General features: G+C 42.9%; 2 protein-coding genes across 3 annotated transcripts; one reads left to right on the plus strand and one right to left on the minus strand.

The window, feature by feature from the left end:
* The first annotated feature begins 3,206 nt into the window (after window positions 1-3,206).
* On the plus strand, window positions 3,207-216,624 carry TG (thyroglobulin). 2 transcript variants are annotated; one of them, XM_050940484.1, is made up of 48 exons: window positions 3,207-3,335; window positions 7,061-7,169; window positions 8,388-8,485; window positions 9,776-9,979; window positions 12,378-12,537; window positions 18,359-18,465; window positions 19,804-19,947; window positions 21,048-21,233; window positions 24,026-25,090; window positions 27,153-27,740; window positions 30,174-30,416; window positions 30,802-30,939; window positions 32,281-32,358; window positions 37,093-37,205; window positions 41,367-41,478; window positions 44,072-44,272; window positions 47,606-47,815; window positions 48,968-49,122; window positions 50,812-50,968; window positions 55,063-55,287; window positions 65,045-65,194; window positions 66,530-66,700; window positions 73,052-73,174; window positions 75,588-75,703; window positions 76,501-76,609; window positions 78,684-78,881; window positions 83,409-83,576; window positions 85,777-85,842; window positions 87,595-87,675; window positions 89,954-90,091; window positions 92,284-92,460; window positions 93,385-93,496; window positions 94,984-95,063; window positions 96,665-96,802; window positions 102,700-102,765; window positions 113,418-113,552; window positions 115,078-115,242; window positions 115,841-116,063; window positions 119,604-119,697; window positions 128,247-128,406; window positions 137,285-137,484; window positions 174,323-174,487; window positions 175,665-175,832; window positions 189,545-189,726; window positions 194,633-194,740; window positions 212,639-212,779; window positions 213,614-213,804; window positions 216,234-216,624. In XM_050940484.1, the coding sequence occupies exons 1-48, from the start codon at window positions 3,272-3,274 to the stop codon at window positions 216,353-216,355; spliced, it is 8,304 nt and encodes a 2,767-aa protein (XP_050796441.1). In that variant the 5' UTR covers window positions 3,207-3,271; the 3' UTR covers window positions 216,356-216,624. The 2 variants fall into 2 exon arrangements, with proteins under 2 accessions (XP_050796441.1, XP_050796442.1); XM_050940485.1 differs by having other exon boundaries at window positions 102,703-102,765.
* SLA (Src like adaptor) lies at window positions 140,134-164,719 on the minus strand. The gene is made up of 8 exons (XM_050941268.1): window positions 164,575-164,719; window positions 159,492-159,585; window positions 153,071-153,170; window positions 149,431-149,517; window positions 147,982-148,085; window positions 146,090-146,221; window positions 143,192-143,324; window positions 140,134-141,922 (listed from the first exon to the last, which is right to left on the minus strand). Exons 2-8 carry the CDS (start codon window positions 159,568-159,570, stop codon window positions 141,703-141,705), a joined length of 855 nt encoding a protein of 284 aa, XP_050797225.1. The 5' UTR covers window positions 159,571-159,585; window positions 164,575-164,719; the 3' UTR covers window positions 140,134-141,702.
* Window positions 216,625-258,901: the final 42,277 nt, after the last annotated feature.

The raw sequence follows: 258,901 nt of genomic DNA on the forward strand, positions 1-258,901 counted from the left end.
TCTTAATTTAAAAAAACCACAGATGGAAACAAAAATCAACATGAACTGAAACCTGGCAAGAAGAGACTGGGAAAAGTGATTTCATGCTCAGAAACAAATCTCCCCATCGCCTGTTACAGTATGGCCAATGCTATAATATGCATCTTTCCACTCTTCTTTTTGTGAGCTTTAAAGGTGGTACTCAGTAACATCAGTCTATAATTTTACTTTCTCTGGACTCATTGGAATGGAGCGAGGACTATTCCCTCAGTTATAAATATCTTTGGTTGCATAAACTTGGAAAAGCAATGGCATTTTTAAAAAACAGCCATTGTGTCTGCATCACTTGACAACGTTGGCTGTTTGGCACTGCAAACCCAAAAGTTCTCCCTGAGCTACATAGGAGTCTCCCATTTTGTTCGGCTCATGTAATCGGATTGAGGCCTCATTTTGTACACTGCTGGTGTACAGCCAGGCACCTGTGGGCACTAGTGGTAACATTTTTCATACACAAAACTCTTTTATCTAATGGAGTTTTGTACAGGCAAACCCCAACACAACTGCACAGACATGTTTGTGCTGGGAAAATGTGTGGAAAATTGTGCGTGCATAAGTGGAGACTTGAGGCTGCAGTGAAAATCAGGTTGTTTATCCCTAAAGTTTTCATGTTTTTAGGAAGTCATCTTAACAATGCACCTTCCATTCCCTTTCTTCCCCAACCCCAATAGAGATTGCCCAACAAAGCTCATAGTCTAGAGCAGAAGTTCTCAAACTGTGGTCTGCAGACCACCAACGGTCCACGAGCTCCGTTCAGGTGGTCCTCAGATAGTTCCCTCTAAGCATGCCTGGGCAGCTGCACACGAGAGAATGAACGACCACCAACATAATTAGTGGAGTTGCGCAGACATGGCTCCACTAATTAGGTGCCTGGACACTGGAGAAGATGCACATGTAAGGTGAGGTGGTGCATTGGGGGGAATAGGAGGTAGGTGGGAGGGGGCAGTGGGGTGAGAAGAAGGGGTGGGAATTTGGGATGTTCAGGGCTGCAGTGGCCAGAGGAAGAGATGATTTTTCCCAGCTCCAGGGCTGTGGCTGCTGGGGAGAGACCACCCTCCTTCCCAACCTCAGCTGTGGCTGCTGTGGCAGGGGAAAGACCCCTTCTCCTTCCCAGCCCCAGCTTGGGGGCTCCCACGGCGAGGGAGAGAGGGCACATCCATCGCATTAGAAAGGTAAGACTGCTGATATTAAAATATCAGTTGTGTGCTTCTATTTGTAGAACAAAAAAAAGTTAATTATTATTAAGGTTTTTGTATATAGCGCTTTTATCCAAAGTGCTTTACAGTAGTTAGCTAAGGGTGCAAACAACATTTGGAAAGATCATTGAGTGGTCTACCGAGATCCTCAGCAATTTTCAAGTGCTCTGTGGTCGGGGGGGGGGGGGAGTTTGAGAACTGCTGGTCTAGAGTTTAAGAGCGGCTCTATTTATTTAGTCATTGCAAATCATTATTGGAAAAGAAACTCTTTCCAGAAGTAGTTTAATGACATCTAAATCATTACTGCGTGGAATGAAGTCTGCCAATATGGTCTAATAAGCAGTGTTTAGAGACTCCTTCCCAGTCCCTGTCCCCAATCATTTCTACACGAAATTAAGGGGTACTTCCATCTTCAGTAGAAAGAGTGCTGAGGTGATGACAGTGTTGTGGACCAGTCGATCCCCTCTCCATTTTATCATCATGTCGTTGGCTGGGGTTCATTTGTATTGAATTTCAGGCTGACCATAGACTTCAAGTGCTTTTAACCATGTTTGAAGAATGTGGATTGCGCAAATTGCTCTGTAAACTACTTTCGCCCACCCCAATGAGCTGTTGCATCCCACTGAATGTGCCTGTCCCAAAACACATGTCTGGGCTTTGACGCAGATCTAGCTCTCCTCAAGTGGTGCTTAGTGCCAGAGCTCAACAAGTCAGTTATCCCTGAAAGCATTTTTGTTTCAGTCTTGGCTGAACTGGGATGGTCCAGGGGATGTTTTGAGGAACTAAAAGTAATAGTGGTATCAGTGATCCTGTGATATTTACCCAAATGACTCCATTTGTAAATCAAATACATCTCAAAAAGTGAGCAGTGAGCAAATGACCTGGCGGGTTCAGCAAGGTATGTGCCGTAGTCGGCTTTTACACGGCTTTCTGCTCCCAAGAATCAGGACCTGCTGCAGTTTCTACTGTACAGACAATAGAAGTTTTATTCTGAATGGCAGAAGCCACAGCCAGTCTTGGCTCTCATGTCCTGGGTCTTGGGCACAGAAGGTAAAAACAAAACCACTTTCTTTGCATAAAATTCATTGAAGCCACCAGAATTCCCAAGCTGTACGAAGTCACCTCCTGAGGTAGTTCACCTTCAGTACAGGAAATGCCTTCACCAGCCTGCTCCCCATTCTCATAGGTACAACCCCTCCCACCCTTCCTTAATGATGATTTACACGTTAGGGGGATTTCAATGCCAGGATCTCATAATGTTTCACAGATATTAATAAGAGAGGCCTCACATCACCACTGTGAAATAGCTAAGTGTTGTTATTCCTATTTTATAGATAACTTCTCTGTTGCCTCAGTTTTGCTAAGTGACTTGCCCAAGGTCATACAGCAACCAGGTGGCAGTGGAAGGAACAGAAGCTAGGTAATCTGATTCTGTGGTGTTTGTATTGCAATAGTGCCTGCAGGCCTCGACTCCCACAGGACCCCATGGGGCTCGACACCGTGCAGTCACACAGTAAGAACAGTCCCTGCTGCAGAGAGCTCACGTTCTGACTAGACAGCGCGGACAAAGGGTGGTTTAGCTTTAGTTATGTAAATATAGTAACACAGCTGACAGCGTGTGTTGGTTATGTGTCTGTCTGGTTGTCTTTCAGATGCAGATCTGTACTGTACTGACACTGAACCATTTTGTGAAGACACACACAGGTATGGTCCTGAAAAGAAACTAAACTGCATCTGGTCTGGCTGTTTGTTCTGCTCATTCTCCTTTCGGGTGACTAAGTGTACAAGTGCTCCCTGGAGAGGAGATTAGAGCTGACTGATGAAGAAATCCACTGGGAACGTTCCAGGTGAATGAGGCCCTCATGATTTTCTTAGAAATATAACCTGCGTCAGTCACCCTACTTAGTGCCCAGTCTACCGGCTCATAAGTGACTCTGTTCAAACAATGGCTGCTATAAAAGTCTGGCAGAAACTAGTGCAGAGCATGCAGGGTCTTGATCCCTCAGCATAAGAAGGGGTCATAGCTCCTGCATCGAAAGATGGGCCCCATACTTCTTAGCATCCTTTTCTGCTTTATTAGCACAGCATCAGCCAATATATTTGGTAAGTTTACCTTTACTCATTCTTGTCCCTTATGCGTATCAGGCTGGAGCCACACTGTGTTTGCCTCTGCCTGAGAACTTGGCACTGATACATCATTATTAATGATTGTTTATATTATGGCAGCACCTACAGGCTCAGAATTTGATCAGCGCCCCATTACGCTGGGCAATACACCATGAAACAAGACTGTTCTTATATACCAAAGAGATGTGCCAATGACTCAGTGGTCATTGCACTGCCAGGGATTTGAGCTTGGATTCCAAGCTATGGCCCACGCTCCTGGGGCTAGCTAAAGCTCCGATTCTGTGATGTCAGCGTGCACCCGGGAGATGTGACATGGGCTGACTCCAAAAGAAGCTACTGGAAGAACTGACTGGCCCACACAGATGCTTGGGTGAAAAGAATGGGGCAGCGGGGAAATACAAAGGATCCTGGAGGATGCTCTCAAATTTAGGCACCCTGGTTATTCATATTGATTAACCATTATTCCATTTTATGATGAGATTCGTGATATGTGGTACATTAATGTGAATACACCAGAATCTCAACTTGCATTACTAAAAAAAAAAAAAAAAAAAAAGTTTCTAGCCCTCATGGTTACAGAGAGAAGCTCCAAAACATGACCCCGGAAGGCAAATAAATATAACCCACTGGTGAGTGTCTAGTACCCGTCCCACTCTGTGCTAATGCACAGAAAATATGAGTTGATACTACAGCAAGTCCTAGAGTCTTGGTTCTTTAGGTTAAACTGTAGCAGCTCATGATTTTTAGCTCTGGTGGCCTCTGGTTCAATCCCTGCTGTGTTGGCCAAGAGGGCAGTCATCAGGCAAACACAACTCCTAATGGATTATTTCTTAAAATTCATTGTTTTAATCTAATCTCATGATATTTGAGGGAGGTGAGGGGGAGGAGACTAGCTCATGATTTTTGATCATTAGGAGTTGGGAATACCCAATACCTGGTACAATCTCCCAAGGCTGCCCGGGGGGCAAGTGGGGCAATTCGCCCCAGCCCCTGCACGGGCCCTGTGAGCCGCTCTGGGTTTTCGGCGGAACTTCAGCGGTGGGCCCTTCACTCGCTCCAGGTCTTCAGCAGCGGATCCTTCAGTGCAGCGGAAGACTCGGAGCGAGTGAAGGACCCGCCGCTAAAGTGCTGCCAAAGCCTCGGAGCAACGCCCAGTGAGTACAAGTGCCGCAAGTGGCGGGGGGGGGAGAGGAGTGCGATTGGCGACACTTAGGCTTGGTCTACACTACGCATTTAAACCGATTTTAGCAGGTTAAACCGATTTAACGCTGTACCCGTCCACACTACGAGGCCCTTTATATCGATATAAAGGGCTCTTTAAACTGGTTTCTGTACTCCTCCCTGACGAGAGGAGTAGCGCTAAAATCGGTATTACCATATTGGATTAGGGTTAGTGTGGCCGCAAATCGACGGTATTGGCCTCTGGGCGGTATCCCACAGTGCACCACTGTGACCGCTCTGGACAGCAATCTCAGCTCAGATGCAGTGGCCAGGTAAACAGGAAAAGCCCCACGAAATTTTGATTTTCCTTTCCTGTTTGTCCAGTGTGGAGCTCTGATCAGCACTGGTGGCAAGGCAGTCCCAAATCCAAAAAGAGCTCCAGCATGGACCGTACGGGAGATACTGGATCTGATCGCTGTATGAGGAAACAAATCTGTTCTATCAGAGCTCTGTTACAGAAGACGAAATGCCAAAGGGTTTGAAAAAAAATCTACAGGCTACACAGTGCTGTGTGACAAGTGTAACGGGAAGCCAGAGACCCACAGTCCCCAGCGGTCTCCGAAAAGTATTTGCATTCTTGGCTGAGCTCCCAATGCCTGTAGGTTCAAACACATTGTCCGGCGTGGTTCAGGGAATAGCTCGTCAATGTACCCTCTCCCCCCCACGACATGAAAGAAAAGGGAAAAAAATTGTTTCTTGACTTTTTTTAATGTCATCCTATGTCTACTGAATGCTGCTGGTAGACGCGATGCTGCAGCAGTGAAGAGCAGTATCCACTCCTTTTCCCTCCCCGGTGGCAGACAGTACAACATGCTTGATAGCTGCTGAATACCCCTGGCTGGCCTCAGGGACGCCTGGGTAAAAATAGGAATGATTCCTGGTCATTCCCAGTACATGGGACAGAACGGCTGGTAACGGTCTTCATCATAGCCACTGGGGGCTGAGCTCCATCAGCCCCCCCTCCCTTTCCTGTGTAAAGAAAAGATTCTGTCCTGCCTGGACTATCATAGCAGTGGCATGCTGGGCTTCTCTCCCCTGCACCGCTTAATGTCCTCCCTGGACTGTCATAGCACGGGGAGGCTGCCTCTCCCTCATTTTATCTCACTAACAAGTCACTGTTTCTTATTCCTGCATTCTTTATAACTTCATGACACAAATGGGGGGGACACTGCCACAGTAGCCCAGGAAGGCTGGGGGAAGAGGGAAGCAACGGGTGGGGTTGTTGCAGGGGCACCCCCCATGAATGGCATGTAGCTTATCATTTCTGCGGGATCTGACACGGAGCAGCTGTGCTCTCTGATACACTGGTTCTCTAGTACATTTGCCCCATATTCTAGACATGACTGACTCTATTTTTAGAAACCATAAAGGAGGGATTGATTTGGGGAATCATTCCCAGTTTTGCTTTTGTGCTCCCAGCCAATCTCAGCCAGGGGCACCCATGATAGCAGCAGACAGTACAGAAGGACAGATAACCGTCATCTCATTGCCAAATTACACTGACAGCAGATGGTACAGAAGGACTGAAAACCATCTCTGCTATCATGCAAAAGCTAATGAATGCTGCTGTGTAGCGCTGGAGTATCGCCTCTGTCAGCGGCATCCAGTACACATACAGTGACTGTAAAAAAAAATAAATAAATAAAAAAGCTGAACGGGCTCCATGGTTGCCGTGCTATGGCATCTGCCAGGGCAATGCAGGGAAAAAGGGCGCAAAATGATTGTCGGCTGTTGCTTTCCCGGAGGAAGGAATGACTGATGACATTTACCCAGAACCACCCGCGACAATGATTTTTGCCCCAATAACCACTGGGCTCTCAACCCAGAATTCTAAGGGGCAGGGGAGACTGCGGGAACTATGGGATAGCTATGAAATAGCTACCCACAGTGCAACCCTCCAGAAATTGACACTAGCCTCGGACCATGGACGCACACTGCCGAATTAATGTGCTTAGTGTGGCCGCGTGCACTCGACTTTATACAATCTGTTTTATAAAACCGGTTTATGTAAAATCGGAATTATCCCGTAGTGTAGACATACCCTTAGGCTGCTCTAACGCCACCACTTCATTCTTCGGTGGCAATTTAGCAGCGGGTCCTTCCCTCTGAGAGGGACTTGCTGCTGAAGACCTGGTCCTGCCATGGGGCCCCTGAATCCTCTGGCAAAGCAATTTCAGGGGCCCCTTCCATTAAAAATGTTGCAATACTATAGAATACCATATTCTTTTAGGGGTCTGGGGCAAATTGCCCCACTTGCCCCCCACCTCTTCCCTGGGCAGCCCTGCAATCTCCTGACTGTGAGGTCTGTTTGACTGTGGAATAATGTCACCAAAGAAGGGAAAACCCCATTGTGATGTTTAAAACTAGACCCAAAATGGCAGCACAGACTATACTGCTGGAGACAATGCTGAGCCAGGCTCGGGATCTAACAGGATGGTAGAGAAATCTCGGTGACGATCTTCCCTGTTTATTGCCTGCAGAGTACCAGGCTGAGTCCCAGCCTCTCCGCCCCTGTGAGCTCCAGAGGGAAAAGGCCTTTTTGGAACGAGAAGTCTACGTCCCTCAGTGCTTGGAAGATGGCCAGTTCCGGTAAGATAGGACAGCCACCTGTGGTCCCAATCCTGTACCACTGAGGGCAAAGGGAGCGCTGTGGCTGAGCAGGATTGGACCCCAACGTAGTGGATATGGAGGGCTGTGCTCCAGCTTCAGACTCTGTTGAATGCGTTCTGTCTCTCTCTAGTTTGGAATTACCTATGGGGTGCCTACTATTAATGGGACTGTTTTAAATTTGATGGGACAGATTGTCCTTTGCACAACACACCTGGTGGGTTCTAACCCACAGGGGAAAGCATCCGCCATTGGGTTGCTACTCTCTGTCCCACAAATGCGGCAGGGAGGGGTTGGAGCCAAAGCTTTGCCACCCCCAACGTGCTAGCCTGCATAGCTGAGCCGGAGCGAGGAGAGGGGAAATAATCTGCACCAGGTATAGAGCTGGCACAGTTTACATCCTCCTTGGGACAAAGGGCCAGCAACTGGATTGGGACTCTCAAATTACCAGACTAGCCTAGATTTGAGTTAGAGAAGAGACTGACCTGCCCAGAGTGGATCTGGATCTGGATCCAGTTCCAGAAAGGAAGGATAGTCTTGTGGTTAAGGTGCAGGACTAGCAGTCAGAGTTCAGCGATCAACTTCCTGTACAACTGTGGGCAAATCACATAGGCCCAGATCCTCAGATGTATTTAGGCACTTAACTCCTTTTAAAATCAATGGGAGTTGGCGCCTAAATACCTTTGGAGATCTGGGCCTTAATCTCACTATCTGTCAGTTCCTTATCCCCTCAAATAGGATAACGACACTCTCCGACCTCACAGGGCACTGATAGGATAAGGTTATTAATGTGTGTGTGATGCTTAGACACTAGAGTGATAGACAAGCCTATAATTAAAAATTAATGCATTATATTAAAAAGTGAATCTGAGCTTTCCCACTATTTGGGGCTGTTCAGACCTGTCTCTGAACATATTGTAGATCTGATAAGAGGTTGCACAGCTAGGCACCCATCATACTATGGACTGGGCACTGAACTGAATGAAGACTGGAGGGGCCCTATGAGAATTCCAAAGAGATCCCATCAGTTAGCTCTGAATAGCCTAAACGCCATCTCTAGAATACAGTTCTTCCTGATGCCACTGCTGTGTTGTCACATTCTTCTTTGTCCTGTGACCGTCCCATTGCTGACAGGTATATTTCAAATTGATGGACAATTCTGTTGCCAATGGAAAATGATGATGTATGTCTTCTCTCCAGGACTGTGCAGTGCGATACGAATGGCCTCTCCTGCTGGTGTGTAGATGCCAATGGTATTGAGGTACCAGGCACTAAACAGACTGGAGTTCCAATAGCCTGTAAGTCAGAGGTCTTCACTTTTTTTTTTTCATGGGTGGTGGTAACAAAGCTATTTACATCCCAGTGTGACAACTGTTGAAATCAAGTGAACTTTGGCCACTTAGTCAATGAGAGCAACAGCAGGCTCCTGGTGATTTATCGATCTTCCTCAGTGGAAGCTCTTTAAGTTACTCAGGACCTCATCACGCAAACTTTACTTGCCTGAGCAATCCCTTCTAGTGTGAGTTATCCCCGTGTAATCAATAGTGGCCTGTCCCTGTGCAAGGGCACAAGGAGAGAGGTGGAGGTGTGGGGGGTGGGGGTGAAACAGGGAGGTGGGGATGAAACAGGGGCCTTGGGCCCCCGTCCCTCAGAGTTTGGTCCTAAATGGGGCATAAATTTTCAAAAGTGCCAAAATTTCACATACAAAAAATTACAAATGGCATGCGGCAATAGCGTATGCAAATGCAAGCTCCATGTGGGATTTCTCACTGTTTCCTTTGCACTTCCATGATCAATTACTTGTTTTAATAGGAACAATTACTCATTTACTTTCTAAGAGCTAAATCTGCCTTCTGGTGCCACACCCAAGTAGTCAGGTTGGGTGCAATGACCTGGGAGGAATTTACTACAAAACACTAATTGTCTTTAATAGGAACTGAGTGGCTATGGCTTTAATGGCAGCTGGGAGGAAAATATGCCGCTCTCCAGGATCTTATGGGAAAGAACAAGAAATTGACATGATACAGCCTTGTTATGGCTTTAATCACTCCCAACCTTCTGGTACGATTTCACTTCATGTGACTTCATACCCCCTAAGTTTGGATTTTGAGGCTCAGACCATTAGCTGGTGTAACATGAAGTAAGGTCACTGATATGATGAACAGGTCGATTCTCATTTAGGTTGGCTGGTGAGTGATAGAGTCAAAGGCCAGAAAAGATCATTGTGATTATCTAGTCTGACCTCAACTCAGTCTGATAATCTAGCCTTGAAAACATGAAGTAGAACTCACCTGAAGCCAGTAGGTTTTGCCTGATTTCAGCTGATGTCAGGTAGAATTGCTGTGTTTCTCTTGGGTAACTAAAACCATAAATCCTTCCCTGGTCCCCCAAAATGGTGAATTTAATCTGAAACTTATACCAGGCTCTCTTGCAATATTTTATCACTCTCCTTGGCAAACCTGACTGAGCAACAGAACAAATTCATGGTCTCTATGTCGCCCAGAGAAAACTCAGATGTCCTCTAGAAAAATAAATGGTTTTGTGCCCAGCAATCACCTTCCACTAATGACGCTTCTTTGGTATTGTAGGTTTATCCTTTTGCCAGCTCCAAAAACAGCAGATCTTGATAAGTCATTACGTCAACAGCAGTGCCATCTCCTACGTTCCACAGTGCTTGAATTCGGGGGAGTTTGACCCAGTGCAGTGTGATGTGGGGCCAGGCCAGTGCTGGTGTGTGGACTCTGAAGGGATGGAGATTTATGGCACAAGGCAGATGGGGAAGCCAACACGATGTAAGTAAAGTTCAACAAAATGTAGATTTGATTTCACGTTTGGAGGAAGGGAAATAAAAAAGCTTGTGTGTGCTGAATGGCAAGTCATAAGCTTGGCTGCCAGGACATTTCAGAGCCATCTTTTCCAAATCATGGGATGATGGTAGCACGTCCAGGTAACTTGCATCCAAGAGTTTTAAAAGAGCTGGATAAGGAGCTTGCTGGATTTTAATGTTGATTTTCAATAAGCCTGGGAACACTGGAGAAGTTCCTGATAACTGAAAGAAAGCTAACATTATGCCAATATTTCCAATGGGTAAATGGAATGAAGTGGGTAATTATAGGCCTGACATTGGTCCCAGGCAAGATAATGGAGCAGCTGATACAGGACTTGATTAATAAAGAATTAAAGGAGGGTAATATAATTAATGCAAATTTACAGGATTTATGGAAAATAGATCATGTAAAATTAACTTGGTATCTTTTTTATGAGATTACAAGTTTGGTTGATAAAGGTACAAGTGTTAATGTAGTATACTTAGACTTCTGTAAGACATTTGACTTCATACCACATTACATTTTGATTAAAAAACTAGAACAAATAAAATGAACATGTCACACATTAAATGGATTAAAATCTGGCTGACTGATAAGTCTGAAAATGTAATTGTAAATGGGGAATCAACATTGCTCAGGTGTGTTTCTAGTGGGATCCCACAGAAATCTGTTTTTTACCCTCCACTATTTAATATTTTCATCAGTGACCTGCAAGAAAACAAAAAATCATCACTGATGAAGTTTGCAGACATAAAATTTGGAAGAGTGGTAAGCAATGGATCAGGTCACTGATACAGAGTGATGTGGTTCGCTCTGCAAACTGAGATGTGTTGTCGGGTGTTTGGCTGCATGTATGTGCGTTCTCTCTGTGTGCTGACCCCAGCCCTGCGCAGACAGCTGGCATGGCAGACCTCGAGTGAACCACTCAATGACCACAAAATCTGTTAAGGTACGAAGGCACCTAGCCAGGTTTATTGTCGACAAAGCATGGTCCTAGCTCCCCGGATCAACGTCTACAATTACGCTAGCACATGTATGCCCATGACAATGGACACAGCTCAGTGAATGGTGGGACTTTCATTCCCCCACTAGACTAGCCAAAGACACTCCCTCTGAGATACCCCTTTATACACTGATACGAACAAGTTACATATTGCCCCTCTGACATATCTGGGTGCCACCCTCTGATGCATCTGGGTGCCACCTATTGCCTTATACTTATTGGCTCAATCAAAACATCTCTATCCATCATGCTGTCATCTTGACTTTATCTTTAGGATGTGTCAGCATGTTCCTGTTATTGTTGGTGAATGTGTTTGGTATTGAGGTACCACCCTTCTGGAATGTGTTTACGTGAGTGCCTAGCACTACTTAGGAATGTATATTTCTGCAATAGCAGCCCTGTTCTTGCCAGATTCTGTGAGCAGGGCCTGCCTCTTGCTCACAACTTAACTTTGCTTTATATCAGCAAAGCTTGGCCACTACTTTAGCCCAGGCCTTACACCAGGACTCTGATACGAGGGCTTATATCTCAGGATCTATTCCTACTACAGGCTGAAGCAAACAGTATGCCTTTTAATATTTCTCAATGTGAATGTATGCATCTGGGAACAAAGAATGTAGGCCATACTTGCAGATGGGGGAATCTATCTTGAGAAGCAATGACTCTGAAAAAGAGGATGGGATGGGGGAGCTGATTAGCTGTACATGAGTTCCCAGGTGCTACACCGTGACCAAAAGTGCTTATGTGATACTTGGATACATAAGCAGGGGAATCTCAAGTCAGAGGTTATTTTACCTCTGTTTTGGGCACTGGTGCAACCACTGCTGGAATGCTGTGTCCAGTTCAGGTGTCCACAATTCATGACTAGAAAGGATTAGAAAACCTGCCTTATAATGGCAGACTGAAGGAGCCCAATCTTTTTTGCTTAACAAAGAGAAGGTGAAGGGGGGGGACTTGATTACAGTCTGTAAGTACCTGCCTGGGAAACAAATATTTAATAATGGGCTCTTTAACCTAGCAGAGAAAGGTATAACATAATCCAGTGTCTGGAAGTTGAAACTAGACAAGTTCAGGTTGGAAATAAGGCTTAAATTTTTAATAGTGAGAGTAATTAACCATTGGAGCAATTTACCAGAGTCATGGTGCAATCTCTATCACTAACCACTTTTATATCAAGATTGGATGTTTTTCTGAAAGATCTGTTTTAGGAATTATTTTGGGGACTTCTATGGCCTGTGTTGTAGAGGAGGACAGACTGCCTGCTCATGGCTCTGGCCTTGGAATCTATGAAGCTTGTGGCTTGCTGTCATGCAGTCGTGGGAAGATGAATTCATGACAGTGAATGCTTGTTTTCCTCAGGTCCGGGGAGCTGTGAGATCCGAGACCGTCGCATTCTGCATGGAGTTGGGGAAAGGAGTCCACCACAGTGCTCAGCAGATGGAGAATTTTCACCTGTCCAGTGCAAATTTGTCAACATGACGGACATGATGGTCTTTGATCTTGTTCACAGTTATAACAGGTAGGAGGAGACATTTCTGCAACTGAGTGGAAATTCTGCAGACCTTCGTGAGTCATTACATCTTTGCATATTCCAGCTATAGCCCACACTAACCTCAGTGAGTCTTTGTCTCCCTCTGCCGGTTGGACCAGATAAAGAGCTTGACAGGTCGTCTGTTTCCCCAAAGTGAACAGACTTATGTTAGTTTACTCATTAGTGGTTTGTGCTTTAAAAACCAGAGCCAGCTCATCAACCCCACAGGCAATGGAACCAGAGTATCCTTACACACCCTCAGCTATCTCAATATGATCGTCTTTTGTACGGTGTCTGTCATCCAAGGCAGCCCTCACCATGCAGAATGAAATAAAGCATTGAACGAGCTAGATAAGAGCAGCAGGAGAGAGAAATTAAGAGGGACAAGTAAGAGATGAAAGATGTTCCCACTGGAGACCTGGACACAGATGCAGTCAGTCAGGTGGCTGTTTCATCTCTTGGCTGGCAGAGCAGAGGCTCTTGCACCCACAGTGGTGAGGGTGCGTGAAAGGACATTGCAGCAAGTCAGCCACTGGGAGAGGAACAGAGGGTGAAAAGAGGAGTACAGGGAGAGACTGGGGCTCTTTCATGGCTGGAGCAGGCCATTGGGGGACTTTAAAACATTAAAACACACAGATGGGGCAGGAAACACTAGTCCTGTTGAGGCGCAGGAAGAGGGAGGGAAGTAGTAAGGTTTGCCATGGAGGGACAGGGATTGGAAAAGGGGACCTGACTGGGGACAGCTCTCCTTGTGCACAGCTGCTGTTGAGGCTGAGTTCAATTGTTCTGTGAAACAGTTTTGCCTGCCTCTCTCTAATGCTGCTAACTGGTCATGACTTCAGACTCATTGCTTGTCTCTTTCCACTAGAGGGCAGTAAAGTAAACGTAATGCCTGTCTTCTGGGTGAAGCCAATTCCAGTGGCAAGAGAGTCTAATTTAAATATGAATCTTGTTGTTCGGAGTTTTGGTCTTTAATTTAACCAAAAATAAAAGTACCGCAAGGCAGGCCAAGTGCCTGGTGCAAATTTGTCAATGTGTCAGAAGAGGCTATTTTGGCACGTGAAAGAGAATGTCTGTTTCACTAGTTGGTTGGTGGGTATGGACAACCAAAAGAGCAACTAGAGTGAAGAAAGTGATGCTTTAAAATGACATTTTGCTGTTCCCATTGGGAGTTTTGCCTAGAAAGTGGCTTCAGGACTAGGTTTGAGTAGCTTCCATATCACCGTATAAATCCAAGCAAGATTGTTTTTACTTCCAGCTTTCTACCTTTCTCTCTAGGAACTTACATAGACCCATTACTGCAACATCTGAGCACCTCACAGTCTTTAATGTATTTATCCTCACAACACCTTAGTGAGGTAAGGCAGGGCTATTATCTCCATTGTGCACATGAGGAACTAAGGCAGAGAGGCTAAATGACTTGCCCAAGGTCACACAAAAAGCCTGTGGCAGAACAGGGACTTGAACCCAGGTCTTCCAAGATGCAATGCCCTAACCACCTAACCTTGGGTTCCTTTGCACCCAAGAATGACACTCAAAACATGAACATTCTCTTCTACCTAAAAAAGCCCCAGCCACAATAATCAAAATTACCCTGAAACAAATCAACCTTACAAGAATGGAAATAAATAAAATCAGCCCAGAAGCCCTACTCCAAGCATAATAAGGAGGGGAGCCAGGGACTCAAGAAGTCCATGAGGGACTTCGCTATTGCTATTGATTTTCCATGGAAGGTGCTCAGATGCTGTGGTGTTGAGCAGCAGATCAAAATCCTGAGATAGAAAGGTAGGAGTTTGGGAGCTGAGAAGCCACACTATTTTCTTTCTTTTTCCTGCATCATTTCCTCCGCAGTAAAGTTGCTGGGGCAGATCTGTCAGCTGCTGTAAATTGTCATAGTTCCATGAAGGTTCTACCTCTCTGTATTGTTTGGTTGTTGATGTACAGAACATAACTCAGCTGCTTTTCTTTACACTGGATATGGTCAGTAAACGATGTATACAATTGGAGCTGCACAGTCTGATGATTCCTTAGAATCACTTAAAAATGAACAATAATGTAAGCCAAGATCCCACTTTCCTTGATGATACCAACAAATCCATGTATCTCTCCTTTCCTTTTCCATTTTCTTTATGCCTGCTCCCATCTCAGAACACATAGGACAGAAACACGAACATGGCCACAGTTCACACATCTGCTTCAGCCATTTTTGTGACTGGGTATGAGAGTTAAGATGTTGGCCATGTTGTCATTATCCACTGCTGGACAAGGACAAGCAAATAGTGGGGACAATGGTTAAAAAGGAATAGAGAATGTAAGGGGTGGATTTTCAAAGCTAGGCACATGCAGTCCTAGATGCTTTCTTATGTGGACCTGATTTGTTCTTTTTGCATTTTATTTAGTCATATTCTGACCTCAGAACAGAAATGACCAATACCAGGATATGACCATGTGTCTATCCACACATTACACATGGCATAATTTGGTCTGTAGTATATTTTTAATTGAATTATTTAAAAAATCATGTCCAGAAATGTATTTACCCAGCAGCCTGTCTGAAAGCTGTTCAGATGCCATGGTGATAGGCATGGTATAAGAACCTGAATTGACTAGAAGACTCCCATGGCCAGTATCATCTATCTATTAGACTGGTATCTACACTACCCTTCCTCTTTATGTCCATTCTTCTACTCATTACAGTATCCTTTCTTACTTCATTTTCTTTCCTCTCAATGTTAAAATCCTTCATGGAGGTAACCTGGACATCTCCCAACCATCTCCCCCCAATTCCTACTTTAAAACTCTCTTAATCAGTTGCGCTAGCCTCCATCCTAGAAGTCTGTTTCCCTCCCTACTCAGGTGAATTCCATCCTGAGAGAGCAGTCCTCTGTCCATGAATGCCTCCCAGTGGCCATACATCCCAAAGCGCTCCTTATAGCACCACTGCCTGAGCCATCTGTTGATTGTCATAATCTTGTCACACCTTTGTTGCCCTTCTCTAGGAACAGGCAGAATCCCACTGAAGATCACCTGAGCCTCGATTTCCTTAAACGTCTTCCCCAGTCTGGCATAGTCTCTCTTGATCCGTTCCAGCGAGAATCTAGTCGTATCTTTTGTTCCCACGTGAAGGACAATCAGTGGATTCTTTCCCACTCCTGTTAGGATCCTCTTCAGCCTCAGGTCCACATCCCATATATTAGCACCTGGCAGACAGCGCACCCTTTTGTTCCCTGGATCAGCTCTGGTTACAGGTCTGTCTATCCTTCTCAGAAAGGAGTTCCCAATCACGTAGATCTGCCTTTTCCTGGTGATGGTGCGATTCTCTGGTCAATCCCCTGTTCCCTCTGGCTGCAAGTCCTCTCAATTCCTATTCATCCTTGCAATCCTCCACAACCCATCCCGTATCCTCCTGGGGCTTATATTTGGTGGTGTTATCTCCATTGACGCTTGCCCTCTTCCTGTAGGACTAGCTGCTCTTCTCTTCTTCCTTACCCTCTCGCCTTCAGCGACCACCTACTGTGCCCCGTCTTCATTTTCCAACTCTGCAAACCTCTTCCTGAGCTCTATTTCTCCTTCACTAGCCCATCTTTTCCTCTGCCCAGTTCTCTTAGTCACATGCTTCCACTGTTCACTTTCCTCACCCAGCAGTCTCCCCCTTGGTCCTGCTTCCATCTGCAAGTCTGAGCTTTTCACTTCAGACTCCTCATATCTTTGCCCCATCATCCACTCGAACCCCCTTCGAAACTCAACCAGAGTTTCCACCTGCATCTCCAATCCTCAGATCTTTTCCTCCATCAGCTCTATCAGGCGGCACTTCATGCAGACAAAACTTTTTTCAGGTACCCCTCCAGGATCATGTACATGCCGCAGCTTCCACATGCAGTCATCTTCATTGTGTCTTCTACTGCTTGGGTCACTACTACTGTTGCCTCTGTATCTGTCATAGGCTTCCCACCCTCTCCTCCAACAGAAGTCCCACTCAGACTCCCCTGTTTACAGCTGTGTTTGCTGGCTCCCGTGCCGCTGTAGCTGTCTGTGATTAGCACACAGGTCCCTTCTGGCTTTAATAATTTGTTACTGAATTTCTTCCTTACCCCAATAACAATCCATCTATGTCCTGGAGCATATTTGATTGCTCTTCTTTATCATGCCAACTTTATTGTTAATGGGCAGATTCTCTCTTGGGGTGTGGCAGCAGTGTAAAGGGGCCCCAAAGATGATTTAACCAGCCCATGGAGGAGGATTGTTCCAGAGTATGAGTGATCATCTGTGGTGTGAAGCTGATGTAGGGGCTCTTACATCCCTCCTCTCATTTCACTTCTGGAAGTGTGGCCAAGACAGCCCTATGCCAGACTGATACTTGGCTGCAGTTTTGGTCTCTTGGGAATGTTGCAGCCTGGCGTTAGTCAGAGCAGCCCCAAGACTACTGTAGTATCCACAAGCTACTGCATGAGGGACCAGTCCTGTATACAGCTGCAGTAGAACCAGGGGAAAGCAAAGAGGAGCTTCAAACTCCTTTGTGCAACATCCCTGACCAGTATCCCAGGGTCCAGTCCAGAATGTATCTACTCCTCCACTCACCCAGTCTCAGGTTTTTATACAGCACAAATCACCATGGTATCTAAGGGTGTAATACGTTATTTCTGCTTATTAAAGCATCTATAGTTGTTGAAAAGCCTGACTAGATTATTTGATTCTGTTTACTTCTTTGGTAGTGAATTTCACAGCCCTTTGCTGGATTTCACCACACAACTGCACACAGCTGGGAGGTGTGTGCCTAAATCACATTTAGAAATATGAGCATGGATGTATAATGCTAATCCGATGGTATTAAAACCCGGGGAAATGGTTTCATTTGTCATACTGCCTGAACCTAGAGTACTGTATCTTCTAATTGCTTGAAGAAGCCCTGGTATATCTGTCAGCTAAAATCACACAGATTATGGGTTTTTTTTTTCAACTCTGACCATATTAAGTTTCCTTCTTAAATCATTCCTTTGCTGGAATCTGGCTATCGTCACTACTAGAATATGTTAAAAGAATCCAGAGCTCCTTTGATCTCCAGAAATAAGAGTCAGTCTCACTTGTAATACGTTTAAAAAAACTTTCCTTTTAAACCATTGACCCATGTTTTCATAATGTAATAGATTAGTGTTAGTTTGTATCTGCTGTTCCATGCTTAATTCAGCGTGGAAAGCAGATGTGGGGGTAAAAAAACAACCTCTTTGTTTAGGCTTTCTGTCATCTTGTGTGACTTTGTGGAAAGCTGCTAACGAGAGGGTATTTGTAATTGCATTAGCCTCACTGACACATTTTACAATTTTTGCTGCGCTTTCAAAGGTGGGACCAGGATCCAAAATTATTTCTCAACGTTTCTGCCGCCTTCATCATTTTAGTACATTAGGTGCTAATAACAGGACTAATAATGACCTGAAATCAGACCAAGAAATGACCTAATTGCCCTTTGCTCATTGGGTTCTGTTATCCAGGACGAAGGTGCTTAGGCTCGTTTGTTGAGGAAACACACGTATAAACTCTTGTTGTATATAGTGAACAAGGCAAATCTTGGACTAATCCTGATCTGTGGGGAGCCAGGACACATTGCTCCATAGTCTAAGGCCTTGTTAATAAAAGGAAACACTAAAATTTGAATCACAGTGAGTAAGGTTGACATAACTAGCCCAAGAAGTGCCATAATGCCTTTTTTCTGTGATCCCTGCAGTGGGAGTTTGAGAAAGAATATGATTTCTTTGTTATTGTCAAAGGGTCACCACAAACTTTCCACTTCATAACCTGTTGCTTTTCCTTTTAGGTTTCCAGATGCATTCCAGACATTTAGCTCCTTCAGAAGCATGTTTCCAGAGGTCTCTGGGTACTGTTACTGCGCTGACAGTCTGGGGCGGGAATTAGCAGAGACTGGTAAGTGCCTTCCAAAATCTGGTCTGTCTTAGCAACAAGACTCAGAATTCCTCAGAGAAGGGTAGATAATGAACAAACACCAGGACCACAGCTTCATTGCAGTGAGAAAGCTAAGAGCTAAGATGGAGTCTTCTGTGAGCAGGCACAGCAGCTGATTGTACCAGATACATATCTATGGCAAGATCACTTAAGGATGGTGATTACTAGCTACATTTTCTCATTAAGAGTGTCTGACCAAAGCATCATCAGTTGCACTGGCCAGCCCAGTTTAGCCGTGATCAGAAGTTATTTTCCCATTGTTGTTGAGTCCTTGCTGTCAATAGTCCAGTTCCTACTGGGCTGGTTGCATATCAGAAAGCCACCAACACAACCGGCTGCCTCATTAGCAGTCTCAGCAGAGAGGTGCAGAACTGAATGGACCTGAAGACTGAACAACTCCCTTCTCTATAGAGCAGGAGTTCTCAACCTTTTTCTTTCTGAGCCCTCCACCCCTCCCACCCCCTAAACATGTTATAAAAACTCCACAGCCCACTTGTGCCACAACAACTGTTTTTCTGCTAGCACTAGGAGGTAGCAAGAAGGGTAACTGCTCGAGCCCCGTGACACAGGGGGCCCCGCAAAGCTAAGTTGCTCAGGCTTCGGCTTCAGCCCCAAGTGGTGGGGCTTTGGCTTTCTGCCTTGGGCCCAGCAAGTCTGTTATAAAGAGGATGGTGCCCAACTGGTCTCTATTTCCAGTGAAAGTAGGACAAGAAGTAATCAGCTTAGTCTTCAGCAAGGGAGATTTAGATAAAAATATTAGACATTAGGAAAATCTTTCATACTATAAGTGTACTTAATCACTGGAACAGGCTTCCAAAGGAAGTTGTGGAATCCCCATCACTGATGAATAGGTTAGACAAACACCTGTCAGGGATGGTCTAGGTTCACTTGGTCCTGTCTCAGGCTGGGATAGGGGCTAGGTGACCCCTTGAGGTCCCTTCCAGCCCTACATTTCTGTGATTCTGACACGGTTTGTCCAATCACCCATGCACAGTTACAGCTTGCTTAGCTACCACAAAGCAGCTCAAGCCAGCTCTGAAACAGATAGTTTTTTAGGGGGTACATCATGCAGTCCTCACTCATTTAGATAGGCACTCACTCACACAAATAGTTCAGTGGGGCTACGTATGTGACCATGTGCCTATCATCTAGCTTCATAATTTGAATGATGGAGGAGTCGATGTTTGTCTGGTAGGAGGCATCCATTTCTGTCACCTCTCAGCTGTATATGAATGGCAGATGAAGCCTCTCTTTTTAAAATGCCTCCCACCTGTGCTGAAAAGCTATCTTCTCTCACAGGCTTGGAACTGCTGCTTGAGGAAGTTTATGATACAGTTTTCACCGCATTGCAACCTGCCCACACATTTGCTGAGACCAGCATCTATCGGATTCTGCAGAGACGGTTTCTGGGGGTGCAGCTAGTGACCTCTGGCAGGTTCAGATGTAAGTACAGTAGCACCAGACTGGAGTCCCAGGGGTGACACGAGACTTCTGGAATGCAAGTGTGATCGCCATGCTCTTAGCTGGCACACAGGGGACTGAACCAGGAACCTCCAGAGCTAAAAGCATGAGCTGCTACTACTTGAAATGAAGAGCTAACCTTCATTAGCTGGGGCTCTGCAGACCAGGCACAGTGAGGGACTTTAAACATGCACTCACCATGAGAATGCAATGCCTCATTACCGAAGCAGGTATTCTTTCAGCTAGGCGGAAATCATTTGCCTTTCATATTTTTGGTGTTAGCTGATCACTCTTGGGGTCAGGAAGGAATTTTTCCTTCTCACATGGATAGCATTGTGAAATAGACCCTGGCTGCATATATTCAGACATGACAGTTGTCAACGGAGAACAAAGCACAGACTCTCAGCCCCTCTAGCACTGTAACAGCCGTTTGAGAGAGGCTTGATCACCTGTGCTAAGACACTGTATTACAAATGGGTAGTTGCATGATGAGAGTTTTACATCATCCTCTAAAGCTGCTACAGGTATAGACCATTATATACACTCTGGCAGATGTAAAATGAGTTGGTGGCCTCGGATCCATTCCTAGTGTACAGACAGCACAGCACAGCCAGCATTTGTCTTAATATTTGCAGCAGAGAGGCCAGGGATTGTCGTGTCCGGGAAATGCAAATACCATCTTACCAGGCCCAGGGTAAGGAAATGTGGGGCTGGCTCATATTGCCATTGCCTGTGCTGGACCCATTGCATGGAAAAAGAGAGATTTTACACTGTCTGTCCACTTGATACCATTAAATCCACTTTAAAAGCAAATGCGTATGTAGCCCTGCTCCATCGAATGAGAAATTACTGCATTTACAGTTATGCAATAGCTACTAAAATGGCTGAAAAGTGTGTTGACTTTTCAGTCTCTACTGTTTACTTTGAGGAAGGAATTCTAACAATTAAAAAAATCTGAGCATCGGGGCCTTCCCTGAACAAATGTCAAGGAGTTATTCAGACATGACAGAACCAGGACCGAATGCAGATTTGCTCCAACACTTAACACTTTTCCTCCATAACCAGCAGCATTTCTTTTCCAGGCCCCTCTAAATGTGAGGTCGAGAGGTTTGCAGCCATTCGCTTCAGACATACTTATAGTCCGTCTTGTGAAGATAATGGGGACTATGCCCCAGTGCAGTGCGAGCAAGAAGAAGCATGTTGGTGTGTGGACCCTGAGGGGCGAGAGGTCCAGGGAACGAGGAGGCAAGGGCAGCTCCTGACTTGTGGTATGTATTGGAGTGATATAGTAGTAAATTCCTGGCATTAATTTTCACATAAGATGTATCCTCCCCAATCCTCCTGAAAGGTTTGTTAGATTTTGGAACAAAATACCACAGTTATTGTCAGAGTTTCCTGCAAGCTTCTATTTTCTCTCCACCTCTTTTTCTTCTCTGGCCCCACAGCTGCACAATACACAGTCCTGTGAGAGAACAGCAGTACCACCAACTAGACTTCATCTCCTTCCCATCCAACCCAGTGATGGCCCCCTATCCAGGACCTCTCATCAGTCCCCCTCTCTCCTAGCCTTTATCCTGAAATGGGAGTGTCCCCTGAGTGAAAAGTGCAGCACTAGTTCTCTTGTCAATATTGCCAAGCCCAAGCATTCAGAAATTATGAATCCGGCACTGAAAATTTATTAGATTTTAAAAACAAATGGTGGGTTCCTTTTATTTACCTTCCTGATTTTGGCTCCTTTTGGGTTCATATTTTCAAGCATTTCCCCCTAATTATGACAGCAAGGAAGTTACATTTGTTTTGAAATAGAAGCTGAGATTCACTTGACTCCAAGAGCTGGGACTTTAAGAAAAACACTCAATATCACAAGGCTTTGTGACAAAATTGAGAGTGTTGGTGACACTGCACTTGTATGATGCCTCTGGTGTGGGGGTGCATTGCTTCTGAGGTCTCTTTCCAGCCACCTTGTTCCCCATCTCTGTCCCTGTGTTACTTGACCATGAAGGTTGCCAAATCCCATAGAGGCAAATGAAGAAAAGATGTGTGAGCTGCCATTTCATGATACAAGGGAGATTTCATTAAGGAAAAAAATGCATCAAGCTGGAGCCCAAAATGAAAGATGACAGCAGAAAATGTCAAAGGGGTCAGATGGGGGCAGGGAAGGATTTGTTTAAAATCCTTCATTCTGGAGAGTAATGCCTAAATATTCAGGTTTGTGCAGGAAGGTTGGGGCTACAAAGGCTTAATGCAGGCAGCCTTCAGCAAAATTAGTTTCTCTGTCTACTAGACAAAGTTATGCCATGTAGACAAAGAAACAATCAATTCTGGGTGTCATTCATGATCCAGAGTCACTATAAGCTTTAGGTAAAGGTGGGTTTACTGTAAAATGAAACTGTTTGCTCGCCTTCAAGGCTGATGAGCAAGGATATTGCAAAAGAGCCTCTGGGAGGCCTTTGCATCTGGCAGGGCTGGCTGTTTTCTCTCTGACTGCTCCTCTGAGATCTTCTGATGGGTTTTTGTGACATAACTTGAGGCTGTTTGAAACTCAGGTATGCAGTTTTTTTATTTTTTATTTTTTTGCAAACTCAGGAAATCTAAGCAGAGAAATTGGAGGTTCTGCCGACGAACCACTGAAAAGGAATTTTCACAAGGATATATTCTTCGGGAGACTGGTCTAGCAGCCACATGCAATACAGTCGTCACATTTTTTTAAATCTACTCTTTCTGATATTACAGGAGTGCTTTGTCAAGCAAACTGTCTTCTCTTTACATGCTGGTGTGATTTGCTTCAGGGAGGGGAGGGGAGAATGTTTTAGAAGCATGTATTTGTTTCTTATTGACATTTTGGGGGATGTGAATTTGTGTGGGTCAAAAATGCTGGCCTATGTGATCCCTCGAAGGACCTCATCCAAAAGAAAGACAAATAGCCACCCCTCCACTAAAAATAAGGAAGGGGAGAGCTACAAAAGGACTAGGATCAACTAATTAAGGGAGCGAATACAAAAGCAGGAAAGGGAGTGCAGGCTATGGGGTGCAAATGAAGGAACCAGAAGGGGACACCAAGTATAGATCCTCCGTCAAGGCTTACTGGAATCCTAGGAGGTGGTGGGCGGATCCCACCAGAGCTAAAGGCCCACCCCCTTAGGTGAGGTGAGGTTCACATGACCTGGGGGACAACAAATGAAAAAACAAGAACAGGAGTAGGGTTAAAAGTTCAAAATGAGGGTCTTGCATGGGGACATAGACCAGAGAATCTCAGACAAGTTGCTGGATTGATAGCCTAAAAGACTGAAATTTTTATCCACAAAGCAGGTACAATAGCATCCATGCAAGCTACCGCACCCGTGTGTGTCAAACCTGCGCTGAGCACTAGAGAGGAAAGGGTAGTTTAGTCTCTGTGTGGCCTCAGCAGAGGCTGCCATGAACACTAACAATGATGACTGTGGGTTCTAGGATTTTTGTGAGATGGTCGGTTCTCGCCAGCCCCAGAGCAAACAACAACTACTGTGCCTTGGCCCTCCAGCTGACCCCCAAATCCTACAGCTCTGAATGTCACCAAGCCATTTCCTGGTGACCTGACAAGCACAGAAAGGGGTTGGGATTGGGGGCAGAAGGATTACTTATAAAAGAGGTGTGTCAGTATTTAGTTTATAATCATCTACACCCAAAGTTTTTAGTCCCATTTCCCCATTACTTCACTTAGCCTTTCAGGCAAATCCACAGTTTCCTAGGGAGGCTGATCCCAGTCGGTGCCCAATTCTCCCCAAACTCATTCCCTTAGGAAAAGGCCTCTCTTCATGCCCCTTTCTGGGGCTGTTTTTCCTTTAGCCCTCTTTCACCTCTCTGTGTTCTTGGATGCTGCCTCTCCTCCTCTTCCCCCTCCACCCAGGATGAGCTGGGTCTGGTTTATATACACCCACCCCACACCCCTCCCATTCCCACCAGCCTCTGAGAAGATTGGTTAATGGAATCATCTGCTTGGGGATTATTCCCCCTCCGATGTGACAGCTCATACTATGTCACTAATACCAAAATATTTGTCTCCTTGTTTTCCTGTGTCCAGGTGAAGAACGAGCATGTGCCTCAGAGAGACAGCAGGCTCTATCAAGGCTTTTTTATGGACCTGTTGGGCACTTCAGTCAGCACAGTTTGTTTGACATCCCGGATGTGAAGTCAGAGACTACAGTCAGGTTTTCAAGCTCTTGCCCTCCTTCCTTCAAGGAGTTGTTTGTGGACTCTGGATTGCTATCTCCTATCACAGCAAAGCAGAATGCCAGCCAGCTGTTCGCACTAGAATCCATTCTCAGTGACGCTGTCAGAGGGATGTTTCCATCAAGACAATTAGCTCGAGTCGCCCTTCGGTTCACCACCAACCCAAAGCGCTTCCAAGAAAACCTGTTTGGAGGAAAGTTCCTGAAGAACCTGATCCAGTTTAACTTTACAGGAGCACTCGGCACTAGAGGGAAATTCAGCATTGGCCAGTTTTTCCAGCAGGGAGGCGTGACAGGAATGGACAATGGAGGAGGCTTTGCAGAACGTCCGGAGGGGTTGTCACTGGAAACATCAAAGGAGAGCTTCAATTTGAGTCAACCTTTTGTGGATAGCTTTGGCCGCACAGTTCGTTTACAGGACAATCAGAATGGGGTGGAATTTCTTGCTTCTCTTCTGGAACTTCCAGAGTTTTTTGTCTTTTTACAACATGTTATTTCTGTCCCTGAAAACATCGCTGAAGATTTAGGTGAGGTGGTAAAAATAGCCTTAAAGTCCAAAGATTGCACTGAGCAGCCCATGGATTTGTTTGTTCCAACGTGCACTAAGGAGGGGAGGTATGAGGAAGTTCAGTGCTATGAAGCCATGTGCTGGTGTGTGGACTCGCGAGGTAAGGAAGTCCCAGGCTCAAGAGTGCTAGGCAAACGTCCAAGGTGTCCCACTGCATGTGAGAAGCAAAGGGAAAGTCTGCAAAGCTTGAAACAGAGCCAACCTGCAGGATCTGATCTGTTTGTTCCCTCTTGTACAACGGAAGGAGGTTTCCTACCGGTCCAGTGCCATGGAACTAATTGCATCTGCGTTGATTTGGAAGGCAGAGCTATTCCAGGAACAACAAGAAAAGCTGGGGAGCCCATGCAGTGTAAGTCTAGGGATTATTGCTTTAGGAGTGTGTTGTTTTGTTTTTTTTGTAGGGATTGTGCATGCTACTTCTCCTCTTATTCAATATTGGAAATATATGGGCTAGTGTGTGAGAGCACAACTGCCCTCTGCTGGAAAGGGATAGCTTGTGGGGGAGGGTTAGCTCAGTGGTTTGAGCATTGGCTTGCTAAACCCAGGGTTATGAGTTCAATCCTTGAGGGGGCCACTTAGGAATCAGGGCAAAAAATTGGTCCTGCTAGTGAAGGCAGGGGACTGGCCTTGATGACCTTTCAAGATCCCTTTCAGTTCTAGGAGATTGGTATATCAGCTGTTGTTGTTGTTATTATTATAAAGAATCAGAGGTGGTCCAGCATTTGTTCATGTAGCCCTCTAATGGTTGGGGGATCACAGAGAATATACTCTCAAATATTCCTAGTGATAAGGAAGAGTCCCCCTTAGCACAAGTGGGTGTAGAGCCTGCACGTTCAGAGCAGAAGGATGTGAGCTCTATCCTTGTTAATGAGCATATCTCTGAGTTCTGTCCCTGCTGATGGCCTTGTGGCTACTGTGAATGGTGTAGCTAGTGACCATGCAACCCAGTGAGTCCATGCAATTGATACATCATACTGTGCCTCAGGAATAGCCTGTCTTTCGATAGAGTGGAAAGCTGCTTTTCTTATGGGACAAAATAATCCATGCAAATGCCATTGACCCTCCTTGGGTTGGACCCAGGACATTCCGAGCTAAATCTATGAGCTTCTGTTACTTGAGCTACAGGACTGCGTCCCTCAGCTGCTAGCTGTAGGAAACACATTAACTTCATGTGTGCACCACCCACTAGAAGGGACAAAGGCCAGAACACTCAATGTGGGTCCCACAGTCAGTTCAGAAAATTGAGCATCAAATGTTACCTGTCTCTTATATAGCGATTTTCATTGTAAATGAAGCTGATGATTAGATGTTCTAGTGTGTAAGTATGACACTGGGCATAAGCCTGTAACAGGTAATCACAGCCCCCCTCCACTCTTCTATTAATATGATATAATGGCAGAGTGAAGTGCCTTGGCTAAAAAAAGGGGTCTTATATTAACACCTAAAGCTCAGTGGGCTTGAACAATGGCAGATGGGCAGAGGAAGCTGGTCCCAGAGGCCCAGGCCCCCATTGAGAATAACCTGCTGCACATTTTGGAGAGTTCAGCATCAGAAAACAATAGCAAAGCAGCCAGCAAATTGTCACGGCCCTGATGGTCCAAATGGAGAGAGAGAGATCTCAATAGCTATGTCCTGCAGCATTTAGGGATTCATTGATTGCAATCTATAACCTGTTTGGCCCACAGTCAGAAGCAAACAGGTACCATAGCCAGGGGAGAGCACAAAACACTGGTGTTTTAGGTTCATAATGGTCTGCTGGACTCAGAGACGTGCTACTACATTTTGCTGTTTTTATCGAGCCACTAGCCAGTGTTTACAAAATGAGATTTGGCCCTGACGTTGGCAGTTGTGGCCTCCAAAGGAGACAAACTGACATCTGTGTTTTTGTTTGAGGGATGAAGGTATATCCTATAAATGGCTGTAAAATGTATTTAGGTGAGAGAAGTGAGGATAGCAGTTCAAATTTCCTTTTAGATTGGGGTGAACATGCTCAGAAGTATTTTGCTACACAAGTATTCCCAGTGGCATCTATGGGGCTTGGTTTTTACTCCAGTGGGAATTTATCTGAATAAGGATGGAGGGCAGATTTTCAAAGGTATTTAGGTACCTAGACACACAGGTAGGGACCTCACCTGCTTAAGTGATTTTGAAAATCCCATTTGGTGCCTACCTGTATCTTTCGGTGCCTAAATGCCTTTGAAAATCTGCCCCTGGGTAAAAACCTCAGGATTTGGTCCTCTTTTAATAATGGGACACATAATAATAATTGCCCCAAAATAGGCATACAATCAATAGTAACAATAAGCAATTTCTCTAAATGTGTTTGCAAAGTAACCAAGTTCAGGTCAGCTTGCATCACATACCTACAGTGCATTCCTGAGATTAATGAATGCATATTTTCCTTTCCCTAGGTCCAAGTGTTTGCCAAGTAACTGCTGCTCAGGTTTTTCTAAAGACGGTGCAGCTACTGTTATCAGACCCAGGTGCACTGTCTCAGCTGTCCAGTGTTTACATCCCACAGTGCAGCACCGACGGTAACTGGAGACAGGTGCAATGCAATGGCCCACCTGAGCAAGCTTTTGAATGGTACCAAAGGTGGATCACCCAGAATAATGAAGGCAAAACTCTGCCTGTTGTTGGCCTGTTGAACATACTACTTGAATATAAAGAATTATCTTCTCAAGGCTTTGCAGCCTTTATTAAAGGCTTGTATGTGTCTGGCCACCAGAATATCTTCCCAGCATTGGCCAAATATTCTTCTTTTGATGCTCTTCCCCCTGGAGTGCTGGAGGGCAACGTGACAGTTGTTTCAGAGAACATTTTATTGGATCCATATACATTCTGGCAGCTTCTGCATGGTCAGCTCACCCATTACCCGGGGTCCTACACTGATTTCAGTGCCCTTTTAGGCCACTTTGAACTGCGCAATTGTTGGTGTGTTGACAGCAAGGGAGAAGAACTGCAAGGAACTAAGGCCAAGGCCAACAAGATCCCAGCATGTAAGTAACATAACAGAGTTTCTGGTTCTTTATTTACTCTAGTAAGAAAAATTCATCTAGAGAACCACGAAGTAGAAGGATATTGACTCAGGGAAGGACCCATTGATTCCACAGTCACTGCTAGCAAACAGCTGTCTCTTGGAAAAGAATAGATTGACCCAACTTTAGTAGCAAGGCGTGTGGTGTATTGAAAACTGATCAAATGACAACCTATCACTTTAAATTTCAAGGGGTTTCCTGCTTCTGCTTGTAGGCTAGGGAACTCTGTAGGCAAGGATGAGATCTGGGTTTTCTACAGTCAGTCTGCGAAAGATGCAGTTGGGTCCAAGATGGATTGAGTTGTGCCTTTCTGCCTTAGGTAGTAGCCTCTCTCTCTCTGTCTCTCTCCATTGATTGTTGTGTGTTAGATTTCTGGATTCTAAGAAATGAAGTAGTATTAAATTGCAGCCTTTCCGGAAGAGTATTTGTTTTGTTTCTAACTCAGAGGTTCTCAAACTAGGGGTCGGGACTCCTCAGAAGGTCGCGTGGTTATTAAATGGGGGGTCATGAGCTGTCAGTCTCCACCCCAAACCCAGCTTTGCCTCCAGCATTTATAATGGTTTTAAATATATACAAAAGTGTTTTTAATTTATAACAGGGGTCGCACTCAGAGGCTTGCTATGTGACAGGGATGTCCAGTACAAAACTTTGAGAACCACTGTTCTAACTCTATGTGTTTATGCTGTGAGCATAACATGGAGAAATAAAATAGAGAAAATCCTTTCTGTGGAAAAAATGACAGCCAGTCTTATACCAGGGTCAAGTAGATTTTATAATGTATGGTTACCATTTTTAGAATTTGAACACACTCAAAACACAGATAATGAGAAGGGGTTGAGCAAGTACAGATGAGTGTGGGACTTATGGAGGTAATAAATAACAAGTTATGAAAGTGATTTGTTACATGCACTTGTCATACAAGCGTTATGTTAAGGATAAAATAAAAGCACTCTAAAGTAAGGTAAGAGGAATTTTCTTTGCTATTCTTATTACTCAGTGTTTTCTTGCCATCAACCTGATTCAGAAAAGCAAACCTTTTTAGGAAAGCACTTAAGTATGTGTTTAAGTCCTTTTGAGGTCAATGGGACTTAAGCACGTGATTAAAGTTAAACACATGCTTAAATGCATTCCTGATTTAGGGCTGTAATTAGCATAGTATAGTCAGATGCTGCAGCGGCGAGAACCGTATAAGTACCTAGATAGATAGGCTGGATTTTCAAAAGCACACAGCAGTGGCCTAACCCTGCTCCCATCAACTCAGTGGCAGCGCCGAATGCTTTTGAAAATCCCACCTGCACAGGTGTTGACTTCGTCATTTCCCAGGGGGGTGCTTGATCCCTGCTCTGCACCAGGCCCTGCCCCCACAATACCCCTTCCCCCAAGGCCCCACCCCTGCCCTGCCTTTTCCTGCCCGTACCCTACCCCACCTCTTCCTGTCCCTGCCCTGCTTTTTCCCTCCCCATTCTGCCCCCTCCTCTGAGCGCACCCTGCCCTCGCTCCGCCCCCTCCCTCCTGTACACCGCTGAATGGCTTATCTTGGCGGGTGTGAGGTGCTGGGAGGGAGGGGGAACAACTGATCAGTGGGGCCCACCAGTGGGTTAGAAGCACTGTGGGTGAGGGGAAGGAGCTTACTGATGAGGCTGCTGGTAGGTGCTGAGCACCCACTATTTTTTTTCCTGTGGGTGCTCCAGCCCTGGAGCACCCACAGAGTCAGGGACTATGCTCACCTGTATATCATGTTGCTACCAAAGCAGTGGGGATCTGCATTGCACCACTTGGGTAGATGAACTGTGAGATGGCCCTGGGAACTAGAATCACCATCTTAGTTCCTCAAATGGGTGGCGGAAAGGACAAAGGGTGGGAAACTTCCAGTGGGAGAAAGAGCACACGAAAACTCAACCATCGGTTCAGGGGGCAGGACTGGAAGAAGAGCAATATTAGATTAACACAGATATATATTTGCAGAGAAGCTTGCATGGAGCCTGTTCACAAAGTGCCTGGCTACAAGAAATTAGTAAAAGACAAAGCATAGAAAATGCAAATGACAGGTCGTATGCCAATCATCACCCTGGACACTTTGCTTATATGTTGCATCCTTTCTCCCAGCCTTTGCCTTAACTGACTCAAGGCAGGAACTGAGCCTTTCTGCCTGTTTACATGGAGCCTAGCGCATTCTGGGACATGCCGTAATACAAATAAAGAATAACAACAACTCTTACTGATCACTTACCCCCCCCCCCCGTGTACAGAGGGTTTTTCTTTTAACTGATGTAAACCAAAGTAAATATAGAAAGAACCAAGAAATGTTAAATAAGAGACTCTTGAATATAAATGTGTGAATCTTTACTGGAATAAGATAAAAGTCATTAAAACAACCCTTTGCTGTACATACAGGCCCTGGTGCATGCGAAAGTGTAAAGAAGGAAGCTATGCAGTTCATTGATGAAGCAGAACAACTCATCCTAGCTTCGAATGGCTCCCATATTCCTTTGGGACAGAGCTTTTTAATGGCAAAAGGACTTCGACTAACAGACAACGATCTTCTTCATTTTGCTGAGACCTTTCAATCAGGAATCGCATTCTCTGAAAAGCTATTGGCAGGAAGTGACTATGCAGTCCGACTGGCAGCACAATCAAGTAGGTTGGGAGAAGTAGAAGTTGGTAAAACTGATTGAAATTATATCTTTGGAGAACAGGGCCATTGCTTAAAGGGGAATAATGGATAAACTCACCCAAAACATTATCTGTATGTACCAGAGCTCTATAGGCCACAGTGAGCCTTGCTGAACGTGAGCGTAAATCCATCAGAGTTCATGAAGTTTCAGTTGCTTACATCAGGGATGAATTTGAACCTTTTTTTTTATGTAGCACAATGGTCGACATTAGAATCTGGACATTTCCCATTCATTAAATTTCCCAGTGTATTTGTAGTGTTTCCACTTCTAAATGAAGGGAATAGAGTAGGACGTTGTACATGTGCATTTTTAAAGAATATCCTGGTTGCTGTTTTTTTTTTTAATAGCCTTGCATTTCTACTGGCGGAGTCACTTTACTTCAAAAGGTTCTGCTGGACAAACTACGCTCCTGGGATTTCATCCTTACATTCCCCAGTGTGATGGCCTGGGAAACTGGGAACCAGTCCAATGCTACCAGAGTACCGGTGAGGCATCACCTGCAAAATACTCACTGCTTCTTGTTGAGTTGAGATGACTATAGACAGATCAGACTGACATATAATGTAACAAAATTAGAAGAAATAAGTTATTTCTTAACCAAAAATATATTTGCCACATGTTATTTTAAATATATATCTGTATTGGTAGGAGAGAGACAATGGATGCTTCATGAAGATACTTGGCCAAATTCTGTCCCTCTGGCTTTCCGTTGTGAGGAATCCCTGGGTAATATAAAGCTGGCATACTGGGCTTTGTCACCCACACTCTTCCAGGTGTAGGGAGCATTCCTGGGGGCCAGATGTGGGAGGACAATGAAGTAGCCCCTTGAGGTCTGTGTTCTAATTTACTTCAGATAAAAATCTTTAGGCTAATCTAAATTATGGCAGGGAATGGCTCAGCTGCCACTCAGCTCTAGCTGGGTTTAGAGTTCCCTTTCCCTCTGACATTGGGCCTCTTGTAGACTGCAGCTTGGCCAGACCTAGTGTTACATGTTCATACAGCAACAACAGAGAGAATATTCAGAACTTGTTATTTTTTAAATTAATGTATTGTAAACTTTACAGACCATCAGTCAAATTTTCATCTGACTTATTACCCTATAATATTTCAAATGATTCCAGTAAAGTCTTGTGGGTTATCAATCTAGGTAAACTGAGCCCAATGTGTTCATACACTGATCATGTGAGTTTACTCTTCACAAAATGTGCCAGATCGTATAAAATAAGAAATGCCCTGAATCTTCAGCTAAAGTACAAACCAGAGCCCTGATGCAGATATTGAAAACTTTTTGGTTTTTCTTGCCAAAATGAAAAACTGGAAAAAAAAATGCGGTGCAAAGAACATTTTATTCAACCCCTAACTATTTTTTTTTTAGGTTTGCTTCTGTTTAATTCTGTTTCTTTTTTATCCTTTTAAAAATAATCTAGCAACAAAATGTTTCTAAGCAAAAAATCAAAACATTTCATGTAAAAAAGCCAAATGTTTCAACTTTTTTATAACAAATATTTCTATTTTTTTGAATGAAACTATTAACTGATTTTGTCCCAAATTCACAAATAATTTCGGTGGACCCAAAATTGTATTTTTTTTTTTTTGGTGAATAAACTATTCATCCAAAAAATTCACCCAGCTTCCTCTTCACTGATCTGGATTGTGGAACTAGCAATTATATTGTTTTCATGGTGATGCTGCCATATGGACTGTGTTCAGTATTCCAGCCACCAACAACAAAATTCTCCTGCAGTTCAGATCAGCCTGTGATAATAACAACAAAGGAAAGGGACATACATTTTTCTAATGTAGGGCTGCTATTATTTCTTGCCTAGGTCACTGCTGGTGTGTGAATGAAAGGGGACGCTACGTTACAGATTCTCTGATCATACGCTCAGCACAGTTTCCAAAATGTAAGTTAATCTTTTCGTCCTACAATTTTCCCTATTCTTAGCTGATACGTGTCTATATTTTAGTTTTGACTGAGATTTTTAGTAAATCGCATATAGTATAACTCAAGGTTGTTGTTTTTTTTAAACCTTCACAAAAGAAAGCACAGGGAAGAAAGAAGTTTTGTTTTGTAGCTAGATGAACTCTGTGTGTCTGACTCAACTATTTGGCAGGCTATTTAGAAAATAAGAACAGCCATATTGGGTTTCTAGTTCATGGCAATGAGTTCCACGGGGTAGTTATGCGTTGTGTGAAAAAGTACTTCCTCTTGTTTGTATTAAACCTGCTGCCTGTTAATGTCATTGGGCGATCCCTGGTTTTTGTATTGTGTGAAAGGATCAATAACACTTCTCTCTCCACTTGTTTTCCATATGGTTCATGATTTTATAGACCTCCATCATATCCCCTCTTTCTAAGCTGAACAGCCCTACTCTTTTTAGTCTCTCTTCATATGGAAGCTGTTCCATACCCTTGATCATCCTTGTTGCTCTTCTCTGAACCTTTCCCAGTTCCACTATTTCCCGTTTGAGATGGGTGACCAGAACTGGACACAGTATTCCAAGTATTGTGCACCCCATGGATCTACATAGTAGCATTATGATATTTTCTGTTTTATTTTCTATCCCTTTCCTAATGGTTCCTAAAGTACTGTTAGCCTTTTTGACCACTGCTGTGCTGAGTAGATGTTTTCAGAGAACTATCCTCAGTGACTCCAAGGTCGCTTGCTTGGGTGGTAACAGCTGATTTACAACCCATCTATGTGTATATATATATATATATATATAGTTGGGATTACTTTTTCCAATGTGCATTACTTTGAAGTATCAGAGGGGTAGCCGTGTTAGTCTGGATCTCTAAAAGCAGCAAAGAATCCTGTGGCACCTTATAGACTAATAGACGTTTTGGAGCATGAGCTTTCGTGGGTGAATACCCACTTCATCAGATGCATGTACTGGTAATTTCCAGGGGCAGGTATATATAAGCAAGTAAGCTAGAGATAACGAGGTTAGTTCAATCAGGGAGGATGAGGCCCTGTTCTAGCAGTTGAGGTGTGAGATTTACTTTGAACTTATCACTGTTGAATTTTATCTGCCATTTTGTTGCCCAGTCAGCCAGTTTTGTGAGTTCCTTCTGTAACTCCTTGCAGCCTCATTTGGACTTAACTGTCCAGAATAATTTTTTTATCATCTGCAAACTTTGCTGCTTCTCTGTTCACCCCTGTTTCCAGATAATTAATTAGTATGCTGAACAGCACAGGTCCTAGAACAGATTCTTGGGGAATCTCACTATTCACCTCTCTCCATTGTGACACTGGCTATTTATTCCTACCTTTTGTTTCCTATCTTTCAAACATGAGTGATTCTTGAGATGAACTTCCTTTTTACCCCTTGGCTACATCGTTTCCTTAAGAGCCTTTGGTGAGGGATCTTGTCAAAGACTTTCTGAAAATCCAAGTCCACGTATTGACTTGATCACCCTTCATCCATATGCTTGTTGACTTCCCCAAAGAATTCTAATAGATTGATGAGGCATGATTTCCCTTACCAAAAGTCAAATTGACTCTTCCCCAACAAATCATGGTTATCTGTGTCTGCTATAGTTTCTACAGATTTGCCCAGTACTGAAGTTAGGTTCACAAGCCTGTAATTGCCAGGATCTCTTCTGAAGCCCTTTTAAAAAATCTGCAATGTTTGACTTCTACATTTACCCTTTTGCTTGATAGAATTTAGGAATAGACATGTTTTTTCAAGGAAATCTTCTGCCTCATTCCCCAGAAATTGGATCTACAGTGTGATTAACTGGGCTAAGGTAGGAGAGGAACTCCTGCCCTCTACTGCATCGAGTTGGAATGCTCCAGTGAGCTTCAGAGGCCCTCTACTGCTAACATCAAATAGCAATTCATGGTCCGGATGTAGCAAAGCATTTAAGCATGTGTTTAACTTTAAGCATGTGAGTAGGTCTCTGACTTCAGTGGGACTTGTCACATATTTGAAGGTAATCATATGCTTAAGTGCTTTGCTGAATGGGGGTTGTAACTCAAGTGGAAGAGGCATAAGCTTTTGGAGTATATGGATATGAGTTCTCTTCTTGCTCCTGTTGTGCAGTTGCAGGTGGCATAGTCTGCAGCACAGTGACAATAATGAAAACTTGGGTGGCTGTAGGTTTGTTTCAACAGAGTATAATTTCTTTTGCATGTGAGATGCATTCCTTTTCTGTAGGACCTCTCAAATTCTTTCAATATCTAGGAACCACGTTACTTTTTCCACTTTTAAACTTTAAATGCATTTGGTCTTTCCATATTGTATGGCTGATAATACTGAGTTTTCTGCCAGGAGACATAAAACTTTGAAAAACCTGGAATATTTTTTTTTTATGATCACATTTATTGTCATTTCGTTTCTTGGTCAGCTCCAAGGCATGTGTTTGTAAGTTCTGATTTTCTTTGAATAGGAGCCAGCAGAGATTATTGGGCCAACTCACCAGAAGTCAGTGAAGTTACACTGGGGATGAATTTGTCCCAGGAGCACTTCAGCCTTGTTTGTTTGCCATGTTTGCTGATATAGGAGACAGAATTAACACTTAACGAAGAATTCACATGGCAGCTGCCGATCTGAGGCCATGTATTAGTACAAAGATGATGTCTATGAGATCTGAGATGTTCAGGGTGACCATATTTCCCAAAGGGAAAACAGAACACTATGTGGGGCTTGCTTGGGCCCCCTCCCCGTCTTGCCAGGGCTGGCCCGAGCTGCTTGCCTGAGCCCTGCCTGCCCCCCTAGTATAAGAACATAAGAATGGCCATCCTGGGTCAGACCAAAGGTCCATCCAGCCCACTAACCAATGCCAGGTGCCCTAGAAGGAGTGAACCTAAAAGGTAATGATTACTTGATCTCTCTCCTGCCATCCATCTCCACCCTCTGACAAGCAGAGGCTAAGGACACCATTCCTTACCCATCCTGGCTAATAGCCATTAATGGACTTAACCTCCATGAATTTATCTAGTTCTCTTTTAAACACTGTTATAGTTCTAGTCTTCACAACCTGCTCAGGGAAGGAGTTCCATAAGTTGACTGTGTGCTGTGTGAAGAAGAACTTCCTTTTATTTGCAGGGAGAGAGAGCTCAGTGGTTTGAGCATTGGCCTGCTAAACCCAGGGCTGAGAGTTCAATCCTTGAGGGGGCTGTTTAGGGATCTGGGGCAAAAAAAATAGCTTGGGACGAGTCCTGCTTTGAGCAAGGGGTTGGACTAGATGACCTCCTGAGGTCCCTTCCAACTCTATGATAAACCTGCTGCCGACTTATTTCATTTGGTGGCCCCTAGTTCTTATATTATGGGAACAAGTAAAGAACTTTTCCTTTTTCACTTTTTCCACACCACTCATGATTTTATATACCTCTGTCATATCCTCCCCTTATTCTCCTCTTTTCCAAGCTGAAAAGTCCTAGCTTCTTTAATCTCTCCTCATGTGGGACCCGTTCCAAACCCCTAATCATTTTAGTTGCCCTTCTCTGAACCTTTTCTAATGCCAGTATATCTTTTTTGAGATAAGGAGACCACATCTGTACACAGTATTCAAGATGTGGATGTATCATGGATTTATATAAGGGCAATTATATATTCTCCGTCTTATTCTCTATCCCTTTTTTAATGATTCCTAAAATCCAGTTTGTTTTTTTGACTGCCACTGCACACTGTGTGGATGTCTTCAGAGAATTATCCCCGATGACTCCAAGATCTCTTTCCTGATAGGTTGTAGCTAAATTAGCCCCTATCATATTGTTAGGGTTATTTTTTCCAATGTGCATTACTTTACATTTATCCACATTACATTTCAGTTGCCATTTTGTTGCCTATTCCCTTAGTTTTGTGAGATCTTTTTGAAGTTCTTCACAGTCTGCTCTGGTCTTAACTATCTTGAGCAGTTTAGTATCATCTGCGAACTTTCCTACCTCACTTTTTACCCCCTTCTCCAAATCATTTATGAATAAGTTGAGTAGGATTGGTCCTAGGACTGACCCTTGGGGAACCCCACTAGTTACCCCTCTCCATTCTGAGAATTTACCATTTATTCCTACGCTTCGTTCCCTATCTTTTAACCAGTTCTCAATCCATGAAAGAATCTTACCTCTTATCCCACAACAACTTAATTTACGTTAAGAGCCTTTGGTGAGGGACCTTGTCAAAGGCTTTCTGGAAATCTAAGTACACTATGTCCACGGGACCCCCTCTTGTCCACATGTTTGTTGACCCCTTCAAAGAAGCCTAATAAACTAGTAAAACATGATTTCCCTTTACAGATACCGTGTTGACTTTTGCCTGACAATTTATGTACTTCTGTGTTTCTGCGGGAGGCTGGAGTTGCTGCTCACCTGAGCCCTGCCTGCCTCCTACCTGAGCCCTGCCTCCCCATTGCATGGGGCTAGCATTGGGCTCACCCACCACACGTTCCTCTACACCTCACTTTTTGACAAAAGCGGCATTTGTCCTGTTTACTCCTGCCAACTGAGCAGTTGGCAAGAACAAATGGGACAAATGCCCACTTTTGACAAAACAGTTGGGACGGGCAGAACTTAAAAAAGGGACTGTCCCGGCCAAAACAGGACATATGGTCACCCTAGTCAGATGTTGTCTTATTCAGGAAGGCATGATGAGATCAGATTTATTCCTTCATTCAGCCATGTGTTTTCTCTCTCAAAGGCCAGACATCATGTCAGCGATCTCGAGCCAATGCGTTAATTTCCAGCTGGAAACAGAGTGGATCAAAGCTCAACGCTACTGCTGCAGACCTGTTCACCCCCTCCTGTCTTGAGGTAAATAAGTGTAACTGGGGGATGGGGAGGAAAGGAGCAAACTGAGCCTTCTCCACCATGGTTAACGCCCTGGCAAGGTCACAGTTCCTGTGCTGAGGAGCTTCCACCATGCACCCCTGGGGGTTCATGTCACCCTTCAGAGGTAGGATGCTGAGCAGGGTCTGTACCCAAAGGAGAGTAGACATCATCTTGCTTAAAGGATGGTTTAGTGTGCTCACCCTCCACACAGGGAGCTGAGGAGGAGACTGTCTCTCCTGAGGTGCCATTCCTGATGAAACTTTTCCTGGACAATGTGGCTCTGCTCTAGCCCCAATGAAGAAATGTGCCTAAATGACACTATTCATTTAACTGAATTTTAAGAGGAACTTTCCAATGATTTCTTCCAATGGAGGGGAAGATTTGGGCCTCAGAGACAGAAATCAATTCTGCCTGGCCCCAGGAAAGGCTCCACGGTGCTTTCTAGTTATATAACAATGATCTAAATGGGGCTTTGAAGATGAGGACAAAGGATAAAATGCAATTTTAAACCCAGGTTTTTATAGGATTTCCATACGAATTCTTTGTAAAGGTAAGTGTTGCTTCTTGCAGGGCCCAGTTCTCTTTGCTGGATCAAGCTTGTGGGCTTACGAGCAGCTTTTATTTGTTTTTTGTGGTTCATCTTGTCACTGCTTTCTTACATGAAACTGGAAGATGTTTTTAATTTTAAGCTCCCATTGGAAGAATATATAAGGGATAAAGGATTTCAGAAAAGTGGGCAGTTGCTCAGGCAGACAATATTAAAACCACAACTGCAAACTATCCTGATGCAAAGGAAAAACAGGAAGAATAATAGGAGGCCAAGACAGCTGCATCAGCAGCTTTTAAAGTGGAAACATGGATGAATTGCTAAGGAGGATTACAAAAGGATAGCCCAAGCATGTAAGAACAAAATCGGAAAGGCACATAATGAGTTACCCCTAGCAAGTGTAAGACTTCAATACAGAACTGGCTCGAGCCCTCACCCCGTAACCTGGGAAATTTACACACCACCCTTGGTTATCTCTGAGAGGCAATATTTCCTCACTCACAAGCACAGAGTCTGAGCGTAGCAAAGGAATTTGTAATAAAAGGAAGGAAGTAACTTGGCATTAATTTGGGAAAACACTGCAAACAGAGTTCATAAACATAAACTGTGAGTAAAAGACCCACCCTCAAGTAGGTTGGGCAGTGTCCTTTTTCCCCTCAGGTTCTTAAGTCCAGTAACCCAAAAGTCCCTTTCACATGCCCAACCCTTCTCTGCACCCCACACCCAGTTGTTGTGCTTTGTCAGGGCAGACCCAGAGTTCAGAAGTGCATCTGCAGAGTTCACTTTCACCCCCCCCCCCCCGCCCTTAGGTGGGGTAAAGAGGTACCTTACTCACTCTGCTGCTCGGGCACTCGCTCACCGCACCTCTCTGCCAGCCACCCTGCTGGCTGCTCCTGCTGGCTGCCCGCTCACTGCTCTCACCTTTCCACAAACTGCCCTGCTGGCTGCTCGTCACGGTTCTCTGCCACTGCTCTGCTGGCCACTCACTCACAGCTCTTACCACACCTCTCCACTAGTCGCCCTGCTGGCTGCTCATCATGTCTCTCTGTGGCACAAGCCACTTGTTCACCAGATGACTGTCAGTCACCTTCTGCTGCCACCTGCCTCTCTACTGTGACCTCTGTACACCAGTCTCTTAGTAATGTTCAGCTCTGTTCAGGCTGGTCAAGACTGTCCCACCTCAAGTGATTTCAGCTCTGATTGGGCATTTAACATAACAAAGAGGCTCCTAATGAAGCCTATTTAGCTCCATTCTTTGAACAGTGGGGAGGAACAGGTTAAACCTTTGAGTGAAGCCTCCTGGCTGGGGATACCTGTCCCCACCCCTCTTACTTTCAGGGCTCTGACATTTGAGTCCCTGGCTTAAAGCTCTTTTTGCTGTGTTTTCCTGTGTTCCTACGATAATTACAACATTGGCAACCATATTTCACTACCCCTGCATTCAGTGCTAAGGAGATTTGTACCCAACACCAGCCAAATCTGATCACTTTGACACCATTGTATCCGCTGAATTTGTAAGCAGAGCAGGAGCAAAAAGTATTTAAATAAACACACCCAGATCACTCCCCATCCCAGCTAACTGTCAGGAAAACATTCATTCAGACTTTACTTATACAAGGAACATAAAACAACGGTTCTCAGCCAGGGGGTCCATGACCCCTTAGTGGGCTGTGAGCTGGTTTCAGGGGGCTGTGAAACCTAGGGTGACCAAACAGCAAGTGTGAAAAATCAGGACGGGGGTGAGGGGTAATAAGAGCCTATATAAGAAAAAGACCCCAAATCAGGACTGTCCCTATAAAATCAGGACATTTGGTCACCCTAGTGAGACCCTGCATCTGAAGCCCATTCCCCAAGCACTGGCACCCCTGCAGGGTTGAAACCAGGAGTGGAAGTGTGAGGCTGAAGCCTGGAGCTCCGAGCCCCATTGCTCCCCACAAGACTAAGACATAAGATTCAAGAGATAATTGTAGCTTTCTACTTGATGCTGGTGAGGCTTCACCTGAAGTGTTGTGTCCAATTATGGGTGCCACACTTTAAGAAAGATGTGACAGCTTGAAGAGAGTCCAGAGGAAAGCATCAAAAATGATGCAAGGTTTAGAAAACCTGACTTATGAGGAAAGCTGGCCATGGTTTGTGTTGAGTAAAGACCTGATACGTCTTCAAATATGTTAAGGAATTTTATAAAGAAGTTGATGATCGATTGTTTTCCATGTCCACTGATGGTAGGTCAAGAAATAATTAGTTTAATCTGCAGCAATGAAGATAGGTTAGATTTTAAGAAAAATTTTCTAATTCTAAGGGTATAGAACAGGCTTCCAAGGGAGGTTGTGGAATCCCCATCACTGGAGGTTTTTAAGAACAGGTTGAACAAACGCCTGTCAGGGATGATCTAGGTCAGGGATCGACAACCTTTCACAAGTGGTGTCCCGAATCTTCATTTATTCACTCTAATATAAGGTTTTGCATGCCAGTAATACATTTTAACATTTTTAGAAGGTCTCTGTAAATGGGTGGACTCACCCCCGCGGCACCTCCTGCTGGTCACTTTAGGAATTAGTTCAGGTTCCAGCCTGGAGCGCCCTCTGCAGGCCAGTGATCCACCTTGTTTCCTGCTACAGGCCCTGTGTCCCTCCCAGGACCCCGGTGCCCCTTTTACGTGGGGTTCTGTCCCCTGGCAGCAACCCCTTTTCCTTAGGGATTTCCCCTCCCTGGGGACCCCCACTTTGCCTCAGTGTAGGCTACTGCCAGTCATTGTCTAGCCCCATGCCCTGGGGCAGACTGCAGTATCAGCCACTCATCATCACCAAAGGGGTTTGGACCTGCTGCCTTGGCCTACCCCGGGTTGCGCCCTACAACCCCAGTACCTCCTGGCCTAATCCTAGGCCGCAGCCTGGGGATTTCCAGGCAGGAGCTCCCCAGCTCCACTGCCTTTCCCCAGCCCTGCTTTACTCTAGGTACCTTGTCAGTTCTATGCAGCCAGGCCCTTCTCCCTCTACAGGCAGAGGAAGACTGTCTGCCCTTGGCTTCCCTGGCCTTCTTATTAGGCCCTGCCGCTCAGTTTGGGGCGTGGTCCCCAGCTGCAGTCACTTCCCCAATCAGCCCAGCCTAAAAGGCTGCTTTCTCCAGCCCCAGCCCTTCTCCAGGGCTGTTTTAACCCTTTCAGGGCCGGAGCAGGGGTCCACTCTGCTACAGTCTCTTTCTGTAAGTCTATAATATATAACTAAACTATTGTTGTATGTAAAGTAAAAAAGGCTTTAAAAATGTTTAAGAAGCTTCATTTAAAATTAAATTAAAATGCAGAGCCCCCCACACTGGTGGCCAGGACCCGAGCAGTGTAAGTGCCACTGAAAGTCAGCTTGCGTGCTGCCCTCGGCACCCGTGCCATAGATTGCCTATCCCTGGTCTAGGTTTACTTGGTCCTGCCTCGGTGCAGAGGGCTGGACTTGATGACCTCTTGAGGTCCCTTCCAGCCCTACAGTTCTATGATTCTATGATGAAGGCTTTTGAAATGTGGGTTCTGGTGCACATTTCGCATTAGCAACAGCCCTGTGTAAAGTACATCACCCTACAGTGACATTGTAATTGGTCCATCTTAGACTGGAGAATATACTGTGCTACAGAAGTCAGACACGGGTGCTTGGTGTGTGGATCCCACGTCAGGAACTGTAGTTCAACACAGCAGCAAGGATTCAGATGGCAGCCCCATATGTAAGTACTGGTATTCACCAACTTGCTAGCTAAACCATTTTGAAAATCAACCATTTATTGTCTCAGTCTCACAGGTTCTCTGTTACACAACTGGGAGTCAAGAGGCCTGGTTCTATTCCTGGGCCTGCCACCTATTTGCAGTGTCCCCTTGATCAAGTCAACCGCATTAATCTTATGTACTCAATGGTCGTAAATTGGCTTCAGTTGAGCTTCACTGATTTACATCAGCTGGAGGTCTGGTTCCTGGATTTTACAGTCCCATGGTTCATTCTGATGTATAAATTATGAGGAAGTCTCTGAGTACCATTGAACTTTAAAATATCCTCCTCCAAAGGCTATAAAATAACATATATACAAAATCACAGCAGGTATAAAATATCATCTATTTACATGGCAATCTGTGGCCTGGCTCCAGTGAGATTCCACACTTGCTATAACACCCCATAATTGTGCCTAGCAGCTCAGTGGAATAGGAACAGACCTATCTGGACATCTGGGAACCTTTTAACTTTTTAAAAGATAGATGTGAATCAGTTCCTTTTGCCTGTGCCATTTAGAGCTTTCAGCACATTAAAATACATTTAATTTGTTTATTTAAAAAATTGCAAGATGCCTTCAATACGTCTTATCACTGGCTGAATAAATCATTACAAATAATTTATTTAACAAAATTTGCTTTTTTTATGTTTGCAAATTGTCCACAAAAAAAATTGCAAAACCCTCGAATTTATTCTTTTCACTGAAATTGTTGGCAAACAATTTCTGCTTTCAGACTGTTCATTATCAGTGGGTTGTGAATATACAGAATTTACATATGCAAGAGTACAAACTTAGTTCCCAGTTCTGCAAGATCTTTCATCTATGTAATTTTACATACAGGTTCAGTCCCATTGGGTAAGAACCAGGCTGAACACTTTGCCCCAAGCTGGGATTGAGTTAACTGGAGCTATTCATGAGCGTATAGTTACATGTTCATAAGTGTTGGCAGGGCTGGGCACTTAAAATTAGATTTTTTGTGTATGTTAGTGTTAATAAATAGAGCTAGTTGGGAATCTTCTAATGAAATATTTTTGTCAGAAAATGCTAATTTGTCAAAATGAAAACAGTTCACAGAAAAGAGTCAGTTTTGATAGATCGCCAGGTTCAAAATAAATAAACAAACACATCTGGGGAACAAAAATCTGAAATTGATTAAACATTCTGTTTCAACATTTTCAAAATGAGAATTTGTTTTTGGTTCAAAATGACTTTTTATTTGAAAATTTTAATTAATTTACATTTAGGCTTGACAGAATTCGATTTTTATTTTTTGTATAATTTTGATAGATAATATCAATGTCTATCTTTGACCAAATTTTTAATCAATCAAAATTTTCATAGTTGCTCAAAATTATGGTGTGTGTGTGTGTGTGTGAGAGAGAGAGAGAAAGGGAGAGTGAGTGAGGCAATGAGAGGGCAGACAATAACTAATAACAGCAGATTTTGAGATTCAAAAAGTTAAAGCTCTATACAAACATAAATTGTCAGCATCCTATCTCAAAATGTACAAAGTGTATATCCTTAAATCAAACTCTAATAAGTTCTCAAGCAGCATTTTTTTTACTTTGCTGATCTGTAAATTTTGATGATTATTGATGGAAATATTTTTTCATAGGTTTGTGTGTGTGTGTAAGGTGAAATTGATGTTTACTGATATTTACTGATAAACAGACTAATCTTTCCAAGCCTCTTCATACTAAAATAAGGATAGAAAACCCCAAAGGAATAAGTTAAATATATAAAAAGGTCAAAATCAAATGTAACACTTTGAGATTATATAAATTAAACATTTTTACTGACATGACCCAAAAAAGTTTGATGATTGTTTTGCAAAAAAATTTAAGATTTCAATTTTTGTTATCAGTTCAGGATGGGAATTTTTTTTTTTAATCTTGAAAATTTTCATGGCATGGGAAAACTGTCAGTCCCCTCCTCCAACTCTACTAGCTTATTCACTGGGATACTCATGGAAAGTGAACATAGAAAGTGCTCAAACACAGTTGAAGCAAAATTGTTTTAAATATGAAAAAATATCAGTATCATCAGTATTGTATTTCTACAAGATCAACTTTATGAAGATTCAAATAGGTATATCTCCATATATTATATTAAGCTATCTCATAGAACTGAAAGGGATCCTGAAAGGGCATTGAGTCTAGCCCCTGCCAGGACCAAGTACTGATTTTGCCCCAGATTCCTAAGTGGCCTCCTCAAGGATTAAACTCGCAATTGACCTGAGTTTAGCAGGCCAATGCACAAACCACTGAGCTATCTCTCCTCCCTCCATACAAATGGTTCAAAATGGCAGCATTTTGTGGAGATAGTGAAGTCTCATGTATATCTATACTGATACAAACTTAACTATGGTCTCATGACAATTTATCCATTATAATCTCTCTGTTTCCTTCAGTAATAGCCCCAAATTTAAAGTATCATTATGGTAAGATATAGTGTTTTGGACAATTATTGTACAATACTGAAGTTCATTTCTGTAGGTGCTCAGAGTTTCTCCTTTTCTGCTCTTTCCCTTGTAATCAATCTCTTGTCTTTAAAGGTCCTGGTTTCTGTAGTATGCTAACGTCCAAAGTTAGCTTACGAGAAATTGGCAAAGGGTACATTCCTCAGTGTGAAGGGGACAACGGAAACTTCTCACCAGTCCAGTGTGACCAGGATCAGGAAAGGTGTTGGTGTGTCTTTGAGAATGGAGAGGAGGTGCCTGGAACACGAGTAAGAGGAGAAAGGCCAGCATGTGAAAGTGAGTTGTGGCAACAATCAAAATAAAATTTACACAAGGTTCAGATCCAGAAACAGGACCCTGATCTAAACTTTCCCAACATTTAGCTGTGTTGAGATTTAGGTTCCTGTTCCTGTTAAAGAGATTTATTTTTATCTATCTATGTATTTAGAGGCTCCAGCCAGGCTGGGCGCATTTTCCAAACTTCCTTAAAGTTCAGAGGGTTGTGTTTGGTTGGGCAGGGGAGAGGGCTTTTGGATTCAGTGGCCAATCTTAGTGGTAATGAAGAGTCAAGACAGATGAGCCAGTTATGCTAGTCTAAGAACCACCCTGAACAGTTTGCCCAAGACTTCAACTGATCCCAGTCTCAGCCTGCCCTTGGATTGAAAAAAATTAACTGGCTGAAAAAAAATGTGTATTTCTGTAATTCCTACTTTTGGCCTTTGACCAGGATGATAAAGTAGATGAGCCAAAACACTACCTGTTCACAGAGTATTTCCTGCCTCGCCAAAGCCACAAAGATCTGGAATTCTGTCAAGATTTGCAGCATGATTTCAGAGAGATTTGGATAAACTTAATTTCCAATAACTGTTATCGATTCCCCATCACTGAACTGAAGCAGAACAAATTAAACATTTTTCAATAATATGGTCCAAATTACAATGATAAATTCACAGAAATTAGATCTAGAAAAACTTCTTCAAGGCCAGAATCATCCCCTGCTGGATATTCTTGTGCACTTTTGTTCTATTTTTTAAATGAATGTTGTTGGTAGATTTGAAAAAAGACCAAACTACAAGAAAGTATGTAGGATTCCCTATGTGATTCTGGGATTTGCAGAGTTCTACATATATATCTAACTATTTCAACACAGGGCTGCAGCAATGTATGCTAGTCACATGGATGAATCCTTTAGGAATTTGGAAGCTAATGTCTAACATTACATTGCAGAAATAGAGCATTCTGTAGGAGAGATCTTGTGAGAAATCCTGACTTTTAGGGAGCCTAGGAAACCAGAATGCTCTCAGGGTGTCAGAAGAGCAGCAGAGAAAGGTGAAAGAGCTTTTGACAGGCTCCAGGAAGAGCACGATTTGGCAGAAAGGACGAGTGGAGAAGATGCAAACTAGGTCCTACATTCTGAAGTCCTTTCTCTGTCCTTACTCCCACTGAAGGTCAATAGCAGTTTTCCCTGAGTATGGGCTGAAAATGGAAGCTACACTTCAAGATGTTGGCAGGTTTTGCATAAGTGCCAGGCATTGTTTTGGAGCATCCAATGCCCAGTAGGTTTTTTTTTCCCATCTCTAATGGATGCAGGCACAAGAGTGATCAGTAACAATTCATGATTTAGATACTTCTCCAGCCCAAAATTGTTAGAAAGAGGTATTGGAAAATCTCACAAGAACAGGTTTTCTTGCAAGATTCCTTTTACCTTCTGTGTACAGTCAGGCTGTGAAGATACTCCAAGAACAACCTTTCTCCTGGAATTTTGTCACATCTACTTCTGGAAACTTCTGGAAACAGAAAAAAATGAAAATAATGGATAAAAAATGATTAATGGAATGTTTTAGAACTTAAACAGTTTGGTTAGAGTTTAAGATGAAGGTTCAGGGCGTTCTTATTTTCCTCCAAGTGGCTTGTCAATCCAGCCTGTAACTTCTGATTATTACTAATCACTATTGTTAAGAGCTCTGGAATAGGCCTGAGAAGTAGCCCAAGTCTTTATCACTATCCTGTACATATTTCCAAGATGGGAAAGTTGCCTGTGAGCAGATGAATCTGACATAGTTGGAGAATACTATAAATCCATTTGTCTGTATCAGAAAAGACAGCAGTAACTGTAAGTTGTAACTTTCAAGTGCACATTTAATACAAATGGTTTTTATTAGAGCAATCAGTTCCATAATAGCTGGGTTCCCCATAGCTCATTTTCTGCTTCCATGTAGTAGAGTTTGATAGAATCCAACATTTTCTTGTTGATGTGTACATCTTGTTAATTCCAAGTATCTTCCTATTCCTCACCACTCACATTCCATCTTTCCACTATTCATAAATGGAGTGCGCGGAGAAAGAGCGACAGGATATTCTGAGTAAATTCAGATGCAAGTCCCGGATATGATGACTTTCCTAGGTAGATTGTTAAAAGTGTTGGGGAGAGAGAGGAGTCAACATTCTACTTAGTGACTGTTAAGCCACAGGAATGAATTGCCAGTGACTGGGTGGATGGCGAAAGGCACTCTTCATTCCTACAACAAGAGCAAATGGGCTTCAGAAGTGTAAAAATGACAACACAGCCTTTCTCTTGTGAGCTGCTTGTCAGCCTAACAAGAATGAGGAAGGAACTGGAGGCTGGGCCAAACAAGGAAGTTACTGTTTGGATTCAGTAATGAGGGACCCAAGCTGAAACCTATGTATGATACAGGAAAAACAAAGGAGTACAGGCGGCAACTCTAAATTTTACATTCTTTGAGGAAAAGTCTGCTCTTGATACATCAGCACACCCCATTAGAATTAACCATACTGGGCCAGTATAGATGAGAGCACAATGTGGCCTGTTGGTTGTGAAAAATATTAGAGCAATACAGAAGACAACAGGTTGGTTTTACATTGCCCCATGTGAAGAGCTATTAACATAAGTTGCCCTAAACACCTACGATGACAACAGATAAACTGGTGATAATAGAAATTTCCTGTGTTATATGTTAGAACTGATCGTATTGTGCTGATAATTGTATTTATCTCCAGAAGTCTTAGGAATTGCTTTGGGAGTTTGTAAAGCAAGCGACCGCCTCCCTTCCTGGCCTCTGGCTTTGAATTTATGAGCTGATCGGGAATCACTAAGAGGACAGGAAATCTTGCAATGACCTTTTTACTGAGATATAATACACTTCATTTTTTAAAAAGATGCCGTAAGGGAAACTTGTTAAGTAGCATAAGAGTTGGAAATTAAGACAATGAGCAACTGATATTCTTCTCTTAGCTCCACGCCATAATGTTCTACACTGAAGAGTGACATGAAGAGGAGGTGCTGTGACATAGTCAGTGTTTGGGAAGATGAGCTATATTTGACAAGCAAGTGAGCTTTCTGATGAGATGGATGAAATTGATATGAAGGCCTTTCCACTCTAATGGCCAAATAATACTTTCAAACCATGCATGCAGCAGTCTCTGAGCCCAGTCCAATGCCCACTGAAGTCAATGTAAGTCCTTTCGTTGGCTTCAAAGAGCATTGGATCAAGACCACTGACATCAGTGGGAACTCCCTGCCTAGGGGTTGATGAGGGTTACTTGGAGAGTTTATCCTGAATGTTTCAGAGTTTTATCTTTCACATGTTCCTTTTCTTCATATCTTCCCAGGTCCCCAGTGCTCCCTGCCTTTCAATGTGTCTTACGTGGTCAATGGAGCACTTTTCTGTGCAAATGTCTCTGAACAAAATCAGAGTTTTCAGAAGTGCCAGTTGATTTGTCGTCAAGGCTTCCATAGCGCCTTTTCCAATGCGACATTCCTGTGTGATAGAGAGAGTCGCCGTTGGCTCTCAGAACCCCCCCTCTCTCAAAGCTGTCAGAGTAAGTACAGCTGCTACAGAGGAGTGTTCTCATATTTAACCTCAGATCAATGTTTAGAAGCCACCCATGTTTAGTACCTGCACCTTCACCAGGGAGGATGCAGGGGAAACTAAATAGATTTAACAGAAGCTGCCCTCATTTTGAAGGTACCTTTAAATTACAATAAGAGGAGGAAGTAATTAGATCCGTGACTTCTAAATAAGGATGTGCAGTAAGTCAATCTTGCGCTCTGTCTTCATCCTCATCTTTGCCTTTCAGCAACTCCCACACCTGTAACTGTTCCCTTATTCTGTAATTATAGAGATATAAATAGATGGATATTTCTTCTAAATATAGATTTTTCTCTGTAAGTGAAAAGACGCTGGTGTCATGAAATGGCTGTGATGAAATCACTTACTTCTGAAAGAACAGATTAGTGCCAGATGTCTGAATTTAGCAGAACTCAAATGTTTATTTGCATAATCAAGTAACTTTGTTACTTCTGTGTCTTTCTGTAACAATCTGTTCCCTAAGGTTATTGCCATTTTCATTGGCTGCCACTTGGTGGTTTTGTTTTGTTAAAGAAGAAAACTCACCTCAAATCTTGGAAGCTGCATGTGTCTGTTCTGAACTCATGTGGCCAGTTCTTTCTTACCACTAGCCATGTCAATGATTTGGACAGGAATGGGCTCTGGTCAAAATGTCAGAGCTGAACACTACTGAAGTCTGAGGCAGTATGGATCAGCTCTGGAACTCAACTTTGCAGCTGACCCTTGTCTCTACAGTAGGCCAAATTGAAATGCTGGTTTCAAACATTCCTACCCACAACAAAGCACCCACCATCCCCCCAGCACACACACACAGCCTACCACCCAAAAAATAAAATAAAAAGATAAACACATTTGGATCTGGATTATGGTCTCAATCTAAAATTTAATCCATCTTTCACCCTAAGCCTAAGCAGTTCTCTCTTTAGGAAAAAAAAAAAGAGAGAGAGAAAAATTCTAAATCACTTTAGTATTTGCGGAACAGGTGTTGATGCAAGATCAAAACTTGTCTTGCCGTGTCAATGGCTTTTCTATACCTCTCCCCTAGGTAACTATGAAAGGCAGCTTTGGTAAATGTTGCACCATAAATATTAAGGGCACTAAACACCTTTTTTTTCTTTTTCAGAGCTCCAGTTATTTCAGAATGTCCAAGCTCAAACACACTTTGAGCTATTGCTGCCTTCTGAGAAGACCTGCAGCTCTGACTATGCTGGTTTACTGCAGGCATTCCAGATCTTTATATTCGATGAATTGAAGGCCCTTGGTTTCTGTCACATTCAGGTATTCTACGTTTCTTTTTCTGGATGCGTGAAAAAAGTGTACAGCATCTTATGTTCTGGAGATGAAAAGGCAGAGACAAAAAAATATAGGGTCTTATAGATAACCCATTCACAGATGATCACAGACCAAAAATTTAATTTGGATCATTTGGAGTGAATTTTTCCACAGACTTCCAGGACTTTATACAGACTTTCAGCTATGGAGAGGAGTGATCTGGATTATATTCTGACTCATACAGCATCAGCTAACAACACATTATAATACATCTCAGTGTTAGGACGTTTGTTTTGATAATCAGGGTCAAATTGACCATTCTTGAATTTCATTTCATTACTAGTATGTTTTCTCATATGTGGTCTTGTCTAAATGTGCAGTGCAGTGGCTTCCACCAAACTAGTATGCTTCTCTTCTTACGTTAACCCTTTCTACTGTGTGAACTTCAACCCTGTGTGGAAGACCAGCACAAGGCCTATGCGTTGTTTAAGTGGTACATAGACACTGTGACAGCCCTTTGCAGAGGGGTGAATTTCACTCCACCATGCATAACAATTATTCCATTTCGTACGCAAAATTCCAGTTTTAATACTGTCTCTTACATGCTAAGGTTTCCTACAATATACAATTCAATCAGTGTTAAATGCTGAATATGAACTATTTTGATACTCACACTATTCCATTAATGCTGCTTAAAGTAGTTGCTGAACTCTGGTGGGCAGGTTCAGGTCAAGCTGCAGATCCTTCCTGCATAATAGACCTTTTCTACTGTAACCAGCATGGTATTTACAACAATTACCCTGCCCCCTCCAGTCCACTCTTGCAACACCAGTCAATTCTGTTACAGCTAGGGTGTGAGTGGTCTTCCCTAGTGGGTGGAGACAGAGTTAGGTCTAGTGGCCACAGCCAAGCATCAGAGCTGGAGCTGGAAGCCAGAAATCAGAGCCAAAGGCAGCACTGCCAGGCAGGTTCTCTGTGGGTGGCATATCCTGTGGTGCTTGACCCCATGAGGCTCATAGCCCGTCAATCACTATTCTGCCAGAGCTTTTGGATGATGGCACTGATGTGGTAGTTTCTCAGCAACCAGTGGACCCAGATTTTAGCCCCCTAAGGCAGAGATGTTTATCATCAGAAAAGATAACAATTCCATGGAGCCTACCAGGAACCTTGCCATGCCAGTCAGATAAACTGGAAATTACTCAGACATGAGGGTGATGGGAGTCAGTTCAAAAACCTTAGATAGGGAGTGAAATCTCCTGTGTGTTGCATTGTCTATGCCACAGGTATTGTGACAAAGGAAAATCATTTAAGCAGTCTTATTCTGGTACAAGTAACAGTAAATGCAATACGTATAGTAAATGCAATACATCTTAGAGTCAATATCTGGTTTGTGTATAAAAAAGACCTTGGATAAAAAATTCAAAAGCATCTAAGTGCTTTAGAAGCCCAAGGGCCGTTTTCAAAAGGGACTTAGGCACTTAGGCTCCTAACTCTCACTGAAAGTCAGTAGTACTTAGCCTTCTCAGTGCATGGGTCATTTTAAAAAATGGGACTTAGATGCTTTTGAAAACATCCCCTCTTGTCAAATGCTTGTTTTGAGCATAGGCCCATGTAAATATTCTGATACAGAGGCAGCAGTGAGGGCGAAAAGGCCACAAACCTTAAAATCTGTCTCTTTTGAAAATCATTATTAAGGTAAATACATTTGGAAACACGGGTTCCGTTTCTGTTTGCGATGATTCTGCCGTGCTGGTGGAATGTTTGAGTGTGGACCGACTGGGGGTGAACATCACATGGAAAGCTCAGCTTGAAGGCATCCCAGCAGCTTCTCTCCCTGATTTACATGATATTGGTATGTATTTTTACCCTTTCTGTTGACGTTTCTATTTATGTAGCCTATTTGGCTGTTAATTATACTCCTCTGCCTACTCCTGGGAGAGGATAATGAACTTAAAAACTGTCAGGAATGTCAAGTGGCATTGGGGGACTATCCTGGAATGTTTTTTCCCCACTCTGAATTTTAAGGCCTTCAAAATTTGACTTTGAGAAGGATCAATACTTGCCTGTTTCAGGCTGTGACTACACTATGAAACAGAATCGCGTTTGAATATAGTTGTCAAACAGGGCTCTCCATCTGAGTCTCTCTCAGCTGGTGTTGAGAATCATTGTGTTTCTGACATGGGCAAGCTTATCTCAGCTGTTGCACCGCACTGGTCATGTCCCCAACAATGGGAACAGTTGTGTAACATACGACTTGAGTTGGGCTTGGTGGAAGCCATAGTTTGCACCTGTTGTCAAAGTTCCTCTCCTACACTATTGTATTCTATATAGGTTCTTCTAGGATCCAGGTGCCTAACTCTACATCCGAAATCTTGTGCCCAGTATACACACAATCCATCAGTGTGGTTGCAAAGTCAGCTACAGAATCAGGGCAAGGCACTCCTTTCTTGACTAGAAGCAGTGAACACTGCTGGCCTCTGCCAACATAGAAACAAGAGACGTCGCATTTATCCCCAGCTCCGGTACCCCTCATGCTGGCACGTCTACAGTACTGTGGCTTTGGAATGCCATTCTCAGCATTTTAAAAAAACAACCACCCTACCTCCGCAAGTTCCCTTTTCTAATTTGGGGATTTCAAGACTCCATGTGCCCTCCAGTGCTGTTGCTTGATCGGAACTGAGTTCAAAAGTCTTTAGAATTTGGCTCTGAGTGGAGTGGTTGTGTGGTTAGCATACAATTACACGGTCTGTTTGTGTTTACATCCATTTGGGGGAACATGAATATTAAATTGTTTGTGTATGGTGGATCCATGTACAATTATATTCAGTTTTATATTAAAGTTTAGTTTGAACAGTCTTCTAGAGTATTGGGAATACATTTTGTCCCTGTTCATGCTACAGTTTTCCCCCAGTCCTGAAATGCTTTTCAGGGAATGATTGAACACTACAATGTACGGATGAAAGTATGAATTCAGTCTGAACTGATGTTAAATGTCCCATTTTTCTCATGCTGGAGCTATTCTTTACACCTGAATGATTGTAAGGGGAGCAGAAAAGTCAATTAAAGTTGTACAGCTTCAGTTTCTTACTATTGTAACTGTTCCCTGCACACACTCAGAGATATATCTCGGTTCTCCGGTCTGCACCTTGTATGTACAGTTTGTGAAGACAGAAAGAATTTTCACCTGCATCCCTGGAGCACAAAATAGCTTCACAAGGAGGTGTTCCTATCATGACATATTTAGTAGCATTACAAAACATTTACAATGATTTTTCTTCTTCCTCCCTTTTTGTCTTGAGGATGGCTTACTATCCCACTGGAATCTGAGGACCCAGAAGTTCTTAGATGGTTTACTGATCAGAGAATCTAGGGATTCCACAGTGGCATAGCAACTTCCTAACACTGTTCTACCCACTGTATCAAAGGCTTTTTGGAAATCTATACAATTCATATAAAGCGGTGACTGCCATTTGACTGACAGTTCTACAATGATGTGCAGGATTCCTATTTGATCTGTACATGATGTACCCTGTCAGAACTTTGCCTGTTCTTGTCTTAACTTTGAATCTACTACTTTCTTTATTCTGTTTAGAATAATACGTGTAAATACCTTACTTGGGATAAACAGCAACTGAATTCCCCTCCAGATTTTACACTGACTGAGGTTTCTTTTCTTTGGTAGCTTCATTATATGACCATTTTCCCATTTGTTTGGTATTTTTTCTTCTTCCCATATCTTTTGTAAGAGGCCTTTCAAAATATTTACTGTGTTCAAGAGCATCCAATGGAAAGTTGTCTGGAATTGGTGCCTTTTCACTTTCTAACCGATTGACTGTCCTCTCTATTTCTGCTCTGGGACTAGGTCTTAATTTGACATCCAGATCTTCTCCTTCTTTTGTATCTGGGGGATTGGTCACTGACTTGCCATTCAGTAGTTGACTGAAGTACTGTCTCCGTGTATTCAATTGTTCTGATGACTTTGTTTTTAAGTTGCCCTTATTGCCTTGAATTGGTTGGTTGGTATTGTTTTTCTTCTTGACAACTGTCTAGTGATGTTGCAGAGTGTCTTCATGTCATTTTGTGTTACAGGGATCTGTGCAGCCTTTGCCATTTTGTATATAAAGTCTTGTTTGTCTTTCCTAACACTCTTCTTTCTTTATGGCATATTCCTCCTGGAGTCGCTGTATCTGTGTTCTTGTTCTTGCTTGATTTAGTTTGTGTGCTCCAGGTTAAGAGTGTTCTTGCAGAATAAGCATAATAATACTATAGTCTCTTCAGTGCAGCCAGCTGTACAGAGTTGCGTCATTAGCTGCCTGCACCTAGTTGTGAAATTTTCCCACTTAGTGCAGCTGGAAAGATACTCCTAAGTTACAGCACATAATCAGGAAACTAGACACAGAACAGTGCAGAAGTACGATTGATTTGAGTCAGCTGCTCTGCTGAAAATAATTTTACCATAGGATGCACATTTTCACATACCTCTCTTAAAAACCCCAGCATTCACAGTCTGGAAGCTGACGTTCCATTTGGGAGAACCCAAAGACAGTACAAAATGTACACCTGGGATGCTTCCTGTTTGATGTATTACCATGCTGGGCATCAGTTATGGCTATTCGGAAGCCATTTGGAAGCTCTCACCTTGCAAATTCATAGCAACAAAATCTGTGAATATTTCAAATGAAGCCATAAGCTTCTCAGCAAGGGTTAGCAAACAAAATCTCCTCCAAGAGCCCTGCTGTGTCTGTCTCCCTCCTGGCCCAGCCAAACCAAGGAATCCACACATACTGAGCATAGGACACTGTCCTTACAGAAGCAATAGGAGAGCCAGGTTCTTTGGTCACAGAATAAAGGGAAGGGAAGGATACTCACATTCCCCTGGAAGGCAAGTCTCCAATTAATCTTTATCCTGAGCTACAGGGAAGAGGGGCGTGGTCATCTCTGCACAGGTGGGTATCCAGTGCTGGCGCTGCAGGGCAGTAAAGGCTGGTTGCTACACTGTTAAAGATTAGGAAGCAGTTTGCCACTCCCCACCCCCACTGAGTGTAATCTGGGCTTCTTTTTAATCTCCTTCCTCTGAAGCGTCAGGGATGGCCGTGGCCGGAGATGGGTCATTGGCTGGGGTGGGCCAGCACTCTGAAGTCTCATCAAGCGTTCTCTGTCTCAGGTTCTTGGCTGGCTGGTTCTTGTTCATGTGCTCAGGTTCTAATTGGTCACCATATGTGGGATTGGGAAGGAATGTTCCCCCAGGTCAGACTGGCAGGGATCTTGGGGGTTTTCATCTTCCTCTGCAGCATGTGGGTGTGGATCACTTGCCAGGATTATCTGGGTATATCTCACTTAATCAGTTCCCTGACACTGCAGGAGCCTTGAGCACTGATACATCTTGGTCCGTCCTATTCTCTGTCTTTGGCACATAATAGCTTAATCTCCTGTGGGCGGTAATACTTTGATCTAATTTTGGTTGTTGGGTTTAGTTGCAAGTGGTGGGTGGTGGAGGTGGCCTGTGATATACAGGAGGTCAGTTTAGACGATCTGGTGGTCCCTTCTGGCATCAAACCCTATGAATCTAAGAGAAAGAAAGCAGTGTCCACTGAAACAATCAGGTTAAATCTGATCATCAAAACTTCAATTCTCTGAAATTCATGTTATCCTGAACTGGGTTCTGCGTCTCAAGTCTGATACAAGATTAAAAATTGAGTTTTGTTTATGCCAATTACCCAGGGGTGTTATTAATGACTGGTTATTGTTTGCATTAAATAGCAGCAAATGCTCCCAAACCGGCCGGGGTCCCATTGTGGAAGATGTCTACACGTCTGCTGTCCCCTGAGGCATCCGGGGAATCCGAATCTATCTGTACCTTTTGTTTAAAGCTTATCAGCCTGATATTATTTTTTTCCAGCTAGATCCAGTATCATAACTGTGCTGCTGTATTTCTTTTTCCTTTAGAAAAAGCAATTGTTGGGGAGAATCTCATTGGACGCTTTGTAGCACTGATTGAAAGTGGTGGCTTTGTGTTACACTTGGACTCCAAACAGTTCCCAGCAGATACATCCATTCGTTTTCCCCGAGATGAAGATTTTGACCTATCTCCCAGTGTTCAGCTCGGATGCAGGAGTGGATTTCGAAGAAGTCCATCTCTTGGGAGAGCAATCCCAAATTCCCAAGGATGTGGTATGTTTCCTTTTGACTTTCCCTCCTTTGTTGCTGTGGTTATTGTGAGTCCGTGCAAAGTTACAGTCGGAACATTAACAGGAAACTTTCATTGGCACACTTCTCAGGTGTCAGTCTCTACCTATGGGTGGGATGTGTGAAGCACCAATGTGAATGCAAGGCCCTCACTGAGGCAGGAGCCACTCTTGTGCTATTCTTGCTATCCTTAAAGTTCAGTTACACTCTGAAAAGTGATTCTCTGCAAAGGGCAGCATTAGATTCTGTGTCTGACCCTCAGATTTCATCTGAAATGTGCCCAGTTGTAAATAAGAAGATCATGTTTTTGGAAGTTCAGCCTGGTATCGGAAAGTCAGGGGAGGCTCTTCCTGGCTTGTGCACCACCACTAGAAATAAAGACTCTGCTAAAACATCTGGTGGTGATGCATGAATCAGAATAGAATCCAGCTCACTGAGCAGCTGCAGAGGTGCCAGCAGTCCTGGGATCTTGTATTCCTGGGCAAAGTCCCAGGAGTTGGATGAGCCAGTACAAGATGCAGATGGAAGTTCTCTCAGCCCCGGCCAACACACAACCTGATTGCTGCTCTGCTCCCTTATTCCTCTGCTGTTAGGTTTCTGTATCTCCTTCTTCACTGGACACTGACTCAACGTTCCCCCTAGATTCCCTTCCCTTAGTGACTTTGCTCCTTCTGTCAATTTTCCCCAATATTCCTGCGTGCTCCAGCCCTCCAGAAACTCGGACCCCTCTCCACTCTCAATGGCCCATTGAGCCCCAACTTCCCTAGGCCCCACATCTCCCAGCTGGACAGGAATTCCTCAGAACTACAGAGTAAGAGCAGGAATGGCTTTCCTCTGGTGCAGGAGCAGGAGAGGGGATTGGCCAATCTCCTGACGCAACAATGCTTTCGGTGTGGCAAACTTCAGCATTATCTTGCTATTTTTTGAAAGCCGTATCCATTTAAAGCCCCTGACAATGAATAAATTCATATGAAGACAACTTGCCAGAATAAGGACACAGGGCCCTGTTTTCATTGGGAGAATTCCCCTGTGGTCAGCACATTACAGGGACAACAAAAACACTGAAAGCTGCTTGATGTCACTACGGTCAAACAATCTGACTGGTATAAACAGGGTGAAATTCACCCCAGTACAGAGAACCAGCCCAGGCCTGTGCACTGCTTATCTCCCACCCAAACTCTGTTTTGAGGGCTGTGGGTGGTGCAAAGAGTTGAATTTCACCCAGAAGGAGCACATCTGCCATTCTGCCACAATCCTTTGTCAAACCCCAGACACCCTTTGTCTGCTTTCCCTGCAGCCTGATGGGAGTTCACTGTTATGTCCAAGAGCAGAGAATAAAAACAGTTATGCCCTGGCTTTCCCACACCAGATAATACTGATGACATCTTTAGTTAGTTTCAGTCCCGTATTGTTCTGTTTAATGTTCTTTATTAAAAAACAAAATCGAATGCCTTACAATGCCAACTAAGTAGCTGACCTGGAAACACAAGCTGGAGTTTTTATGTTTAGAGTTCTGAAGATGCTGCAGCCCTTTGATGCTTTTTATATCTTAAAGAGGAGAAAAACCCAAACAATAAAAATAAGTAACAGGGTGTTGCCAGATGATAAGGAGTGAAGCTCCTGTCTTGCTGTCAGTGGGAATACTGGCAAAACATTTCTTTTGTTGTTGTTGTTGTTTTAAAAGTTATATGCATTTTAGTGATGGCAAAAGGTTCTGGGTTGAAAGCACTGGTGTCTAGTCTACTCTATAAAGTTGTAATGCTTTCGTTACCCCAGGATAGTTAAAGCAATACATCCCCTCTTACGGTGGCTATAGTTATACTGGTATAAAGGTGCTGTTATATCTATTCGTGTATGGGAAGAGGAATAAGCTATCCTGATATAACTGCATCTACCTTAGGGGTTAGACTAGTATGACTATTTTGATTAAAAAAAAATCACACCCCTAACCAAAGTAGTTAAACCCAGTTTTTGTACCAGTGTGTCTTCACTAGGAGAAAACATGTGTTCTTAACTCATGTCAGGTAACATATGGTCACTAAAGTCTATGGGAAGCCTAGGGTTCACCTCAACCTGTTAACGTATGTTAAAACTGCAAACGGCCTTGTCTTCACTAGAATTGTACCTTATGATACTTACCACATATGAAGAAACATACCTTTTTTCCTTAGTGAAGACAAGGCCTTCAGGCTAGCATGGACACTTCTCAATCATTTGTTCTAGGCTACAACTGTCTCTAGTTTACGCTAGGCTCACCATGTTAACTTCCTCAAATTAATTGCCAATCAATTAACTTGAGGTAAAAAATGCACTGAAGGCAGCCAATGCTACATCAGTTTCTGGAGGGAAATCTCATGCCATTCATACACACTCAGATATGCAGATGTAGCATGTAAAATGGTATTGTCCAAAAGCTCACTGTCATTTTCAATTTAAGAAAAAGACTCTAATGAGGGACAGTGTTTAGACCTAGTGCCTTCTTAATCTGTCTGTTTGTTAGGGATTCTCCCCACACGCCCTCCCATTTCCCCTTTTACAAATGTTCCTGATGAGAGCCAATGAAACTCACCTGGTCTGCTTAGCAGGGAGAATCAGCAGAACTTTTCTACACCTATGTACAGGCTAATAAAGCCTGTAGTGTAGTCACAGGCAGCAATACTGCAAACATGGATGGGAAATTGACTTGAAAGCCCAGTTTAGTTCCCCCTGAGCATTCATCATATGTTAACAACTTTCAATAACTGTTGACCTAAACTGGATTCCTCCAGCAATCTGGCTATTAAGATGTGTTACTGTAGTAATACAGGAACTGGTTGTTTTTATAATGGCGTGGCAATGCCATTAAAGTTGAGGTTCAGTCATTACTTCTGTTTAAAGTTCAAGCTTTCTGACCTGCATCTGACGAAGTGGGTATTCACCCACTAAAGCTCATGCTCCAAAACGTCTGTTAGTCTATAAGGTGCCACAGGATTCTTTGGAAAGGAAGATGATATCTGTCTGTATTTGTGCAAGTTTAACACGCCTACCCCTCTGATACCTTCGACCTTTCTAATGCCTCTAAAATTGACGTTATTAGTTGGATTCCTTTGAAATTTATTGTACTGCAGGAAGGGTCAGGGTAGGGTTATTGATAAATTTGGAGTCATTTGAGCTACAGATTGCAGAGATATAAGCCCTGGAAAATAACCATTTTTCAAAAAAATTTCTAGGTGGGTTTTTTTGGTTGTTTTGTCTTGTTTTTTGGTTTTTCACACAGAGCTAGATCAAACTATTGACGTGATGTGAGTCAAAATAGTCTCAGTCTGTTGAGTTTTACCCAAGGTAGTGCCATGGCACCCTGTAAAACATTGGAGGATTGGAATTTCAGAACTATATTGAAGGAAAATGTAATTTTTTTACAGTTCACAACTGCAGATAGAGAAAAATGGGAAGAGTATCCATTCTTGCCTTAATGTATGACTTTTGTAAGTGCTCTAGAAGCTGAATGGTAGCTCAGGTTCCTTTTGAAATTTGGTATGCCTCATTGAGGCATGGGCTAGCATTAGTGATCCATATTTGGGCTCATTTTACTTGAGTCAAATGAGGTTCTTGAGTTATAGGCCCCTACAAAATGGCTTCCTTCTTCTGCAATGCACTGTTAAGCTGAGAGGTACTCATGACTGGATGAATCACAGACTTCATTAAAGTTGATGGCTGTAAACTCACCCTTCAGTTAACATAACTAAAGAAAAGTTAATCATAAGCCCAACCTGGACTGGAAGTTGCTACAATATTTTAGTCATGGGGTCAATTTTATTCTGGGGGAACGTAATCAAAATATTTGGACAGCCTGGACTGTACATTTCCAGGGTTTCAGAAGTCTGAGGTTTGCTCAGCTCAACATTCTTCAAGGGATCGACAGAACACCAAGCAACCTTAACTTGGCTTGAGGTAATTTTTGCCATTGAATTTAATGGAATGCAGTGCACAGAGCAGGAGGACTTTTAAATGGAGTGGACCTTTTTATACCTATCATGTATAGATACTACAGAAAGTGAAGATCAGGAATATGAGTTAGCTGCAACATTAAGAGTACAATTAATTTTGATGGCTCCTGTTTTGTACTGAGCTGATTCTACCAACTGCCTTTGTAAAAGAATGTTTTAATGGGCTTTTGAAAGAGCTGTTGAGTGTGGCAAAATTCTTCACGGTCCAGCTTTTATAGAGATTTCATTTTCTAGTTCTTAGTCTAGAAATGCAGCTGTGCATTACTTGGTGAAGCCAGTAGGTCATGGCCTAGAAGTCTCCAAACACAGGATTTACCAGGTAGGAACTCCTGAGTTCTTAATCTGGTTCTCCTATTATATGTTGTTTGTGGTTACTAACTATTAAGCATCACATACGTGCCCTATGGCAAGTCATTTATCCTCTCTGGCTTAGTTTCCTCATACGTAAAGGGGGATGATGATAATATTAGTAACTTATTACTTAGGAGTTTCTGTAAGGTGCTGTGAAGATGGAAAAAACTCGATCTGAGATGATTCTTCAATCAGAACCTCAATAGATTTACCCTTACATACTAAATATAATTAGCAGTGAAAGCCATTTTCCTTACTCTTTTCTCTCTTTCCTGGTCCAGTTGGTTGTTGGGCTACAAAATATTTTCTCAGATCCTGAGCTTATTTAGTTAGTTAGTTGTTTTATTTCTTGTTCCATGACATTTTTCCCTTGCTACAGGGCAGTTTGGATAACTCTTGATGGCAGTAAGCCATTCTGGTGGTCTCAGGAATTTGTTATGCTCAGTGTATTCCTTCTGAGACATGCACTGGGCATTAATCTTCCTTTTCATCTCCATTACATTTTCCTTCCTGTCATCTGGACAAAGAATGTAGGCCATACTTACAGGATAGGGGACTGTATCCTGGGAAGCAGACTCTGAAGAAGATTTGGGGGTGACGGTGAACAGCTGAACATGAAGTCCAAGTGTGACACTGTAGCCAAAAGAGCTATTGCGTTCCAGGAGTGCATAAACACAGAAATCTCAAGTGGGAGTAGGGAGATTATTCTGGCTCTATATTTGGCACTAGTGTGACCGCTGCTGGAATACTGTGTCCTTCTGGTGCCCACAATTCAAGAAGGATGTTGATAAATTGAAGAGAGTTCAGAAAATGAGCCATGAGAATGATTGATTAGAGAATTAGAAAACATGCCTTATAATGGTAGACTCAAAGAGTTCAATCTATTTAGCTTAACAAAGAAAAGGTTAAGAGGTGACCTGATTACAGTCTATAAGTATCTAGATGGGGAACAAATATTTGATCATGGGATCTTCAGTCGAGCAGAGAAAGGTCTAACATGATACAATGGCTAGAGGTTGAAGGTGGACAAATTCAGACTGGAATAAGTACATTTTTCATTGTGTGAGTAAATAACCATTGGAACAAGTGTCATGGTGCATTCTCCATCGTGACCATTTTAAAATTAAGATTGGATATTTTTCTAAAAGGCATGTCTAGGGATTAATTTGGGGAAATTCTATGGTGAGTAATTCAGAAGGTCAGACCGGGTAATCACAATGGTCTCTTCTGACCTTGGATTCCATGAATTTGTTGCTTCAGGTTTGCTTGTATTGGAGGCATATAGGAGCACGTTTTCCTGGCTGGAAGCTGGAAGATGTGATACTGTTGCAAAAAAAGCAAACGTGATTCTGGGATGCATTAACAGGTGTGTTGTAAACAAGACACGAGAAGTCATTCTTCTGCTTTACTCTGCGCTGGTTAGGCCTCAACTGGAGTATTGTGTCCAGTTCTGGGCACCGCATTTCAAGAAAGATGTGGAGAAATTGGAGAGGGTCCAGAGAAGAGCAACAAGAATGATTAAAGGTCTTGAGAACATGACCTATGAAGGAAGGCTGAAGGAATTGGGTTTGTTTAGTTTGGAAAAGAGAAGACTGAGAGGGGACATGATAGCAGTTTTCAGGTATCTAAAAGGGTGTCATCAGGAGGAGGGAGAAAACTTGTTCACCTTAGCCTCCAATAATAGAACAAGAAGCAATGGGCTTAAACTGCAGCAAGGGAGATTTAGGTTGGACATTAGGAAAAAGTTCCTAACTGTCAGGGTAGTTAAACACTGGAATAGATTGCCTAGGGAAGTTGTGGAATCTCCATCTCTGGAGATATTTAAGAGTAGGTTAGATAAATGTCTATCAGGGATGGTCTAGACAGTATTTGGTCCTGCCATGAGGGCAGGGGACTGGACTCAATGACCTCTCGAGGTCCCTTCCAGTCCTAGAGTCTATGAGTCTATGAGTTTCTTTGTTCGTGTTTGCCATGTCTTAGTTTACACTTATCTGCATTATCATTACATTGACTAATCCTAATCTATAGAGTATTTTATGGATATACTTCTTTGTTCATAACTTAACCTTGATGAATGTGGCAACAGAAATCTCATGATTGCCTAAGGTGTTAGTGAAGAAATAATGTTAAATACAGCCAGCTAGTGGCTTTGTGAGCTTGGAAAAGCTTTTCACTTCAGGAGGACAATCTGAGGCCTTTCATGACACCTGTTTATTAGTCACTCTTATATTTGGTGGTGACATGAATTCATGCTAATTCCCTTTTCCATTTAGAATTTTATATATGGAGATATACATATCCTATCTCATAGAACTGGAAGGGACCCTGAAAGATCATTGAGTCCAGCCCCCTCCCTTCATTAGCAGGACCAAGTACTGATTTTGCCCCAGATCCCTAAATTGCCCCCTCAAGGATTGAGCTCACAACGCTGGGTTTAGCAGGCCAATGCTCAAACCACTGAACTATCCCGCCCCCTTTGTAACTTGTATTAAGATTGTTTCAAACAGCGATCAGTTTGAATAAAAAAGCTGCTAGGTTCACAACTGAATTAGCAGCTCAAATCTTTCTCTGTGAGAGGCTCTACCCAAACACTGGTATCCCCAGACTTTGGGGTATCTCTGAGGTGCCTATCGCCATGAGGTCTAAGCACCAAACAACAATTAGGGGAAGCATTTAGCATATCCTAAAGGAACTAAGTTCCCTCTTCTACTCCTTCTATTCCCCTTTTTTCCCCTCTGCCCTTCTCTTGTGGTGCTTCTGTGTACTCCCCTGCAATCATTCCACTGTGGGCTGGTCCTGGGGCAGAATAAAAGCTATTCCTGGGGGAAGATCTCATAAATGAGGTGATTCTTGCATGTAGACCTGAATCCAGCCAGGCTGTGAGGTGATTTATAGTCTGGGTCCTGCTGTTGAGAATGCAGCGCCCCCTGCTCATGAAAGCCTGACTCTAGATAGAACAGCACCAAGTTTCAAACTCATATATGGAAGTGTTGGATCCAAGGTTTTGGTTTCTCCCATTTTAGGGGTATAAAGATTAAATCCAGAGCTGTAGTTTAGATCTTGGGTGTCGTTCAGGCTCTCCTCTCATTTCCAGCCTGGTTAACATGTATAGATTTTAAGCTAGAAAGAGACTATTATGATTATCTAGTTTGACCTGAATAACACAGGCCATAGAACTCCACCCATAACTGCTTCATTGAGCACAATTTGTGCTTGAACTCGGGCATATCTTTTAGAAAGACATCCAGGCTTGACAGCTCCATTTTTGCTTTAACCTTTCATCTTTTTTCCTTGCTGTTCATTTTTTGCTTCTATTAAGTAAGGGTATAAACCAGACACAAATCTGTTCTTCCTGTTTACATATGTATGATATCAGTCACATGCCACTTCCACTCTGTGGCTCTACAACAAGAAACAGAGGAGAGAGTTCTGAAAAGTTTGTTTTCTCCTTTTAAAACTTTAAACGCTTTAACTCATCTCTCCATCATCCTCTACATTCTGCCTCCCCAGTGGCTTGTAGATTCTTTATTTCATCTGTAAGTGAAGGAAAAAAAAGAAAAGAAAAGAAGTTTCTTCCCTTGAGGTTCTTTTTTATTTGTATGATCCTTTCTGCATACATTGGAAAACCGCTTTGACAGATGGAACAAATAGGCTGGTGTTCTAAACATATGTGAGAGATGAGTGTCCTGTCTCTTCCAGGATTTTGTACTTCCTTAATTGATTTTTGATATGTGTTGTGCCTGTTTTGCCTGCTTTGGTGCCTATTGAAATGAATCCTCCAGTCCTATGACTTTCCCAGACTCTCCTACTGGAACATGACAAATCTGAAGAAGAATGAAGGAATATGGTTGTTATTAGGCTGTCATTCTGATTTATCACTGAGGTATTTCAGTAGGTGAGTTAATTCACAAGGCAACATGTTGGCTGATTAAATGCAAATAGAGCACATCCACCCTGTGGACTATAGTGGTAATGGCCAATGTTCTACTAGAGTTACTCCTTGGTACAGGATTAAATTGCTGTCAACACACTAGGCAAGAACAGAAGTGAAATTTTGCACAATATCGTTCCCCAAAAATATATATTTGATGGTTTTTGAGGGAAATCTATATCTGGAAAGCAGCTGTGAAATAGCAAGTAAACATACTGTCTGGTAAATGTGTCTGAGGCTCATCTGTGATGGTGATACTGGTCCGAGTGATCTGAAAGGAAAGATGGTATTACATGATTGCCCAGAAGACAATTAGTCATCTGCTTAACATGCAGACTGTCAGCTGGAAAACTTGCTCTTGGTTTGTTCTGAAATGCTGAACTCAGAAAGGTATCGTTAACCTATGGGGAGGAAATCTTTGTGTTGGGGTTGTCATGTATACAATAAGTTAGTTGTCTTTAATCCAACAATTACTTTCCTGCTTGGAACTACCTACCAACAATTTCATTACCAGAATTTTTTCATGAAATCATTACCATATGGTGGCTTTCCCTGAGTTTTTCAGAGTTTCCATTAATGTGAATTTTCCTATTTTTGTCTAAAACCTTTGTTGCATTTTGCAATCTGCCCTCACAGTTGTATCTTATTACAGATGGATCTGATCCTCAACATTCCCACTTGGAGTCAGGTCCATCAGAGTTTGATGTGCTCTGGTTTGAGGGTCTTCTTTTAGACCCATCGGTGGCAAGGCACCTTCTCAGTCTCATCAGCCTCAGTTGTTTTTGCCTTGATGAGATGAGTTTGGGTAAAACAGTTTTTCTTGGCTGCACAGGGGCAGTCCATTCCTTCTCTCTGCCAGTCTTTTGGGCTTGGTTTTTCTCGGTTATGGGAAGGGAATGCAGCCTCCCCTCCTGGTGAGTCTCATTATCTTGCTGCTTCTCACCTACTGGCAGCTTGACTCCTTCTCTCCCTCCCTCTCTCTCAACAGGGGAGGGTTTAAAAAGGTCTCAGGCAGCCCTTAGTTGGAATCAGCTGACCCTAACTGACCTCAGGTAATTCCCTCCCAGCTGATTCTAATTGATCTCTGGTAACCCTCTTCTCAGCTGAACCTGACTGACCTGTAGTCACCCCTCCTCAGTTGATAGGGAGGAGGGCCTTTAACCTTCTGGGACTGTTTTCTACCCCTTCCCTGCAGCTGTCTGTCCTGAGTTTATCACACATCTGAATTAGGATCCTGGTCTAGATTCTCTGGATTCCAGTCACTGGAGGCTTTAGGTGAACATTTTAAGTGGGACAATGTTGATAAACCCTCCTAAGGTGCACATGTGCTCATCAAGGTCTTGCTCCAAAACCCATTGAAGTCAATGGTAAGTCTACTGCAGCTGTGTTCTGCTTATGATCATGTGTATGGATGTCTGAAATGGTAAAGTTTCCATTGAATTCCATAGAACTAATAATATTTTTTTTTCTGTAGTTGTTTGTCCTTCAGGCAGCTACTTTCAGAATGATGAATGCATTCCGTGTCCTTCTGGGTTCTATCAATTTCAGACAGGAAGCTCCTCCTGCATCAGGTGTCCTGCGGGAAAAACTACCATCTCCGTTGGAGCTTTCATTGCTGATCATTGTAAGTGCCCTGATCATCATCAGTATCTACTTGGTGAGAGCTTTTGAGCTTTCACAGAGCAATTTTTCAGGTCTGGGCTTACTCTCTCTCTCACCAACAGAAATTACTCTAACAAAAGATATTACCCCACCTGCCTCAGCTCACCTAACTAAAGGAGGGACCTAACTAAAACTTTGCCTTGATAACTATGTCCTTCTGTAGCACAACTTGTGCTCATAAGGCAGGGATCAATATACTTAGTAATTTGTATACTAGTAAAATCAACCTGAATTGTGTCTGTTGGCCCATAGACCTATGAAAATAAAGGCAATGATGCCTGAAAGAATGCACAGTTTAAATCCCTCGGTTTGTTTTCAGATTTCTTTGATACTCTTAGCTAATTGGACTATACCAATTTTTGAATAATAATAATAATAATAATAATGTAAAAAAAACCCAACCATACTCTTAAATATATGGGTCTGCCCTCTGTAGGTTAATTTCTTCCTAGCGCAGTGGACCAGAGCAAAGCATATGCACTGCTTAAATCCCACTTAAGCCATTTTCTGAAGTAGAAGGTTAGATTCAGCAGCACATTGGCCCAGTGCTGGCCCTTTGTATAGGGATAAATTTTATGCCTTTGGATTTATTCCCCTTTCTCCTCTAGCTTGCTGTTGGTAGAGTGTTGTCTCTTTAAAAAAGTGCTGAGGATTTGCTGGGCTGGGTATGGGGAGAAGAGTGAATCCTGACTACCATTATGGATTTGTTCATTTTGCAGAGTGGAGGAGACCTTTGATCACTTCTGAATCCTTAAAAGCTCCAGTTAGCACTGGGAAAAGCATCTTCAAATATAAAGCAAAGCTCTTTATAATTTAGGAATATCTGGGAGAACTTGGTTATCCAAGAACAGGGAAATAAAAAAAAATAGCTGAAGCAAATTGGTTTGGTGAGATCTTGTGGCTCCTTATTATTGTTCTTGATATTTCAGCTTCCCTTTGTAGTTAGCACTGCACAAACACACGAAAACGTGCTTCCTTCTCTGAAGAACTTCCCTGTGCTGTAGGATCTTAAGGGACCCATAGGCCCACCATAAGCTCTCTATGGCAGGAACTGTGTTTTTGTTCTGTATATGTATATGGCCCATGACTAGAGCTCTTAGGCTCTACCACAATGCAAACAACAATAAAAATAATTTAAAGTGGTGGAAAGGCAGCTGGGAAATGCTCACTGTAAATGACATGAGAGAGCCCTCGCCTTCAGGCAGTAAAGCATCCATTTCTTCTAGAATACCTTTGTTCTACTCATACACTGAATGCAAGATACATGGTGATCCAACTTTTCCTTTTCATGTGACAGGTATCACAGATTGTCAGAGAAATAGGCAGGGTTTACAGTGCAGTGAAGATGGACAGTATAGACCTTCCCAGTCTGATCCCATCACTAAGAAATCCTTCTGTGCTGATAGTCTTGGAATGACACTGGACTGGACTGAAACAGACCACCCTTTGACAGATTCCCAGTGCCTAGGTAGGTATCAGAAAAATAATTGCACTCACTTTGATCCTATGCAAGTAACTTCTCCTTAACAAAATTCTGGTTTCTAAGGACAGCTGAGTCTGAAAGGTTATGAGAATTCACTTAACTAAAAATCTGGTCTTTTCCTCATCCCACATGCCTGCCATTCTCCTTGCTGGTGAGTTTATTTACTAGACTGGAGAAAACATTATTTTTGAAAGGGAAGTGGGTAAAGTATGTTCATAGGTACCCTTGGATAATTGACAAATTGTTTGTATGATCATTTCTTGCTCTCTGTCTGGTGGAGTCATTACAGTATAATGTAGCAGGACCAGGGCAGAGCGAAGGATTTCCTAATGTAAACAGCACTCATGGTTGTTCTCATAAGACCTGCTCTGTAGTGTTAGACAAATGAACACATTGTCACTGTTTAGTATTAGATTTTGGTACCCTTGCTCATGTTGTGTAGTGCCTTATTCCATGAGTGATCCCAGGTAAATCAGGGAACTGGACTCCAGCATGAGTCAGGTTATTTTAATCTCAGAGGGGTAGCCGTGTTAGTCTGGATCTGTAAAAGCAGCAAAGAATCCTGTGGCACCTTATAGACTAACAGATGTTTTGGAGCATGAGCTTTCGTGGGTGAATACCCACTTCCTCAGATGCAAGATGATGCATCTGAGGAAGTGGGTATTCACCCACGAAAGCTCATGCTCCAAAACGTCTGTTAGTCTATAAGGTGCCACAGGATTCTTTGTTATTTTAATCTGTCCCTTAATGATTAATAATTAGATTTTTAAGTGATATTTTAAAAGTTATTTCTAAATGTTGCTTTATTGCCAAGATACTAAACTATGGCTGCAGACTAGTTTTTATACAACATCCAGAGCAGTGGAACAGGAATCTCAGACCTAAAATGAAATAAAACAGAGTGTCACTAAGTAAAGCTAGGAGACAGTCCATTCAAAGTTCAGAGACAGGATAGGGAAAAGCAGCATTTCAACATGCTAATCATACTATATATAAAGAGATGCTAATAACTACAGGAAATAATCCATTACACAACCCAAAACTTGTTTGGGGTCATTTGCAGTCATGTTCCTCAGCCAGAAAACTTGTACTTTTCCCTCAATCAAAGAGATCAGTCCAGCCTATAATTCTGTAACTCTAGGCTTTTTCATGCCATCAATGATGCAATTAATGAGGACCACTAGTTAAAAAGTGATGGCATGGTATTGTCTTCTACCAGTAATTTGGTAACACATTTTTAGTGTGTGTTGAATGAAAGATGTATGAAGTGAAGATTTTCGGTAGTAAAGGAATTGACAGAGAATTTCATAGAAACATAGGGCTGGAAGGGACCTCGAGAGGTCATCTAGTCCAGTCCCCTGCACTCCTTGCAGGACTAAGTATTATCTAGACCGGGGTGGCCAACCTGAGCCTGAGAAGAAGCCAGAATTTACCAATGTGCGTTGCCAAAGAGCCACAGGAATACGTCAGCAGCTCCCCCACCCTGCTCCCAGCGCCTCCCACTGGCAACCCTGCTGATCAGCGCCTCACTCTTCCTCTCTGCACCTCCTGATCAGCTGTTTCATGATGTGCAGGAGGCTCTGTGGGGGAGTGGAAGGAGCGACGGCATGGCATGGCATGGCAGGTTCAGGGGAGGGGGCAGGAAGGGGTGGAGTGGGGGCAGAGCCTGTGGCAGAGCCAGGGGTTGAGCAGTGAGCACCCCCCAGCACTTTGGAAAGTTAGTGCCTGTAGCTCCAGCCCTGGAGTTTGTGCCTATGCAAGGAGCCGCATATTAACTTCTGAAAAGCTGCAGGGTTGGCCACCTCTGATCTAGACCATCCTTGACGAGTGTTTGTCCAATCTGCTCTTAAAAATTTCCAATGATGGAGAGTCCGCAACCTCCCTAGGCAATTTTATTCCAGGGCTTAACCACCCTAACAGCTAGGAAGCTTTTCCTAATGTCCAACCTAAACCTCCCTTGCTGCAATTTCAGCCCATTGCTTCTTGTTCTATCCTCAGAGGTTAAAAAGAACAATTTTTCTCCCTCCTCCTTGTAACAACCTTTTGTGTACTTGAAATCTGTTATCATGTCCCCTCTCAGTCTTCTCTTCTCCAGACTAAACAAACCCAGTTTTTTTCAATCTTTCCTCATAGTTCATGTTTTCTAGACCTTTAATTCTTTTTGTTCCTCTTTTCTGGACTTCCTCCAGTTTGTCCACATCTTTCCTGAAATGTGGTGCTATTTTCAGCCCTGCAGCCCAAGCCTTGCAACCGTGAGTCAACTGACCTGGGCTCAGACTTGGTGCTGCAGGTTTTTCTTTGTGGTGTAGAAATACCCTCACACACCTAGACAGTGATAAAATCACCGCTGCTTAAGCAGTTCTGATTCCATCCAGTAGAGGCCAGTAGCTGATATGCATCTAGCCTTACACATTATCAGCTAGGAGAGCTGCCTAATTTTTTTCAAATTTCAAAATGCTGATACTTCAAAACTTTAAAATTTAGGGGAAATGTCATGGAATTTTCACAAAATCTTCCTGATTTTTGATTCACTCTTGAACTTGTTGATTTTTTTTTACAAAATTCAACCATATTTTGCATTTCAAAAAATTCAGATTTTTTTTTTAATCGAAAATATGGGTGCTTTTACTTTTTCCATCCTGACCAGCTCCATTAACTATATTGTAGAATGGGATATAACAGTGTAATCTGGGGTGGCTGATCTTGCTTTGAGAGGAGATGTATAATGGAAGGGGATGGGATAAGATTGACCCAATAGCTCTTCTCTCTTTCTAAGCTATCTTTCTTCTGAGGAAAAAAAATCTCTGTCTTAAAATAGAAAGTGATAAATTATAACAAAATCTGGGCCCACCGGGGGTGTCCTCACTGTCACTATGTTGCAAACCAGGGGCATTCAGAATTGTATAGCAACAGCATGGATAGATTCTACATCTTCCTCTGCCAAGAGTAAAGATCCCTATCTTTTGAGCTAAAGAAGCAGCTTCATGAACAGTTATCAGAACAGGGCCTATGATACACAGCTGTGCAGTTCTATTTCCATCCCTCCAGTGATGAACAACCAATAGCAAATTCATTAACGTTAGGGCTGGTTAAACATTTTTTATTGTGCATTTTTTTGACAGAAAATATATTTTTGAAAAAAAAAACAACAAAGTTTTCAGTTTTCAACATTTTTTGTTTATTTCAAAATTTTTCATGGGACAAAATATTTAATTTTTAAAAACATTTTTGTGTCTAGGTTTTTTTGTCCCACTACCTCCTAAATTTTTTTTTACCCTCTTCCTTTTCCTGTGAAATTTTTTATTTATTTATTTATTTTTAAGAAAATGGGAAGCTCCTTCCCCAAGGAAAAAGTCATTAAAAAAACCTCAAACATTTTCATCCAAACATGAAAAGCCTTAATGAACATTTTCAAACAAAATTTTAAAAAGTAGTGGATTTTGACTTTTTCCTGAAAATTGAAATCTGTTTGACTTTTTTTGTTTTTGTTTATTTTTTAAACAGACGTAATGACAACACTCATTCAGCCTGTGTATTTGAACAGAAGGAATTAACTGTTCTGCAGGGAATGTTTTTGGCATTGTGCTTTAAGAAGGAAAACTTTTCTTCCTCCATCTTAGCCCCCCAATCCCCTGCCTTTCAAACCTCTTCTCAACCAAGTTAAAGAGCCGGATTTTTTGGTGTGTGTGTTACATTTCTGGCTTACTCCTTTGTTCTTTCCAAGCAGAAAATGACGGTTTTATCAAAAGCACCTGTTGACTCAGCTTTGACAACAATAAACATTTGTTGTCAATTAGCGCTGGCTGTTTTGCTTTAAGAGGACAAATGATTGTTTTAAAAATTGATCCTTAGCTTTTATTCTGTGGCTTATCCAGAAGTTTCTGGGCAAAAGCTCTGCTTTTGGATCCTGGTATAATATCTCCTCTTCACTATTCCACTCTGGTGTGCAAGGGAATGAGAGCTGAGCTTGCAGCTACTCCATGCACAGAGCAACGGGCTGAATCAAGCCCAGGACGCCTGGTCACTCTGGTTGTGTCAGACTCAGGGGAGGCTCTATTGACAATCAGTCTGAAACCTCCCCTCAGGTTGTGATCGGCCGAGGAGAGGGGTTGGTCAGGCCACCTGGGTGATGCTGCTGGCTCAGTTCGTTCTCTGAACTTCCGGAGAGACCTTAGGGGATACTGTGGGCCAGAAGTCAATGCCGCTGTACTGATTTACACCCTCTGAGGATATCTCCTCACTCCCACCCCAGTGGAAACCCAAAGGGAGGATACATTTCACCAGGTCACAGGGGATTAGCTGGCATGAGAACCAGACTATAATTTAAACCTTTTGGAGCTGTGGTCTGCCCCCTGCCCCCTTGTCCAGTGACTGCAGGATTTGCCAGGATCCAAGAAGTGAAGTTTCTGCTCTCTCCAAATCTTTGCATGTTGGTCTAATTTCTACTCTTAGTGACACTAAGGTAAATCTGTAGTAACTCTATAATCCTTAGTGGAGTGGATTTAGTTCAGATTTATACTGGTGTGTCTGAGAGCAGAATTTGCTCCATTGCCTTTGTGTTTCATGTCATTGCATCACAAGAAATGAGTAAAAACATCAGTAACAGCACTTTTCAATCTACCCCATCCAAGGGTTTTGCCAACCTGCTGATGACTTTTCTTCTAACATCACTCTCTCCATTTAGCTAGTATTCCTGTATTGTAATAGAATCTCTGTTAATGACCAAAGAAAGTCAGGATATTCCACACAGATTTCCACATTCAGTTTTCTGTTGCTTCAGAACTTGCTGTTGTACTGGAGACCATTTCTGGGATATTTGCTTTAGCAAAATGGCTCTGTCCAGCAAAATGTTTTGGACTCTTGTTTCCATGACAAGATTGTATTGTTTGGAGTTGTTATATGTCCAGCATCACTAATTAAATTGTCTTGTTTTCCTTTCCTCCTCTCAAGGACAAATATAACAATCAGATTTTATTTTAGGGTTGTGTTCAGTTGGAGGAAAAGAAAGGAAGCATTTATTTCTCACTTTTCCATCTACATGGGAATAAATCTGGCTTTGATGAACTAAAAGCTACCAGCTTTGGAGGGATGCTATCCAGGGCTTTCTTTTTCCCCCTTTTAAAAAAATTCAGAAGTGAATTTATGACTATGAAAAGTGATTAACTGGCACTGCTCTAGACTTCAATCACTGATTTACAGCACAAGCACATCTCTCACCTCGAGGGGCCTGGATAGGTCCATCAAAGGCTACTTGCCAAGATGGGCAGGGACGGCATCCCTAGCCTTTGCTTGCCAGAAGCTGGGAATGAACGACAGGGGATGGAGCACTTGATGGTTTCCTGTTCTGTTCATTCCCTCTGAAGCACTAGGCATTGGCCACTGGGCTGGATGAACCTTTGGTCTGACCCAGTATGGCTGTTCTTATGTTCTTATGACCTTCACTCAGAGAGAAGGTAGCTCCCTTTCGATGTATCCTTAAACATCAGAGAATAAAAACAGGGAAGGTGCCTGGTTCTCTGGTGGGTCCCATTGCATGCTAAGGACAACATTCAGATATGACACATAAAGTATTGTAAATTAATCTCACACTAAATTAACTTGGGCTCAGTTAAACTTTGACTTTACTGACTGATCTGTAAAGGAAACTAAGCTTATGCGCCAAGGAGACAGAGACTTGTAACAAGATCTAAATTAATTAATTATATTCCAGTAACTCCTAGAGGCTCCAAATGAGATTGAGGCCCCATGGTGCTAGACACTGTGTGTGGTGAGACACACTCCTTACCCCAAATAGCTTACACTCAAAGGGGGCTACATTCTTCTCTGTACATTTGAGGTTTGTCTCAACCAGTGAAAGTGGTCATGTTTACGTTGGGTGGCTGCAGATCCTCCCTACACACAATGTGTCAATTTAATAACCTTCTCCTTTAACTCCTTCACTCCCTTTTCTCTACTCAGCCCAACAGTAAAATGAATGTTCCTTCCCAAATAGTGCTCACAGTTTGCTTAAACATGAAGATTGAAAAGCAAGAAGTCACCTTTCTTGTCCATTTATGGCCTCGTACTACCACATTCTGCTCCAAATGAAGACCTGGTCCTGAGCATCTAATACTTCACAGGAGGGTTCTGAAATAATTAGTTTGTTTCGGACATTTTTTTTATTGCTGACTGTTTCACAGAAAACTGATATGGTTTGTTCATTTAACTAATGAATCCTTCCCCCTACATACCTTGAGTTTTCTTTTTTTAAAGTAAAGTTTGTGTTGAGTTTCTCTGGAAACTGAGGTGCAATGGAAATAACATGCAGGAGACTTGACCATGCTGTCTGCCTTTTAGTGCTCAGAAAATTTGAAAGAGTTCCTGAATCCAAACTGATCTACAGTGCAGAAGATGCTAGGATCCTTCGCTCGGAAACTATCCAAGAAGACCCTCAGAGTGCGCTCTTGCAGTGCCTGTCAGGTAAGGGATGGCTCTCAGCAAATCCATGTGACATACGGTAGAGGTCACCAAAGAAGACAGCCTTCAAGCACTGAATTTACTGTTCTGCCTTAGCCTAGCATTGTCTGCCTCGCAGTTCAGATTCACTGTGAGAGGGTTACAGAGAGGATATCTCTGTCTGTGAATGTACTTTCAATACCATGTGGCCTTGGACAAGCCATCAATGGTCTGACTTTCAGAAATGCTAAACACCTATCATTCCTGTTGACTATGGTTGGACATTGGGTTTTCAGTACCCCTGAAAGTCAGGCCACTCACGTCTCTGTACATTGGCTCTGTAACGTACCTATAAAATAGGGAAAAACAATCCTTGTTTACCTCACAGGGACATTGTGAGTTTCAATATTCATGCACGATCACCTGTGTTTGCACTGTGAGTAGTTCTTTGGTCACCTCATGTGTACTGACTTTGGGGCTAATTCAAAAGCCATTGAAACCAGCTGGGAATCCTTACACTGATTTTAATGGCCTTTAGATCAAGCCCTTTTATGTTCAGAAGTGAGGGAGTTAGAAGGCAGAAAGAGATAGGAGAGAGTTTTAAAATCACGCAGGAAAGTGAATACAACATCAGCAGTGAGGAGGAGGGGCAAAGAAAGGGAGGTGGGGGGTGGTTGAGCAGCAAAAAGGACACTGGTCTGGAGACATTTGGCATGTGTTTCAGCCCCAGAAAGTGTGATGAGACTAGTCACACGGCTATGATAGGGAATTCTAACTACTGAAAAAATGTGCCAAACTATTCATGGCTGCTGCACACTATGCATAAAATGTTCATCCAGCAACTTCCAGTAACAGTCTTGCACAAGTCTCTTGTCAGGAAATAAGTGGAGAAAGAAAAAGAGACTAAATTCAGTAGAGAAATAGTTGGCCAGGAATCCTTTGAGCAGCTTTGGTTTCTTGAGCAAAGGCCGCAGCACTCTTACAAGCCATACTCATTACATTACATACCTAGTCTCAATCAAGAGAGTTTGTCCTCCAGCTCAGTCATGAGTAACTAAAGGCCTGGTCTGTATCCCTGGGAGCAGGTTATCCCATATCTGCCTACTGCTGGGTTTCATAGATTCATAGACTTAAGGTCAGAAGGGACCATTCTGGTCATCTAGTCTGACCTCCTGCACAATGCAGGCCACAGAATCTTACCCACCCACTCCTGTAACAAACCCCTAAACTATGCCTGAGTTATTGAAGTCCTTAAATCATGATTTAAAGACCTCAGAGTGCAGAGAATCCTCCAGCAGGTGACCCCATGCCTCATGCTGCGGAGGAAGGCAAAAAACCTCCAGGGCCTCTGCCAATCTGCCCCAGAGGAAAATTCCTTCCCGACCGCAAATATGGCAATCAGCTAAACCCTGAGCATGTGGACAAGACTCACCAGCCAGCACCCAGGAAAGAATTCTCTGTAGTAACTCAGATCCCACCCCCATCTAACGTCCCATCACAGACAGCGGCTGCTCTAGTTATTTTGACACCCCAAGCACGGCAGGCAGGCTGCCTTCGGCGGCTTGCCTGCGGGAGGTCCGACGAAACCATGGGACCAGCGGACCCTCCGCAGGCAAGCCGCTGAAGGCAGTCTGCATGCCGCCTTTGCAGCAACCGGCAGAGTGCCTCCCGTGGTTTGCCGCCCCAGGCATGCACTTGGCATGCTGGTGCCTGGAGCTGCCCCTGATCACAGATCATTGGGTCTATTCACCTGCTAATAATCAAAGATCAATTAGTTGCCAAAATTAGGCTATCCCATCATACCAACCCCTCCATAAACTTATCAAGCTTAGTCTTGAAGCCAGATATGTCTTTTGCTCCCACTACTCCCCTTGGAGGCCTGTTCCAAAACTTCACTCCTCTAATGGTTAGAAACCTTCGTCTAATTTCAAGTCTAAACTTCCTAGTGTCCAGTTTCTTGCATCTTCCTCTGCAGCAGCTGGAATTGGCCACTGTCGGAGACGGATTACTAGAGACATGGGGGTCTGATCCAGTCTGGAAATTCCTGTTTCTTTTACAGATTGCACTAGTTTAACTAAAGGTGTGATTTTTAAACTGATTTGGCTAAACTACTGCAAAACCTGTGTGGAGACTTAAATAGTTTGTACCTGGCTTATGTCAATTTAGTTCAAGATGCTTCCTGACCCAATGAAGCTAACTTGGTATAAGCTAAGTTTAAAGTGATTTAAGAGTATCCAAACAGGATTTTGCAGTAGTTTAGTTAAATTGGTATAAACTGATTTCAAAACCTGTTTTAGTTAAACTGGTGCAGTTTGTAGTATGGCTGAGGGCTATCATTCAAATCCAGTTGGAGGAGTCCATGTGCATACAGAAGCTGGAAACATGCGGTGTTGTGTAAATGAAATGGTGAACCTTTACATTTCTTTCATGCTTTCAGACTGTGAGATGGATGAGTCATGTGGATTTGTCACAATATCTGCTCTGGATTCTGAGGTGCTGTGTGAACTGCACAGTGCTGCTGAAACCAACCTCAACTGTACCACTTCTGGACCGGTAAATAATGACAGTTCTTTAAAATGCATAGCCCAGAAATCAGGCCCCTTTAAGGAGTCTTGGTTTGAGTACCCTGAAATGGAGGTACCCAAAAACATTAGTCACTTTTGAACATTTTGGAAACAGTATAGTGCTCTCTAATTCCTGCATCTCTGCCGTGAATAGCATCCGCCCCCCCAATATTGCATCTGAGTAACAGTAAGACAGATAGTGAGATGAATTAACATGTCCAGAGTGTCACTGTGTGTCAGTGGTAGAGTCAGGAATAAAACACAGCAATCCAGGTTTCAAACCCCCAGCACTGCCTGCCCTTATTGCATGTGAAATAAGAAAGCTAATCTTAAATTTGCTGGGACTGCCGCCTATTTTGGTCTTTCCTAGAAGATGTTTGCCTCCCCTGTGCTGATCTGCTACAACGCCAACCAAATCACCATTCACAAACTCCCATTCTTCAAAGATCTAGACTATGCTTACACTGAAACAGATAATTGTGTCAGTTGTCGGATCTTTGTCCATTCCTCCAGTCCAGGGTCTGGAGCTAGATGGCATTCTGCCACTTTCTTTTGGCAACTCATTGTTTACGAAGCTATGCCACCGTTGTTAATACAGTAGAGTAGCATCAAAGAATCATGCTCTGATCTGATGGAGTTGTGATCAAACAGCAGAACTAGATGGCCCCAGGGAGTTGTGGCAACTGTGAACATTATTTATTAATTCATCATCCTCATTAGCGTGAATAGACTGTATTTTGCCTGCTATGAATTAAAGCACTTTTATATTGTCTCTGTCTGTCTCAGATGAAAGGTGTTATGGGAAATTCTGCTGCCACTAGCATTGCTAATCTTAGCTGCCTGCTTAAAGTGAGGAACCAAGAGAAGGATGAAGTGACTGTGTATCTAAAAAAAGGTAGGTACTGAACCTCCACTGATAGTTCAGTTGTCTAGAAAAGTGAAAAATGGATCCTGCCCACAGTTAAGCCTGGACTCCATGAGGACATGAGTCTTTACAGGGTCAGGCACTGAATAGCAGCATGACAGCTTCAGTCAGTCTTCCAGAACTAACGGATAAAGGTTTTTTGATTCTATTAAGATTTATTTTCTTGTAGTGTGATTTGTAGGTAGGGAGCTTGAGTGGTTTTTTAACCATCCTCTGGGGTGCTGAGCAGGAGTTTAGGATCAGTTGGGTATGCTCCACACCATTAGTTCCTTGTAACGGTAATGTGCGGCTGAGGGTGGAGGGTGAGAGGGCAGGGACAGATGAGAAGAGTAGAAAGGCATTGATCATTCTTGGCCTATTCGCTTTGTTCTGCGTTTCTGTATGATGAGGAGTCTTTATTTAACCTAGGTTTTCTGCCTTTTTATTAATTACAGAAATCTGACACGTTATAAAGAATCCTATACAAAATTAAAATCTTGTCCTAATTTTTACCCCTTGATAAAACCTTAGATCATTAAAATAGAATTTGCTTTTCACCATTTATTCTCTGTAAATTTGTCATTTCTCTTGGCTTGGGTAGTAACATTAGACTGGTCAGTTTTTAAACTATTATTACTATGATTAATGAGTATTACTGTAGCACCTCATCCTAGATCGGAACTCCATTGTGCTAGATGTTGTAGAAACACAGACTATTCAGGGGAATGTTCTGATTTTTAAAACGTTATCAACATTTCAAAAATATCCCCAAAATATTTCTATTGAGATTTGGCAAAACAATTTTTATAATATCACAATATCAGGGCCTAAAACTCAACATTGTTCACCTTTTCAAGTAACTACAAAGTGTTATAAGAATTATCAGTTCCAGTGGCTGAAATTCATAGCAACATGTGGGCAGGCAGAATGTCTATGTTATGTAGTGCCTCATTTCGTATCTCAAGATCAGCTAACGCTCTGTTGAAAGTGTGACTGAAGGTGATTATATCTGAAAGTTTCTAGGATGATTATTTTAATTATATTATTTCCTTAAATTCTCAGGTCAAGACAGCACAAAGTTAATTATTTTAACAAAATAAACCCAAACAAACAAACCCAAAACCCAACAAAAACATATTTTATAGGGCACCTTTGATGCCTTTTCCTTTACAATTTGAGTCAATCTTTAATGTCAAACATGAAATCTAAATTAATCCCACAAAATTTGCACCCACATCTCTTGCTTAAAAATATCCATTTCTGTATACAGAGAGTGCACATACAATCTCGTGGATGCAATTTAAGCACCCCCATTCAAACTGGTCTACCTTAATGTCTCATCAGAAGGAACTCTAGAATCTGCTTGGAGTGGAAATACAGATTTTTCACAAAAATGGAATTCCTTGGCAAAAACATGTTGTATTTGATGTGTCACTTCATTGTGTCTGTTGTAGAACTGCATTGTTTGGCTGACTTGGCTCATTTTGACACAAATTGTGATGCTCTTACACTGAGAAATACCTTGATCCCCAGGTAATCTCATTTACTTCAAGAGGACTTACTCATAGTGAAAGGTACCATTCAACCACACATTATCATCTGTCCTCTGCATTTTTTGTTCATGTGGGTTCACACTCCTTGCACAAACTCCAAAGCTCAAAACAAACCATCCTAAATGGCAAAGTTCTACTTGGCATGGGTCCAAAACTTCTCCTTTTGCTGGCTTCATTTGATTTCTATCAGAAACCATAAACTGAGCTCAGATTTGCTCAAAATTAAGTCAAGTCCCACTTGAACCTGGGCAGAGACTTCTGCGTTGTATCTTGGTGTTTTAGACTATCTGAGAGTTGAGAGAGATCGTAATAGCCTGGATATATAAACCTGTTGTTGAACTTAGCCTGAGTTTCAGATTTGTAATGAAACTTAAAGGCCAGAAAGATTTCGCTATGTTGGGCTTTTATTATAAAACATTCAGCCAGCTCAGGTCTGGAGATATTCCGTGGCTATTGCTTTGCCTCCTATGCTTGTTGGAACATGCATTTCTTTTTCTTCTTCTTCTATTCAGGACAAGAATTCACCATGTCTGGTCTCAAGACCTTTGAGCTGACGGATTTTCAGAATGTGCTTTCTGGCGTGTATAGCTCAGTGGTTCTCTCGGCAACTGGCACGTCTTTGACAGATGTTCATCTCTTCTGCCGTCAGGCTTGCAGCCAGGATCCTTGCTGCGATGGTTTTATCCTCAGCCAGGTTGTACTTGATGGAGGTAATCATGTTAAAACTGCAAAGGCAAAAAGCTATCCCATACAATGGGAAACTTAACAAAAGCAAACCACTGGGTGCAATTTATGCCTGTGCAGAGGGTCACTGCTCTGCCTATGTGCCACTTAAGTCTCAATTAAGCCAATAGGATTTAAGTGGCACATAGCCTTTGTCCAGGGGTGAATCTCACTCCATTATGTGGGCAGGCAGAATGTCTAAACACTGGATGCTTATGGTAGTGTCATAGTATAATTCCCAAATCTGAACCTTAGCATCCAAAATATGGGTACTAGCATGAATTCCCCTAAGCTTAATTACCAGCTTAGATCTGATAGGCTGCCACCAATCAGGAATTTCTAGGGCCTGATACCCTCTGGTCTCCCAAAACCCTTCCCTGGGGACCCCCAAGACCCAGATTCCTTGAGTCTCACAACAAAGGGAAATAAACCATTCCCTCCTCCCTCTTTACCTTCTCCCAGATCTTTCCCGCTCTGGGTACACTAGGAGATCACCGTGATTCAACTCCATGAATCTAACACAAAGAGGAAATTTACCTTTCCCTCCCTCAGGCAATACAGATTCAAGCTCCTTGAATGTGACACAAAGAGGAAACTTATCCTTCCCTCCCCTCTGCTCTCTTTCCCTTCTCCCCACCAATTCCCTGGTGTACACAGACTCAGTTCCTTTGAGCCTTAACTATGAGAAAAAAATCAAACAGGTCTTAAAGTAAAGCTTTTAATAAAAAAGAAAGAAAAAAGTAAAAGGTTTATCTCTGCAATTTAGATGGTAAACAGTTACAGGGTCTTTTAGCTTACAGAAAATGGATAAACAGCCTTATCCAGAAAAAATACAATTTAAACTATTTCCAGCAGACTACACATTTACAAATACAGAAAAACAATGTAAAAGCCTATATTGTCTTTCTACTGCTGTACTTACAATTGGAAACAGAAGATTAAAGAGCCTGGAGATTCGTGTGGTCACTCTCAGAGCCCAGAAAGAGAACAGACCAAGAACAAAGGACCCACACCCAAACTTCCCTCCACCCAGATTTGAAAGTATCTTGTCTCCTGATTGGTCCTCTGGTCAGATGTTGCAGGTCACTGTTTGTTAACCCTTTACAGGTGAAAGAGACATTAACTCTTAGCTATCTGTTTATGACAGGTAGTAATCCCCTTTCTGTATTTGTATACATCTTTTAAATGGCATATACTGCAGTAATGAGGCTTGTCAGCAAGGTTGCCAGAAATGGGTACTTGTTTGTTGATGGGGGAATTAAAATATATATGAAATGTTTAAAATATAAACTGATTACCTTATTCTATGATCAGGAAAAGGAGCTTTTCAACCAGACTTTTTACATCAGGTTATAGTTTCCCAGATACTCCATAATCACTGGAGTCAAACTAGAATGCAGTGAGGTGGATGGAGTGCAAAGCCCAACCCATGTGCAAAGGCTATTACCTTGATCAGGGCAGTCTTGTCCATTCTCTCCTCTCACGCATTCTCTCACTTGCCTCATCCATCTCCCCTACAATCCTTCCTAAAGTTAGAATAACAGAGTTTAAGGCCAAAAGGCATCATCAGATCACCTAGTCTGACCTCCTGTATATCACAGGCCACTAATTCAATCCAGCACCCCCACACTAAACTAAGTGTGGGCACAATCCTGCAAACATGTATCATCCTGTACAGTGCATCTCACTGACTTCAAGGTTATCCCAAGTATCTTGGCAAGATCATTGGTTCTCGGTCAATCAGTCAGTTTTATGGTCTTATCTGCTGTATCATCTCTAAGGACTATGCTTACCTGTCATGATGATATTCATTACTCAATGTACATTTCTGTAGCTGTTGCTTGCAAATATAGTGCATCTTGGCTTGGACACTGGGATATGGTCCAAGAGATCATACCTTTTGATGTAAATGGTGGTATTCGATCTGGCCCATTTAGTACCAGCACTTAAGCATGTGCTTAACTATAAACCCACATTTAAATCCCATTGACTTAATTAAGTTAAGCATGTGCTGAAGAGCTGTGCCGAATCAGGGCCTCTCTGAGGCATTTGATTTTACATTATTGGTTCTGCAAGAATTGTTCAACTCTTCCTTGTATTTCCAAGCAGTTAATTGTACTTGACAATGGGACTGCTCATGGTTGAAAGCGCTATGAATGGGGTTTGCTCACTGGGACAGGGACAACATGTCTTGAACATTGCTAAAGAACCATGCACTTCTGTAGTTCAACAGATACAAAAAACTGCATTAACAAAACATTATTAAGGTATCAATTCTGCAAAGGATAATATGCATACTTAACTTTAAGCACATGGATGATACCATTAAGTTCAATGGGAACGTTCATAGGTATAAAATTAAATACACCTGTAAGCGCCTGATTTTCCAAGATCAGAGCCTGAGACTGCAGCACTTAAAAATTAGAAAATGACAGAACTAGGGTTGTCCATGTGATTGTGACTTTGCCCCTTGTGCATTATAATACAGTCTTTGATTAGATGGGCTAATACTGTTTTTTCCCACAGAACATCTACATTATTTAGAGCCCAGGATTTATTTATGCCATGTGAAAATTCAGTGCTTTGCAAATCAATGGCTTTGGTTATAAACTTTCCTTCGTGTCATGAATATGGAAAAAATGTTAGTGTCCCATGAAACAATAAATATGTGAAAGAAAGTCAGTTTTTAAAGGAATCTTGGCTAGCATTTTAGCTACCATTTTTCTGGAACTTTAATTATGTGTATTGTACACAAAGTCCAAGTTATTAATGAAAGTCCAATAGAGCATGTTTACCAAGGTTGATTTGTTAGCAGTTTTTGGGTGTATTTTTTGTGCAAAATGCCAAGATGAACAACCTTTGATGTTTCTAAATCATTTGTAATATACTGGCAAGTTTATTTATGATGTGGTACCGTAAGTATATGTCTGCTCTTTCGGGATTGATACCCTGATATTTGTTTTTCATTTTTACTTCCTATGTTAAACTTCCTGATATATTTCATTGCTTAGTTTTTTTGGCTCATGCCATTTTAAAATGAGAGCTAGTGGTACAGACCACAGAATGATGTTACTGTATCAGTTATGAGTCATTCAACAAAGTGGCAGCACAGCAGACCTGATTAACTAAGCTGTAATCCAATATAACTCCAGTGAAGCCATTGGATTTACATCAGCACAAAACTGGAGTAATGCAGGAGTGAATCGGGCCCATCATATTTCTGGTAAGAACAATACAAAACAAAAAGCAACCCATTATAGGTTTGTACACTTCACATGCATTCATTGTCAGAATGAGTTGGCCTCCCTTTTATGTGTTTAAGGTCTTGCTATCTGAATGTGTGGAAGAGGTTATGAAATGACTGCACATTATGAAGACAGGTTTCCGAGTAGCAGCTGTATTAATCTGTATCAGTAAAAACAATGAGGAGTCCTTGTGGCATCTTAGAGACTAATAGATTTCTTTGGGCATAAGCTTATGTCCAAATAAATGTTAGTCTCTAAGGTGCCACAAGGCACATTATGTTTTTGCACATTATGAAGCTGTCTGGTTACTTGTGATAGCATGCTTGGGTCAATAATGCCTAAAAATCCATGGATCTGACTGGTATTTTTGGTTAAAGATTTAGAGCATTCACTGCTAGTAGGAAATACTTACCTTTACTTAGAAAATGAATTACACCTCTACCCTGATATAACGCTGTCCTTGGGAACCAAAAAATCTTACCGCATTATAGGTGAAACCACATTATATTGAACTTGCTTTGATCCACGGGAGCACGCAGCCCTCCCTGCTCCCCTCCCCCCCCGAGCACTGCTTTACCGCATTATGGCTGAATTTGTGTTGTATCGGGTTGCGTTATATCGGGGTAGAGGTATATTAAAGGACATTTTAAGTATATGTAGAATACCTTTATGTCTGAGCCATGACAGCAACCACAAACCATGAATGCAATGAGTCTAGATATTATAGAAGTAGATTGGGAGCCAGAATGCCTGGATTCTACACCTGGCCATGCCATTGACTCATGGTATAACTTTTCGGAAGATTTACACCTAAGTTGACTAAATTCAGGCTCCTGTCCAATAAAGCTTTCAAGCACATGCCTAAGTGCTGTATTGGTTCAGGGCCCAAGATTGTAAGACTGCTGAGGCCATGAGTGTATGTCTCTATGTTTGCTATGAAATGCCTCGCACGCAGTTGGGTGTTGTTAATTATTATTCAATGTTATTTGTAAAGTAGGAGGTATTTGTGGGTGCTTAGCATCTCAGAAAACCAGGCTACAAGCTTATATGTCTTAGGCATGAATTTAGGTGTTCAGCTTTAGGCACTCAAATTTGTAAAAATTGGCCCAATTTTCTGAGCACCCCAGTTTAAAAAAGGGATGACACTTACCAGTCTCACCGTGGTGTTGAGGTTTATTTAATGATTACAAAGAGTACTGACACCCTTGCTTGAAAGGTGCAGTGTAAGTATTATTACAAACATGCAATTCTCTCTTCAATTGAATCTAGCTACTATCCTGTGTGGGTTGATGAGCTACCCAGATGTGTTGATCTGCCATAGAAATGACTGGAGTCGAAACTCAAAGCCTGGAGGAGATAGAATTTGTAAAGGGGTGAACTACAATGAAAAAAAGCAGCAGTTTTTATTCAGTCTAGGAGGACAAGAATTTGCTGGAAGTAAGTAAATAAATTCTTCCATCATAAATTACGGTTGCTAAATTATCCTCTACTCACTGTCCACAAAGACCCTCCAGCCCTTTTCTCTGTTCCACTCAGTGAAAGCTCTCCCTGACTTCAGTGATAGTTTTGCTGGAATAAGGACTACAGGATCTGGCTATGCATGAGCCAAGTGGAATGAATTTAATTGCAATGGACATTAGATTGGACATTAGGAAAAACTTCCTAACTATCAGGGTGGTTAAGCACTGGAATAATTTGACTAGGGAGATTGTGGAATCTCCATTGTTCGAGATTTTTAAGAGCAGATTAAACATCTGTCAGCGATGGTCTAGATAATACTTAGTCCTTGCATGAGTGCAGGGGACTGGACTAGATGATCTCTCGAGGTCCCTTCCAGTCCTACGATTTTATGATTCTATGAATTATCCATTAGTCTGGTGCATTTTTATAACTTAACCCACCAGATGGGCCCTTTTACTTTATTGTGGCTACCTGTGTTAATGAAAATGAACAGAGATTAAAACACATTGTTTTACATTGTTCTGCAAGGGCTTTGTTGAACACTTAATTCAAGTCTGTTCAAGTAAACCGTCTATCTGAAAACAAAGGTATCCATGGTCTCATTTCTACTGTAGTCAATGGGTGCTTCCAGATTTCATATGATCTAAACTCTTGGCATAAATTAATTTTATGGCAATTTAATTTTCAAGGTTTGTAAACTCAAAACCATGGTTCAAAGCCAAGAGATCCTTTGACTATGCAGTTATGTGTTTTTATTCCTTATTTAGATAGAAAGGTCAAAAGAACCTTAGCAATATGTAAGACAGATACCTTGTGTGGTGTGTTGTCTTGAGGAACTAAAAATTATTATTCAGCTTTTAGAGTTAGATTAAAAAAAATAGAGGCACTGCAACTGCTTGTGTAAATTAATTATGCATTTAAAATTATGGGCATGCAGATGCAGCTAGTCAATTGTGTGCACAAAGGTCTTGACTCACTATTCCACGGAAGTGACACCTGAGTAAAAGTGAGGAAATATAGCAGTGAATCAGTCTCAAAATATGAAATCTCACATTTAAACAGGATAACTGCATGCGCAAACAGATGAGTGTATGCTACTGCTTATGTGTCCTAAACTGTATATTGATGGTGTTCAGTTGCCAGTTTTTACCCATCACCATGTATTGTGAATATGTAGTTCAGGCACCAGGTTCTGAAAACTTAAACCCAACATTATCACAAGTGTGCACAATTTTAGCTGCCTTCCAGGGGCCTAATTTTTCAGAGGCGTGGATACCAACAATTACCACTTAAATTGAGTGGTGTTATGAATGCTCAGAACCTCTAAAAGTCATCCCGAAATATCTCTGCTTGAGTGGCCAAAAATTGGTGAAAACTTCTGAAAGTAAGGACCCCAATACTGCAGCTGGATCTGTCTGGGCAGAGACCCAGGTCCTGTGGAGCTTCACTGAATTCAGTGAGAGACCATATGGGCATGGGGTCTGCTTGCATAGATCCCATTGTAGGATCAGGACCTTGGGACTTAACTTGTCTGCCAAAGATTCACCATGTGTAAAAAGGGAATAATCATGCTTACCTGCCCCTCCCCCCTCTTTCCACGGGGGTGCTGTGTAGGTCAGTTGATGTTTCTACAGCATTTTTAAGATAAAAAATGCTAAATATTATAATACAGTCGGTTACCAATGCTTTGACTGGTTAGACAGCATTTAAGATTCTTATTGCAGTACTTAGGTGCTGTATTGATGGGTGCAGTATCAGAATCTATATGGACAGACAGAGAAATGCTGCTTACAGAACTTATGACTTCTCAACCCACGTCGGGTGGAGGTTCTTATATATCTTCCTTTACTGTAGTATCTGATCACCTCATACCTTTTAATGTATTTGGTCTCACGAAATCCCTGTGAGGTAGGAATGTTCCCCTTTGACAGGCACAGAGAGACATGCGACTTCTCTTGGTTTACACGGGACATCTGTGGCAGCTCAGGGCTCGCCAGACATAGGCTAGCACCCGAGCTACTAGACCATCTTTCCTTCAGTGTCGTTGTTCTGTAAAGGTTGTTGCATAGTTGTATTCAGCTTTGGAATGTGGTCTGATATAATTTCCCGGCCTCTCACCATAAACTATTTAATTAATTTGAGCAATTGGACTAATGAACATTTCTTTCTTTGTCAGCTGCTGAACTATCCGAAGAAATGGAAGGAGCCTTCAGCAGCTTTCAGCGTGTTTATCTGTGGAGAGGTGAGTTTTATCCTGCTGTCACTTATAAGAGGTCGGAAAGATAAAATATCAAAAAAAAATGGGGGCCACAGTCTCTGCGAGTGTAAACGGAAAAGTCGTTTGACTTTAATGGAGCTGCACCAGCAGAAAATTTGTCCCTAGACCAGAGTCTTTTCTCACCTACAATGGCATGATGTTGGTGTAGAATCAGTGTAAGTAAGAGGTGAATCTGGCCCATTGTTTCTGAAATCTATGCGAGAAGCTATGGAGACACAAGCCATTTATTTCATTGTCAGCCCCTAGATACCACGGTAATTTGGCACTTTGCAAATATCTAGATAGATTTGTTTAATTATCATGACTCATTACAAGCTTCCATTGTTCCCAGTAGATTTATTGCATGAATATCCTAAAACATTTTTTGGTTACCACTCTAGGAATACATAGGCCTGCATGCTTCTAGAGCCTTGGTATTGAATATTTACTGAATATGGATATTTACTGAGTTTAGTGGATTCATTTTGGTTCAGCATGGTGGGATTTTCAAAAGCACCTTAAGGCAGTTCCAGAGCTTTTGAAAATCCAACACTCAGAATATAAGAACTGCCCTATCAGAACAGACAAGTGATCATTCCAATCTGGTGACCGTCTCAATCAGTGGCCAGTGTTTGGCTCTTTAGAGGTAGCTGTAAAGCCTCCTGTAGTGTAATTCACATGTGCAGTATATATCACAGAGAGGAATTTCTTCCTAACTCCAGCTTTTGAGCTGCTTGTGCTCTGAAGCATGGGGACTGATACACAAAACAGGGGCTAAGTGCAGACACAACTGTTTCATCCTTTAGTGAAACTTACTAAGCTGTTTGCCTAGATAGTAACATTGCACTGTAAAATATTCTTTGTTAACTTGTGTAAAACTCAGTATCAGCAAACTGGGTCATTACAAAAACTAAACCTAATTTCCCTAATACTGATTTCTCCCTACTCTTATTCACACCTTCTTGTCAACTGTCTGTAATGGTCCACTCTTATTACCCTTCAAAAGTTATTTTTCCTCCCTTGGTATCCTGCTGTTAATTGATTTATCTCATTAGACTGACCTCACACTTGGTAAGGCAATGCCCATCCTTTCGTGTATTTATACCTGCTCCTGTATTTTCCACTCCATGCAGCTGATAAAGTGGGTTCTAGCCCATGAAAGCTTATGCCCAAATAAATTTGTTAGTCTCTAAGGTGCCACAAAGGCCTTGGCTACACTGGCGCTTTACAGCGCTGCAACTTTCTCGCTCAGGGGTGTGAAAAAACACCCCCCTGAGCGCAGCAAGTTACAGCGCTGTAAAGTGCCAGTGTAAACAGTGCCCGAGCGCTGGGAGCGCGGCTACCAGCACTGTAAGCTAATCCCCACAGGGAAGTGGAGTACCTGCAGTGCTGGGAGAGCTCTCTCCCAATGCTGGCGCTGCGACCACACTCACACTTCAAAGCGCTGCCACGGCAATGCTTTGAAGTTTCGAGTGTAGCCATACCCACAGACTCCTTGTTGTTTTTGCTGATACAGACTAACACGACTACCCCTCTGAAACCTGTTTAAGAACTAAAAGTGAATGTGTTTCACAGGCGAACTGCAACTGGAATCAATATGAGATTAAGGGACTATCTTTTTGTTCTGTGTCTGTACAGTACCTAGCACAATTGGGGTCATAGTCCATAACCAGGACTTCTAGGCACTATATTAATACCAATAATACAGAATAATAAATAGCTCTGATTGTGTTCTAGGTTCTGATATGATTACCCGGACGAAATCCTCTGCCTGTGATGCTGCTGTTTTACAAACACAGGCCGAGCTAATGTTACCAGGTACTGGGTAGTACTGCAGTAGATGCTGGGTGGTGATGGTGGTGGTTTGTGATGTAAAGGCGGTCAGGCTAGATGATCAGATGGTCCCATCTGGCCTTAAACACTGTGACTGTGAAATAACAAGGGGAAACTTCAGATTTGATATATTTCATGTGACGAACAAGGAGGTGTTTAAGACAGTGTAGGTGAATGCGGAATTTAGCTGCGAGGGCCCGGAACACACAGTGTCAAGCCTACTGTTTTTCTCTTTATTGAAGTACATGCATGGGGAATGAATAGGTTTGGGCAGATTGGTTCAGACAAAACAAGAACCCCCATGAACTTTCTCCCTGGCTTCTCTTCCTTTTTCGTTTTCACGTGTCCCTGCACTTCCATGACTAGGACAGAAGCGGAAATGCTGAAATATCAGAGGAGAGCCTGTTCTAATGACAATTGTACAGACTTGGAAGATTTGGCTTCTTCTGATAAGCTTCTGAATGAACGTACTGGTCCATAGTTATGTTGATTTATGCCAGCTGAGGATCTGGCCCACAGACTTTTGGGAGCTTAATGGAACTAAACCTGAAGTCTGAAACTAGAATCATACGCCTTTTGTCTATAGACACCTACTGTTCCAGATTATGCTTATGGTTAGGCCAGTGTAAATCCAAAGTAATTCAACTGAAGTCACTATAGTTTCTACACAAGTGTAACTGAGAAAAGAATGTGGCCCCTTGATGGCAGGGTTTTGGTTCATCTATACCAATTTGTAATCCTTCTGTGAAGCTTTGATGAATGTCTATGGGAGATCCAGGTGTGATTTAAGGAAGCTAAAATGGTAAAATATGGCAAACTGTTACTGATTTACCTCATATAATTTGCATAAAAGATGAACTAAAATTCCCATGTAACTGGCTAAGCTCCCATATGATTAGTGGAACACAAGTCTAGACTTTAAAAGGAGGAATAAAAACATTTAAAACATTAACTGAAATTCTTTTCCTTTACCTGCCAAGACATGAGTTCAGGGCCTTGAGGTTCTACATTTTCCCTGCAAGGACTGACAATATCATTAAAACCTAAAGCAATGTAAGGAATGCAGCTTTCTGCACTGTGTTTTAGGGATGAGTCATATCAGCTACTCTTTCAAGAGGGGCTGTCCAAAAATTATTCAATACGTTTTTGGTGATTTTTTTCCCCCCGAGACCCACCCACCTCTTGTAACTTTTTGTAACACTGAAACAAACACACACACTTAAGGACCCACTCATCCCCTAAAGTGTTACATAATTTATGGACAGCTTCAGAGAAACCTAGGAGGCTGAAGGGTTGAGTCTTGACAGGTAACGTGCTAAAAATACAGAGTTATTGAGAAATCTGGGGAAATATCTGCAAGAGTGAGACTTTTTATTACATCACGATCATGTTTAGAACATATGGCAACATTTATGAATATTTTATGATGAGAGAAAGTGAATAGACACAGTAAAGTATTAGTGTTTCTTTGGTTTTGTGTTTTAATTTTTTGCTGACTATTTTAGTGCTTCATGGATTAAATAACTGGGAGTCATACAGGGCCAAAATAATGTGCGGTGTGGTCTGCTCCTCCCTTTTGACAAATAAGAGAGTGGTTATTGACAAACTGGAAGGAGATCAGTGGAAAAACAACAAAAATGTCCCAAGAGTTGCATGGGCTAATTTAAGGGCAATAATTGAAAAGAGACAAAAATAGCTCAGGGAAGACACCACAGTCTACACACATTTGAAGGGAGCACATGCCAGGGATAGAGAAGAATTACTTAAGATGGTATGTGGGGGTATTACTGGGAGATATAGGATTAAATTAATAAAAGGAGCATTTTGGCTAAGTATTGGGGGCGGGGGAAACTTGCTAATAGTGGGTTGTTGGATAACTTCCCAAGGGAACTGGTGGAAATTGCATCACTTCAGGTCATTAAAACTAACTTGGTTAACGTACTAGAAAAGATACTGTGAGGAATGATCCTGCAATGGATAAAGTTAACAGAGAGATGCTGTGATATGAGCATTTTGTGCTTTATTTCAGTCCCTTAATAGACTCTTGGGGGAAAAAAAAAGATTAAATCCCAACCCAAACACAATTCAAATACACAGGTATTATCCCTGAGGCAGTCCTATTTAAAACCAACCTGGATATACATTAACCCTGGGAAAAGGTTACAGCTGACACACTGTGAAATTCAGAGTTTTATGTATAAATAATCTTAACGTATCCCAGATTGTAAATAAATCTTGCTTTTTTTTTTCTCATGTGGATCAGATTCTGTAATGGAACTTTTTTCCCTAATGAACAACAGTCTGATACAACTAGACCAAAGCCGTTCCCTTCCATCCCAGCAGTACTGGCTCTTCAAACATAAGTATTCAGCAGACCAGGCGATGCTCTGGTGTCTCACACGTAAGAAATCATAGAACTTTATTCTACATGCTAGTAGAGAAACAATAATTAATCAGCAGTTTCGATAGCTACCATAGTCATGGGTGTTAGAAACCGCAGCGTTTATGGATTTTTTTTACAGGGAAAGCACAAAAATTCAAATGGGAGTCATGGGTTGTAATCCCCAGTCTCAATGAGAAGCCACCCAGCCCATGATGAAGCGGGCAGGCTGGCACCACTCCTTTGCCGCTCAGCGGCTTTGTTGACTGTGGCAAAAAACTAGCTCATTGCTGGTGCATCTTCACTAGCGGTAGCAGCAGTGGAAGATGTAGTCTGGGGTAGACAGTACCCAACTGTTCTTACTACCAAGTTACATGACATCGTGTTAAAATAATCTGAGTCCTGCCTACACTAGAGCTGTGGAGCTACACCAGTGGTGAAATCCAGAACATGAATTTTTGTCAGGACAGGCAGAGTTATTGGTAAAAACTTGAGTAAATCCCTTATCCCCTAAGTAAAGAGAAGGACAAAAGTCATGGACTAATGCTCAAAAGTGTTTATTATAAAAGGTGATGATATCTCCAGTTTTCCATGATATTGGGGCTCAGATATGGGCCTGATGCTCCTCCCGTACTACCGAGTAACTTCACTGACATCGCTGAAGTTACACTGTGTGGTAACAATGGAGTAGAGAGAGGAGAATCAGGCCCTGTGTTTGTTTATTGCCCGTTCATCCATTGTGATGTCTCAAGTGCCGGATTTTAAGACATTAAAACACCAAAGAAAGGTGACCTGCAAATGAGGAAAAAATGCTTTGCGGCCATGTTTGCTGTTTTAATGATGCATAAACAAATCCTGAAAGGTTTATTTTAGCCACAGTTTGACCTGGAAATGGACTAAAAGGTCATAAAGAATAAAGAAGGCAATCACTTCATAGTGTTCTCAAGTCATCTTCCTGGCACCCGTTATCCCTCTGTTATTTAGCTCTGCAAGACATCATTCAAATCAAGTTTATTGTCTATAGTACATATTTTATGAAACACCGCTGGCATTGGGGGATAACCTATTTCCATATTTTGGAAGGATAGGTTGCTAAGTCTCTGGCTATGTTTACACTGCTCCATAGGTCAGACTATGGAGGTATAAACAGCAGTGCACACCAAAGTGCTGTCCTGTAACTCTCCCACGTGGATGCTGCAGGTGTGAACTAAAAGATTCCTGGATCACATTAACATAGTCCTGTTTAAAGAGGATTGTAATACCTTGAACTAGGAAGCTTTTAGTTTGCACCCGCAGCAGCCACACGGGGGAGTTACAGAGCAGCACTGTGATGTAGACTTCTATACAAGCCCATGTAGTCTGAATTGCAGGGTCATGTAGACAAGCCCTCTGACTAACAGGAAAACAGCTACTAAGAGAGATGCCCAACACTATAGATGTATTTAACTTTAAGAAGTCAATGGGACTACTCACATGCTTAAAACACTTGCATAATTTTTGCAGCATCAGGGCATCAACCCAGTAGCACAATAATTAGCAAACTGGCTTGATCAGTTTGTTGTTTTATTTTTTTAAAGTGCATTAGAGCCTTGGAGTTTTGCAAAATTCCTCTACTATAGCAAGGAAGGAAGGCAGCCAGCCAGGGTGTGAATTTCAAGGTAAACCACAAAAAATAACCAACTTATATGGTCAATGTGCATAGAAGCATTTTTAGTGTATGAGAGAAACTCTCCAGAAATAATTTTACAGATTTTTCATAGGACATTCTAGAAAATGTTTGCTGATACTGCCTCTTTTATTTTATAAACCAGAAGAAATATGCAATTGTTATTGTAGGTTTAATATATTGAATTAGTTTGAAAATCCTCATATCTGTTTCTTGGGTGTTCTGGTCCCTGTTTTATTAAAAGATTGCCTAAAACAAAAAAAGACTGTGAACCAGGTCCTACTCTCAGCTTTTCCTGTGTAAACCTGGAGTAACCCCACTCATGCCAGGAAATTATTCCGAGTTTACACCAATTAAAAGCAGAATTTTTCCCTATTTATTTTTCTTATACAGTAATAGCATAATAATAACAATAATACACACTTCAATAAAGAGTATTTTTGCTAAAGGTTTAATATTAAGAATTATAAACAAGTGAGAGATGGGAATGGAGAGAAGAGGAACACAAATAGCTAAGTTTATAAAACTGAGCTGCTCTGCCTCTTAGGTTGTGCACAAGAAGATGCATTTTGTCAGCTGGCTGCCCTTCAGAATACCACAAGCACATATTTTGCCTGCACACTCTATCCAGAGGCTCAGATCTGTGATAATTACATCAACCACATCCCCAAAAACTGTCAGACAGTATTACCCCAGCAACTGCAGACCGTGCATCACAAAGTAGGTGAGCTTTAATTTCTGTGTTAAATTGGATATTTCAGACGGATGTGCGTTGTATTCCTGGCGGCATCGATCAGCATCTCAGCTTTTACTTTGAAGGATGTCAAATGGGAATGTAGGAATGTTATGAACCGCAACAAGGAAGACTAGGTGGCTCTGGATATAACATGAAGTAGCAATGAAAGACTAACATTAGTAACTGAAAGGCATCATGGCTATGTGATGGCCAGTTGCTGGTGATCTCCCTTCAGTTCCTAGTGGAAGGATATTCCCAACACATCCCAGTTAGCATCTATATCAGAGGAGCCAAAGGAAAGTGCACCAGGAGTCCTCAGACTTTTCCCTAGTCTGAACAGTATTTGAATATGGAGATTGTCTTTGGGATGTCTCCCTTCCCATTCACAATCATTGATGGCAACTGCAGTAATTGTGTTAACAGAAAAGTGTTTAAAGTATTTTTAGCTTTCTTATTGCTTCCAGCCCCATAATATTGCTCTGTTCTAGATGAAAGAACCCAACACCCGAAGTACTGAACATTGACTCTATTAAGAGCCAAAGGGAAGGGGAAGCTGCAGACACTACCCACTCTGCATTCTCCCAGTCTACCCAGAGATGCTGCATTCAGTGTGAAGTGGACTATCTAATTCAGTGGGCTGGAATCACTTCAATACAAGTCCCTGCTGGCCTGGGAATTCAGAACCTGAACTTGACTCCCCTACTTATCAGCCCATCTTTCTACCATTAGAATGCCTGTTGGGCATTCATCCTGCATAGAAAGAAATCTAGCTGTCAAACATGTTGCTCTAAATTTATTTTCCAATACACTGAGAAATCACCGCGGTGTCATAGAAATGTAGCTTTCTCCCTCCTCTTTATGTTCGCTTAAATCATTTGAAGGAAGAAGTAACTTGCCCTTTGATGTTTTCAGTCACTCTAGAAGGGGCTGTGAAGAGCTTCTACACACGTTTACCGTTCCGTAAAGTAACTGGAGCCTCAGTGAGAAACAAGATTGACATGAGCGGAAAAGCCATTTCCGATGGGTATGAGCCAACTCAATTCCGTTTTGTTAGCATGGGGCTTTGGCTACATCCAGAATATCAAAACCATATCATGTAAATGGAGAGGATCAGGCACATTCATTAAAAATATTAAAGAGCAGTATATCTTTTTGGGAGAATAACCAATATATTACAAATATTAATCACACAATTTTAAGTGAATTTATAATATATTCATTGTATTATCTAGTCTGTATAATACGATATCACAAAATCAGTGATTGGCTGGATAGGACTGTTGTCAATAATGCACACAATGCATCTATGCTAATGTTTTCAGTACAGTCACTGTTCTAAATAACAACAGCTGAGCTTCTGTACATACAATATAAAGAACTAGAGGGTGCAGTGTGAGTTTGCAGATTCTGCAAACTCCTCACTGCAGTGTATTGGCTAAACCCTTGGGGCCTGCAGACCTAGGGTTGCCAACAGTCTCATCTTACAAGGGAAGTCCCTTATTTAAAAAGAAAATTTCCCATCCCCTACTAAATCAGTGCAGGATACCTTTTATCCCGTACCTCAACATATTAAAATATTATCATTATGCAAAACCAGTTTTATTATGAAATTACCTTCCAATGAGATAAAGTTTGTTAAATTAGAGAATGTAGTAATGCAGAATCGGTCCCAAGATTTACAGAACCAATGTATGTATAGCACAGCAGTTCCCAAACCATGGAGTGCGGACCCCTGGGGGAGCACGATAAGGTTATCGGGGGGCATGAAGACCTGATGGGGCCATGCTGAAAGGGTCGTCAGGAGGGGGCCTGTTGGCAGGGGAAGCTGAAGGGCTCTGTGCAGGTGGTCTTGGCTTCCAGGACCAGGCTCCCTGCCCACCTTGTTCGCCCATTGCTGCAGCTGGAGTAGCTACAGACCAGCAGTTATGGTTGTCTATGAGAGACATTGGCAGAGACTCTGTGAGCAGGGAAGAGAAGGCTACACCCTGGGAGGACTGACCCTCCTGCCAGACAGAGCCCCTTCCTGAACCTAACCATTCAGCGCAGCTCCAGGGCACACAGCCCCATCCACTTGCCCTGCTAGACAGAGCCTATGCAGGGAAAGCGGATGGGCCTGTGCTCAAGGATTGGAGTCAGAAAGGGCCATTAATCACTGGTGCATCTTTCCACTCTTGTCCCAGCCCTGGCCCTTCAGTGCTGCCCTGTTCACTTTCAGAGGTGGGTCCCAGCAGCCAAGAGTGCTTGCCTGTTGCAGGGAGAGGAAGATTTCCTCAGTTGCCACATGGTTAGTACGCCCCACTCTTTGTAGTACTGAGCTGTGAGCGCCCCACCCCTGGCCCAATATCACAGGCTATTCCTCCCCCCGAGGGGTGCTAGGAAAACAGTTCTGTATTTTTGAAATACAATATTGGCAACCCTAGGCAGACCCCTGCAGGAATTGTGAACAAGGCTATAGTTTCAACTAGCTGCCAATTGTATTAAAGTCTGGAATATTTTCTTCTTTCCGGTTAGGTTTTTTGAGTGTGAGCGCCGATGTGATGCTGACCCCTGTTGCACAGGATTTGGACTTTTAAATGACTCACAGTCAACAGGTATTCTTTACTGAAGCTGGATTTATAGAGTTCATTTTTCAATCTGTGTCCGTTACATTGAATGTTGCTATTCTTTCAGCTTGAGGTGGCCAGGCTAAAGCCCTCGCCGAGCTTATCAGCACCCCTTCAGAACATTTCTGGTGACAAGCTACTCTCTCATACTCTGCGGCCTGGTGGCTTGGGCAGTACCCATGGATGTGGGAAACCGGCGTGCAAGGCCCTGCTGAGCCTGATTCAGAATGGTCAGGGTTGGAAAATTCTCCTCTGAATTAGGCACAGCAAGGACTTGACCCTGAGTCTCCCACATCTGGGCTGACCAGATCGCAAGTGTGAAAAATAGGGACGGGGTGGAGTGGAGTGGGTGCCTATAGAAAACAAAACCCCAAATATCAGGACTATCCCTATAAAACTGGGACATCTGGTCACCCTACCCACATCCCAGGCTACTGCTCTAAACATTAGACTTTCAGGCATCTCATACATGCGCACACACACACTTCCAAATTTCAATCAGAAAAAAGACATTTCCACACAATTCTGTTTTCACAAAAACATTCAAAGGGTCTTGTCTTTCTTCCAGTGCAGAGCAAAAACAAATTTTGAAATGGAATTGTCATTCTATAGACAGCTCTGCTTCCTATGTTTCAGCCATCTACCAGAGCAGTAAAGTATTTACCAGCCTTAGCTCCCATAAGTAACATCTCATAGGAATAGTTTCTTAGCAGGGCTATAGCTTTAACAGTATTTCACACAAATGGATAAAGTGGTATATCACCCATATCCCCACATCCAGTACTAGCCCCACTCTAAAGACTTTGGCTGATTTCCAAAGCATCTCAGAGAGCTAGACACCCACACCCTAGTGAAATTCAATGGGAGTTGGGCATCTCATTTATTTCTGTGCTTTGAAGAATTATTTAACTTTGTCTTCCTGTGTTCTCCCAAGCATGATCTTGCACACATTTTCAAATTGTCCACTAATTTTAGGTGGTCCTCATTTTTGAGAGTATCTAGCTTGAGACGCCCAAGTCAATATTTGAAGACTTGGGTGCCTAATGGTTTACAAAAACATCCATGTGACTTATAGCTGGTTTAAAGTCAGAAGGACGTAGGCTCCTAAGTTACTTAGATGTTTGTGAAAATTTTACTTCTCAATTCATATTTAGGCGCCTAAGTGAGTGGCCTGATTTTCAAAAGTACTGACAACTCCTCAGTTCCTGCTGAGGTCAGTTGGAAGTGCTAGGTGTACAACACTTCTGAAAATCCTGCCAATTTACAATCAGGCCTGGTTTTGAAAATCTTGGGGCTGGGCCCTCCGTTACTCAGAGGCACTGAAAAGTTAGTTGAGAGACTCCCATTGACATCAATCGGCTTTGGAACCAGCCCTAATTGCCTGATAGTGTCCCCACTGAAATCAAAGACAGCTTCTTCATTAACTTCAATGGGAGCAGGACCTAATGGGTCTTTTCCTTCTCTGATTTCTGAGCCAAAGGGACTTTCATATAATACTTAGTGGAACCAGAAAATATTAATTTTCTTAAAAATAGTATTTAAAACAAAATTACCATGGTGATTTCTGTAACTGGATATTTTCCTGGTAGGTGGTGAGGTGCTCTGCTTGACTCTGAATAGTTTAGGAATCCAGACCTGCACTGAGGAAACAGGAGGCATTTGGCAGATTTCCGATTGCAGCTCTGCAGATGTCAGAATATATCCATTTGGCTGGTATCAGAAGCCTGGTGAGTAGTGCAGGTGGTCTGCCATTTAGAGTGTCTTCTGTGTGATGTTATTTATTTGCTTTATAATAATGCTTAGAGGCCCCAGCCAAGACTGGGAAACCATTGTACTAGGAACTGGACAAACACATAAGAGACAGGCCCTGCCTCAAAGAGGCTACAGCTAGAGGAGGCAGACAAAGGATGTATTTTTATCCCCATTTTGCAGATGGGAAACGGAGGCACAGAGAGGTTAAATGAGTTTCCCAAGGTCAAACAGAAAGTGTGTGACAGAGCCAGGAACTGAACAAAGGTCTCTTATATCCCAGTCTAGGCCCTCAGTTTAGTTACAAGACCATACTTCATTCCCATCATCCAGATTATGCTAAGGTGCAGCAGTTAGTAAACCGCACGAATCTTAGAGGACATACTGGGATATGTGGAGGCCAATATTCTCTTATCTAGGTCTTGACTTTTAAACCACGAAGTCAATTGGATTTTTGTTCCTCTGTTTAGTGAAGGCAGGATTATGTCCGGAGTTTAAATACCAATAGTACTGTATTTCTAGTGTGCATTGAAATAATTCAGCCATTGATAAAAGCTAGCCTATTTAGCTGAAGAAAATGTTTCCAGAAGACAAGAACAGCACAAAGAGGTAAGATGATTAGAACTGGTCAAAATATATTTTATTTTCCATAAAAAATTTCAACAAAACTAAATATTATTTCTGATGAAAATTTTCACTGAATTAGTTTAGGGTCAGGGGTTATTTGTTGTTTGTTTTTAAAGAAAACTCACAACCCCATAATTTTCAGTTTTGGAAAACTAAACCCAGGATAATTTAGATTTTTAACAACTCCAAACCAAACACTTTTGTTTTTTTAACAAAAACATCAAAAATGTAAATGAAATGGAAATTTTCTTGGGAAAATGTACATTTAATCAACAAGCCATTTTTTTTGTCCAAAAATAAAAAAGGTGGAAACCTTTCAGTCAGCAATAGTAGTAATCAGTTTCAAGCTACCCAGTAGCTCAAAAATATAATTTATGGTGTATTTCTCTACTTACAGAGCAATTCGGTGACAGTCACATTTCTTTTAGATAGAGAGAACAAAACACAAGAAAGAACAAAAGTAACATGGCTGCCAGTCATTAGCACTTAGATATTTAAGTGCCCTGCACAGAAAATATGGACCTAACATTTCCACTGCTAAATGGCCCACATAATGCAAAATCTTTCTCGGTGACTTGCAGTTACTCTGCTTACAGTAACTATATTGGTGCACTAGACACCAAGTTTGTAAAAAAAATGTAGAAGAATTTGGAACAGCGAATTCCTCTTGTTCATTTATCTGGTGGAAAAATATAGTCATGCGGCTTTTTTACTTATATATTCCAGAGGGTAGGTCCCAGGGAGGATAATTTCTACTTCGGTTAGGGTGGGGCAATGGCAGGACAGGGAGGAGTAGAGTAACAGGATGGTGCATAGGTGCTGGAACTAGGGGTGCTGCCCGGCGGTGGCTCCAGGCACCAGTGCTCCAAATACGTGCCTGGGCCATCAAACTTCAGGGGGTGCCCTGCTGGTCCCTGCAAGGGCGGCAGTCAGGCTGCCCTTGGCGGCTTGCCTGCGGGAGGTCCCCGGTCCTGCGGATTTGGCGCCAATTCAGCAGCGGATATGCCTAAGCCGCAGGACCGTCGGACCTCCCGCAGGCATGCTGCGAAGGCTGCCTGACTGCTGTGCTTGGGGCAGCAAAAAAGCTAGAGCTGCTCCTGGTGCTGCCGCACCCTCTTGCTTGAAGTTGTTTCCATTATATACATGATTTACCAATTAGTTCAATAACTCTCAGCACCCCTGCTATATGAATTGTTCCAGAGCCCCTGGAGTGAATGGTCTCTTGATGTTCACCTGTTTTCTAGGAAGTGGACCATCTGACCTTGTCATAGTATCTTTCCCAATTCTGAACCTTAGCGTCCAAAATATGGGTACTAGCATGAATTCCCCTAAGCTTAATTACCTGCTTAGATCTGATAAGGAATTCGAGTGCCTGATACACTCTGATCCCCCCAAAACTTTCCCTGGGGACCCCCAAGACCCAGACCCCCTGGATCTTAACATAAGGAAAGTAAACCCCTTTCCTCACCGTTGCCTTTCCCAGCCTTCCCCTCCCTGGGTTACCCTGGAAGATTACTGTGATCCAAACCCCTTGAATCACAACACAGAGAAATTAGGTCTCCTGGAGAGAGAGACTGATTCACGCTCCGTGAATCTAAAACAAAGGGATTCCACCCTTCCCCTCCCTTCTCCTTCCTTGTTAAGTACAGACTCAATTCCCATGAGCCTCAACAAGGAAAAAAAAATCAGACAGGTCTTAAAAGCAAAACTTTTAATAAAAAGAAAGAAAAAAGTAAAAGGTCTATCTCTGCAATTTAGATGGTAAAAAGTTACAGGGTCTGTCAGCTTAAGAAATTGGAGAAATAGCCCCCTCCAATACACATTTGCACATAAAGGAAAACAAATAAAAAGACTATACCACCTTTCTACCTTTATACTTACAACATTGGAATAGAAGATTAGAGAGCCTGTAGGTACGTGTGGTCACTCTCAGAGCCCAGAAAGAACAAAGTAAAGCCCAAAAAACACAAACAAAGGCTTCCCTCCGCCGAGATTTGAAAGTATCTTGTTTCCTGATTGGTCCTCTGGTCAGGTGTTGCAGGTCACTGTTTGTTAACCCTTTACAGGTAAAAGAGACATTAACCCTTAACTATCTGTTTATGACAGACCTAATCTGCAAACAGGCCGGCTCCAGGCACCAGCATTCCAAGCAGGTGCTTGGGACGACAATCTGCAAGGGATGGCAGTCCCTGTGTTTTTGCCCCCAAGCTACATGCCGAATTGCCACTGCAGACCGCTGGGGCAGCCGATGTACTGTTAGGGCAACATGTGCGTTTCTGCAGCAGTGACAATTTGGCGGCAACTTCTACGTTCAGCTGTCCACGGCGGCGCAGCTTCTGTCTTCTGTCTGAAGACAGAAGCTGCTGCCGAATTGCTGCCGCTGTGGAAACGTACGTGCCATCCTAATCACACAAGGATTGCCCCCGCTGTCCATGGCGGCAGTTCGGTGCTCTGCTTGGGGTGGCGAAAACAGTAGAGCTGGCCCTGTCTGCAAAGTTCAGCTCCAGAGCTGGATTCAAACTTCCCTGGATTCAGGGAATGTTTATAGATTCATTCACAGATTCCAAGGCCAGAAGGGATCATTGTGATCGTCTAGTCTGACCTCTTGTATAACACAGCCAGAGAGAGGCCATAGAACTTCCCCCAAATAATTGCTAAAGCATATCTTTTAGGAAAACATCTGGGATCTTGGTTCAGGCTCATTTCTGCATACAAATATTGTTTGTACATTTGGTTTTTTTGTGGTGGTGGGAAACAGGGAAGGAGGGATAGTGATGGTTTTTAGGAAGCCCTGCTTTACACTAAAAGTCTCCGCCACCCTGAATTCTCTGTGTGTGGCCTAAAAAAATATGTGCCTCAGACCTTAGAGAACACGAGGGGAGATTTCTGCCTGCTGGAGGGGTGACTGAACTCTGTTAGACTTGCAGTCTCTTTTTTAGCTTTCTGAACTAATTAGAATCCTGCCTGCAGGTGGCTGTTCTGCATGTACCACATTGGAGCCTAAATTGTTTGTTTTTTCTTTGTCTTCTTGGAAAGTATTAAATTATTTTGAGCAACAAGCTCTGTGCTGTCTGACTAGCTGACCACAGCGTGTGGGTGGGGTTCCACTTTCTCAGGCTTTCCTTCAATGCAGCAGAAACACTAAGAGAAAATGGAGGTATGTCTGAACCCGATCCTGCTATCATTACTCAAACAGACTACAGTGGGATTAGTTCCATAGAGTTTAAGGCAGAAGAGACCATTCAATCGTCTAGTCTGACCACAGCCCATTTAATATCACCACTGTATTCAGCCCAATAGAGGTTTGGTCATGTGGCAGAGGGGCTACTGTATCAGGGTCTACTGGATATGCAATCCAATCTGTGTGTGGGCCTTTGCTTCTGTGCAGAATTCCACTGAAGACAGGGCTCCACAGGGGTGCAAGGGCCTGCTGGAGTGGATCAAGGCCTGCATTTGTACCAAATGACAGGAGTAAGGACCTAATCCTACTCCACCCTTGTTGAAGTCAATAGAGATTTTTGCCACTGAATTTCATTGAGAGCAGGATCATACTGCCTATTGCTTCATTACTGCTATTTTTAAGTCTAGTTCCTTTCTCCTCTGTAATACATAGAAAGCTTTCGCTTCTTGTCTCCTCTTTCTAGTGGAGGATGTTGAGCTAATTATCTGAAACAGCATTTGAAAATCCTTCTCTGGCTGACTATTGACAGCTTTGGTTATTAGAACTGAAATAACTGAGCGATGAATTTACATTATGCTCTGTATTTCACTCATCTTGGGCATTGAAATTAGGCCGGTTAGTTATGGTTGATGGTAGATTTTCATTGTTTGGTTCTCATGCATTGGCACAACATTTAAACTATAAAATGTGCTGCAGAGACCAACTCTGCTCTGGCGGGGAGTTAGTCTAGATGGCCCACTTGGGTTCCTTTTATCTCTAAATTCTAGAGTTTTGCCATAGCATAAAGCCTAGTGGAGGCTGAAGGCAAACCTGCTTCCATGTTCCAACTGCACGGAGCAGACACAAAATGTCCTCCTTAGTCTTTTGCAGCTTGACTGGCAAAAAAAGGCAAAGGATTAGTCCCCATTTTGTAGGTGCCTTGCTGTCTCTGTAATAATCTGTAATTCAACTGAAGTTAAAATGACTCACTCTTCCTAAAGGATCAGAGGAGTAGCTGTGTTAGTCTGGATCTGTGGGAATTCACCTACGAAAGCTCATGCTCCAATATGTCTGTTAGTCTATAAGGTACCACAGGACTCTTTGCTGCTCTTCCTAAAGGGTACGTTATTCTAAGAGGGCAGTTAATTTAAAACTATTAGCTATTTGTCTCAGATAAATACATGAAAAGGTGCATCTGTATCCTCACACCACCACTGTGAGGGAAGGAAGTACTATTACTCTCATTTTACAGAGGGGAAATCAATGCACAGAAAGGCTATGTCACTGAACAGAGGCTTGAACTCGCATTTCTCAAGGCCTAGGCTAGTGCCTTAACCACTTAGCCATCCTTCTTCTCACTAACAAGTACCACCGTTAAAGTCCAAAGGATTTTTCATTTCATTCACTTCGAGTTTAGGCATTATATGGCAGTTCCATCAACGGAAACTGTCACTTCTTATTGGACAAAGGCACTGCGGAGAGGAGCCTATGGCGCAGGCCAAATGGGTAGCCGAAGAGAGAATGGAAAGAGCTGCATTTCTTTTTGATGGGGAGGAAGTTTTAATGCGTTCCCACTGTACCATGCATCAAGACAAAAGTCGGCACAGATGTTAATGCAAATCAAGATATTTGCAGACAAAAATTTGTATCACTTGTGCAGGTGTGTTCCGGCTCCAGCCACCAGAAGTGGAACAATTATGATGAAAGTTTTGAGGCTGAAAAAGAAAGTGTAATGTCAGTGGCTGAAATCTGGAGGGTCTTACACATGCCAATGGACATTTGCTCAAATAAAGTCTTCTGGCTTTAGCCCACTATAAAATATTTATTTTGCTGCAGAAATTTTGCTGAAATCTTTATATATTTCATGGTATCTTGGCATGCAAATAAAAAAGAGCTAAAATAACAGCAAATATGAACAAGCTCTGCAGCCTAAAGCCACTGTTTGGGAAGCAAAGATATTAAAGTCTTTTGCGTTGTGGATGTGCAAATCCCAGAAATGAAGTTGCAGGTTCAGAGATGATATAGTTAGATTTTAAAAAAATTGTCTGCCGTACATCGTTATAACAAACTGTCTTTTTTTTTCCCAAGCAGCCATGACGAATACTATACCCAATGTGTGCCCTCCTGTTTTGTTTCCTTGTAGCCCAGAGAACGGTGAGTGTCATAGTGTATTAGGGCAAAGAAAAGAATTGAGGAAATGTGTAACCTCTATTTTTCATGCTCTGCATAACAACCACTTGTATAATGATCCATTTATGTTTCCCTATTTTACACTGTACAGCTATAGCAAGTAATTTCTTTCTTATGTATCATTTAACCAAAATAGATGAGCTATTGGCTGGCATGATTAGCCTGTGCAACTCATTGCCACAAAGGTATTACTGAGGCCAAGAATTTAGTGGGATTCAAGAAGGAATTAATCATTTGTAAGTGGAATGGTATCTGTGATGGGTTGGATCACAGAAAACCCCTTGGGGCTGCCAACTGATGTGCTGAGAGACTATCCCTGAGCCTGTTTCCTCTGGCAGGTTGGGACTTCAGTGCCCTGCCTGGTTTGAGCTAGACACGCTAGCCTGCTGCAAACCCAGACCCAGGTCTGAACCATGTCCCCTAACTGGTACGTTCCTAGAGATTTAAAGCGAAAAAGCAGTAATTAGTACTTAACAATTGTTTATAAATTTACCCTTGCATTTCTGTGGTTAGGACTGGCATACATTTGTGAGGGGAGGGTAACATAACTCATGTCAATTATATTGGGCCTCTTCCTGAACTCTGTCTGAGGGGTATTGTACCACTATCTCCTCCCTGCATTAGGGAGTAACCATGAGGCCTTTCTCAGCGCTTCATGTGTCTATAACTCGCCATAAGGACGCCCAATTACACTGAGTTATGCTGACTCCGCTCACTGACTTGAAATACACAAGGTTATTTGTTTACCCCAGATTTTTCTTAGCTAGGTATTGTTCTCTGTTAGCTAGCCCCCATGGCCCAGGCCAAGCTGTGGACTCCAGGCCTATATAAAAAGTTCTTAGCAGAATCTGCAGTTAAAATTTTACATCCACATTAAATGGATTATGGCCCTTCATAATGCCTGACTCAAATGGAGAGAGAGATATGGTTCCAGTAAGATGAAAAGAGAAGTCTGTAAAACAGTGGTCTGACCAGTTTTAATGTGTGGTGTTGGGTGTTTGACAGCAAAGAAGAAACATGAGCAAATGATCTGTTCCACTGAAACGCAAGTGTTGAGATGAATGAGTGGCGTAAGGAAGAAGGACCATGTCAGGTGTGTGTATGTGACAGATGCGTTCAGAGTAACACCCAAAAATGAGGGAGCGCAGACTCAGAGGGTTTATTCATGTAAAGTACAGTCCTGACAACAATGTGGGTAAGAAAGTCCAACAGATCAATACTGAAGGAGGAAGACAGAGAGGCCGACCCAAAAAGAAGTGGCAGGATGTCATAAAGAAAGACATGTTAGCATGTGGTGTGACGGAGGACATGTCACTAAAGGGGGAGGGCTCGTAGTGCAGAGCCCATTTGATGGGATTAATGGAAGGGAGAGGAATATAGTAGACTGTAATGACTGTACACAATCGCAACTCCAAATTGAAATCTGTTTTATTCCACTTAAAGTGTTGCCTTTTTTAAAGATTTGCTTTGAATCAGGGAAGAAAGGCGGTGGTGAGTCAGGCCCTTCGCCGCTTTCTTCTTTTGTTATTTCCTGTGATGGTGGAAATAATGTGACAAAAATTGCCTGATCAGTTGGTTGCATATTTAATTACATTGATCAATTAGAAATCCCAGTGAACACCCTGTGGTTTGACACAATCTCTCTTGACTATGGAGAGATCTCTTTAATGGATGAAACTTAATTGCTGTTTGTTGGGACTTCGCAGTTGCTGTCTTCCAGAAATGCACATAGACTGTCAGCAGGTATGGGCTTTGCAGAAATGACTTTCCATAAATAAATGGCATTTCTGGTCAGTGCTGTATATAAATGGAAAGAACCTGATCAACTATATCATAATAAAAATACATTTGGCACCAACTACATTTAAACTTCTCTGCCACTGACTCGCTGTGTGGGCTTGGGAAAGTCATTTAAGCTCTTTGCTTCCATTGTTCTGTCTGGAAAATGAGGATAATTATACTGACTTAGCACACAAGAATTAGCTAATGTGTAAAGCACTTTGTAGATATTTAAAGCAGTGTGTAAGGTTAAAGGTTTTTTAACCATATTATTTAAACTTGGTTGTAAGGTCTGTGTAGACGTGGTTGTATAACGGGAGGAAAAACAGGTGTTCGGATGGCATGTACAGAGATGACTCCTTTGGTGAAATACTGAAGTGAGCTAATAAGGGTTTCTAGTGGATCAGTGTCAAGCTGGAAAATTCCATTCCTTTACAAACTATCTTTTCACCTGGAAATCCAGAAAAGGCAGTTATCTTTTAAGCCCTCTCTTCCTCCCCTTGTTAAAAGTGGTACTAACCTCATCAGCTTCCTTTTTCATTCTCTTGTCTTAGGCCTGGTCCACACTACAGGGTTAAATCGATTTAAACAGCGTTAAATCGATTTAACGCTGTACCATCCACACTACAAGGCACTTTAAATCAATTTTAAGGGCTCTTAAAATAGATTTCTGTACTCCACCCCAACGAGAGGAGTAACCCTAAAATCGATATTACTATATCGATTTAGGGTTAGTGTGGACGGAAATCGAAGTTATTGGTTTCATTCTTTTACTGAGCTACCGAGAGTGCACTGCTCCGGAAATCGATGGTAGCCTAGGACCATGGACGCACACCACTGAATTAATGTGCCCTAGTGTGGACGCGTAAAATCGATTTTATAAAACCAGTTTTATAAAACCGGTTTTAATAATTTCGATTTTATGCTGTAGTGTAGACGTGGCCTTAGTGCAGGGAGCTGGAATTGATGACTTCTTGAGGTCCCTTCCAGCCCTACATTTCTATGATCCTACAACCCATGATATTTAAACATTTTCATGATCAAGCTGGGAGGGGTTGCTAACACTTGGACGACAACATTAGAATTCAAAACAACCTTGACAAATTGGAGAATTTGGGCAGAAAACATTTCCTCACTGTGGTATCTGAGATACTGCATTTTATTTCTCTATTTAGAATAGGACATAACTAGTTAATTATATATTTCAGACACCATGATGTAGTGACCATTAGTAGATGTTCATTTTTTTAAATGGTGACCTCTACATCTATATACTGTGTCAGTCTTTCTTATACAGAAATATGATAGTCATGGCCAAATCAAACAGGTCTTACTCAGTCCAAACTCAAGTAAATCTCCCACTTACCTCAATGTACAGTAAGGAACAGTCCTACACTGGCTGGCAGATGGTCTAGAAGATTTCTTAGGACTTTTGCCATCATCTCCATCTTCTATGGCTCTATGATAATGGGAGATTTTCCCCAAGGAAGAACTGAACAATGGCTGAACAATTGGACCAATGAGAATACATTTATCAGCATGTATTTTCAACGTGTTACGCCTCCCACCTCAGTACACATTTTTAAAAAATGTGGATGCACCACAGCATCCAACCAGAAGAGGGAGCAGTATGTTATGCTGGAGACAGCCTGAGTGAGGTCATAGGAGAGCAGAAAGCCGAGGTGAAATTTGCTCCTCTGCGGAGGGCTGGCATGAGCAAGCACCCTTATGTCTTGCTGAATCTCACAGAGATGTAAGTGGTGCATAGGCTTTGTGCTGACCCTCTGCTGTGGGATGAATCGTCTACTTTGTGAACTAGCCTGAAATTAAAGGGCCTGATCCTGGGAAAACCGATAGTCCTTATCCTTGTAAGCCGTCCCATGGATTTAACTGGGGCTGCACTGCCGAGAAAGGGCTTCTCACTTGACTGCCAGGTCCAGAGAAAGCAAAGGGATTGTTGAGACAGCCTGTCAATATGTGGCATTCTGCCACAAGTCAGCAATGGGAAGTAGTGCAAACCTGGGCGCACTGTACAAAGATTGTTCACCTCCATTAGGGCCAAAGCCTGTCTTATACTTGCAGGTGTTAAATTGGGTGACACTGAGACACTTTGCCATGTTAATATAAGCCCAATCCTTCAATCTTACTCATATGAGTAATCCTTGTTCACATGTGTTATCCCTCTGACTAGTTGTGTGGTTAAGGATTATTTACACAAGCAACAGTTTCAGGAACGTGCCTGGAAATTATTGAATTGAATTGGTCTGATGTCTTCCTCCAAATGCTGTGGGTATATCAGAGGTCTAGATACGATAAGAACCTTCCCTTTCTTGACCTTCTCCTTCAATGTTAATGTCACTTTCCTTGTTGTAGTTTGAAGAGTTGGCGTTTACTCTTTTTAAAAAACGTCTGGTGCACTTATGTTGTCCCACGCACCACTTACTATAACTGACACCACTGAAAGGACACTTGCTTCCATTTCACATCTGAGCAACATCGTTACTGTGCTTCTCAATGCCATAAATAACATCTTTGTGTGTAGGTTAAAGTGATTATAGTTATTATGTGGTAGGTTTAAGAAAATGGTTCATTCAGATTCATTCATAGCCAAGTATGTTCACAAAAATGTGACCTGAACCTGTTTTTAAAAGGGAAGTGAATCCATGCTGCATTGATGTTCGCCAGTGAGCTGGTTTTGGAGAGCAGTAGAATAAAAGCATTTGCTGAGAGGCATCACTATTAGGCCTGAAGGCATATACTGTATGCTATATACCAACTGTGTTGAGTTATCACCAAGTGTTTCCTACCATTGAGGTAGATAAAGTTCTGGGCACCTTTAAATCTGTATTTTCGAGTCAATTGGTTCTGAAAGGTGGTAGTGGTGAATAAGCCTTAGCCACCTTCTAAGCAGGGCCGGCTCCAGGCACTAGCTCAGGAAGCAGGTGCTTGGGGCGGCCAATGGAAAGGGAAGGCACGTCCAGGTCTTCGGCAGCAATGCGGCATCAGGTCCCTCGGTCCCTCTCGAAGGGAAGGACTCGCCACTGAATTGCCACCAAAGAATGAAGCGGCGTGGTAGAGCAGCCGCTGAAGTGCTGCCGATTGCAGCTTTTTTTTTCCTCTTCACTGCTTGGGGCAGCAAAAAAGCTGGAGCCGGCCCTGCTTCTAAAAGACAAACCAAACTGACTCTGACGTTCAAAAAGGTTGGATTTCTTTTTTTATTATCATGCATCCTTGCTCTTCTTCCTGGTTCTGCCTCTGGGAGCAGAGACCTTATAATGCTATGGGAAAAGCTGTTCCCATTATCTTCCCGGCCAGAAATCTCTCAAGACAATTTATTTTCAACTCCGTGTTGCAGAGTTAGGAGGAAGATGCTTTGGAAAAGCATTTGAAGTGTTATGGCATCAAATCTCTGAATTTTTTGAGATTTGTCCATCACTAGTAAAGAGAGCTGAAACTTTCGTTCATTATAGTCATCTTAAAGAACCCTAGCTAATGCTGCTCTGTATCAATAGTGATAGTAGCAAATGTTCCATTAATTTGGCTAGTCTGAGTAACTCAGATATTGATGGTTGTGTAATTGTTATGTTAGTGCTTAAATAGAATGTGACATAATTTAACATCATAGGATTTGAAGCGCAGATACCATAAAATCATGTTGTAGAGAAAATATCCAGTCTATCTGATCTGGAACTATGCTAAGAGGGTGACTTGCAGTAATCTTGTGTACCCTACGTGAGGTTTACATTAAAGTTGTTGAGCTTTGAAATCTCCCTTCACTATGTTTTAAAATGAACCAGCCAACTTTTAGTAAGAAAGAGCAACTGTAAGAAACAGGGTCTTGTTGCAAAATTCAGACAGAGATTCAGAACACCCCAAAGTTCAGGGAGGGTTGGATTTAGGATTTAGGCTTGATCCATTGCTGTATAATGATAGAGGTCACTTGCAAAATTCAGTTCTAGATGTGAATTTAAAACACCCCAAAGTTTTGAGATTGCTTGCATCCAGGTGTTCAGTTTAGCCCAGTTCAAATATAAGGGCTATTTGTGAAATTCAGAGTCAGGTCAGAGTTTGTCTTTCTAACATAAATTAGGCATGTTAGCTCTGGGGATTTGGTTGATGGCCATCTCTAAGCACATCAAGCATTTTTCTCTGAATTGGACTCTATTCGTTACAGTGTGTGTGCCTCTACTTCCACACATCAAGGGCGGGATTGTCCAAAGCTTTAGTCTATCATTGACTTAACTGGGAGCAGAGAGAGACCAGAACTGAGTGCTTTTGAAAAATTTATATGGAGATACACCTAGCTCATAGAGCTGGATGGGACCTTGAAAGGTCATCAAGTCCAGTCACCTGCCTTCACAGCAGGACCAAGTACTGTCCCTGACAGATTTTTGTCCCAGATCCCTAAATGACCCCCTCAAGGATTGAATTCACAACCCTGGATTTAATAGGCCAATGCTCAAACCACTGAGCTATCCCTCCCCTCTAAACCATGCACACCCTAACCATAAAACATCTGGAAGACAGAAGCCTTCTCTGAGACAGCTATAATTTTTCAATAAAAGTTACAGAGCTGGATGGATTCAGACTCCTATAATTATGCAATGAAAGCAATTGCTAGAATGTGGTTAGAAAGAGTAGCATCTCATCTATGTATAAAATAGTAACTTCCCATCAGGTGCACTGTGTACATTCAACAAAGCAGCACTTTTATGGACTTGTGTGCCTTGTAAGATATTGAAAAAGCAATTTCTGCATGAGATAAGCTTAGATCAGACTTGGGAAGGCCTTCCTTGGGGTGATATTGGAGAGTGAGTGGGAATGAACCATGGACATAGGTTCATTCCCACCCATGGACACCTGCCAGGTGGAGGAAAGAAGAAGACTATTAATCGGCTAAGTCTATAGCAATGTAATCAACAGCACAGCAATGAAATGGGTTCGTCCCAGAGTTCACACCATGTTTGTCACCCAAACGGTCATAATTTTGCAGGTTATCTGTACTTGGCAGGGAGACAGTGAGATGACAAAGCTGAAAGTAATTTTGACAGATATTATTTGAGAAATGGAAAACATTCCCATAGTGGTAAAATGGAAAGGATCAGACATGAATGATGCAAGGGTCAATTCTTTGAGGATTAAAGCAAGGAACGAGCAAAGATTGTGCCTAGAAAAGGACACTCTTCATATACCGTGTGCGCCTCTTGTATCTTTGCATTGTGCTTGTGTGACCTTTGCGCTGTTCCTAATATGGGTTGCAAAGCAGCTGCTGAATTTTCTGTATTTTAAAATGAAATGAAATGTCTGGATCACTCTCTTTCACACACGATCACGCATGCACATACAGGTGGATAAAATCAATTACCCATTAACTTCTAATCAAGATAAATACACCATTTGTATTCCTTGTTTCACTTGGGATACGTCTCCACAACAACTAGACCTCCAAGGCAGGCCAATGCCGGCTGACAGGGCTCGGGCTGCAGGGTGTTTCATTATTGTGTAGATGTCTGGGCTCGGGCTGCAGCCCTGGTTCTAGGAGGCTGCGAGGTGAGAGGGTCCTACAGCCTGGGCTCCAGCCCAAGTCTCGAAGTCTACACAACAATGAAGCAGCCCTGCAGCCCCAGCCCACGAACCTGAGTCAGCTGGCGTTGGCCTGCCATGGGTTTTTTGTTGCTGTGTAGACAAACCCTAGGAATAAACCTCACACCATTGCTGGGAGATAACTGTACTGGGCAAAACTCGACACTGGTAGAAATCCTGAGTAACTCCATTCACTTTAATAGAATTACTCTGGAACTATTATGCATATTTTATAAATGGATAAACTGAGGCACTCAAAGAACATAAGACTTGCCTGAGGTCACACAGTGGACATTATGGAAATATAATTATCCTAGCGAAAATAGCTTCCAACCTCAGCAATACACTCCAGACATGTTGACTTACAATGGAATCCAGACAAAGCTCTCTTTTTCAGAACATAAGTAGTAATTTGAAGCTTTGTGTCTGAAGCTAGACAGATCACCAGTTCCATGCTGTCAGAACTGGATTATTGGTACTCTGTGCTCTGCAAAGTTGAAGCATAATGATTGTGTAACAATCTGCAGCTTAAGCCACATTGCTAAAGAGCCTCTTTTGTTCAAACAACATCAATAATAATAATAAAAAGAGCATTTTTGAAAAATTATGTAAGTGGGAATTGGAAAAAGAAGTCACTAAAATTTCACCTAGAAAAAAATAAGACATGGATTTCTAACAGTGCAGGCAAATAACTATTGGAACAGATTATCAAGTGAAATGGTAAATTCTGCATCACTTGCAGATTTTAAATGAAGACTCAATATTTTTCAAAAAGATATGCTCTAATTCAGCCACAGAGTATTGGCCTAGATGTAGGAACCACTGGGAGAAATTCTTTGGTCTGTGTCATAAAGGGATCAGACTAGATGATCATAATGGTCCCTTCTGGCTTTAAAACGATGAAGTCTTCTGAATCATAAAAAGTAAGATTTGCCTTTTGAGTCCTGTCATTGGGCCTCTGAGCATTTTGCCTCTTGTTCTGTCCAATACTTGGTGCTTCGAGCGAAGCTGAAAACCAAAGTATAGTGCACCTGGTATGAAATGCAGGGACAAGTTCACAATCCCACTGATTGTATTTCTAATGATGGCTACACTAATTTGTAGCGTTAAATAACTCTGTGTTCTTTCTTAAATATCGCTACAGTACCAAATTAACTGGCTGCTATTTTTAGTTAATTAGGGACAATCAGCCTTCATCGTCATGGGCACTGGTGCCCTGAAGTGCAAGAAAAGCAGCATGGTTCCAAAGTGTGTGGAAGGAAGATTAGTGGAGGTTGTGTATGTGGCACACAGTTCTTCCTGCACTCCCTGTTCACAGTTGGCGACGAATGTGCAGCACAGACACAAACAGGCTGAGGGAGGGTTATGGGTAGGGTATGAATCCACATTACTCCCTGGAGAGTGGAAGCAGAGGACCTGCCAAAGCGTCTGCAGTCTCAAGGCTGAAATGACAGCCACGGCACAGCTTTGCAGCAGCTCTTTAACATGGGAGGTGCAATTCATTCTGTCTGATCTTTCCATGGAACCCCCGTAGGACAGCCTGACCATGTGGGCTTCAAACTTAGCACAGGATTTGTCCTTAATAACAAGGGACTTTTAACAAAGTATATTTTGGTTTCATAATCCAGTTTAATAAATTGCATATTATTCTGAATTCACAAACTGCACCTTCCCCTCTTGGTTTACTTACATAGTTCAAAGGGCAGTGTCAAGGTGAAACTCTGAGCTGCGATATTTCTTCTGTGTTATTCATACCATCTTAGATAAATTCCTCTATTACACTGTGAACAGTGGAACAAGACCAATCTGTCAGTTTCACTTCCTTTTTCTCATGAACTAGCAAGGTGTTTCACTGCTAGGGTGAAGAACATGTAATAGCCCTGTTTATGTGAACTACCAAAATCTTCAGCTAGAAGGTGCTTTGGATGATGGAGGAACCTGCTGACCAACTTAGAAAAGGCTCTCTTCCAGTGATGGGAATCAGGAGGAGAACGCTGGCCATCTTTACAGACTGGCTGTCTTTAAACAGTCTAAATCCAATCTTTAATGCCACAGCTGTAAAATTGCATCTTGCATGGTAGGTGAACTCAAACAGCAGGCATTGCTGTTCACCAGCAATTGTAAGACAGCAGCTGGAACAGTGTTCCTCCACCCTTCAATTACATGGAGAGGGTAATCCCAGGCTTGCAGGCCCCTCTGCTTTATAACCTGCTGAACTGGTGAAAGAAACCCAAGTAATTAAAGGCCCAGTCCCAACCCATAATTTTTTTTCTATTTCTGCATGTCAGATTCTAAAAGACCCACATAAGTTATTTTTCTCCGTTGCATAGGAGAAAAAATTCTGAATGTGTTGGGTGTTTTCCTTTGAAAACTTCTTTGAAAAACGCTGAGGCCAAATTTAAAAACACACACAAAAAAAAACACGTGCCTAAAGGTTAGCTCCTAAGTCCATATTTAGTTGTGGGCTTGATGAAGGAATCCCTGTCTGAAATTCTATGGCTTACGTTATGTGGAAGGTCAAGTTTTGAGGATAAAAACAGTTCCTCTGACCTTGAAATCTATGAATCCATGGAAAACTCCCATTGACTTCAATGAGAGTTAGAGCAGATGCTATATATACATAAACTCAAGATAAGTCAAAGGGGAAAATTTTCAAAAGCACCTAAGTGATTTAAGAATGCAAGTCCCATATTTAGAAGTGACTGAAAGTCTGAAGCTGTTATGAAGGCACAAATGTGCCTAACTATGCAGTTAGACACCCAGCAGGGTTTACAAAAGCTCTTAAGTTAGTTGTATGCCTAACTCCCATCACTTTCAATGGCAGTTAGATGTGGGGTGACAAGACAACAAGTGTGAAAAATTGGGACAGGGGATGGGGTTACTAGGAGCCTGTATAAGACAAAGCCCCAAATATTGGGACTGTCCCTATAAAATCGGGACATCTGGTCACCTTAGTTTAGATGCCTCTCCTGCTTAGGTGCTTTTGAAAATCTCATTAGGCACTTATCTATATCTTTAGGTTCCCTAACTACCTTCATAAATGTGGCCCTCAGTTACATTTGAAAATTGAACTTGGTCTCCTCAGTCACTTAAGTTTGCTTTTGAAAAGTTTACCCAAGATGTTCTCAGTCAGCCCAGAGGTAAATCAAGGTCTGCTGATGCACCATGCCACTTTTCCTCCTTGAATAGCTATTTCCTCTGAAGTTTGTGCTGGTCTGCTTATTTTGTTTGTTTTCCTATGCTTTGTCTCATAGTGCCTTTGGACTCCTGGCTGCTCTTGGATGCCTCCTCAGTACTTACTGATCCATCCATCTTAAACTTTGACGTTGCACAAGTCAGCAGAGAGATTTCTGATGACCTCTCCACTGCTAGAGATTTTTGTCTGTCAGGTGAGGAACTGATTTTCTTATATTGAAGATGGCTGTTTTCTTTGGCTTTGTAGAACATGATGTACTGACTTATGACAATGAAGCATGTTGTTGAGAACAACTGATTTTTCTTAATAACTCTCCCCTAGCATTTCTTGAATTGGGAAGAGGGACCTGAAATCATTTTCCTAATGAAAGGCCTAACAGAAATTCATTTGGTGGAGTGGCATACTTTTTAGCTGCTTTTGGATAACTTTAACGCCTCATACGCATCTACTAGCCACCATGCTATTTGATGAACAGCAACAAAATGTTTGAGGAGCTGATGGGATTAATTTATAAGTAACAATTAAAAGATAACTGTGCGTAACTAGGCTAAAAACTGACTGAGACAGATGTGACAACCACTTACACCTATTTGAAGGCTCCAGGAACTGTTTAGGATGCCACAAGGGCAGTAGGAGGTATAGTTAGGAGTATTGGGTTGAAATTTAGCAGAGGTATGTTTAAGCTGAGCCTGAATATCAGAGACAAATCTCCCCAATGGGAACGCCTACTAAACAGTATATCAAAGTCTTCTCTCTCTAACTTCCTATGCTCAATAAACCTTTATTCCCAACAAGTCCTGGGAGAGGGGCTAATATGAGAAGAGGAAGCTCTGAGTTTGAATAAAAGCTTCCATTTGCTGCAGAAGGCTCTTTCTCTGCAATATCATCCCTCCTATTGTGCAGCTGGAGGTGTAATTCCCAGCTCGGGTAAATGTTCTAAAAATAGCAGGGTAGCTGCAGCAGTATGGGCGGTGGCTTGGGCTAGCCACCTGCATACAATCCCATCTGAGTTCTAAAGTACATACTTGGGTTGCTAGTTTGAGCCATTCTACTGTGTTAGCTCAATCAGAACTAGTGCGTATCTGTCAACTGGAGCTGGGAATTATACCTCCGAGCTACAGTGCAGCACTGGGCTTTTCCATTTTATTTTTTTATTAAATACGGTACTTTTAACCACTGGAAAGAGTGATTTCCAAAGGCAAAAGATGGCAGACAGTGGATCAGCTCCATTTGAAAGTCAAGGGGAGTTAGGAGCTTCATTTTCCTCTGTGCCTTTGAAAAATCTCCTCTTAAATTGTTTGGGAGGTTTGATATTTTTGGGGTGACCCCAAGTCCCATTTTGGCTGGGACAGTCCCTTTTTTAAGCCCAATCATCCTGAATTTTTTGGTAAAAATGGGCCTTTGTCCCATTTGCTTTTACTGACTGGATCAATTGGCAAGAGCGAATGAGACAAATGCCCACTTTTGCCAAAAAAAAATGGAGTGTGGAGGGCAAGCAGTGATGCCAGGGTTCGGGCCTCCCCCGCCTCATGGGGCGGGCAGGCAGGGCTCGGGTGAGTGGCTCAGACCAGCCCCATGTTGTGGTGGAAGGGCTCAGACTAACCTCAGGTGGTGTCCCATTTTCCTTTTGGGAAATATGGTCACCTTAGATATTTTGAAAACATGTGACATCCTCTTTTCTTTCTCTCTGTCTGTCTGCTTGCGATCTCTCTCCACAGCCTGTTCAAAGAACCAGTCCTGCACAGTGATTACCCTTGAAATCCAGCCATCAGCAATAAGATGCATCTTCTACCCTGATACACAGATATGCTCACATGGCCTGCAAGGCCACAGCTGTCAAGTTTTACTCAAGGAGCCAGCGACTTATGTCTATAGGAGGCAAGGTAAGAGCAAGGCAGTACCATATTGAAGTAGGCTCCATTGTAGAAGCTTGTCTGGTAGATGGGAGAATGGTAGAAGCAAAGCACTAGAGTTGCCACCCATCTGATTTGTATGGGATGGTCCCAGTTTGGGTGGGGTTGTTATGCTGCATCCAAAAAGCATGTGAACACCTCCCAAAATATCTTTCATGGTGAAGCCCCAAATCATCATTATGATGTCGCATCACAACAGTGGGGTGCAATACGTTAGGATTATGTGAACACCTCCCAAAATATCTTTTGTGGTGAAGCTCAAAATCATCATCAAGTCAAAAAGACTTTGAACAAAGGTAAATCTCTAATAATTTAGTAACATTTTCATCAGTACCTAAGTACTTAGAAGCCTAAGTTCTGTTAACATTTAAAGAGACAGTGTCCATAAGGCCTAAATTTCAAAAGGTATTTAGGTGTTGCTAACCTCAGCAACTCTTAACTGATTTAGGAGCTAAATCTCCTTTTCAAAAGAGATTTAGGTTCCTGAGTGCCTAAATCTCTTTTGAAAAGGAGATTTAGGCTTCCAAGGAAAACAATTTTTTTCTTACTTTTTTCCCTCTCCAAATAGATTCATTCGCATCCATCTCTGCACCTGATTTAACTTCATCTGTATACATTCCATCGCATGGAGTTTTGCTCGGCAGGTCCCAAGTTATCCGGGTTGGTTCTGAGTGGAAAAATGTTAGTCAGTTTTTTGGGATTCCATATGCAGTACCTCCGATAGCAGAGAACCGGTTTCATCCTCCAGAGCCCTTTACCTGGCTGCAATCCTGGAATGCTACTATGGTTCGGTGAGAAGGCACATTGTTGAATAGTCCTTTGATGTCTTTGTTTGAGTGATGATCTAAACCCAATCAGACACTAAGATACCATAATAATGAGCATGGTATAAATGACTAGATATGTTGATAAAATTATTTCATTTGGTTGCTAACAGAAAAAACACCTTACACTACATACACACTGCCCAAGAGTTGTATTTAACTCTATACCACATAGAGTATTATAAATAATAATGAGATTCCAAAATTAGTGCTCCTTCCACTTTATTTTTTTCTTTCTTTTTTTTTTTTCTACATCTCTCATATTTCAGCCCTGGTGAGATCTGGAGGGGGCTGATGCAGTTTGAGGTGGTTGGTTTTTAACTCATTGAATCTAACAGCTATGCTCTTGCTCAAACAGAATGTGGGAATTACTGGGTGAAATTCTCTGACCTCTGCTATGCAGGATGTCAGATTAAATAATCAGAGGGGTACCTCCTATCATTAAAATTCTGTGAAAAAACAAATATTAACTGAAACGGTATGAGTAAAATACAAGATTCTAAACATTACTTGTAATGCACAACCTGATGTTCAGTGAAAGACAAGCTTGGTGGGTATTGGGCATGTTACCTTGCAGGATTTCGTTCATCTTTGTTGTGTGAAGCCGGTTATCGTTAATTAGTCCAGGAGAGCCAAAGTGACTTGTCACAAATATAAATTGATTAATGAAAGACAAGAGTTTCTAATACATTTGTATGAAATACCTGTGCGTCTAGAATCTTTAAGTGTTTAACTCAGGCAAGTAGTTTTAAAAAATGCAACAACAACAAAAATGTCATGAAACTAGATATATATTTTTTAAACTATTAAAGCACTGTACAAAACACATATCAATCAAACTGAGCCGTGCTGCACCAACACACAGGAAACTGGCACAGGAGGAAATGAGAGGATGGAGGATAGGTCATCAATGGCTATTGGGCGGGATGGCATCCCTAGCGTCTGCTTGCCAGAAGCTGGGAATGGGCAACCAGAGATGGATCATTTGAAGATTATCTGTTCTGTTCATTCCCTCTGGGGCACCTGGCTTTGGCCACTGTCGGAAGACAGGATACTGGGCTAGATGGACTTTTGGTCTGACCCAGTATGGCCTTTCTTATGAGATTGCCACAAGACATGAACTTTTGCTTGAGCAAATGTGATCAGTTCTCAGCTGGTACAGAGAATAGCAGACTTTTGTCATAGTAGATGGAGAAAAACAAAGGAGGAAGCCTAACGCAGGGATGTTGTAAAGGCCAAAAATATTACTGGGTTCAAAAAAGAACTAGATAAGTTCATGGAGGATAAGTCCATCAATGACTATTAGCCAAGATGGTCAGGAAAGCAGTCCCATACTGTGGTGTCCCTTAACCTCTGACTGTCAGAATCTGGGACTGGATGACAGGTGGATTACTTGATAATTGCCCTGTTCATTCCGTCAGAAGCATCTGGCATTGACCACTGTGAGAAGACAGGATACTGGGCTAAATGGGCCATTAGTCTGACCCAGTAGGGCCATTCTTCTGTACTTATGTAAAAGGGACATGGACAGACCAGGTGAAGGGCCCCGGCTGACCTTTTTCTGGGAGAGAGTTCAAGACCCGTGATGACTGAGGCTAGTAATCAAGAGAAGACCTGTGCCAGCCCTGTGGGGGACAGGTAATAGTGCCAGTACTTCAGATCTATGTTATCAAGGGTTTTTAATAACACACTCAAGAAGTGAATGCAACTAGAGACTCTTTTGTGGGTGGCTGAAAGCGCTTGGCGTTTGGTGGTCTTGTGTTGCAGCATGCACCTGAGCCATGTGGGTGTCAGCAGCGTAACCACATTAGCCGTGCAGCTTGACAGATGCTCAAGGGATCTGATGAGATGCAGCTTGTTTCTTCAGGTGCACAGTGATTATGTACAGTTGATATACACAAACTGTTGCACTAACATATACAGCATCAACTCTTGGTGACTGCAGCCAAAATGCTGTGTATAGTCAGCTGCTTTACATCTTTGGTAAGGGCTGTCAGCCTCTACTGCCTCCATATGAAAATCATCTCTTGCCTCAGTATGAAGAATTTGGCTGAGATTTTCAAAGCTGTTTAGGGGCCGTTTTAATGGGAACTAGCTGTCCAGATCCCTTAGGTGACTTTAAAAATCTCAGCCTTTGTCTTTTGTTGTTTGTTTAAGATCAAAAGCACTGTTTGTAATTGTAAGCTTACATACAAGGAGGATTGCCTTGGAGAATCACACAGACCTTAAACTGCCAGGTCTCCTGGTATAAGTAATGAATGCAGATCATTATAATATTAGGGGCTGTACATCATCATAGCACAATATTTTTGTCTCTTTATAACAAAAAATCAAAGAAGCAGGCCAACATTACTGATATGAGAAGTTTCCCATATATATTTATTGTCAAGGTGGGGCTGGGTCATACTTGGATAACAGATCTCCAAGAAACAGCAACTTGCTGCAGCACCTTTGGAATTGATTCAGTAGGTGGCGCTATTTCCTCTGAGTCCATAGTGAACCACTTCCCTTGTATGTTGTTAGGGGAATTCTGGAGGTGCCATATTTTTGATGAGATGTAAACATAGGGTTCTGAATACTTGTTATTGTTTTAAAAAAACAACCATGGTGTTTTTCATGAATAAGTTCACTAGGGTTGTGTCCTGCCCATGTTCTTACCTGAGGAATGCGTATGTTGCCCACCCAGATTTTCCCCTGCAATGTCAATTCAGTGTGCTTCACGGTCTGTTTTAAACTGTTGCACGGCCTTGTTGTGCTACACAGCTCCCTTGTGGGAAAACTCTGTAAAATTTAACAAAAGATGATAATTTTTCTATAATATATTTGAACTACCCTGAAGAATTTAATAGCAAATTATAGACTAGAATAGAATAGAATAGAAATTGATTTCTGTCTGACAATTTAAAAAACCTTAGAGATAATTTCATAGTTTTTTAGGGTAGTTTCTATAGAACCCTATCAGTTCCATCCTTATTAAATGTGTAAGTCCATAAAGGGTTAAACAGCACAGATGTGGCTGCATTTCGGTCTGTGGGACTCCTCTTAGTCCAAAATAGCCCAGATGGTGGTGACCTTTCAACACATGCAAAAGATGTTTGTTTGATAGAGTTTTTGGAGAGGGCTGACGGGATGCTCTCTGGGATGATGAAGGGGTGGAGAGGAGTGTCTGCTGGTGTCTGGCTGATTGAGTTTCTGTTGAAAGAACTGTTTGAATGCTGCTGGGATTTTGTTGTATTTATTGTATTGTGAATGATTTGTTAGGGCACCTGTAACATTGGATAGGCATCCTTTTTGTTGCTTTAAATATAAATAAATAAATCTATCCTTTCTTTCCCTCTCGGGGGGTTGTTAGATGAATGCTAGGAATGTGTTTGAGATCCACAGATATAAAGGTGCCATTGAAGTGTAAAATTTTTTATTGAACTTCAGCTCAAAATAAAACAAGCTGCAACAGTACAAAAGTAATGCTGGTTTGTCGGCCAAAATTAACACAGCCTGTATCTTTAGGGCTAGCTGTTGGCAGCCTGGAGACGGACTGCACCGATCTTCTCCTGTCAGTGAAGACTGCTTGTACCTGAATGTGTTTGTGCCTGCCAGCATTGTAAGTATTGAATTACTAGAACATGGTATAGCAAAATGTTGTTGTCTTGCTGTCTGGAGTGGCTCACGAGTGAGAATACCAGCCTCAGGGCAGACGGTTAAAATGCAGGCAGAACTCCCAAACTGGTTGTGAGTTCTATAATTAGCTTTCACCAATCAAGTAACAAATGTAATGTCCTCAGGCACTATGTTGCTTTAACATGGAGTCATAGACAGCCCTCTTGGGCATTCTGATCTATCTTGCCACACAAGCAAGCTGAACTCTGTGATAAGTGATCACTTTACACCAAAGGTCACAAAATATTCAGGTTGCTTCCAGTCCCAAAGAACCAGTCACTTACCCCAGTCCTGCACCTTAGATCTCACACCAAAGACAATGCTTGTAGCCAATCCAGTAATAAACTAGCTAAAGATTTATTAACTAGGAAAAATAAATTAGAATTATTTACAAGGTTAAAACAGATAAACGTACACACACAAATGAGTTGCAGTCTTAGGTTTCAGGTGGTGACAGAGCTGTTGAAAGATGCCAGCTTTTTATGTCCATTAGGGCTAACCCAGCTTAGTCCTGGAGATCTCTTGCTTACACCTTTCGTAGGACTCCAGCATTTTGCATTAGGTGAAGTTGTTTCTCCTGTTTGGTGAGTTACGGTTTCAGAACAAACTTTTTACAGTTATAGAGCAAATACTTAAGCATTGCCTTATGGCACGAGATACAGAGATTATAAGGAGGATTAATACAGGCAGCATCCTGCAAGTATTTCATAAAGTCAAAACACTTAACATATTGTTATAACATTAATATCTATTATAACTATACGAACCCAAAAGCAAGCCAGACTGGTTCTCAGCTATGCATTTGTCAGTATTTAGTAAGGCTTAAGGGCCTTGGCACCTGGTCTGCTAGCGTCACAGTGGAATTATCTGAAAATGTTTTAACCGCGATAAGCGGAAGTGTTTAAAGTGGTATCCATAGCATCCTAGAAGTAAGAGCCGAAGAAGCCTTAGCAATGGTAAGTCACCCAGTCTAGTCTCCTGCCAGTGCAGGACTCTTCCTCACAGTAGTTTTTTGTGCTTTGGCTAAGCTGTGTCTCAATATGTCTGCAGAGCAGGAAATGCAAGTGGGCAGAGAGGAGGAGATACACCAAGGGCTAGTCTGTCCTACACAGGCTCTGCTGACACAGCTGTCATAGTTCCGGGTAATTGCATCTGTATTTCTCCACCGTGGTCTACTGCTTTAGATTCCCCGCTCTTCAGCCATCACCTCTTGAGCAGAGACCCTCTTCTCTCTCCCTTTTTACTGGAGTTTTTACAGTCTGTACAGTTCCCTCTCTACACTGTGATATCCCTGGCAAGCCAGTCTTCCTCAATAGGCCAGCATCCACACTTTGCTCTCTCCTCAGAGGCCACAAACAGTGCAATTGCCAGAAGTTATACACAGCCTTTTCTAAGCAAGCACATTTATTCTTAAAGTGAAAGTATTACAGAAAATACATATTAAAAACAATAAAAGAACCAGTGTGCCTACTAAACTGCTTTCTAGAGGTCACACCAACTCCAGCCTTGGGCTCTGACAGATGTCAGTCCTTTCAATCCTTCCCTAAAGATTTGGAGTCTCTGTTGGACAACAGGTCCTGTCCATTGGCTGGATCAGAAAGAAAGCTCCAAGTCAGTTTAAACTCAGGCTATTTATCCCAAAGTCCTGTCTTTGTCTGTTGACAATACATGCGAACCTCGCCACATGGTGGTACTTCTCTGGAGGCATTACAATTTGACACAGGCAATTTGCCTAATCACCCACTCCAACTGTTTTTAATTCCTGGAGGGCTGCAGTCACCTGCCCCTATGGAATTACACACAGCCCACGATGATGCATAAACTTAATACAGTAAGATCTCCTAAAGATACTACAGGAAATTGTTGTATTTGTCACAACTGCTATATCAGAATAGCTATCCTGGCATAGCCCTGTAGTGTAGCTGCAGTGTGTATCAACAAAAGGTGGATTTCTGCCAGCATAGTAGCACCACTTCCCTGAACAGTATTAGCTGTGCCAACAGCAGATGCACTTTTCTCCTTTGTGTCTGTACTCAGGGTTTTGCTGGCAAACCTTTGTCAGTCACACCCCTGACTGACATAGTTATGCCAACAACATGTTGCACTGTAGAGCTGGCCAAAAACAGGGAAAGAGAGGGAGGCAGAAAAGAAGATGTGGAAGGAAGGAAACTAAAGGCAGAAATAGCAGTGTTCTTAAAAACTAGACTGTTTTCCCAGGGGGCGATACTGAATGTATCACAGCTAACAGTGATGATGACTAGCAGTTTAGTTACTATATATGGGCCATAATCTACCCTTGATCTTTGTGGAAACCTTCCACTGATGTTGGTGGAAGGTCTGCTGTGGATTGAGTGTAGTCAACAGTGCTAAATTTATGCCCTAGCCCACAAATCACAACAGTATTCCTCTCCAAAAAGTGGTGTGGGAGCCCCTGCACTCAGATAAACTGTCAGATGAAAATTTTAAGTTAATCTTTATAATAAGTAAAAAATAAACCTTCCTACTGGCCTGGGTATTCTAGCTGAGCTTTTAACAGGAGAGTAAACGGGGACTGGGGGGCCTAGGGTGTTGGCATTGGGATGTGCCTAATGTACAAGCATGCATTTCTGCATTCAGTATTATTTGAGCTGCTTGAGTGCAACTTCATGTATGTTTTAGAAGTGACTAACAGTCTGTTTTCTTGCTGCAACACCAGATTGTTATCGACTTTCTGTGCAAAGTCATTGCTTAGTAAAAACTTCAGGTCATCGTCCCGGGAAGCTTGCCAGCTCACATTAGCTACTGCTTTCCAAAGAGCAGGGGCTTATTTGAAAGCATTGTGTTTACAACAACCCCAATATCCAAATGGGCTCTCTCTTTTCTTTTTTGAGAGAGAGAGTCTGTGGGCCTAAGTCTTCTCTCACTCATATGGGTGCAAATCAGAAGAAGCTTCATTGAGGTCAGTGGAGTGTCGCGGCATAAATGAGAGAAGAATCACACCCTTTATTTTCACAGCAGAAAGTGGGAACAGGATAATATACCCCAGAATGGCATTTCCCTGCTCTTTATTGTGGTAAATTGATGTTTTTACCCACGTGCAAAGAGCAATAGCAGATGTTTCAGTTTTGATGAAGTTAAAACAACAAAAACAACCAATATGATGTCCCCTGGACAGAGACAGAGCTCAGTGGCTAGCACATAACATTCTGCATCTGAAATGAAACACAAAATGGGAGCATCTTCCTGTAGCTGGGAAGGGACTCTAAAATTTAAAGCTTCAGTGCCCAGAAAGCAGAACACATAGTTACGTGCATCATGCAAACCTCCACTTACAGCTGACGTTTCTGAGCTCCTTTTCCCACCAGTAGCCATACCCGCTTGTCACACTAGCAAAGCAGGACTGGGTTTTGTCTCGGGTTGCCTGATGCAGCTCAAGCAGAGGGCTGATGGTAGCGTTGCTGGCCTAAATAAAGAGTTAAGTTAATGTCGGCTGTGCACCCTTCAGGGAAGAATCTTCCTTGCCTTCCCATCCTTACTGTGCCATCAGTGTGGTGCACACCTCCTAATGCAAGGGCTGTTACACATCCTGGAACTTGACTGGTTCTTTCAGAGTTAAAATGCTCCTGTCAAGCCCCTTCTGAAATGCCTTGCAGTGGAGCAGAGAGGATAATTGAAAACATTTCTGAACTCCAGAAAGCCTGTCAGAAATGCCTTTTATTTTCCATGTTTCACAAAAACCAAAGAAGTCAAGGCTGAGGTCTAGCATGATGGCTAACCTAGTTGCAGAAGGCAAGGGCAGTTTTATACTGTTGCCCATCACCGTAGTATGTGAGCGTAAGCTGCAGAGTTCAGAGCTGTGTTCGCATCCTTATCCCTGAAATTCAGGAGTGCTCTGCTTCTGGCTTTGGGGTCAGGTGCATTCTATCCTGTCCTGAGTTCAGATCTGGATCCAGACATGTCCTGATTTCATGAGCGATTGGCACTGGGCACAAAGGACACACTGATGTAAAAATGTGGCCCGTCCTAACTCATTCTCTTTATTTCTTTTATGAGGGTGAGGCTTCATTTTGGGCCCAGTCCTGCCAGGCACAAATCTGCTCCTGTGAAATGATGAGCACCCTCTGCTCCCAGGTTCAGGCCCACTGGGACTGCCAGCTTCAATCCAGCTGCTAGAGAGCACATAGCCAATTAGTGTGGACCCCAGCTGATACTGTACATGTGTGCCATGGGAGCTGAGCTAGACATGTCTCTGTTGAAAGTCTCTCTGCGTGTTTTACTGCTAACAGTTTGACCATCCTTGCTTTATTCCTAAATGCAAAACTAGAACTGATCAAACAATGTTAGTCAATAGCCACACAACAATCCTGGCTGGTGCTAGCATTGTGCATGTGAGGAACTTGCTGGCCAGTTTTTCCAGTTAGCTGCAGTGTTTTCTGTAGTATTGTTCTGTGTTGCATGCAATAGGCCAGATTCTACTCTTATTTACAATGGCATGTTGCCACTGACTTCAGTGGAGTTACTCCAGATTTCCACCTATGGTCCAAATTTAGTATGAACAAACGGCCTTTAAAGTCAATGGAAAGAGTTGGCTTCATTTGGCTTTGGACCAGGCCCTACATTCTCTCTGCCCTAATATGTAGCTGCCACCTGTCCTAGCTGTGTTGGTTAATTGACTGTAACTCAGGATAGAGAACAAATAATGTGATACATTCCCTTCATATAAAAATTAATTGGATACCAAATAAGAACTTGGACAATACAACACACCTCACATTTTTAATATGAAAATAAAATGAAAATATGAAAATTTATTTTTAATATGAAAATATGAGAGCATCCTGCTGAAATGATTAATTCCAAAAAGTGAAGGAGAGATGATTAGTGCTTGCTACAATTCAATACAAAGATCTGCTTTAGATGACAGCACTAAGAACCAGTAGCTCTGTGCTTGAAATCTGTGCTCATCAGAGGATCACTACCCAAATTATCCCTTGTGCTTCTCAAAAGGTTGGATTCATGTACAAGACAAACCAGCTGGGGAATTTGCCACTTCTCTGTACATAATAGCTATGGGGAAAAGAAGCCGTTGTATCTAAACCTTGTGTATTGTAGGGGAGATGCAGTGAGTGGATGGCATTCTATTTACCCTCAATACTTGAAGGCTGAATCTTCTCAGTAAGATGCTCCACATCTGCTACCACAGTTTCTGCTTTCCCTTATCATCTCTTCTCCTTTCCCCTTGTTATCACTAGGAAATTAGGTAATCTTGTTTTCTAACATGACTTTAAACACAACCAAGGAGTCAGCTAGACTGGGACTGTTTCTAGGGAATCTCTTTGACAAACTGACATAATGTTAAGTAAGATTTGCCCCTGTGATGTTTAACATTGTGTTAGCTAACGTGACTCTGCAAAGTGATGTTTGTTAGACCAGATTTTCAAGTGAAGACAAACCCTCACACCTGCTCTATCTCCTTCCTTTGTTCCTCTCATCCAATTCCTTGGCCAGGACATGCATAATTGTCAGCTCTGAATGAGAAATTGGGGATGAGACAGTCTGAATTAGGCACTTTCTCTGGAGAAGCAGAGGCAGAAGACTCAGAGAAAGCAGCACTTTTCAGCACTTCTGGATGAAGGCAGCACATTACTCAGTCAAACTGGATGCCACTTTGCTCATAATAACAAACATCTGAACTGAGTTTCCACCAGACAGAGGAGGGTGCAACACATTTTCAGTTCAAAACTCAGGGTCACCCCTTAACAATTAGAGAAAGCTGAGGGCAGTTTGCTACTTGCTCCTGGCATCTGTTTTTGCTGCACGGATAGCCACACTTTTGCCGGAAACATATGTGCAGCCGTCTCTTTTGCCTGTGCAAATGGGATCATCATGTTTAGTTAATTTTGTTCAGAAAATGACTTAAACAGAGGCCAGTGCTATCTAGTTGCAGGCAAAAACAAACCCCAGATGTGCTTTGATGCTGATTTACAGACCATCAGCCTGTCTCTGAAAAATACCAACAGCTATCGGGCTGGAGGGAGGTAGTTAGTGGAATTCTTCGGGGTTCGGTCTTGGGACCTGTCTTATTTAACATTTTTATTAATGACCTTGGCACAAAAAATGGGAGTCTGTTAAGAAAATTTGTTGATGACACAAAGTTGGGAGGAATTGCCAAAACAGAGGAGGACCGGAATATCATACAAGAAGATCTTGGTGACCTTGAAAACTGGAATAATAGAAATGGGCTGAAATTGAATATGAAATGGGGCTGAAAAGTGAATGGTCGTGCACTTAGGAACAAACAATAATATTCTTTTTTTCTATAAGCTGGGACTCATCAGATGGAAGCCACAGAGGAGGAGAAAGACTTGGGTGTATTGGTTGATCACAGGATAACTATGAGCCACCAATGTGATGTGGCCATGAAAAAGGCTAATGCAGTCCTAGGATGCATCAGGCGCAGTATTTCCAGTAAAGAAAGGGAATTGTTAGTACCATTATACAAGGCACTGGTGAGACCTAATCTGGAATATTGTGTGCAATTCTGGTTTCCAATGTTTAAGAAAAATAAATTCAAACTGGAGCAGGTGCACAGAATGACTACTAGGATGATCAGAGAAATGAAAAACTTTCCTTATGAAAGGAGACTCAAAGAGCCTGGCTTGTTTACCCTAAGCAAAAGAAAGCTGAGGGGAGATATGATTGCTCTCTATAAATACATCAAAGGGATAAAAAAAACAGTGATAGGGAGGAGTTAAAATTTAAGTTAAGCACCAATGTGGACACAAGAGCAAATGGATGTAAACTGGCCAGCAAGAAGTTTAGTCTTGCAATTAGATGAAGGTTTCTAACCAACAGCTTTCCAAAGGGGGCAATGGGGACAAAAAACCTAACTGGCTTCAAGACTGAGCTTGCTAAATTTCTAGGGGGATGATCTGATGAGAGTGCCTACAATGGCGTGTAGCTGATCTGCGACAGCTAGCAGCAAATGTCAACAGCTGGTGATGGGCCACTAGCTGGAGGGAGCTCCGAGTTGCTACAGAGAATTTTTTCCCAGCTGCCTGGCTGGTGGTTCTCGCCCACATGCTCAGGGTCTAACTGATCACCATATTTGTGGTCAGGAAGGAATTTCCTCCTGGGTCAGATTGGCAGAGACTCTGTTGTGTGTGTGTGTGTGGGCTGGGGGGGTGTTGCCTTCCTCTGCAGCACTAGTGTAAATGGTGGATTCTCTGTAACTTGAAGTCTTTCAATCATGGTTCAGCCAGAGGTTATGGGTCTATTTACAGGAAAGGATGGGGAACGTGCTGTGGCTTGCAACGTGCAGATCAGACTAGATGGTCATGATGTTCCCTTCTAGCCTTAAAGTCTATGACTGTCCACTGAGCAAAGGAGAGTGGAGAATGAAGTAGGAAGGTCCCAGGGGATACAATAATGGGATGAAACTGAGGAATAGAAAATTATGGCTGCAGATCAGAAAATAATTCCTGACATTAGGGCCAGGCTTCAACCTCTGGCATAAAAGCCCACCGAAGGAAGCCAGAGATTGAGAATTCCATAAGGCTCATCCCATGGAGTTTTTGGGTGAGCCATTCCCTCTTTGGGGTTTGAGGTCCACTATGGTTTGCAGAGACCACATGGCCAACTCTTGTTTTTGTTCTGCTACAGTGGCCTCTCTGTCCCCTAGCAGTGCAGCATCACTGTAGCTATTCCATAGCATGTACAGAGAGGACCTAGGGAGAGCTGATGCTGCTTTTTCGACACTACCTATGCTGGCAGGATAAAACATTGACACAGATAAAGCAAACTCCCTGAGAGGCAGTAGCTAGGGTGACAGAAGGATTCTTCCATTGACCTAGCGATGTCTTCACGGGGACTTAGATCCACTTAGCTGCACTGCTTAGTGCACTGCTCAGTGAATTTTTCACATCCCTGAACAACAGTTATGCCGAGGTAATTTTTAAGTGTAGACCTGCTCTCAGGAAAGTTAATCTAGATTAATTTAAAGTGTGAATTTAAACTGTGTGAAACCCCTCTATGGACACTCTCATTAAGAATTAACATGGTCTTAATTTGATTTAGTTTAACTGACCTTTTGGAAGATAAGCTAAATTGAATCCAGGCCACTTTAATTCTGAATATGAGCATCCACACAGGGGTTTAATACAGTTTAATTTATCCACTTTAAATTCACATCTTGATTTAATTCCTGAGTATCCTCATGTACACAAGCCCTACGATTAGGAGGCTGGATTCAGCTAAATGGCACATAGTCCATTCCAGGGACTGATAACCAGTCAACAAACTGAATTTAATTCTAGGGCTGCTGCCACACAGGCGGTTCTCCTTTCACCAAAGTCATTGCCAGGCAGTTTTGAATTGCTTGGAATGTTTCAGAAGAGAGGATAATCGGGTTCACAGCAATGACCTGAAGGAGACTATAGCCCTATATGGGCGTATCAGCTGCTGTCAGTCTCAGACACACTCATTGGTGCGTTAACTTGTCTGTAATCGTTACAGGGCAGAAACATGGCTGTGCTGCTGTTCTTCCACAATGGTGTGAGTGGTGAGGGTGAGAAAGGGAGGACGGTTGTAGACGGATCATACCTAGCTTCCGTCAGCGATATCATCGTCGTAACTGCAAGTTACCGTGTCGGAGTTTTCGGCTTCCTTAGCACTGGTAAGTCTGTACGCTGCCATGAATCTATGAACTGCAGGCAAATCACATTCTGCAATGTTTGTTTCCAAAGTGTGTGTTAGTTCTGCCTTTTCATAAGCTGGCATCTTTGAATAAGTGTTTTGGAAGACACATCTAAGGAGCGTTGTGTCAAAGGGACATGAAGAGTAACATGAGCCAAAGTGGGGCACAAAGCAATCATCCCATTTCAAAAGAGCAGCTTGATTTTTATTTACAGATAAAATCATGGGTGTTTGTGTGTGCAGTAGAATCTCAGCGTTACGAACACCTCAGGAATGGAGGTTGTTTGTAACACTGAACAAAACTTTATGGTGGTTTTTTCAAAAGTTTACAGCTGAACATTGATTTAATACAACTTTGAAACTTTACTATGCAGAAGAAAAGTGATGCTTTCCCTTTTATTTTTTTAGTAGTTTATGTTTAGCACAGTCCTGTACTGGTGCTTGTGTGTGTGTGTGTGTGTGTCTGCTGCTGCCTGAATGTGTACTTATAGTTTCAAATGAGGTGTGTGGTTGACTGGTCAGTTCATAACTCTGGTGTTTGGAACTCTGGGGTTCTACTATAAAGGGAAGTGGGCCAAAGAGAAGGTCTGACTTTAAATCTTAGGGCCTGATTTCCAGAAGTGCTGTCTGACTGTAATCCGAGTTGATGGCCCAAAGTTAAGGTACTAGCTTGAGATTTGAGAGACTGGTTTCAATTCCCTGCTCTGCTGTGGACTTTTGTGTGACCCTGGACTAGTCACTTAGTCCCTCTGTGCCTCTGTTCCCCGTCTGTAAAATGACAGTGCTTCCCTGCCTCATGGGACTGCTGTGACAATAAGTACATTCAACTTTGTGTAAGATTCAAGATGTAGATTGGTAGCTGCTTGGCACTTCTGAAAATCAGCCCCTTGTCTCCTATCCAGGATTTACCACTATAATGTGCAGTGATCAGCTGAGGGTTTTTTTTAAAGACAGCTTCATCATCACCATGTCTATGCCTCACGGAGCCAACAGAGGTCGCCCATGTTATCTTCTGAAAGATAGAGAGCTACCGTCCATTGACTTGAGTTGTTACCATTTTCCATTCCAGACACTACAGCATAATCACACAGTTCATTACTGCAAGCTGGGAATTAGCACACTTTCCTCATCATGCTCTGTAATGCTGGGGACTTCTGCCTCCCCATGCCCGCTGATCCCGACTACTATAAATAAATGGCTTGTCTGGCCAAATTTCCAGAAGAGAGGTGCATACCTTGCATGGACAAAGTACCCATTCTGCCTGCACAAATACACATTTGCACCTACCTATGCCTGCCTGTCTGAGAGCAGTGCAGGGACCTGCTGTTTGGCTTGGCTTTTATTAAGTCGTTTAGATTCATTTTAAACACTTACAAAATATTTTTCTTTTCCCTTATTTGCCTGGTGGGGTTATTTGCCTTTAAATGGAGGGTGGATAAAGGGAGGGGTGGAGCCCAACAACTGAGTCTAGAGTTCTGGCCCCGCTTTCCTCTGGCTACTAGGACACTGTTTATATCCCTGGTCTGATACTGTTCCCAGGGCCTCCCAGAGGATTCAGGGGGACTGGGGTCTTTGGCAGCGGGGTGCCCCTGCCACCGAATTCCCAGCACTTCGGCGGCAGGTCCCGGAGCAGAAGGACCCCCCCGCCGCTGAATTACCGCCAAAGACCCGGAACGGAAGAAGCTCTGGGGGCCCAGGCCCAGTGAGAGTTTTCCAGGGCTCCTGGAGCGAGCGAAGGTCCAGGGGCCCCAAAAAACTCTTGTGGGGGCCTGGGGCAAATTGTCCCACTTGCCCTGCCCTCCCCTCCCCCGGGTGGCCCTGACTGTACCTGTCAGAGTCCTTGCTGCACATCTTATAGAGTTTCCTGGATTTCTTCATTGGACCCTCAGTCCTTACCACTGCTTTATTAATAATCTATCCTGTGCACTTGGGGGGATCTGTGTAGGGAACTAACTCTTTCCCTTTGGTCTTAGCTAAGGCCACTGCACCTTGCCACGTGACACTTCTGATGATCCTGAGGTCGAGTTTTGCCTGTGTAGTGACTCAGCTGAGTTTTACCTGGTGTGGGATTACAGCAGCATTTCTCTTCTATGGTGTCAGGTGTTTTTGAAGCTCATTGCCAGCAATGCTTGTTTTTAGTTCAGCCACCTGAGAGCTACGCCCTGCAAACTCCTTGTGCATTTAGGTCTGAGGTTGGCAAGGGCTGCATCTGGGGAAAGTATCACTATGGTTAGTTTTCTGTGAACCGGATGCTTATGAAACTCACACTTAGTATTAGCTAGAGCTAGACAGGGTAGATAGGCATTGTGCAAGCTTCCATTACGCAGCACTGCCCACACATCTGCCACTAACCTCCTTCAACCCAACTCGTCTCATCTTGGTCTCTTCCTGAGAGGAGTCTCCTAGCTGGGCTGAATATTGCATGGTAGCGTTGGGGTATGGTCAGATGTCCTTCTCAGTACTTGGATGAACCCTTCAAGCCCATTTTCACTATGTTCCAGTTGGAATTAGAATTTGGGTCTTCAGGGGTGAAAAGGGATAGTGCACAAACCCATCACCTAGAGACCAGTGAACAGCAGCATCTGTAACGTTCTTTGCCCCTGCTGCAGCTGTCCACAGAGACAGTGACTGATTCACCTGTCGGTGTGTTGGCTGAGAGGATGCAGGAGCCTTCCCCCAGCCGCTTGGCCCAGTTCACACAGGGCAGGGACTGGTACCATCTCTGTGTTTGGGAGAGCTCAGAGATCCTTCCTCAGTGTACCCCTGGGGGGCCCAAAAGGGACAGGGAGGAGGTGGCGCCACACTTCACAGCAGCCTAGGCAGATGGGGCAGCAACTCCTACACAGCACGGAGCAGGGGGAGCTTCCTGAGTACGATCACTCCTATCTCCTCTGAGGGTGGGGCAACTCCTCACTGCTGACCAGGGCCAGAATGGCCCACTTTGATCTAGTCGGAGGGGAGAGTTCACACATTCATTGCAGCTAGAAACTTTGCCACCACTGTAGCTACCCTTTACCTTTCTGTAGCATAATGCAGACTCCCTAAGGTGTTTTTCTCTAATGTATAGCAGCAGAAAATTACACTGAAGGCTCCCCAAGCTGCTTCAGATGCCATAAGAACTTTTGCCTGATGCACACACCAAAATCAAATAGAAACTTCTGGGAGGTTTTCCTTTCCAAGTACTTGTTGAATGAAATCCTGGCCTCACTGAAGTCAATGGGAGTTTTGCCATTAACTGCAACGAGGCCAAGCTTTCACCCCTTGATTCTGGCTAAATATAGAAATGTGAATATTAAAACGCCATGTAAAAGGCCCAACACCCTGAATGAAAGTCCTGATTCTCCAAGCTTATCATAAATTTCAAACCCAGGAACGAATGGGTTAAAGCTAGTAGTTTTCTTGCAACAAAAAGCTGCCTTTTCTATTGCTAGCTCTGCAGTTATTCCTGACTCTCTCATGTGGCAGAGCTGTGTTAGGGCTAGGTGGGTCATGGGTACATACACGCAGTGGTTGCTTTGAGTGTAAAGAAAACACAGATATGGGTTACACCTGCTTTTCTGTACATATTGAAAGGGCACTGTTGTAGGTATGTCTGGATGTAGGCAAAAAAGATACTGTGAAAAAACAAGTTTCCTCATTTTTGATACAAACAACACCTGGGGTGGTTAGAACTGAATAAATCTGAAAAATCCAATCCATTGTGTGTTGTGTGGTTTGATGATGAAAATAGGCTAGTGCTTACCTGAAGTCCCATGGAGTGAGATTACTCAGATGCTTAGAGCGAAGCCCATTTGTAAGTGTTCTCATGAATGGAGCCTTAGTAACTAAGATCACTGCCTGTGTCTGGCATAGCGATATTTGTCCTGACACCCATTTCTTTTCACTCTCCTGTGTTCCTCAGGAATGTGTTCTTTGTCTCCGAATAGATGGTTCATAAGATTTATATTGAGGCCCATCACCAAAGTAGTAAAAACAATTCCTGGTAGACATGGATCTTCAGTCTAGCTACAAAAAGAACAGGACTACTTGTGGCACCTTAGAGACTCACCAATTTATTTGAGTATAAACTTTCGTGGGCTAAAGCCCACTTCATCAGATGCGTGCAGTGGAAAATACAGTAGGAAGATATATATACAGAGAACATGAAAAAATGGGGGTTGCCGTACCAACTCTAAAGAGACTAATCGATTAAGGTGGGCTATTATCAGCAGGAGAAAAAAAACCTTTTGTAGTGATAATCAGGATGGAACTGGACACCATTAAATTAGGCTTGAATAAAGACTGAGTGTGGATGAGTCATTACACAAACTAAAAACTATTTCCCCATGCTAATTTTCCTCCTACTGTTACTCTCACCTTCTTGTCAACTGTTTGAAATGGGCCATCCTGATTATCACTACAAAAGTTTTTTTTCTCCTGCTGAGAATAGCTCACCTTAATCGATTAGTCTCATTAGAGTTGGTACGGCAACCCACATTTTTTCATGTTCTCTGTGTATATATATATCTTCCTACTGTATTTTCCACTGCATGTATCTAATGAAGTGGGCTTTAGCCCATGAAAGCTTATGCTCAGGTAAATTTGTTAGTCTCTAAGGTGCCACAACTACTCCTGTTCTTTTTGCTGATACAGACTAACACGGCTACCACTCTGAAACAGATCTAACTACAGTAAATGTTAGTGCATAAATCCTTTGCCTGAATTCTTTGGTTCATTAAATACATTCCACAGCCCATCTGACTCTTCCAAGACAAAAGGAACTGGTCATATTTTCCCTGCAGTATTTTCATTGTACTAGTGGCTAGGCCCGTCTCTGTGGTTAAAGAATTCACATGGATTTCACTTCCTTAGATGAGCTCTCATGAGACTTGCAGCACTATTTAAAATGAGTGAATATAGTGTTGAATTGACAGCTCTGGATACTGATGATCTCTGTCTGCAGAACAGGCTATGACAGTGAAAGCTTTCCCCATTGCTCTGCCATTGCCTCTCAACCCAATATGGCTATAGGCAAGAAATTCTAGTCTCCATGATCATTCAGTCCTTGTTGTTCTTAGCAGAGGGGCCAAAAGTTGTGGTGTAGATACCTTTAAGAACTATATTGAGACCACTAAAATTCTATTCTATTCCGATTCTTGTATTTCACCCAGCACAGTGGTATTTAAGAACCTCATTATATTATGTTGGGGAACAACTATTACAAGATGAGAGCTTTCAGTCACTATTGGCCAGGGTTGGATTTGAACTATGGACCTACAAACCAGAAGGCTTCATGTTCCCGTACTTATTTGTTCCCCAGAGTGTCTTTAAATGTATCCTTATTTTAAAGATACATTATTTTGGTCTTGGCAATGGAAGGAACAAATACTTTGAACGAGGTTGCTGTTCGTGGCTGTTCTGTCTTCTTTAAAGCTTTTCTAGTTTTGAATAAGGTGGCGTTGAAGACAGGTAGGTAAATATAAGTGGCCCACTGTGAATCAAAGTCATAGGCAATGAACAATTATTTTCACTTCCTTTTTGATACTTAACAAGGAATTGCTTATTTCTGCTTTTATTGCTTTAAGTTCCAATTTCTTAGAAAAATGTGTCATTGGGAAACTAATGCCAGAACCATCCCTCATTTAAAATATTGGGTTACTCTCGGGCACTGTTGAATAGTTGGCAGCCCTGGGGAACGTATTGTACTAGAATGTTCTTGGCTTTTCTCATTTGCAAAAGGGCTGTGAGAGGCAAATTGTAAAATTCATGGTTGTTATGTCAAATAGTTATATGGGGCCACAGAGATGATGTATCAGTTGGTTGTATTAAAATACGTGTTGTATTTTAGTTATAAGGCTGTAAGAGGATGCAAGGGAATCCAGAGGGTTGTAATTTATATGGCAAGGGGCTGGACAGGATGGGTACAGGAGGAAAAGATGCTACAAGAATGTAAGTATTGAAAGCTGCAGATACTCAGCATTTTTTAAGACAAAGCTACCTATTTAGGTAACTAAATATGGATTGAGAGGTCTAACTTGAGGCACTCAATTTAGAAAGTCTTGGCCTCGGTCTGTAGACAGTATTATAGCTTGCTGATCTGCTAGCTCATCTGCCCTTCCTGTATTATATTTAAAAAACAGCCCATCTGTAATTGTAGAATCATAGCTGCAGTGTCTCTGTTCTAAGCTGTAATGTTGTGAATTATTACTGGGAAATACTGTAGTACTTTGTTTTCTTTTTTAATAGAGGATAGTAGATTTTTGGTTAATTTCATTAAGACAGAAAAGTCCCAGCAGACAGGTATAAAATGAAAACAAAACAACATTCATGATTTTTCCATTTGCAGAAAGAGAGGGTGTATTGTTGTTACTACTAAATTAAAACCTCTTTCTCATGGCAATCCATGCAGCTGGAAAAACCATTCATTTTATTCATTTTTGTATAAACTGGCCACTCTTATATTTTCGTTAATATTCTCTGGGAGTGGAGTGGAACATGCTACTAATATGTCAGAGGCTTTGAAGTTTGCTGCTTTCATGATGTGTTAATTATTAGCCTGTTGTTTCCAATCATCTCCAGAATGTTGCCAGAGAACGAGTGAAATCCTGAACCATTGACGTCAGCGATAAAGCTCCTATTGACTTCAACAGAGGCAGGATTTCATCTCATGTGAATGTTGGCTTGACCTTGCTGCAGAACTCATCAGTGATGCCCTTAACACTTTCCCCCTCTGTGCCTTCTTTTATAGACATTAGAGCACTGGACTGGGACTCAGGAAGTCTAGGTTCTATTCCTGGCTCTGCTGTTGACCTGCTCGGTCATCTCGGGCAAGTCACTTCCCCTCTGTGTGCCTCAGTTTCTCCATTTGTAAAATGGGGATTATGATAGTGACATCCTTTGTGAAGTGCTTTGAGATCTACTGAAGAACAGCACTCAATAAGATCTATGTATTATTATTATCACTACTGCTCTGTTGCACTGGGAAATGGGACCATATCTCTCCATCTTCCATCACACTCAAAGGCATTCTGTCTGTTATGTTTTCCCATCTACTTTAAATCTAAATGACTTTTATTTTAGAATGAGGGAAAACACAAAGCAAAACAAGGATAACACTTAAGTCTGCCCCAGAGATGATAGTGTTTCCCCCCTCCATACCTGGCTGCATCTGAACTGAACACAAAACAGCAGCAGTGTGTAGCAGACCACTAGATATTTAACGGTTCAGTACACAAAACTGTAAGTTACGGTATATATGTCCAATAGCCATCTCCCAGTCCAATTCAAATTGTCCTCAGGGTTCCCAGTGCTCTCTGTGGGTTTATTCACGCCTGCCCCTCTGATGTCTCGTCCACCTTCTTCCCTACCCCCTCCATCTCCTAATATGGTCTCTCTATGATATGCTGCACTTGGGGATCTTCTTTCACTTATTCTGCTCCATCTAGCTACAGTCTCACCCCTGCCCCCACATCTGGGAGATCCAGCCAAATGCCTTCTGCACTCCCAGGGTGGAAGTGGTATAAAGTGTGTGTGTGTGTGGCGGGGGATGGGATTTAAAGTGAAGACCATCCCATGGCTCCTTATGACAGAGTGCTGGCTGTAGCACCCTGTGCACTGAGGTTACTGCAGCCCAGAGAAGGGTGCAGACTTAACCAGAGCGAGCCAAACAACCAATTTCTAGTGGGGATGGCTGACACTTGGTGGTAACTGCTGAGCTAATGAGACAACTGGCTCCGTAACTGGGGGGATATATCATTGGGAGGAGCTCAGTGGGTGAGCTAGGGGGAAGAAAGAAAGCTGTTCGGGAGATTCCGCTTACTGTTTACCTGTGCTACATCATGCTATGTTTGGAAACTGAGGGTTGAGGGTACGCATGGTGCAAAAGAAACAGACTGCATGTTTGTGAGTAGGAGACTACGAAAGCAGCTAGGTGGTGCTGCTCACTGGCTAGCTGAAGAACTGCCCTGTGACGTTTCTCCATTGCCTTAGCTGAGTCTGTTACGTCTTAGGCTCTTTGGGGCATGTAATTTCTTTGTGGCATGTACAGGGCCAAGTATGTTGCCAGTGCCTGACAAATAATGAATACCCACAAAGTCCCCTGGCTTCGTTGTAACAGAGATGCAGCCGAGCTCTTAGGCTCTGTCTACACTACGGGGGCTCTAGCGGCATAGGTATGGCACTGTAGCTACGCCAGCATAGCCCTGCAGTGTAGGCACTGCCTACAGCGATGGAAGGGTTTTTCCTGTCAGTGTAGGAACACCCACACCCTTGCCCTCAGAGTGATGATAGCTCGGTTAGCAGGAGCATCGACCAAGCTGCAGCTGCACTGTGGGTTAGGTCAGCATAGCTATGGAGCTCAGGCGTAGGGGGGGAGGTTTCCACACCCCTGAGCACTACAGCGATGTCAGCTTAAATTGTATGTGTGCACCAGGCCTTAGATAAGATGCCCCCACACGGGGTTGAAATGGAAAAGCTTGCATGGTCACTGTCTGTGCCCGACCTCTTTGGTAGGGGAAATAGTTTCCAGGGCTCCCATTCTGGCATCCAGTGCCCAGTCTAAATCCCACTGATGTCAATAGAAACATTCCAGTTGTTTTTAATGACTGGTTAAATTGAGCCCCGATGGAATAAGGCACAGGGCACTGGAAACTATCTCCTTTTATCTCTTGTAATGGAGGCAGCTCTAGGGGGGGGAGTGTCTACACAGTGACTGCCATGGAGGAAGGTGCTATAAACTGTGATATCGGTTTTATTCAGTCCCATTTGTGGGACTGATATTAAAAATGTATCATTCCTCCACTTAAATGTTCAAGGGTCTTGCCTGTATTTCATGTCTGCTTGCAGAGCAGTAATTGCCCTCTTCCCATTTCATCTAACAGGTTCTAGCATGGCCCATGGAAACTGGGGCCTTCTGGATCAGGTGGCAGCTCTGAAATGGGTGCAGAAGAACATTGCTAGCTTTGGAGGGGATCCAAGTCAGATTTCAATAGCAGCTGATCGTAGTGGGGCAGACATTACCAGTATCCACCTACTTGCAGGTGCAGCAGACTCGAATCTCTTCAAGAGGGCTTTGCTGATGGTGAGTCTCATTCCTCTGTATCTTAGTAGTGGATACCAATGGAAAAGACGTGAATCAGTGTTAACAGAACTAGGGAGTGTGCTTGCTGGTTTTATTCTCTACATATATACAGTATATATTTGTTAATTTTATTTTAGCCTCACTAAACTATATTATTGTATAACAGCACCTAGCAGCCTCAACTGAGATTGGGATTCCCTTGCACTAGGCATTTTACAAACACACGGTAAGACCCATTTAAGTGATTGATTTAATCAAACTGACATTCTGATTCCTGTCACTGTGGTTTTTCATGTGTATATGCATAGAACTGGTTCATAATTTATAGAGTTTCCATTCTGCAAATATCATTGCTATTCAGCACTTTTTAGACTACAGAGCTGATCTGCCAAACATCTGGCCTCTTTGAAGGATCCATCGTCCTTGAGGTATGTTGCCAGTCCCATGACAGATTCACATTCTAATTTTCACTTTTTTAAAAAAGTCAGTTTCTAGTCTTTGTGGTTGCAACAGTAACTTGCTGACAGGGATTGCATGTTCCACTGTTTCACACAGCAAAAGAAGTGTCCCCATTCATCTCAACTTGAAGTTAACTCTTAAAACTAACGATGATGTAAAGGTGCAGTTCATTTGCACACACAATTTCTGCAGTATTTCCATACAAAATGAATAATTGAATTTGCAATTGGCCGAGTGAACAAAGGGCAGAAATAGCACTGGTGCTAACAGTGCATTGATTTTTTTTTTTTTCATTTAGTGAGTTCAACTATGACTTGACTCATACCTCTCCAAGTTACCTCATTTTGAGGAATGTTACTTATTTTAGTTCCAAAGTTCAACATCAATATTGTGTTCTCTCACTTTTTGGAGGGGTGGGAGTGAAAATAAGTTATGCCAGAAATAAAGAACCATGAAACTAAATTTCTAGGAAGAACTATTTTCATGAAATGGATAAATTCCTTTAAGCATTTTAACTTTCCAGTATGAATCATTTTTGTTCCCCTCCTTATGGTCTTTGTCACACCTTGAATCCCACATTTTGATCTTGGCATGTTGGGTGGTATGACGTAACCAAGGCCTTGTCTATGCTGAAAGTCACACCCGAGAGAGCACAGGGAATGTGTGTGTCTGCTCTGTAACAGATTTAACAAATTCATTTTAAAACTGATTTAGTGAAACCAGTGCAAAACTCTGTGAGGGCTCTGTTTTATTTAAATCTGACTAATATCCATTTAGCTTAATGAGGTAAGGAATTGAGTTAAGAAATTGATATGACCAAAATTTAAATCAAAATAAGAGTCTTGATGGAACCTTTTATCTTTATCTTTTATTGGACTAACTTTTATTGGACAGTCTTGTCTTTCTCACCAATAGAAGTTGGTCCAATAAAAGATATTATTTCATCCACCTTGTCTCTCTAATATCCTGGGACCAACATGGCTACAACTAGGGTTACCAGAGAGCAACTGTGAAAAACTGGGACGGAGGTGGGGGGTAATAGGATCCTATATAAGAAAAAGTCCCAAAAAACAGGACTGTCCATTTAAAAAGGGACATCTGGTCGCCCTAGCTACAACTACACTTCATGCAATAACTAAGTCAGTGAATATTCACCTTTAGTTAAACCAGTGGAATTTTGATAGAGACAAGGGACTTTTGGTGAGACATATGCACTGAAGTTACTTCGGAACTGGGACTTCCGCTCCGTGGTAACTTAGCTGTTTTTGAAAGTTTTACACAAGGCCTAACTAAAAGTATAATTATCCTCCCTCTTTGTGCAAAACCCTGACTGTTATCAGTGAGAGATCTGCTGTGAATAGAGGGTGGTGTATGATCCTAACTTTGTAGTACCACCATCAAACCGTAATTAAAAATGTAATTTGTCCCTCTCATTAGAATGAGTTTGACTGCTCACTACTGTACTGTAAATATTAAAATATTTTCTTGAAATAGTCATACACAAAGAGGGGTGTATGCTAGTAAGCTAAGAGTGTGTGTTGTCATGCCTATATGCTAATGAACCCGCAGGTTACCATAGACAATAAACTTAACATTGAGCTAAATAGTGATTACATATTATTTTAATGGGGAATAAATACAAAGACGTGCTTTAGAAAATGGTAATGCTTCACTTATATGTTTCATTGGTTAAGAGCAATATATTAGAGTGTACAAACATACACTAGTTGCATTAGTAGCAATATATTAGAGTGTACAAACATCTAGAGTTCCTGAGTCTATTTTGTTTTGTGGTGGTTGCTATCTGTAAGTAAGTTACATTCATGTTTTAAGGTTCCCAAATGTTTTTAATCAGACGATGGACTGTTTACATAGATCATTGTGTACGTTTATCACTAGTGTAGATGACCTGTTACAGAATCTAAAAAGTACAGACATACAGAGATTGTGCTAAGAGACAAGTACAGAAGATATCCATAAAGGACCCAGTTCTCCAGTGCTCCCTACCTTGGATAGTCATTTAGACCTGTGCAGAGTAGCTGTGTTAAAGTCAAAATTCTCAATTCATGTACATGGATGGTACAGTTTTATTCCTACAGGTGTAAATGACTCTCTGAAGCTGAAGTCACTGGAGAATCAGGGTTCAAAGGGCCAAATTGTGATCTCATTTACAGACATACAAAAAAGATACCCTAGTCCATGATGGTTCAATCTGTTTGTCACTAGATGGCTTTAGGTAATATCTGATTGCAGCTGTTCCCAAACTGTGGGTTGTGACCGCAAATGGGGTTGTGCCATCAGCCGAATGAGTCACAGCCATCCCTACCACGAGGAGGACTCCATTTTGGGTCGCACAGCATGACCTCACATGTACAGTGTGTGTGAGGTCACAATGCATGGAGAATGCCATTTTGCTCAACTAAATGGCATCCTCTGCACAGAGTGACTTCACATGCACCATACATATGAGGTCACAGTGTGCTGAGGACACAATTTTGTAGAGCAAAATGGTACCCTCCCTGTGGTGTGACCTCACATATGGTGTGAGGTCTTCAAAATGGTGTCCTCTATGCTGTCTGGGGTCCTGGCAGGAAATACTTCATTAAAATGGGGTCATGCAGTTAAAAAGTTTGGGAACCCCTCTCTTATTGCTTTTTCATGTATCTTTTCAGAAAAGATGTTCAGAAAAAAAACTCTTGTGCCTGTTGCTGCTAAACTATTATATAGTTTAGAAATAAAAAGCATTTAATATAAATATTATACATAAATATATGTAGCCTGTAAGAAATTAAGCTGAAATCTGAGCAGTTTCACACAAATTTCAGACATACTGCAACTCACTATGACGGTAGGACTTAATCTGAGCATATTTTAAATTTCACTTTAAAACCTGTGCTTCCTGGGGTATGTTACTAAATTGTGCCTGAGCAGCTGAATTCTACTCTGTTACACCCATGTATCCACTTTGAAGCCATTTAGCTCACTGAGAAGAACTCCAACATTGCTCTGTCTTGTGATTTCACTTGGCATTGCCAGCAGCTGAGTTAAACCATTGTGAAGAGCAGGTCTGTTATATTTTTCCCAAGAAGATGAAATTCAGTCTAGATTCAGTGTCACCAAAGCAGTTCTTGGAAGCTAGATACCAATTGCGTTTTAATTGTCTTTGGGGAGCCAGTGAGTTCCTGATTTCTCTGCAGCAGAGATGGAAATAACTTTGCATCCAGAAGAGAATAGCCTCATTGCTGAGAGTCTTCTAATGACGCAGAAAAGACAATGAACAGCAAACCCATCCTTTTCTAATAACACTGTGTGATATTCACTCTTGAGGATGGTGCCAACATAAGGCCTAGAATGAAGGCTCAAGTGAGTCTTTAGTGGTGCCTAAACCTTGTTCTGGCCCTTGGCGCAGCGGTGATTTCACCTTTTCTTGAGTAGTCATTTGCTTCGCTTTATGATTTTTTAGTTAGAGTTCTTCTCTCAACTTAAATTATAACCTGTGCATGACCAAATTAAAGGTGCAGTGTTATTATTTATGTACACAGTAGCTGAGATGGTTGGTGTTTTTTTTAAAGTATCTGGTTAACATTCAAAATACATACAGACACAAAACCAGCATTAATTTTGGCTTCATTTCCTTCAATCTCCTCTTGGATCGTCCGCTGGTAGGCTTGTGTCTTTCAGCTGTGATAGGATTGCCTGGTGACCATGGTTTGCTCTTACATCTCAGTTCTTTTTCTGTGGACTGCATCTGTCTCAAGTTCATTCTTCATAATACGTAGTTGGCAAATGGAGGGTACTCTTGCGTCTGCTTCCAGTGTATATGAGAGACTGGCTTTTTTTCTTTCTGGTACTCAGAAAAGAAGAGTTGTCCTCCCCTGCTAGGGAGATGTAAGAGGCGATACTTTCCCTGAGGCCATAGCTGAGACAGGAATCGTCCATGGCCAGTGTATTTTCTGGTTCTTCGTTACTTATCTGGAGCCTTGAAAAAAAAGTTATGTTTAATGTTTCAGATACGTATACTGGACTTACTAGTTTGTTAGTGCTACATAGTTGCATAAAAGAAACAACTCCTGGCTCATAGCTGATTGTGATCAATTCTGTGTCTCATCTGTTTCCTTAAATGTCCCTCATCACAGTAATATCTGAGCAACTTTGATGTATTTAAAATACAGAAAAATAGAACGAAAGTCTCTCTTTCTTACCAGCTTGTAGGAGGAATTGCTCGAGTAGTGTATGGGTTTTGTCTGTGAGAGCAAGTGAATTAGGTTGTTTTGATGAGAGAAGGGCGCTGCATAGCTTATTAAGAGAAGCTTAAATTGAAGAAATGAGTTGAGCACGTATTTCTGAAATTGATTATTTCTGTGTGGTCATTCTTATTTCTTGTGGGAGTAGCTTCCTCTGTTCAAGCCCAGCTCCATGCTTTCATGAGCCCCTCCCACACTTGTTGACAGTATCACAGGTTAGGTGGAAAGTAACTGTCTTGGTAGGATCGAGTTGTGGAGGAAGAGGTGATCTCTCAAGTGGCTAGATCTAGCTACAGGCAGCTAGAGTTGTAGGAAAGAGATCTCTACAGAGCATGCATAGAGACGTGTTCTATGCTGAAAGGCTTCTTTTTTCTCTGATAGCACCTACCTGAGCCTCTGGTGTGATACCAAACTATCTCCCTCCTGAAACCTGACCCTCTTTCTCCAGTTCCACTCAGGGTTCTACAAATCCCTTGGAGGGCTTTGAATATCATGACAGAGATCTTCAACTGGGCTCTGTATTGAATTAGGAGCCAGTGCAGAGAGCTGAACTCTGGGAAAATGTTTCATGGTGGCCTGTGTTGCTGCAATTTGGGCAAGTTGAAGCTTTTTCAAATTGTGTGCATTCATTCTTAGATATAGTAGGCCAGATTCTCAGCCTGTGTAATCTATGTGTGTATATCTTTATTGGGGGAATATCCTTGGCAGACTTCATTGTCAACCACGTTACCCATCGCAGCCCTATGACTGCCAGTAAGAACCTGTGGAAGTAGTTAAATGCACCAAAATTTGCATAAGTGAACACTTAGACTGAAATGTTCAGTCACTTGAGAGATTTGAATGCCCAATTCCCCCTGTTACAAAGCCCTTAGTGGCTTGGGAAATTTCAGCTTTGACTTCAGCAGAAGTGAATAGTTTCTTATTATTTTCTGTAATTGCAAGTATATATTTAACATGTTGAAAATAAGCATGTAGACTCAGATGCTGTATGGAAGATGTGGTACCTGTGAATGTTTTTCCAGTTGAAGTTTTTGTTCCTCATCACCACAGGCGGTTCTTGGTTCCTCACTGCATTGTTGTTAGTGCACTGAGCAAGACAGGGTGTTGTAAGGACACAGCACAGACCATCAGGTACCTCTGAATGAAGAAACCAATACAGGATGAGTTACCCAATATTGCACAATCGCGTCTCATTGTCCCGCACCAATGTTTTCTCCACTAAACGTTCTTGGAGATGAGTGTGTGGTAAGTAGGATAGTCATTTAGATGCTGGACACTGTGGCATGCAATTGTCGAATTGCATTATGGCATACTGTGTTAGGTGGTTTTGTTCTTTGTTACTAGGCTTTTCATTGTAACATGTTGGTACTTATGTTTGGGCCTAATTGCTTACCACGGTTTTTACACTGCTATAACTCCAGTGTAACTGCTGAGGGCATCAGACTTTCTAGAGCTAACCACACCCTTTCTGGTAATGATAACACCCTGAGCATAAGACCATACAAGGCCTGCGCACAACGTATCTCCCACCTAAGCCCCATTTTGAGAACAGTTGAGCCTTGTGCTAGCTTTAGGCTCAGGGTGAATATCAGCCATAGTGAGTAAGAAACAGATCTATTTGTGGCAATGACGGTATGCAGCTAAGTTCCCTGTAAGCTGTATGGCCATGCAGCAGGCAATCAAGGGCCACGCAGCAGGCAATCAAGGGCCACACAGCAGGGAGAGGTGCCTCTCTCCCAGCCCAGCCCAGACCCGTCAGAGCTTCTGGGGAGATAAACCCCTGCCCTGCCTCAGCCCAGGCCTGCCGGAGCTGTTGCAGCTCAGAAGAGGTGTCTCTCACCCAGCCCTGAGCTGCTGCGGTGAGAGAGGGCTGTGGAGAGTCCTCTTTCCCTGCTGCAGCCGTACAGCAGCCTGCACACCAAACCCCTCATACCTGGCCCCACGTTGCAAGTTGATAACTATGCCATGTTATTGAGAAGTTTAGTTCTATTCCTAATTAGGTTCCTATTTGGGATGTGAGCACATCCAGGATTCTAGCATAGTTTAAACATGTATAATGAGGCTTTTGATTTAATTATATTGTTAAAGTGTTGGTATTCCGAAGCACCCTGTATCACATAGCTTGTTGAGGTGATGTAGAAGAATGATTGGGTATATCAGACAAAAGAGGGGTGTTAATTTGGAGAAATAGAGATGGATTTTGCACTGCCTTGCCTCTTGCATAGTCACTTAGTGAGGTATTTGCATGGCATCTATTACTTTACACCTCATCATCATTAATGCATATATCCTCCCAAAGCCCTTGTGGGAAGGGAAGGACTATTATCCCCCTTTCACAGGTGGGCAACTGAGGTATAGAGAGACTGACTTCCCCAATGTCACACAGAAAATATGTGATAGAGCAGGGATTTGAACTTTGGTCTCCCTGGCCTTAGGCCAGTGCACTAACCATTGGGACACAACATGGGTGTAAAATGCCCCTATTCTGACTGAGTAGTACTTCCACCTACTCTGCTCTAACTCTGGACTGCTGCTGTACCTAACTATGCAGAAGACAAAGCGGCAGGCAGTCAGGTCCATCATGTGTAACTTACCCAACCAAAGCATCAACACATGTTCACCACTAGGAACACTTGTAAAATATTCCATTGTACAAAGTAGAGCTGCCCCTTGACTGCTCTAACCTGTGCTAATTTCATTTATTTTGCTATCAATTTTGCATATTCTCAGAGAGGGGAAAGTCATTCAGAGACAAAATGTTGATCATTGTCATCCAGGTGGTGTGGATTATAAAGTTTCAGATTCTCATGTCCTTCCTCTACAGAAATACTTTAAAAAATAAAATAGGGAAAAATCAACTAACTGTAACATTTCAGAAAAGAGATTAGTATCCTGTCAAGTTTATTACTGCTTCTTTCCACAAGCTGGTCTAAAAAACTTCTTTTATCATATTACTACATCAACATACAAGTTATTAAACAGAACATTTTCCTTCCTTACTTAAAAGTAGGCTTTTTGGCCTACACACAGTATTTCAATTTGGCCAGCATTATGCAAATATTGTGGCTTCTCACCTTTTAAATGATTCCATTGTTGTTATTAATTGAAAGACTTTAGAACCATTTATTCTTCACAAGTATGGTGTGATTAGTTTATTCCAAACCTTCTTCCTCTTTCATTTTAAACCTTTCTGGTTTTCATATGATGTCACTGCAGCACTTACTTAACTGTGGTATTTGATATGACTACTTTCTGATCTGAGTTGTACTGACATAAATCTGAATAACTCCATTAAAACTAATGATGTCTGGACTGACATCAGTATAACTGAGATCAGAATTTAGTCCATAATGTTACATAAACTTTGAGGTCTTAGGCCATATTTGCTCTGAGCTGCACTAATATAAATCCAGAACTAAGCAGCTAAGGCAATAACAGAGTAACTGGCTAATTTTCCCAGCACACACTGATACAAACAAGGTTGTGTAGTATGGTAGGTATGAACAGTTGGCACATCATTCCAGGGGGAAAATGCTGTTGTGATGCTACATTGAACAATGTTAGCTGTAACCATATCAGAGGCTGGTGTCATTTAACATGGCTTTGTCTATCTGTACTGCCTGTACTCAGCTGAGCTGTAGTCTTTCTTTCTGCTGGATTAATAGTGGAGGAATGCCGGGGGAGATATGAATTGGGGGGGGGGGGGGAGAGTGAAGTAAAAAAAGTACAGTGGGCAGAAGCCAAATTTCTCTATCATTAATTATTATTTATTTTGTACTACAGTAGCACCCAAGATCCTGAGTCATGTCCCAGGATCCCCCTGTGCCATGCACTGCATGATATTTTACAATTGCTGGTGAAACATATTGCATTCCTGCAGTTACAAGTCTCAGGGGACTTACCTGAATAGTGATTCACAAGGTCCTCAAGGCACTGAAATGTTTGCCGTGGAGAGATGTAATACCAATTATTCGGCAAGCGGAAGATCCTGTAATGTTTCACTTGCCTGTGCCGGACTGACAATGAATATAATCCTGCAGAAACAGGAGAACCAAATGACATCAAATAGTCACAATCCTAGGAAAACAAAGGTGCATTTCACAGACCTCTGTGGCTGCAGACTAAAGTCAGACCAGCCCTGAAATGTGATGCCACAGTAACAGGTGTGCCCTCTAACAAAAAGCGAAATGATCTTTCTGATTTAAAGACCTCAAAATAGAGACAGAGCAGAGGATTGGTGATTATAGCCTTAAATCCCTGATGGTGAGTCCTTCTAAAGCGCCAACAATTTTTCCTTGAAGCTTGTTGGTAGGATTTGCAAAAGGGCCCAAAGGGTTTAGATTCTAGGCACTTAGATTCCTTGGGAACTTTTGAAAATCCCCACCTGTTTGTTTTTTATTTAATTTCTTCCCATAGCTGTCTTTCCATGGAGCTCTGAGGGTCTTTTCCCATTTAATTCTGCACCCTGCAATTTTTGGAAGCCCCATATCGAAGCCATGTGAGCAGGATGACTATAGACACTCCCTTTGAAACCCATAAATATTCCTTAACAGGCCAAAGGGGGCCCTATTCTTTTCATGTTCTTATACTGTGCTCATCATCCTGCACCTAGCAAAGTTAAAAATATGCAAGGTGACTCAGTAACGTTTGTTCACTGTCCTTCCCTCTGGGTGTGAAACTTCCATGTGTTTGTAAAATGAATGTGCTTTGTGTTCTTATCTAACTTATAAGTGAGCTACTCATTTGTGAGGAGGGAAGGGACCAAATGTTAGGAAGGAAGAGTACACTCATTAGAACTGAAGCTGGGAATTGCTGAGAGAGGATTTAAATTCAGGCTGGATGAAAAATTTCCAAAGAGAGTGTTTTATTTTGTCAAAAACCTAATTTACTGACAAATTTTTTCACAAAGAGTCTGCTTTCCGAGGAAAAACTCTGATGGTTTGTCAAAAACACGCACACAAAAACTGAAAAATTGTGCCCCCTAGCCAGATTATATCTCCCATGAAATACTATGGTCAGGGATGCCATCATGTATTGCTCAACAAGAAAGGAGACCATTGTGCATCATGGGAGATGTAGGCCAGCCAGGGAGCTGAGCCTACAGAGGAGAATGAGAGTATGAGATACCCACATAACAACTCCCCTGAGGCACCACCCAAATCAATGTTTTTTGGGTTTTGGCTGAAATGTTTTAGGGTTTTGATTTTTTGACAAAAAATTAAAATTTTCCTTAGGGGAGGCACCCATTTTCTGACTAGCCAGTCTAGTGGTGGAAGGATGATCAGAAGAAAATTTCAAGTGTTTAGTTTAAAACAAAACAACCACACAACTAAATAGGAAATGAGTTTAGCTACTTTTTATGTATTTTACATTCCTTTCCACCTCCACCCCCACTTTTTTGTATATTTTTTGTGGACGGAGTCAAAGGGTGGGACCCTTTTACCCATCCTTTGGGTCTACCTCTCTGTTCGAAATGCCTTGCGATCTTGGGTCATTTTGGGTGCTACCACCCAAATAAACAATGTTTAAATAATGTTTTGTATGTGCTAGTGATTAGGGAACTCACAAAAGCCGTGGTTCTCCATGTTTCCAGCACTGCTTGTTATGTAGGTGATTGCTGAAGATGTTGCACTGTGCAATATGTTATTTTTTTATTACATATGGTTTAGAATTCTGGACTAATTGATGTGTGTGAAGTGAAAAAAGCAGAGAATTAAGAGCTATGGAAAGCCCTGTTGAAAGGGGATGCCACAGTCTGAGATTTGAGGTGGATGGGAATGTTATGTTTTCTCACCTTTCCTAGTTTCGCTCTCTCTAATCATGAAGGAGCCAACCTTGGTGTCGGGAAGTTGTAGAAGTTCCTCTGCTTTTTCTCTTCCCAGCCCTTCAAATAACCAGCTGTGAAACAGGAAAAGAAGTTCTAGAATGACATGGGTGCGAAAGAGCAACGCATGGCCCTTAAAATGCAGGACTAGCTAGAAAAGGACTGCAAAAATGACACTGTAACCTTCTGTTGTTGCTTTCTTAACTATTCCCAGGATTATTTCCTCAGTTTATGGGGCAAATCTTGCTCTTCTCGCTCATGCCAGTAATTTCATTAAGAATGGCCCTATAAGAGAGGGCAAAACCCTTCCAGCTCAATTAATTTGAAACACTAACTTTTACTAGAGTTAAAAAAAGTCACCGAGTTTAAATAACTAAACCTTTTCTTGTTGTGAGTCATCACCCACATCTATTAATCCAGGGACAAAGGTGTAATTATTCTCCATATGCGGGGCCAGATTCTGATCTCACTTTACTCTGGTTTTACACCAGTCTAATTCAATGGGCTTTACCGGTGGGAGAGTAGAACCAAACATGCTGATTTTCAATACCACCTACTGTCAGGTATCTGATACCTTCAGTAGGAGGCTTAAGCACATGCTTAGCTATAAGCAAGGGCTAATTCCCATTGAAGTCAACAGACTTTAAGGACATGCCTAAAGTTAAGCAGGTAAAATGCTTTGCTGAATAGTGACAGACTTAAGCAGATGCTTTAATGGATTTCCTCAGATGGAGCTGACGACACTAACCAACCTCTGAACCTTCAGTATCTATTCTATTGTGCAGGGATTCCATTCTTGAATGATCTCATTAGCTTTTGAAGTTCCTCTTTCGTTCTAGTTGGTCTGTTTTTCATACAAACTCCAGTTTTGTCTTAGACTGAGTTTTCCCTCTTTGGGGAGGGGATTCACCCTTGTGCAGAAGAACAGCCCAGGGACCCACTCAAGCCACCACCTTGTCTTAGCTGAGACTTAAATAGTGCATAGGCTTTGTGCATAGCAGTGAATTTCATCCCAGTTCTTATAAGTTGGATCTTTTTATCAATGTCTTAAAACTAGAGATGGGCCCAGAGCTCACAACTTGGACCCAGAAGTGAATGAGAAGTTTCTCAAAGTTTCTGGGTGTTTGGAACTGGAGTTTTGCTTTGATTAAAACACCTGCTAAATTTAGATCTGGACTGATATATCCCCAAAGTTCAAAGAAATTCAGATTAGATATTTAATTCAGGTCATCTCTGCTTGACTTAGATTTTTCTAGCAGGCTGCTGCTGCTGGCGCTAGTGGTTGTAATTATATTATTTGGGTTATGATAGTACTTAGGGCCCCTGATTAAGGATGAAAAGTTGATCCTATAAACTATGGTATGTGTGAAATAACAGCACCTGTAGTTTTGGAATGATGTGGAGAAAGCATGTACTCACCCATGGTAAACTTTTGCTACGCATTTTCCTGGAATATAGTTTTCTCGACCGGTAGTGAGGGAATGGACTCTCCACCAACCTCCTTCACTGTCAAAGCAAGAAGATGGGTATGATCAAATGTGTTTGGGGAGCCTGCCTTAGTTTTAGAAATATGCTAAGGCAGAAAATGGGCTAACATGCAGTATTTGTTAACTATCTGAGTATTCAGAAACACACGCATAGATCTATGTTCCTTTTGTTTACATTAATTCATTTTCTAAATCTCACTTTTTGCTACATTATTGTTTAAATTGTCCACAGAAATCAGCTAAATATTAAACAATAAATATTTGTTCCATTTGCTGCTTACATAGTGAGACCTATTCCTGTAGTCAAGAATCAGTTTCCAGTATTGAATATCTGTATTACAGCTAGAAACAGAACATTAGTAAAGTCTAGTTGGAGATAGGACTGATTGACAGCCCATTGTTGTCAATGGGAATCTTTTCATTTTCTTCAATGAACTGCAGATCAGGCACTAATGCATAGGACGGCCTGGTGGCTGAAGCATAGAACTGGGAGTCAAGACACTTGGCTTTTCCTGGCTCTTCATCAAACTTTATATCTGACCTTGGGCAAATCAGTTAGGCCAGGTCTACACTACCAACCTATATCAGTATAACTATGCCACTCGGGGGTGTGAAAAATCCACACCCCTAGCGATGTCATTATACCAACCTATCTCGCTGTGTCAACAGCTCTATGTTGGTGGGAGACGTCTCCCGTTAACATAGCTATTGCCTCTCAGGGAGGTGGATTAACTACGATAACAGGAGAAGCTCTCCGGTTGGCGTACAGCATGTTCACTAAAGTGCTACTGTGTGTGCGAAATCTGTGGGATTTCCTGTTTCCATTTGAGGTGAAACATACATGAGAATAACTTTGCTGATGGTATTTTCACATATTCTCTTAAGAATAATTAAAAGATACCCCCTCAGTCTCAAAATCTTACCCAGAAAAAAAGTCTCTGAGTAAAGACTCCTATTTCTTCTTTTATCTAAACTAGGACCTCCACCCTGAATTAACTTTTCCCTTAATGAATGAAGTCCAGGGAGTGAGCAGATTGTGAGGGACCCTAAGAGGTTGGGGCCTGTCTCATAGTGCACTTTTCCAACTGGACCCCAGCTTGCTCTTGATGAGCCAGTTCTGTCCCTGGGGGAATTCTGCCTGGAACCTTCTCACCCAATCCAAGGAGGGTAGTTTCTAGCAGTTGGTTGTTGTGCTTTCTTCTTTTTCTTTTTTTTTTTCCCCCCGTCTCAACAAACAAATCTCTCCCTCATCCCCTGATAAGTTCCTCAACCCAAAGTTCCTGGCTCTTACCTCAGAGCCTTTTGATAATATGATTTCCCACAGTCTCCCGTCTGTACATTTTTGTTTCTGGGAGCAGTTCCTCCCTACAGTAGCTCCAGCCTCTGGGAGGTATGGCAGTGCCCTCCCTCCATTTCCTGCTCCTCCTTTGATGAGGATCTGCCAGTTAAGCTGGAGGTCTTTTCTCAGGTGCAGTGGGCAAGGCTAGTCAGCCAGCCAGTAAGTCAATTGCTGGCTTCTGACCTTCCTTGAATGGTATTCCTTATATCTTCACAGGGGCCAGTCTGGCACTGCTTGTCTAACACTGTTAACCATCTCTAGGTACTAGTGATCATTATAGGTAATCTATTCTGAGTAGTTTCTGTGTTTTGCGTTGCTGCCCTGACTCATGCAGGTGATTACCAGCAATGTTTTGAGTCCCAAGTGAGTGTGGTGATTTCAGCATTATTCCTTGTGAACTGTCTCTCCTTTATATAGTTTTTTGAATAAAAGGCTTAGAAAAATAACATAACAGGAGCAATGTATGCAGCATAGAAGGATTGAGTTTGACATGGCAGCTCTCCTATCAGTGCTGCTCTAACCAACCTAGCATCTCTCCTTTTCTTTCTCGGAGTGGTGTGTTTCTCGGGTGACCTGAGAGAGACTGTACCTTCTGCTAGTGTATGCATACCCAGAGCTCCCATTAACATCCACATATACCCCAGTGGGGAGAACAGACCCTCTGTTTAGGAGATTTGTGCCTATTTGCGTAGAACATTGCAAGGTTTTTTTTCTGTGCTGTAGCTGAATCAAAACAGGAAGAGAACTTTCCATTTAATTCTTACTTCAGCACTTGTTGATCAGTTCATAACAGACAAACATACAAACAGAAATATGTGCTACGTGTATCTCGTTTTCAAAGTTCCATATTAACAATTAGACTGTACTATATAGTATATGAAGCATATGTACAATGTATACACATATATGTATATATATGTATACACTGTACATATGCTTCATATACTATATAGTACAGTCTAATTGTTAATATGGAACTTTGAAAACGAGATACACGTAGCACATATTTCTGTTTGTGTGTATGTGTGTGTGTGTATATATATGTGTGTGTGTGTGTGTGTGTGTGTGTGTGTGTGTGTATATATATATATATATATATATATATATATATATATATATATATATATATATATATATATGGGCAGGAACCTTAGCTGATCTAAATCAGCATAGCTATTTTGGGCTGGAATCTCCAGTCTGCTAAGACCATTTAGCACCATTTACACAATGGTGGAGAATTGCCCTGGCGTAGGGAAACATTCTAGCATTAGAAAGCTGGTGGAAGCTCTGCCACCTGCTATGCCAGGGTTCCTCCCCTGATATGCCCTTATCCTTATGGGACACCTGGGGTAGTGGGGGAATGGTTGACAGAGCACCACGACTCAGATCCTCCACTGTTGTAAGATCCTTTGTACCACTCATGAAAGTTAGAGGAGACTGGTTACTTCTCTAATTTTTGTCAGGACCAAGTGGACAAAGATGAAGGAGCCACAGCCAACTTTCTCTGGCTGCCACTCTCCACTACTTCCAAAACAGGGACATAACAGATCATCATGGCTATTGACTTCAGTTTCCTCCAGCTGAGGATCTAGCTCTGTATAACATCTTTGTGTGTGGGACTAAAAGTCTGTGTATCTGTAATACGCTAGAGAAGGGTCAGAATGGGACCTCCAAGTCTGCATCCCTCAGAACTCTGAGAAAGTGATCTGGATCCAGATCTGAAATTCATGGTTCAGGGTAATCTCTATCTGAGAGTCCAAACAGGAGTATAAAGTCCAAAGACCCTCAACCTATGTGAAAATTTTGGATAAGGATAAAGTATTTTTTCCTTTCTAACTCTAAAATTGGTTCATTTTGGTTAACTACTCAAATGCCTAGCCAAAGCTGAATCAGTCTCATGCAAGTAATCCCGTTTTATATCATGCAGGATGAGTCCATGTTTTAAAACTGGGCCCTATACATTGACTTGGCACCTGGAATTTCCTATTGCTTAATCCTGTGAGGTGCTGAGTGGCCTGAGTTACCAGTGGGAGTTAAGCACTCGCAAGATCGAGCCCTATGTGCGTGCCTGAAGCAATAAGCAACTTTCCCAGCCACAATAGGCCTTGAACATTCTCCTGTTCAATATAAACAAAAACGACAACATTCATCTAGCATCAAATGAATAAACCAGAAGCTGTTCCCTATCTCACATCAGCTGTATCGGGGGCTAATTTAAAAAGGAACAACTTACTCTGATATCACACGTAGTTTCTCTCCGGTATGAAATATTGGCTGGCTTATATCTGGGGAGGGATAATCACAGAGGACAGCAAGGATATCGCTCTCCTGACCTAGGAAAAAGATGAAAATGTCATTTTTAAAGGATTATACAATTCATCGCTAGGGTGGATGTCTTCAGAAAGTCATCCTCAAAGCCTACTGGGCAACAGTGTAAATAGGAGCTAAATAGGAGCACCTGTAAGTTTGTAGATCTTTGTTATTTACTTCTAGTTAGCCAAAAGCTTCTGCAGACTGACCTTGTTTAATACTTACCATATGCAAAGAAGAGACTCAGTCTGAAAGTAGCAAAATGAATTAATATGCATAGTATTAGGAAATGGCCTCAGTTGAATAATACCATTCTGCATGAATGGCTTAAATTACAATATAAGTAATGCTGATGATCAGGTGCATTACATTAGATAAAGGCATCTTTCGTTGCGTTGTATGTCTTTACTGATATTTTCAAAGGTACAAAAATAGATTCCTCAAGTGTAGTAAGAGTGGGAACTTTTCATAATATAATAGGAAACCAGAAAATCAATGTCTCCTTCCTATTATGTTTATGGTTTGTTACTAGACTGGGTGACTAATGGGCTGCACAGCGCTCCTATCCCCACACTGCAGTTGTCTTGGTAATGGAAGACGGAGGCTTTTTCATTTTAAAAAAAGGAAAAGTAAATTTGTGTGGTTTGCTCATTCACGTACAAACGTCGTTCTGAGAATTGAGGTCAGAAAGGAGGAAGTTTGGGAGGAACATCCTGCACCAGTCTGGAATTGCAGTGCAAGTAAAGCTGCAGGAACTGAAGTTACACTCTGCAAGTGTTCACATCTTCATAGGGCTGAACCTAAAGTGTACCAAGCTTCTAAAACTTCCAGTGAGAGGCTGCTCAGGGCTTCCTAGGATTGAACTCTTAGTGGGGATCTTTCTGCATGCAGTGCAAATGTGGGGCTTGATGCGCTGGCTTCTTCCAGCATACCCCAGAGTGCAGGTTTCCCGAGTGGTGGAAATTCTGCATGGAGGAAGGTTGTGACAGTGGAAGGCAGCTGCAGCCCTTCCTCCACTGAGGAGTCTGGAGCCAGCCAGAACAGCACTAATAGATGAAGAGAGAGCGGCCTGGTACATTGCAGCTTCCATTGGAACCCTGGTGGTAGTTTAAAATTGCTCTTCGGCAAAATAGCTGGCGAGGGTGATGGTGGTACAAACACTACCTGCTCCTCGCCTGGGCCATAGCAGCCTCTGCTGGACAGTCAGGAACAATTTGCTCCCATTTGCTGTAATGGGGATTGCCTCAAACCCAGTGTAAATTACAACTACTGGCCATATTTTCAAACAATGTGATATGACAATATTCTTTATTGAAGGACGACAGAGTCAGCTCCCAGGCCTGATTGGCACTTGCTGTCTCAGTTCAACTTAGCGTAGAAAAGGCTTACAAGAAACAAAGTGTATTATGGGAGTGGAGAAGAAAGGTCACAAGAGTGTGCGCTCACACGCGCACACACCTGCATGCACACACATACTTCCTGCTAGGCCTGTTTCTTTCTAATTCCTCTTTAGATCATTTTAAACCCACACAATGCATTAATATCTGGGGCCAGAATCAGGAATGAAGGCCAGGAGGGAGTTGGGTTGGCAATACACACTACAAGTAATCCTTCATAATAATGATGATTGTTAATATTATTTAATAATACTTATAATTATTATTAATTCATAATATTAACGGAAGGTGAACCAAAAGTAGTGGGCTTTGAGGAAGAGGGAGTTTAAGGAGCTGAGAAAGGTTATTCTTATTCTTATATTACTGAGTAGCCAGGGGTAGCCAGGAGCTGCGCCAGGGTTTTTGATGCCCTAGGTGGGGGCCCTTCTGCGCTCCCGGTCAGCGGTGGCAATTCTGCGGTGGGGGCGTCCTTCCGCGCTCCTGGTCTCTGGAGCACTTCAGCGGCGGGTCCTGGAGCGAGTGAAGGACCCTCCACAGAGTTGCCGCCAAGAGCCGCAAAATGCCGCCCTCCCAAATCCTGGCGCCCTAGGCGACTGCCTAGGTCACCTAAATGGAAGTGCTAGCTCTGGGGGTAGCTTGCTGGAATGAAAATAATTGAAAAAATGTAAAAAAAATCAATAATTTCTACATTAGTTTTGGATGAATGCTTGTTCTCACACCAGAGCCTGGGGAGAGATGATCTGTTTAGTGGATATGTGGAGGGGGTGCTTCAGTGAAGGACAAGTTGCTGTTCTGTAAGAGTTTGGCCCTGTAAACCCTGATGCTTGGAAGTAGCCCTGTTAGGCAATTAGGAGCAGTAAGGTTTCTTAAGGATAACCTTAGGTTCTGCACAAGGGTCCTTCTGTGCAGGGACTTGCAGAATCAAGCTCTAAAGGAGGAATGAGTTGATCAACACGTTGCATGTGTGTAAATGGTGTCAGCAGCTCCTCACTTGATCCGTGCCCGTGAGTTAAGTGGGGTGGGTTCCCCAGGATGTGCTCTTGGATCAGCTCCCAGGTTTTAGCCTAGTGTAGTTCGCTTGATATATTGTATAATTTTAAAAAGATACTAAGAGCCGAATGGGTCTCAGATTTCCTTTCTGTTATGCGACAGAAGTTCACAAATCCCGACGTCTGTGAAAGGCTGCCTTGCACTTTAGTCTTTCTAGACCTGGCTTAGTGTACATAGTGCATAATGTAGAATGGCAGAGAAATAAATGCAAGGAGATAAATGATAGGGAAAAAACACACTGAAAAATGCACACTGCTTCCCTGAACTACCAAAGCAAAGTGCCAAGTGACATTTGCTTAAACTGGTCGCATTTTATGGAAGTATATTAGCATCACATTTTAAAAGCATGAAGCTATTTATGCAAGGTTTAGTTTCCATGTTGAAATATGTAGTGGAAATCTAACTGTTCTTATCAGCCCTTCTCGCTTGCATTCTGCTATGCATCAGTGGATGTGTTACTTTGTCTCTAGGCTGCATGATCTGTAATTATTTGACATACACGTCTATCTTCTGTTTTTGTTTCAATTTTGCACATTAATTTGCTAGTTCTGAACTGGGAGGGGTGATCATAGCACCAGCTACATCCTTTTAAAGTGTCTGTGTTTACACTAGAGATGGCACAAAATAACCTAATTTATCTGAACCCCTCAGTTGTCCCCCCTACTTCACGAACATTGGGGTTCCATTTAAAATGAAATCTGGATCCAGACCTTCCTTGGTTTTGGTTTTGCAAAACCAAAATCACTCTCAGGTTTGCCAGTGGCTAATTCAAATATTGGTACTTTAATGCAGGGACCGTACAACCCATGCTTCTGCCCCTAATCCAAGCTCTGAAGGGATTTGATACATTTGGCCCAGCCCCACCCAAAAAGCTTTTGGTTATGTCCAACTGAAACCTGAGCTAGGTTTCTGAAACCCATCCTTTCTTTAGCAGTTTATTAGTTATATAAGACGTCTCTGAAATGGAACAGTCCAACAGTTACAAAGGAAAAATCTAAGAACGGTTATTTCCACTGAATCAGTATTTATGCCCGAATACATGGTGCGTGGTTGGTTTAGATATCTATATCCCCGAGGTGTCTTGTGAGGCATGAAGCTAAAGATGAACTACTTTAGGTTACGTCTATACTGTAGCTCGAAGCGAGCCTCCTAGTCCGGGTAAATGGATTCATGCTATCAGGGCTCAAGGGAGCACACTAGAAATAGTTGTCCGGATGTTGTGGCACCAGCTTTGGTTAATCATGCAAACTTGGATCCATCCGACCTCTTGGTTCTGAGCTTGGGTGGCTAGCCCAAGACTTGGCCAATTCTGCAACGGCCACACAGCTATTTTTAGCAGGCTATCTCAAGCCCCACTAGCACAAGTATGTGGTTCCAGGCTGAGAGGCTTATTTCCTGCTCAATAAGGACTAGCTTGTGACTTGGACTATGCATCCTTTTTTGGATGTAAGGGGGCATAATACCCGTAACACCCACGCATTGGCTACCTAGACATTGGGGTTACCTACACATCAGCTGATTCCCTCCCTGGAGTAAGTAGGCAGGAAGGGGCAAAGAACGGGCAAAGTCTGGTCCCACACACAGTTGCCAACTTTCATGTGGTAAATAAGCACCCTGACTTTCACAATAAGCCAAAAATCAAGCTAATCCCATTTCAAAACAAGGCCAAAACAAGCCAATCCCTAAGCACACCAACACGTTATGTGACTAAATTCTCCCGGCAAGCAGTCTGGGACTGTGGTGAGCCCGCTGTACATTCCTGACTCTCTCCCCCGTTGCCCCTGCTTGCCTCCCCCTTGCCCCTGCTTGCCGGGAGCCAATTAAAAAAAAAAAAAAAGCAACAAGCTACAAGCCAAAAACTAGTCATCAAGCAACTCACAAGCCAAATAAGCCAAAACCAAGCCAAATTTCTGCATTTTTTGTGGGTTTGGCATGTCTGGTCCTACACCCTTGCTCTCTGGCTGGCACAGCTCAATTGGCAACATCCCACTGGTATAGGCTGGAGGAAGCAAATGGAGAATTGTGACTCAGAGGTGCCTGCTGGAGTAGTGCCACTTACGCAATACCACTAGCTTAGTGCTGTGCTTAAAATACAAGATCCTCTGTTGTTTGTTTGTGCATTGAGCAGCACTAAAATGGGGGTGGAGGGGAAATATAGGGGTATGACCTGAGTGCAGGTCTGAATGGGAGGGAAAACTAATGATCAGACAGCAAAGTTTATCACTGCCGAACAGCTAGTCAGACTCAAAGTAACAGTCCACTTTGCCTTTCCTTTCTCCTCTGTGTTCTTTCCTTTACCCTTCTGTTTCATTCCTTCAGTTTCAGCATCACCGATGTCTTGTTGAAATGAGCCAGGATGAAACAATTTTTTCCAAACTATTTAAAAAGTTATAAAATTGTGGCGTGAATCCTGAAACCCTTACTCCATTAAAACACCAGCTGAGGGAGAAATTCAGAATTTGGCAATGTGAGTTTATTGTCTGAAAGATGCTGGATTGATAGCCATAGAGACTAAGGGCCTGGTTCAGTGCCTGTTTTAGTCAACGGGAAGAAGGCTGTTGACTTCCATGGGAACTGGATCAAGCCCTAAAGTCCTGCATGTATCCACACAGCAAGTACAGCATGATCAGCAACAATGCAAACTTCATCGCCCTACCCCTTCAGTGTTCCCCAATGGCAGCCCGAAGGGACCATGGTTATGAGAGAAAAAATAGGTCAGTTTTCAAGGCTATTCAGTTCTTGCTTTCTGTTGGGAAGACCAACAAGGGCACTGAATGCAAGTTGGACACCTCTGCAAAGAACTGGACTGAGACTGTCACTTCATTTCACACAGACCACGAACCCACTCATCTGACAGTAACAACTTTCAGTAAGTATCAGTCTAAACTGGATTTGAACTGGGGACTTTCCTCCTTATGCCATTATCAATCCCCGAGCTGCTCAGCTTCCCGAAACATCGATAATATAGAAGTGCTGGTTCTTGGCTCATGCTAAAATTAGTGCTGGAGTTTCTTGGCCAGATTGGTCCCTTGCCATGAGGAAGGGCTAGCACATAGTTGGGCCATCCTCGGAGAAGCCCTGGGAAAGAACTGTGACTCGGAATCATATTTGTTCCCCTAGTCTCTTCTTGTACCTGGGGGGGAGTAATTTCCTGCATCCCTTTATAAGACTAGCTTACTTCCCTCTTGTGCCTCCTGGCCGGAACATTATGGCATGTGAGCTCTGCCCATTCCTCACCTACTTTCTTGTGATGGGGAGTATTAATGCTATGAGTCTCTTCCCCCTCCCACTTGGACTCACAATCCAGGCTGCATAGTGGGAGGCCTTGTACATTTTTTATCCTGTGCGTCTACATAGGGCAAGCTGACAATTTACCCCTCACTCCACTTCCTTTGGTAGCTGCCATCCTTGAAATGTGTCATTGCTTCATATAACTTTTAGCAGCATGGAAAGTTGTCTGCATGTTAGTTTTGGTGGAAATGTTTGAAATGATCAGCGTGAGTGCAGAATGATTATTATTAGGGTTCCCAGACTGGGATTAAAACCAACAAAACCTGAACAAAGCAAAATGTGGTAATAGGTTTTATAAAACATGCACAGGAATCACCCCAAATGTGCAATTTCTTGTTTATGGAGAAGATCTGGGCCTCCTGGATTGTGGGAAGCTCATCACAGAGTGCTACTGAAGGGCACTTGTTTTTAAAACATTTAAAACAATATTTTAAAATATTTTTTTAAATGACTCCTAAAGAATGACTTCTAACTTGCCTGAAAGTAAACACCTTATACTGTCTACCTCTGATCTTGCATACACACTCAAGCATACTTTTTCATATGTCAGACAGGTGAATAAAAATGCAGTAACTTTTTTCCTCAAAGAAATTTAAAAGTGCTTACCAGTTTGGGGTGGCATGTTTATTTCTGCTGGGTCTCTTGCTGTTTTCACAGTATTTCCCATTGCTCTCTTTATTTTCATCAATGCACTTCAGAACTAAAACAAAGGAGACATAAAAAAAGACTCAGGATAGCACCCACTGTGCCAATGTATAAAAATGACCCAATTTCAGACTCTCAGGTTTTATATAGTTGGCTTTTGAAAGCTGATGTTTTACATGCAGTTGAGTATCTATTTGCTAAACTCTCACCACTTTGGTGCTTTTATCAGGGGAATAGCAGAAAACCACAACTAGGGAAGTTGCTAAAAAGTACTGTACATAGCAAAAGTTTCCATTACCACTGCCTTAGCATAATAGGAAGTCACAGCAAAACGGTGAATATATACTCATGTATTTCTGAGTGTATGTACTTCTCAACATTTGGAGTTCTGAAGTGATGAAACAATTGATAAGATTGACGTATCTGTTGTCAATGTCGGCTTTGATGTTTCATTGCCAAGTACAGGCAGAATTGTGTTGCAGTTTCCTTTTGATGCAGTTCTGGTTTTGCTGTAAGTGCTCAAAGAAATTAAAAAAAAAAAAAAGAATGGCTCAAAAATTTTCTGATCCTGAAAGGTCCCATAGTAATATAGGAATTGCCAAACTGGATGAGACCAGGGTCCATCTTGTCTTATCAGAACAAAATGCTTAAGAGGAAGATGCATGAAACACTGCAGTGGGCAGCTGTGGAACTTGTTCCTTCTAAACTATATATAGAAAGTTCCTTTGTGACCTGGTACAAGAACCTATCTAGAACTGAATAGAATAGAACCACCATTAGTCAGAGGTTGGCTTATGTTATAGCCTAGTTTCACAGCCAGAATATCTAAGCAATGCCTGGTTTAAAATAGCAACAAAACAAAATGTCCTGACACCATTACCTAAAATCAGATGATTTTTATCTCTTTCCGGCTGCTAGTCTGAGAAACTGACAGCATTGGCCCTCACAAAATCCTATAGCACAGTGCCTACTCTGTTTACCATACAGTTTGTGAACTGGGCAGAAAAAGCTGATTTCATCTATCTTGTCTACATTAGGTATTTCAAAGACACCTTAAATCTTGGGGCCACAGTCTGCTGTCCATACTCACAATTGGCTAGATTTAGATAATCTCTCATTTTGACCAGAAATTCCTATCTCTCCCTCAGATTTTGACCAGAAATTCCACCCTGGTCCTGAGAGTCCTTCTCAGTGAACATTTCATTGAAATTGACACATTTCCACTAAAAGTTTCAGTTTTGACAAGTCAGCATTTTCCAACAAAAAAAAAGTCAAATTCCCAGCAAGCTCCATTCCTAAATCATTTAGACCCTAATGAAAATTTTACCCTAAAGCTTTAAATACATGAAACTTTTTTGTCTCATGACTCTCATTCACTTCAGTGGCAGTTACGCTGCTTAAACCCACGTTAAAATATGCAGAGTGTTCTTGAATGTTCAGGTTTACAAATTTTGGAAATGAAAACTGTTCACTTGAGCTGTATGTAATACTTTTGTGCATAGCAATGAATATATCTCCTTGAGTGTAACGTGCATGTTACCAGAGCATACAGTTGCCTGAAACTAAGAACATATGGACAGATTCTGCATCTTTCGTAGAATCACAAAAATGTAGGACTGAAAGGGACCTTGCTAAGTCCTCTAGTTCAGTCCCCTGTACTGAGGCAAAACTTAGTTTGATTTAGCTGGGGATTGGTCCTGCTTTGAGCAGGGGGTTGGACTAGATGACCTCCTGAGGTCCCTTCCAACCCTGATATTCTATGATTCTAAGTATTATGTAGACTATTCCTGACAGGGGTTTATTTAACCTGTTCTTAATAAACCTCCGAAGATGGAGATTTCACAGTCTTCCTAGATAATTAACTACCAGGGCTTAACTACCCTTACAGTCAGAAAATTTTTCCTAATGTCTAACCTAAATCTCCCTTGCTTCAGTTTAAGCCCATTACTTTATGGCCTGTACTCAGTGAATAAGAAGAACAATTTATCAACCTCTGTTTTATAACAACCCGTTATGTATTTGAAGACTATTATCATATCCTTTCTCAGTCCTCTCTTCTCCAGACTAAACAAACCTGATTTTCTCAGTCTTTCCTCTTCGGTCATGTTTCTAGACGTTTAATCATTTTTATTGCTCTCCCCTGGACTCTCTCCAGTTTGTCCTCATCTTTCCTGAGATGTGATGCTCAGAACTGGACACAGTACTCCAGCTGAGGCCTTATCAGTGCTGAGTAGAGTGAAAGCATTACTTCTCATGTCTTGCTTACAACAGTCCTGCTAATACATCCCAGAATGATGTTCACTTTTTTTGCATCACTATTACATTGTTGACTCTCATATAGTTTGTCATCCACTATAACCTCCAGATCCTTTTGTGCAGTACTACTTCCTAGGCAGTCATTTCCCATTTTGTATTTGTGCAATTAATTATTCCTCCCTTAACATAGTACTTTCCATTTGTCCTAGTTGTCACATTATTCCATGAGTAGCCCTTCTGAGATCAGTGGGACTACTCACATAGTCAGGTAACTGCTCAGTGAGGCTAAAGTTGGCAGAACCTGGCCTTTAGAAAACTAAAAAGTTCCGAATGTAATGTTTAGTCCATTCATGCAATTACAGCTAGGGTTTTTATGTCACCACACCTACTTTTTAAAATATATCTCAGTGACATTTTCCATGTTAAATTTCACTGCCACTAATGACAGTTGTTTAAAATAAATAAATAATTTGGGAAGTGAGTGACAAGTTGCAATTCTTTCCCACAATTCACTTATCCAAAGTGCAAAGAGCAGCCCTTGGGCTTCAGTTCATTTGGCACACAATATAGTTTGCCATTATGCCGTTAGCCAGAGTAACAGCACATTTTGTGCACTTCAGGGCATGTTCCAAAACTCGTCTTTCCTCCCAAGCATTGGAAAATGAGAAGGGAGCCGTTCAGGGGGGACTTGTTTGTGTTTTCAAATTGCTCTTGGATTGTACCACAGCTCTTAAGTTGTATTTTTAAGTAAGTTCAAGGGAGTCCAGAGTATATGGGTAGCAGCCTTACGTAGTATTTCATTCATCTAAATAAAGGCACACATGGTTCTTCAGTACATAAGTGGACTGTGCAGATAAGTAATGTGTACTTACATACAGTGTGCTGCATCAAGATACAATAAACTAAGCTGTTTTTCCTGAATTTTTGCATATAACATGCACCACTAGAAGACAGGTGGAAAATTGCATAGCAACATATATTGTGGCCTTATGGATGAGCAGATTCTCTGTCATCTAACTAAATGCCTATGAAACTGTAATTGTTTAGCTGAAATTCACCCAAGAGTAGAGAGTCTACTTAAGGCATTATGTACCATGTAAACCCTGTGTAAGCTTGGTACATGGGCAGAGCAAACACACAGGGTTCCATCCCCTGTGTGCTATGTTGACAGGTTTCTCTGCCCTCTCAAAACGGGTGGCACAGAGAGGCCTACTGGATGTATGGTAAGGAGTGATTATAGAAGCTATGCTTACATGGTTCCAATGAGCCAATATCTGGCATAGAGAAGTGGATTGCTGGAGCTGCTATTTAGGAACAGGACTGGGAGGACCTCCTGGGTCATCAAGTCCAGTTCCCTGCTATTGTAGGCAACCGTGTCAGATAGTCCTGTTCAAACTCTTGTATTAAACTTATTTCAACCCATAGGCATGATAGCCACTGAGGTGCTCCATTGACACCACTTAGTCTGTCTGCAGGTCTAAGAGTGGCTTTCCCCACACAGAGACCAATTACTCAGGCTCTTATGAAAGTCTGAATTTCACTGTAAGATCTGCATTTTCAGTCCCAACTCCGTAGCCATCCTTACATCTGCAAATAATTGTAGCCACAATTGTCTGAAAGCACAATTCAGGTTGCTTTGGCATTTTGCTTCTTGATTTCATCCACAGCTCAGGTATTTAAAGGGCTGCGATCCCGACCCTGCAGTGAGTTCTGCATATGGGGTCAAACAGAGCACCTTGGACTTCAACGGGGCTCTATACAGGCACAGGGGTCAGGCCATATTGAGCTCATTGAAGGACTGAGGTCTTAGCGACCTAAATTGTGGGCCCAAATAATTGTGAGCACAGTTTTTTACCAAATATTTGCGCCTGCAGAAATTGATTTAAATTTGGCTCCAAATGTATGTACCATTCAGTTTTATCACATGCAATATCTATTTTTAAGACAATGTCATGTTGGGGTACTTCAGTTAGTGTTGCATATCTTAAACTAGTCTGCTTTCCCAGATCCAGAATAACACGGCTACTTCTCTGATACTCTGCTTTCCCAGAGATTGTTCAAAGATGTATTCAGAATGCCCAAGAGATATTGCCCAAAGCAAGAACATGACTCATCCCGGTTCTCCAAGGAAGCTGCTTACAAACAACTATGTTTCAAATGAGGAATTCCATGGTTTGTCATTTATAATATGCTGGATGTTTTTTCTCCATTAACTGATAATTAAACCCCTGCATTTGCAAAGAGTTAATCATAGGAGGTGTATGGCTAAATCCCACACATCTTTGGGAATCACAGGGGAGTGCATCACTTTTATTCAGCACACTCCTCATTCCCTAATGTATACATTTGAAACAACACGTTTTACTAGTTTGCACAAATGGTGAAATCCAAATACCATGCAAAACACAGAGAAATCTCATTGGTGAATCCCTGACAATTTGAGTTTAAAAAATGAACCTGCTGTTCTATCTGTGATGTTTCTCATAGGTTATCACATGTGAACATTTGCTTCACCGTTGGCTGTCTGTCTGTCTCTCTCATTTGATTTTAAGGTTTTTAGTATAAATGTATAATTCACGCTCATTTCACATTTACAAACACCGGCAAAGAGAGGGACTAGAGGATCCAATGGACCTTTTGCATCTATCTATTCGAAGGCTTTTTATATTTAAAGTCCAAATCCTGCACTGTTTACTGGGACAAAACTGCCTTTAGCTTGAATAAGGACTGGAAGGTTTGGCCCAGTATGCAGAGAATGCTAGCCTGAATGCATCAGAGCAATAATTACCTTTAAATGCTGAGCATGGTATTCCACTTTGCAGGATGTTTCACAAAAGGAGCAGGTGTGATAGAGTTTTCATGTTGCCTGCAGTGTCTAGCTGATCAGGTCGAGAAGCAGCCAGCCAAATGAGAGTGTTGTGAACTTCACCCTATCATGTAGAACGGCACTTGCCAAACAGGCCACATACTTCCTCTGAGAGAAATAAGGAAGGCATGAAGTGTTTGCAACAGATGTGGTTCCTGTTACTATTCAAGGTCTCGGTGACACTTTTTCTCTGTGGGCTGTGGAAAACAGGGAGGTTTTAAATATTTAACACTAGGTTCTAACTGATCACATAAGAAAATGAGCAAAATAACCTGTATTTTATGCTAGTTATACATCAAGTGCTGTTCTTGTTTTCTTAATGCTTTTATCCAATACAGTTCAACCTCCAAAGCCTATAGCTTGTTTTCTGTAAGGTCCTGCCTTTTCTAGATCCGCAGCTCGGCAGACTGAAACACAAAACTTTGCCCAAGATCTGAGCCTGAGTCTCGCTCCAGCCAGACTATATCCCAAGACCCTCCTTTATTCTCAGCCTTTTGGTCCAAATACTAGCCCACTCCTATTGCAAAACATTAAATGTTTTTGAGCAGACGACAACACACAAACAATGTTGATCAAAAGCCTGTATATAGAGCATCTTCTCATTTCAACATCTGTCTGCATTATACCAAGTAATTAACTAAACCTCAGAACATATCTGTTGTGCTCAGTATTATCCCTATATCTCAGAGGGAGAAACTGAGGCATGGAGCTATCAAATGACCTGCTCAAGATCACTCAGTGAACTCATGAAAGAGGCTTGTACATAAAAGTCTGTGGGTTATTTAAGGTAACTTGATATACCCATTATTTTCATGACCGGCATGTGTTCTGAAATGATAATGTCATATGGCAGGATTAAAAAAACCATACTAGAGTTTAGCTGTTGAGTAATGTTTCGGCCTTAAAATGGCTGCAGGTTAGAATTTAATTGTCGAGCCATGACACTTAATGAAATCGAAAAGCTCAACAGCCGTAGAAGCTGTTCGATAGTACTTACTGCAACCAAGAAAGGATGGTTAAATTCCCCTGGTAGCAGGTTGTGCCAAAACTGTGAACCATAGTAATTAAAGGAGAGTTTCCTTATTTTTATGTGCTGTGCTAGTGTTTGTTACCTTGAACAGAGGGTGAAGGATTGGGAGGTTTGGAATGGAAGTGGGTTTCCAAGGGTGAGCTCTCACATCTAGTGCTCTTAGAGAGAGGATTTGACAGTAACCATTGCTCCCTTAGTATTGTAAGATTATTGCTGCCAGTTAAAGCCTGACTGTAGGATCTGACTGTTTCTGGAAGGCACAGTTCTACTGCAGACGGTGCTCCTCCCCTGCTAGAATTTTCTAGACTGAAGCACCATGTCTCTGGGATCGTTGGAGGAGCCCAGGTCAGGTTCTGTATCAGACTCCATATCTGATCTGGTCACCCTTCTACTCCATTTCTAACAGCAGCCGAAGCCTGGTGCAGTTCTTGTGCCCAGGAAGTGCAAGGCCTGCGAGTGTGTGCGGGGATACAACTGTGAGGAGCTATGCTCACCGCTCCTCCCCCGTGTATATTTGCACTGAGTTAGTAGAATCTAGAGCAGAGTGTAGCAGTTTGAAGGCTGACGAGGACTCTGAACATGAAACGAGCATTTTTCTATTGGAGAGGGCCAGGGAAGATGATTGTGTAAGGAATATGGCACTGAGCAACAGATGGCATTCACAAAGCTGGATTGAAACACACCTGTTCTTGTCAAAACAGGGCCTAGTCCGATCCAAAACAAGACAGATTACAAGGGTAACATGCTTAAAGAGAAGTAGATCAATTCTTGCTGGAGGGAGTTAAATGAGAATCCCTACTCTCCATATACACACTTTTGATTGCAAAGATTGGGCTCTTGGATTCTGCACTGCACCTATGCAACTACAGCAGCCATCTTGCATCTGTACAATGGGTAATACTAGCACTTTAGGCTAATCACGTATTGAAAAATATGGTGAACAATGAGATTTGATATGGGCATGGCTGTGCTCCTTTCTAAATCAATGAGTTTTGCCGTTGAATTCGGGGGGGGGCTTGTAAATTATGTTAAACGCATTCATATCCTGTTACTGGAACTTACTGGCTTGATACAGTAACCATCAGGCCAGCAGCAAGTGAGTCATTTGAGATGCAGGAACACTCTGCTTTGCAGAATCTCCTGTGTTACTAGTAAAATGGCATCTGTCGAGAGCTGTGCAGGAAATAAAAAAAGAAAAAAAACCTTCCCACCTGCAAAATGTCAGAATTGATGGAAAAAACAGCCTTTTTTTTTCCATTTTCAGAAATCTGAGCATTCACAGGCAGATGTTTGTGCAGCAAAACCATCTCTAGCTCTGACCCACCATATTTCCCCAACATCGTCCCGCCCATCTGCCAACTCTGTCTCGTCTGTTCATTAGCGTCTTTCTTGATCACCTCTGTGCTGCCTTCACTGCAGCCCCCTATATTTGATGTGATCTTCCTGAGCTCATCCAGTAGACCCTTCCCCCATTTAAGTCCCTCTTGAAGACCCTCTTCTGCTGTGCTGGGAATGCGGATGACCTTAACATTCTTTTCTCAGGGCATGGCCAAATGCCCTTTGACTGCTCTACTTACATGCTGTACTACTTCCCCTTACTTATGTGTGCTTGTGAGCTTCATGACTCATAGGCTGAGCCTTCTTGCTTCTTTGTATAACATCTAGCACTCTGTGGGCATTACTATTAACCATAATAGCCATAAATACAGCTTTATATTTGACATTGGCCAAATGCAAGCATGGACCATCTCATTAGCTTGAGCACTGGAGTATTTGTTAGACAGATCCCAGTCTTGCCCCTTGGTATTCCTATTATTGTTAATGTTGTTAGATCTTCATTCACGTGCATGGCGCGCTTTCAGGCAGAGCTCAAGACAGCTTAAATTGGCTTCTGCTCCATCATGCTTGTCCAGAGTAACTCCATTAACTTCAGTGGCAATGTGAGTATCTCAGGGCAGAAGGTAGCCCAAGAAGGATTTACAGTTAGTCCAAAAGTACAAGAAAAGAGCAAAGAGACTATGGTGCATGAGAGGATGTGAGGACGACAGTGATGGAGGAATATTGCTCCCTGAGAGCACAGTTTCTTGTGCAGTGCAGGTGGTAAAAGCCATTTTCAGTGCAGATTTTTGGCTATCGCTCGCTGGTGGTTCAGCACTGAAAGACTTTTCAGATGTGAGTTTTTAGAGTCCATGTGAACGAAGAGAGGTGCGGTTGTTTGCATTCTGAGGAAGTTGCCAGTTCCAGGTGTAGATGAGGCACACAGCCTGCAGTGTCCCTGCACAATAATACTAAGGTGGCTAGCATAATACCATCTTGTCATTGAAACGGCCATTCATTACCTTTTGTACAATTGCACAACGTTCAGTGTAATGCTTCCTGCTATTCCTGTAAATGGGGCTGGCCTGGAGGGTGCAATGACATTGTTAAGAGTGGATTGCTTCACTCGAATGCAGCAATTCATTTTCAGAGAGGTAATATTTGTTCTTATTTTTTCAAACGGGCTGACAAAGAGGTCAAATGACTTTCCATAGGTCATGGTGAGCCACCCCAGGGCAAATAGCCAGAGCAAGAACTGTATGTGACTTAAATTCCACTTAACCCCAATTTTGAGTGGGATTTATATAGTGAATTGGTCTCATATTGACCTTCTGCACAGGGCAGTATTGCTAATTCTCGTGATTTTGGTATAAGTTGCATGATATGTGAGACTTCTTTTTCTTAAAGTCTCAGCTCCTGGAATCATATGATTATGTGGGAATCTCAGCTTTCATTTAAAAGTAACTTTCTAGCCCCCATGCGTGCCCAGAAAAAGACTTGAAAATCAGAAGGCAAATAAAAGAACCTCAAATTTATTATTTTTAAGCCAATCCCATGATCTTTTGGTGCCTGACTCACGATGTTTGAATATTTGGAATAGGCAATATTGAGAATTTCAGCCAGCGTGAGTGAACAATCCATTCAATGTTTCTGCATCTCTCTAAACAGGGTCTCTCTTTTTAAGCTCATGTCCAATTTATCCCTGGTTATTATTAATAATCATACAGAGACAGTGTTTTCTATGGTCAATGTGATTAAGAGAAAAGCAGGACCCTCCATATGTTTGTTTTTCATATGCGTCTCTCTTTAAATCATAGGCCTGTGTTGGTGTGCATAGTATATTTCTGTTAAATAGGAGAATTATTGGCTCAAAGTTGAAGCCGCCTGTGTGGGTAGTCTCCAGCTTCTGCTCTCACATTTGCTCCTGAGGTCTGCGGATGCGGCTGAGGAAATGTTGAGGAAACAAATTTTGTTTGTGAATTTGAATTTTGCTTGCCTAACTGTTTTGTTAATAGGAATCTCCCCACCCCAAAGCCTAACTCAACCTTCAAACAAATTTCAGCAGGAGCACTCCAACAGGGAAAATAATACTATCACTTTTAAATATTACTGTATTACTCCAAAAAAGAGAGTGATTAACCACGAGGCATAGTATTGGATCCTAGATTAGGTTTAAAGCCAAAGGGCAAGACGTACTTCCTGAATACAAATGTTATCAAAAAAAGGCAGATTGAGGAAATGGTCACTACCATGGAAAACCGCAGAACAGACTCTGTTACTGAGCCTGCTGCAAAACTGCTGCTGTTAAAGGGAGAGAAAAGAGATCGCTGCTAGACATGGGTTCCAGAGGAAACCCCCTGAAAGGGTTCTGACCTTTGCAATCCCCTCAAATGTCTGGGAAGCTTGGATCTTCATATGAATTTTGCGGTTTGGGCTCAGCTAGTATATACTGGAGTGATGCCAGTTTACCCCTGCTGAGGGTCTGGCCCTCATTCTTCCCTCTGCAGGAATAACCTGGGAGTTTCAGCTTGCGGAGTTGGCTATGAACTTTTGTGTTTGGCTGGGATGGGGAGACCAAGGGTTTTCCCCATGGAAGAAGCTGGAGATCCCACTCCCAGAGCATGTAAATACCCAGAGATCAGGAGGGAATGCAAGGGATTTTTCTTGCTTCTGCTCTGTTCTGCTGTGCAGCGGCCACTGGTTCCTGTTGGCCCATGGAGAGCCCTGCTCCTAGAGATTCAGGGATTCCTCTGAAAACTCGAATGAGTAGTTCTGCAGTCCAAGGGAGAAGCTGAGCTAATCTATACAGGCTCAGGCCATGTATGGGTTTGCTTGTCTGGCTTTCCCTGGATTTCATGCGATGATGATCAATAATTATGTTTGTTACAGTAGTGCCTCAGGGGCCCCGTTGTGCTAGGGGCTGTACAAACATAAAGTAGTAGGTGGTCCCTGACCCTAAAGAGTTACAATGCAAATAGGCAAGACAGAGGCTGGGGGAGAGGTAGTATTTTCATGCCAAGCCATGTAGTGGCCCAGGTCTTTCAAAACTGGACCAGGTTCTCAGGGAAGGTTCGTGAACTGAGTTTCAAGTCAGTGGTGAGTTGTGTGTCATTTCTGATCTCACTGCGAACATGTCACACATCTTGACCCAATACCCGACATAATGCTGCTGCTCATATAGCCCCAATCCAGAACAGAAATTTAGTCTGGGCTCTGAAGTCAATGAGGCTATTCTTATTCTTCATACTGAACATACACACAAGTGCTGTGCTGGACCACAGCTAATTTAGAAGCTAGTAAGGATTGTTTGCTACTCTGATTTGTACAGTGCTTAGCATAACAGGGCCCTATTCTTACTGGCCTTTAAGCGCTACCACAATAACCCTGTTAAACAGTCATAACACGGCTATTGCCTGAGCTCTGGGAACAAAGGTTTGGGCTCCTGTAGGAGCAAGAGCAAACTCAGCCCTTATTAAGACATTGAAGTCAAGGGGGTTCTGATGATTTACCCAAGAGGAGAATTCTGGTCAGTTGCTTTCTCAGTTAATTGTTTTCGTTCCAGTCATCCTTAAAAATTTGTCAGTCTGAAAATAGCCATATGAAAATGCAGTAAAGGTGGGAACCTAGAAAGCCATATGTTGTGGTGGTGTTACAGCTGTATCGATACCAGGGTAGTAGAGAGACAAGGTTAGTGAGGTAATACCTTTTATTGGACTAACTTCTGCTGGCGAGAGAGACAAACTTTCAAGCTATGCAGAGCTCTTCTTCTGGTCTGGGGAAAGGTATTATGAGCTTGTCTACACTAAAAACTTGCATGTGTGCAGCTGCAGTGCTTCTGGTGAAAATGCTCTAAGCCAAGAGAAGAGAGCTCTCCCGTTGGCTTAATTACACCAGAGCTTAGGTCTGGTTAACTATGTTGCTGATGAGTGTGCATTATTCACACACCTGAGCGATGACGTTAAACCAAAGTAATTCTGTAGTGTAGACCAGGGCTAAGAGTCCCACAGCTAAACACAAGGTCAAACAGATCGTTTAGCATAAGTAGTTAGCACATATTTTAAGGGCTCATTCAAGGTAAAGTGGCCCCTGTAGTCATAGGACAAAAAAGAGGAGGAGGTGTGGGGGGTGCTAGTGGGTTACAGATTGTTATAATAAGCCATAAATCCAGTGTCTTTATTAAATTCATAACTTCGCTAGACACTAAAAATCATGGTCTTAAAATCAGTGTTAGCAGGCCACTTCACTTCCTTAGTTTAGCATAAGTAAGCATATTCTATCTGTTCTATATTGTGTTTAGCTCTGACACTCGTAATACCTTTCCCAAACGTGAAGAAGAGCTCCAAAGCTTGTCTTTCTCACCAATAAAAGATATTACCTCTCACTTTGTCTCTCTGAAATCACGGGATACTCATGCACAAGAGGAAGGGGGAAGGAGAGAAGTTGTGGTGGTGTGGGTTGTAGTTCAGCCTATTACTATATGTAACACACACGAACAAGTACAAATGCAGGAGGTCCGCATGAAGGCTTCTGTTCCACAGTTAGTCTGTGTTGCACATCTAATACAATGGAATCTACACCACAGCAACATGCCAGAGGGACACAATAGTCTTGATTAACTGAGGTTCCTTCATGGGAATAGCTTGCTTGGAAAAACTAGTCACTCCTATTCCTTGAACTGCTTCAAAACAAAATCCTGGAGTGCATTAAACAGTGAACTAGACATGGTGCACCAAAACTACACCCTGGCTGTCAGTCAAATCATTAATAATTATAGTCTGTATCTCTTTATTCACCCCCCTCCATCGAAACACCCACCTTTGTAAAGAGCTATTTGACATCAGCCCAATTTCCCAGACTGGGAAACTGAGGCTCGGAGAGGTTATATAACTTGTCCAACATCACAGAGGGTGCCATCCAGTGAATGTTGAGCACATCCTCCACTCCCCAGGGCAGGCAGAAGTGGCACCAATTTTAAGTGATAATAGTACTATGCAGTCATAAGGCCAGACTCTCAACTGCTCTTAGGTAGTTGCCTGATTCTCTGCTTCAGCTAGAGGAACCAGGGGACTGCTCTAACTTGCACTTGCTGGCAACTGTCCCTAAAGGACCATCTGTTACCTGGGAATAGCTGAAGTGTGATATTCATCCTCCGCACTCCCATGTTGCCTCTCCTCAGCTCTATCATATCCCCTGTGAAGGGGGCATAGAAACCTATTATGTTGGTTCTACCCTTGCTAAGGACTCCTCCAAAAGCACAAGTTTCTCAGTCAGGGAAGTTCTGAACCGTCTCTTCTCCCTTTGCCCCACTCAGGCAATGCAGCAAGCTAGAGAATCTGGCCTATTTGGTACCTTTCCTCCACTGATCTCAAAGCGCTTTGGATGGCAGGAGAGAGATCACTTGATCATTGCCTGTTAGGTTCACTCCCTCTGGGGCACTTGGCATTGGCTGCCATCAGCAGACGGATACTGGGCTGGATGGATCTTTGGTCTGACCCAGTATGGCCGTTCTTATTTTCTAATTATCCTCACAATATCCATGCAAGGCTGGGATTATTACACATGAAATTATTTGTCTAAAAACACCTGGAAGATCAGTAGCACAACTGGGAATATAATCCATGCCTCTTTACTCCCCCTGGCCTGTTTCAGCTCATAGATCCCTTTCTATGGTAACTTCTTCAGCACCGGAAAAGCTGCACTCTTGATATTTCGACATTTTCTTTGCTTATCTCCAGCCCTCCTGTAGTCTACCACTAAACTAATGAATAAATAACTATCGTGTCTTTCTAGATCCTTGAAGTTTTTTCTTTAAACTTAACAAAAGAGAAATATCATTTAGTATAGTAATAATGGATCTTTGGGAGCTATCCAAGTGGTGAGCTGGTAGAACTGTCTCAGCATCTGAACAATAGTCCCTTTCTGATTATATTTGGAAACTGTATACTTCAGGAATCAGACAGAATGCCTCACTACTACAGTCAATGGATATGCTTGCTAGAAGCAATGAAATGGACGTGGATGTTTTTAACTGCTATACCTGGCTTCTCAGAGACTAAATATTAAAAATACATTTACTTTTTTCTTTGCGTCTGTTTTTGTGTTTTGCTGGGTGTATAGTTTTGTATTTAACTTGTTTTATATTGAAAAAAGCTAATCAGCACAGGCAATCAGCTTCTCTGGGGTTTTTTTTTTTAAGACGGAAGTGCATCTGAACAATTATTATAGTAAACTGATCTAAATGTTTGGAAATTAGAACTGACTCATTTTTAACCGTGTCACTGCTTATTCCAGCCCTGATGTTGTAGGTCAGATGCTATCAGGCTATGCTAACATACCTGTATTTTGAATAAGTGGCTTTTGTGGTTACTCAACGACTTTATGACATCCTTTCCCAGTGAGCTCTTTTCCAAACACAACCCCAGCTGTGACAGGTCTGGGGAAGTGGTCTGAACATGGGAGTGGAAGCCAGGAACTCCTGAGTTCTCGGCTGGGCTCTGTGGCTTTGGCTCATAATTTAAATATTAATCCTACTGTGAAGAATGCTGTAATGTTCTATAGTCTCGGTATCTCAAAAACTTCCACATCAAGCTTTAAAGTACAAGAGAGATTCCCCATCCTCACAATTGTTAGTCCTGCAAACTCACCTTGAGTTTTGAAAGTCAAAGCTGGCTTCTTTCCTGCTCATGCGTCATCATCACTAGTGAAGAATCCAGATCCTGCTCCCCTAGTATGGTTGGAATTGCAATGCTTACAGATATAAGAGGGGCACAGGGTGTGATAGTTAGATTGTAAGATCTTTGTGGAGGCTCCTGGCCACCTGGGTGTTTGCACAGTACCTAGCACAAGGGAGCACTGATCTTGATTTGCATCCTTTGGTTGCTTGTGTAGCACAAATAAGGAATAACAGTGGTAATTAATAAGTGACGTTAGCTCAATGAAAGTAGTAGCCATTGCTTAAACTGCACTAACTCTGAGATTTGTGAGACCACAGCAATAATATATACCACTTTCCAGCTAAAGGCTTCAAAATGCCATGAGGTGGATTGTTGTCCCCATTTTACAGATGCGGGAACTGAAGCACAAAGAAATTAAGTGACTTGCCCAAGGCCTCAGAAAAAAAATCTGTGGTAGAGTTGGGACTAGCACCCAACCCTGCTCTCAACCCATCCTTTGCTTTAATCACTAGACCATGCTGCAGTTCTTGCAAAGTCCATTTTCCAGTCAGTGTCTGAGCATATTTTTTTCCCCGTCATCTTCTTGTCATGCAACAGGGAAGCACATGTTGACAGGATCAGTTGACTCAGTGTCTGTTTTCTCTTCTAGGGAGGGTCTGCTTTTTCCCCGGTGTCGGTGATTAGTGAGAAGAAAGCTCAGGACCAAGTGGCAGTTCTGGCTAATGAACTTGGATGCCCTTTGTCCAGCAGTGAGGAAATTGTATCCTGCCTCCGCCAGTTGCCTGCCAATGTTCTCAACGATGCACAGACTAGGGTGAGCCATAGCAATATATGTGACTTTTGTATTATAACTGAAATGTAGGCTGCATGTACGGCAACTTGCAGGAAATTTTTTTTAAAATGTTGGGACAGATCCTTAGCTGGCATAAATTGACATTGACTTCAGTGGAGTTACCCTGATATCCACCAACTGAGGCTTTGGCCCATTGCTCCTTATGACCTGATTCTCAGTTAAACTAAGGCTCCTTTGCATTGCTTTGGCAGTGTAAACATGTCCAGAAGTGAGTTTCAATGATCCCTGTCAAGGTGGAGAATGCCTGGCCTAAGTGTGAAAGGGAATCAGACCCCTGGTTTCCATGAGAGTTCTCTGCAGAAAAGGCAGTGTGGAAAGATGACTGTGCTTTGCATTTAACTTAACAAAATATAATGCTTATGAAAGATGCCATGCTCACAGTCCTGGAGGGTGGAGTCCTTCACACCCAGGTAAAGAAGAGGCATCCCCAATACAAGTTTCTCAATCACATCATAGTGTTGGGCCTCACCCCCAGGGCCGGCTCCAGGCACCAGCTTACCAAGCAGGTGCTTGAGGCCGCAACTCCGGAGCGGGGCGGCACTTTCAGGTATTCGGCGACAATTCGGCAGAGGGTCCCTCACTCTCGTTCGGAGCGAAGGACCTCCGGCTGAATTGCCGCAGATCGCGATCACGGCCTTTTTTTTTTTTTTTTTTTTTTTTTTTTTGGCTGCTTGGGGCAGCCAAACACCTGGAGCCGGTCCTGCTCACCCCTAAACTAGAAGTAACAGCCTTAGGAACAACGGAGTCATTTATTCTTTCTGCCTGTTTAGCTCTTGGCTCCTCTGCTGAGGCTATCAGCAAGGGCACTCATTCCTTCCAGTTGTGATTTTGCATTGTGTTACGTGAACACTTACCCATTATGAGGCCATCAGCTTAATTCATCATTTCAGACATACAGACAAACAAGCCGTGGTCAGATGGGAATGACGCAAAGTCCTTCCTAGTCCAGTCCAGCTGCTCACCACCGGAAAACCCTGTATCTCTTTACCAATCCCTTGGTCTCTAGGAGAGCACTTTTCCTATGTAATGGGAGTTTTACCATTGACTTCAATGGCCGCAGAGTCAAGCTAATGCTGAACACTTTTGAAAATCCTGATCATGATTGTACTGTACTTTTCTCCATTCCCTTTCAACACAGCTCCTAGCCATAAGTGGGCCATTTCAGTACTGGGGCCCAGTGGTTGATGGCGTCTACCTTCGGGAACCTCTAGCTGCAGCCCTGCAGCGTTCTCGACTTAGGACGGTGGATCTGCTCATTGGAAGTGCTCAGCAAGACGGGCTGATCAGCAGAGCTAAGGCGATTAAGGTAGGCATAGATTTACTGTGCAAAAGAACTATCAACCCTTAAAGCACGTAAGCAAATATTAACAAAGAGGATCTGTGCTGGCAGGGGAGACACTTTTTGGCTTTCATAATTCTTGAATTGGACTCCATGCAAATACACCAAAGCATTGTCCTTCCTATAGAAGTGCTGTTTTGACTAGCCAATGGAAAAATATGTCCTATTTATGCAATAAAACTTTAGTTCAGGGAAGGGGCAAAAAGCTGGGAGACCAGGTTGGTTTAGCTTGTATTTTGCATGCGTCTGCATGTCTAGCAGGTTTCTGAAAAGCATGTAGTATTCATCTCTCCTGTTGTATGTTACTGTGTAGGTGATATTTTTATATTACTTTGGCTGTTGGGTTTCTCTAAAGTAGGGATGGGCCCAAGTCAAACTCCTGCATTTAGACCCTGCTGAACTTTATTGAGGATTGAGAATCTAAACCCAGACATGGGTCCAAAATTCATAGGTTATTACCCTCTCCAACTCCTATCTTATGGTTTTGCTCATGGACTGTTGCACTGGTTTATTTTCTGTATCGTTGCTTGTGCTTTTCTGTTTTGTGACTCCTCCCCTTTCTTACAAGGATGCTTCCAAATTAGAACTGCCCATGAATAGGAATAGCATCTGCAGATACATGAGCTAGGATCAAAATGAAAAGGGTTTATCAGTCCTCAAGCATCAGGGCACAAACTGATCACCCACTGGGGACAATTATCCAGTATTACACAAATAGTCCTACTACAGGGGTGTTCTACTTTGCTTTGCAGCATCTGCCATTGGCTGTGTTGGAGACAGAATCCTGGACCTGGTGATTAAATCGTTCCTTTACCTAATGGCAATTACTCTGTTCTTATAGCCTGTTGAAATGATAGCACAGACCATCCAACCTGTCCCTTTCAGCTTTCTCTTCATTACCCTGCTGTGTAATTAACACATGCATTCAAGAGCTAGGTACATTCCTGCCCCATAAATTATGCCAAACTCCCTTTAAACTAGTGATTTTTGTTTACAGGTGAGCAGGCCTCCTGGAGACATTCTCTCCTTCTCTCATTGTCTGTTCCTCTCTCTCTCCATATTTATTTCCGTGACCATTTATGCAAGAGTCTCAGAGCAGAGCAGTATGTATAGAAAGACTAGAGTATTCTTCAGTAATTGTCCAGAACAACAAACAAAAACTTAGAATGGGCTCATGGATATGGAGCGTAACCACTGAGTTAATGGGAATTTGGGTTGTGTACGGAATGGAGAAATGGGCTCAGGTGCCAACTTTTCCCAGGGCCGATGGGAGCTCACAGCCCCTGGCCCTGCCCTGACTCCACCCCTGCCCCCCCCCATTCCACCTCCTTCCCCAAAGTCCCCACCCCAACTCCACCTCCTCCCTGCCCCTATTGGACTCCTTCCCCAAATCCATGCCCTGACCCTGCCTCTTCTCTGAGCATGCCACATTCCCTGTCCTCCCCCCTCCCTCCCAGCGCTTGCTGCCGCAAAACAGCTGTTTTGTGGTGGGAAGCACTGGAGTTAGGGGGAAAAGTGGCATGCTCAGGGGAGGAGGCAGAGGTGAAGGTGAGCTGGGGTGGGGAAAGGCGGGGCAGGGAGCTGCTGATGTGTGCAGAGCACCCACCAATTTTTTCCCCATGGGTGCTCCAGCCCCGGAGCACCCACGGAGTCAGTGCCTATGTTCAGCAGTGCTACTGGCTGGGAGTCTTTAGAACAGCTGCTCTGACCTCTTGCAACAGAACTTCAAACCGTCAATGTAACTCTTACTAACATTGCCACAGTGCTCTACTGTAATGCTCCAAAACACCGAGGCTTGCTACCACGGGGCCCGGTGGTAAAGTCCATTCTGGCCATTAATGCTGGATACCAACGTATTTTTTAGTAAGGAATCTAAAGCAAAAGGAAAGCTTTCAGGTGAGATTTAAAGAGAGCAGGAATGGAAGGAAGGGCTCTTGCGACACAAAGGGTTAAACTTCACTCTTGTGCAATGAGCCAGGCACTACTTAATTTTTGAAGAGGAAAACTAGTCCAGTGGCTAGGTCGCTAGCTTAGTGCTTTGGAGACCTGGGTTCAAGTCTGTGCTTTGCCACAAACTTCCTGTGTGACCTGTGGTAAGTCACTTAATCTTACTCTGTGCCTTAGCCCCTATCTGTAAAATGGGATTAATAGCACTGCCCCACCTCACAGGGGTGTGGTGAGGATAAACACATTAAAGATTATGAGGTACTCAGATACTGTGGTAATGGGGGGCCATACGAATATCTGAGACCTGGTCTGCACTTGAAATTAAGCTGGTTTACTTACATTGCTCAGGGATGTCAAAAACCCACTGCTCTGAGTGGCATAGTTAAGCAGACCTTACCTCCACCATGGACAGCAATCTGGCTACCGCTTCTCAGGGAAGTGGATTCCCTACATTGACAGAAGAACCCCGCCCATTGGTGTAGGTAGTGTTTATACTACACGCTCCACTGGTGCAGCTGTGCCACTGTAGCATTTCAAGTGTAGACTAGCCCTAAAAGACAGAGAGAGACCTCAAAATAGGGCTTTAAGTGGAACAAGGTCTATTGCTGTCTGTCAGCAAAGAGGTGAATTTCACCCATTGTGAAACAGTGCAAAAAAAGGGTAAACCCCAGGGCTGCCCAGTAGCTGGTGGTGTAACATACGACATTTGTACATTCAGAAATAACAGCCAAGGATTTGACAGGAACCTCTGTTACGACAACTCTGAACAGAGACAAAGTGACTGCATTGGTTCCCTTCAGGATATTTTTACTTTTGCTTTGATATCATGCTTTCCTTTTGAATCCTTTCAAAGTGATTTTAAAAAGGCAAGGGTCAAGGATGTACCAGCAACCACTGGAGTCAGCCCATAATGATCCCTGTGTTGTGATGGGGAATAAACCTTTGTAACTTTGGCCCAGATTGGGAAAGTGATGTAATGGGTAGGGCACTGGACTATATTGAAAAGACCTGGGTTTCAGCTCCCGGTTCTGCCTCAGACCTTCTTTCAGACCTTGGGCAAGTCACTTAATCTATCCTGTGCCTCAGTGCCCTATCTGTAAATTGGAGTTAATACTTCCCTACCTCACAGGAGTGTTGCAAGGAGAAAATCCATCACTGCTTGTGAGGTGCTCAGATGCTATGCTAGGAACCTAGATAAGTACCTAGAGAGAAATAGCTGTGTCAGAGGATCCTGGAAAGAGTGAAGCTGGTAAGATCTTGCTCCTCCATTTACTACAGAATAAGTGCTTCCATCATAGCTGCAGACAGGCGGCACAGAAAAATATATATTCCAGCTGTTGAGACTGTTACGGTTCACAGTGAAATCTAGTGTCAGAAGCCATGAAAGAAACCAGTTAGTTACATACTGGCAAAACATTTGTTTGATTAGCATCTGTTTAAGAGCTGTGGTCCCTTTAGGTGGTCATTCATAGTAGCAATTGAACATGAAAATTCTTGCCCAGCTAATGTTGGGTTCGACATCATGAATCTGACTGTCTGCTGATGGTAACAAAAATACTTATTTGCATGAGCGGAAGCAGATGTATTACTGGCTGGAATGCTTTACGCTTGTCCCCAGGGCAGTTGTCAGAGGTTATGTCTGTGCTGGCGCACATACTCGGTTACTTGACTGTATATACCAGGGTGGCCAAACTGTGGCTTTTGCAGCTAAAGTGCAGCTTGTGGAGCCCCCTCCGATGCCCTCCCATTCTCCACCTACCAGGCATGGGCCGGGGGGGGAGCTTGGAATCTCAGCCTTGCAACAGGATGGTGGGGTATGGGTTTCTGCCCAGTGAGGGGGGGGTCTCGGGGTTACAGCCCCATGGGGCACACCTGCTGGGGCTCAGGGCTTCAGCAGGAGCAGGGCTGAAGCCCTGAGCCCCCACAGGTGCCTTCCATGGGGCAGAAGTCCCAAGCCCCAGCAGGCACACCCCAACTCTCAAACTTCTGAAGTTTGTCGTATACAGCTCAGAGGCTCAGTAAGTTTGTCCACTCCAGTATATATGCTCATGCATGTTCCCTATATCCACGCTGAATGTCCCCATACGCTGTGCTGGACATGTATACAACGCTGTGTACGTGTGCATACCCACCTCCGCATGGCCGCTGTTGTTGCAGAACAGCGCTACCATTTCAGAGGTGGTATCCCAGGGTTCTGTGCATCACAGGGGAGTACTCTCGGATGGTAGTGGGCAACCTGCCACCCATCAGGATAATCTGATTGCAGGCCATGAGACATTTTTCTGATGTTGACTGTGCACAGGCATGGCCCCCTGCAGCTCCCACTGGTTGCTGTTCTCTGTTCCTGGCCAAGGGGAGCTGCGGGAAGCAGCAACCAGCACATCCACCACAATCAGATTACCTTGATGAGCCACCTGCGGGCTGGAGGTTGCCCACCACTGTTCTAGGAAACACTTTGTTGTGTGTTGTTGGTACTGTTCCATACCTTTCCCAGTAATAGTTCCTGGTCATGCCTGCCCAACCAAATTGGGTGGAAGACATGGAGTGATGGGATGATGACATGGTTCTGCTCCTGTTCCTTATTACAGGACAGACTTTTATGCAGTGGAGTAGGTGATCACAAGATGTTGGATGGAATTTGGAAAGAACTTTCTGATACATCAAAGATGGCTGACCAGGAGGGTGAATGACAGTTCATTCACTCTCATGGTATAGATATGATAATGCTGGTGTTGCCATGGTTGTCCATGGTTGGACTGTTGCTTGTGGTGCAAGAGAACATACATCCTTTTGGAAATCCAGGATGATAAGCAGTGACTTCAGAACTTCCAAACGAGGAAATCGCACCTTATGGAGCTGTGTGAGGAGCTTGCACCAAACCTCCAATGCCAGGACACTCGACTCAGAAAAGTGGGTGGTTATTGCCCTGTGGACACTGGCAGCACCAGCTGCAGGTCCACTGCAAACCATTTCAGGGTTGGAAAATCCATTGTCAGAGTCATGTTTGTGCCGGTGTGTGACACTGTTAATGCTGATCTACCCACAGGTGGCTGCCATAAGAAAAGTTCCAGAAATAATAGCTGAATTTGAGAAGATGGTGCTTCCAAACTGTGCAGGGGCCATTGACGGGCCAGGTAGCTGTGAACTGAAAAGTTTATTATTCATTCATTCTGCCAGGCTTAGTGGACCACCGAGGCAGATTCATGAATACCAACCCGGGAAACCCTGGAAAAGTTCATGACACTATGGTACTGAGAAGATTGGGTTTGTTCTTGAAGGGGGAAAGAAGGCACTTTATTCCCCAGTAACAATATGGTTCTCTACAGCGTGTCTGTCCAGTTTTTGTTTTGGCATTGCTGCTCCTAAATTGGCTCATGAAACCATACCGCAGCATCAGTGGGAATTCAGTTACAGAATCAGTAGCTGTAGAATGGTCATGGAGTGTGTTTGGTGGGCTGAAATCTCATTTGCAGTGCCTGTGTCCCCGTCTGGATGCCAATGTGGCAAATGCTGTTCATATTATCCTTGTCTGCTGCACACTCCCTAACATTTGTGAGGGTAAAGAGGAGTGCTTCCATCTCGAGTGGGCCCAGCACAAGTTTGGTTTACAAACCCTGTACAGGCATGTACACAGGCAAGGGAAATCAGAGATTCCAAATGTGCACACTAATTGGAACAGCACAGACACTGAGGGGGGAACTGAGGGACACCTTTAGAGCTCTGCAAATCCACAGATATCTGCTTTATGTCTGAGGCTCATTTTTGTGGATCGGATGTGGATACAAATTTTGTATCCACGCAGGGCTCTAGACACCTTCACACCATAGGTGCTTAAACTAGGGGTGCAGGAGGTGCTGCTGCACCCCTTTGCTTGAAGTGCTTTCCATCATATCCAGGGTTTACAGTTTGATTCAATGGCCCTCAGCACCTCCACTATAAAAATTGTTCTGGTGCCCCTGCTTCACGCCCTGTGCAACTGCTGAAAAGCATGAGGGGACATGGGCACACACTTTTGGGGGTTACACAGCTTTGTGAGGGTTTTGTTCCCCTATAGCCGGGGCCGGCTCCAGGCACCAGTGCTCCAAGCGCGTGCCTGGGGTGGCAAGCCACAGAGGGCGACCTATCAGTCCCTGCAAAGGCAGCAGTCAGGCAGCCTTCGGTGGCTTGCCTGCGGGAGGTCTGCCAGTCCTGTGGCTTTGGTGGCAATTTGGCAGTGGGGACGCCGAATCCGCCTTACCAGTGGACCTCTCACAGGCGCACCGCCGAATCCGTGTGACCCAAAGCCGCCTGCTTGCTGTGCTTGGGGCAACAAAAAACATAGAGCTGCCCCTGCCTGTAGCTGATAGTCACTAGCTGTTCCTTCCTATGGCTATTCACACAAATTACAGATAATTCTAACAAGGCTCCTCCCCTGGGTTAACATCTTTTGGGTTGGATTTGTGCTGCCAGGGTGGTGGCTGAGTTGTCATGTGGCCATTGTGAATGCTTTTGTCCTAACTGTTCACACTTCTCTACAAACATGTTATCAAGTGCACTCAACCTCTAACAATCTTATCAACGTTTGTTTTGTGGGGGTGCACGCATGCCCATTCATTTTTATCCATTGTTTGTCAGCACTGCTAACTGCATTTAAAGGCTATTATGGATAATCCCTACTATGGTTGAAACTTGTCAAGGATCTATAGGGGAGGAAGGGCTGTTTAATCACTGAGTAGTGGCTGGTGCCTGCCTCTGTTGTTACTTGCATTGTGTTTTATTTTTCTGAATGTGAACCAAGCCAGGTTTATCTGCCCATTTTGGGGGTCAGAGACAAGGTGAGTGAGGTAATATCTTTTATTGGCTCAACTTCTGTTAGTGATTACCTCATCCACTGTGTCTCTCTGATATCCTGGGACTGACAGAGCTGCTGGGACTGACACAGCTACATCGACACTGCTTTGTGTGCACTGTGTTGTGAGTTCTGGTATGTTTAGAACTAGCAGTGCTTTCTATGAACACACAACTTCACTTTCCCCATCCCTTCCATGTATCCTTCGCACTTCAGATATTTCTTAACCTGGAGCTTGTCTTCACATACAGTCAGGGCCGGCGCTTCCATTTAAGGATTTGGGAGGGCGGCATTTTGCCGCTCTCGGCAGCAATTCTACGGCGAGGGGTCCTTCCGCGCTCCAGGTCTTCGGCGGCAATTTTGCGGTGGGTCCTTCACTCTCTCCGGGACCCACCGCTGAAGTGCCCCGAAGACCGGGAGCGCGGAAGGACCTCCCCGCTGCAGAATTGCCGCCAAAGATGGCCGGGAGCGCAGAAGGACCCACGCCTCGGGCGCCAAAAACCCTGGCGCGGCTCCTGCATACAGTGAAGCTGTGCCACTTTAGCGCTTCAGCGAAGACACTACTAGAACTGCTCCCGTTGGCACAGTTATTCCACAGGATTATGAGGCACTCAGCTATTGTATAAATACCGGAGGCCTGTTCTGTGCTAGAAAAGTAAGTTGGTTTATCTACATTGCTCAGGGATGTGAAAAACCCACAGCTCTGAGCAGCATAGTTAAGCCAACTTTGCCCTAGTGTGGACAGCACTAGGTTGACAGAAGAATTTTTCTGTCAGCCTAGCTATCGCTTCTTGGGGAAATGGATTCCCTACGCTGACGAAAAAAACTCTCCTGTCGGCATAGGTAGTCAGCATTTACACTGATGCACTACAGCAGCGCAGCTGTGCTACTGTAGCATTTCAAGTGTAGACAAGCCCTAAAGTAGATAGAGACCTCAAAATAGGGCTTAAGTGGAACAAGGCCTGTTGCTGTTTGTGAATTTCACCTATTATGAGACAGTGCAAAAAAAGGGTAAACCACAGTGCTTCCCTAATAGGAGGTGTTATAACAGGATATTTATACATGTCAACTCTTGGGAAATATTTATCACAGAGTTCTGTACCCCAGGCAGTACAGAGAATGTGTAGGTTAGTGGTTCTCAACCTATTTACTACTGAGCCACATATGCAGTTCTCTGTGTTATGTGGGCTGCATCTACATAATACATATAGTACCTGTGTGGCCTTGAGGGTATCACATAGGCTGCAGCAGTGTGCTGATTGAGCCATGGTTTGAGAAGCACTGGTGTAGATCTACAGAATCTGGTGGTGGGGGTGGTATTTGTGATTTCTTTCCACTAGTGCCCACAATGCACAAGGTGCTTTCCAATCATAAAAGGAGGCATGGTCCCTATTCTGAAGAGCTCACAATGTAAGGGCTAGATTTTGACTAGTCCCAGCAAGGCTGCACAGAGCAATATACAGAAATAAGGTCTCCCCCCAGTGCACTGGTTCAGCTGTGTCAGGGATACCTCGATCAAGGTGGGGGTATTTGGGGGGAGATCAGAGGCTGTGCACCTGGTATTTCCTTCCCCTTCTTTTTGGTAAGTTGTGGAAAGGAAAAAGGTGGAGAGGAGGTGGAGCCATTACTCCATCCCACCAGGCACTGGCCAGAGGGTGGGTTGAAGTAACCTAATATCTCTCTCAAGCAGAGAAAGTCAGAACGAGATCCAATCGCTGGAAGTTAAAGCTAGACAAATTCAGATTAGAAATAAGGCAATATTTTTAACAGTGGGGAGTGAATAACAATTGGAACAGGCTACCAAGGGAAGCGGTGGATTCCACATCTATTGAAGTCTACAGATCAAGACTTGGGTGCCTTTTGGATGATATGCTTTAATCAAACACAAGTTATTGGTCTCAGTAAAGGGGAAAGTGGGTGAAAATCTACAGCCTGTGATACACAGGAGTTAGCTCCTCATACCTACATCTGTCAGTGGTGTGAAAAAAACACATCCCTGACTGAAATAACTATGCTGACCTGACCCCTAGTGTAGATGCAGCTACATCAGTAGAAGAAAGCTTCCATCATTTGTAGCTACTATCACTTGCGGGGGTGTAAGCTCTTTCTATGCTGCAGGGTTATGCCAGCATAGCTACGGCAACATGTAGCTATGCCAATGTAGTCCCAGTAGTGTAGACGTACCTTCAGACTAAATGACCTAAGGTCCTTTATGGTCTTAAAATCTAATGCATGTTGTATGTGTGTGTACACACACTGTGTTTAGTACACAGTAGATAGTACATGGATTGCAGAGAGGGATGCGTAGTCATGGTGGGAGTTTGGATTCTGTTTAGTTGGTAGACTAAGGTTTTGGCTTTTTCTGCCTTTTCTCTGCTGGTACACCCACCCTAGTTCAGACCCAGGCTGTCTTGCACAGCCAGGAAATGGTGGGTGGGTGGATGGATGGATGGAAAGAAAGTTAGCAATATTATGCATGTATCCTATGTATGCAGTCTGAGCTGTGCAGGCGGTCCCGTACACCCACAGTATCTGCAATCAGTAGGGGTTCTCAAGAGCACAGGACCTTACCTGCATGCAACCCATTGCAGGAGTTTGTGACTGTAACGACCTCAGGGGAAAAACTGCTATTAAGCTCCATCTGTAATGAGAATTGACTCTTTAATTCCAACTCTTTATTTAATCTCTCAGCTAGCTTGAATCTGTGACAGGGTTGTGCTGAGCTTCTCACCTCTTGGCTTGTAAGTTTTCTTAATAATCTCCTGTGAGGGACTTAGTCAAAAGCCAATTGAAAACCTAAAATCACTATATACACTTGTTCCTCTTATCCACTGTGTTTGAGGGCTAATTCTTAACACTATTCTAACACATTGGAGAGGTACCATTTAGCCTTACAGAAGATGTGATGGTTTGTCTCTACCATATGCTACTCAGTTAGGTGCTTTATAATATACTGGGCCAAATTCACTGGCATGCTAGAGTTTTGCTCCCACAATGAAAGGATCTGTAAACTCAAGGTGACAGTCAGTTAAAGCCATGTTTATAGCTGCTTCTTGTCACCAAAACAGTGCAAAGCAACACACCACTGAATCTGGCCCTTTGTTTTTAAAGATTTTCTGACCTAGTTTTTTTATAATACTGAAGAAAGGCTCACAAGTCTGTAATTCCTGAGCTCGGTAAACCTTAGCTCTGAAAGAGTTTGTAGAATGTAAATTATTTGACATAGGCTGCAGCTCTTTCTATCAATCTACTACTGTCTATTATGTTAAGCCTTCTTTGGAAAATGTTTCCTATTAGAGCTGATTGAAAATTTTCAAGTGGAAAGCTGTTCTGCTGGAATATGCTGAGCTGATGATTGAAATGTTTTGTGGGAATGTATCAACTTCATTGAAATTTTCATTGATAAATTTTTTAAAATTTCATTTTGATAAGGCCAAACATTTCATTTTGACTTTATCATTCTGATTCTTTATGATATAATATAGTCAAAATGATGAGGTCAAAGAAAATATTTCAGAATATTTGGTTTTATGAAAAATTCAACTTTTCAATTCAGGACAAAACCAAATTTCAAAATCTCAGAATTTCCAAGGAGGCAGAAATTCCATTTTTTGGCCAGCTCTGTTCCCACAGTGATAGCTGACTCACAAGACCCTAGTGACTCAATTTTATGATCTGACTGCTGAGAAAGGGCACCAAAATTCTTAGGACATTTTTAGAGTGACAAAAATTGTATTCCAAGCACTGTAAAGTGTTCTTCTAAGTGAATGAGCCTGATGTTTCGTCATTCCCTTAGCATCTGTGGCAGTTGTTGAATAATATAATGTGTTTGTGACGGGCTGAATCACAGAAAACCCCTTGGGAACTGCCAACTGATGTGCTGAGACTACCTCTTCCCCTGCTTTCCCTGCCAGATTGGGACTTCAGAGCCCTGCTTGGTTGTGCCAGACACACTTGCCGGTTACAAACATAGACCCAAGTTTGAACCATGTCCCACAAACTGCAGATTTAACTGAAACCAGCTTAAGAAGTTTTTCTGTCTCTAACACTCAAAGGTCCAACTCCCAATGGGGTCCAAACCACAAACAAATCCGTTTTACCTTGTATAAAGCTTATACAGGGAAAACTCATAAATTGTTCACCCTCTATAACACAGACAGAGAGAGATGCGCAGCCGTTCCCCCCCACCCCTGGTATTAATACATACTCTGGGTTAATTAATAAGTAAAAAGTGATTTTATTAAATACAAAAAGTAAGATTTAAGTGGTTCCAAGTAATAACAGACAGAACAAAGTGAATTACCAAGCAAAATTAAATAAAACACACAAGTCTAAACCTAATATAGTAAGAAAACGGAATACAGATAAAACCTCATTCTCAGAGGTGTTTCAGTAAGCTTCCTTTTACAGACTAGTCTCCTTATAGTCTGGGTCCAGCAATCACACACACACACTAGTTACTGTCCTTTGTTCCAGTTTCTTTCAGGTAGCCTTTGAGGGTGGAGAGGCCATCTTTTGAGCCAGCTGAAGACATAATGGAGGGGTCTCCCAGGGGGTTAAATGGACTTTCTTTTGTGGGTGGACACCCTTCCCTCCCCCTGTATAGAATCCCAGCTACAAGATGGAGTTTTGAAGTCACATGGACAAGTCACATGTCCGTGCATGACTCAGAACTCAGGTAGCAGCCATGGTTCACATGTTATCTTGAACGTCCTCAAGTAGACTTCTTATGTGGATTGGAGCCTTCCAAGCTCCATTGTCTAAGTGTTTCTTGATTGGGCACTTAACTTTCACATTCCTTTCTCAAGAAGCTGACCAAATGCTTTACTAAATCTACTTAAAATCAAGCAAGTATACAGCCAATATTCATAACTTCGAATACAAAAACGATACATGCATACAAAAAGGAGGAATAGATTCAGAAGATCATAACCTTTACAGAGATGTGTTACATGGCATATGTAGCATAAAACATATTCTAGTTATGTAATTTATACATTCATGAGCATATTTACATAAAGCCTTATGTGGTGCAACGGCACACTGTCCATCACTAAATATAAAATTAAAACATGCAATAAGGACTGGATCATGCAAGATGTTCAGCAATTAGCAGGACTGGGCACTGTCCATAAAAGATTATCCTCTTTACCCCACTCCTCCCTTTCAAAATTGCTCAAATCCATCAGCACCAATTCTTCAATGAAAGGTGCCACTAGATCATTAGAAATACAGTGATGCAGCCAGCTCCTAAAGATCTGATCTTCCATGGACATGAATAGAAAGACAGCTATTGACTTCAATGGGCTTTAAATCAGTTCCTTAATGATAATGTTTCTGTTTCTTGCCAAAAAATGTGCACTTATGTACACCATTAATTCTCACTCAGTGAAATGGAAACAAATTAGATGACAGAACTTCCTAAAAATAAGAAAAAAATGGGGAAAGAAACCAAGCTGCACTGAAACTGTGCAACTAACAGGGCACATTACTCCTCTTTCACTTTTCTTTGTGTTTATCCCATCACCTACCCCGTTATCTATGGGCCTTTCAGATCCCATGATAACGGTCATTGAAAACTGGACTGGAAAGAACACTAGAATGAGTAGTAAGGACCATCCTATGATGGCAACAGGGGATGGATTTTGTGACTTGAGCCTTTTTTTTACATCTCTAATTTCTGTGAATCTACTGGAAAAGCAATTATTCCTTCTGTAGCTTTTGGTACATTCTATGCAAGGTAGTGGAAAGATTTTTTGAGTTGTTTGAGGAAAAACAGACAGGTCAACACAATAAAATATTCAGTAGAAGTACAGTATCTATAGTAATTTGATTGGGCAGATTTGGGTCTGTTTTCTTTCAGGAGGGCCAGCCATGATGATAAAGACAGCTTATTAGATGTTTCTATCTGGAATGTTTTAAAAACATCTCACCAAATTTCAGCCCCATGCACCTGTGCAAGTGTCTCCTGCAGACAGGAAATCTCGTTTCAAGCTTTTAAAGAAGTTGCTCTGTTTCCAGACCTGGAATCAATGCCATTTAAAAACAGAATGTGAAAGATCTAAAAGGATAACGGATAACATTCCTAAATAACAGAGATATTAAAAGCCTCCAGGACTTGTTGGCTCCATCAAGAACAGGGGTGGGAACTGGGCATGGCATGAGACAGCTCTCTGCATGCCGATCTCTGGATTCCCATAGGACGAGGCGTCTTTTTGCCTTGGCCCTGTCTCCTCCACCCCTCCTTACTCCTGTGGTCACATGTGTGCACCCTCTGACTTTACACCAGCTGAGGATATGACCTGTGGTCTCTTCAGTATAACTGAAGTTTGATCCTCCATTTTCTTTGGGCTATATTGACTCAACCTGGAAGAAGCCCTGAGAGGGCTTCCCAGTAGGGAGCTTCCCATCATGATGGGGAGGGCTTGGAGGATTGTGAAGCGTGAAGGTTGCACCCTTGTTGATCTCAGGCATCTGTGGGGAAGGGATTTCTCCTCTATCCTGGAACTGCCCCTCACCTTGGCAGTGTAGCCCCTAGTGTAGCCGCACTGCCTATGGCTTCTTAGTAGTAGCCATGATGAACAGGATTCAGAGGGAGGTAATGCAGCTCTGAATTACCTGGTGCTTCAATTTTCAGATGCAAATCTAAGGACTATGCAGCAGAGAGCAGCATCCCCCTACTGCATCCTTCCTGTAACCCCCCACAGAGCCTCAGCAGATGGGCATCTTTGTATGATAATGGCAGGGGTTGGAGACAGCACTCTGCCTTTCCATGGGAGTTCATCAGCGTGAAGAGTGCTGTCTCCCCATGTGATCCTGCAGAAGGTGGTTTGAGCCTATGTACAAGGCATTCTGTGCAATGTTTAACTTTCATTTTTAAAAAAGACCCTGATTTTGCTCACAGAAATTTGAAGAAAGTCAAGGAAGAGCCAATAGCAAAACAGCCTTTTATCAGGCTCTGCAGAATTCCCTCGGAGGAGAGGACTCCAATTCCTTCATTGAAGACGCAGCTGCCTGGTACTATTCCCTCCAGCACTCGACTGCCGATTATGCATCATTTTCCCGGGCTTTGGAGAACGCCACACGGTAAGAAATTCATTTTAGGATTCTGTTGTGAGATTTGGGGTTAAACAGGTTTAGGTTTTCATCATTGTCAAATACACACTCAGATACTATGGTGGTGAGGACCTTACAAGCACTTTCATCGAGAGATGGGAAAAGGGAGGCTGTAGGATCTGGATTGCGTAGTAGTATGGCTGTTTGGGGTTCTTTTTTCTTTTTCTTTTTGTTTATTTTAAATCTTCTAATAGCCATGTGCTGTTAGTAAAAGATTAAAGGGTTTTGGTGCCCTTTTGAAAATGGGTTTTCCATATCAGGTGCATTTTGAAGTAAAAAAAATATTGAGACCAAAAAGGTTACCGGACAGTATTTGTCCAGGTACCCTTTGCTATTAAAAATGATCTGGTTGCAAGAAGGGATTTTCTCACCTAGGTGATCCTCATTATAGTATGACAGTTCCTGGGCCACATTTTTCAAAGATATGTGACTAAGGTTTGTCACCATCATACACAATTAGATACCTATATAAATGGCCTGATTTTCAGAGGTTTGGAGCACCTTACAGCAGCTCTTGAAGGAACTAGAGAAGTCCAAAAACTTTGAAAACTGGTGGCTGAGTGTGGATTCAGATGCCTACAACATTCAGAGGTCAGATTTCAAAATGTTGGCCTTTGCACTCATACATATGTTATCAAAGTGTAAAAATATAGTTTATCCTTTCTGGAAAGCTCTCCACAAATGGCTCTCCTATGGAAAACAATGGGATCTGCATACACAGAAGACTTGCAGGTTTGGGCATTAATTATCACACCACCTCTGTGTATTATTGATTCCACAGACAGCTAAACTAAGGCAGAGAAAGCCTTTGAGCTTGATGCTTCATTTCCTGGCACCTTGTGTAGTCATTTATACCAGTGCACAGTGACTGTAAAATGCCAAACTCCTAAATTAGTGCACTAATTACTTCCTGGCTCCCTCCGTGCACCTTCTCCTCCACTGCACCCATGCAAAGGTGGCTAAAATCTGACCCTTCATGTTTAATTGGAATAGATTAGAAAGCCTTCCTCTTTGCAGAAACTACTCTTTGCTATCTTTGGTTAGCATACAGGCAGGGCTGTCCTTACCCATACGCAAAGTACGCAGCTGCATAGGGCACCGGTACCCTGCACAGCTGTGTGCTGCTCCAGCCCCTGCTCCGCCCCCACTGCATGGCCCCTGCTCCACCCCCGCCCTGCCCCAGCCCTACCTCTTCCCACCCCTGCTCTGCCCCAGCCCCACCCTCACTCCCCTGAGGATTGGAGCAGGGCTGGGCCTGCACTCACCGAGAGCAGGAAGTGCAGTGGTCTGGCCCCAGCTGCGCTTCTGGTACGTGCTGGGGGGTGGTTCCTTCCATTCCCCAAGCCAGCCCTGCGCCCATCGCCATGGAGGCCGTTTCCCCCCTCACAGAAGCCTGGGACCCCACCCCACCCCCCACGGGGGGCTGCGTAGGACCCCAGAATAGCTAGGGACGACCCTGCATACAAGTTTGTTGTGAAGATTTTTCCTTATTCCCAAGTAGATGTATTTAGCGGTGGGTTAGTTTGACTTGCTGAGCTATCTCAATGTGAAGACTCGTCTGTTTCACACTTGCTTTTACAGGAGCCCTTGCTGCTGCAGTGTTTTGATTTCCAGTGTCTGTGCTACATAGTATGGTACTCGTGTCACTCTGCGTGCCACCGGAGGCATTCTTTTTTTTTCAGTAGCCTGTCAGCCTTCATTTGCATTGCAGGCCACTGCCAAGGGAGAGGGAGCTGAAAGTGAGCCAAGGTTAATGTAGAAAATCTGATCCAAGAATCCAATGAATGAATGTGTTTGGGAAAGGCCTCTGGGTGTGCCTGGTGTGCCTGTGCATTGTGACCAAGGAGAAAACAAGCAAGAAGCAGATAGTAGGCTGCAATTTGCTCCTTCAAATGATATTTAGGGATTTTTTTTTATCAAGAATACGGCTATGCTGGGTTTTCCCGCCATGTCCATCCATCTGTCTGCCATGTTTATGGGGTGCCAATCACTGTAGTGTCTACATACAACTTATTCCAGTATGGATCCTAGTACTAAACATGTTAAAAACCATGGGGAGAATTATGATAACTTGTGCTGCATGGAAATTCCATTATATGTAAATCTGTCACTCTCAAGAGGCACTACCTCTCAGCCTGTGCGATAGCTACCTCAGCAAGAAGCCATGATAATGTTCAGACTTAGTACTTCTTGTCTGACACGTCTTTCATTCGAGGGCCTGCCTCAAAGTATGCTATAAATAGGGCCCTACCAAATTCATGGCCATGAAAAACGCGTCATGGACCATGAAATCTGGTCTCTCCCCATGATACTTGGTCTTTTGGGTGCTTTTACACTATACTATACAGATTTCATGGGGAGACCAGCGTTTCTCAAATTGGGAGTCCTGACCCAAAAGGGAGTTGCAGGGGGGCCTCAAGGTTATTTTAGGGGGGTTGCCGTATTGCCACTCTTACTTCTGTGCTGCTTGCAACTGTGGGCAGCTGGAGAGTGGCGGCGGCTGACTGAGCTCTGCAGGAAGCAGTGCAGAAGTAAGGGTGGCAATACCATACCATGCCATTCTTACTTCTGTGCTGCTGCTGGCTGTGGCTCTCCCTTCAGAGCTGGGCTCCCAGCCAGCAGCTGCTGCTCTCCGCTGCCAACAGCAGTGCAGAAATAAGGGTAGCAATACCACAACTCCCCCTACAATAACCTTGTATCCCCCTTTCCCTCACACTTCCTTTTTAGGTCAGGACCCTACAATTACAACACTGTGAAATTTCAGATTTAAATAGCTGAAATCGTGAATTTTATTATTTTAAAAATCTTATGACTGTGAAAATTGACTAAAACAGACTGTGAATTTGGTAGGGCCCAGCTATAAACACTAAACAAGCCCCAGAGCACCCACCATTAGGGGTGGATATTATTACCCACATTTATCAGATGAGTAAATTGATTCACGGAAATAAATGAGTTGCCCAAACTCATACAGTGAGTAAGTAGAAGGACCTGTAACAGAACCCAGGTCACCAAAATTCAAGTCCCTTGTTTTAACCACTAGACAACACTTCCACCCTAATATTTATTCCAGGCTGTGGCAGACATTTCAGAGAGGAGAAGGTAGTGATACATAACTTATAAATACTGAAGATGGCCAGATAGGGAAGAAGAAGGGTTAAAAAATAATTGGGTAAATATATAAACCCAGGTCAATTTCATGTTATGGGGCTATAATTTTTCTGTCGCGTTCTAGTGGGGTCATAGATCATGAGAAAGAAGCATAAGTGGTTAAAGTGTAACTCAAGTGCCTTATATGTTATGAGTTAGGAGTATTTCTGGGGTTTGGTTTTGTTTTTAATTTGCTTTGGTGGTGTTCTTAGATATTTTTTCCAGGTTTAAATTGTTTCACCATTTTTTTTCTATGCAGTATTTTCTGAGCTATAAGAAGGTATACAAACCCACACGTACTTTCCATACTATTTGTTTCTAATCTTAAAATACCCAAGGAAACTTTTTTTTTCAATTATCCAAGCTTCTTCTTCTCCTATAACTGTAATAGGTGTTTGCAGAGATGCACAGGTTTTAAAGTGTTGCAGTATCTCATTTTTTTAAAAATTTCCCTAGAATGTTTGACTCATTTCCCTGCTCCTCCTGCAAAGAATTTAGTTTTTAATGGCCAGTTGATTTCAGAATATTCCTCCATAATTAATGGTCTCAAAGTGGTGTAGCTCCTGATATTTCAAAGACCATCTGCTCTGATAAAACCTTATGTGTACAGGTTTACGAAGAATAGTGGACTTAGTTTTTGATGGGTGTTGCCTACCGTAACTCCTACAGAGAGTTGTGGTCAGTCAGCCCAGGTCTTTGTGGTTTCTGAGCTGAGGTTCTGTGAACTTAAAATAAATTCTGGTGAACTAAAATAGCTGCCCTAGAGAGGGGCCTTGTAGTTGAAATGCTTAAATAAAGAAATGAATTGTTGTGCTCTTCTTACATATTCTTTCCCCTCGCTGCTCATTTACGGCAGTTCCTATAAAAGCTCTATGTAGCAGCAAGGGTAGCATATTCAACGCAATGAACAACAATTGAAATATCTGACTTTCATACCATGTATGCATATATATGTAGATCTGGATGTATACACACACACTGTCTTGTGTGAAGTCTTTGTGCATATAATACAAGTGTGTGGTGGTGATTTCTATTCGATAAATTTCCGATCCATGTGGTAACTTAGATTTGTCATGTAACTGGAATCACTTTGCCCTTTACTCTGCCCACAAAGCCATCTCTCCCAGACAACTGCTTATCCTATTCCGTATCCCCAAGCAGTGTCAAATGGATGCCTTTTAAGACATGCGAAATAAATGTTCCTTTCCTTCTCTCCAATGCAGAAGTTCCCTCCAAAATTACACAGATCCAGAATGGGTGATATTCAGCCTTAATCAATGAGCTATTTAATTGCTTTCACAAAATGTCACTAAATACATATTTTGCAAACCACCGGGGCAAGAAATAGGAGATCTATGCCATTAGACAGCCAGGAATCAATGAAAGAATGCTTTCTAGGCCTGCAAGCTCCTAAGATGTCAGATTTTAAATATGCAACATTATTATGCATGGAAAAGCATAATTTTAGAGCATAATTTTTAGAGCTTTCTGAATGACATTGGCTATAATTGCCTTCTTCTTCTCTCTGTGGAGCGTGGGTGTGCAAGGGTGGAGCGTGGGTGGCTCACTCCACTAGGGAGAAAGGCAGGTATGTACAGGAGGCAGAAGCCATTCTGGGAGACCCGAGGAAGCCTGCCATCAAAAATAGGAAGATTATTTAAAGTCTTTTCTGGTTACATAATAATTGTTTTCATAGGAAAATATTCTCTTCTTTGCCTCTTTTCAGTGACCACTTTATCACCTGTCCCATTATCAGCATGGCCAAGGACTGGGCTGATAACTCCAGAGGGAATGTCTTCATGTACCATGTGCCTGTGAGCTCCTCTCAGAGCAGGTAAGATCTGTCTTACCTTGTTTGGATGTGGAGTTTGTGAAACCAAAACCAGGGTAGTCTGGTCTGGTTTTGTCTCTGCTCTTCATTGGACAAGTCACTGGACCAGCTTTTCCTTCTTTGCATGGTACTGAGCATAAGTCATCCATGGTCAATAGACTTTTTTTTTTTTTTTAAGTGTGATGATTCTTGATAAAGCACAAAAGGGAAAGGAGTGGAATTTTGAGATGTGCTCAGCATTGGTTTAAGCCCACTCCTGTTGAAGTCAATGGAGCTTTACCGTTGACTGTTTTCCCAATGCTGAGAAGCTTAATGATGACCTTCCGACTAGAGAGGATGGATGATCAGGTTAAAGCACTGGACTGGGACTCAGGAGATCTAGCTTCATTTTCCAGCTCTGCTGCAGATAACCTATGTGACCTTGGGCAGGTCACTGCACCAGACTCTGGGCCCTGAACCAGTCCCTGTCCACCTTTCTGGTGGCACTGACAGGCCACAAAGGAACTTCAGTGGTCCCTGGAAAACTTCCCCAGTGCAGGACCACCGTAGGACCACTTTGTGCTGCAGCCATTCTTGGTTGCAGAGCAGTCCCATGGCAGCCATGGCAAGACTGCCATAAGTTAGAGCAGCCTTCTGAGATGCTATAATTCAATCAGGGTTTGCATTAGTTCCCAGAGCAACCAAAACCTGGGTGGTGTGATGGTCTTTTAAAGCCATCTTTCTCCTCTGCACCTTGACTGCACCTTCCCAGAGTTCACTGGGAAAGTTACTCTCATGCACGAGTTTTTGCAAAATCAGGGCTTAAGCCAAGCATGTCTGACTTTAGCATGAGGAGGTTCCTTTTTGTGACTCTAGGGGGCTACTCACTTTATGTGGAGAAGCAGCATCAAGTTTTAAAAGAACGGGTTAAAACTCCAGCTAGAAACAGCTTCTCAAACAATTTTTTTAATGGTTTTGATAAGTACCAACCCCCCAATTCTACTGAGCTGCAAGTATCCTCTTCTGTAGTGAATAGCTACAGATTATGAAGGTTAATCAACTTTTACTTGTTTTATCTGAAGATTTTCAAACTCGTTTAAACAAGTCCCTCCAGAGAAGTCAAGGCTGGGCAGCCTAGTTTCCAGCTAGCGGTTGGGGCTTTTCACTGCCACGAGAAGCACCTGGTTCCTTCCTTCCCAGGCCAGAAGTGTCAGAGAGTCAGTAAAGGCAACGTCTCACATCATTGCTGCTAAAGACCTTGAATGAGCAAAGCATTTAAGCAGATACTTACCCTTAAGCACATGCTTATAGTGCATTCTTGAATTGAGGCCATAGTGTTTTTAGTACAGCAGTTTTCTCTCGCCATGTCCTCCATTCACCTGGTCCAGTAGTGTCTTTTAATATGTATAGCTTTGTGGCTAAAGCTCTCTTTTCCCAGTGTCTCCCTGAAGAGATGGGATGGCTGAGTGGATTGAGGTTTTGTTTTTGTGGGTCGGGAGGGTGTTTTAGCTGAAATTGGGCTACAAACTGTGAATAAATTTGTTTCCGATTGCATGGCAGAGAGCGTTTTAAAACCAACTGAGATCTAGGCTATAGAAGATGGCCACTGTGGTGCTGTAGCAGGTATAGTCGCTTTATTTAAAGCAGAGAAGAGTTGACTCCCTGGGGAGCCGTCATTTCATCGGGAACTCTTGCAGGAACAGTCACACAATTCTGTCTGGTTACCAATGTATTTAGATAAATGACTTCTACAAGACTCCAAATGGAATGGAATACACTCCGCCAAAACCTAACAAGATAAAAAGGAAAGGTGTGTTCTCGATTTAGCCAGCAAGTTTAATCTTGCAGGAGAATGGAGATAGCCCACTTATTGGCTATACTAGCAAATAATTGTGGGATAGATGTGATAGTGCTTGTGGATCCCATAGGAAGTGTTTTAGAACCACAGAAATTGAGGAGGATTCAGCAAACTTTCCACCTCATCTTGTCCCATTAGAGATCTTGTTTGTATTTGCAAGATTTACTACTTCTCCAGCTCCCCATATCTGTTAGAGTTTATATGGCTTTTCCTGGCTTGAGTACACATTTTTCAAATATTTATATATTAGCCAGCCAGGATCTAAACCAGTTCTTTCAGTCTTGTTTCATGCTTTCCAGCTGAACGTATTACATTCTTTGTGCCGCCCTTTTGGTCAGTTCAGAACTGGTCATAGAAGAAAATTAGTTGCAACAAAGATTATTAGTTCACTTTCCCACAGCCACTTGCAAAAAAGTTCGTGCCTGACACTAGGGAGGTAGAAAAGTGTAGTCTAGTGGTGAAAACACAAGACAGGGAGCAAGGAACTCCTCAGTTAGAATCTCAGACTCTCTGGGCAGCTTGGAGTTAAGTCACTTGTAATGAGAACTGGGCCCAAACTGGAATGTTAGATCTGAATCTTCCAAGTGTCAGGTTCAGGTTGGAGCTAAACGTCATGGTCCAGGCACATCTTTACACATGCTTTTGATTTATAAAAACAAACAAAAATGATGTTAAAAGAGCTTTATTTAGGTTTCAGAGTCAAGCCCTTAAAAGTTAGGAAATACCAGAATGCAGGTTGCCTGTGCAACCTTAATTTGATCCCCTTGTACTTACACATGATCACACACCATCTTTTCCATAGGACCCCAGTCTTATTCAGTGCACAGCTCCATACTGCGCACAAATCTGGGGGTATATCACACAGTCTAACATACTGCAAGTTGTGTGTGTATGGGCCACTGTAACATGCAGTATAGTTGTATCCATGTCAGTCCAGGATATTAGAGAGACAAGGTGAGTGAGGAACAATAAAAAATATTACCTGGGCCACGTAAGTCGTTTGTTCTAATTGAGCTTCTCCGAATTCTTCATCTCATTTCTGGCAGGTGAAAATCACTCCAGTACATGCTCCAGCACACTGTCTGAGAGCTCCATTACACACCAAGCAAACCATGCCGATGAGTCCATTGCTTTGTGTGACTTTGCATGGAATAGACTCATCACAGAGTGCTTTCAAGTCAATAACACGAGAAAAACCCTGTAATCTTAAGGTAGTAAGATACAAAATCCTTGTGTATGATAGAGATGTGTCCAAAAGGACCCCCTCAAACTAGAGCCAGTTGAATGATTGAATCTGAGTAATTCAGATGACACATTTTAGAATATTCATTTGAATACACTATTCATAAACACCGTTTCTCATAATTTAGCTACCTGTATAGATTTCCCAGGTAATTGGAAATTTTTCCATAAATCTCTGAATACATTTTTACAGGTATATTTTTCACTATTTCCCCAGCTTTATTTCAAGCCATGAGAAGTTCAGATTTGCCCCTTTGTCCAGTTTTTACATCTTGAGCCTATCTCTAGTATATGGAAATGTTTGAGACAGGGAAGCTGCATATGACATGACTCAACTTTATTAACTTGCAGAGTGTTTTGTACAAGCTGTAATAATTTCGCATGAAGGAGAGGAAGAAGGGCCCAGTGGTTAGGAGCTCCTCTGGGACTTGAGAGAGGCAGGTCTGATTCCCTGCTCTACTATAGACTTCGTGTGTGACGTTGGGCAGAGTCACTTAGCCTCCTTGTGTCGCAGTTCAGTTCTCCATCTGTAAAATATAGACAATAGCACTTCCCTACCTCACAGAGGTGTTGTAAGGTTAAATATATTAAACATTGTCATGTGATCAGGTCTGACAGTACTGGGGACCGTATAAGTACCCAAGTTCCATCGATAGCAGTAATCATCGTACTGTGAAGATGGCTGTTCCCAAACAGGCTGTTGCACAATACCATGATCCCTGCATGTCTTCTAGTTCCTACTCTACCATGGACTCAAAACTCAAGTGTCCTGCAACATCTGCCTTGATACTTTACACATACCTTGTGCATATATCACACAGTCTAACATGTTGCAAGTTCTGTGTGTCAGCCACCGTAACATGCAGTGTAGTTATATCCATGTCAGTCCCAGGATATTAGAGAGACAAGGTAGATGAGATAAGATCTTTTATTGGTCCAATAAAAGGTACTACCTGGTCCACTGTAAGTCATTTGGGCTCCCAAAACTTTTTATAGTTAACTAATAAATAACTGCAGAAGGCTAGAAGCATTAAAATATAGAGATGATGGTAAAAAGAGAACTTTGTCTTGCATTAGAATGTTGTTGATATGTATCTATGCACACATAGTGTGTGCTATGTTATTTTATACATACACAAACACATGGATATAGATGGAAAGAACAGTCGACACATCTGTTTATTATATATGTGCAGAATTACAGGAAACCATTAACTGAGGGTTCACAAATAACGAAGTGGAACTTGCAGTGGGTGAACTAATATCACTATCCATATGGTAAAATTCTCTCAGCTTGGCGTGACACTCTGTCTGTCTGTTTTAGTCTTCAGTTTCTATTTGAGTAAGGAAAATAATGCATAGCCAACTCCTGCATTAATGATCTGCAGCAAAAACGTATAACACAGATGTAATTTTTTTTACCCTCTGCAGAAGACAGAAAGCCTTAAAGTAAACATTGGTTCTAAACAATGCAGCAAGAATGTGGCTGCTCAGCACTGGTTGTTTTTACAGTGTAGAAATTCAGGATATAGTTTTAGTTACAGGAAAACGGCGACAGGATAAGTACACTTGACCGCAATGATTCTGTTTGTTTGGACCGATAACGACAAAGAAGCTATTCATTAACCCTTTAGGCCAGGGGTAGGCAACCTATGGCACGAGTGCCGAAGGTGATACACAAGCTGATTTTCAGTGGCACTCACACTGCCCAGGTCCTGACCACCGGTCCGGGGGGCTCTGCATTTTAATTTAATTTTAAATGAAGCTTCTTAAGCATTTTAAAAACCTTATTTACTTTACATACAACAATTGTTTAGTTATATATTATAGACTTATAGAAAGAGACCTTCTAAAAACGTTAAAATGTATTACCGGAATGCGAAACCATAAATCAGAGTGAATAAATGAAGACTCGGCACAGCACTTCTGAAAGGTTGCTGACCCCTCCTTTAGGCCGTTTCTGTATAACCCCAGATGTGATCTGGCTTGTTAATGATTCATTAAGTGGCACTGCTCTGACTGAATTATTACTATAGCAAAGCCCCAACATGGTTTTCAGGCCCACTGTGCAGCCGGAGGTGCTGTTTTTTAGATGATGTATAAAAATCAAGGTCCTTCTCACTTAAAAGGCCAGATAATGAGCTGCTGTTAATCGATGTAATTTCAGTAAATTCAGTGGAGCTACGTTGATTTATGCTAAGTGAGGAGCTATCACACAGTTAGTAAAAATTCCATAATAGTTCTTGCAAGAGTAATTGTTATTAACCTTGATGTCCTGCCCAAATTCCTGTATCAGTAGTTGCATTCTGCTTACTTTCTGTAACTTTAGTTGGGGTGCTGTAATCTTCACTTCTGTACTGTTGCTGTGTGCTGCTGAGCAGCTGCCACGTACTCACGGTTGGCTGCATTTCAGTAGCAGGAGATAGGATACCCATAAATAAAAGGGGTGTGAAGAGTTCTTCATTCAGATTCAGTGTGGATGTAAATCTACTCAATTATGAAGTATATTGGGTTTCTGATTAATAACAATAATACAAATGTTGGCTGTAAAACTTACCAATAATATGGCAGAATAAAAACAGACATTCTATATTTATACTTCAAGAAATGTATTTCATTAATTAATGATCCCAGATGGGGCCATTATAATGATCTAATCTGACCTGCATAACAGGCCCAGAGAACCTCAGCCTAACTATTATTATTCAGGTGCACTCTGCAGCCTACCACGTTGAGTCCCATTGTGTTAGGCACTGTGCAAGGAAATTGCTTCTAAGAATTTACGTATCTACAAGACAAGGCCTAACATATGGATGAGACAAACAAGTGGATTAAGATGGTGGGCAGGGAGACGTGGTAACAAATGCTGGAAGATGTGTGGAGTTCTGAGCCAATCAGGATCAGTAATCAGAGTATACATTTACACTTGCTAAGGTCTTGTCATTTTTCCCTCTAAAATCTGCTACTTTCTCTCCACCGCTTCTGCTAAAACTTGGTTTTCTTCCCCTTGGACTATTATAATCTACTCTGCTCAAACCTCACTTCTCTTCTATCCATCCCATATGCTTTCGCTAAAATAATCTTCCTTTCCCACGTATCTAATCATGTCACGTCTCCTCAAGTCCCTTTGCTGATTCTCTGATATCCAGCCTACTGGTCCAAATATAATCTTTTTTCTAAAATTTCTTCCTTTAGAGTATCAGAGGGGTAACCGTGTTAGTCTGGATCTGTAAAAGCAGCAAAGAATCCTGTGGCACCTTATAGACTAACAGACGTTTTGGAGCATGAGCTTTCGTGGGTGAATACCCACTTGCATCTGACGAAGTGGGTATTCACCCACAAAAGCTCATGCTCCAAAACGTCTGTTAGTCTATAAGGTGCCACAGGACTCTTTGCTGCTTCCTTTAGAGTGGTCATGTTCAGATTTGGGGGCCTCATTACTCAGCAGATCCAGCTGCTAATCCCAGCCGGGCTAGGGAGGGACAGGACTTCCTCTTTCCCTGCATGGGCCACTCCTGGGACTGTGTCAGACCCACCTCTGGGAACCTCCCCTGGCCACAGGAAGCTCTATGGCCGATGACTGGGAGCCCAGCTCTGAAGGCAGCATCGCTGCCAGCAGCAGCACAGAAGTGAGGGTGGCATGGTACAGGGGAGTTATCGCTTTTTTGGGGGCAGGGCCAGCCTTTTTGGTGGGCAACCACCCATGGTGCTGTGATAAGGGTGGTGCTGGGGTCCCCTGACACATACAAGCAGCCAGCCCAAGGCCCCTTTTGCCCCTTTAACAACCTTTAACCCCACAAGAGCTAGACCTGGAGCCGGGGATGGGCAGGGCTGAGGCACCCCGGCCGAGGGCTCCTACTGTGTGCCAGGCTCCACGGTCCCACCTCTGGGAATCTCCACTGGCTCCAGCAAGCTGCTGCTGACAGTGGTGCAGAAGTCAGGGTGGCAATACCATGCCATGCCACCCTGACTTCTGCACTGCTGCTGGCGATGGCACTGCCTTCAGAGGTGGGCTCCTGGCCAGCAGTCACCACTCTGCAGCTGCCCAGCTTAGAAGGTAACATCAGCACAGAAGTAAAGGTTGTAATCCCACAACCCTCCCCCCCCACACCCCAAGAGCCAGATTTCATGGGGGAGACCAGATTTCACAGTCTGTGATGCATTTTTCACAGCCATTAATTGATAGGGCCATACTGATGGACAGGGAAGACATCAGCAGCAGTCTAGTGTCACAGCAGCGACAAGCTAGAAGTCTTGGGGGACCAAAAAATGCAAAAGTATCATTTGAAACTACACACATCAACCAAAGGGCCAAGTTTTCAAGCATTCAGTTTCCATAAGTGCAATTTGGCATTTGGAATCCGCATTTTGGATTGCATAAAATGCATCCACCTTCCCAGCCCTTTATTGGCGCTCCGGCCCTCAAAGTCTGTGTCAGTTGCCAGGAGCATGCTTGACCTGAATGGATGTCTTTCTAAATACATTCTCTAGCTGAACCATGTTGGACTGGGTTTAATGCAGGAATTACTGGATAAAATTCCATGGCCTCTGTTATGCAGCAGTTCAGACTAGATTGGGGTGGGCAAACTACAGCCTGTGGGCTGGATCCGGCCCCTCAGGGCTTTGGATCTGGCCCACGGGATTGCCACCCCTGTTGCACCGCAGGCCCTGCGCCGCTCTGGGAAGCGGCTGGCACCACGTCGCTATGGCCCCTAGGAATCTTGGCCAATGGGAGCTTTGGATGTGGAACCCACAGGCGAGAGCAGCGCTTGGAGCTCTCTGCCCCCCTCCCCCAGGGGCCGCAGGAACGTATACCATTTGATGCAGGCTGCTTCCTGGAGCAGTGTGGGCTGGGGCCAGGGCAGGATCCCTGCCCTGAGCCCCTTACCTGCACCCCAATCCCTTGCCACACCCCCCACTCCTCCTGCACCCCAACTCCCAGCCCTGAGCCCCCTGCCTGCACCCCAACCCCATCCCTTATCCGTCCTGCACCTCAACCCCCTTCCCTGAGCTCTTTTTTATACCCCCATCCCTCCTCTGCCCCAACCCCTTACCCTGAGCCCCTTCCTGCACACCACACCCCCTCCCACACCCCACACTCCCTCAAGCACCCCAACGCCCTGCCTCAACTCTTCATTCATGGCCCTGCCAACAGTTTCCCCACCCAGATGTGGTCCTCGGGCCAAAAAGTTTGCCCACCCCTGGACTAGATGATCACAATGGCCTCTTCTGGCATTAAAATCTAATAACATAAACATTCACATTCTTAACTTTGGCCACTGTTCCCATTAGCTGACATCTGTTTGATTCAATTTGTACATCCCTAATGTACAGTTGAAAACTTTATATATTAGGAGTAAATAGTATACAGTCATTGAATCATATAAAGATACCCAAGAAAGGTCAGGATATTCTTGCAACTCAAATGTATCCACTTGGGCCTGTTTAGTATGAAGGTGACCGTTTTATGCCAGTAGGAATTGTCATTCCTATAAGTTTTCTCCATATGTTCCAATTTTCCTTAAAGAAACCAAGAGAAATGTTTTTCTCTTTTATATATTCTGCCACTTATCTGAAAGGATTATGTAATATGTGGAGACGCAAGGAGCCAAATGTATCTCTGGAGGTTATGAGGACGCACCTGGGAATAATTTGGCCCATTATGATGCTATATTTGTCTAGCTATTTCTTTTCTTCTTTGTCTGCAGCCAAATAGGATCTTCTTCACTAGGTGGTTTGGTTTTATTTTTTTGTTAGTCATAAGGATGAACATAGAAATACAAGCAAAATGCTTAAATTGCTGGGAGATTGCTCCTTTTCTATAAGATTGGTTTAGATTGGTGCTGCCGGGGTCATCATCAGACACTGATTCTTTCTCTGTAAATCTGTCAGTATTCATTCAAAGGGAATTTAGATGTCTGTACAAAGAAGTGAATTCATCATTTCCGATAATTCTTGAGAAAAGAATTCTGGATTTGTACCATTTGATCTGATTTTCAAAGGGGTCAAAGGATTGTGCAAATGTGTGATCCATTATGTACAAATGAAATTTGGAATCAGAGTCTTCAGCTATACATCTGGCTCCATTAAAGTCACTTGAGGTTTTGTTGTTGATCTCATCGAGGCCCGGATTTCACCCATGTTGTTCTGTCAAATCGGTCTGAAAATGTTACCTTCTAACCATAAATAACCTGCGATTTCTTTTCTAATCGCATAGGCTTGTTATGGCTACTGCTAAGTGGCAATCAGAATCTAGTGCCTTGGGCAGAAAGCTGGAAACCAGGAACTCTGAATTCTGGTCTCAGCCTTGACACTGACTCACTCTGTAGCCTGGGGCAAAGTCACTTAAAATTCCATTCTTCTGTTTCAAAGGACTATGTAAAAATGATATTTTTTTACTCTCCAGATCTACATCTGATGACTTCGATGACTAGTATAAGTCTTAGTACATTGCTTTACTCCTGTTAGCCTCCCCACAGCCAAGAAACTGTGCAGGGTTCTATTTTTTCTTGTGCATCAACAGGGTTGTTTACTGCATTCCAGTTAGAGGTCCAGTTGCACCTATGTAAATCAGCTGACGGGAGTGAGTCTGCACACGTCACGGAGGGAATAATTTGGCCTGCAGAACATTTGTTACTGGTGATGATACAAGAGGAGAAAAGAACCTAGCTTTATGCTGAGATTCCCAGGCTGGCAGTTAAATCCGCTGAGGCTAATGCTCTATCTACACTTAGACCCAGGCCCGGCTCCAGCGTTCTTGCTGCCCCCAGTGGTGGCGGTGGGCGGGGAGGGAGAGGAAGCCACGGTTGGCACTTCTACTGCCACCTCCGAGAGGGACCCACCACCGAAGAGCTGAACGTGCCACCCCAAACACTTGCTTGCTGCGCTGGTGCCTGGAGCCGGCCCTGCTTAGATCACACAGTGGCACAGCTCTACTGCTGCAGCAACACTACTGTAAGGCTTCAGTGTAGATATGCCCCCCAGTGACCAGAGAGGTTCTCCCATCACTGTAGTTAATCCATCTCCCCAAAGAATTCTTCCATCCACCTAGTGCTGTCTGCGCTGGGGGTTAGGTTGGCTTAACTATGTGGCTCAAGGGTGTGAATTTTTCCCACCCTTGACTGACATAGCTGGGTTGATGTAATTTTCCAAGAGAGGCCAGCCCTAACAATCCATCACCTCTTTTAGTAGTTGTCATGGTGGCACTGCCCACTGGGATGTGCATAGGTCTGGCTTGATACCACACGACATTGCAGGATTTTGTTCAATGTCTGCATCCAAAACCAAGGCAGGGTTGAAGATCATACCAAGTCTAAAGGCTGGTCTACACTGGGGGACGGGGTGGGATCGATCTAAGATACGCAACTTCAGCTACGGTATTCGCGTAGCTGAAGTCAAAGTATCTTAGTTTGACTTACCTGGCCGTCCTCACGGTGGCTAATCCACTGCTGCGGCTCCCCCATCGAAGCTACTTACTCCTCCTGCCAAGGTGGAGTATGGGCATCAATTCATGGATTGATTTATCACGTCTAGACGAGACACGATACATCTGTCCCCGATAGATTGATTACTACCTGCCGATCTGGCAGGTAGTATAGACGTACCCTAAGCTTCTCCAAATCAGCTGCTGTTTCTTGTTTGCCTCCTTGTTTGTCTCTTCGGACTCTCTTATTGCTTTGCATTTCCCACCCCCCAGGTCCTATCTCACACATTACCCAAAAGAGCAAGGTTCAAAACAATATAGCTAGGGAAGTAGGGGACTTTTATTGCCTATAAGTTACTTAATGCCATATCAGGAAACCTGGGTCAAGCTCTTCGTACGGATTAAGATGGAATGAATTTTGGGGAGAGGATATTAACTAAATTCCATCCACACGTTATCTGAGCTACGGCACTCCCCAACCTTGCCCTCGGTTTAAATCCCCATGTATTTGTTCCCGTTGTGTAGTTATCAATAAGAATTTAGCAATGCAAAATGGAATGGAAACTTGGCTAGACGTGTCTTTCCTGTTATAAGTCATATAGCTTAGATTACTTTAAGTCTATTCTGTTAATAGTTATCTCTGCATTTCAAGGAGGACAATATTAATCATCGTTGTTCAATGCAGTCAAAAAGACATTTTGCAAATAAGCATCCCTTTGGTGAGTTTGCTAATGACCTAGATTTAGTTTGACTAAGTTATTTCCCTGCTTTGTCAGTAGTTCTCACTAAAGAATTATGGTTATCTTGTTATTTTCAACTTTAGAATGATTGCAAAATAGTTTACAATTTATTGCCTTTGAATTGCAACATTGATTTATGTTGGATTATATCTTTGTCTGATGGAGTTTTTTTTTTAAAGAAACCAAAAAAAATTCACAAAACCAACTGAAAAGTAGAAGAATATGTGACTCAGATAGCTGTAATTTAGCTCAAATTGTTAGATAATGGGGTTAAGAAACATTTAATGGAGAGTAACAAAAGAGAAGGGTTCCATTTCAGAGTCCATCATTCATCTAAAATTCAAACCACTGTACAATCCAAAAATGATTTTCTAGGGTGAAATAATGAACTAGATACAGGACATGGTTAAAGTTCAGAATTATCTGCATATCAGCTAAGGGGAAATACTACAGAATGAGTCAGAATTTGAATGGGCAACAACATTTGTATGTGTAGCTAAGATCCTGCTCAAAGAAACTATTGTGTTCTGTCGCATCTCATACTCCTGTTCTAATTGTGTGTCCTGAGTAGAGCTGGACAGAAAACAAGAATTCTACTTCATGAATAATTCTGAAGTTTTGACATTTGTTTTTGTTCCACACATGAGAATGAAAACTAGACTTTTCAGCATTTGCAAGAGACTGAGATCCCCATCCCTGAATGCGCACTAATGCAGTGATTAATATGCTCACCTGTGCTGTGAGAGATTTAGCTTCAAGTCCCTGCCCAAGGCTATTCTGGGGCTCGCTCACTTTCTCTTTTCAGAAATTCCATTCTGGATTCAAGGACAGTTTTGCCAAAGCCAATACATTTAGAGTCAGTGGGTATTTTCAGAGGAAAATTATATTTCACTGAAAAATCCCCAACCAGTTCTACTTCTGAATTATACACCTGACTCTGCCACCGAATTACTGGTTGACCTTGGGGAAGTCTCTTAACTCCAGATTGTGCCACCTGGCTTTATGAATATTGAGTAGTGCCCTACTCTGGGAGTTCTCCCACTGAAATCCGTACGAAGAGCTTGACCCAGGTTTCCTGATATGGCATTAAGTAACTTATAGGCAATAAAAGTCCCCTGCTTCCCTAGCTATATTGTTCTGAACCTTGCTCTTTTGGGTAATGAGTGTGATAGTGCAATACAGTCCTTAGCTTCTCTGTGGCTTAGTTTAGCAATCTGTGAAGCAGATACTCTATCTCATAAGAGAGGTATCACGCTGAGTCAATTAATGTTTGGAAAATGCTTTGAGATCCTTGACTGAAAAAGTTCTGTACATAGTAATATTATTGGGTAAAATCCTGGCCCCCGTTGAACCCAGTGGCAAAGCTCCCATGACTTCAGTAGAGCTAAGATTTCACTCATTACATATATCATTACAATTAACTCTCTTCAGCAGAGGTTTGTTAATATAACTGGTGTATTGCTTTAAAAGAGGTTTCTTTAGATGGTGCTGTTTTATGAACAACAGTCTGGAGGGGGATATATTTTAATTTGAATGTCTGCACCTAAAAACATATTATTTAAAAGTCCCATTTGCTGTTGGTCTTTATGATGTGTTCTTCTTAAAGACACCCGCCAAATCACCCCCCACTGGGCTCTGAACCTCCCCACTTAGAATCAGGATGGAAGCAGGCCAGTTAAGAGCTAATGTGGGGAGCCCTCTGCAAAATGGGGAGTGTTGCAAGGGAAGTGACAGCAAAGAAATACTCCTTGGAAGAACTAATGAATTAATTACAGGGAAACTATAGACAGGTAGTTAGACACTCTGCTTCCTGCTTCCCTTGTACTGCAAAGGGAATCAGTGGCTGCTTCAGGTGCTTCTCTTAGCTGCTGATCTCCTGTCTGTTCAGAGCTCCTGCTGGACCCCAGGTCATTCACGATCTCTTAGCACTCTAGTGCTCCTAGCAATCTCTAGGCAGGGCCGCCCAGAGGATTCAGGGGGCCTGGGGCAGAGCAGGGGAGCTGCAGCACTTGTGCTCACCTGGCGGTCTGGGTCTTTGGTGGCATTTTGGCGGCGGGGGGCCCTTCAGTCACTCTGTGTCTTTGGCAGCACTGAAGGGTCCCCTGCTACCGAAGACCTGGACCGCCGCCAGACCAGAGCTCGTGGGGCATTTCGGTGGCGGGGGACCCTTCAGTCACTCCGCATCTTTGGCAGCACTGAAGGGCCCTCCGCTGCCGAAGACCTGGACTGCTGCCGAGCCAGGGCTCACAGGGCCCCTGCGGGGCTCAGGGCCTGGGGCAAATTGCCCCACTTGCCTCCCCCCTCTGGGCGGCCCTGTCTCTACTGCTTTGCACTCAGATACAGTGGTGATGAGTGGCAATATAAACCCTTGGGGAAGATTTTTGCCCATAGGAGAGAAAAGCTTCCCACATATTTGCTGCCTGGTCATCTGGGGGACACGCTCACACTTCCTCCCTCTCTCCCCTTCAACCTTGTCTTTTCGTCCCTGACCTCTTAGTGCTGACACCCACTGACCAAAGAGCAGTACTGTCAGACAAGAACAATAAACAAAATCCTACTTACCGGTAGCTATGTTCATAGAAGTATGTTTAGCAAGCTCTTAAACTGTGCTCTAACTCCGTATCTATAACTAACTAGTGCAGAGAACATCATCTCATTGTGTGAGAGGCCTGGGGTAACAACCTGCCTGTTTTCTGTTGAGAGACAATTTCATCCCTGGAGTAACTCCATTAAATGGATGAATTTGCCCTTTAACTACCTCATCACTGATTTGATGGAAGCCATTATATTCCAAATACTCTTTTTCTTAAACATAATGGCTCCTTTAAGTACCTACTACTTTGGCCACAGCACTAATGCCAAACATTGCTATAAAATGTAGAAGGCCAAACAAGTTATTCTTAAAGCAGAATTATTAAACTCTAATCGTGCTTAATCCTTTATAAACATTTGGAGAAGAAAAATATGCTTTAATCTAGTGTCAGGCCTACTTTTTTAGTGAAAAATCTGTAAATAATTCCGTTTCCAGATGCTAAGTATTACTGAGGTTTTATGATAGGACTAAGGAAAATAAGAGCAAAGATGTGTTTCATTTAGTAGGATTCATTTAGTAGGATGGGTGGATGTTTTTTGAAATAGAGAATTTGGAGACAGAGTAGCACCACCTTCCCTCTGACCCTGGCATACAAGAGAGTGATCTTCCATTCAGTCTGCCTGCCTAGGGTGGTTTGAAATGCAAGCCTTGTTCCAGGGGAGGCAGCATCTGGGACTTATCAATGCTGCAGCACTTTATGTCCATAAATAAAGTAGTTTCAGTTGTGTCCTCAGCTACTGCTTTTGATAGCAACTGTGTGCAGCCACTCACAGATAGAATCTTGCTGAGTGGCTCTAGGTTTTATTCATCACAGACTTGCTCCAAAATCCATTGCTGCAGACTGCCTTGATGTTATCAATATTTAACCAAGACAGAGTAAGGGGTATGAAAAAGGACATCTCTGATTTGTGACCTACAGTTCTGTGTTGAGCACAATTCTGTTACAGCTTTACTAGAAGATTACTTCTGCTGAGCAACCTATTTTGGTTGGTCTCCTGGTATACTAGTACATATCCCAAACTATTAGGTCCTGGAAGTCTGGCATCATCCTGCCTGCCCAGAGTTCTGTCGCTGCTGGAACACTCCATGTTGCATGCAGGAATCAATCTACTGCAGGAAAGAAAGTTGCAGATGCCTACTCTGACCGACAGCGGTATCTACAGCATGTTTTCTAGGCTACCATTCAGAATTTAAGGAGAACTTGGCTGCAGGCAGGGCCGTCCTTAGGCATAGGCAACATAGGCAGCTGCGTAGGGCTCCTGAAAATTTGGGGCACCACTGGGTCTTAGTGTCCACCCTCTTGTTTTCCTATCCCTGTTTTGACCTTTCCTCCAGGCTCCCACAGATGGCTGCTCTAGCCTGGTGAGTCTTCCTTGGGAGGGAATCTAGTAGTTAAAAGTGAAAAAACCTCCAGCCTGCCAGACCTATTAGCACAACATTGAAACTGTTAAAGAGACATTCAAGGGGTAATAAAGCCATTTAACAGGCATTTGCCAACCCCAAGGTATATACTGACAGGTTTCAGAGTGGTAGTCCTGTTAGTCTGTATCAGCAAAAACAAGGACGAGTCCTTGTGTCACCTCAAAGACTAACAAATTATTTGGGCATAAGCTTTTGTGGACTAGAACCCATTTCATCAGATGTCCACGAAAGCTTATGCCCAAATAAATTTTTATACTGTCAGTTTCTGACTTTACTGACAAAAACAGTTGTGCATTAATGTAATATTTACACAGAACATGTCAGTCTACAGGACCTTAGTTTAAAATTTGCTTTAAAAATATTTCATTAGTGAGCTGGTGAAGATTATAAAATCACATTTCTAAAAAATGCTTGCATAGAGTTTTAGATGCACAATCATCTTTAGCCTTAAATGTGTGGATCTTCACACATAGTTTTTTAAATAAATCCTTCAAAAGACCTCCCTTATCTAAAATACACATTTTAATTACTATAGTTAAAAAAAAAAAGTGCTTCCAAGTCTTCCTGTCCTTTCTGTCCATCCCTTCACCACCTCTCCCTCCACTCCCCACTGAAGAGAGCCCTTAAAGGGACAACAGTCCTTCCCTTCCAGATAGCTGAACAAAGAGTTCCCTTTCTTTACTTCTGACTATCCGACAAACTAGTTTTAAAAGAACCCGCCAGCAAAATCAGTACCTTAGTAAGACAAAATCCTTGTTATACCTAAAATCTTTGGAAACATTTTTTTAAAGTTGGTGAAATTTCATAACCATGTCTCTTGTTATGGAGATCACACAAAGTAAATTACTGTTCCCTTTTTCTAAAAGCAATGAACATTGTTATGAACACACTAAATCTCTCTGATTAATTTAAAAGAATGTCTTTGTTTCAGTGAGTTAAATATGTAGTAATCTGGAATGCTGGCTTAAGATTTGAGTACATTTAAAATATAAATTCAGCTTAGAAATACTGATGAAGAAAATGTAAAACAGAGAAGAGCTGCATCATGTATTCCATTATATGTAATGTTGTATTCAGCAGGACAGCTGACTCACCCTTACTATGAAGTTTTTGCAAATAAATCTCTGACAAACTTCAGGGCATATCAAAAAACCTGTGACTGACATTTTTTATTCCCAAATTTTAGTGCTTTTAATTAGGTACTTTCTTCATGTCCATTCTGCATGAGGGAGAGTGCATGGAAGGGCTGGTCCACACTAGGGGGGGGAAATTGATCTTAGATACGCAACTTCAGCTACGTGAATAACGTAGCTGAAGTCGAATATCTAAGATCGGATTACTCACCCGTCCACACCACGCAGGATCGATGTTCGCGGCTCTCCGTGTTGATTCCGGAACTCTGTTGGGGTTGATGGAGTTCCGGAATCGATATAAGCGCGCTCGGGGATCGATATATCGCGTCTAGATTAGACGCGATATATCGATCCCCGAGCAATCGATTTTAACCCGCCGATACAGCGGGTAGTCTGGATGTGGCCGAAGTCTCTGCGGGGATCTCCGCCACCATGAGGCAGGCTGGGCATCTCATTATCCTTTGCTGTCAAGTCCCTCCTCCCCCTCCCCCACCAGGCTGTGAGCTTGGGCTGCCATCCGGCATAGGGGCACCAGTTTAATAATACTGCCTAGGGCCCCATAAATCCTAAGGACGGCCCTGGCTGCAGGGACCAACTCTCCTCCTCTCACCCCAACCAGAGAAACTAGAATAAAACTATGTTTAAAAGAAATTTGCATAAACATCCCCAGGCTTGTCTACACAAACAGCACCCGGCACGCTGGGATGCAAAGCTACCTCACACTAGCCTGATGCATGCTAGCTGCGCATGTGGACCCTGCTTCCATGCACTAACAGTTCCCTGGTAGCACACTTTGACCCTGCTTTGAAAGGAAATAGATCAAAACACACCAAGGAACTGTTTAGCGAGGCATCAGAGTCTAGTTACTGTGCAGCAGGCAGGCTAGTGCAAGGTAGATTTACACCCCAGGTTCCCCACAGAGAAACTGTATTGGAATCCAAAGACCCAACAGATGGAATCCTGGCTCTACTGAAATCAAAAGCAAAACTACCATTGACTTCAGTAGGGCCAGGATTTCATCCCAAGTCTCTGAAATAAATAGAGATTTATTCTTCCATCATTAATGCCACAGTCCATGTCACCCTTCCTTTTGGTTTCCCCTCTTTGAGCTTTGTTTTGGAAAATGCCTGGTGACGCAGCAGGTCCAATCAGACTGAACGTTTAAGCAACAGCCAAGTGCTTTCTTTTTGTTTTGTTTTTTGTTCCTTCCTCCATCTTTTAACTGCAGCCTTAATTCAGCAAATTTTTGTCTTCCTTTTTTCCACCATTCCCTCTTGTAGCACATTCCCCCAGACTACTGAATGAATCTGTTGTAAATTCTCTGTGCTTTCACTTTCTCGTTTGTGTATATTTATGGCCTGTTTTCAGAAAAGTTGAACACTATCTTAATATTTTTTAATGATTTGAAAAATTTAATATGATGTTTAATTTTATTTTATTTTATTCTGCCCACCTCCCAAAGTAAATGGATGGGAGGTGGTCATTACTTTTTTCGTATGTGTATTTTTCAGTTCAGGCCTGGAGCTCTTGCCTGATGTTCAGTATGCTTTTGGGCTGCCATTCCACCCACAGTATGAAGAACAGTTTACTCTGGAAGAAAAGAGCCTTTCCTTAAAAATAATGCAGTATATAGGCAACTTCATAAAATCTGGGTAAGTGAGTGACCTTAAAGTACTATCTACTATCTTGTGGGGTCGGGGTATATATTAAAAAGCAAATTTAGGGTGCAGTTCTCCCCTTATTCAAGTAGTGTCCAGTCACTGGAGTAGGATCTAGATAGATGTGTAAGGCTTCGGCCAGTAGTGTTAGAAGGCTGTGGCCAAACCTGAATGCATAAAATAGTCAGTCACCTACATAAAAATAGCCTGACTTTGTAGCAGTGCTGAGCATGCACAAATTCTGTTCAAATAAATGGGAGCGACCGGTGACTGAATCCAGTTTTAGGAGTTTAACTTTAGGCAGCCACATCTGACTATAGAACCATAGGTTAGAAGGGACCACAAGGGTAATTTTGGCCTGGAGTCCTCTTCTAGAAGCACAGGAAGTAGCAGCGCAAGCTTTTTCACACCACTCTGTGAATATTCCTCTGCGCTAGTCAGGTGGGCCCATTTCTGTGTGTGAGAAAAATTAGTGAGATGCTTGTGTGCGGTCTTCACTTGGAAACGCAACTTTCTGTGCCCCTTTTGAGAGTTTCAGAGGATGATCTTGAGTCTGAAGCCTGCTGAGGTGGCCAGTGAACATGCTAGCCCTGATGGTGTTTATGTGATGCATGTTTTGTCCAGTACGAATTGATCATAGATCACCAAATACTATCAGATGACCGTGCCTAACATTTTTGCTAACCAGGCTTGAATTTGACCCAGTGACCCAGAGGTGAAAAGTTCCAGTCTCTTGAGCCAGCCAATCCCATCATACACTGTGCAGATTATAAATTGGTGATGTTTATGCCATTGTTTTCTAATAATCTTTTCTAATTCTTCATTCAGAAATCCGAACTATCCTCATAACTTCTCAAGAAAATTAACTGGAGCTGTGTCCCCGTGGCCCATGTTCCTGTCACATGCTAATGGTGATAACTATAAAGAATTCACTATTTCCTTGCCAAATCATAAAGGACTAAAAAGAGCAGAATGTTCCTTCTGGTCTGATTATATCAAAACACTCAAAGCTTCTACTGGTAAGTAGATAATATTCTGTCACTTAATAGGGCTTGAAACCCCTGTTTAAAGTCCTGTCCATGCTATGGCCCTATCTACACCATAATTCCCTTTGTACTTGCAAATAGTTTTCATAGATTGCCTCTGCTAATGTGGTTGTGCTGATCGATGTGGTAATGGGATAATTTCTTTCTTAAAACTTATTTTTAAAACTTCTCTTGAGACTGCAGAAGAGGGACTAAAGTTGAAACTATGTCAACAACAACTGCATTGAGCACATTGTCCCCCGTCTCCCATTATATGGTCTACAATAAAGGTTTATTATAATAATTACAAGAAAAAAATCCTTGTCCACATTGATCAGAGAAAACATAGCAGAGCCCTGTGCGCAACCATTGCTGATGTGTTGTGAAAGTGAAACATGAAAGCTAGTGATGTCCAGGTATGGAACATCACCATATTTTAACTAATGGGAGATGTTCAAATACAACAGTGATGAGAGTCATATATGTGACTGGGTGCATAGATAAGTGGGGAAGGTAGGAGTGTGGGGTAACCTCTCCATAGATAAGGTTGTAACCAGGCTTCCATTCTAAATCCAATTTTGCCTGCCTCGCTCCTTCCAAAATCTTCAAACCAGAGTCATTTCTCCATCAAATTTCACGTGTGGTCTAGAGGAAGAGAACAAAATTTTTCTGGCCAAACTGGAGGTGAATTGACCAAATCGTTGGCCAGAGGCAACCATAAATCAAAAAATGGGGTGTAATTAGCTTGTAGAACACTTTTCATGCTTCTTTGCTACTTTTACTTCCTCCCCCCAAATGGTGTATCCTAGAAATGTCAAATTAGCAGTAATCAGTGTTTCTTCGGCAATATCTAGAGCTTGATCCTGCAAGACTCTGAGTACTCCTGTCAGGTGCTCCCATCTCCCACTGAAGTCAGTGCTCAGCGTCTTCTAGAATCAAGCCTCCAGCATATAGAATTAGTTGAAACTTTGTAGTTGCATGTATTTAAAGTTATTCACAGCTGGATTAGAAATGGCTGAGCAAATACACAGCTGAGCTGCTCTCTGTAATTTCACTTCCATGAAATAAATCTGAAATAATATAAAAAGTTCTCCACCTTGAAATATGTGTTTCATTATCTGACCCAGACCATAGCACTGGGCAATGGAACATTGTGTTTATAGTTAGCATATATTTGGAATAAATGTGTCTTATTATCTTTACTTGAAGTTAATTTATTGACACTCTTTCTATAAATAGTGAAAAGGATTATTTCATTACTAGCATTGCCATTGGCAAGATATTGAGAAGAGTCTGAGTCTATTTCATTGTAAATGACTTGTAACCAAAGCTGTATGAACGCTTCCAAGGTTGATTTGAAACTGGTTTACAAACTGTGTATGTAGGGAACAGTTCAAGTGGGGTCAGGCAGATGACAGAATTTGAAATGGTGTGTGTTTCAACAAATTGAGTTTTCTGGGTTGAATTTCATAGTGAGCCCACACATATATTTTGTGTTCAGGTTCGTGATTGCTCCCATGAGTTTGCACGGGGTTCACCAAAACCAGAAGTGAGACATGCATAATGGAAAGTACTATATGGCTTTTTCCAGTGCCCGTGTTATTGACTTGAAATTAACCACAAACAATAGCCATGGAATGTTTGTGGGTATCCAGGGATAGTTGCAAGGGCTTCAAATTCCATCTGCATGACAGGATCAATTCCACTGACTAACGCTACGATCCTGCACAGGAAACCTCTCTCTCCTGCACAATAGGTAGATTTGTGGGCTCTCAGACTGCAGCAAAAATGTTCACCTAAAGCTTTGAGAGACAGTTTGGAGCCATAGCAGAGATGTAATGAACCACCCTTAGTTTTGTGAGCAGAACAAACGTGGTTCAAGACTGTCTGGGAGAATTTCCGGGGTTAGAGTCAAACATGTTGTACTACTTCTGTTTTCACCGTTTTGTTTGACAAATCCTTTGAACAACAGGTTCCATTAGTATGAGGCAAGCATGTGGTGTCAGTGCGCCAGAATGTCAAGCATGTGCGAGCATGCCAGCTAAGCTACACTTGGGGTGGAGGCGGGGAGCAAAACCAACTTTTTATAATCTTCTTGAGGCAACCTCCACTTCTGACACAGGAAGGTCAAGACTGCACCAGAGAATTACTGCAAAGTAAGGTTTACATTCCAGTGACAGTTACTTAAAGCATGTTAACACCTTGATCATTGATTTGATCATTAACCACTCAGTAATTTCTGCAATGCAGTCTGTGTGGGGGCTGCTAAATGCAAATTAGCTGACTGCGAGGTTTACATCCACATAAAAATATTGTTATTAAAATATCAGTGAAGCATATTGCTCTTAGCCCACTGTGTTCAAATGCTGCATCAATTAAAAAATATTGCATTTATTTTAATCCTATGTATATTGTGCTTTCAGGCAGAACAGCTAATGGAGAGCAATCCCTGGAAAGCAGTCCCAGTGAAGAATCAGGTGTAGTGTTTAATTCTGAAGACACACAGAGCCAGTCAGTGGAAGACAAGGTTGCTTACAGCAAATAAAATGTCACACTATATTTTAGATGGGCTAATCATGTCACTGTACATCTGTGTGACAGTGTCAAGGCATACAGGCACAGTTGTTTCCATTACTGCATTACCTTTCCGATCATGAAAGCTTAAGATAGATACAGCAACATTCCGTGTAAATACAAGTGCGTTATTAAGTGAAACACAGCAAAGTAGTCTGCCAGCAATAATTTTAAGCCAAAAGAAACTGTATTTTGTGATGTAAGACCAGTGTGCAATAAAACTGCAAAAAACAAACAAACAAAAAATGCTAAAAGTCAGAATTTGTTACTTGCAACCCTAAAAAAGTCATTTAGTCAATGAAAGAAAACCTAATGCGGGATGGACTGCTAGTCGCAGTGCCATGTACAAGGTCAGCATTTATACCAAAGCACCAAGAAGTCTGCAAAGTAGACAAACTGACTGGGTATCTGTGTCCCTTTGGGGTCACCAAGGGGTAGAGGGTAAATTGCTACCGCTTCTTATGGTGTGAAGGAGCCTTATCCATGCTCACTGGGGGAAACTCACCCAAAGCCACTGGCTGCTGCCAACACGAGCAGCTCACTCTGGTCTCGGCAAGCCCTGCCCTTTCCCTCTGCAGGCCAGCAGTTTGCACACCCCAAACCTTAGGCTCCCTAAGTAACTCCTTGGGGCAGAGCAGAGGTAACTTGTTGCTAAATCTGTGGAGAGAGTTAGTTCCTGGAGTTATGCTCTGGTCCCAGGTTACAAGTCCCAACTTGTCTGCACACCCCACTTTTTACACTCAAGTGCCCAGTCCCTTGACTTCATAGTGCACACACATTTGCTGCCTCCATGGAAGCCCTGCCTCCCAGTTCACGAGGTTCACCTCCGTTCACACAGCACTTGATTGTTCCTTTAGAAAAAACACACAGATGTTCATCTCATAGATTCCTAGATGTTAAGGTCAGAAGGGGACATTGTGATCATCTAGTCTAACTTGCTGCACATTGCAGGTCACAGAACCTCACCCACCCGCTCCTGTACTAGACCTCTAACCTCTGGCTGAATTACTGAAGTCCTCAGATCATGATTTAAAGACTTCAAGTCACAGAGAATCCGCCATTTACTCCAATTTAAACCTGCAAGTGACCTGTGCCCCATGCTGCAAAAGAAGGTGAAACCCCCCCCCAGGGTCTCTGCCAATGTGACCTGGGGCAAAATTCCTTCCTGACCCCAAATATGGTGGTCAGTTGGACCCTGAGCATGTCGGCAAGACCAGCCAGCCAGACACCTGGGAAAGAATTCTCTGTAGTAACTCAGAGCCCTCCCCTTCAAGTGCCCCATCACTGGCCACTGGGGATATTTGTTGCTAGCAGTCACAGATGGGCCACAAGCCATTGACAAAGATTCAAAAATAGAAGCAAGTCAAAGGATTGGAAGCATATGCTTATAGATGTAAGAAATATAAAACACAGTCTAGAGCCTACACGTATGAATAAATCTCTTTCCTGTCTGATAAGGTATTTCTCACCCATACGTCGCTTGTTCAGCAGAGAGAGCTGGGATCCACTTTCCATGAGACATTCCCGCTGACAGAGTGTTGCCGCCAAAATGGGTGCCATCTTGTGCCCTTCTTTCTCCTATTATACAGTTCCAGACTTTTTGTGTCTCTTCATAACCTGGGTGTTGTGTTAACTTCAGTTCACCCCAATGGTCGCCCTATCTAAGATCTTTGTCTTGGGTTCTTTTGTGCTTTGTAAAGGTCTAAGCCTGTCCCTTGTCTAGGCTGTCAGCTCTCAGCTGGGCCAGGTCGAAAGATGTCAGTTGTTCTAATTCTGGACTGAGTTAGCTGTGAGAACAACCCTGCCCTTGGAGATCAGTTTCACTTCCAGGAGCTTGGAACACCATGTTCTACATATTACATAACTCTTAAAAGGATTTCTGCACATACATCCGACTGTAATCATAACAACCAGTGAGTTCTCAGCTTTAGGCAAAGACCACACATGGCTCCCTTAGTGAAATACTGTGAAGATGGCGATCACAGGAGAAACACACCTCTCTGAGCATAGCCAGGCAAATCCCTGAGCATAGACTCATAACTTGGTACTGCCCGTCTGTTGCCACCATCGGATGCTTAGGCTACAATATTACATCTGATTTTGTTTTCTTTTTTCTTACTCATTCCATTACAAGCTGCCAGTCAGAATGTGATCCTGATGTAACACATTGTAGAGAAGCAGGAAACTTGCAAACAGCAAGTTTATACAAAAAAATGGATGTCCAAGAATAATGAAGTGATATAAGCATTGCCAGAGTGTGTTGTGGGTGGGAATCAAGAGGTCTGCACGCACAGTTTCAGAGTTTCCACTGCCAGAAGACACAATTGTGATAAATCTAGTCTGACCCACTGTATAACACAGGCTGTAGAACTTCCCCCAAAGAATTCCTCAAGCGTATCATTTCCTAAAAAAGCCAACTGTGATTTAAAAATGGTCAATGATTGAAAATCCATCGCGACCCGTTCATTATTCATTATTCTCACTGTTAAAAAATGTATGCCTTATTTCTAGTCTGAATTTGAATAGCTTCAACCTCCAGCCATTCAATCATGTTACCTCCTTTCTCTGCAAGATCGAAGAGCCCATTATTAAATATTTGATCCCCATGTAGGTATCTATAGAAGATGTGAACATGTATCTTCTATAGGTACACAAATCTATCAGAGGTATGTAATACAGTACACTGTCTTATTGGAAATTGGGTAAAATCCTGGCCTTATTGAAGTCAATGTCAAAACTCTCATTGACTCTAAAAAGGCCCAAGTTTCACCAGTGGTGTTGAAATGCATTAATAATAAAATTATCCATGAGGTTTTGTTTGCTGGCTGGGACTTTAGCCAGTGAATGAGCAATTAGAGCTATCTGCGTGGATCTAGGTTTCCAAAGATTTTACTGAGGACAGCAATTCACTATATAGCACTCCTGGATTCGAGATTAACATCCTGCTCAATAAGCAGTCAAAACAATAACAGAGGACTCAAAAGATTTATTGCCTAAAGATATAAGAAAAAGACACAAAGCTAAGGAAATTAGGTCATCATTTCTCTGTCTCACTTTTATGGGGTGTGGCTAAATCATATCAGAATGAAAAAGATAAGAAAACTTAAAAATATGAAACCCCAGATCTTAATTTTATAGCTCAGCCAAACATGCTCTGTTAACAGTGATTATGGAGATGTCAATAGTGACTTGATGGTTGTGATTAGATTTAATTTTTCACTTCAAGTGTGATCTGGGAAACATATCACATAAAGATTTAATTGTTTAAAACTGTCCACTTAATCTCAAGTAATCCCATATTATAGTGGATGCAAGTGGGAAGATCTGCTTCATATTTATATTATATACTCATCACCAATGTGGGGCTGATCCAGAGCTAAGCTTCAGTAAAAGCAGCAAAGAGTCCTGTGGCATCTTATAGACTAACAGACGTTTTGGAGCATGAGCTTTCGAATACCCACTTCGTCGGATGCATTCACCCACGAAAGCTCATGCTCCAAAACGTCTGTTAGTCTATAAGGTGCCACAGAACTCTCTGCTGCTTTTACAGATCCAGACTAACATGGCTACCCCTCTGAAGCTTCAGTAGTTCATTATAACAAGAGGTGAGTTTAAATGAAACAGGTCCTTCCAGCTCTCTCACTTGATTTCCATTACTGTGACCTTTGTTTTTGTGTGACATGACTCTAAATAGCAAAGATTTAAAGGATTCTTATTGCAAGTGACAGTCTTGTTATTGGACAATACCAGCCAACGAAATGACCATTTCTTTCTATTCTTTTTCCACTAAACAAATATGCAGTGACTTGTCTGAAACTTATTCAGTCCAAGTTTCACTTTGTATGGCGATTCTCCAGTTTCTCATTCCAGAGATATGAGAGACCTTCTCCCAGGCCAACTCTCATCCCAGCCACCGACTTCTTGGTTCTCAAAATATTTAAATTCTGCAGGCCACCAGGGTGATGCCTGTGGAGCAATGGTGACCTAGGGACTGTTGTTTGAGAACTTCTGCTGCATGCAGATTGTGTAGTACTACATCCAGACTCAAATCATCACTTTGGAGAATAATGGTCCTTGGGAACGAAACAAAACACATTTGACAGCTGAGCCAACATTCCATAACTCCTGCTAAATAAAAAAGGATTAAAAAATGAGAAGGATAATGCATGGGCATCATAGTAGTGAAAAAAATGCTTGATATGCAAATCTACAAAATCACAAATATATTCTAAATGCAAGCCAGTAATGTTCTTTATCCAGTGTATATGTTGGCTTATTTCATAGTCTCATTTTGGAACAAACAATTCTCCTAAACTTAAATAACCTCAATTTCTTTTTAATACCCAAATCAACTAATAAAACATCTCAAAATAAACACCTAATAAATTCCAGAAAGAAAAATGTCATACAATGCTCATCCTCGTTCTACTCATGTGCATTTTGTAACACAGTCAACCCACTGTATTCAGCACCACAACATCATAAAATACAGCTACAATGTACAAAAGTTGACTGTTCTTTATAAAACTTCACAATCACACCCAGCAACAGAACCACTAATCAGCTTCATTTGTAGCTAGTTACCAGACAACAACCTGAAGAAAAACTCTGTGTAGCTTGAAAGCTTGGCCCTTCTGCCAACAGAAGTTGGTCCAATAAAAGATATTAGTTGACTTTCCTTGCCTCGGACAACCAATGTGACAGGATCCAGTAATGAACTTGTTTTGTGAATAAGTTACTAAATAGTTTCCCCCCACTATTTGCCCAACTCTAGCATGAGTCAAAATGCTGGGTCCAACTCCCCTCTGCTCCCTGTGGGAGGTTTGAATTTAGATGCAAATGCCACAGCTTGAGCTCCAACCCTCCCAATCTCAGTCTTATCGACCATGTGTGTTTGATCTGTACCCCGGACCTGATTTCTGGCCAGGCCTCATGAGGTAACAGGCTCAACCTTCCATTTGGTAGAAAGGCCACCTGTAAGAATCAGATTTTGTAAAGCTTCTTGACATCATTAGTGGCTGAGTGCTCAAAAAATACTCCACTTACATTGGATGAAATTCATCAGTCCTATCATGCGCCAAACTTCTTATGAGCCCTGTACTCCCCTTCTTCTCCTTGCCATGTCCCACTGCTATGCCACTCAGTTTCCTGTGCCCTTTCATCCCACCCTCCATATCCCCAGCCCTATCCATCCTTCATGCCTTTCTTTTGCCCTCTGGTCCCTTCCCAGGCAGTGGATGAGTGCAGTTTCATGCCACTTCACCAAATACACCACCCACTCCATTTCCCTCCCAGTCCTCCACCCCCATCCCCATGTCCCCTTTTCCATTCCCACCTGGACTTTTGAGCCCAAACACATTGAAGTCAGGATGAACATTACCATTGACTGGTATGGCAGCAGAATTGAGCCTATTGTTTCCAGTCTTTAAGAATATGTCTACATGGCAAAAACAACCCAACCCCCCACAGTAGCACATCTCAGATCGCACGTCTGCAGAATCAGGCTTGTGCTACGGCAGTGTAGACATTCCAGCTCAGGCTGGAGCCTGGGCTCTGAAACCCACCTCCTTCGCCAGGCTTCAGAGCCTGAGCTCCATCCCGAGCCAGAATATCCACACAGCTAATTTTAGTGCCATAGTGTGAGCCCAAGTCTGTAGACTCTCTGCCATGGAGGGGGGGATGGTTTTGCCAGATAAATGTACCCTTGGATAGTACAGTGTAGCTCATTACTGTAGTGGTAGGCCTGATTTTGCCCCCACTCCCAGGAGGAGCAGTAATTAACTCCACAGTATCCCAAGTGAAATCAGTGGCAGAGCGTGGAGCATAAGCTATTGCTTCACCTGAGTAGTCGAGATCCTCGGATTTCAATTTGAAATTGATCGGAGACTAAAACACCTCCCAGGCATAACATGACCGGAAAAGAAAAACCAACTACAACCAAAAACAACTATCAAAAGTGAAAACTGCCTTGAAACTAACCCCCCTCCCTCTGAAAAAATTCACCTCTCAGTTGACCCCTCAATTATGAGAAATTTCATCTGAAGAGCATATTTGACAGACAAGTTATCCAGGTTTTGGGTACATGAGGCTGGGTTGTATCTGCATTTTAAGTTGTTGACTATTAAGTCGTGGCACATCCTGTGATACATTTGTCTGGAAGGTGCTAGGCAACGGTAAAGCATATTGGGAAAGATTCTATTCTAGAAAGCCAGCAAAGGTGCTGATTTCTTTCCCTGGGCCAAATGGCAGCTGTAATTGCTGTAGCTGAAATTGCTTCCATTGTAGATGCTCTCCAGCAATTGTACTGTACTAAAGACAACCTTGGTATCCTTTGTAACGTACGTAGCAGAGACTTACACAGTAGTAACTGTGGAGATATGTGCCGCTGCTCTCCCACCATCCCTGTTCCTCCCCACTGGCAACATAATGAAAAGCAACCGTAAACTTTGCAAGAGAACCTGCAAAGCCATAGATCCCTTCCTGGTTCTGATCGGTTCTTTTGAGCAGAGAGCCAGTGTCATAGCAGGGATCCCAAAAAAGATTTAAGATGCAGACAGAGAGAGAACTCAGTTTAAAAAAGAGTTAGAGATTAACCAACAACTTTAACTTTTTTTTTTTTAAATTTCCATGGCGTTGATTTCAGGCAAAACTCAGATGATCCGACTCCCTGGACATACACGCTTGATTCCTCTTTAACGACACTCAGTCATACTGATGTGAGTGCCACCTCCCAGTTTTCTAGCTGCCTCACTCCAGGCTTTAAGGGAATTTCCGGGAAAAGACCTTTCCATGCTAGCAGTGTTAGAATGCAGCATACCTCAATGAGAGCTGATGTGCAGCTACAGAGAGTTAAAGATGGTTTAAGTTTTTCATCAGAGCCCCTGCCAAACGGCTTACTCAGAAGTTTAGCAGCCTAGCTATATGGCCGGGTGTGGAAAATAGCACGCTCCACAGCACAGCTTGACTCATTATGAAAGCTGGTATATGTTATTGTTTTAAGCATATCTCCCCTCTCTTATGAATGCTGTTTCTCATGCATTATCTCATGCTAAGAGATGGTATCTTTTCGGAACCGACCTAGCTGCCTCATTGGCCATCACGCAGCACTCTCTACTAAGGGACAAAACAACAAAGTCATGACACTGTGTCCTTTAGGTAGTGGATCTAATCCAGCCAAGTTTGGATTTACCTAAAAGCTATGGGTGTGATTAAGGAATTAGCACATTCAATCCATGGAAAATTAAGGAGACCTGGGTCTCCTAATCCTCTGTTGGCTTTAAAAATCTTATCGAACAGCTTTGCAGTGGCCTATGTGAAGTGAATTGGAGGGTGTCACTCCAGTTCTTCCCAGGCAAGTGGCTACACTGAAAAACACCATTGCAGCAGGCATTAATAAAAAGTTTCCACGAAATGCTTAAACTGAAAAAAAGGCACCTTTCCAATGCAAAGCCTTGCCTTCCAAACAAATTTGGTCAGCTCTCTAGCATGAAATGTTATTGTTGTTGTTGTTATTAATAGCTTTCCAGGGAGGTGAGCTTTGAGCCTCACATAGTCAGTATCTGTGGGATCATGTGGGATCTGTCCATTACAAGGGCACTAGCCTTCTGGATGATGTGGCAGTCCAAATATTACAACTGTATTACGCCACGTAATGGTATAATGCATTATTCATACAAGTGTTTTGCAATGCACAACAGAGATGAAAAAGTGTGTGAGCCGCTGGGAACAGAGGCCCATATCCACAAAGGGACTCCAGCATTGCAATGCTCAATGGTCAGATGGTGCCTGTCAGATCATACCCCAGAGGCAAGGGAGGTAGAGGAATGTCTGTGTTCCCAGGGGTTCATGACCTGTTCTGGGGCTTAGGCAGGTGACAGGTAGCCAGATGCCTAGAGTGGAACAGCAGTGCATATGCCCAGAAAGAGAAACCTAGGTACCTGAAGAACTCTTACAGTGAGAACAAAAATGCTGAGTGAGTTTAGGCACCTACTGGGTTGGCAGCCGCCAACCAGGGATTGTGGCTTTCAATGGTGCTTAGAACTGGGACTCAGGTACCTAGAGCCGGGTTTTAGGCACCTAAGTCCCTCTGTAGACTTGGGCAGGAAGTCAAGTAGCAGTAGTTAGGATACGAAGGGTGGTCAACCACAGGCTAGAGGTGTATGGCTTCTGAACTGTCGTTTAAAAGGGGGAGCACAATTATTAAAGTGTTGGACAGACTATGCTAGATGGCTGGCGTAGTGGTAGCAAAGGCAATGGGAGAGTTGAACTGAAAGGAGACCAGCAATGGGAAGAATGAGAGTGAGCGAGAAGGGAAATATAGGAAGAGATGAGATCACTGCGCTACCTGTAATTGAGAGTATGATGATGAAGAGACCAAAAGATAAAGGGACTGGTTCTCTAGTGGATACATTAGTAGGTGGAGCAGTGCATTCATAGCAGAGATAGGCCAGAGAATACATCATTTGGATCTGCATTTTAACCCACCCCAAAGTTCAGGGAATTTCAGATCTGGCATTTTCAATTCAAGACCATCTCTACTTCATAGCTCAGGTGAGTTAAGGACACTGGGGCAGTTCCCCATGTTAGATCTCCAGGATTCCTTTGCAACAGCTTATGGTGTTGACCAGCTTTGCTTGAGTACAAATAATGCAGGAGAGTACCTTACACAGTCATCTTACCCATTGGGAAGTTGAATTCTATCACATCTCCCACCTGGTAAGAGAGGGAACATATGGGAAGAAGTGGAGCACAAACTCCAGATTGCGGGCGGGGGGCGGGGGGCGCAATCAGCTCCTTCCTTGCTCTTTAAAGGCTACTGAGTGCCTGAGATAAAAAGAGGGTTCTGAAGCATTTTCTTCCCTGTTGGTGGGTGGTGGAGTCCTTGTATAAATTGTATAGCACCTTTGGGATGAAAGGTCTTCTATATCTGCAAGATGCTGTTATGATGAGCCCTAACAGGGCTATGCAAATACTCTGAGATAGTTTTTGCTGCAACCGCAAGTGTAGAGAGTACTTCAATTTTCACAACAAGCCTGGTATCGAATACATCTCCTATTTCAAAGCAGAAGTGCATGTTGGGGAGAAACTACACCAAAAATAATCTCAGAAGACTGAATGCTCTGAAGTTTTTAAAACCCTTAGTCTCTAAATCTTTCATCACCTGCAAAACTATGCCCTCAAATGTACATGCACAATCCTGTGCATGCAGAGGCAGAATTTCCTCATTCAGTCCCGTACTATGGTGATGTCAAGTGGCATGTTTTCCCCCAATCTCCTTTTAATACCACTTTGCACTCAATTGTTGCAAGTAGAAGTGACTAAATGGGGGACAAAGTGTCATGACCGAGTCCTGGGCAGTCGGACCTAGTGATCAGAATGGAAATCAGGAGTCAGAGTCCAAGACAGGCCAGATGTAGCCAGTGATTTTAGTTTATTGTTCATTTATTGTGTGGTTATGATTAACTAACATGTAATGTCATATATAACCATTGTATGTTAAATAGAGTTAAGGTATAGGATTATAAAGTATACGATCAATCAGTATGTCGAGGGAATAATCATGTATTAGATATCTAAGTAAGTAGGGGCTGAATCACAAGGCCTGTAGGCTGAACCCTGCAAGATTTTAGCTTAGCTATTTTAGGCCTTGGAGATAAAAAATGCTGATATAAGTAAGTGATCAAAGAATAACCTGATGCCCTAAGATTATGTGAAAAGATGCACCAATGGGTGATATTATGAAAAATTAACAGGAAGAGTAATCTTTGCTTACAAGATAGCCAGTAATCACATTTTTCTAACACATGCCATAGCCACAGAGTGCACTGTCTGCAGAAATGCTAATGAGCTATAAGAAGGTGCCTAGATTAGGAAAATTGAGCTCTCATGGGAAACTCTAGTGGGAACCAATCCATGACCAATCCATGAGAGAGACATCAGACCCTAACACTATTGTTAAGGATGTGAGTATAACTATATTTGTAACTTGTTCATGGATCTGTATAGAATTTCTAGATGCTTGGGTAATCATAACTTTAATAAACATTGTAAAACAGACTTGTACTGGTGAATGTACGTGTGGTCATTACCCTGCGCGTTTATGTGTTCCTAGTGACTCTAAATCTGAAAGTAGCAGAGGTGACTTTCACTCTGTTAAGCCTGAAACTGTAACGACCAGAGCCAAACCCACAGTGGTGTAATACCACATTACAAAAGTCACTTTAAACAAAATAAAATGCTACACAGGAATCTGGCAGCAGTAGGCAGGCAGGGTCCAATTACCAGGAGGTCAGAGTCCAAGGTAAGCCAGAGAATAAACCAGGCGGATCAGAAGTCGAAGTCTGGGATCTCTCATTCACAGGGGTCTGAAGTAAGCAAGACAGGCAGGCAGCCTGTATTGTTGCTCAGACAACTCCCTGCCATGACTTCCTGGCTTAAGTATTTGTGTCAGCCAACCAGTGGGCTGTGAGGTGGTGCCATTCAGATCCTGCTGGGTGGTATGTCCCTCTGGGCCCAGCCTCACAGAGTGCTCCCATAAAAGCTTAGCCTAAGGCTCCTGTGGTGATGTGGAGATTTCAGTGGTCTAGAATCCACATGGTCCCACCTTCTAGCCCTGTGGGTCCTTACACAAAGCCTTTGAAAACTCATCAACAGATTAGCTCCGGACAGTCCTCAGAGCACAACTGAGGTTAATGGCTTTATACTAGTCACACCCATGGTATTGATTGTGTTTGTGAAGTAGGAATTATGACTCTGCTGATGTGTCATCAGTGCCCTCTCTCCCATAGCAGGTGTCCCTTTGAGAGAGCCTTTTTCATGAAAACCTCCCCTTTGAATCCAGTTCCCTATTTAAACCTCGTTTTCCCCTTTATAAATATTTTAGTATGATTAAAAATAGAGCTCACAGGCTATATTTAGCTCTCAATAGGGATCTAGGACTCACTGGTCTAAATTCTCTCCCTTACACCCCCTGGAAGTCCGTAGAACTGCACCAGTCTCCGTGGAAGGCTGTATTGAGAACCTGACTCTATGACATCGGTCAGTTTTGCCATGGATTTCAGAAGGGCTTGGGGCAGGCAAACTTAACCTATTACCTAGTTTTTTTAATTTACCAGCTTTTGCTTCGTGTTATATTTGGCTTCACATGAGTTTTTGCTCCCCTGAGTCTGACAAAACATATTTTGGCAGACAAAGTGCCTGACGTTCCATTTTTGCAAGAGCAGCAAGGCCCAAATTGTCAGCAACCCAGAACTTAGCCTGGAGGCTCTGCTGCCTTAGACAACTTGGCACACCTCTGCCACTACACTTGGTTACAGCCCAGGCGCTGCCAAGTTCTAAGTAGCACCTTGGTTGGTATCTCCCAGGTGTGCGGGGCTTTTCCTGACTTGGCCTGGCAATCCTAGCTAATAGTAATATATGGCACTTACCTACCACCTTCCATCTAGAGGGTCTCAAGGCCAAGATGAGAGCAGGAGCTCAATACTTCCTGACAATGAGGCCCCTTTAAGGTTTTTTTAAGTGGCCCTCCCCAAATCACTAATTATTGTTTTAAAGTCACAGCCTTATGATGCTTTTTCCTGCCTTTGAGGTAGAGTTTTTACTCTCCCCATTTTACAGATAGACACATGTAACCCACTGGTCAGCATGCTTTTCATGTGCCCTGCTGTGCCCAACCTAGAGAAGACAAGGGTCTTTTACAGACCCTTTCTCACCCCCATCCCACTCTGCCCACAGTGAGTATCTGGTTCTTAGTGTAACACCTAAGACCCCAGTCATTGGCAGGCAGGATTGAACTTGGGACTTCAGCATATGAGCCTCTACCGCACGAGCTAAAAGCTACATACTTCTTAGCTAAGGCTGTAGAGCAGAAACATTCATCTCTAAGTGGTGTCGGTGCCACTAGAGGGGACAGATCACCACATCCAGGAGGTGTGTGGGTTTACATTAGCTCAAGCTGTGGAGACTTAGAGCTGGTCTACACTGGGAATTTACTTTAGCGTAGCACATCTCTCTGGGGCATGAAAAAGCCACTTCCATGAGAGCTGTAGCTATGCCAATCTAATCCCTGGTCTAGACAGAGTTAGGCTGCCAGAAGAATTTGTCTGTTGACCTCTACCACCTCTGAGGCAGGGGCGGCTCTAGCTTATGTGCCGTCCCAAGCACAGCAGGCAGGCTGCCTTTGGCGGCTTGCCTGGAGGAGGTCCCCCATCCCATGGATTCGGCGACTTGCCTGTGGGAGGTCCGCTAGTCCCACGGCTTCAGCGTACCTGCAGCCGAATTGCTGCCGAATCCCTGGAGACCAGCGGACCTCCCGCAGGCAAGCCGCCAAAGGCAGCCTGACTGCGGCCCTCGCAGGGACCGGCAAGGTGCCCCCCCACATCTTGCCGCCCCAGGCATGCGCTTGTAGTGCTTGTGCCTGGAGCCGCTGCTGCTCTCCGGGAGGTGGATTAACTACAGTGATAGGAGAACCCCTCACATTGCTGTAGTGAGTGTCTATGATGAAATGCTACAACAGCCCAGCTGTGGCTGGGTTGCTATAGGATTTCAAAGGTAGCCATACTCTTATAGTTTTGGAGGTCATCAGTTCAATCCTGGTATGGGCCAAGATGGAAGCAGCCATACAAACTTTCCCTCCCTCAGCTCAATCTGTGTTTTCCCCCACCATTCTCTCTCTCTCCTCCTTCCACCTGGTCCATGACCTGCTCTTTTCCTCACCACATTGGTTCACATCTGGTATTTCACTGATGACTGAGGCAGGCTGTAGGGTAGGGGTTGTCCATAAATTACATAATGCAGAGGGGAAAGGTGGGTCCTTCATTATGTGTGTTTGTTTCAGTTTTGCAAACGGTGGGTGGGTCTTGAAAATCACCAAAAAAGTGTTACATAATTTATTGACAGCCTCAGATAGCAACTTATCCAGTTAAGTAATAAGAAGCAATAACTAGTAAACACAGCACTGATGCTGTGTTCTCTGTCTCAGGCCAAGTGTACCCTAGAAAAGGTTTGCCAGAAAACTATAACCACAAACCCTGCTAATGTAGGTGCAGTTTATAGCAGCAAAAAAAGTGATTTTGCCAATATAGTTTATGCTGGTTCCCTGAGAATAAACTCTGGGGAAAAACCCTTTTATGCCGATCTAACTCTGTCCACTAGGGCTTTTACCGATTTAAGCAGAGTCAGGAAGAGCTCTACCCTGACATCTGGTGGTGAATTATGGGGAATGTGGAAAGAATCTCAGGGAGTGTTGAACGGAATTCCAGATATTTGCATAGGCACACCCACCCCACCTAGCATAAGCCCACGGCAGCCTGGGATGGTTATTTAGACAGCTCTGGGATCCCCAATTTCTTTGTTATTGCGGCAGGAGGGAAAAAAAGTGCTGTCACCCTAATTATGTGTTTGAGGAACTATGAGACTGCTTTATGACAAAAATGGCTCAACCTAAATTAAATAGTACTTGCTAGACAAGGAACATGGGTTCCAAAACCCAGGGAATTGAGAGAGGTTGGGGATTGGTGTGTGTATTTGATAGTATGGACCCTTTTGAGGGCCTGGAACACCAATTGCACAATCTTCTCTCTCTACTGTAGAGCTAATTTTGATTCCATTAGGAGTCCATCTAGAGACTGCTGAGCTGTATTCATGTTGGGCCAACGGTGCCCCTACTAAGAACTGAAATCACCAAAAGAGTTGAGATCACCGAGTGCTGTGTTAACTAGTGGGGGAGCCTGAAGACCTATTGCTAAGCGGCTGGCAGAGCGGAGCAGTTTGCAGCATGTTGGAGCAGCCCATGGAACAGTGAGTGGATGGTTTGCAGGGATGGCTGGAGTGGCTCACAGGTCAGCTGGAGGAGCGGCACAGCTGGTGTAGCAGAGCTGGTCGTGGTGAAGGCTTGCAGCCGAACTGCATGGAGAGGCGGAGCAGTTGGCCCTGGCCCACGTAAGGTGCCCCTTAACACCCTGTGTGGGCTTCATCTTCCCCCATTTCCACCCAGGCTGGGGGAGTGTGTGTGTAAAACTCTGCAAATAAACTTTTGAACTCTGGGGTGGCACTGACCAGAGACTTTCGGGTTGTTGGACTTTGGGGGAAAGGACATTGCCAAACGCACTTGGAGGTGGGTTTTTTGCTTATGGTTTGTGTTATAATCCTGTTTGTGCTGTTTCTCCAACATGATGCCACATTGTTTACCTCCTTTATTAAAAGGATTTTGCTACGCTCAGACTCCGTGCTTGCGAGTGGGGAAGTATTGCCTCCTGGAGGCGCCTGGGGGGGGTGGTATGTCAGTGTCCCAGGTCACTGGGTAGGGGCTTGAGCTGGTTTTGCATTGTGTTATTGAAATGGAACCCCTGAATACTGAACCCGGCCCTTGTTTCTGGCAACTCAGAGGGGCAGAAGGGTTACACCAGGATAGAAATATTGCTAAAAAAATCATCCCCAGCCCACCTTGCTATACCAGCCAAAGTTTCTAGTGTTGACCTGGCCTCAGTCCCTGCAGTGAGTTCCTGTCACTATGAGTCAACAGGAAGTATAGCACTGCAACCAATCCTGCTTGATGGCTGTCCTGTCAGCTTTAGCTTTCCTGTTGAAGATTAACCCATTATAGCACAAGATCTTCCCCGTGCCATCCTCTTCCGCTCCTCCCTCGCAATCTGTCTATCCCTAACTTGCCCTCACTCTGGCCTGGTTTTCCTTCTCCTCCCCAGGTCGTGTCTTTCCCCAGTGTTATTTCCCTCCCCTCCCCTACCACAAATACACATTCTACCCGCTTTCCCCTGGATGTGAGGGCTGGTTGTGCTACTGCTGCTTCAGATTGGGTGGCAGGCACAAGGCAGCGAGGGACGGCCTACGCTACTCGACTTCCCCTCTTGCTATGCTGCCCCACGAGGCAAAAAGGGGACAACTGACCCAGCCAGAGGTGCAGTAAAATGGGGAGGAGGTGGTAGCTCCCACCACATCAGACCACTGACACTTGGCAGGGATGCAGCCACTGGATTGTCTAGCCTACATAGTGGAGCTGGCATTGGCTCTAGTTACACTCCAGGGACAAGACTAAATTGCCATAACTGTCCCTTCAGGATTCTGCTACAAAATCTTTGGCAACAATTCGCAATTTTACTCTGGGCTTCTACTGTGGGGAGCTGCTGAGTTTTGCAGTTGTTTCATTTGTCATGAAATGTCACCCCCCATGTTATGACGACTTTGAATACAAAATAGCACGAGAGGGGGGGAAACCCCTGAAGTAAATGTAGTACTGCTGAACGGTGCTGACTCAACGGCGAGGGGAAAGTGAATTTGGTGCTAGTAAAAAAGTGAGTTTAGAGCTGGTGAAAGGTGCTGGCCTCACAGCCCTGGAGAGTGACCTCTTGTATATCAGGGTGGAAAATGAGACCTGTCTATGCTACCGTAAAAATTGCACAATGTGGATTTTTAATCTTTGTAAAACTGCCCGAGAGGCTAATGGGCTGTTGCTTCACTGATCTTTTTCCCACAACAGCCACAGACAATATGTTTGTGGAAGAAAATATGCTGAGCTATAAACCCTGTGCTGCATCTGGTATTGGACAGAAACCCCTGTTTGTGCCTAATACATTGGAGACACTGTTCGTGAATAGTTCTTCCCCGTGAAATTATGACCACTGTAAACCAGCCAGATCAGGAAGGCTTCTTGTAATTGGCCAAGCAAGTGATTTATGCTGGGATCAGCTTGAATTCATGAAGGCTATTATTGTTTGCAAGATGTCAAAGTAAATAGATAGTCTGAAGGAACTTGGGCCTGCCCCCCTCACAAGCAATAGAGATTCTCCCTTTGATATCAGCTGGAAGCAAGGCTGGGTCTTTGAGCAAGAAGCCAGAGAATAAGAGTGGGACCGTGAGGGAGGGAGAAGGAAAAGGGGCTAAGAGATAGACACAGGGGGTTACCAATAACAAGACTGCAAAAAGCATAAAAGCCAACGCAAGAGGGCATCTGGGCAAAGCCCTGCTTTGGCTTATGTGCATCCTGCTCTCACTGACTCTGGGGAGGGTTGTGTGTGCAGGTCTGAAGGCTCTCAGGGGTGTGAGCCAGCCAAAAGGCAGAGAGGAGGGCTGAGATCGGTAGCAGCAGCTAGACAGGTACAGACACTAGCTTGCGGCAGAGAGAGGGACATGTGTCATGACTCCTTTAAACCAGCGGCATTATTAACTTGGCTTTTTTCAGATTGCCGGCCAAATGAGTAGTGAGAAAGAGCTGTGCTAGGTGTATGTATCTGTACGGTTATACTCCCCTTCAAACAAAACCCTATTAGCTACACCTCCGCATTATCCTAATCCCTTCCTTGTCCCCGGGCACGAGCTACGTGAGATGCTGCCACATGGATCTCATGCAGGGGGACAAGGAAGAGCTTTGGATGATATGACATTTTGGATAATAGAACAGAGATACCCAGCCAGGACTGGGAGGAGAAGGATGAGTCCACTGCTGAATGGCGCCTGCCGCAGTGCAGGGAACCTGCAGCCTCTTGTCATGGGAGTGTGTGAACAGGGCCAGGACAGTGGGCTGCCGAAGGCTCCCTGCACTGCTGTAGGGCCAGTGACATCCAGTCTCTGCAGGCACAGGGTATGGGGGGCCAGGGAGACTGTGGTCCTGGTGACACAGAGCAGAGACACACACACACCCACACACCGGCAAGGAGGAGGACAAGCCAACAGGAGAGGCCACTTTCTGCTAAACGGCTCCTGCCCTCTCAATTATCTGAACTCCTGATTATCCGAATAAAATCGGTATCCCCCTGCTATTCAGATAATTGGGCTTATACTGCACCCCCACAGCCTTCCAATAGTTAACCTGGCCAATTAATTCAGAGTGAATATGCCCCTGACTGTGAGAAATCCCCCATGCCAAAGCAGCCTCCAAAACTGCATGTCACGCAGCCAAGCCCTGTGACATGATGGAACTGAATTATCGTCTTGAACTGAAGCTGTTACGATCGCGTGGGGAGATATAAATGATTAGCTGCTATTTGCAGTGTCTCTTCAAATGCTGCACTTGGCTGGAATGACTGTTTCCTGCCATTTGCTAGTATAATTTAACTCTGAGTCCAAGATACAGCACTTCTGGAAAATCATAGCCAGGAATAAAGTCGTTATTCTTTGTAATAAGAAAGCAGTTTTATACATATATTTATAGCTGTCCCAAACCATAGAAATGTAAGGCTGGAAAGGACCGTGAGGGGTTATCTAGTCCAACTCCCAGTGCTGATAAAGGACCAAGTATACCTAGGCCATCCTTGACAGGAGTTTGTGTGCCCTGTTCTTAAAAAGCTCCAGTGATGGAGATGCCACAACCTCCAGTGGAAGCCATTCCAGTGCTTAACTATCTTTATATCCTTACATACCCAGAGACACCAACATCCTTCCACACACACACCCTTATTCTTATCCTGGGAAGAGTCATGATACTGTAAAACATTATTTTAATTTTTTGAACCCTTTTCCTTATAGGGCAGTGGCAAACAGGTCACCAGTAAAGACACTGGGACCTTCTTATGCATTGTTTTTGGAAGTACAGAGTGCTTTTTTCAAATAACATTTTGTAGCCTTTACTCAGTGAAACACACAGCTTCATATATATGTGCCCTACTGCCCTCTATTGATTGGAATCAGAACTGTTCAAGAATATGACAGCGTGTCACCCTCTAGTGGCTGCAGCCTGTAGTGGCTGCTATTTCTTTAGATGTGATTTAAACAGTAGTGGTTTAGTAGTAGATAGGAACCACTATTTCTATGGCAGCTATATGAGAAATTCATGCCTGCAGACAGAAACCCAATTATTGTGTAAATCACTTGTAACCACAAAAGCTAGGGCTAAAACTTTTACCTTTTGGATCCAAAAACCACAGTCCTCTACTGTGCTAGCTAATGGGGTGCTCCTGTAGTTGTTACCCATAGTATTAGATCTCTTATCCACTCCACTAGAGGCCAACATTCCACTTGCTCAGGTATGCAAAGCCTGCACATCACAGCAGAATCTATAGTTTGAGGGCAGAACTTTGCTGAATACAATCACCACAGAGGATATGGAGTCTTGGTGACCAGTGTGAAGAACAGATAATGACTATGGCCTGCTCCCATAGCATTTTTACTCCAAACAGTTGATTTCATGTCCCTGACTGAATCCTCCAAAAGGCTGTAATTCTCATGGCCCCGCTGCGAATAGTTTGCACTGTTCTACCATACCACAACATGTTCTTTGTAAAAAGATCCACCAAGTACTACAGGAATTGTTCCCAAAGTCCAGCATAAGGCATGGGATAGAGGAGGCTGCTTGCACTTCAGAAAAGCCTGTAGTTATTAACATCTAAAACTTCAAGGAGAGCCTAAAACTTGCTGGGCTGTTGCATAGTAGTTAGTGAATCAGATCCTTTTAAGGAAGAGTTGGCAATAAAGTTTTCTTTTATTGTTTTTTCTTTGCATAAGGAATCCAGACGTTCAAATATCTGAATACTCTCAAGCCGCAGCACTATAGTGCTTGAAGGTTAATGCTACATCTATCAGTGAAGAAAAATGAAGTGTTGGTTTAAATGAATAGTTCATGAAAGACAGAGAAAGAGAAATTAAAGGAAGAAGGAGAGGCAGAGATAGTGTCTTATGCAAATACTTGGCAGTATGCAGAGTTTTTATGATGGAGTTGCTAGTCGCAACTGATTGAATCAGAAGTTTTCAGTTTAACATGACCTTTAAGCTTTTCTTTTGTAAAAATCTCATTGTAATGGCAAAACACAGACCTCAAACTCTGAGCATTGTTTGAATTTTTCATGGTGAAAAGTAAATTGACATGTGTGACAGAAAGAGAGAGAAAGCAATCTAGGGAACAGAGTATAAGGGAAAGCATGGTCCCAGTCTCTCTCACAGGGCAATTTTCATTCCATAGAGATCACTCCTTCCTTGGGGGCTTTTTCCTTAGGACTCAAGCTTTATCGGTCTTTCAAGACCAAGGATCTACTTGACTATCCTGTAGTTGGGGCAGCTTAATTCATATCAATCAGTCCTGAATTTGTGACTTACGCAAGTAGCTAATGAAGGTAAAATAAAAACTGTAAGGGACTATCTCAACGTGGCATTTCCAGGAGTTCCTTGTGCAGGGCATTCATCTGCATATTGTTTTCACAGACATGACGCAGTGTTTCCAGCTGTTTGAGTGACTCCTCTGTCCTCCCCCTCCATCTGGAGATGCACTTTGCCACGAGCATGCCAGATTCTCTCTCTTCTAATCTGCGCACACCAGGATTCCTGGCTTGAGGCATTTGGCTGAGCTGCAGCTGCAGCCGTTAAGCTTTCTTGAAAACACAAATTCACAACTCTAAGCTGTATGATCACTTTTTTTCTCTAAGATGAGAAACCATGACCTGCTGGTTTGCAATCCTGGAAATTTCACTGAACTCATGGCAATATGGTCCTTTCATTCTCAGATACAGCAAGTACAGATACCAGAGACTATGTGCAACTTGACTGTATCGCATGTGGCACACACAGGAAGTAGGTGATTCATTCTGGCCATAGTTGGCACCTGCCTGGATAAAAATGTTTAGACTTTGACTAAAGGTAAATTCATATTTTTGCACAAAGGTGTTTTGTTTTTGAATGTTATTCATTTCAATATCACTAGCGTAACCTGGAATCTGGAAGCCGCATCTTCTCTTTCCTCCAAATATTACACTGCCAAATTCAGTGGACCACATCCTAAGACAGCAATCTTCTCATAGATACTACCCCTCCCGTTCCCAGTCCTCACACCTTCCTACGTCAGTTACCGAGCTTCACTATGTGACACAAGTAATAGGACATGCTCTTCATTTTGTGCCACTGTTAAATAAATTTAATATAAAGGAAAAAGCAAATGTGCTGAGCTAGCAAAAGCCCCAATTTTCCATACTTTCCGTGATTTGTCTTCAGGCACACAGCTGTCACTTACAATGCTGAAGTCCTTAAGGTCCTGTACGGCCTATCAAATCACAGCCACACCCAATAGATTCGCTGGCAAAATGACTTGAGCGAATTCTGACGACCGCAAGGACTTCAAGTTAAATTAGTACCTTTGAAAACTCCATAGAAATCTTAGGTACTTAGAATCTCACCAATCAGCAATGCATAATTCCACATAAAGAATGGTGTGACAGATTGCCAAGAGGCAGTTGCTGACCCAGCATTCTCATCAATTACATATTAATTAGCTCCACCAGAAAAAGCCTGATGGTGTAGGAGAGTACTTAATTGCCTAAGCAGACTGGAGGTTGATGAGCTAAGGACTAATTATCCCACCAGCTGGGGAGGCTCATTAAAAGGACAGGAAGGCAGTGCAAAGAAAATCAGGCTAGCAGAGACCATGGGAAGGCAGGTTTCTGGCTGATGAGATTGCTTCCTCTTTCTCTCTCTGAAGAAAGGGTTGAAGGACACTGCAGTTAGATGTGCTGCATAGAGGGTGTGACAGGGACTTGGTGGTGATAACATTCAGAAAACTCTGAGGTGTTGATAAGCAAGTGGTGTCCAAGACTGGGAGGGACCCCAGAGTGAGAGAAGAGCTTGCCCGGTCACACACGGGGGTGCTCATCCAAGATCTTTCCCTCACCCATAGTAATGGAGATTCTGATGGGAGAAGCCCCTGGCAATCTGGGCAAGGGAGGAGACACTACAGGGTTGGTGAAGCAGCAGAAAGAAATACAAAAGGCTTTTCAGTCATTCCAAGGAGCCCCCTACCTGGAAGGGAAATCCCTCTGAACAGCTAAAAAGCTCCAAGAGTTCATCTGAGAGCAGGTGCAGCCGCAATCACTTCGCCATCTGGTGAGTATCATTGCTGGCAATGGCAGTCGGACACGGAGGGTCAGCCTGTGTAAAAAGGGGCCTGCAGATAACAGGGATGCTGTTTTACTAACATTAGAAGGGAAACAGTTGGGAGAGAGGAATGAGAGCTCTCCGGTTAGCACCCTGCTTGTCGGATGAAGCTCAAGCAGCCTACATGATCCTGAGGGATGAACAGTACAGGGACTACAATATTGTTAAGGCAGCCATATTAGACCAAATGGGCCTGTACACAGAAAAATATCATCAGACGTTCTGACGTTCAAAGTTCATGTTGACTTTTGCCCAACAATTTATGTTCTTCTATGTGTCTGACAATTTTATTTTTTACTATTGTTTCAACTAATTTGCCCGGTACTGACGTTAGACTTACTGGTCTGTAATTGCTGGGATCACCTCTAGAGCCCTTTTTAAATATTGGTGTTACCTTAGCTAACTTCCAGTCATTGGGTACCGAAGCTGATTTAAAGGACAGGTTACAAACCTTAGTTAATCGTTCCGCAACTTCACATTTGAGTTCTTTCAGAACTCTTGGGTGAATGCCATCTGGTCCCGGTGACTTGTTAATGTTGAGTTTATCAATTAATTCCAAAACCTCCCCTAGTGACACTTCAATCTGTGACAGTCCCTCACATTTGTCACCTACAAAAGCCGGCTCAGGTTTGGGAATCTCCCTAACATCCTCAGCCGTGAAGACTGAAGCAAATTATCTATTTAGTTTCTCCACAATGACTTTATCGTCTTTAAGCGCTCCTTTTCTGTCTCGATCATTCCGGGGCCCCACTGGTTGTTTAGCAGGCTTCCTGCTTCTGATGTATTTAAAAAACATTTTGTTATTACCTTTGGAGTTTTTGGCTAGCCATTCCTCAGACTTCTCTTTGGCTTTTCTTATCACATTTTTACACTTAATTTGGCAGTGTTTATGCTCCTTTCTGTTTACCTTACTAGGATTTGACTTCCACTTTTTACAGGAAGTCTTTTTATCTCTCTCTGCTTCTTTTACATGGTTGTTAAGCCACGGTGACGCTTTTTTTGTTGTTTTACTGTGTTTCTTAATTTGGGGTCTACATTTAAGTTGGGCCTCTATTATGGTGTCTTGAAAAAGCGTCCAAGCAGCTTGCAGGGATTTCACTTCAGTCACTGTACCTTTTAATTTCTGTTTAACTAACCCCCTCATTTTTGCATAGTTCCCCTTTTTGAAATTAAATGCCACAGTGTTGATCTTGTTATAGTTACTTCTAGGACCAGCTCCTGTGCTCCACTCAGGACTAAATCAAGAGTTGCTTCTCCCCTTGTGAGTTCCTGTACCAGCTGCTCCAAGAAGTAGTCATTTAAAGTATCGAGAAATTTTGTCTCTGCATTTTGTCCTGAGATGACATGTTCCCAGTCAATATGGGGATAATTGAAATCCCCCACTATTATTGAGTTCTTAATTTTGATAGCCTCTCTAATCTCCCTTAGCATTTCATCATCACTATCACTGTCCTGGTCAGGTGGTCGATAATAGATCCCTACTGTTATATTCTTATTAGAGCATGGAATTACTATCCACAGAGATTCTGTGGAACATGTGGATTCACTTAAGATTTTTACTTCATTTGATTCTACATTTTCTTTCACATAGTGCCACTCCCCCTGCCCCACGACCTGTTCTGTCCTTCCGATATATTTTGTACCCCAGAATGATAGCGTCCCATTGATTGTCCTCAGTCCACCAGGTTTCTGTGATGCCTATTACATCAATATCCTCCTTTATCACAAGGCACTCTAGTTCACTCATCTTATTATTTAGAATCAACCTCTAGGACAGGACAAAGGCTGATCAAAATGGAAATTACAACAACTTGTGAATGGAGGGGAAGAACCAAAATGGCCAGTCACTAACAGTGCATTTAAAGAAATCAAGTGGCTTTCAGTACAGTGTGAGACAAACAAGAGTCCAGATTGCTGGAGCCATTCTCTGATTCCATCTCTCAGTTCGCTAAATAGTAACCAACAGGGTAGCCAAACCAGTAAGCCAACAGAGTTGGATACAAACTAGTTGGGTATATTGGGGCTGTGTTGGAAGTACAGACTATCACTTTAAGAGCACTGGAGTTTTTCCTGGTCCTGCTTGCAGCCTAGGGAGCTCTGTAGGAAAGCATGTGATCAGAGTCAGTATGGAATGAGCCAGCTTACAGCAAGGTGTGGTGGGTTGTGCCTCACTACCTGAGGCAGCTGTGTTTACCTTCTGTTTTGGGGTTTTTATGTGTTATTGTTCTGAATTCTAAGAAATAAAGTTGTGTTATGCTGCAGCCTTCCGGCAGGAGGCTCTACATTTTATCAAACACCTCTGTGTGTATGCCATGAACATAACCATCAGACACAGGTGCCCACGAAGAGAAGCATATGAATTCTATACCAGATCAGTCCATCGGCCCACCTAGTTGTGTATCCTGCCTCTGGTAGTACCAAGGCCTCAGAGCAGGGTGAAAAGCCCATGTTGTTCAGTCATGAGCTTGGGAGAAAAGTTCCCCTCTGACTCCGCAGGCAGTCAGCTTACACCCTGAAAGATGAGATTAGAATGTTCTGATTACTTTTCTTTGCCAATAACAAATGTTATTATGGGACATTAAATTGTGCGCTCTCGTAGATCTGAGTATGGTATTTGGTCTCCTGAGACAGTTAATAAGGCAGGCTGGCTATATGGTGCCTAAAGTGATATTTCCTTAGAGCTTGAATCTAAACACAGGATTGGAATCTCAAGTTTTCTTATCTCAATAAGAGGCCAAGTAAAAACTTTGGAGCCAAACACTTTTAAAACAGTGGAGGGAGGGCAGAGTGTTTTTTTTCTGGAGGGGGGGAGTAGGGAGAGAAAGAAACTGAACTAGATCCCAACTTGAGCTTTCCCAAATTCTCAGTTCTCAAAGATTCAGCCAATTGCAAAGAGAATTTTGCACTGGTATCCCTTGGGTTGGCTTTGGCTTATGACTGTTCACCGTTTATTTCCTGCTGTTTTCATGGAGTAACTCCTGGTACATGTATTGTGGGAAATATGGGTCACCCAGGTCATACGTCAGCAGCATACAGACAGTCCTAAGGCAAAACCTGTCTCCACTGGAAGCCGATGGTAAAACTCTCATTGATTTCAAAGGAGCTAGGATTTCACGCATAAACTCCAGGACAGGAGTCACCTCTAGAGAAAGCCAAGGCTGCTGCTTGAAACACAGTAGTGCAATGGTCCATGCAACTTAACTGAAATGGGACTAACCATTCACAGAGGGCCAGGTGCTCATTATTCAGGGTTATTAGCTTTATAAGAGGCTTATATTCCATTGTGTGGGTGAGGCCAGAGTCCCAGGAGAGCCAACTGAGGTCACTCAATTAGGGTGAACTGCAAAGAATGGGGTGGACAATCCCCAAAGCTGGTGGATATTCCAATACTTAGGTTTACCAAGCCAACATAAAACAACTTCTATAATATCTACCTGGTTACCCAGAAGCCAACAACACAGTTCCCCTGAACTAACCCAGCCTCAGGCCTCCACCTAGACACCCAAGTCAAATATGATGAGGATTACTGAAAATCTTATTCCTCATATAAAAAAGTTCTACCAATGCCAAAGGATTGGATGCATTAAAGGATAGATCTTACTCATTACACGTTTACAGCCAATTCTTATTAACTAAACTAAAATGTATTACAAAAGAAAAGAGAGAGAGCATGAGTACAATTCTTGAGATTCAGATTCATAGCAGAGATGGTGAGCTTTGTAGTTGCAAAGAATTCTTTCAGAATTAGTTCATAGGTTCATAGACTCATAGACACATAGACTTTAAGGTCAGAAGGGACCATTCTGATCTTCCAGCCTGACCTCCTGCATAGTGCAATGTGTATATTCAGGGTGATTCCAGGTTATGACTGGGGATCTTAAAGCTTAAGCTTCCCTGGCATTAAGCAGTAAGCAGATCTGAGATTAAAAGGACCAGGACACGAGCCATTTTTTATACAGTTTCAGGCCTTCTTTGACAGGCTGGAGTCCTTCAGTGACTAATAGGCAATTATAGAGACTTATTTCCTAAGTATTGCTGGTAATTAGTTATCCAAATTAACACAAGGCAATTTATCCATTAGGTAATCTATCACAAACTTCAAAGAGACATATAGACAATGACATTATTGCACCCAAGATTCATCTAAATATTAATATTTCCTTTTGATCTCTGAACCAATAGCTATAGTGACAGACAGGAACTGTCTGTTTACATGGTTAATATCTTAACAAGATATGAGTACACACAAACAATTAGTATCACCCCTCAATTTCTAACAATACAGGTTTGCATTTCAGAGTTCTAGCCTATCTACCATGGAATGGCCCTAATTACCATTTGCATACTCTTCTGACATGTCTCTAGAGGTTGGCTTTGGGTTATTTAACCTGCAAGCTGCTTAACTCTTTCTGGCCATGTGTCATGCTTTGTATAAGATTTACTGCAATTATATAACAATAGTAGCAACAGTGGTTTGCATGGTCATATTCTAATCAGATAACGTCACAGTGGGACTGTAGTTATATATCAAATGCAAGTCCCTCTCCTATCGAAGTTAATGCAAGTACTCCTATAGACTGTGATGTCCACAGAGAACCTGTATTTAAACACAACGGCAGCCAGAACCCAGGGTTGACTTCAGCCTGTAGCTTACTACAGGGCAGATCCCTGCCGTCCAAAATAAAAGCTGATCTTTCATCTCTGCAGTCACACCCACTTCCTTAAATAATTGCAGTTACCAGGCAAATTGACTTCAGTGAGGAATAGGACTGAGCCCTCAATGGATTAATATGAAGAAAAGTACCACCTGGGACAGCACAGAGTATACCCACAACACACATACACGCTAGGGTTGCCAACTTTCTAATCACACAAAATCAAACACACCTGCCCCGCCCCCTGCCCTGCCCCTTCCCTGAGGACCCTCCCCTCCCCACCCCCCCACTTACTCCAACCCCCTTCCCTTCATTGCTTGCTCTCCCTCACCCTCACTCACTTTCACTGAGCTGGGGCAGGGGGTTGGGGTGTGGGAGGGAGCGAGGGCTCCAGCTGGGGGGTGGGATCTGGGATGGGGCCAGAAATTAGGGGCTTAGAGTGCAGGAGGGGGTTCCAGGCTGGGATAGGGGGTTGGAGTGCAGGAGGGGGTGCGTGCTCCAGCTGGAAGTGTGGGCTCTAGGGTGAGGCTGGGGATGAAGGCTTTGGGGTGCTGGAGGGGGCTCAGAGCTGGGACAGGGGCTTGGGGTGCAGGAGGGGGCTTGGGGTGCAGGCTCTGGGAGGGAGTTTAGGTGTGGGAGAGGGCTCAGGGCTGGAGTAGGGAGTTGGGGTGTGGAAGGGGGTGCAGGGTGCAGGCTCCTGGAGGGGATCTGGGTACGGGACAGGGAGCAGGACTGGGGTAGGGGGTTGGGGTACGGGAGGGGGTATGGGCTACAGGACCGGGTTCTGACCTGGGGCAAAGAATTGGGGTGTGAGTGGAGGCGTGGGCTATGGCTGGATGGCACTTACCTCAGGCAACTCCCAGTCAGTGGTATAGCGGGGCTAAGGCAGGGTCCCTGTCTGCCCTGGCTCCGTGCTGCTCCCAGAAGCAGCCCTGCATGGTGCGCGCTTCCTATGCCTGCAGATGCTATCCCTGCAGCTCCCACTGGCTGTGGTTCCCGGCCAATGGGAGCTGTGGAGCTGGCACTCAGGGCAGGGACATTGTGCGGAGCTTCCCTGATTGCACCTGCACCTAGGGGCAGCAGGGAGATGCCAGCTGCTTCTGGGAGCTGCACAGAGCCAGGGTAGGCAGGGAGCCTGCCTTAGCCCCACTGTGCCACTGAATGGACTTTTTACAACCAGAGCCACCAAGGTCCATTTTTGACCGGGCATTCTAGTCGAAACCCGGGTGCCTGGCAACCGTAATACACACCCTCTTTAGCCTGGAAGAAGCTGTTGACATGGGCCATTTGAAACTGGACAGTGCTCGTGAGCTGGGGACAGCTGCTCGCCTTATGTTAAAAACATGGTCACAACCAGGTCATCTATGTAATTAACAGTGAGCTAAGAACAGGACAGCTAGGGTAATCAAAGCAAGCAAAGCCAACTGTAACAGCAAAATAAAATAAAACCCCTCTGAATGACTATACTAGTTTGAAGGCTGAGGTGTAGAAACCTGTGAACAGCTTTGCAGGCCAAAGCGAGAAATACTTTTAAAAAATGATTTTGGTCAAGGTGGACAGGTCTATCTGTGTGCTCATTTCAGAGAGCAGCGAGAGCAGCCTCTCACTGCTGGATCAGATTTTGTTCCAAATTCTTAGTTAAACATAGGATTATTTTGGTGGATTAAGTGTGAACTGTTTATTACTACAGATAATTCAGCATTATCATAAATCACACCAGCATATTGCCACAGAGGCCTTATTTGACATGAGTGGATTTAAATTATGAGCACATTCCAGTAAAGATCAGAAGATGAATTAAACAGCTGTTTACTACATATAAACTATAGGTAGTTAATTTCATTTGTATTGTACCACAAAGTCTTTGATCATCACTGGAGACCTAAGTGATAAATCGCACTTCTCATGAACTTTAGAACACCTACCCTGCACCATGCCCATTTTCCCATCTCCACTAGAAATGCCAAAAATGATAGAAAAGTTACCCCATCCCATCACCCTCCAAATATGGAATCCAACATAAAAATACACAGGTCTGGGTGTGGGATGCAGGGCTGGCTCCAAGTTTTTTGCCACCCAAGCAAAAAAATGTTCCCATGCCCTCTGCCCCCTCCCAACTCTGACCCTTCCCTGCCCCATTCCAACTCCTTCTCCAAATCCCTGGCCCCACCTCCTCCCCTGGGTGTGCTGCATTTCCCCTCCTACCCCTCCCTTCCAGGCTTGCACATATGTGAATTTCACCCTGAGGACTCTATACTGCAAGGAGCTCAGTGACTTCAATGTGATGCTGGTGGAGGGCACTTCACAGTTCACAAGAAGGACTCAGCACCTGACCGGGATGGATCATCTGTTAGACTTAATATTGCAATGGATGACTCTACAAATATTAGGGGAAAGGTTGCAGTGTTTTCAGCTCCCTCAATATCATTGCAAACCTCTTGATATTTGGTGTTTTTCTTTAAAACTCCAGCTCCTGGAGTCAGGTGATTGTGAGGACCTGTGCTTTCTTTGAAACTAAACATACACCTCTAGCCCTCATGTTTGTGAAGTGAAACTTCAAACCATGAACCTTAAGGCCCCTAACCAGAAGGCAAATGAAAAGAACCTGAAGGCTGGGGATGGGAATGGGGATGGTTTATTTTTTTTAAATCTCATGAATTTTAAATCAAACTCATGATATGTTTGAGCCTGACTCATGTCTTTTGAGTGTGTAGGGATGACAAATCTGAGGATGTCACAGAAGAACAAGAGGGCCATCAGTGAAAGGTCCTGAGGTGTGCTTATTGTGAGGTACTCATCTTGATAGCTCCTCTGGGGATTTTTGACCCAAATAATGGAATATTAAAATGTGAATGAGTCCTCTGGTTCAGAGCAATGATGGAGTGATTACTTATTTAGTGCTTCGTGAGGGCAGCCATTTTTTTATCTGTGGCTGTACAGTGCCTACCATAACTGGGTCCTGGTCCACTACTGAGGCATCTAGGCACACTAGCACGACACAAATAATAAGTAATAATAATAACTGAGCAAAAGGAATTCTCAGTAGGGATTGGAAGGAGGAATTCATAATCTGCAGACTAGAAATAAAACAGAGTCCTGCTCTGGACTGAAAAAGCCGTTCCCTGAAAGGATGCCAGTAACAAATAACAAGATCAGTACCTTGCCCAAATAAATCCAAGAACAGGAGCAATAAAACACTCCGCATCCCACTCCCTCCAAACAATAACTTCACAGTGTAAAAAAATAAAGGAAACAGAACTGATCCTTAGCTTGTGTGGACATTTTGCTAAAGCTGCGATGTGAAGGAGTGCTGGCATGATCCTTCCCTGGCTCCTCTCACCTGGCAGGGATTAGTATCCATTGTGCCTAGCGGCTACACTACTTGTGCACTTTGGGTATAAATCCACATGCAGTTATGCCTCTCAAATGTTGCTTATTTTGAAGGGCATTGTTCATTTTGGTCCCAAAGTTACTACAACCTCTCACTTTTAGTGTAAATGTCAGAAATTTTGATTCAGGAGGCTGAGATTATCAGAAGAGTTATTTACACTAATGGAAAGAAGCTTATTGAATTTTACATTTTCTGCATTAATATAATTTTCTTCTTCTTCCTTTTGGTTGCCTGTGACACATTCCAGCCTACTCTTGGGCATGGGAGGCTGAAAGGTACAAACACAATCCCCATGGGCAGCGGGTATGATAGTCCAGGAGAGACCAAGTCTCCCTAATTCAGGCCATGGTCCTGATCATGCTCCTCCCTGCGGCCTCATCCTTGCTCCTCCTCTCCCCAGAAACCGGTGGGGGCTCAGCTCGGGCTGGTAGCCTGGATCTTGGAGCTCAGCCAGCACGCCAGCCAGTGGCTAGATGGTACCCAGGGCAATGGGTGAGCTAAGCGCTCCATTACAAGCACCAATGTATCTTTTTTTCATAACACATACATTGAGATCCTTGCCAGCAGAGGCAGATTTTCTGATAACTCTATAGCTACAGCAGAACAGAACTATGATCCTAAAGCCAGAGACGTGACAGTACATTAGAGGCATTCAAAAACCCAGGTCCAGATTTGAATCTTGCAAATAGCTCTGATCTTTAAAATGGACCCCACCTCCAGATCCCAGCTTTGAAGCTGAAGCCCTTATTCAGTCACCTAAACCCACTTCACTGGGAGGATCTTCAGAAATCTGTCAACAATATATAATAGAGGCGTCATTCAGTACAGAACTCTGCCTGGCTTCGCCCCAAGGTTGTGTGGGCCCTTATAAGCCAAGGACTTTTATTAAATCTTGCCCTGAAAGAAGAGAGGTTGTAAAACCCACAATGCAAAATATTTCAGCACCACAAGCTTCGTTGTATAAACCAAGACTGTGTCCTGTTTGGGGAACAGCTGTAAAATGTTTTAAGATGACAGTTTCATCAAGTTACACTCCACAGACCAACTCTGAGCCAATGCACAGGCCCCTCTTTTAACACAAGAGACATTCCATCCTCCCTCCGAGGAGAGTATCCAATGCCTTTTTCTGAAGGATGAAGAAGGAAAGAGAGGAAAACACTTTACAATTATGCCAGGTTTGGTAGCTGTGGAGGACAAGCCTGAATTACCCATTCTGCTGCTGAGCTGCAACATCGTCTCCTCAGCGGGATTTCCTGAGTGGGGCAATGCTGGGTTAAACCAGCACTAGCACGACCAGCTGCCTTCCTTTTACTATACGTCTTGTAAACCCCCAGATTACTATGGAATGACAGTTGGTTTCTGACCAACTCTGAGCTGCCTGGATTCCTGTGAGTCTAAAGCTCCCTCTGAAATTGACCTTGCTGAGTCAAGGCTCTGAGGAAAATAAACAAGGCAAGGCCACCCACAGAGATAGTGGATAGACCTTAGACATAGTGGGGATGCTTAAAATTCTGCTTGGGAGTGGGGTCAGGGACCAGTGGTTCTTGGGGAGATTTGATGGTTCTGGCTACGAGGCCCTGATTTGTCTGAAGACCTCTGTGCTTTTGGAAGTGCCCACAGTTTCTCCCTGTGGCACGGCCCAGCCTTTGTTTTATACTCATCACTTTATTAGTGGGGTACGATATGGATCTTGAATAAGCGATAGAAACTAACTAAACTTTGATGTGGAAGGGACTTCTTAGAAAGTCGAATACCTCATTTCCTGGAGCTAGTGTTTGGCTGGTCCCTACAGTATCTTCTCCAGTGCTTTTACTAAAGAAAGGCAATGTGTCCAGTTAACCATTCAAGCTACTCTCTGTATAGTGAGCGATGTCCTAGAAACTCCCCCTCAAAGACTGTGCCGTTAGCCAAGAAGAATCTGCCTCACCTAAAAGCACATTGGAAATAATAGAAAATCTGTACTCCTGCCAGATGCAGGCTGCCAAACTGAGGTGTTCTCCTACAGCAACATGGCTTCAAAATATAACTCTACCTCTTGAACACTCCACTTGGGATAACAGAGAGTGCTGATGTTGTTGTTATTATTTGCATTGTGGTAGTGTCTACAACCCGAGTTATGGGTAAGGACCTCATTGTGCTAGGGGCTGTACAAACATAGAACAAAAGGATGATCCCTGTGCCAAAGAGCTTGCAAACGAAGGTAAGTTGTGACATGCTTTTATCAGCATGATCTAATACCCACTGGAGGAAATTAAAAGATTCCGATTGCTGCTGAGTCAGAGCCCACATGACTATCATATTGAGGAAACCACTATCTAGGTACTTATACTGTTCCTACTATCAGTATCTCATGATCACTGTTGAGTTTATGCTCACAACACCCCTATAGGCAGAGAAGCATCACCACTTCCATTTTGGGGAACTGAGGCATGGAGACTGTGCGTACGACTACACTGCAGCTGGGAGCAGGCTTCCCAGGTTGGGCAGACAGAAGCACTAGTGCCGCTCGAGCTAGCACCTCCAACATAGCTGGGTAGCTGGGATAGCATGGGCAGCAGCACGGGCTAGCAAGTTGAGGTGCAACCTGCCCAGACCCCTGAGTATGTACTTGGGCAACTAGCCTGAGGGCACATGGAGGTCATGTGGCAGAACTACATAGTGAATCCATGGAACCTGAGTCCCCATCCAATGCTTTAATCAAAAGACCACCATCTTTCCTCAGCTTATCTGAGATAAAAAATCAAAAAAGGTCCAAATAAATTTGCTAAATAACTTCCCCACTTTATCCCTTCTCCTTTGATATTTTTAATATCGCTTTAAAAAGAAACACAGCTTAAACCACATAAAATGCAGTGTTCAAATAGCATGAAGGATTTGGTTTAAACCCATAGGAGTAATAAAACTCATGAGTTAAGATTAAATCTCTTTTTAACTTGCCTAGAATGCCTGTGTATTGAGGGGCTCTGCAAGCCTCGTATGATCACATTGTAAATATACTGCAATACCTGAGAGATGTTGTCATAACTATAAAGAGAAGAGTAACAGCCCACCTGTGTACAATTCTATAAAATCCCTCCTGCCCAAAGGCACCAAAATCCTTTTACCTGTAAAGGGTTAAAAAGCTCAGGTAACCTGGCTGACACCTGGCCCAAAGAACCAATAAGGCAACAAAATACTTTCAGATCTTAGGGGGGGAGGCTTTTGTTTGTGCTCTTTGTTTTGGTGGTGTTCACTCTTGAAGCTAAGAGGGACCAAACATCAATCCATGTTCTCCAAATCTTTCTGCACAAGTCTCTCATATTTCAAACTTGTAAGTAATAGCCAGGCAAGGCATGTTAGTTTTATCTTTGTTTTCTCAACTTGTAAATGTTCCTTTGCTAAAGAAAAGTTTATCTCTGTTTTGTTGTAACTTTAAAACTAAGGCTAGAGAGGGTTCCTCTGGGCTCTTTGAATCTGATTACCCTGTAAAGTTATTTCCATCCTGATTTTACAGAGATAAACTTTACCTTTTCTTTTAATAAAATTCTTCTTTTAAAAACCTAATTGATTTTTCATTGTTTTAAGATCCAAGAGTTTTGGATCTGTATTCACCAGGACTAATTGGTGAGGGTATACTCTCAAGCCTATCCAAGAAAAGGGGTGTAAGGACTTGAGGGAGAGGAATTAGTCTCAAACCTGCCTAGAAAAGGGGGAAGGGGGTTAGGGATTTGGAAAATATTAGGGGGAAGGCAGAGTTCCAAGTGGCTCTACCCTAATATTTGGAACACGCTTGGTGGTGGCAATTTACTGTTAACCTAAGCTGGTAAATAAGCTTGGGAGTCTCTCATGCGGGTCCCCACATCTGTACCCTAAACTTCAGAGTGGGGAAGGAACCCTGACAGATGTGGAGTGAATTGGAAGCCTTAGTTCTGATTTTTCCTTAGTGTTACTGGTTACAGCCAGTCTCTCAATGTTATTTAAACATAGCATTTGTGGTTTCATCCCATGATCTTGTTCCAAGAGAAGTGATAGGACGCAAACAGCACAGGATGCTTCTTGCAGACCATAAGAGGGGAGAAATGTATCTCAGATAATATTCACATTATGTTTAGTGGTAATAACATTTGGGGTTTTTTACCCTTGGAGATTTTCAGGGATTTCTAAGGATTTTATGGATGTATATTCTTGGTGAAAGATGTGGCTGCTCAGTGCAAAACCAACCAAGTTATTCAGACATGTTAAACACAGATTTAGTTGTGTCATTTTCAGCACCCAAACCTGAAAATGTTGTGCCCTGAATGCTTTGGCAGAAGCAGAGAATGAGGATAAAATCCTCCTCTCAAGGCCAGAGCTCTGGACACCAACAAGGCAGTAGATCTTATGGGAAGACTCTGCACTCATCGCTGTTGGGATCACTGTGACCCTAGATGCCGGTTCAGTCATGTCATAAAAGGATAGTTAAGAGTTAAAAAGTTCACCTAGCCTAGCTGACACCTAACCAGAGGAACCAATGGGGGAACAAGATGTTTCAAAAGGAAGGAGGGAAGTTTTCCTTTGTTTAGAGTCTCAGTTTCAGCTGGAGTGAAAAAGATCAAGGAACCAGTCTCTTATCAGAGTAGTAAGTTTTAGAAAGGGATAAATAGGTTTATGTTTATTTTCTTTGTAACTTGTCTTGGTATCATTAAGGGAATTATCAAAATTGGGTATTTGGGTATTTTTTTGTGCAACTAAAATTGTGCCCAGGGGAACATCCTCTGTATTTTGAATCTGTTTTCTGTGAGAGTAGCTGATATGCTAATCTCTCCCAGAAGGTTTTCTTTTACCTTTCTTTTCTTTAATTAAAAGCCCTTTTCTTAATACTTGATTGATTTTGTCCTTGTTTTTTCGATCCAAGGGAGTTGGATCTGGATCCACCAGGAGCCGGTGGGAAAAAAGAGGGGGGATGGTTAATTTCTCCTTGTTTTAAGATCCAAGGGGTTTATATCTGTGTTCACCAGGGAATTGGTAAAGTCCCTCAAGACTACCCAGGGAAAAAGGTAGTACTTGGGGGTGGTGGCAGTGATACCAGATCTAAGCTAGTAATTAAGCTTAGAAGAGTCCATGCAGGTCCCCACATTTGTATCCTAAAGTTCAGAGAGGGGAAGGAACCTTGACAGTACCATTCTGTAAAAAGGAGATTGGAGAAGACAAGTATAATACTCAAATAGAGTCTGTTCCTGCTAAATAAGGACAGTTAACATAGATGTGTTCCATCCAAATTCTCAGCCACATGGAAAAATATCACCTCATCAGTGTAATAGTGGGAAATTCCCAGGAGTAACCTGTATAAAAGATGAAGTGGTCTGTGAGCAAAGCATAAACAGGGTCAAGAGAGCCTCAGTAGATGATATACTGTTTATAGTTGCTGGACAGAGCTTCCAATAGATAGTTTGTTCCAATGACTTCGGGCCAAGTCCTGTTTACAGAAACACTGAGTGTGGTCAAAATATATCCATGAGTTTAGATTTCCCTTACAAAAGCTCTATCTATAATTCCTTTGATTGACTGTGAAACCAGAGTTTCTAACAGTTTCCTAAAAAGTGCTCCAACACATCACATGGCATCTGGGGACACTTGGCTTTCAAAGAATCAACTAGTGACTGATTTATGGAAGAGATGGGTGAGTAGCCAAGAAATAATCCACTCTTATCTAAACTTGCTGTTCCTGGGCCCCAATGTTCAACAACTTCCCAGCCAGAGAATTACATTTTCCCTCTTGTCTTCTCCTTCTCTGTCTACATTGCATTTACACCTGCTAAATACATTGTGCTCAGATACTATGGTGACGGAAGTCCAACATAAGAAACTAAGTAAATAGAGATATTTATCTGGACCTGTAGCAATTATTATTTTAGGGGAATTGTACTAACTCCTGTATTTAGAAGCTCTAACACATCTATTGTTTGCTGCAGGGTCAGAGAAGTACCTTTTCTTTATGCTATGAAATTCCATTCAAGTTTAGCTGAGTTATACACTGTTAAAAATCACCATTTCCCTTCTCTCATTTGTGTTCCTCAGAGAAATGCTGGCAATCTGAACGTAAATGTTCTAATGAACTGGGCCCACCCCCCCTGCCTCAGCAGCAGCAGCAGCACACTGGAAATGATTGGGAGCCACAGGAGCAGCTGTAATTGCAGAGGGTGGTGAAAGAGGTAGGCCAGGCTGGCTCGCCCTGTGAATTCCCATGCACCCAATGGCTTATTTTCCACCTGGATACAGGGCCGTCCTTAGCCATAGGCAGAACAGGCAGCTGCCTAGGGCACCACTAGATCTGGGGGCACCGCTCTGCTGGGAGCCCGGACAGATGGGAAGCAGTGGAGCATGTAAAAGCAGGGCTGCTGGGTCCTAGAGAGAGCTGAATGCAGCACAGTGTGAGGGAGGGGATTGGCTACTGGGAAGGGGTGGGGGAAGGAACTCACCTTTGAGTGTGACTCTTTCCCCTGGTGTGAGGTGAGGCAGGCTCTGCAGCTCTGGCAGTATCCTTTGTTGTCCCCCATAACGTCCATTCTTCTCCCTCCTGCCCCACGGAGCACCCCTCTCTCCCCCATTCCCTTCGTCAGGGCTGGGTTGGGTGAGATGCTGGGGGGGTGGAGGGGAGGCTGGCTGGCTGCTTGCTGAGGATTGAAAGTCGAAGCCAGGATTGGAAGGGTAGCACAGGACTGGGCTGGGGATAGCCAGATAGCGTGTGTGAAAAATCAGGACAAGGGGTTGGGGTAGGGTGAGCGGATGTCCCACTTTTATAGGACCAGTCCCAATTTTGGGGTCTTTTTCTTATATAGGCTCCTATTCCCCCCCCCACCCCCTTTCCTGATTTTTCACACTTGCTGTCTGGTCACCCTAGGTGGGGGTAATTGGTGCCTATATAAGACAAAGCCCTAAATATCAGGACTGGCCCTATAAAATCAGAACATCTGGATCTGGTCACCCTAGCTGAGGAGCGCGTCTCTCTCCTGGGCTGGTAGTGATCCATCTCATCCGGGGGGAGCTGCACAGGGCAGGATGAGCTGCTGTGGCTCTATGGGTTCCCTGTCCCTAAGATCAGATGCTGTGCTAACTTCACCATGGTCCGTTGGGCTGGCGGTGGTGCCCATTGGCATGTGATCGGACCTGAGGGTTTGCTGCTGCTGTTGCCACTCTGTACCCCAAGAGGTGGATTTTGGGGTCCTGCAGTTTTCCACCTATCTCCTCCTCTACTGCAGCTATTGGACCCGCAGACTGGGGGGTGAGCCAAGCATGAAAGCAGTACTGTGTTGCCATTTAGATTGTCATTTAACAAATTTGTTTGCCAAAAATGCTTGCTAATAATCCTGAATTCAATTTCAATATTTTTTTTAACAAAAATCAATATCTTATCCAAAAACAGAAAATTAAGTTGTTGACAATTATTTGTGACAAGTTTGGTATGGGGAAGGGAGTGGGCCAGTGTTTATCAGAGAAACAAAAAATGTTGACTGACTTTCCTATAGCTCTGTTACTGCTAAATAGAGCCCTCCAACAACTGTAATATGCTCATCTCCTTACTAGTGTATAGAGCAAGGGTCGGCAACCTACGGCACATGTGCCAAAGGTGGCATGCAACCTTATTTTTGATGGCACACAGTGGCGGGCTCAGTGGCTCAGCCTGCCACTGCTCTGGGGTTCCAGCTGCTACCTCATTGCCATCTGGGGTCCTGGCCGCCAGCCCCACTCAGCACCCGCTGCTGGCCTGGGGAACCCCAAGGAACCCCAGGCAGGCAGCAGGCTGAGCAGGCTGGCGGCTGAGACCCCGGCTGAGCCACTCAACCTGCTGTTTGCCTGGGGTTCCATTCACTCAGCTAGCAGCAGGCTGAGCGGGACTAAATTAAATGAAATAGGAAAACAAGAGAATTAACAACAAAGTGCAAAAATCTAGAGCAGCGATCCCCAACCTTTTTCATCTGGCAGGCACCAGACGAAGGACCGTGGTGGCGGACGAGCATCTGCCGAAATGCTGCCAAAATTGGGCGACATTTTGACGGCAATGCCTCTGGATGATGCTGCTTGTCGGTGGCAAGTGGTGTCATCCAGAGGCATCGGCGCTGAAATGCCACCGAATTTCAGCGGCATTTTGGCAGATGTTTGTCCTCCAGCCAGTACGTGGGTGCACTGAGAGGCCCCTGTGGGTACCATGGTGCCCTGGGCACCGCGTTGGGGACCCCTGACCTAGAGAGCCTCCTGAAGCATGGTGATCATTTTGATTTAAATGGACTTGAACTGTACAAAGAATTGAGTTGTTGCCACATGCAAAAATCGATGATGGACATTGTACAGTTTATTCATACCAGCAAACTTGTTGACATATATCCTAATGTGTACATTGCCACTCGTATTCTACTAACAATTCCTGTAACAGTAGCATCAGGAGAATGGAGTTTCACAAAACTAAAGCTCATTAAAAACTATCTCTGCTCTACAAGGAGTCAGGAACACTTGACTGGTCTTGCTATTCTTGCAATTGAACAAGACATCACTTTGTCTTTGTCATACGATGACATTATTACTGATTTTGCAGCCAAAAAAGCCATAAAGATTGCTTTTAATTAAAAACTAATCCTTGTTTTAATACCTCTTCATATAAATTTCCAATAAAATGTTGACAAATTAAAAAAATTATATTATTTGCATCATTCTGCCAAATCAGAATTTTTTCTATAGTGCTACTTCTTTAGTGCTAGTCCATCAGCATTACAGTGTGCTTAATTAACTTAAAGTGGTTTTAATAACATGCATGTGGCAAGTTTTCCAATACTGTAAGCTTATGTTTGTGTTGCTAAGAGCAAGACAGGCACAGGGGCACCAGTTTAATAATCCTGCCTAGGGCACCATAAATCCTAAGGACGGCCCTGCCTGGATAACAGCTATTTCCTGCAGTCAGCTAACCTTAGTCCTATAGCTGAAGTGGTAGTAGTCTGTGCTGTGGCAGTGGAGCTTCAGGCTTCAGATCATGCTGATGCATGATAGGGAGCAGAAGGGTGTTGTATATATCAGATTTTTTTTCCCCTTGAAAATAACCCTAGGAAATTGCGTATAAAAGCCAATATTAAAAGAGGGTTATTTAGGTTGCAAATCAAGCACTAGATAGGTGAAAATGCTAAATTTAGGATTGTCCATGCAACCTGAGTTTGGCCCTTGTGCATATGCATTTTTTTCAATGACACATGGTCACATACTGTTTTTCCCCCTCTGGATCTCTGCTTCATTCAGTGCCAAGGATGGATGCACAAGGGGGCAGAATTAAACTTTAGTGGGCAAGGGCAAAACTGACTAAAGAACGGGGATATAATTGGCAGCCAGCATCATTATGTGGAAAATAGATCTTGTCAAACAAGCCTGTTTGGTTTTTTCTTTTAATGTGATTAAAAGTTTGGTTGATAAAGATAACGTCATAGATATACTTAGACTCTTGTAAGGTGTTTGACTTTCTACTACCTCTGAGACTCTGATTAAAAATTTGGCCCTGTATTACTATTAATAAAGCACACATTAAATGGATTAAAAACTGGCTACATGACATATCTCAGAAAGCAGTTGTCAATGGGGAGTCATCAGCTAATGGCAGTGTTTCCAGTGGAGTTCTAGGGATGGATAGTAGGCCCATTCTGTTCAACATTCTCATCCATGACCTGGAAATAAATATACAATCACTGCTTATCAAAATTTAAGGATGCCATCAAAATTGGCAGAGTTAAAAATGATGAGGGCAGGTCACTTGCTAAACTTGACCCACTCAAACAAAGTGCATTTTAATACGGACAGATGCATGGTCATACACGTAGGTTCAAAGAATATCAGGCCATGCCTACAGAATGTGGGACTGTATCCTGGAAAGCAGACTCTGAAAAGGATTTAGGGGTCATTGTAGACAAACAACTGAATATGAGCTCCCAGCCTAATGCGGTGGCAAAATGGGCTAATGTGATACTTGAATGTATAAAGAGGGGAGTAGTGAATAGAAATAGGGTGGTGACTTTTTAAACTCTATATACTGCATTGGAAAGATGGACACTAGAATACTGTGTCCAGATCTGGTGAGCACATTTTTAAAAAGGTTTCTGAAAAACTGGAGAGGGTGCAGAGAAAAGGGCCACGAATATGATTCACAGACTGGAAAAAATACCTTATAGTGAGAGATTTAAGGAGCAAAATCTGTTTAGCTTAGCAGAAAGGTGGCTTGTTTACAGTGTAAAAATACCTTTTCGGAAGAAAATATCATGTCCTAAAGGGCTTCTTACCCCATGAGGAAAAGTATAACAAAAAACAATAGCTGGAAGTTAAAACCAGACAAATTCAAATTAGAAATAAGGCACACAATTTTAACAGTGAGGGTGCTTAACAATTGGAACAAACAACCCAAGGGAAGGGGTGGATTCTCCATCGCTTGGATGGCTGTCTGCAAGATCTTCTTTAGCCAACCATAAGTTATATAGGAGATCAAACTAGATGATCTAATGGTTCCTTGTGGCCTTAAAATCTATGAATGTAGTTGTGCTCTGAGCGATTAGATGACACACTTTGGTTAACAAAAAAGTTTGACAGGAGGTAGAGTTCTCAACACATCAGCCAAAGAAGAAGGGGAGCTGTCTCTCTGCTCTCCCTCCCCATTCTCCCTTCCCACTCTCCCTTTCTTTGACCCTAGTAACCATGCAAAGAAAATGGCAATAGCTACCTTGATCCCTGTCTACACTAGTGCTCCCACCATTGCTACCATGGTCAAAGTTCATTTAGTGATAAAATTTTCCACTTTTGCTATCAGAAAAAATTCAAGTTACATGTGGCCTTAGGGTCAGATTCTACAGTGATCTCTGTGGACAGATGCCTTCACCCATGTGTAACCCATGGGAGAGGATAAGATTCTGTGCTTCAAAAGGCTCCTCCCTCAAGGTGCTGGTCAGGGCCGTGGTGAGAACCCTCCTCAAAGTAGGTTGGGTCTTTGAGAGAATAGTGCCATAGAAAATGTTTCAATTGCCATTATTTTGTATGCCCGCATAAGCAACACAAAAGCCCATGCTCATTTAGGCTGCAGTTCAGCAAATCATTTGCACACATGCATAATTTGCTTTGAAGACACAAACTCGTGCTGGAGCACCTTGCTAGATGGGGCCTTACATTTTACAAAGTTTCCATGATGTCACCTTTGTTTCCAGAAGAAAAGTTTAAAAAGGAACTTTTAGTGAAGTAGTTCTCTGCATGTCAGCTATTTCTTTCCCACTCCTCTTTTAATCTGGATAACTACTTAACATAGGGAATGATGCCCAAAGTTCTTGCTGGTAACATGACAATGTGATGATGTAGTACAATTTCTTTTCTGTGGTTTAATGTGCTAATGCTTATGCTATGCAATCATGCCATTTTTGTGGGAGAATAACTGTACATTAATCCTTTCGATGCTAGAAGTGTTTTACTGCTTGTGCTGAGGTCCAAGTTCTTACTACATCTTTAAAACAGTGTTTCTCTAACCTCATGATTACTAGGCTACACTAGAGGAATGATTAGGGTTTATAGTCACTAATACCAAAACATATCCTGTTCAAGTGAGGGAATGCGGCAACCAAACTGAATGTAAAGTAGATCTAGAAGTGAAATTCAAATTGCCACTCAAATACAGGATTTGCTCTACTAGATCAGATTATATTACCCATAACGGCGGGTAGCGATCGATTTTTCAGGGATCGATATATCGCGTCTCATCTAGGAGCTATATATCGATCCTCGAATGCGCTCCCGTCGACTCCGGAACTCCAGCAACGTGAACGGCGGTAGCGGAGTCAACACGGGGAGCCGCGGACATCGATCCCGCACCATGAGGACCCGAGGTGAAGCGATCTAAGACGCTTCTACTTCAGCTACACTATTCACGTAGCTGAAGCTGCGTATCTTAGATCAATACCCCCCGTAATGTAGACCAGCCCTTAGTTTGTCTAGTGTGGTTTCTTACCTCTAACTGTGGCTAATATCTGATCTGTCAGCAGAAGATCAACCTTCCCTGAAGAAAATCAACTCAAGTGGGCAATGAAGGAAATGAGTGTTAATGAAGGAAAATTCCTTCTTTAGTCTTTTGCAGCCAATCAGCTCTTGTCCTGAAATGGATGATTTTATTACCTATGTTAACTTGGCTTGCAAAACTGCAAAAACCATACTGAGTGAAAATGTAATGGTAGAGAGAAACAGATCAAAGCATGCACTTATACTGGGAAACAGTGTGTGCATCTTTAGTCACAATTACATCTGTAATATGTACATATCTTGTTGTGTAATCCTGATTAAGATTTAAATCCCAATCCTACACTGGAATCCTGCTTGCATTTACTGTTGTAAATTAATGGAATTACCCTGGATTTACATTGGTGTAATTTAGAACAGAATTGAGGCCCTACAGAGGAGAATGTTCACCCCTTCGTATCTTTCGTGGGTTCTATTCCCAGGTTCTGCCACTGACCTATGGAGTGGCCTTGGGCAAGTTACTTCACTGCTCTGTGCTTCAGTGTCCCCATCTGTAAGATGGAAATAATGATACTTCCCCTCCTTTGAGATCTATGAGTATAAAACACTTTACAAGAGCTAGGAATTATGATCTATTTCAGCTTTCTAGCTTATACAACTTTAGCTTTTCCCTGTTTGGGGATGTAGAGAAACCCCAGTGAAAATTCTTTCCAATTCACAGCCTTTTTCCCCGATGGTCCAGTGCGACATGCTGGTAGAAGGGGGCGTGACACAGCTTCAGGTCAAAGCCTAGGCATTTTAAAAATAAGACTTGCACAGACAACGGCTGTTGCCAAAACCAAAAGAGATATGTCAATGGCTTTAAAACCCCACTGGCCAAATCCTGCTCTGGCAGGCACTACAAGTGACAAAGCAAAATCAGTAGCACACATTCACCAGTGTGGCCAAAGTCTGCACTTCTGCTGTACATCCATAATTCCCATCAGTGCTCATGGGATATTATGGGGTATCACAGGGATAGTCTCTTCCAGTATATTGTCCTGCTCCTAAGAGCAGCAAGGGTTGAGCCTAAATATATTACTTATTGTGAGCTATTACGAAGAAGGCTGTAATAGATGTTTTGCTTGCATGAACTTTTCATGATCCTGAGCTTTGGTCTGGCTACAAAATGTAAGATCCAAATACCAGGTGGAACAGGAAGTTGTAATGGTCATATAGGCCCAAAAGCTAGCCCTGATGACAGAATTTGTTCCAGGGTTTATCCCTTAAACTACACATATGCTAATCTCTGCATGTCCCAAAGCATTTATTTACTCATCTTTAGTCAAAAGTGAGACAATTGGCAAATTATCTGGAAAATTTACCAGTCACAAATAAATTCCTGCACAGTTGAGTCATTCCATGGCTATCAAGGGCCACATTTTTAAAACACGCAGGACTGGAGTATTGGTAGCTTTGTGTGTTCAATCATTTGCGTGCACCGTTGGTAGTATTTACACTCATAAAATCCATTTGTGAGCATTTCAGGCGTGCAAGCCCGTGATCATCTCTATGTACCAGCTACACTGCGTTGCTCTGGTGACACAGAGAAGTTGTAGCCCTCGTTCAAGTGGCCCATTAAGCTGGACTT

This window comes from Gopherus flavomarginatus, chromosome 2 (assembly GCF_025201925.1).
Source record: "Gopherus flavomarginatus isolate rGopFla2 chromosome 2, rGopFla2.mat.asm, whole genome shotgun sequence".
Taxonomy (NCBI): domain Eukaryota; kingdom Metazoa; phylum Chordata; order Testudines; family Testudinidae; genus Gopherus; species Gopherus flavomarginatus.

What these genes read in the sequence shown, in the direction of transcription:
- SLA (XM_050941268.1), bottom strand. Translation starts at nt 159,570, where the DNA reads ATGAAAATAAAGAGAGCAATGGGAAATACTGTGAAAACAGCAAGAGAC. An exon ending in AGAGAGCGAAACTAGGAAAG is followed by an intron (nt 146,222 to 147,981) that starts GTGAGAAAACAT and finishes CTGTTTCTGCAG; the next exon opens with GATTATATTCATTGTCAGTC. An exon ending in CCTTGTGAATCACTATTCAG is followed by an intron (nt 143,325 to 146,089) that starts GTAAGTCCCCTG and finishes TTCTTCATTCAG; the next exon opens with AGGTACCTGATGGTCTGTGC.
- TG (XM_050940484.1), top strand. Translation starts at nt 3,272, where the DNA reads ATGGGCCCCATACTTCTTAGCATCCTTTTCTGCTTTATTAGCACAGCA. An exon ending in GATGCTCTGGTGTCTCACAC is followed by an intron (nt 90,092 to 92,283) that starts GTAAGAAATCAT and finishes TCTGCCTCTTAG; the next exon opens with GTTGTGCACAAGAAGATGCA. An exon ending in GCTTTGGAGAACGCCACACG is followed by an intron (nt 189,727 to 194,632) that starts GTAAGAAATTCA and finishes GCCTCTTTTCAG; the next exon opens with TGACCACTTTATCACCTGTC.